Raw genomic sequence first — 288,358 nt, forward strand, 5'->3', positions numbered from 1 at the left:
AGCATCTCTGGGTTCCAGCCCTGGCTCCGCGGAGGACGTTGGTTTCCATCGGTAACAGGAGGGGGAAGCTCTGCTCTAGGTGGTCCCCGTTCCTCTGACAGTCTGTGATCACACCCCCCCCCACTTCTCTTGCTCAGGACCCCTGGGAGAGGAAGGGGGGGCTGTTGTGAAGCCCCTCAGGATGCAGAACAAGGGGATGAGCAAAGGGGAGACTCCAGTGCTATAAAGAGTTTCTCCACTTCCAGGTTCCCTTTGAAGTTCTGAGAAGGCTCTGTTTACCCTTTACCCTTCCTAAGCCAGAGTGCCCACAGTTCTGCCTCCCCTCCCCCTCCCGCCCAGTCCATTCACGCATTTACCGAGTGTCTCTTCTATTGCAGGCACAAGAGGCACTACATGGAATAACTACACTGCACTTGAACTTCTCCAGTAAATGCTTAAAAAGGATGCCTACTATGCTTACCCTCTGTCTTTGGAAGGTTCTCTGGAATCTAGGTTTTCCTCTGAGTTTCATCTCCGGCCTCTAGCGCTGGTGCAGGGCAGGCCGGTGGAGAACCAGGCTCCAGGAGGCCTGCGTGCTGGGATCACCAGGGACGCCCAGAGCCTCCCTTGGGAGACGCTGTGTAGTGATTTCTTCCTACGCTGTCCTGGCGGTGGAGGCCAGGAATTTGAAAGCTGGGGATCTCAGCACCTCTGAAATTACAGGGCATCTCTCACTGACATGAGAGCGAGCGCAGTGGTCCAGCCTGGACAGGGTGGAGCCCTCACAAACAGCCCTTCCTCGAGCCTCTGCTCCCCTGCGCACTTCCCTTGCTGCACTGCAGTCCCAGCCCTGCACCGGGTGGTCATATTTTTTCCAAAGGGCAATCCAGGCAATTTGAAGCAAACAGATTTGTTCCCAGCCACACGAGAACACAGGGTTGTGGTTCACAGCCAGGGAGATGTCCTTTTTCTCCACCGTCTTCCTGGTTATCCAAGGTGCAGGTGTGGGGCCAACCTTCCCTCAGCTGGAGAAGCCAAGACATCCAACATCTAGTCTTGATTATTCTTTTTTTTAAAAAAAATATTTATTTATTTATTTGGTTGCACCGGGTCTTAGTTGCGGCTCGTGGGCTCCTTAATCACGGCATGCGAACTCAGTTGAGGCATGCATGTGGGATCTAGTTCCCTGACCAGGGATCGAACCTAGGCCCCCTGCGTTGGGAGTGTGTAGGTTTTTTTTTTGGCTGCGTTGGGTCTTCGTTGCTGCACGCGGGCTTTTCTCTAGTTGCAGCGAGCGGGGGCTACTCTTCGTTGCGGTGCGCCGGCTTCTCGTTGAGGTAGCTTCTCTTGTTGCGGAGCACGGGCTCTAGAGCGCAGGCTTCAGTAGTTGTGGCTCGCGGGCTCCAGAGCACTGGCTCAGTAGTTGTGGCGCACGGGCTTAGTTGCTCCGTGGCATGTGGGATCTTCTTGGACCAGGGATCAAGCCCGTGCCTCCTGCGCTGGCAGGTGGCTTCTTAACCACTGCACCACAAGGGAAGTCCCTAGTCTTGATCATCCTTTAGCTCATTTTCCAAAAGCACCCAGAACTCTGTCACTCTACTCTTGCCCTGCTCGTTGACACACCTGCAGCTATAAGTTTGCTGATTTACTCAACAAACTTTTACTGGGCACCTACTATGTGCAGGCACCGTGCTGGGAGACAAGGAGGCCAGCCGAAGAGTCCAGGTCTCAGCCTCAGGGAGCCCTCAGTGCAGAGTGGGAAACAGAATTCATCAAACAACAATGCAAGCCTGTCCATTTAGCATGGGCTGCAAGAGAGCCGTGCGGTGTGACAGTATAGAAGAAGCCAAGGGGGGTGGGCTCCTGAGCCAGGGCAGTAGAGGTACTTTGAGGGTGAGTAGGCAGCAGCAGGTGAAGTGGGGAGGCTGGAGGTTCATGGCCTGTGGAAAGGTGGGTGTGACGGGGTGGGGATGGGGGAGGGTGGTGGGCAGAGAGGATGCAGGGGGAGGCAGACCCAGCCTGAAGACCCTCCACCGCTGACTGTATATTTTTTCTTTATTCTAAGAGCGGTGGAAAGCCATGGAACTGTTCTAAGCAGAGAGAGAGAGAGGGAAGCTGCCCTGCTGGGGCAGGCGGGGGTTCCAGGACGCCTCTCGGGTCTCTGACTCACCTGCGGATGCTCACTGAAATGGGCACCCGGAGCTTGGGACTGCGGCTGGTGTGGCAACCAGGCAGATCGGTGGTCCCAGGCAGGAGGGCGGCAGGGCAGTCCTGGCCCTGAGGGGGTGCACCCTGGGCTCTGAGGCGGTAGTGTGACATGGGCTGCAGCCTCTCACTTCCTCTCATTCCATTCCCACCTTGGAGCTGGCCGGGTACTGGAATGTTCTCTATAGAAAATCCAGAAAGACCACAGGAGAATGAAGGTTTGTGCTATTTCCCTCCCATCTGAGGGGAAGGGCTGGGGAGGGGGAGGGGAGGCAAGGAAGGGAGGGGGAGGGGAGGGAAGAGGGGGAGGGCTGGGGAGAGGAGGAGGGGGAGGGGAGGAGCCGCAGCTGTCTGCCGGCCTTCCGTCACACGGGGAGTCGAGTGCCGGCCCCCACCGCCTACCTCTATTTTTACATCAGCGCCGCTGGCAGCTGGCTGGTTGAATCGGCCTCCCAGTGGCGGAGGGACTCTGGCGGCGGGCGAGGGTCGGGGAAGCACGTAGTCGTCTCAGCAGGAATTATGAAGCGAACCGTCTCTCTTGCGAGGAGATCTTCGCTTTTCCCCTGAGCTGCTGTGCCCTGGGCGCGACAGCTGCCAGGCGGTCAGGGCTCTGGGGACTGAGCCGGGAGTCAGCAGGACAACAGCCTGGGTTGGGCAGCGAGCGCAAGGCGTGGGTGGCTGCGGGGCGGCTGGAAGCTGTGCTAATAGGCACTGAAACGCGCCATCCCGCGGCGCGATGGACCCAGCGACACGCGATCGGGCGGGTGACAGACGCTCAGAACCCGGGGCCGGAGCCTGGGCGGGGCAGTCAGATGCCGGAGGAGCCGCCTTCTTCCCGGCGGCGCCGCGTCCGGCAAACCCTCGGCGTCTCTGAGCCTAATTCCCACCTGTGCGAGGGGGTAGCGAGCCCAGCCCTGCGGGGCTGGAGGATCTCAGGCGCTCGGGACTGGTGTCCGCAGTGCCGAGAGAGGGGCTACTTCTTCCTCTCGCTGTGTCTGGAGGGGAGCTCGGCATACACCCCCTCCCTTGGTCTGTGACGGGTGCAGGAGCCTTCCTGAGGTCACCGGCAGGGCTCAGGTGCTCTGCCACGCGCCTTCGGGCCCCTCTGGGTCTCAGCCCGCATGTAAAACAAGATCACCTCCAAGAGAACATCGCTCCTCTGAGCTGCGGCTGTACCTTCAACCACCTGGTGGTTTGGGGCGTGGAATCAGAGGCTGATGTTGGGTCCCGGCTCCTGAATTCACCTTGTTTGCACCACAGGGTGAATGTTGACTGTGTCCATCCTGGGGATTTAGATTCCCAGAAGAGGGAGTCAGGGTTGACCCTTGCTGGAAGGAAGGGGATGGGCTGGGAGCAGCACACCCTTCTTGCCTGCTGTGAGGGGTGGCTGCTGCCCTCCCCCCACACAGTGGATCCCCCAGCTCCCGGGCCTGGTGGAGGAGAGCCATGAGTCTCTCTGGTCTGTCCTCTGACATTCCGAGCGAGAGTCTGGTGGCCCAGGGCCCAGGCCTGCCTGTGCTCTCAGGCTGGGGCGGGCCAGGCTGAGCCTGACCCCATGCAGCTCAGAGCCCCGAGGGTCACGCCCCGACCACTGGCACAGCCTCTCCTTCTGGGGACTCCGGAGCAGGCAGCTGTCTTCCCCTTCACACACTCCACCTGACCCTAGAAGGAAGCAGAGGGACATGGACAAGTGGCCAGTGTGGTTTTCCCCTTTCTCCCTGGGTGAGTAAGCTCAGCTTTACTCTCAAAGTCAAGAGCAGCCGTGGTGGGCCCCGAGGGGGAGGCAAGGGTGTCCAGACCCCGTGAGGGACGCACACGGGGCGGCCCAGGCCGATGCACAGGCGTCCTCTCCGCCCTGCTCCGCATCCCCCCTTCCCCACGTCTCTGAGCACCAGGCGCCCAGCTCCCCTCACACTGTGTGCCCGTCTTCCTGTCGGGTATCTGGAATGCTTGGCCTGTCTGTGGACCTGGGCAGTGGGCAAGGCGTGGCCCCAGGGGAAAGGCAGCGGGCCTTGAGCTGCTGGGACCCTCTCCCAGGGCTTCAAGTGTCAGGTCTGGGTCTCGTTAATCTCAGATGCTCCTTGAGGGCGGTGCCCAAGCTCCCCAATAAAGTGGCCACCAAAGCCACGTCGTTCCTCCCACGGGGGCTAGCTTGGTGGGGCCGCTGGTCCAGCAGCGAGTCTCTGCCTGTTGTGACCTAGGGTCAGGGGTCTCCCCACCGTGCCCTGTGCCAAGGAGCAGCTGGCCCCAGAGGAAGCTAGAAGTTTTCCCATTTTGCAGATTGGAAAGACAAGGCTGAGAGGTGATTCTAAAGTCCCAGGCTGCTGTTGCGTCAGGAAGCTGGACGTTTCTCCGGCGCCCCGGGCTGCCCGGGGCAATGACGTGGGGGGGATGGTGGGCGAGCCCTTGGCAGCCCTGGAAACACAGAGTCAGTCTCCTTCCTGGGGAAAGACCAAGGGGGCACGACCCTCCCCCATCCCCTCGGTCAGAATCCGCCTTGAGGACAAAGCCCGCCACCACCCTTCTCAGGTGTTTTATTTTTCTCTCTTCTAAGTGGCCTCTCCTCGCGCTATGCACCTGGCTTGCCATCTCACAGGTTCATTATCGTCCAGACTGAGCTCCCAGCGCTGGGTCTGGACTGCAGCCTGGGGACAGGAAGAAGGGAGTGGGGGGAGAGCAGCCTTCCTGGGCTGGTCTCACAGTGACAGCTGAGCTGCATGCCTGCCATTCCCCCCAGCGCGCTCATTCTCTGGATATAGGGGCTGCTGGCACAGCCAGGGCCCTGGCTCCGGGGCTGGACACGCTGCTGCTTTAGGGCAAGGCCAGCGGCCGGGCTGGGGCGTCAGCTTTCCCCCTGTCCTTGCATGGTCAGGGCCCACAGCCTGCATTCTGATTTGTGTGTATTATTAGGTCCCAGGACTCCTGCAGCCCTGGGAGAGCCTCAAAGGGTGGGCCCCAAGCCAGTCTGTGAAGGGAACTTGCTCCTGAACTTGAACTGTGTTTGGGGGTCCTCTGGCCTGCTTAAGATGGCAGGCCCGCCAGCTCCTGCTGGTAAAATGGAAAGGTGCCTCAGTGCCTCTCCTTGTTGTCCCTCCAACTGCCCTTGAGCCCACGGTGCTTGGCAGTCCCCTCCTGCACCTTCCCTCACCCCCGACCCCGCGGCTCCTTTCTGTTGTATAACCTAGTTCATGGCTGACGGAGCTTCGCTGCTTTCTTCCCTGGTGACATGGGGGAGTGTTTACTGGGGCGGTTAAGGCCACGATTCTACAAGGAGGGTTAATTCTGGGAATTGGGACCACACTGCCCTGGAGGTGAGGGGGCGTCCCCGTCCAGGGCACAGAGCCCCCCGACCCCCAGGCAGGAGGAATGCCCAGACACTATTTGACGATGACTGTGAACGGGGAGAGGCTGTGCAACTTTGCCACCGAGGGGACAGGAGTGACAGGCCCCTCGCTCTCTGCCTTTGGCGCCTGCCCTCCACCTTGGGGGCTCAGAGCCAAGGCCAGGCCTAGTGAGCAGGTCTGGTTTGACTGGACTATTATTATCATGAATTAATCTTTTTTACAGGTAAAGAACTTCATTAACCTTTGTTTCAAACGTTATTTCCAGGCCTTTTCAGCTTACTGAGCTGCAGAGAATGAATTGTTTAAGCAAAGTCTGAAAAGAGATGCAGTGTCCGGGGGGCTTGGGCTTAAAATTCTCAGAGGTCTGATTTTATCACATCCACGAACAAAATGTTTAAAAGCGGCCATAACGGACTGGCAGCTCCTAGTAACGTCTTCAAGTTTTCTCTTCTTCAGACGTTGACTCCATTCAGTTTGCCTGGTTCTTAGAAGCCTCATGAGAACTCTCAGCGGGCTCTGGACCCTCACCATCACTCCTGACCCTGGTTGGAGCGCACAGGTGAGGGGCTGATGCCGGGAGGCCGGGCCTGCGGCAGGAGCTGCAGGAGAAGCCAGGCCAAGTGGAGGGCACCACACCCTGACCCCTTGCCCGGCCCCTCGGCCAGACCCCCTTCCCAGTGGGCGCCTCAGCGTAAGGGCTGCAGCCTTTCTTCCCAGGGAGCTCCTCCAAGGCGGGCAGCCTGGCAGGCCGATCTCACCTGTGCTCTCACAGCCCTGGGTGCCCCACCTCCTGGGGACGGAGGTCCTACCTCGCACTGGGGACCCTCCTCTGCAGAGGTGGGCACAGCCCCCAGGGCGTCTGAGCTCTCCCCACTCGCTCCCTGGGACAGTCCCTCATGACTCAGTGCCTCGGGGCCTTATCTTCCGCATCTGTAAACAAGGGGCGTCGCGGTCACCGCCAGGGGCTCTCTCTGCCCCAGCCCTGAAGTCCTGCCCGCGCTGCCATTCCAAGAGCAGGACGTGGTGGGCTCCTGAAGGCCCTCTTGGCTGTGGCAGTGCTGGCGGACCCTCCACCCTCGGGGAGGAGCTCTGGCCCCCCGGCTTGCAGCGCCCAGGCCGTGGACCTTCTTGTGTCCTCTGCCCTCTGCCTGCCGGCTGCGGCCACGACGGTCACCACTGGGGTCACCACTGTGCCAGAGGGAGAAGTTGATATTTCTGCTGCCCTGAGAACAGTGTCCTGAATGGGGTAAGCACAATATATGTGTTTGTTGAATGCATTAAGGGTGTATTATTCAAGACCTCAATTAGAGATTTTTCAGAAATAAACTTTTATTTTGGAAAGTCTTTAGGTTTGCAGAAAAGTGCCATGGGAGCACGTAGACTCCCACACATCACACCCCCAGTTGCCCCACTGGTAGCCCTTCTGTTAACTGGGAGAGTTGCCACTCTTGGGAACCAGCCTTGGCGCGGTGCTATTGCTTACACTCCGGGCTTTCTCTGGGTTTCTCCTGTTCTCCCGTTGGTGCCCTGTTTCTGCTGCAGGACCCCATGGATGCCACGTTGCACTGGGCTATCATGTTCGCCTCCTCTGGTCTGTGAGAGTTTCTCAGTCTTATCTTGGTTTTCGTGACTTTGACAGTTCTGAGGAGTTCCGGTCCGGTATGTGGTAGAAGGTCCGTCAATTTGGGTTTCCCTGGTGTTTTTCTCATGATCAGACTGGGATTCTGGGTTTTTGGAAAGGATACTAAGAGGCCAAGTGCCCGTCTCCTCATATCACGTGAGGGGACCCGCATGACACCCCTGCTGACGTGAGGGCATGTGGCTGAGGGGGTGCCGGGCAGGTTTCTCCAGTCTGACTGACTATTTCACTTTCCCTACAGTATTCTCTGGAGCCCAGGCTTAGAGCTTAAAGGAGGGGGATTAAGCCCCACCCCCTGGAGGAGGGAGTCTCTCCGTACACTGTTTGGAATCCCCTGTAAGGTGGAGCTGCCACTTCTCAGCCATTTATTTACTTCTTCAATCGTAATTTTCATCAGTCTGGGTTTATAAATATAGTTGTTTTACACTTTGGGTTATAATCCAGGTCTATATTATTTATTTTGTTGCTCGTATCCTTCTGAATTTGGCAGTAGAAGCTCTTACGGGTTGCGTAAGATAGTAGAAAACATATATTGGTCTCTGCCCCCGGTTCCTGACACAGGGCTCCTGAAACCCTTGTGATTTCCTGGGCGATAGGAGGGTCTTCTGTTCTAATGAGGTGACTCTGCGTGGTTTCTGAGTGAGGGCTGGTCACCAGCAAGACCCAGCAGGATGAGAAGCTTGGAATTTCCAGATCCACCTCCCATTGTTTTGGGAAGGAGAAGGACTGAAAGCGGAGTTAATGATGGATCCCGTGAGCCTCCCTAAATCCCAGTAGGCTGGGTCTTTAGAGCCCAAGGGGAGGGGCCCACAAGGTGCTGCCTTGGCCACAGGGTCCTGAGAAACGGGGTCTTCACTCCTGCAGGAGGAGCCCAGCCAGGCCCCTGCCCAGCACAAGCCTGCCCGTCTGAAGGTGGCTGAGCTCTGCCTTCACCTTTGGGGACGTCGGCAGTGACCGGCCGCCAGCGACACTACTGGTTTGTCGCCAGCCCCCTCCTCTGTGTGGGCACAAAAAGTTCCCGCAGCTTGGGCCTGAGGTCTCGCTCTTTAAGTCCGGGCAGAGGGCACATCTGAGGGACACGTGGGGCTCAGAGATCTCGGAAGCTTCCAAATTAAAGGGAAAGGAATCTTGGCTGGAAGCACCAAGCATCTTAAGAGACGTGACTGTAGCAAAACAGAGAAGTGTCGTAACTCCGCCTTCTGCCTCAGACCCCGTGCAGGGGGAGCCCTGCGGAGGGCTCGCCAGGCCTGGGGCCTCATCAGTGCTGATCGCACAGGGAACTGTGTGCTCTCTGGGGAGAGAAGCAGGATTTAAGTCTGAGGCACGTAAGGCAAGGTAACAGGCATTTATTGGGCACCCACCGTGTACCGAGCACTCTCCTGGCCACTGGGAGAGACAGCAGGGAAGAGGACACGTCTCTCCTGCCCGAAGAGCATCTCTCCTGTCTCCTGAAGAAAGTAAGACGCACAGGAAACGACCCTGTTAATAGGGATGCTGGCCGGTGACACCTCTGTGATTCTGCGAGTTACGACCGGGCTTCCCGCAGACCAAGTCCAAGGCTGCTCTCTCTGCAAGCTCTCAGGGCACCTTCAAAGAAGCACAGCCAGGCACGGAGGGGAGGGCACATGCCCCAAAGCACTGCCCTGCCCGTGTCAGACAGGCATTCCCTCCAGTAAGAACCTGAGCACCACCCTGTGCCCTTCTGCTCCTGCCTCACATAGGAGCAGGCCAGGCAGACTGGACCTCTTGCCAGTTCCCCTGGAAGCAGAAAAGGCGACAGTGGTGTGGTACAGAGGATAGATAGCCCCCAGAGATGTCCATGTGCTAACTAACCCCCAGAACCTGTGACCCTGGTACCTTATATGTCCAAAGAGATCACAGATGTGACTAAGATAAGGACCTAGAGACGGGAAGCTTATCCTGGATTATGTGGCTGGGCCCAGTGGAATCACAGGAGTCCTTAGAGGAGGGAGGCAGAGATTCAGAGTCAGGGAAGGAGAAGTGATGGGGCCAGTGATGCAGTTGCAGAAAGGGACCAGGAGACAAGGAATCCAGGCAGCCTCCAAGGAAACGCACTCTCCCCAGGGCCTCCGGAAGGAAGGCAGCCCTGCGGACACCCATCTCAGACATCTGGCTCCAGAAATGTCAAACAGTAAGTCTGTACTTTAAACCACTAGGTTTGGGTTATTTGTTACAGCAGTGGTAGGAAACTAATACAGCTAACTGTCTTATGAAAAATGGCCCTTTCTAGGGCTAACTTCCCTCTTGACCTGGACCACAGGTTGTACAGAAGCGATGGAGACCATGTTGCAAAGGGGGGTGATTTCTTTGGGGTCTGTATTAGGTACTTGACATTGACGTTTATGTTGGGCTCCCACCACCTCCACATCAAAAGCACAATTATTATATGCATCCACCTTACTCGGGTGGCAGCAGACTTGCCTTCCGTTCTCTGAAGTTCTTGCTGACTTCTCTTTGGACGGCAGCAATTAGGTGCCTTTGCTATTTCGAGCCTCTTCATTTCCTGGATATCAGCATGACCACAATACCCCACAGACAGACCCTCTGCCACCCGAGGATTTATTTTCGCACGTTGCTTTTCCCTTCTACGTGACAAAGTGTCTCAAGGGAAAGGCAGCTTCGCGGAGCCGGGCACACAGAACGGTGGGCGACATTTCTGTGCACACGTGTCTGTGAGGACGTGGGTGCCATGTTCTCTAAACCTCTCCAGAAATAGACGAACTAAAACTTCCACGAGATTGAGGAAGGCTTAAAGCAACAATCCCACTCTAGTCTCTGTGCCTTGTAGCTGAACCCTCCATAAATGGAGGTCCCCGGTCACGTCACATATGTGCCACATGGAAACCAGCAAAGCTCGCGTCCCGCGCCCTGCCATTCACGACGGCGCTCAGAAAGTAGCACCTGCACGTCATACAGCATCTTAAACCTACTCTCATTTTACAATTGAGAGCTGCTTCTTTGCCTCCGAGACTTGAAATATGGCAAGTCTGGGCTGTCTAGGTGCTGCGCTCCTTGCCTAGTGTGGTGGTGAGGCAGGTATTTGTCGATGCATCACGCGCCTCACCCTGGAGCCTATAACTCAACGCGGATTAGCTTGCGTCGTCGTGTATACTTCTTGATTGATGGACGCTCAAGTGATTTTCAACAGCAGTGCCAAGACTACTGGATATCCACATGCAAGAGAATGAAGTTGGACCCCTACCTTATACCAACACAAAATTAACTCAAAATCAATCATAAATCTAAATGCAAAAGTCAAAATTATAAAAATCTTAGAAGAAACATGGCAATCGATCTTTGTGTCCTTGGAATAGGTGATAGTTTCTTAGATACGATCCCAAAGGCACAAGTCACAAAAGAAATAGGTAAATTAGACTTCATCAAAATTAAAGACGTTTTTCCAAGTTCTGTGTCTTCTTTTTTTAAAAATTGAGATATAATTGACATATAACCTTATATTCACTTCAGGTGTACAACATACTGTTTTGATACTGTATATATTACAGAATGATCACCACAAAAGTCTAGTGAACATCCATCACCACACACATTTATAATTTTTATAATCAAGTAAGTGATTTCTGTGACTGGAAGAAAATGAGGACTCAAAGTAGGCAGGTGCCAACTGCAAGCTGCCGGGGGGAAAAAAAGAAGAAATGAATAAAAAAGTGAAAGGAAGGGGAGGGGAGATGTGTGGGGACAGCAGACCCTGGGGAGCATCAATTTTTCCTTTAGAAATTTGATGGGGAAGAAAAGGCCTTGGTTGTTGACTTCATTTGCTTTTCTTTGTTCACTAGTGAACTGAAGTTTGTTTTTTGTGAAGCGTGTGTGGCATATGCTCACTGGGCAAACTTGGCCTTTTGTGACGGGCCTGTTGCATCCTCTGTGGAAAAGCACATCCGATTTTCCGATTAGTTTGTAAGGACGCTACACTCCAGCTTCTGGGCAGGTTTACAAGTTGTGATCATATTTTGCGGCTCCTCAATTTGAGAAGCTGTGGTGGATTTGCAGGTATTTACACATTCTCAGCGTGTGTCACACATCTATGGCTGGAGTCTGGTTTTGAATTTCATGCGCGAGAAAAACTCATGTCACTGGGGATGATAAATTTCCTTCCCTCTAGAGTCTGGTAGAGCGGGGCTGAGAGTGCTTTGTGACACCCTTGCTCGTGGGTGAGGGAAGAGGAATGGCAGACAATCATGGCGTGACAGGGAGAATAATGATGCGGACTTTAGATAGTGGGACAGAAGCCTCCTGACTTGCAGTGAGATCTTGGCAAGAGCTGGAATTTCTGCTGGAGAGGGTGTGGAGAAAAGGGAACCCTCCTACACTGTTGGCAGGAATGTAAATTTGTGCAGCCACTGTGAAAAACAATATGGAGCTTCCTTAAAAAACTAAACATAGAGTTACCATATGATCCAGCAATCCCACTCATGGGCATATATCCGGAGAAAACTATAATTCAAAAAGATATATGCACCCCAATGTACATTGCAGCACTATTTACAATAGCCAGGACATGGAAGCAACCTAGATGTCCATCGACAGATGAATGGATACAGAAGATGTGGTACATATATACAATGGAATATTACTCAGCCATAAAAAAGAATGAAATAATGCCATTTGCAGGAACATGGATGGACCTAGAGATTGTCATATTGAGTGAAGTAAGTCAGACAGAGAGGCACAAATTTCGTGTAGGATATCACTTATATGTGGAATCTAAAAAAAGTGGTACAAATGAACTTATTTACAAAACAGAAATAGAGTCACAGATGTAGAAAACAATCTTGTGATTAGCAAGAGGGAAAGGGGGGAAGGGATAAATTGGGAGATTGGGGTTGACACATATACACTACTATATATAAAATTGATAACTAACAAGGACCTACTGTACAGCACAGGGAACTCAATATTCTGTAATGACTATATGGGAAAAGAATCTAAAAAAGAGTGGATATGTGTGTATGTATAACTGATTCACTTTGCTGTACAGCAGAGGCTAACACAACATTGTAAATCAACCATACTCCAGTAAAAATTAATTAAAAAAAACAGAAAACCAAAAATCTGAGCTTAGAAGTCAAAGCCAAGGATACTCGGCCTCTCCTGATGCAACAAACGGCAGCCTCTTTAATGATGGAAGAGTCACAGGATAGAGAGGAGGTACGGAGAATAATGACATTTCAAAATATTCTGCCTCATCAACATCAACAGATGTAATGATTCACGTGTCTCAGAGCATATTCAGGGAATAAGCAAAAAGAGGAAAGAAACAGAATTAAGCAACCTTGGCCCTACTTTGTCTCCTAACTTCTTCAATGTGACATGACACTTGACATGTTTGTTTAGGCCACTTTTCCTCACGGTGCTAGGAACTTCTTGATCACTCTTAAGAGTGATACTGATTTTGATTACATCTTTGAAGATTACATCTTTGATTACATCTTTGTAATTTTGATTACAACTGATGATACCGTAATAAGGAGAAAAACGGATCAAAACGTAAACAAATGATGCATCGTGTGGAAACCGGCAATTGATCAGCCCTGTTACCACTGTGTGTGCAGCGCATTTCCCACAGTCAGGGAGAAGAAACACTTTGTACCTTCATACAAAATAAAAATACTACGGCCACTCTATCTAGTTTTGGTCTCACCAAAGAACAAAATCTCGAGCATTTCCTGTAAGCCTGGACTCTCAGCAGGGACCACGTCATCCTGGATCTGGGGTTAATGTCTGAGACAGTAACACAACATCAGGGCGTGAGGAGCTGATCCTCTCCCACCATGAACAGACAGATGTAAACATGCAATCTTGTGGGGTTTTATAACATGAGATACTTGTTGGATTTTTAATTGGATGAGCTGGTCTTACTGAAGTCTGGCTCCCTTGCCCTTTTTGCAAATAAAAAAATTTTTTTCATCCTGAAATACTTCTTGCCTCTGAAGCTTCCCTTGACAGACTCAATGAATTTGATCTCACAGTTTTGAAAAGCCATACATGTGGCTCTTTGTAGAGCCATGTGGAACATCTAAGGGGCCCCAGAGCCCCAGTGCCCGCTTTCCCATGGCTCCATCCCAGGGCTGGCACCCTCCTTCACGGTGAAACTGGCATCAAGGCTCAAGGGACGGCAACGGCCTCACTGGAAGCCTGGAAACTCCACGGGGCTGCCTCTCTCAGCCCACTGTGTAATCCATGCAACTGACAGCGCTCAGCTTCATCTCCTTGAGAAAGTGTTAGCCCTGGGGCTGCAGGTGGGCAAGATGTTGCTGGAGGAGTTTGGTGACCTTTGAACCCAGTCCCCATCACCTAGGGCCATTTGTAGGCATCCATGTATTTGGCAAGAAACATGGAGATGCATATGGCCTGATCCCTGGACCAGCCACAACGCGTCTGAAACCACCTCTGCCCTGCAAATCCAGGGCTGTGCTCGCCCCAACTGTGTGTCTGCTTTCCATCGGGGCTCCTGGACCCGGGAGGCTGCCCTCACTAGAGGAAGCTCTGCAGGCGGCATGTCAGCTCTGACGGAGGGAGGGCCGCCCCATCAGTGTGTCTCTAGCTCAATGTCAAAGCTCCAGGGTTCTAAGGGTCCCCATGGTCCTGTGGCAGCTGCCTGTGTCACGCCTGCGTTACACGGTAACTGAAGCCTTCTTACCATAGCAGGGGGTCGCTAGCAGAGCACCCGTCCCGAACCCGTGCTGTTCGGCCTCAGTGAGAGGAGCTGAGCGCTGACATCCCCCGCGTGGACCTTTCCGTGGGGAGAAGGAGAACGGCTGCGCGCAGACCTGGCGGAAGTGCTGCGCGCGTCGCGCAGGCGCAGAACGGGTGCTGAGACTGGCGGGTGCTTTCTGGCAGCCGTCTGTCCACACCCTTCTGTCCTCCTGGGGACTGGCCCTCGATGCTGCCCTGCACTGTCAATCACATTGTGGTGCACCCCCCACCCCAGCCCGCCAAATCGGAACCGGGCACCTGACCCGGGATCAGCTGGAAGCAGCATTAGGTCCTGGATGAGTCCGTGATCCAAATGGTCCAGTCGTCGCCCAGATTGGTCTGTGGAGTGCAGAGACGGGGGCTGCTTCTGCGGGGCCGGGGCGTGCCACATGGGGGGGGGTGCTGTGCGGCCAGGACCCCGCCCGGGGAGGGAGCTGGGAGACAGAGAGACAGATGGAGGCGCTCGGATCGGGTCTGAGGACCCAGTCATGCCCGCATCCATTCCCATTGCTTGAATAATGGGAATTTACTTCCTTCCCACCTTTGTTTGGCTTCAGCTAGTTTGATTTGGGCTTCTGTCATTTTCAACTAAAACAGTCCCAGCTGTCCCTTGTACCCAGGCAACTACCTAGTGGTTAAAGGCACAGATGCCCGGGTTCTGATGCTGGTTCCACCTCTCCAAGTGCAGGACTCTGACGCCCCAGCCTGTTTCCTCAGGTGCGAGGTGGCCCCGGTCGCTGTTAAAGAGCCTGTTGGTCATGCCCAGGTGATAACGGGTAAGAAAGCTTCCAACACCTGCCAATCATTATGACTGGGTCCTTTCAAGACCTCCAACTGGTAGGTGCTCCAAAGAAGAGCTTTCCTTTTGAAAGAATGTTCTTAGTTTTGAGGCAGTTTTAAGTGTAACTGGATTAACCCGAAGACCTCTACTTGCTTATTATAGGGAAATGTATCCAGAGGAAAGGAACACATTCCCATTTCTCCAGAGAGCTCTTCAAGAAAGGAAATCCTCCTTTACCCCAAACATTCTGCTAAATTCCAAGGCAGAGGTGTTTTAATTAAGTGTGTGAAAAATACCTATCGTGGCCAGGACAGTAGTAGGTCATGTTCCTCTTTCAGCTGCAGGGCCTCTTTTAAGAGCTGCAGGGCATTGTTTTGTAGAGTTGATTGCTTTTTGTGAAATCGCTGTAGGCTTTCATTCACATAGTGATTTGTATGCAAATCCTTGCAGGAGGCTGAAATGCTGTTTGTTTTTTTATTGGTTTTTTTGGTTTGGTTTTGTACACCTTCTTGTTCCAGAAAAGGTTTATGATAATTTATACAAGATTATAAAAGATAAAATAAAAACAAATAAGTGAAGAAATTGGACCATGGAGGGTGGAAAGCTAAGACAAATCTAGGAGTAAGATTTATAGGCAGGTATAAATAAACCATAAATTTAATTCTGAGCTTAGTAGCAGTTTACACAGAGAGGGGAATACAAGCAGGTGTATGTCTGTGTTAATCATGCCTTTTTTTTTTTAAACATCCTTATTGGAGTATAATTGCTTTACGATGTAATCATGCCTTTTTATTCTGAGGCTTTGACATCTTGGGGTCTTGATGACCTTGTGAAGACCCGCCCCCCCTCCCCTACAAGGGCTGGCTAATTCCTGGAGATAGTACACAACTGGCCTTCGAGCATCTTCCAAGTGCAAACCAACCAATGCCACACCCCAGCTACCTCCTCTATGGGTCTCTCACTCTGGGCCACATCCCCCTGCCCTAATCACCCAGGGCCAGGTAGCAGACACCTAGGGACAGCTCCTATGCCCCAAAGCCCACTGAATTATTCAAACTCAATTACTCAAAATCAAGTTAGCCAATGTGGCACCTGCTTCCCCTGCCGCTTCTTGCCCTGCTTGCAGAAACCACAACAAAGGCTGCTGGCTGAACTGTCCCCACTCCCTCTGCCTTCTGGCTGACCCTGGTACTTCCCTGCACGGTCGTGCCTCTTATTTCTAGGGACTTGTGGATATACAAAAATTTTTCCTTCGTGACAGATATTTCCATGTCTGCGTGTCTTACCGTACCTGAGTAAAACGAATCCCTGGCACATTCTACGGTAGTGCTTCATGACATCCAAGGAGAAAAGCCAGTTGCTCAGAAGCACAATTATTCATAAAAGTGAGGCCAGAGGTCATTATCTCCTGCGAGTCCTCTTAAAGAGGACGTTGTGCCATGGTGTAAACGAAGCCTCAATGGCAAATGCACAACAGAAGGCCTTGGTGTCAGTTAGGACACTTTCAGCAGCAAGTGATAGAAAACTGACTGAAAGAGGAATAGACACCAAAAGTTCAGAGGTAGGGCGGTTCCACAGAACTTACGGCTCCAGGAGAGCTTGGTTTCTTTGTGATTCTTTGGGTTTTTTGTTTTTTTGCTTCCCCACTGGACACTTTCTGAGACACAGTAGATCTGTTTATCTTAATGTAGTAAGAAAAAAAATATATATATATATATATATATTTTTTTTGCGGTACGCGGGCCTCTCACTGTTGTGGCCTCTCCCGTTGCGGAGCACAGGCTCTGGACGCGCAGGCTCAGCGGCCATGGCTCACGGGCCCAGCCGCTCCACGGCATGTGGGATCTTCCCGGACCGGGGCACGAACCCGCGTCCCCTGCATCGGCAGGCGGACTCTCAACCACTGCGCCACCAGGGAAGCCCGTAAGAAAATATTTTGACATATTAGCTGATCATTTTTACTTTTGGTATTCCTGTCTACCCTGTGGCCTTTCTTTTTAATATTAGAGGCTAAGTCCAGAGATAAAAAAATGGAGTCAAAATCTTAGCCTTGACTCTAAATAAAATAGGCTTGTGAAAACCATATCAGAGGTAATGTCTTGAAAACTAAGGATTTCAACGGACGAGAACCTGGCCTTTGAGGGAGGATCAAAAAGATCAGAGTGAAGAGCTGAGTGCATGATGTTTACCTGGAAATGACAACTGGAAGAACACCTACCAGCCCATTCTCTCCACCACAGAGCGAGGAGAGGAAGGCCCTTTCTGGGCTACAGGGAGGAGAGTTTCTCCAAATTTCAGAGGGTAGGGTAGTAGGGAAGGCTACTGATGCTGAGGGTCTCCGAGAAGGAACTCTGTGTCAGGCGCGTCCAGGCTGAATGAGCCATGATAATGACCCTTTGATAAGTTGGAAGGACCCCCGAGCACTGGGGTCTGTGCCCTAAGAAATGGCCAGCATGGACCAGGGCTCAGAGCATCATCTAAGCAGGGTCTGTGCGTGGCCAAGGCTATGGTTCTCAGGGTAGATCAGGGAAAGGTCCTGAGACTCCAGGAGGTCCCAGAGGTGGTGAGAGAGCTGGGGGAGCCTCGTGGTCCTGGTGAGGGGGTGTAGCTACTTACAGACCTGGGGATCTGGCATCCAGGACCATAGCAAGGCTGCGGGGGGTGCAGAGGCGTGGGAATAAGGACCCAGAGGGGCCAGGTGGGCAGAGATGGACTGAGGCCAGCACCTTCTTCTCCTCACAGCTGCAGCACTTACCTGGGTCCCCCAGAGCCTTGACCCATCCCTAGGGCAGAGCGGGGAGAAACATCTGAACTTAAATCCTGAAATGGCTCCATAGTCATTAATAGAGTTTGTCTGGAAATACCAAGATTATTCTTGCTCTTGGGAGAAAATAGGGGCTCAAGACGAAAGTAAACATGATCATGGAAAAATACTGTTTCGTTTTCTCATGGTTGAGCTCACAGATCCTAGCGAAGCTCGGTGTAAGGTATTTTGGTGTTTAGTAAAATAGTTGTTTCATTCCAACTAATACCCAATTATTGGTTATTAGCTGTAGGCAGGACTCAGATGAGTCTTAAATTTTCTCTTTTATCCTTACAGGAAAATAATTTGCCTATATTTCCTCATTTTTATTAATTTTCTATAGTGAACTTTATTGCTGTGGCATTTATTCATTCAGTAAACTACTGGGGACTTCTAGGCACCAAAGGCATCACGCATCAGTTTGGCATGAGAGACAAAATGCCAGCGACTTGAATGAGATAGAAAAGTATTTCTCTTTCTTATAAAATCCTAGGAATAGACCGTCCAGGACTGGAGTTGTGGCTCCACAACTCCACAAGGTCTTCATGCACTCAGGACTCTTCTCTTGCCGTGTATGGTCTCATTTCACATAGTCACTTCCTGGTCTAACATGGCTGCCCAGGTCCAGTCATCACACCCATATTCTGGCTAGTGGGAAGGAGGAAAACAAAGGACATGCCTAGCTGTCTTCTATGGAAAGCTCCTGGAGGCTGCCATGTGATACTGCTATTTACATGTCCTTGGGCGAATCTTGGTCAAAATGCATTGCTTTAAGAGTGACACAGCAAAGTAATTTTTATTCTGAGTGGCATGTACTCAAAAAAGTGGCAGTTCTATAAAGATGTAAGACAGGGGAATGATTTAAGGGGATAACTAACAATCTCTAACAAGCACTAACAAAATCTCTTGGCATGTTTCATTTATGTCAATTTAGTTCAACAAACACAGATGGAGCATTTATCACAAGCCAGAAACGGGCAAGACAGGTGCTGGCGGGGTCCTCCTCCCTTCAGGCTGCTCTCCCCCTGATGAGGCAACTGTCTTCTCATTCCCTTCTGATCTGATTTGGCTTTGCAGAGACAGATTTCTTTCAACAATATTTTCCGCTAGCAATGTTGCCTAATGCTGAACTTTGAGGGTAAAGAATTGTTTTACTTACCTGCCACTTTGATTCTTTATGAGGAATCACCTAGCCTACAATTACCTCTAGGCTTTGAGTGTGAATCATCAATTGATACTAAATCTCTTAGACCCAGAATCACAGAATTTTAAAGCTAGAATGGTCTCAGAGAATACGGAGCCCACCCCACTCATACACCCGGGAAGGGATGCAGAGGCTGGCCAGCGCCAGAGGGTGCTCGGGGTTTGTGGTCCTCTCCAGGCCCTCTGCCTAGCCCTCCACAGGGGGAGGGCAGCATCTCGCTAGACCAGCGCGCAGTACAGTCCCAGGCCTCTGTCACATGTCAGCAGGCAGTGCAGAGGGAGGCTGTAATTGATGCTCCATCCTGCTCTTTCATCCCCAGGTGGCTTGTCCCAATTCTGCAGATACACGGTTCTGAGCCCTGCTGGAGGCAAAGCTTGCTCCCTGTCGCCTCTCTCCACCCTCCTCCCCTCTCCTCATCTGAGCCTTCCAGCCACCCACGCCACCGTCCACCCCCTCAGCACTTGTCCATCTGTCTTTCTACCCATCCCTGGGTGCAGAGGGAGGGGGCAGAACTTCCCCGCACCCGGCCCCGGCAGCATGTCCTGAGTAGGTGGGTTGCGTGTAATTTGTTGTCCTAATAGTAAAAAAAAATCTGGTGGTAAGTGATTGAGTGGGTGTATAAAGAGTTAAAATTACCAAGGTCATTCTTACTTGGGCTGAAGTTACAGCCAGGAGGGCTGGGGATTAATTAGCCTGGTCCTGGCACACCTGGAAGCTGAATCAGCATCTCCCCCAGCCCCGCCCTGGTCACACAGCCTCCCGCCTTCGATCGATCATGTCCCCCGCCTGGCCGGCCGGCGCTCCCTGCTGCCCCTTCCCCGCGGTTTCCGTCCTCGGAGCGGAGCGCATCCTCTCCTCGGCCCCTCGCGGGCACCACCTGCGCTTCGCTCGAGCTTTCCGGGCACGCGCGGGAGCCAGGGTGGCCAGCGTTCTCCCCTCCTGTGCGTGAGTAACCCAGAGGTGCAGACAGGGCAGCGGGACAGGTCGGGATAGAAAAAGACTATGGGAGCATGTCACTCCAACGGATGCAAGATGAGTCCCCTTCCAGTCCCACCCTCGGCGAACTGGTCGTCAGATGTCTCCGTGATCCGGATTCATCTGACTCAAGGTCCCAACTGCTTGCCACAGGGCAGGGGTCGCTCAAAGCTGTCAACACTCTGCTTTTGAGCCTTCCTTTAAAGCACTGGGGCGGGGGTGTGCGATGGGGCATAGACGCTGATAAGTGTTGGGGGAAGGGTGTGTCTATTCTCCACAAGGAGGTTGAGAAAGCGTTGCCTGAGACGCAGAAACTCCTTTTTTCCACATGCTTTGTTGTTCTCTGTGTGTGTGTCTCGTGCATTTCAGAATTCCCCGCACAGAATCGAACCAGAATGGAAAAAACAAATATTCCGGGCTGAAAAAGAAAGATGCTTCCCGGAAGTTATGATGGCATCGCATCGCGTGGGAGCGCCTTCCTTCTGTGGCCGAGAAAACGGAGGGCTATTAATGGATACAGATTGTGGGTGGCCTATTTCCTTGCAAGTCATCCTAAGTGGAAGGCCTAACTGTGCTCCGTCAAGCTCTTTTCCTCGAATTCATTTGCAAAAAATCGCTTCCAGAGTTTCCCTGCAGAGGAAGAATACACCATATTATTTTAGAGAAGGCCAAACACCGCGCGAGAATTCCTGGTCCTGTAGCCTTGTCTCCCACACCCTCGTGCATCCCTGACTGCAGGCTTGCATCTACTTGGTACTCACTGTCGCTGGCAGGCTGGGGCGGGGGAGGGCGGCCCCCGTTTCCAGGCTCTACCACTCTTTTATTTATTTATTTATTTTTTGGTACGCGGGCCTCTCACTGTTGTGGCCTCTCCCGTTGCGGAGCACAGGCTCCGGACGCGCAGGCCCAGCGGCCATGGCTCACGGGCCCAGCCACTCCGCAGCATGTGGGATCTTCCCGGACAAGGGCACGAACCCGTGTCCCTGCATCGACAGGCGGACTCTCAACCACTGCGCCACCAGGGAAGTCCTCTACCACTCTTCAAGAGCACAGATGGAGGAGGGGTGAAGTGTGTTCCTAGGCCCTTCTCCTCAACGCAAAGGTCCTGGTCTAGTGCATTTTGGATGTGACCTCGAGAGACACCTCTGTCCACAAAAATGGCCCCAGGTAGCAGTAGTCAGAGTCCGGGAAGGCCCTAGGGCCAGAGGTCCATTTGGCTACCTTGGAATCTGTCCTTAAGGCCACAGAACAGCCTCAGCTGAGGTCCCCCTGGAGCCTGTACTCGCACTTTTTCTTCTTCTAGTCCCGATTCCCTATCAGGAACCTAGTGTTTAAGGTGGGGGGACAGACGTGGTGAGGCAGAATTAGACTTGGGCAGTGAATCTTCTCTGTAGTCTGAGAAATAAGTGAAGATCTATCTCGGGTCATCTCATCCGAGCTTTAGACTTAACAAGACAGGCTATCCAATGCCACGGGTGGAGGAGATGTTATTCATTGAAAGTTCTCTTAGGGCAAGTTCTCTTAGGTATTTATTTGGAAGCATGTGTCCACAGAATGAAATCCCAAGGGTATAATGAAACCGCAGAAGGGGATTCCCAAACTGATACAAGACCAGAGGTACTTGCTTTGCTTGGTGGCGGAATGGGGATGGCCAGGGAGAGACAGAGGGAAAGGGGCCAGTGAAAAAAATGAGCCCTCTGCAATCTTCAGAAAATACACTTGACTGATGAACTCACCAAACGTTCAGAGGCTGGGGCGGGGAGGGTAATGGGGTCACAGACATTGGGGGCTTCTATTCTGATGGGCCCCAAGATTGATAGTTGGGTTGGGGATGGGTCTCAGCCAAACAAACTTAGACCTTAGGGTGTAAGGGATGCCAGTGGACGTGTGTGTTCCATCACAAATAAACGAGTGAGTTTGGAATGAAAAGCAAAATCTACCTGCACTTTCCTTTTTACGCCACTTGAGAATGTCACCCATTTCCAAGTGGCAGCCTTTGGTCTTTGAGTGTGTTTGTACTTGACAATGAGTGTCCAGCGTCCCTGCTCACCCATGTGGATCACGTGACACATGCATCCCTGTCTGCCTCCTTGACTGAGAGTTCACACCCAGGGAGCGACATTGTGCCTGCAAATACCTCCAGCTTTTCCCGTGGTGACTTGGGTTTCCCTTTGAATCTTGCAGGACCCCCTTTCTGCCTTTTCCTCAATTCTCCCTCCCCCACAGTTGGGTCAGTATTGCCCGGGGGGTCCTATTAAAATGCAGGTTCGAATTCAGTAGGTCTGGGTGGTCTGAGATTGTATTTTTAACACACTCCAGGTGAGGCAGGATGCTGGTTTGTGGACCACAGTTTCAGTGCTGACCCTCTAGATCCCAGAGGAATTTCTCAGCCCAGTGTGGTCCTCAAGCTGTCGGCATCAGAGTCCCAGGGAGGTGGGGTGGGGGGGAGGGACTGGGCTCCAAACAGAATCCAGGGAGGACACCTGGCACCCACAGGAAAGTCCCAGATGACGCCTGTGCGGGAAGACGTTGGTGAGCAGCTGCTCCAGGAGAAGAAAGACTCACAGCCTGGCCCCCCGAGCCCCCCAGCCCCTCGCCGGGCAGAGCCAAGGTCACAGTGACCCATGGGCTTGTGCTGCTGCTACCTGCGCAGTCTCCTCCACCTGGGCCCCCAGGTTTTGGCCTCCCGAGTCCTGGAAATAGGAGATCGTCTTCGTGGGATGGCTCCAATAAGTAGCACTTCAGATCCTGGCATAAAGAAGCCCTCCTCGAGGGGATACCACATAAAAGAAAAATCACCCAGGAAAGCACTGGAGGGGGCAGGGTGGGGAAGGACCCTCCCCCGACTTTGTTCCATGGAGCAGCCCTCAGCACAGGGGAATCCCCTGAGCCATCGCTGAGGTCGTGAGGATGGTGAGCCCGGCAGAGCTGGTCAGCAGGACCCTGGCTGCCAACCCAGGATGCCGCCTTGGGGCGGCACCGGCACCCTCCATGGTGGACGCAGAACCTCCCAGGAGATGTGCCTTCCCGCGGGGCAGAGACAGGCACTTAGCCCGGTAGACCCTGCCCTGCCCCAGCCGCCAGCAGAGCACGCACTGGATCCCACACCTGAAAAACGCAGGTGACAAACCGTGTACAAATCTGATCACGTGAGTAGATGGTGTGGTCCCCTTGGCACTCATACCTGGTGGCTGCTGAAACCCTAGAAAGAGTGTAATTAGAGCGTAATTACCCCATGCTTGCTTCTTACATTCATTTCCCTGGTCAAGTGAGAAGTCTCACCCTTAACCAATGGTTTTATCTTCCCTGAAGGCTGTCTGCCTGCCCAGCGTGGACCTACGGATGATTTCCACTTTCATTTTAACGTAGACGTAATAACAACCCTAATGTTACCACCACTTCCCATAGCAATGATGGTGCCCCTCGTGTGTGAAAGGACTTGCACTTTGAAAGCATGGTTCCCCAGCGCCAGATCCCCGGAGACTCCGAGCCGCCTTCCTACCCCCTTCCTCCGAACACGCAGGGTGCCTGTCAGGTGCGGGCGTGGAGAAGTGCAGAGATAGCCAGCCGGTTAGACCCCCTGTGATGAGTGCGGTGAGGAGGGCGCAGCGGGAGGGAGGCTTCTAGAAGCCCCCCGTGCCTGGACTGAGCCCTGGAGACCGAGCAGAAGTTTTATAGGGAAACACACCAAGGCTGGAAGGTCCCTCCCATTCAGGGAATGGGAAGCAGCCAGCACTGCTGGCGCTGAAGATGGACATGGGCTGGGGAAGGGGAGGAGAGAAAGGCAGGCAGGGCCAGAGCGGGAAAACTTCCTATGTCCTGCCTAAGGTTTTGCCCCGCCCCCCGCAGGATCCCCTGTAAGGCCTTACGCAGAGGAGCCTTTAGGAGTGGGTCCTGGAGGCACCAGCCGGCAGTGCGTGGCTGCCCGCCTGGAGAGGACGGCCTTGGCATGCATCAGCGCTGCGCTTGCACAGGCGGAGGGATCCTTGCAGACTTTGGTGCTTGGCTCTCCATAGGGCAGTTCCCCCACGACCCTTCGCGCCCCGGTTGGTGCCCTGAATGGATCTAGAGTTCGCCATATGTCTGCGATGGTGGCGGCAGGACTGAGGGAACCCAGCCATCAAGTCCATTTTCAAACAATTGGCGGGGAAAATACTTGGCACAATTAGAGAAATGGTTAATATAGTCTCTCCCTTGAAATGGAGAATTGACCTTAAAAAATCCAGGGCTGCCCTGCTGGCGCAGTGGCTGGGAGTCCGCCTGCCGATGCGGGGGACGCGGGTTCGTGCCCCGGTCCGGGAGGATCCCGCGTGCCGCGGAGCGGCGGGGCCCGTGAGCCATGGCCGCTGAGCCTGCGCGTCCGGAGCCTGTGCTCCGCCACGGGAGAGGCCACAGCAGCGAGACGCCCGCGTACCGCCAAAACAAAACAAAACAAAACAAAACAAAAAACCAGTGCTCTAGTAAGTAAAGGGTTTCTCTCACTTCTGGGGGCTGCTCTAGCAAAGTAATCAACCCCCAGGAGGGTATCCTTGGAACCTCCAAATTATAGGCAGCTGGTCAGAAGCACAGGTGGATTTGCAGCTGGCGTCTGAAGTGGCGGCAGTCTTGGGCTGAGTCCTCAGCCTGCGGGACCTGATGCCGTCTCCGGGTGGAGAGTGGCAGAACCGAGTTGAATTGTAGGACCCCCGGCTGCCGTCAGAGCGCTGCTTGTTGGCAGTGTAGGGAAAAGCTCCCCGCACGCTGGACTCGGGACTAGGATCATCAGACCTGCACCTGGCCTTGGAGGAGCTCTGGTTCCAGCGCTGAGACCCAGAGCATCTGGTCCAGGTTGGACTCCTGAGTCTTCCTGGGCATCGCCTGGGCAGCAGGGACCCTGGAGCTGACCTCAAAGCCATCACAGGCCTGGGGCACTCGGACGTGGAACGCTGTTCACAGAGGTACTTGGGGTCCCTCGTTGCCTTGAGTCTTGCTGCAGGGCAGGTCCTCACACTTACATCCGGGAACTCAGCCTCTGAGGCTGGGGGATGCTCTTCCTCCTTCTCCAGCCTGTGTGGTGGCCGGAAGGGGAAATGGGGGGACGCAGCATGTTTGCTCAAAGGACCTGCTGAAGTCTGAAGGCTCAGGTTTCTGAACTCTGAGTGGAAACCAGAGCCCTATGGGGCCCTCAGGTTACGACGCACAGACCTGGGAAAGGTATTTTCATGGACCCCTGCTGTGGGTTTGGGAGCCAAGGTCGTTAAGCTGGTGGCCATCACGATTTAACTGTAGTGGGAGCAGAGGGGCCAGGGTCGGGGGGCTCCAAGAGAAGAAAGCCATGCAGTTTGGCTGGTATCCACCGGCCCAGTGTACCCAGTTGTCTGAGCTACTGGCAGGAAAGCCATCTCAGGCACTCATTTAGAATCAACACCGTTCCTCCGGCCCCCACGAGGGAGGTGGCCCTGGAAGTCCCCACTGGATGGATACTGTTCCCTGGGGACCGCAGACCTTGCACTCACCCAGCCCGGCTCCTGCATCACCCCTCGGCAGGGCGGCCGTGCCCTCCCTGGGGGCCTACAGGGGACAGTCCCGGCCCCTCCCCACCCTGCTCCGGCTCAGGTGTGCCTCGCTTCTCGCAGGGCCGAGGGGCAGCCTAGAACCCGGTCTGCTGCCCACTGCAGTTGGGCCTTGGGGCATCCCACACTCTGGTCCACACCTGTGGGGCCGTGGTCAGCGATAAACAGGGATGCTGACCCAGGGTGGCGGTTCTCTGGGTCGGGGTCCACACTGAAAGCATCCTCCTGCTGAGCGAACAAGCCGGCCATGCAGTTGCTCAGTGGACGGTCAGTCAGCATCTTTGAGGCCTCAGACCTCCTCCACGGGTGACGTGTTTCTGTTTCAGACCACGGTCCTGGGTGCTTTACGAGCTGGGTTTGTGTAGAATACGACCGGACAAGGATTTTGGCGGTTAGGATCCATCGATTCCGCGGGCCACTCTTCAGATAAATTCCCCAGTCAAATCCACCTTTGTTTCTCCAGAGAAACCGGATCTGGATCTTCAGGCCCCATCAGTGAGAAGGTGCTGAGTCTGCCCGCCTGGCCGAGATGCCGGAGAGGACCAGTCTGAACATAGCGTCAGATCAGAAAGTGGAGAACCGGGTTCCAGCTTCTCAAAAAAAATCAAGCCGTCAGCCTCTTCGGGAGCTAAGTCTCCTTTTCAACATCTCAGTTATTACACACACTCCAAACTTAGTTCCCTAACCTCTGAGAAAACTTCCGGTCCGATGCTGACCACTGCTGTCAAACCCACCAAATCTAACTCCAGAAGGGAGTTGATCTGAACATCCTCCGTCTGTATGGGCTTGGTTCAATGCTTTTATTTCATGCAAAGCAACCGCTGAGGAAGGATAGCCATTTCCTTTGTGCCCAGGAGCCCCTGGCCCCTCCAGAGACGTTTGGAGCTATTTATAAATGTGACACACGATGATGCCTGCCTTGGCAAGCGGGTCCTACAGAACTTGAGGTTTGGGGAGGTCGGAACAGATACCTCAGTCTGAATCTAGCCCTGATGTCATTTGCCTTCTAATTCCAGGTGGCCTGCTGCCCGGGGAAGCCATCTGAGCCCTTGAGGGAAGCAGGGCCCCATGGGAAATTTTGGTCCCTGAGGACCCCCGCTGGTAGGTTGGGAGACGTCTGGACCTGTAACAGGTCCTGGGGTGGGAAGGCTCCAGCGCTCCATTTTGGGAATTTATGCCCCCAGAGAAGTTCTCACGCGTTTTAATGGAAATCAGTTTCCCTCTGCCTCACCATCCTCTGCCTTGTCCTTTTAGGCAACAGCACAACCCAGGGCAGAGCAAGATGCTTTAACCACCCAGACCCCAGACCCAGATAATCTACAGCTGGGCCTTCTGAAGATGCTCCTGGATGTAAATTGGAACCGTTTTTTTTTTTTGGCGATTTTTAAGGCCTCATTGAGAATAGTAGAAATGACAAAAAGATTAGAATCAGATAAACATTTTTTTAAGGAAAATATAATAGATCCTAAGAAACTGTATGTCTGCTTGGCATTGCTTCCCAGAAAACTCCTGGGATTGATTGTTGAACATACGGTTTGTGACTGTCATGCGAAGCACACAGAGGTGGCTGGGGGTCTGCGCTAGCTCAGAAAGTGCAGGTCATGCCAGCCTGGCACCCCTTCTCCTTCAGATCGTGCTGTTCAGTTAATACCTCAGGTGGAGCACATAGAGAGTATTTTTCTTATTTCATAAAATAGGAAATATAAAGTATGAAGTAGATCAGATCAATGAATAAAATACCAACCAAGATGAATATCAAGTTTGGATGTCAAATTTTAAATATGAAAAAAAGAGTGGATATATGTATAACTGATTCACTTTGCTGTACACCTGAAACTAACACAAGATTGTAAATCAACTATATTCCAATAAATATTAAAAACAAAACAAAACAAAAATTTTAAGTACGGGAGAAACGTTTTGGCAATTCATGGGAAAAATAACTGGGGAGCTGTTAAATAAACCACAGTGTGGTGTGATTAAAAAGCACACATAAACCTGCCTGCCTGCCTGAGCAGCTATGTCCTCCTTGAGGGTGGGTTCTGTTCACATTGTCACATCTGTTCCTACACCAGTGCCAGCCACACGCTGGGGCCTCAGCCGTCTCTGGCGGTTCCTGCCTCAGCCCTCGTGGGCTGCAGGGAGAGGGACAGCCCTGACCCCAAGGTGGTTCCCAAAGGCTGGGAGGAGAAACGCTTGGTGTCCCCTGTGAGAGGCAGTGCAGCAGCTGGAGGACCGAAGGCCTGCACTGAGTTTAGGGACAAGTCGGTGCTCGCCCAGGTGACAGCAGTCGGAGGGGCTCCAGGTGGAGCCGTGCAGAGGAGCCCGTTTGCAGGTCCAGGTGGCTGACCTTGGCAGACACAGTGCTCAGCGAACACCCACGGGCTCCTCTACATTTTCCTCTGCGGTTGGTTGACCAGATGACCATGTGACCAGATCTCACGGCCACGGATGTTACGAGCTGGTGTGTCTCCTCCATTCCTCTGAAATTATGGAATATATATGTACATATATAATCTCTGTCCCTGGTTCCAGTCACAGAACTCCTAAAATCCAGGTAACTTCCCAAGTGGTAAGAACACTTGGAACATCCTTTGTTCTAATATTTGGTCTCTGACTTTGGTTCCTGACACAGATCTCTTAAATCCTGTGGAATTTCTTGGGCGATAGGCATGTCTGCTGTTCTAATGAGGCGACTTTTGGTGGGTTCCTTGGTGGCTTCCAGATGCCGGCTGGTCACGAGAAAGGTCAAGCCATTCTAATCATGCTTAGAATGTTCAGCCCTACCCCTGCATCCTCCGGGAAGGACAGAGAGCTGGAGATGGAGTTAATGATTGATCTTGCCTATATGATAAAGCCTGTATAAAGACTCCCAGAGTGTGGGGTTCTAAGAGCTTCCGGGCTGATGAACACATCTACGTGCAAGAAGGTGGTGCCCCCCGAGTCCACAGGGACAGAAACTCCTGCGCTCGGGACCCTTTTGGACCTTGCCTTATGTGTCTCTTCATCTAGCTGTTCATTCATATCTTCTACTGTCTCTCTCTTTTTTTTTTTTTTTGTGGTACGCTGGCCTCTCACTGTCGTGGCCTCTCCCGTTGTGGAGCACAGGCTCTGGACGCGCAGGCTCAGCGGCCATGGCTCACGGGCCCAGCCACTCCGCGGCACGTGGGATCTTCCCGGACCGGGGCACGAACCCGCGTCCCTTGCATCGGCAGGTGGACTCTCAACCACTGCGCCCCCAGGGAAGCCCCTATCTCCTTTATAACAGACCAGCAAATGTTTCCCTGAGTTCTGTGAGCCATTCTAGCAAATGATCAGATCCAAGGAGGGGCTCATGGGAACCTCTGATTTGCAGCCAAGTCGAACAGAAGGTGGGGGTCACCTGGGGACCAACTACAGGTTCTTGGCATCTGAAGTGGAGGCAGTCTTGTGGGACTGAGCCCTTAACCTGTGGGGTCTGATGCTAAACTTCAGGTAGACAGGGTCAGAGCTGAATTGCTGGACACGCAGCTGGTGTCACAGGTTGGTTTTCTTGATGTGTGGAAAACCTACATTTCCGGTGTCGGGAGCATTGTGAGTGAGTGGTATCGTGAGAGTGAAGATGAAACACGCAGGGAATGCTTTTCTCCAAGGAAACCCTCCCTTCCCTTCTCCTTGTGTCCTGGAAGCTGTGTGTCACGATGGCCGTGTCACAAGGTGAAGGGATCTGGTATCTCTGACTCATGCTGGGAGGACAGTCCCTCTTTGTTTGAGTGAGAAATAGACTTCTATTGTTTTTAATACTGAGACTTTTAAAATTGAAGTAGAGTTGATTTACAATGTTGTGTTAATTTCTCTTGTACAGCAAAGTGAGTCAGTTATACATCTATATACATTCTTTTTCATATTCTTTTCCATTATGGTTTATCATAGAATATTGAATATAATTCCCTGTGCTATACAGTAGGACCTTGCTGTTTATCCATCCTATATATAAGAGTTTGCATCTGCTAATCCGAAACTCCCAATCCATCCCTCCCTCACCCGCCTCCCCCTTGGCAACCACAAGTCTGTTCTCCATGTCTGTGAGGCTGTTTCTGTTTTGTAAATAAGTTCATACGTATCATTTTTTTAGATTCCACATGTACGTGATATCATATGGTATTTGTCTCTCTCTGTCTGACTTACTTCACCTAGTATGATAAGCTCTAGGTCCATCCATGTTGCTGCAAGTGGCATTATTTCATTCTTCTGTATGGCTGCGTTGTAAATACTGAGATGTTTGAATTTGTCTACTGTAGAAGCTGGTGGCTCCTTGTTCTGTCTAATACACTGACCAAGTAGGAAGTGTTTCCAGATGTGATGAAAGGCAGCCTGCTCAGATTCCCCTACTTTTCTAGAGTGAGGATTGCCACCTTGGTTTCGTCTATCTGCTTTACTTGTTCAAGCTCCCTTGGTCAGATTGTCTTTAATAAAAGGCTTCTGCTGTTTTTTCAAAAGGCATAAAATAAATGAAATTTTCTAGCATTTATGGAGGGCTTGTGAAGCCCCCAGTGTGCATCTTGCTTTGTCCTCCCAGCAGCCCTACGACACAGGTGCTGTTACCAGCCCCATTTTTCAGGTTCAGAAGCTGAGGTGACAGAGGCAGGTGGCTCCCCTGGGCACAGTGGGGGTAGGTGGGGAGCTAGGTTCTCAGCCCTAGTCCAACTGACTGCAGAGCCCTCTCTCCTAACGGCTAAGTGACTCTGCTGATCTCATTTATCCTCCACCAATGCTTGAGTCCCCAACAAGTGTCTTCCGTAGTCTCTCTGGTAGAGCCCTCAAACACATTTCTGGTCCATTTTAATTTGCCAGAAAGTTCTTTATCCTGAGGTGAAATCTGAGTCCCAGACCTCCAATAGATGAATCATGAAGCAATCATGTGTCATCGTTCTCCTTCTACACTGTATTCTGTATGCACCTTTCTATTTTAAGAAGACAGAGAGTCTGCACAGGAAAAGGGAAGAGCTAAAGGAGAGTTTCCAACCAGCCATCCATTGCAGAGAGAGGCATCACACGACAGAACTGATGAGTATTACGTAGTGCATTTCAAAGTCATGGTGAGGGATGAAGGGTGATGTTCACCATTGGTCTCAGGATCTTGTGCCGTGCTTTATTGCTATTTGAACATCCTGTACATAGAAATTATTTTTCAAAACATCTTTATCATGAACCATAGATAGTATTCTTCGGAATCATCTTTGGGGTTTATAGCAGGTGGCTCTCGCAGAATGTAATATATTTTCTTCCACGTGAATGAGTCAAATGAAGGAGTGGATTCTGCAGCTCTGTCAGTAAAGGTATGATCTTGGGACACTCACTTCCCTTCGCTAGGGCCTTGTAAATGTGCCCTCAGCTTTCAGGACTAATGGGCTGTGGTGTAAGGAATATCTAGGCAGCCTCTGAATTTCAGAGGACCCATGAGGGAATATTTTTTATATTTAATCCCACCTCCACCGCTCCCAAACCCCACCAACAGGGATTCTAATTTAACTTTGCAGCCTTGATCAGAAGGCTCAGATACTTTTCCTCTACTATCTATGCTTTTTAATCAAGATTTCTTGATGACCTGTGTCCGTGTGTTTAATCTCTAGTAGTGAGAAGTTAGGGAGCACAGTTCACAAGACCACCTTCCCTTTGGACACTTGAGTTTGGTAACTCTCTAGAGGGAGTCACAGAACTCATTGAAAGCTGGTATACTCATGGTTACAGTTTATAACAGCAAAAGGGTGTAGATTAAAATCACATAAGAGGAGAAGCGCATGGGCAGCGTCCAGGAGGGAGGGCTCCTGACTCGGGCCTTCCAGTCTCCTCGCCCCATGGAGCCATGAACAGTGCTAACTCCTCCCAGCAATTATGTGTGACAGTACGCGGGGAGTATTGCCAACCAGGGAAGTTCACCCAGGCCTTGGTGTCCAGAGCCTTTATTGGAGCTCCAGGGTCAACTGTCCGCGTGGCTGGCCTCAGTCTCTAAACCTTCTGGAGGTTGAGCTGATACTGCATGACCCAAAAGCCCCCCACCATCAACACATTGCTAGACACTCCGGTGCAGTCCAAAACCCCAGGTCAACAAATGCCCCACTCATTGGTAGGGCATTCCAAAGGCTTAGAAATTACCCCAGGGGGTGAGGGCAAAGGTCAGCCCTCCTATTGGTCCATGTTAAAATTCTTACTACATATGCAGAAATGTTTTCTTTTAGATAAGCTTGCAAACACCAGTCTTTTTTTTTTTAAAAAAATCTTGTTTTCTGTTTGAGACAAAACAGTCAACGGCTTCATCCACAGTAAATGCACTTTGAACGCCTGCTCTTGTGCTTGGAGAATCCTCTGTTAACTGCTGACATATTTTACCTTGCCGTACCTCAGCCATGTCTTCTCCATCAGCAGGTCACGGCATGTGACATGTTACATGCGCCAGCAGCACAAATGGATGGAGCTGTGGAAGGGTTACCACCCCCTGACCACAGAGTGCTCAAGGCTCAACCTGGCTTCTGACCAGTACTGTTATTTTGGTCGCAGTTGCCAGTTCCCAGGGTTCTGAAAAGAAGGCATGATGAGATGCAGAACAATGTCAGCAGCCTCAAAATCTGCAGTTGATTTGTCACGGTCACTCGATTCCCTTTCACATACCCGTTTTCTCCTTCTCTCCAGGCTCAGAAAATGGGCAACACTCTGGCTCCACAAGGCTAAGACCTCTGCCTGTGCGTGAGGTCTCATTTATCCCACTTTTAGTCCCTTTCTCTCCTCGATTTTTCCCCTTCTCCAAATATGAACAGGTTACTCCTGTCTCTGAGAAACATTTTTATTTGACCTAATTATATCCCAATTTTCTGTTAGAGTTATTTATTTGTTTGTTTATTAGATTAAACACAAGCCAAAGACTTATTTAACTCATGATTGAAGGAGCCAGTGAACTGAGAGAGCTGTTTCAAGGGACTATGGGAGATACAGAAGTATTTATAGGCACAGAAAGAATGCTGGAAGAAGATTACAAAATTCCATACAAATTGGTTAATGTTCTATAGCGGAATAATAACTTTTGGAGTCTTCTGTAAGGTATAAATCATTTGCATCTCTACAGGACAAAATTCTTTGGATAACAATAATTTGTGAGTGATATTAGCAAAATTATTTTGTACCTATTTCTTTCTTTTTTTTTTTTTTTTTTGCTGTACACAGGCCTCTCACTGCTGTGGCCTCTCCCGTTGCGGAGCACAGGCTCCAGACGCGTAGGCTCAGCGGCCATGGCTCACGGGCCCAGCCACTCCGCAGCATGTGGGATCCTCCCGGACCGTGGCACAAACCCGTATCCCCTGCATTGGCAGGCGGACTCTCAACCACTGCGCCACCAGGGAAGCCCTGTACCTATTTCTGTTAAGCCACATACAAAATATCTTTTCTGATCACAATGGAATAAAACTAGAAGTCAATAACAAAATGAAAACTGGAAAATTCACAAATATATGGAAATTAAACAATACTCTCAAACAACCAATGGGTCAAGGAAAAAGTTACAAGTGAAATTAGAAAATATCTTGCAAGAAATGAAAATGGAAACAAAACATAATTATGGGAGGCCAAAACTTATGGGAGGCAGCAAACACAATGCTAAGAGGGAAATCTCTAGCCATTAACACATTTAAAAAGGAAGATCTCAATTCAACAACCTAACTTTGCAGTTGAGAAAAAGAAGAAAGAACTAAACCCAAAGCTAACAAAAGGAAGGAAGTAATAAACACTAGAGTGGAGATAAGATAGAGAATAGAAAACAATAGAAAAATCCGTGAAACCAAAAGTTGGTTCTTGAAAAAGATGAACAAAATTGACAAATCTTTTTTTCTATATAAATTTATTTATTTATTTATATTTATTTTTGGCTGTGTTGGGTCTTCATTGCTGTGCACGAGCTTTCTTTTAGTTGCAGTGAGCCGGGGCTACTCTTTGTCGCAGTGTGCGAGCTTCTCATTGTCGCGGCTTTTCTTGTTGTGGAGCACGGGCTCTAGGCACACGGGCTTCCGTAGTTGTGGCATGTGGGCTCAGTAGTTGTGGCTTGCGGGCTCTAGAGCTCAGGCTCATTAGTTGTGGCGCATGGGCTTAGTTGCTCCGCGGCATGTGGAGTCTTCCCAGGCCCGGTCTCGAACCCATGTCCCTTGCGCTGGCAGGCAGATTCTTAACAACTGCGCCACCAGGGAAGCCCAAAGTTGACAAATCTTTAGCTAAATCGATTAGGAAGAAAAGAGGAGAGAAGAAAAGTCAAGTTACAAAAGTCAGAAATGAAAGTGGGGCCGTTACTACTTATTTTATAGGAATAAAAAGGATTATAAGAGAGTAGTAGGAACAATTGTATGTCAACAAATTGAATAGCCTAGGTGAAATTTACAAATTCCTAGAAACACACAACCTACTGAGACTGAATCATGATGAAATAGGACATACAAATAGACCTCTAACTAGTAAGGAGACTGTATCAGTAATCAAAAATCTTCCAACACAGAAAAGTCCTGGGTCAGATTGCTTCTCTTGTGAATTCTACCAAACATTTAAATAGGGGTTAACACCAATCCTTCTCAAGCTGTGCTGAAATATTGAAGAGGAGGGAACACTTCCTAACTTGTTCTATGAAACCAGAATTTCTCTGATACCAAAGCCAGACAAAGACATTACAAGAAAAGAAAACTACACACCTTTACTTTTGAATATTATGTAAAAATCCCTAACAAAATACTAGCAAACCAAAATTAGCAGCATGTTAAAAGGATTATACACTGTGACCAAGTGGGATTGTGGGATTTATTCTCAGAATGCAAGGATGGCTCAACACATGAAAATCAATTAATGTAATACGTATTAACAGAACGAAGGAAACAAATTGTGTGATCATCTTAATTGATTCAGAAAAAGATTTTTGACAAAATTCAACACCCTTTTATGATAAAAAGACTCAATAAACTAGTAATGGAAAGAAACTTCCTCAACATAATAAAGGCCATATATGAAAACCTACAGCTAACATCATATTCAATGGTGAAAGACTGAAAACTTTTTCACTAAGGTCAGGAACAAGAAAAGGATGCCTATTTTTTGTCATTTCTTTTCAGAATAGTGTTGGAAGTTCTAGCCAGAACAATTAAGCAAAATCAATCAATCAATAAATGACATTTAAGTTAGAAAGGAAGAAGTAAAATTATCTCTGTTCACAGACGCCATGATCATATATGTAGAAAACCCTAAAGATTACACACAAAAACCTGTCAGAACTAATAAATGAATTCAGCAAAATTGCAGGACATAAAATCAACATACAAAAATCCGCAGCATTTCTATACAATAATAATGACAATCCAGAAAGGAAATTAAGAAAACAATTCTATTTACAATAGCATCAGAAATAATAAAATTCTTAGGAATAAACTTAATCAAGGTGGCAAAGGACTTGTACACTGAAAATTATAAAACATTGCTTAAAGAAATTAAAGAATACACAAATGAATGGGAAGACATCCTTTGTTCACAGATTGAAAAGACTTAATATTGTAAAGATGCCAATACTACCCAAAGTGATTCACAGATTCAATGCAATCCTTATCAAAATCCCAATGATATTTTTCCAGAAATAGAAAAACTCATCTTAAAATTCAAGGAAGCCTGAACAGCCAAAGCAATCTGACAGAGAAAAACAAAGTTGGAGGACTCACAGTTCTGGATTTCAAAACTTATTGCAAAGCTACAGTAATTTTAATAAGTGTGATACTGGCATAAAGGCATATATATCAGTGGAATAGAATAGACAGGCCCCAAATAAACCCTTTCACGTAAATAAACCTTGGCACAAGGGTCCCAAGACCATTCAATAAGGAAAAGACAGATTTCTCAACAAATGGTGCTGAGAAAACTGGATACCCTCATGCAAAAGAATGAAGTTGTACCCTTACCTTACACCATACACAAAAAATCAACTCAAAATATATCAGAGTTAACTGTAAGAGCTAAAACTATAAAACTCCTAGAAGAAAACGGAAAAGCTTCATAACATTGGCTTTGGCAACAATGTCCTGGCTATGCCACTGAAAGCACAAGCAACAGAAGAAAACATACATAAATTGGACTTCATCAAAATTTAAAATTTTGTGCATCAAAGTACACTATTAACAGAGGGAAAAGACAACCTGCGGATTGGGAGAAAATATTTGCAAACCATATATCTGATAAGGGGTTAATATCCAGAATATATAAAGAATTCCTGCAACTTAACAACGATTAAAACAACCCGATTTAAAAACAGGCAAAATACTTAAATAGACATATCTCCAAATAAGGTATACAAAGGCCAATACGCACATGAAACAACGCTCTGCAGTCTACACTAATGACTGCTAGGGAAATACAAATCAAAACCACTATGCGATGCCACTTCACACCCGTTCGGAGTATCGGCAAGGATGTGGAGAAATTGGAATCCTTGTGCATCGCTGGTGGGATTGTAAAATGGTGAAGCTGTTGTATAAAACACAGAATCACTATCTGACCCAGCAATTCCACTTCTGGGTATACACTCAAAAGAATTGAAAGCAGAGACTTGGACAGATATTTGTACACCCATGTTCGCAGCAGCATTAGTCATAATAGGCAACGGGTGATAATAACACAAATGTCTATTGACGGATGAATGGATGAACAAAATGTGGTCTACAAAACGTGGAATGTTATTAAGCTTTAAAAAGGAAGGAAATTCTAATACATGCTACAAAACTGATGAACTTTCAAGACATGATGCTAATTGATATGTCAGTCACAGAAGGATAAATACCCTGTGGTCCCACTTATGTGGGGTGGAATTTGACTTAGAATAGTCAAAAGTCATAGCGATAGAAAGCAGAACGGTGGTTGCCAGGGGCTGGGGGAGGAGGGAAAGAGGAGTTAGTGTTTGATGTGTATGGAGTTTGAGAAGATGAAAAAGTTCTGGAGATGAGATTCACAGCAATGTGAACGCACTTAATGTCACTACAATTAAAATGGTAAATTTTGGGTTACATATACTTTACCACAATAAACAATTATTTACATTTTTACAAGTTAACACCAATCCTTACACAAGTTAAAAAATTTTAATCAATAACTAAGCGAGGTACATACCACTAGCGCAGGGTTTCCCAACCTTGGCACTACTGATGTTTTGGGCCAGAAGATTAACTGTTGTGGGCATTGTCCTGTGCACTGTAGGGTGTTCAGCAGCATCTCTGCCCTCCTCCCACTAAATGCCACTAGCACCCTTCTCCCCTTGTGACAACCAAAAATGTCTTCAGACATTGCCAGATGCCACATCTCTATTGGTTGGGAACCACTAATAAGGGTTCTGGAAATTCTGACTTAATCTCTGATATTGAATGTTGTCTAAGCAGCATCAGCTTGGAAGTCTATAGCCATAAACTTATTCCTTGAGCTATCGATCGTTAGAAGTTTCTGGTGGAGTCCTTTGCACCAACATCCTTTAGACCATCATTCTCTGCTGTAATCCAACTTCCAGAGTCTGTAGTTTAGAGCAGAGCAAGTCCATACCTCAGAGGACTGATCTCGTTTATGGTGTGCATGAAATATTGACGTGACTGACTTGAGTTCATAAACAGACAGGTGAGACTATTAAGCACCCCACCCTCACAAAGACTATTATTAACCCCAAGTCTTTACTGTATTTCATGTGGCTGAGAAAGATTCTCATCATCTTCCTATATGCTTAGACCATAAAGCCAGATTCCTAATCATCGCTGCCAGTGGGGAATAAATTATTGGCCACGTGCAAATCAGAACCAGAAACAAACTAGTCTAAGGACCAGAAATAGAACCAAAAATCATGGGACAGGGGTGGAGTGAAGAGAAACAGAGAGTCAAAGAGGTGAATTCTATTACCACTCGGGATTCACTCCAGGCACCAAGAAAATATGTTCCTGGCCTTACCTGGCCTAGGAGGTGCACCTTTTTGGGCAATGACGTTCTGAAAGTTGGATCCACTTGGACTTCACAATGGGATCTCCAAAACTGTCAAAGTCCCAGATGCGTACGTTGAAGCTCCAGCCCCAATGTGACTGGGTTTAGAGTTACGGCCTGTGAGGAAGTGATAAGGGTGCCCTAATCTGTCAGGGCTGGTGTCCTTATAAGAAGAGGAAGAGACACCAGAGCTCTCTCTCCACCACGTAAGGACACAGCAAGAAGGCGGCCATCTACAAGCCAGGAAGAGAGCTCTCAGCAGAATCTCATCACGCCAGACCTTGATCTTGAACTTATAAGCTCCAGAACTGTGAGAAGTAAGTTTCCATTGCTTAAGCACTCCATCTATGGTATTTCGTCATGGCAGCCTGAGCAGACTCATACAGTGTAATCCCCCCAAAGTTGTCAGCATGACTTACAAATACAGGAAGAACATGTGTCCAAGATACATTTAGCCCTTCAATGGGGGCCCAGCGTGATGGGCCTGGATTCATCCCCAAGGCCTGGGGTCATCCTGCTGTGCTGCTTTCTAATTAAAAGACCTACCATCTATCGATTGCTTATTAAATGCAGACACAGTTCTAACTACTTCATAAACTGTAATTTTATCTAATCCACACAAGAAGTTGCTGTTAAGCTTATTTTATACCTAAGACCACTGATGCACAAAGAAGTTAAATTACTTGACCAGGGTCATGGAGTTAGTGGCAGAGCCAAGATTCAAACTCATGCAACCTGGCCCCAGTGTCCTGTATACTTACCCCCACACCTCGGTGTCTGCACCCTCTCTTCTCTCTGTCTCAGAGTGCCTGGCTGATTATTCCTCTGTTGAATTCCTTTTGTCTTAATCAATCCCTTCTAGCAACGTGAGTGTTAACTCTGGAGCCAGCCATACCTGAGTTCCAGTTCTAGCTCTGTTACTTACTAGCTGTGTAATCTTGGTCAAGTTATTTATTAGGTCTAGTCCTCAGTTTCCTCAGCTGTGAAATGGGTGTGATAGTAGATTCTATTTCAAAGAGTTGCTGTGAGAATTAACTGAGACAATGTAAGGAAAATGTCTGATATATAGTGGGCATTTGATGCCAGTTCTATTAGAAAGCTAATCATATATTGTTTTTCTCTTGAATACAGGATAGGGGCTCTTGTTCTGGGGTCCATAAGCCAGCACGGGGAGAGGCTGACAGGCAGGCAAGTGTCTTGTGTGTACCTTTATTTTTTTCTGGGGAGAAAGCCTACAGCTTTTATTATATTCCCAAGAGAGTATGGACCTCCCCGAAAGTTGGGAACCACTGAACTTTGAGTCTGGAGGCTGAGACCGGAGTCCTTCACGTGTCCTGCCCTCAGCACAGCTGGGCCACAGCAGGACCTGGGTCTTTCAGGTCTCCTCCCCTGAGCGCAGCGCTGGGTACACAGAAAGCGTTCAGCAACGAGCCTGGAATTGAATTCCACTGGAATTTAGCAGCTATGTCATGGCCTGGGACAGTGAGGTCCCTGATGTTACCAGCCTGTCCTCATTCCATTCAAAGATGCCCACGGTTAAAAGATTTCCAGATCACATCTCTGGTCCCATAACAATATTTCAAAGCTGGATATCCCAAATGCTGCATTGGTAAAGGATACTGATTACATCAGTCAAGCTGCACTATGACGTTTACTGCTAGCTGGCTACTACACGTATGGAGGGGATGACTGTGTGTATGGCAAGTCTCTGTTATCCCTCTCGGCCCTGGCTTCACTGGAGTACCTTAAAATAATAGCAGCTATCATGTAAAGAGTAGAAACAAACTATTCATTTTAATTTTTACCCTTCTACTTGGGGTTTGCTATACCCATCCCCAATTCAAAAAGGATTCATACATACATATATACACACACACACACATATATATATTTATCTTTTGAAGTATAGTTGATTTACAATGTTGTGTTAGTTTCAGGTGTACAGCTAAGTGATTCATTTATGCATACATATATATGTATCTATGTGTCTATATATGTAGGCATAATGAATAGATATACATATATACATATACAGTATTCACGTATATTTAGATATTGATTTCCAATTAAGGTATTAAATATATCTTATGTATCTTATATATCTATATGAGATCTGTGTAGTTTTATAGTACACATTTCCTGCAAGTCTCATTGAATTAAAAAGTTCACATTTTACATGAATTCTGGAAAATAAATAACAATTTTCAAACATTTAAAAAAGCATTTAAGTCAGCTTCCAAAATATACATGATACAAAAGGATCAAATCCATAAGAGAGGAAATCAGAGGAAAAGAAAAGAATATAAAATAGAATAAAACTGTGGTATGTTAATGTACAAAATTGGGACACAAATTTGGCTCTATACTTTATAGCAGCTGAAGCAAAGAAACAAACAAACAAACAAAAAAACCCCCAGGATTTCCAGTGTCCAAAATGTAAAAAACTAGTCAGCTTGTCAATAAAAGCCCGAGACGAATTTGTGCCGTGAGTTGTCACAGGGGAAGCGTGGACCAGGTCACCTCCCTTCATGGATCTAACAGTTCCGTCTGCCTGTTTCTGGTCCAGTGCCTCAGGGAAGCTGATGCCCTGACACTAAGTGCAATTCAGAAAAAGCAATTCTGTGAGGCGCCAGAGCAGTACTCTTGAAGTACACTGTTTTCTAGTAAATTGGCTAGAAGGCAAGGGAAAAAAAAAAAAAGGCTTTGGAATCCTAGAGCAATGGAGAGAGTGCGTATTCATTAGCAAGCCTCCATGAAGGATATTTTCTTTCTCCCCAGCCTGGCGCTGTTCTCTAGGGGGGAAACCTGAAGCGTAGGGAGTCTGTGCTGCTCGACTAAGAATGTCATCCTCTCATGAATATTCTGAAGCCTCAGAAGATGATAGGTATCCTGATGTGCATGGTGCCGGGCTGATGGAGTATGGGCAGTTTGGTTGAGAATGCCTTCAGAAATGCACACAACTAGGCAGCCCAGGGCTCAGCACTCCACCGCACAGAGCAAGACAGCCGGAATTCGAGTCTGGGCACGCCCTCAAGGCAGGCGTGCCGGATGCTGCCGGAGGACACACGCGTAGAATTCCGTTCTGACGAATTGCCATGGTAATCACACTGCTTTCTGGATTTGATGGCCTATTATGGAGTAGTCAGGGAATTGGGGATATCTTGGCTTCTCTGTTAGACGGGACCGAGAGCGGGAACAGCAGGCAAGGGGAGTTTTCTGGAGGGAGACAGAGGCACTGCTGGAAGTGGAGGGGGGAGGGAGGGGGAGGGTGGGGGAGAGCTGGGTGGCCGTGCAGGAGAGGCCCTAGAAGATAAGAAGCGGCAGCAGGTGAGGAAGGGCAGAGGACAAGTGTTGCTATGGTCTGAATGTCCATGTCTCCCTAAAATTCATATGTGAAGCCTACTCCCCAAGGTGATGGTATTAAGAGGTGGGGCCTTTGGGGAGCCCTCATGAATGGGATTCCTGCTCTAAGAGAAAAAGCCCCAGAGAGCTCCCTGGCCCCTTTGCCCACCATGTGAGGGCCCAGTCTGTGAGAGAGAGAAAGCGGATTCTCCCCAGAACTCGACCACGCTGGCGGGCACCTTGATGTCAGCGCTGTCAGAAATAAATGTCTGTCGATGATAAGCTGCCCAACTTGTGGTACTGTGTTATAGTGGCCCGATCGGACAGAGACGGGGTCTTCACCTGAGAGCCCGTCCCAGGGCTGAGTAGCTTCTCAGGGAAGAGCTCAGCTGGTGGTCCAGGTCAGGGTCTGTGGTCAGTGGGCGCCAGCACAGAGCCTCTCTTTGCCTCTTCTCAGGAAGTGAAGGACTCCAGGGCTTCCCTGGTGGCGCAGTGGTTGAGAGTCCGCCTGCCGATGCAGGGGACACGGGTTCGTGCCCCGGTCCGGGAGGATCCCACATGCCGCGGAGCGGCTGGGCCCATGAGCCATGGCCACCGAGCCTGCGCGTCCAGAGCCTATGCTCCGCAACGGGAGAGGCCGCAGCAGTGAGAGGCCCGCGTAGAAGGAAGGAGTCAGGACAGACCAGTGTATCGAACGAAGTGCTCGATTGCTCTCAGAGAAATCAACTCTGCTCATTTCAGCAGTAAAGACACATATTTAAAAGTCACTTGGGTGGCTTCCAGAATCTCTGGAAGAGGTCTGGGGCTCTGAGAGGAAGAGCATCAATGGAGACCAATGGGGCTTGCATTGCTGACACCATTGGCTCTGGACACTGGCATTTCTGCAAGCACTGGGGTCACTGCTGCTCCAGGAACTCAGTTCTGAAACTGGCATTTCAGCCAAAGAGAGACCCTCCTGGTCCTTGCTTCTCTGCACCAGCAGACCCTGATTCTAAGCCTGGGGGCAGGAGTATCTGATTAGCAGAGTTTAGGTCTCAGGACTACTCTAGCTGCAAGGGAGGCTGGTGGAAATATAGCATCTGTAGCTTCCACGCCGGGAGATAGGTTTATAAAAAGGGTAGAGGGGATAGGGGACTCCTGAGTCTTGTCTGTGTTTGGAGAGAGAAGGAGAGGGAAAAGGCGAGGGAGGGGGAGGGAGGGAGGGAGACAGAGACAGAGACAGAGACAGAGAGAGGCGAAGTCCAGAGACGAATGGGAAGACCGAGGCTGATGGAGGGAACACCGGCTGGGAGGGGTCAGGAGAGGCAGGAGGCGAGCATATGACATGGAAAGAACAACTTGGGAGGAAGGAAGTGTGAAGTCAGGGAAGCTCTTGGAAGATCGCCTCCCTTGGCTCAGAAGGATATGGATTGACACAGGATGGGATGGCACCCTGAGGGGAGGGAGTGACAGTGCCAGGGGCGGCAGGTGGCAGGGCTCTGGAAGTAGGGAGTGCAGGAAGTTCAGCCCAGCAGCCCAGAAGGAGGACAGCCTGCGGCGTTCGCCACTTTGTGAGGCTGCCATCCCAGTGCAGCCAGACTTAGTCAGTAGCAGGCTTCTTATATGGAATCTGTATGTCTAGGTAGCAAATCTCTATTATCTTTCTATGATCTTTCAGGAGTCCGCCATTGACCTTCCTTTCTATTGGCTTCGACTCTCCCTCATGGAGGGGCCCGCCCAGGGTTGCCTCTCACTGAAGGCTCCTTCTACCAAAGTCCTCTCCTCTCCATGCGGGGACACTGCTGCCCGGCCTCTGAGGTCCCTTTGGTGCCTGCCCATTTTCTACTCTCTCTGTTTCTTCTGTGAGCTCCTTAGGCCAGTCCTAAAGTTTCCCTCTTGCTTCAGAAACCAGTTGCAAGTCCACAACATTGGCCACAGTTGTGTCTTGTAATCTCTGCTCGTTGGTCCTGATTCTACCTGCAGAACAAATCGATACCGTCATCCACACGGGCAGTCCTTCAGTGCCGTATGAACAGAGGATTCTCTGGAGGAAAGGTTTACCTCCCCTGATATAGAAATACAACTTTGTAGTTACTGCTTATGATTGTGTTCAGTTTCTTAACAGCCATATTTTACTTATGGTCAAATAGATCCCAGAAGACTTCCCCTCACAAATGCTGTCAGTCGAGATCTTTCTCATCCTGTTATTCTTCCAAACACAAAGACGAATATATAGATGGGCATATGTTGTTTTGTCTGCCTACCGCTCCTTCCTCTGGGAAGCCACTTCTTCCTTGTTCCCTGTGGTTCTCCTGTCAAGTTCAGCCTCCCGCCCTATTCCCATTTACAGGGATGGGCACATGACCCGTGCCTGGCCAATCACATCACCTCCTACCCCCGCCAACAGCTAAGCATGTGACTGAAGAATCTGTCTCTATAATTGGAACACCAAGAAGTTCTCTTTTGCTGGTGGTCCTCAGTGAAGACAACATAAGCTTGGGGTACAAGTGGCGTTTTCTCCAGCTGTGTGCAGGAAGTCCATTGCAGTGGGAGAAGAGGCCAGCCCTCCTCCCACCCTCACCCCCCAGGAAAGCAGAGGTCAAAAAACCAAGAGAAAGAAGTAGAGTCCCAGTGACATCGATGGATCCCCGGGTCTAGGTCTGCTGGAGCCAATAAATATTCTTTCTGTTTAAGCTAGTTGAATCGGGTTTTTGTCACTTCCAAGTGGATGAGCCCTGACTAATAATAACACTTTACAAAATTAGAATGAATGTAGTACACTTAACTGTGCAAAATAGGGAAAAGTAAAACAAAACAAAACAAAAATCATTCCTAACCCTATTTTTCAGTTATACAAAAAATGGTATCATACCTTATATACTCTGTGCGTGTGTGGTTGTGATTTTAAGATATAGCTGCACATTCCTCCATTCAGTGTGCATGCCTCTTTGCAATGTAAGTTTGCTGCTGCTACTCCCGTGGAGGGGTGGAATTTCTCTCTCCCTGGATCTGGGCTAGCCTTGTGACTTATCTGAGCATTAGAATGCAGCAGAAGAGATGTATATGACCTTCAGAGGCCTTCCAACTTCTGCTATTAACCTCTTGGAAGAAAGGGCCAGGTGAAGAAGCCAGGCTAACCTCTTGGAGGATGAGACCGCGAGGAGGAGATCAAGACAGCCCAGCCCACAGCCAGCCTCCGTGCCAGGTGTGTGAGTGAGGCCATCTTGAACCTTCCAGCCCAACTCTCCCTTCAGCTGAACACAACTGTTTAAGTGAGTCTAAAGCAGCAGATGAACTACCCAGCTAACTCATAGAATCGTGAGAAATAATACACGGTAGTTGTTTTAAACCACAACAGGTGGTTAATTATGCAACCAAAGCTAACCGAAACAGATTGTGTTCTGACGGCACATCGTCATTTCCCCCACGTTATTAATATATTTATTAAGGTTCTTTTGTTTGCAACCATGGGAAACCAGTTTAAATAAAAGGGGGTTACATTAGAAGGTTCCTGGGGTATTTCAAGCTACAGAAGGTAAAGTTGGGGAGGGGAGAAGGCAGGGCCACCATGGGGGTGTCAACAGTAGGAGGAAACAAGTGTCTCTCCAGAAAACTGCCATTAACAATTAATGTTAATGACTTCTGGACAACTAACTTCAAGTTCTCAGAACAGGCTTGGGCCCAGCGTCTACCTCTGGAACTTGGCTACGATGGGGGGCGGGGCAGGATGCAGAGACAGGAGACAGAAGGGAAAACAGCCGTGAGTCGGTGGAAATCCAGGAGGGAAGCCGGAACCGGGTAACTCATCGTGGCCCGGGCCTTTTTTTCAATTGCTAATGTTTTGATTTCCCCAAACTTCTTTTCTTTCAGATCTTTTTTGTTACTAATGTATCCAGGCTCCTTTTAATAAAGGGGAAGAATCTGCATGGGGCCACGTTGGAAACTGTTAACAACCAGAGCAACGTTGTATACATAGCACAACGCAACTGAGTCAGCCAAGGTTTTCTGTGCAAACGAGTCTCTGAGAGGGTGGCTTGGCAGTTTGAGTCAATAGCTTCAAACACGTTCGGGGTGTAGACGAGAAAGGAGTTGTACCAAAGCGTTGAAAAGGGGTTAAAGCCAGAGTAACAGGTGTTGTGAACAGAGATAAGGAAGCAAGAGCCAACGTGCGGACTTGGGGTTGTTTCTGGGGAGCGCGACCGGCGCAGGTGTCGGGAAGAGAACACAGAACGTCGCGGGCTGGCGGGGGCGGCCTCGTTCCCGGATGCGTCCTGCGGCGGCAAGGGACCGGGCCAGCCGAGTCGCCCGCGTCCCCGCGCGCAGCGCCGAAGCCGCCGCCCACACCGAGCGGGGCGGGGGCCGGGGCCCGGGGCCCGGGAACGCGCGCGGGAGGCATCTGCTCCTGGGACTGAGGCGGCGCTTTGCCCTCCCGGCTGCTGCAGGAGCGCGGGCCGCCGCGCCGGCGGCGACATCTTGCTCAGCAGGAAAGCGCGGGGAGAGCGGGCGGCTCCGGGCTGCTGCGCCACACGCGCAGAGGACCGGCCGGCGCCGCGGGGCCGAGGGCGCACGGAGGAGGTAAGCGGGTCCGACCCTCCCGCCCGCACGCCGCGCTCGGAGGGCTCTCCTGGGACTGCGAGGCCGCCCAGCTCCCCGCGCCCACGCCTCCTTCGCCTCCCTCCTCCACCGCCCATCCGCGGGCTCCCGCGGCTTCTGGCTTCTGAGCTCCGGAGCCGCCCTCCCGGCTGACCCCCCCACACCCCCACGCCCCGCAGCCGCTGCCCCTCGGCCCCCACCCCCGCCGGGGCCGCGCGCCCAGGTCCCCTCCCCTCCCCCTCTCCCTCCCCCTCTCCTCCCCCTCCCCGGACAGGCCGCGCGCTCCCTCCGCCCCTCGCCCCGCCCACCGCCCGTCCCGCCCCCGCCGTGCCCGCCCCCACGCCCCGCCCTCGCCCGCGCTCCCGGCCCCACGTCCCGCCCCGTGCGGGCGGGGCTCCGGGTTTAAACGTCGCGGCGGGTCGGGCGAGTGGAGGGGCGGGGCGCGCCTCTGTGTCGTGCCGCGGGTTCCGTAGGCGACAGCGCGGCGCGGAACGGCGGGCACTCGGGGCCGGCGGGAGGCACCATGTCCCCGGGGAGCGGCGTGAAGAGCGAATACATGAAGCGCTACCAGGAGCCGCGCTGGGACGAGTACGGGCCGTGCTACCGCGCGCTGCTCCACTACCGCTTGGGCCGCCGGCTGCTGGAGCAGGCGCACGCGCCCTGGCTGTGGGACGACTGGGGCCCGGCCTGCGCCTCGGACGACTCGGCGTCGTCGGCGTCCTCGGGCGCCGGGGCCCCCGCGCCCCAGTGCGCCCCGGCCTCGCCGCCGCCGCCCGTGGAGCCAGCGGCGCGCGAGGAGCCGGAGCAGCGGGCGCGCGCGGCCCCGGAGGAGGAGCGGGGCGCGGAGGCCGCGGGGGACGCGGAGGCCAGGGACGCGGAGGCCGCGGAGGACTCGGCGCTGCCAGGTACCTGGCCGGGGAGGGCCCCGCTCGCGGGACTGGATTTGCTCTTGGGTTTCCTCTGAACCGCCCAGCTGTTTGTCGCAGCGCTCAGAGCAGGCGCTTCCTTGATTTTATTTAATCTAGGTATTTTGGGTAGGCGGAGAATGCGCCTCCCTTGACAAAATAATGAACGTGGCTGCCCCGCCTCCGCCCTCCCACCCTTTATTCCGTGATGAGGTGGCTCTGGGTTGAGCCCAATGTGAACGCCTTTGACGTGTCCCTGGCGAAGTCCCCGGATCTTCATCCGCTGGCCTTGGTGGCCTCTGCACCACTGAACTCCCATCTCTTTATTTCTGAGCGCCCGTTTTTTTATGAGAGGCGCCCAGCTTTCATCAGATTCTCGAAGGTGACCGCCAGAGGTTAGGAACCACTGAGCTAAGCGCTCTGTCTTTTGAATGGGGCCGTTGTTTTCTGTGTTAACTCCCTGACCTCGCCGCGCTGTCCCTAAGGAATATTTTGCATTTGTTTACGCAGACTGTTGCGTAACTCCCGGCTGGTGGGAGATAATCCTTGTAAGTGCCTGGCTCCCTCCGCTTCTCGCCACCCCTCCTCCGGCTGCTGCTGCTGTGAGCGCGAGGAGAGGCAGCTGGAAAATGGCTCTTGGGGGCGGTGCATCTGCAGTTGCTGCCGGGGCCCCGCGCCTTCTCTCCTGCCCGGAGGAGCGCAGAGCTGGGGGAACTCTCGGCGTGTGAGGCGGGCTGGCTGGTCACTGGTGCTAGGGGCCAAGTTGAATGGATGCCCCAGATACATCCTGGAGGAACCCCCGGTTTCTTCCTGATACTCTAACGTGGGCCAGGCACCACCCGGCGTCGCTCAGTTTTAAAGAGGCTCTGGTGAGCAAAATAACTAAAAGGTACTGAGAGCTTGTCATGCATCCAGTCACTGATCTTAGAATATGCATTTTCTCATTCAACGTTCAAAACAATTCTAAGAGATGGGACCACAGCTTTTATCTGAGTTTTATAGATGAAACTCAGGATACATGATCAGTGATTTTATTTTTGTTTGCCAAATTGCACGTGGTACTCAGTCAGACTCTCATCCTAGCTTCTCTGTGAGATGCTGAGCAGGAGAGGAAATTGAGTCCTGTTATACTGTTTTCAGCTACTCTCAGTTCGTCATCGGTGGCCGGTGGCAGAGCTGCCCCTCCATCCTCAGGTTACTTGTGAATTCCCACCCATTCCTAACCTTTGCTAGAAGTTCGCATAACAGAAGGTGGAGAGGGTAAGGGGGCACTGACCTACCAGCTCAGTTATGAGATGTACTTTATCAAACTGAATGGGCTTTTCTCTCCCCGCCTCTCCCCCTTCATTGTTTGCAGAAGAGCTGTCAGCTATTCCCATGTGTATATAAATGCGGTGTTTAGACAGCACTGTAGTATGGATGGCGTCTGTGTTCGCAAGAGTTCGTGATTATTTTGATTTCCTTAGAGACACTAAATCCTCCCAGTGGCTAAGGTAGTTACTTTTTCTCTGCTAATATTTCTGGTTTAGGCATCCAGGAGAAGAAAGGATGTTTCTGCTTTCAGGACTCCCAATCCCAGGATCTTTTGGTTTGCTCATGCCTGTCACAGACCCTGTCTATCCCTGTGAATGGCAGGATTGAAAGTCCTTGTTTTTCAGTGGACAGTTTCTGGAATGATGAGCACACTTTTGAGTTTCTGTAAAACGTAGGCGCTTAGCCCTTGTCTTTACTGAAGCCATGTGTGCGCACAGAATCGTGTAGCTCTGTGTGGCTGAGCACCGCTACAGCAGCTCCCCTCCCCACCTGCCTATTCCCTAGGCGGCCACTTCCCACTCCTCTGGTTTGCCTTGCTGTGTATTTCTGTTTCTCCAGGTAACATGGCTTTTATTGATACTTCTTGATCTTTTTCAGTTTTTAGCACCATCTATTGGCTTTAATTCTTTTTAGTGATCTCCTAACCCATACACATGGCCTATCCCCACCCTCTCAGCACCGTCATCATAGAGTTTGTTAGATTCACAGTTAGTGCCTGTGGAAAGGTGGCTCACAGCTGCCCTATATTGTTTTTGCCGTGATTCCCTTTTCTTTCTTTTGCAACACCACGGACACATCAGGTTCACTGTCACCCTCCCCATCTTAAGACGTCCCTCCCGGGGCTTCTGACCTACTTTCATCTGGCCTGGTTGCATCTTGGGATGGCCCTTGGCCACCGCCGCAGGGTCTCCCTGGCTTCTCTCTTGGGTAGGACCCTCTGTTGTGTGGCTCTCACATCGTCTTCTTTCTTGGTTTACCCTCTCCTGACAAAGATTACCTTCTAGTACCTTCCTGAGAAAGGGTGTGTGAGAGGTTTAACTTTCTGAGACCTTGCATGTCAAAAGATTCTACCCTCACTATTCAGTAGTTTGTGGCTGGGCATGAAAGTCTAGGTTAGAAGTAATTGTCTCTAAAAAATCTGGAGGTGTCGCTGTCCAGTGTTGGAACTTCTGATGTTGCCATTACACTTCCGTGTCGTTCTTTGTTGATAACACGTTCCCCGCCTTGGGAAGCTTTTCAGGTCTTCTCTTTGTCCTCTGTGTTCTGAAAAGTTTCCCCGATCCAGGCCTGTTTTCCTCCAATGTGCTTTCATGGGTCCTTGCAGTCAAACTCATGTTTTGTAATTCTGGGAAGTTTTCTTGAATTGTTTTCTCATTTCTATTTATTTTATTTTTTTTCTGTTCCTTTCTTTTTGGACTCCTTAGTTGGATGTCAGACTTCACAAATGTATCCTATAGTTTTCTACCCCGGCCCCCATTCCATCTGTCTTTTTCTTCTGTTTTTCTGGGCAGGATTCTCAACCTCATCCTCCAACTCTTCGATTACATTTTTCATTTGTGGGATCCTATTTATTTTTTAATATAAGAGCTGTTGAATTGTTTTCTAGGTTTTCCTCCCTCCCTTCCTTCCCTCCCTCTCTTTATTCCTCTTTAAAAAAACAGTATTTTGTTCTTGATTCGTGCACATAGTATCCTCTCTTACCTTGCTGAGAACATCGCTAGGAGTTTTTTGTCCACTTTCTTCTTGCGTGTTTCTTCAGCACAGTCTGTTTCCCCTCCGTCTCCCTGCATTTGTTTCTTTTGCTTGTAATCCTGCATTTCCTGTTAGAAGCTTTTCTCAAATGTCTAATGATCCTTGACTTCTCGTTCTTATTTAAGAAATGGGTATAAGAAACGGGAAGTTCCCTGTGTGTAGGGGGTGTGGGTGGAGGTGCTCGTTCACTGCGAAGTCCCTTCTCTCCGTAGCAGCATGCTTCAAAGAGGGTCTAGAATGTCTCCAATTCCTTTCTTCATATTCACATTTCTTTTTAAATTAAATTTTATTTTTTAACCAGTTATACGTATGCATATTTTTTAAAAAATAGGCTTAAAATGAAAAAATAATCCTGACCCATCCACCAGCCATGCTCCTCGCTCCCTAGGGGCCTCCTTCCAACTCTCTACCTTGTGTTTCAGCATCGTGGGCAACACTCTTTTCATTCAGACTAATGTTGGCTTTTTTAGTTTAAACATTATATACTGACTTCCCGTCAGTATATTTATGATGATTTAGCTCGAGATCTTAGCTTGGCCATCCCCACCCCTAGACACATACCAGCACCTACTTTGTCCCACAGTATTAACTATGTGACTGTTTCATTAAAGCACTATTCTGTGTTTGGATGATCACGGCTATGTAAATGTTATTTGCAGGTAATCCATGTAGTACATGCTGATTACATTTTCTTGGTTATTATTTATGTTTTTCCTGGAGTTAATCATAGCTTTACTTTTATGTTTGTTTGTTTTTGGTACTCCCGTCACTCATTCAGCCTGAAAGAGTCTGGTAGTACTGTAAAACTTGTCATATGCCAAGCACATTAGGTGTTCTGTTCGTTTCATTATTTTCCTTGGAGACATTTTTGTGGAACCCTTGGTTCTCCTGTTTTAATTTAGACTTTATGCTGTCCAGACCTGACATAGCTGTCAAACTGAGGCTTCTCTTCACTGATTGCCTGAGGATTCCTTTTGCTCAACTCCTTTATGCGGCCCCATCTCACAAGTCTCAAGTCTCCCTTCCTTTTGGTGGAGAAATGTTGAAGGGGAGTAAGCATTTTGTCACCTTGCAGTCTGAAAATGCCTTTATCCAAGGGCTGGACTGCCATTTTGGCAAGATAGAGACTTCCTAGGTTAGAAATTTCAGTATTTGAAGGCATTATTATGTTGAACCCTAGGTTTAGGTCTTACTGTTGAGAAGTACCATGTTATTCTGATGCTTATTTTGTATACGTGACCTCTTTTCTTTCTTTCTTTTTCTTTTCTTTCCTTCTTTTTTCTTTGGGGAGGGAAGTTTTGGGACATTCTCTTCACCCTAGGTGCTCTAAAATTCTATGTGTCTGTCATTTTTCATTCATTGGGCTGACAACTTGGTGGGCCTTTTTAATCTGGAAACATTTCTTTTAGTTCCGTGATGTTTTCTAGTACTGTTTAAAATAATTTTCTCCACTCTATTCAGTTTTTCTTTCTATAATTATTTTTAGTTGGATGGTGTACTTCCTGGATCAAACTGCTAACATTTTTATTTAAAAATTTTTTGATATTGGAATTTTTGGTTGTTTTCCAGAACTCTTTAATTTTATCTTCCACATTTTGTATAGAAATGTTAAATTCTACCATTCTAGTTTTTAATTTCAAAGAGATTACTTTTACTTTTTTGTCCCAAGTGTTCTTTAAAAAAATTTTTTTAAATAGCATCCTATTCTCTCTGGATTTCTTTTAACACCCCCCTCCCCCGCCCCAAAGCCATAAATATCCTTTGAGCGCTCTCTTATATTCCCAGCCTAGTCTTTTCCTCTATATTTTGGTCTCTTTCTTATTAAAGGATGTACTTGAATGCTTGCTCTTAGCCTGTCTGTCCATATTTAAGAGTGAGGCTTGAAGGGCTTTTCGGGAGCTGTGTTCCTGGGGGAGCTTGTGACCGTAATTGCAGGAGGACCCTGCTGTTTCTCTGGGGGCTGCCAAGGTCAGTACCTGCCCGTTTCTCTAGTGTCAGCTTCTCAGTGCTCATCCAGCCTTCTGCCTGGGCGGGCACAAGCCTGGCTCTCAGCATCCGGCAGCAGAGTTGGGGGAAGGGAGGAGGGATCCCGTTCTTTACCACGTCATCCTGTTCTCAGGAAGGTGCCCCCTTACTTCCGCTGTGCCTGGTGCCCTCCAGTCGTCCCTCTCCAGGCTGTAAGGCACTTGCATTCTGGGGCGGGGGCAGGGCGGTCGCCTGGCCAGAGGAGCAGAGGAAGGACTGTTGAAGAAGTATGCATTGCCGCACAACAGGATTACCCTGGAAACTAGTGCTTCAGAATCCAGTTCTCACTCTGTTATTGCTCATGGTTTCTGTGGGTTGGAATTTGGCCCCAGGCACAGGACGTGCCTTGTCTCTGCTGCGTCGGACTGCGGCCGTCTGCTAGGATGCTTGCAGGTGACATCTTCAGGTGCCTGGCCCTCCTCGTCACATGCAGGCTGGCCTCCAAGGGCGAGCGTTCCTGAGAGAGAGCTGGGCACCTGCTGTATTGCCCTTTACGACTTATTGCCGGGAGCCACGTGGCACCTCTTTCACCCCATTCTCTGCTCATAAAAGTCTGCCCAGGTTCAAGGGGAAGCAGCATGGACCCTGGTTCTCAGCAGAGGCACATTCATATTACACTGTCAGAGGAACCCCTGGGGCACTGATTGATGCCGGACCTTTGGGAAGGCAGTCTGCCGCACTAGCCTTCTGGGGAGTCTGGTGCCTCGGTGCCAATTCCTGCGGGGCTCCGCTGTGTCCTGGGCTCTTCTCCTGCAGGGAGTCAGTAGCATCCTGCTCTTCCTGTGAGTCACTTCTATCTCTTCGTCACTTTCCATCTTCCAAAATTTGTCTGACGTCATCGCCTCCTTACTCTTTGTCCTGCGGGTTTATACCTTTTTTCCTTCACTTTAGTGGGGTTTTGGGGGGAAGGGACTATGTGCGTGTGTCGCCAGTGCACATTTAGCCTGCTGACCCCATTTGCTCTATTTTTACTTATTTTTCACTTTCTTTATCAGTCTTAGAGGTTTGTGAATTCTGTTAATTTTTTTCCTAAACTAACCCTTGGCTATGTTGGTTTTCTTTATTATATGTTTATTAATTCATGATCTTTTTTCCTTACTCTAATTTTTTAATGCTTACTTCTTTTTTAGTTTTTTATTTTTTAATTTATTTGTTTTGGCTGCATTGGGTCTTTGTTGCTGTACGCGGGCTTTCTCTAGTGGCGAGCAGGGGCTACTCTTCGCTGTGGTGTGTGGGCTTCTCATTGTGGTGGTTTCTCTTGTGGTGGGGCATGGGCTCTAGGCTCACGGGCTCAGCAGTTGTGGCTCGCGGGCTCTAGAGCGCAGGCTCAGTAGTTGTGGCGCATGGGCTCAGTTGCTCCACAGCATGTGGGATCTTCCCAGCCAGGACTCAAACCCATGTGCCCTGCGTTGGCAGGCAGATTCTTCACCGCTGCGCCAACCAGGGAAGCCCCTCATGCTTATTTTTATAACATTTTAAGATGGATGCTTATCATTGACTTTTTTCCCCTGCCCCCCCCCTTTTTTTGATATATTGATTTAAGGCTATACATTGCATTCTGATTACTGCTTTAGCTGTATCATGCTTAATGAGGAAACTGTAGAAACATTTCTAATAGGAACAGGATGAAGAAAGAAATGCCCTCTATCACCATTTTTTTAATGGTTTTTTTTTTAATTTTTAAAAATTGTGGTAGGGGCTTCCCTGGTGGCGCAGTGGTTGAGAGTCTGCCTGCCGATGCAGGGGATGCGGGTTCGTGCCCCGGTCCGGGAAGATCCCACGTGCCGTGGACCGGCTGGGCCCGTGAGCCATGGCCGCTGAGCCTGCGCGTCCAGAGCATGTGCTCCGCAACGGGACAGGCCACAACAGTGAGAGGCCCGCATACTGCAAAAAAAAAAAAAAAAAAAATTGAGGTAAAATACACACAACGCAGATTACCGTTTTAACCATTTTTAAGTGTATAGCTCAGTGGCATTGAGTACATTCACATTTTTGTGCAATTGTATGATTTGGTTTTGACCCATACATTATTTAGAAATGTTTTTAGGGGGAGGGATAAATTAGGAGCATGGAGTTAACAGATACAAACTACTATATATAAAACAGATAAGTGACAAGGATTTCCTGTATAGCACAGGGAACTATATTCAATACCTTGTAATAACCTGTAATGGAATACAGTCTGGAAAAAAAAATGTGTGTGTGTGTGTGTGTGTGTATATATATATATATACACATATATGAATTACTTTGCTGTACATCTGAAACTAACACAATATTGTAAATCAACTATACTTCAATTAAAAAAACTTTTTTTAATTTCGAAACTGGAGATTTAAAGAAGTAATTTATTTTTGTTGTTGTATCTAGCTTAATTACATGATAGTCAGAGGATACATTCTATATGATTTCAATTTTGTAAATGTATTAAGATTTGCTTTATGACCTTGCTTGGATAAGTAGATTTCTGTAAATGTTCCACATGTGCTTGACAAAATTGTATATTCTGCAGTTGTTGGGTGCAGTATTCTGTATATACCCATTGGGTCAAATATGTTAATTCTGTTGTTCAAACAGTTTAAAAAGCCAATCTGTTCAATCAGACTTTCTGTGATGAGGGGCGGGTTCTCTGTCTGCAGCATCCAGCGTGGCAGCCACGAGCCACACGTGGGAATCGAGCACTTGAACTCTGATTGGTGTAACTGAGGAGCTGAGTATTTATTTTTACTTAATTTTAATTAATTTAAGCATATTTAATAGCCACATGTGGTTAATGGCTTTTGTATTGCACAGCATGGTCCTAAATCAAGACTGAGCGTATTTTTCAGTTACTGAGAAAAGGGGGTATTAGAATTTTTCACAGTAACTGGTGGTGACACCGTTTTGTCTGTCTGGAAATGTCTTTATTTAAAACTTTGAATAGGATTTTGAAACATACATGTGTATACACTTATCTTGTACCAGGCAGTATTTCAAGAGTTTTTTTTTTTTTTTTTTGCGGCACGCGGGCATCTCACTGTTGTGGCCTCTCCCGTTGCGGAGCACAGGCTCCGGATGCGCAGGCTTAGAGGCCATGGCGCACGGGCCCAGCCGCTCCGCGGCATGTGGGGTCTTCCCGGACCGGGGCACGAACCCGCGTCCCCTGCATCGGCAGGCGGACTCTCAACCACTGCGCCACCAGGGAAGCCCCATCCTTTTCTGAGAGTCCTTCTCCGGCTTCTCTCCTGGAAGCTTTTCGACTTTGCTGGCTGTTCTCTCCCTGGCTCCCTGGCTGCTCCGTCTGCCAGCTCAGCCCCGGGGCCGCCCTCCGCCCCCTTTCCCCTCATTCCCACCGCCTACATCGCGTCCCCGCTGGGGGACCTGCGCTCCGTCTGAGCCTCGGCCCCCATCCGCCTGCTCAGGACCCCCTCCGATTCCACGTTCTCTTCTCGGCCCCGGATTAAGGGTCCAGCTGCTGCCTTCTTGGTGGCTCCAGGGGCATCTCACACCCGAGGCGTCAAGCACCCTTTGCCCATCCTTTGGCGGCCTTCTGCTGGAGGACGGCATGACCAGCCAGCCGCTCCCAGCCCCTGAGGACGCAGACTCCTCTTTGCCTGCCAGCATCCTCGCGGTGTCCGTCGCCCGCTCCCCTGTCCATCTCGCCCTGTGCCGCTGGGCTCTCTGCACTGTGGTCTGATCGGTGTGCAGTTCACAGGTGCCCGGTGACTCTGAGCACCGGCCAGGTGTGGTGGGCGCCATTCTGGTCTTTCCCACCACTCCGCCCCTGCCATCACTGTGGGTTACCCTCCCCTCCCCGGACTCTGCTATCTTTTCCTAGCTGTCCTTTCTGTCCCCACCACTCTGATCTAACCTGTCCTTCACGTTCGTTGCTAGAGACCTCATTCCCGAAATGAAAATAGGACCACATCATTTTTCAGCCTAAAATCCTTCAGTGATTCTTCTTCATTTTCAGGAAAAAATAAAACTTCTGAGTTTGGCACAGAAAGTCTTTTCTCCCCGCTGCTACCCGCCAGCCCCTCCCCGTGCGTTCATCTCTAGGCTCTCTGTGTGCCTGTCATCTTGAACTATGTATATTCTTTCTTCTGTCCAGGCCGTTGAACAGGCCAGTCCCTCTTTCTGGAATTCACTTTCCTAACCTCTTCGTGGCTGGCTTTACCTTGTCCTTTGAACCAAATCATTATTGTCTTCTCTGGGCAGGCTCCCCACGTGGGTTAGAGGAAGAGAAGGAAGGGAAATGAATCGATGAAGATGATTTAGGTTGTTCCCATCTCTCTCAGCGTTGTGACTACACGAGCCTCGGTCCCCCTTCTACTCTCTGTTGTCTTGGTCCTGATGGGCTCTTTCCTCTTTTCCTACATCCAGGGAAGAGAAGCGGACAAGGTGTGGACACATCACTCAGAGGAGTGTGTGTGAGTGATGGGTGGATCTGGGTTCTCATGATACAGTGGAGGGCTGGCATCTCACCTCATCCCCAGGCAGCACAGGGCTGGGTTTATGGATGTGGCGCACGGGGGTGCGAAGCACTGAGCCCCAGGGTCGGACGCAGGCTGTCTGCTCCCTAAAATGCTTAATAATAAATGAAACAATTTGGTAGATCAGGGTCATTGCAGAAGACAGAAATGACGGTGATCTGTCAGGGTTCACACGTGTGCGTTTTGTGTGAGGACCTCTACTTCCACGGGGACGTGGATGTCTGCAGGGAAGGATCTACTAAAGGGGTGAGGGACCCGGGTGTGTCCTAAAAGTGATGGGGTTTGGGAATAACAAGCTGGAAAATCATCACCTAGAGCCAAATTCTGGAGCCTCGGAAACGAGGGGTTTCCCACAGATGTGAGCAAGGGGGTCTGTGAAGTGGAGCCTGGATGCACAAGGAGCTCTTATTCGCACATAAGTTTAGTCTGAGATGAAACGCAGGTTCACTAGGGGTTTACACAAAGAATACAACCTTTACAAGCTCATAAAGTGCTTATAAAAATAATGAATGGAAAGTCACTAAGCGTAAAAGGGAAATAGTTACGTTTTGGACTGTGTTCTTAGTATCTGAGTTCACCTCAGGCGGGCAGTCTATTCCCCACTGGAGTTTCCCCAGCCCCGCTGAGAGCCCCTGTGTAGACCAGGGGCCCTGGTTCACGTCAAGAACAAGAGCCCCCTTCCCAGATGCTCACACTGGGGGCGCCCAGCTGTGTGTGTGTGTGTGTGTGTGTGTGTGTGTGGCTATGGAAACCCTCCCTATTGTGATGGAGGGCTTTTGAAACTAAGGAGCGTTTTCCATAATCATGGAGCTTCACAAAGAAATGCAGTCCTGGAGCTCCAGTTGAGTAATTTGAAGACGAACCTTTTGCAGCTGTTGAATGATTGTCACAGGTCCAGATCTGACCCTGAAGCAAGACGATAAGATGATTGGACTTATCCTGGGGAAAGCCATTAGGCCGAGTTGCTTTCTAGCTTTTAGTATTTAATTAAGATGCTTAATCTCAGAATGCGAGTGATAGTTGTTCCTTTTGAATAGGCTTGGTTCAATCTTGGTGTATTTACTGTTGATGTTAAAATGGGATAGACTGAAAATTATTATATTAACGTGTTTCTGTCCTTCCGTTTTAAGTGAAACTTGTGAATTGAGCTATAAGTCAAAAAGTTACTGACTTTATTAAGCATTATGAATTTTTCATCCCAAATATTTAAATCATATGTAATTATATGTAAACCGGAATTTAAAGCATTCATCTTGTTCTATCTCCTTTTCCAAAAAGCACTGCCAGTGAAAGACATAAAAGAAAAACCTGAACGACAGATCAGGACCAGAGAGCCTGACAAATTACCCAGCAGTACCGAACCTCAGCCACCACCAAGTGCCTTACCTGCCAGAGGAAGCAGGAGAGCGGTCAAGAGTCCTCAAAGGTCATCAACTAAAATAAAAGAACCTAAGCACCCGTTCGCCCTTTATGGGTGGGGAGAAAAGCAGATGGATACAGGGAGCCAGAAAACTCACAACGTCTGTGCTTCTGCCCCCGTGCATGAGGTGGGTGCCAGCGGGCTTCTCTGCTTTCCCCCTGCAGGATGGGGGATGGCCTCGCTTCTGTCATTGGCTGTCATACCCTGTGGTCACTGTGATGCTTTGGGACATGGTAGGTCTTAGGTGGCCCAAGGAAAGCCTAGAACTGGGCATCTGATTTGCACACAGGACGCAGGATGTTAGCTGCCTGGAGGTCAGGGGGTTTTGCTGGTAACCTGGAAGGGTTTACCGACACCGAGCCAGGCGGAGAAGTGCCAGGACTTGGGGCTCTCAAGTTCTTGGGGGACCAGGAGGGGCAGCCGAGGGGCATGGGCCCTGCTCCATCAGCCTTGATAACTGGTACCCATCCCCTTGACCCCTTTGTTACTGTCTGTCTGTTAGATCACATCTCCTGCATTCTCGACATCTCTCTAGACTCTCGTTTTCTCTTTGGATTAAATTAGAGTGGTTGCGTTTCCCCTGCTCATCCATCCCCCGGAGGTCTGGTTCTCCTCGGACTCAGCCCTGGAGTGTCCCTGTGCGAAGGCCTGAGGACACGGCAGACGAGGGGGCCTCACGCGTGGAGCCACAAAGCAATGACTGTGTTAGCACTAACACCGTCACTCCAGCCCAAAGCAAAGAGGGAATGAAAAGAAGCAGAAAGCTCAGGCTGTTTGAATTCTGGTTAAATACCAGGATCCAGTGTTCACCGAACAGACTTCTGAGCCCTAGCAGGTGGTGCTGTTTAGAGTGATATTTGAGACAACAGAGCTGTCCTCTGGCAACTCGGTGGGATTAAGTTGAACAGGGTTCATTAAACGTCTTAGCTGGTAAAATCCTTTGAGATTTGTTCGTATTTTGCTGTAAGACATTATTTATTTTGTAAGTACTTATTTTTTAATTTATTATTTGGCTGCATTGGGTCTTCGCTGCTGTGTGCGGGCTTTCTCCAGTTGGGGCGAGTGGGGGCTACTCTTCGTTGCAGTGTGCGGGCTTCTCATTGCAGTGGCTTCTCTTGTCGTGGAGCACGGGCTCTAGGCACGCGGGCGTCAGTAGTTGCGGTGCATGGGCTCAGTAGCTGTGGCTCACAGGCTCTAGAGCGCAGGCTCAGTAGTTGTGGTTCATGGGCTTCGTTGCTCCGCGGCATGTGGGATCTTCCCAGACCAGGGCTCGAACCCGTGTCCCCTGCATTGGCAGGTGGATTCTTAACCACTGCGCCACCAGGGAAGTCCCTGTAAAACATTTAAATTCCTTCAATGGAATACTGATCCATGCTTAATGCTAAGGAGTTCCAGTAATATTCCAGAGCCAGTTTCTCGAGGCACCTGCAGATTAGTTGCTTACCATTTATATCTGAAATTTAGTCCGGTGGTCATTTTCTGTTGCCTAGTTTCTTTATTGCTGACGATGGGTAAGACAGAATCCAGGGCAGTGGCTCTTCTGGAGAAGCCTTTATACACAGAACTCTTGAACATGGTGAGTCTGGCTTGCCTCTGCCCTGCTCCAGGTGACGTGGGGGAAGCTTCATTGTAAATGTTCTGGAAAATTAGCGCCAGAGCCACCTGAGTGAGTGTCCGTTTATTCTGACTCCCTTAGATTCATGAATCGGCGTTGCGAGCCAAGAGCAGAAGGCAGGTGGAGAAGAGGCGGCTGGCGGCTCAGAGGCAGCGGGCTCACTCCGCCGACGTGGACAAAAACAGGCGGGTCAAGCCTGCCTCGTCGGAGAACCCGTGGATGACGGAGTACATGAGATGCTACTCCGCCAGAGCTTGAGGGGAGGGACAGTTGCTCAGACAACCTCTTTTAAAAAGTGTAAATGAAAGAAAGGAAAAAACAAAACAAAAACCGTCAAAAGAAACTGGACACAGGTTTAAGAAACCAACTGATTATGCAAGATTTTTCTTAGGGAATTTCCAAAGGATTGTCTCTTTTGATGAATCCTGGTCACCTACCTCAGCAGTAGGGTGACAGTTGAAAGCCATAGACATTTGGTTATTTATGAGAATTCCCTAAATCTTTGATACTCTTATAAGGGTTTTGTTTTAAAGCATCTTAATCTTTTAAGATACTGACACCAAATGCCTTTAAATGGCTTACAGATTCTTAACTTCAGTATCTTCCCTCAGTTTAGGTGGAGCCTGTGTTGCTCCTGTTGTGAACGACTTCTGAGATTCCGTAGCTGGTAAGATCACGCCAGCTTGCGGCAGAAGACTCATTTTCCTTCTGTGTAGATTTCTTTGTGAAAGAATATCACGTTAAAAGTGAGTTTCAACGCTAGTACTGATTCCACGTATAGTGAAAGTAGAGCTTTGGTAGTTCCTAACAGTTCACTTTCTTTTGCATTTCAGTTCAGCACCACTTCACGTGGACCATGATATTTAAGAATTATTGGGCTGGGTGAGGGTCATCTTTTCTCTTTAAACTGTCATCTAGGCACTTATTAATAGTTTAATAGTTCAAGTGCATTCCAGTACGCAAAGTACCAGTGCAGTGTGTTTAGAAGTAGTACTGGTTTCTTTTGAGTCAAAGACTGTCCCTTTTTATTGTGAGATTTTTGAAGAACGCATAATGGGTGCCGTTCACTTGCTGCAGTCTGGCCTTCTGACACACACGCACTGTGGACTTTTGCCTCCTTTCTGATAGCTTGGCAGTGACATTTAGAATGTAACTGTCCTGCTCGTTGGGGATGGGGCCAGATTTTAAGATACCCATTAGAGATGTGGACCACCCCTCCTTTCTCCCCTATAGAACTCCCCAGTAGCAAAGCCTTGATGATGTACATCGTTCAGACTTTTGGTTGAAATACCTTCCTCCGAGGTTCCTAGCCGGTAGGTCTTGTGTGGGACCTCACGCGAGCAGATGCGGGCGTGTGCGTGGGCAGAGATGTGTGTAAACGAAGTGCTCCTTCTCTCCAGTACATTTGCTTTCGTGGTAGAAAGTGGTTTTGAGAAACACTGCTTTCCATCCAGGAGAGACAGGAACCTGCAGGAAGGATGAATGGTGAACTCCTCCTAGGAGAGAAGGAAGTACTTGGCCAGCTTAGCACGTCAGATGTGAATGGAAGTCTGGTGTTTGATGTGAGTTTGAGCATCTCCTTGACAGTTGTACTCTGGGTCTTTGAAGTATGATGGTCAGTTTTTAGAACACAAATGTTTATTCCATGTAGAATCTTCACACAGTATCATCTTACACAACTGTATTAAGTTTTGCAAACTCATACTGAAGAATCATGAGCTTTTTTTAAAAAAAAAAAAACCTTTTAAAATATTTGCATTGTTTTTAGGTGAATACATCGTGAGCTCTCCCAGTCACTGCGATGTATATTTAGTACGGAGAAGGTCTGTGTGTTGTCCAAAGCAACCTCGCTAGTGATTCTGGTGAATCTTGCTGTTATTATAGTCCTCAAACACTGCAGGTACCTGAAGATGAAATTCCTGTGGCGTCGTGATGGTGGAAACTGTCTCTGTAAAATCACTTCCTGCATGTTCGGTTTTAACCAACGGCTCTGGCGTTCCATTCCCGTTGCAGCTGACAATCTTAGGAAGAGGCCGAGGGGAGTAGCTCGGGTCCACACTGATGGACTGTCTTAGAAACCCGACCCTTCGAGGCTCTGAGCAAGCCAGACTCTCTCCTTTAGAAAACAGACTCCTATTCAATGTGCTTACTTATTACCGCAAACTCCAGATGCAGATCTGGAAGAACCTAGAGGGCAATGCTGGCCAATTTTTCCCCATTTTTAAGTAGAGGACAAATGAACAAAATTTTTAAAGTACTTTTAATGTGCATGAACAATGAATGAGTCAATATGAAGTACTTGTGAGTTCCCTTCCTATGTCCAAGTCATTAGTTGGTTAGGGTTTCTTTACTTTTCTCTCTCTTTAGGGGTAAAGATTATCTTTTAAGCCTACAAAATAGGCCTCTCCCATTGCAGAGCACAGGCTCCGGACGCGCAGGCTCAGCGGCCATGGCTCACAGGCCCAGCCGCTCCGCGGCATGTGGGATCCTCCTGGACCGGGGCACGAACCCGTGTCCCCTGCATCGGCAGGCGGACTCTCAACCACTGTGCCACCAGGAAAGCCCCCCAAATTTTTTAAGTTGTAACAATTTGATGTCCTACTTTTTCCTTCTCATTCTAGAAACTGATGTGATCATGTTCCCATTTCTTTGGACAACTTATAAGACGTCAAGTTAGTTTAAAATGACCTATCATGTTGCAAAGTTTGAAACTGAGAATCCAGTGATATTTAAAATATAGAATAAAATAATTGCTACATAGACTCTTTTTAAAATTTTGGTTTTAAGTTCTTAATTAAAACAATTTGTCATAAACATGTTCTCTGTGTTACTTTGATTAAAAGCAATAATAGTATATTGAGTAACACCGGAATACCTCTACTGGACCGAGGTGAGTGAGAACTAAACAGGAATCCATCCGTTTCCTTGCTTTTGAAACCTAAAAGATCGCTCTTATTTAGGAGGTGTCAAAGTGCTTGTACTCCCCTACTGTCAGAAAATTTCCAAGCACATGTACACATTTTGTCAAGTTTACTGGAAGTAAACTAGGGCATCGTTTATCTGAATTAGCTTGTAGCAAGCACACATTTGTGGCGCTTCTGATGAAGTAGCTTTGTCACTGATTCATCACAGGTAAATTGCTAGTAACCTGAAAGGTGTGTATACTGGGTCACATAAACTCAACCATCTAGACTGCACAAAAGAAAGGTGGCTTTTGAGTTCTAAGGCTGTGCTGGGCGTAAACTTTATCAGCGGAAGGTTAGTACTTGATAAAAGTGTTCAAACGTATTATTGGCAAAGAGGGAGAGAGGCCAAGCATATGTTAGAAGTAAAAACAACTTTCCTTGTTGACTGCTTCAGTAGAAAATAGTTTAGTGGATAGTTTCACATTTCACTGGACTAGATAAAAAATGGTGCTAATATTTACACAGTCTGATTCTGTAGTTGGTTTGGGATCAAACTGTCAATGCCTGACTTATAAGGTTCTTACTGTAGTCTTGTGATCAGCTAAATAATATTTAAAAAGTGATCCTAAAAGTGTGACCTTGTATTTGAAATGGATTTTGTACAACAGGATGAATAGGGAGCTCTTCAATGTAAGGTGTGTGCTTTATACCAAATTCTGTGCAAGGAGTGACGTCTAGGTTTTGGGTCCAGATTTGCTCCCTTCCAGCCTGCTAGTGTGAGAGGGGGAAAAGCTGCTCGTCTGTTACTTATTTCCATTTTGAAAGTCAGGACACCTGAGTGAAGACAGTAGCGGCCTCTTTTTGGATTTCTTTTATAATTAGCAAAACTGTATTTAAGAACAGTCTCCCTGTGTTGTTATTGTATATTTATTTTGAGCACTGCATTCACTTTAACATTCTGAAGAACAAAGGCTGGGCACTTACCATCACAAGGCTCAGGCAGTGGGAATTTGGGGCTGTGTTTTCTAAGAACTATGTATTGCTTTTCGCTTGTATTGAATATTGCAGTTACTTGGAAAAATGTGAATAAAGTTCATTAATGTTACAGGCTGAAACTTCTGTTTTGTGGAAAATAACTCTGATTAGCACATAAATGGTTGAAGAAAGTGGGTGATCACATTGACCCCTAAATGGATTTTTCATTAGATAAATGTTTAACAAGATATGTTAGATACTTCCAGGAAAAGACACGTTCTGTGTATATACTTTGCGTTAAATGCCACATTTTCCCTCACACCTTCTTATTGTTTTGAAAATTACAAAAGCGATAGGGCATGGGTAAAGTAACTCAGAGAGAAGTTATAGAGTAAAAAGTGCAGGTTCCTTTCAGTACCACCCCCTCACCAAAATTCTGCACGCCTCCTTAGAGGAAACCAGTGTTAAGTTTGGTGTGTAAACTTCCAGACCTTTTTCCCAGGCACTTGGAGGTACATACACACTTTTTCTTTTTTTTTTGCGCAAACATGGAATAATGTTGTACACATTCTGTAACTCCCCGGCTTTCCCCCACCTGCTGCCTTGTCCACACGTCCCCCCGTGGAGCTGACCCTGATTAGCCTACCAAGCACCCTTGAGACTGGCCTGACGGGCAGACCCCTCCTCGGGTCTCAGACTGACCACAAGATGGTGTACACATGGGGCAGGTCCAAATAGCACTGCCAAAGCTTTGAAGACTGAACTGACGTTGGAACCAACACCCACAGGACTTGGGGCCTGAGCCTAAATAGGTTGATTACTTGCTAAAACAAAATAACCAGCATTCTCCACAGGACTTGGTCATGTCTCATCATGTAATATTCAGATGCGTAAGGTTCAATCCCAGGTTACTCAGCACATGAAAACCATGAAAATGGCTCTCATGGAAAAAGAAAATCAGTAGCTGCCCTCACAGGCTTGACGGAAGCTATTATTGAAAAGTTCAAACGAGAAATCACCCTCTTGAAATAAGCATTGAAATAGAAATTATCAGTAGAGAAACAGATGATAGGAGAACTAAATGAAAATATTAGAACTGAAAAATACTCCAACTGAAATTAAAAAAACCTTACTGGATAGACTCTATAGAAGATTGAAGATGACAAAATAAAGATAATACAAATCATCCAGTCTGAACAACAGAGAGAAAAAAGGGCTGAAGAAAAAGTTTCCGGGTTGTGTTATAGGAGTCCTAGAAGGATAAGAGGAAGAGTGTAGTGCTTTAAAAACGTGCAGAAATGATGGCTAAAAACCTCCCAAGTAAGCTGAGTGAAGCTGAAACAGGATAAACCAGGAAATCCAAGCCTAGATACATTGAAAACTGTTGAAAACTAACAGACATCTTGAAAGCAGCCAGAGAAAAATGAAAGATGACCTACAAGGGAACAACAAATGCCCATGCGTTTTTTCATCAGAAACTACGGAGGCCAGGAGGAAATGACACGTTTCTTAAAGTGCTGAAAGAAAAGAACTGTCAACTCAGAATTCTGTATCCAGTGAAATATCCCTCAGGAATGAGGGAGAAATAAGGATATACTCATGTGCAGGAAAACTAAGAATTGATAGCCAGGAGACCTGCTTTAAGGGAATAGTCAAAGGATGTGCTTCAGACAGAAGAGAAGTGATACCAAAAGGTAACTGGGAACATGGGGAATAGAACAATAGTTCTAGAATTTGGTCTTTTGTTCTCGGTTCCTGAAACAGCTCCAGAGCCAGAAAGGTGAAAGGAGTGCCTTGTCATTTCATTCATAACAAGCCCCTTCCCAACACACCTTTTGAGATGACTTCTGGCCAGCCCCTAAGAATGGGGGCTGGTTGCCTGGGAAACCAACTGGGAGGAGAGGGTTGGAACTTTCCCATCCCTGACCTCTGGGGAGGACAGAGGGGCTGGAGATTGAGTCATTCACCAATGGCCAATGACTTAATCACTCACACCTATGTGATGAAGCCTCTGTAAAGCCCAGAAGGACGGGGTTCATAGAGATTCCAGGGTGGCGAACAGATGGAGATGCGAGGAAAGTGGTACCCACAGAGCATGTAAACTGCACTCTTTCCCTGTACCGTGCCCCATGCATCTCTTCCATCTGGCTGTTCTTGAGTTATATCCTCTATGATAAAGCAGTAATCCAGTAAGTAAACTGTTTTCCTCATTTCTGTGAGCTGCTCTAGCAAATTAATTGAACCCAAGGGAGGGGGTCCTGGGACCTTCCAATTTACAGCTGGTTGGTCAGAAGCACAGGTAACAACCTGGACCTGTGACTGGCGTCTGAAGTTGGGGCGGGGGGCAGTCTTGTGGGGCTGAGCCCTTAACCCGTGGGACCTGCCACTGTCTCCAGGTAACAGCACTGAGCTGAACTGTAGGACACCCAGCTGGTGTCAAAGGACTGCTTGATATGTGGGAAGCTCCCATTCACCTGGGGTCAGAGGTGGAAGAGTGCTGTCATGGAGGAGACACAGCAGTGGATCTTTCCTGAGAACCTAACAAGAGCTTCCAAACACAAGCGTCTGAGCCCACAGTGAATGAGTGTGAGCACGTGAACGTTCCTAAAACCTGGCAGGCTCCTATGGGAAGCACGGCAGATATCATCCCTACAAAATGACAGAATGCAAGACCCACAAAGGGTTCTCTGCATGCACGGGGAAAGCCGCACTATGAAAGTAAACAGAATGGCTATGGAGGGCAGATTAAGCTGATCTTCTGGGAAAAAGGCTAAAACTACAAAGAGGACTGTCCTGAGGCAAAATGCAATACATGAAGGAACATCTGACCCCGAAAGGAGAACTAGACAAATTTACCATTATAGTTAGAGACATCGACATGCCTATCAGTAACAGAACTAGTAGACAAAAAGATTGGCGAAGACACAGAAGAGCTAAACAACACCATTAACCAAATCAGTGACATTTATAGAACACTCCCCAGCAAAAGCAGAACACAAAATTTTCATGTTCACATGGAACATTCATCAAGACAGTTCAGATCCTGGTTATTAAAATAACCTAAAATTTAAAATCATACAAAGTATGTTTCTGACTATAATGGAATTAAACTAGAAATCAGTAAAGATAGGAAAATCTCAAATCAGTCGGAAATTAAACAACCTGCTCGTAAATAATCCACCAAAAAGATGGTCTCAAGAGGAATTAGAAGATATTTTAAATGGAAGAAAAATGCAATTACAATATATTAAAATTTGTGGGCACAGTTGAAGGAAGTAGTACTTAGAAGGAGTTTATAGCATTGAGAGCTTATATTAGGAAAGCAGGCCTCAGATCAATAAGCTTCCACCTTAAGAGACGAAAGTAAGCCCACATCTTCCAGAATGAAGGAAAGAGAGCAGAAATCAATAAAATTGATAACAAAAGCAAATGAAGCCAAAAGCTGGTTCTTTGAAAAGATTAGTAAAATTGATAAGCCTCTAGCAAGCTTGACAAAAAAGAACAAGCCATACTGTTAGCAATATCAGGAATAAAACATGATTATCTGAATTTGCATTTCACTGACTTAGTGAGGGTTACCTTCTTTTTCATGTTGATCAATCATCTATTTCTTTGATGAATGGCCTATTTATGTGCTTTGCCAAGCTTAAAATTATTTTGGGAAAACTAGAAAAGCACACTGCCTTTCCCCCACCCCCACCCCCCAGTCGGTATCTGTTTAACTAGCTAGGATCTCTGTATTATCTATCTGACCCCAATCTTGTGTCAAACGTGTTGCAAATGCTTTGTCATAGCCCGTTGCTGACTGTATGCTTTCTTTTGTATAGAAAATGCTAATTTGCAGAGTCAAACCTCAAACCCTTTCTTTATGGGGTATTTTGAGTCACCTACAGAAAGATTCACCCTTTGGTCATAAAAAAATTCTTATGTTCTTCCAATGCCTTTAAAAAAAATCTTACCTTTTGCTTTTAGATCTTTAATCCAACCGGAATTAACTTTTTTGGTGAATATGAATTAGGGATCCAACCTTTTTAAAAAAAATTCAATTAAATGGGAAGAAAAAGGCCCTAACGCCATCCAGTGAAGAGCCCTTAGTGATGTAAAATGTCACATCATGCTTCTTCATAAATTGCCACAGATACAAGGGAAAGTTTCTAGACGCTGCTCTTCTGTGGATCAACTGGTCTACACCTGGGCTCACAGCACTGTTCTAACTTAATTTTGCAGTGCATTTTAGTATTTGGTATGGCAAGTCTCCCTACCCGCCCTTGTTCTTTGCTTTCCTTGGCAATTTTCTTTTTTATATGAACTTTAGAATGAGCTTGTCGATTTCTATTTTAACATTCCATTTGGGAATTTTATTAAACTGCATTGAACTTACTAATTTTGGAGGACTGACATCTTTATAATATTGACTCTTTCTATCCCCAAATAGAGTATGTCTCCATTAAGTTGGTCTTCTTATATTTATTTCAATAAAGTTTTCATCAAAAGGTCTTTCACATTTCTTGCTGGATTTTTTTTCCCGTTTCCATCAAATTTTGTAAATGCTTCTTGCCTCTGCATAGGAAAGGGGCTGAACTGGGAGGAATGCTGTTACTTTTTCCAATGAATGAAGGAAGGAGACAGAAATGTGGGTGAAGACAGAAGTTGACGATGCTGTCATTAATCATGTATTTTGGAATTACCTCAAAAGAACCAGGGAATTGGAAATGACCCAATTGTTTATCAGCAAGGAAGTAGTTAAAGAAAACATGGCATATTCACACAATGGAACATTATTCAGCCTTCGATAAGAAGGAGAAAGCTCTCAATGTACCCAGACGTGCCAAGAGCTCCAAGATGCAGTATAGATGGAAAAAGACAGTGTGTGTAACATGTTGCCTTTGTTTGAGGAAGAGAGGAGGAATAATACCTGTGTCCACATCAAGGAACTCTGGAAGGATACACACACTAGTCAGTGGTTACTGTAGGTGTGGGGTGAGCAGTGAGTGAGGGAGAGGCAAGGAGGCCCCAGGCTGACCTTCCATACTGCTTTGATTTTTGACATGTAAAAATGTATTAGCTATTTTTAAAAATCCTAGAGAAAACAGGAAAAAAAAAAAAAAAACCAAAACCAAAACTGAATACCCACTCTGTGAAGGTATGTCTCCCCCTGAAAACTCCAAGCTGTGTGTGGTTAAGCTAGGCTGATGGCAGAACCAGCTAGGGGCCTGTAGGGCCCGCAATTGTAGCCCCTCCCTCCTGGGCCTGAACCTGGCTGGAAGGGTACTTTGAACCTCACCATATTCAAAACACGTAGATTTTTGGATAGTGAGGTGTAAATCCTGAATTTCCACCATAAAAACTAACCTTTCCTAGGAATAAAATTTGAACTTGATTACACCAACAATAGAAGCTTATCGAGTTTTTCAGAAGGACCAGGGCTTCCTTAGGTGAGCCAGGCTGCTGGCTTTTCCATGTGTTCTGATTGGGACACATAGACTCTGTTCCACTTTCCTCCACAGTAGGACTGATTTCCCAGGGATGCCCGCGGTGTGCCCTTCATAACAACAGTGCTCCTGTAGCCTGTGACTGCTGTTTATAGATTAAAGGACACCTTCTTCATGACTGCCACAGTATGTATGGCAAAGGTTAACATTTAATAATACAAAATATAAACCATAATTTTTAAAAAAATGGCTGCTTCTTACGTACAGCATGGATTTAAGTTTGGGCCTCCTGCACTATTAGTGGGAAGGTAAATTGGCACAAGTTCTCTGGAGGGCAGTTTGGCTTTACGGCTCTTAAAAAGGAGCACATCTTTGACTTGGCAATTCCACTCCTAAGCGTTTCCCCACATACCCATGTGGGCCCAGGGAGGTGACCACAGCGCAGCATCCCGGGCAGACGGGGCACATCCGCACGCTGCCCCCATCGGAGCTCCTACGGTGGTGGGGAATGAGGAAAGGGAAGTGCGGGCAGCCCTGAGCATCTGGAAGACCCAGCCAACGCTCTCTGCTCACGCCTGCACAGGTTCAGGAAGCCCGGTGGCTCACGGGCAGGGGACACCACGCCTGCTGCCTGGGATCTTGCTGTGAGTGTGGCTTCAACTTAAACCCCAAACACTGGCCGTGTTGACTGTGACCGGTAGTGTGAACCAGTTAAGAGTGACTGCTTGTGACAGCTAACATCGCCATTAATCCGTCTTTTACTGGTTTTATGACCTAGGTGTTGACTAGGGCCAGAGACAGACAGCCTGTTTCACTTGAGGATTTCAAGGGAACTGGAGGCTCTTCTGTCTCTGTGCTGCCTTCTGCTCCTTGAGAGGAATCCTGGGGGTCAGGAGCAAATGCCTGCTTCCTGCCAAGAGCCCCCTCCAACAGCCCGCCTTGCTGGGGGCCCCGGCCTGGCACCAAACACCCCTCCCTCGTGGATGGATCCCGACGCTGCCCGCTGTGCTTTCTACGACGTTTTCCGTGGACTCGACTCGTACCCACGCCCAGCCGAGTGCTCTGCTGTGTGGCGTCACCCTGTGAGAACGGCTCTGACAACGGGTGAGACACCATCTCACCGCGACATCCCCGGAGACAAACACCAGACCCGGCCTAAAGCCAAGGCCGCTACATGGATCCCCAAACGTAACTACATTGGGTAAAAGTCTGAAGTCACGGGCTAGTGCTTAAAGCCAACATTACTGCAGGAAACAAAAAGAGGAAGGCAGGAAGGCCAGAGTACAGTGATCGGATAGCTGCAGATCAAGTAAAAAAATCCGAGTACCTAAGGACATTTTTCTTCTATTCTTGTTCAAGGACTCAGTCAAATAAACAGAGAAAAGAAGCAGCACAGACGAGGGCCAGCCGGCTCAGGCGTTTATTGGCAGAGAGCACAGGAGTGTTGCCACGGTAACTGCAGACATTAGATGCTGCTGGGCGAGGGCCGTCAGGCAGAGACCACCCTCCTGCGGGCGAAGGGCGGCAGCCACGGCTCAGGCCCCCAGGCACTGCCTCACCTTCACAGAGAAATACCCGACTCACAAGCGACGTCGGCACAGCCTTAGGCACCAAATACAAAACGACTGCGACAAGCATTCGGAAACCAGCTGGCACGCATTTTCAGTCATGCATTTTTAATTGATGATGTTTTCAGTGTACTGAACGCAGGGACAAAAAGACGAGTTATCAAGCTTGCACGTTTCTTTTTCTTTTCTTTTGAAATCAAAGCATGGTTTCACAGTGATGAAATCAACTTATTTCCCACCTCCAACAACTTGGCACTAAAGGTATGTTAAACATGGAAAATACTCTTACCAGTTAAAATGAGGACGCTTTATAGTCCTTGAAATTCCAGTAAACACGTGTGTTTGAAATTTCCATGAAGTCTGAAGAAAAAAAGGTGCCACTCAACAGAAATCCCGGTGCCTTGTCCTACTGTGCCTTGCTGTGGAGACCACAGGGCTGTCCCCGGGGGCCTGCCGTCCACTTCCTGGGAGTGGCAGCCCTGGCGTCTGCATCTCGGGCCCCTGTACTCTGAGCCACCGCAAAGGGCTATTTTGAAGGTTAAATCAGATGTTAAAAGTGAGAACACCTTTAAGTTGTTGCCCCGTCGAGGCTTTACGATAGGCATTTCAAATGACAGGATTAAAAATGAGGAATCTGTTAAACAAAAATTCTCCAGTAATTTCTCAATAAACTACGTTTTCTTTTAAAAGAAGAAAAGAAAAGTGGGCATGAAATCCTATACTTTGATCGGAGACACATTGAACAAGCAACGCAGCACTTGGGTACTGGATTTCTCCAAGTGCAGAAGTGTATTTCTCACGGCTCAGATAGGGCTAAAGTTTGAAGAATCAGGTAAAAACATGTATAAACAACCTAAATAGAAAACCAAATTTAAAAGCTTCAGGTGAAATCATTTCATCTTAAAATTAGAGGAGGAAATCTATTATTTGCCACTCCTCTCCTACGGCTTCGAAAAGGCAGTTACTGAGTTTTCACAGCTCTGGCTTCTGCTTCGATGTGTAACAGAGTGTGTGTAATTCACAGAATTGAGAGATTCGACACATTTCACCCCAGGCACTTATGGCCCATCCTACAAGGCTTGGACAGCTGAGCAGGCCTAGCCCTGAAAGCAGACGTTTATCGACAAATCGTCTGTTCTATTGCTTCTCACAGCCTCAAGTGACTGGTCAGTGCACACGGACAGCACAGCAGTCTGGACGCCTGCTTGCCCACAGGCTGTACCGTCAGGTACCAAGAGGCCAACTAAGAGTGCACAGACAGCGTTCCCAAGAAATACTGGTCCAAACAACAAAACCTGCAACCTAAACAGCAAAGCTCTTAACCCTAGAATGTAAAACAAGACAACTGGGTAACTAGGCACTGACGTCAACAGTCGCAAACGAAGAGGCTGCTCTGAGAGTTACGATTTTAGACAGTTTCATTACCATGTGTCTTGGAAAGAGAGTTGTGGACTGAAACTTGGACTCCAAACGCCTCCCAAGGTTTGGGAAGTTCTCAGCCATCATTTCTTTAAACAAGCTTCCCGCTCTCCCTCCCTCTCTCCTCCTCCCGGGGCTCCAGTGATGTGCAGACTGTCTCTTAACGGTGCCCTGTAAGTCCTGGAGGCTTTTCATCCCGCCCCCCCCCCCCCCCCCCGCCCCGCTTTGCTTCTCTGTTTGAATAATTTCCAATGCTATGTCTTCAAGCTCACTGTTTCTTTCTTCCGTTGCTGTTGAAGCTCTGTATTCAATTCTTTGGTTCAGTCGTGGTATTCTTCAGCTCCAAAATGTCTGTTTGGTTCTCTTTTATGTTTTCTATCTCTTTGTTGAACTTCTCGTTTTGTTCTCCTGATTTTGTTGTTCTATCTGTGTTCTCTTGTAGCTCTCTGAGCATTTTTGGAACAATTATTTTGAATTCTTTGTTGGCCAACTCATGTGTCCCCATTGCTCTGGGGAGAGTTACTGGAAGTTTGCCGTGTTCCTTTGGTGGTCTCACGATTCCCTGATGCTTTGTGATCCCTGCAGTCTTGCTATTAATAGGTATCTGTGCACTTGAAGCAGCAGCTATCTCTTCCAGACTTTACGGGCTGACTTTGGTATAAGGAAAGACCTTCACCTGCAGGCGGGGGCATGCCGGAGTGTGCTGGGATCCCAGGCCTAGTGGTGCGGGGTTCCAAGTGCAGGGTCGGGGGTAGTCTGGGTGGGAGGGATACTGTGCCATTGGCTCAGGCAACTGAGGGTCACAGCATCAACTGTGTGGCTCCTGGCAAGCACTGTGCGGGGCTCTGCAGTGGCTGCAGGGGCTGGTGGGTTCCTCAGTGGTACCTCCAGGTTCAGCTGCTGGGGCACAGGGCAGGAAGCAGTAATGGCCACAGTTGGAGGTGTGCACACACCTGGCTGTGGAGACCAGCTGCAGGTGCCTGTGTAGTGGCAGGGGCTGGTCGCAGACTCACACATAGTGGTGGGGAACAAGGCCAGTTGCAAGGGCTTGGGCCAAGCGTGGGCCCACAGCAGCTGCGGGGGCCCTGGCAGGTGGTGTACTTTCCTAGAGCTGCAGAATCTCCCCACAGGTGTGTACACAACAGCGGAGGCTGGTGATGGGGATCAGCCTGGGGGTGTGCAGGTGCACAGCTGGGAGGGGCTGGCCACACTGTGCACCCGGCAACGGGGGTCAGCCGCAGGGGCCTAGGCGGGCATCTTGCACCTATGTAGCTGCAGAGGCCTGGGCTCTGGCGGGGCCAGGGAGAATGGGGAGGGACTCAGGCAGCAGGTGCCCAGGAATGGGAGTACCCACGGGGTGGTAACTACGGAGAGCTGGCGGGCTCCTCTGCGGAGCAGGGCACTAGGAACCATGGTTGTTCCAGCTGCACGGCTGACACTTTGCTTTGCTGGTCTCTAGGTGGGGTGAAACTGAACAGGTCCCTTGTGTGGTGCCCCAAAAGGCTGGGGAAGCTAGTCGCTCACACCCCCCCCCCTTTCCTGTGGAGGAGAACTCTTTCTAGCTGGGGTGCTCCCTCTTGGTGCTGAGCAGTGCTGGCCTGGGGGATGGGGTGATGCAGACAAGAGGAAGCTGTTCTTCCCTTTCTGTGTGATTATTTTCAGGGTTTTGTTCCACTGAGCAGCTGTGAAGTGGACTCCTGAGTTCTCCCAGAGCTGTTTTTCTCTGTGGATAGCTAATTGCTGATCTTTGTTGGGAGTCGGGGGATGGAGGCCGGGGTCTCCCTACTTCGCCATCTTGGTGATATCATTTGAAAGTGAGCTCTAGGAGCTACGAAACTCCCTCCCAGACAGGAAGGGGCTGAGTAGGATCAGATAACCACCTTTCGGGAGACTTTGCAAAACAGGCATCTTGCAGTGGGTAGGCTTGATATCCAGGTGCTTTAGAAGGACTTGGGGACACAACTGACTCTGATCGTTTGTCCTTCCCACAAGCACTGGAGTCCTTTCTATTTGCCAGGTCCTAGGCACACAGAAGGCAGCCCTTTCCTAGGGAAGTCCCAGCCCAGTAGAGAAGACAAATAAAGACAATCTACGGACCAACGTGACCGATACCAAAGCAAGGTCAGGACAGCGCAGGACTGGAGCGGTGTGTCTGCACGTGTCAGGACAGCGCAGGACTGGGGCGGTGTGTCTGCACGTGTCAGGACAGCGCAGGACTGGGGCGGTGTGTCTGCACGTGTCAGGACAGCGCAGGACTGGGGCGGTGTGTCTGCACATGTCAGGAGTGGGAGAGGGTTACTGAGGGCTCCCAGCTGCACCCGTCAGGACAAGGGGGCTGCAGCCTGACGGACCTGGACCGCCTGCAGGGTGTGTTACAGGGTGAGGGCAGTGAAACACAGTCCATGCAAAGGCAGAGAGGCGATGAGAAAGCAAGGGGCATTCGGAGAAACACAAGAGTGTCCTATAAAAGCACCATTTTCCCCAGGAAATAGGCATAGCGTGAGGGCATGTGACGGATGTTTATAGCCACAGAAACCAACATGGTGACTTTTCTGGAAAGGAGGATGGTGTGGTGGACTTAGCCCAAATTAATCACAAGTTTTCCTAGTCAATGTAAAATGATTTGACGGCTCCCCACCCAACGTACAGAACTTAGCACTTTACTCTCACACAGAGTTAGGTGGCCCTTAAATATTTAGTGAACATAATTATTTCTATGGCATTTTGGAATGTGACATACTCAGAAATTTAGTGTTTTTCTGAAAATGCTAGCTTTTCTTTAAAATGAAATTTACACATGACATCAAGAAGTTAGAGAAAGGAGCTGTCAGAGCACAGGCTTATCTATTTCTCATCCAGTTCCCGCAGGTGAAGGACAACGTGCTCTAGGATGAAGGAGCATGCTGACATTATTGCAAGCTCGACCCGCTTCATACTTGGTAGCGTAACTTCCGGAGATGCATGGGTCAAGTTCAATACGTCCTTCATGTAGACATGCTGAGGTGATTAAATTAGGTGTGCCTCACATTACTACGGCAGCAAGTGTGATACTGAGGAGGTCTAACAACCAGTCCGGCGAGGGGTCCCACTACTCTGAAGCTGCGCTGGCTGTGGGTGGCAGGCTGGCTGCCCCGTGTCCCTGCTGAAGGTACAACTGTGCCCTGGGCTCGGGGACAGAACTTCCAGTACAATTAGCCACATGTTGGGAAATGACCTCCTGTAACGCTGGATTAAAGATGTGCATCTTGCGTCTTCAATACATGCCAGAAAGACAACTTTATATAATTGCAAGAAAAAGCCATAGCCATTCTTGGCTTGTAACACTATCTTTTATGAAGTTCCCAATGGTATGTTGATTATATAAAACTAAAAAAATATATTCTTGTCAGAGATGCATACTGAACTATTTTTGGGTGAAATGACAGATGTTTTGGGTGTTTCCAAATATTACAGCATAAAAAAAGTGGGGCAAAGGTACAGTAGATAAAACAAGATTGGCATAATGCGGACAATTGTGGAAGCTAGCTGATACAGTGGTTCTATGTGCTATTTTCTCCATACTTGTTTAAGTTCAAACACTCCCATAAGTCCGTTGCTGACCTTAGAGGGTGATGGCCGGCAAATGGCTCCTCTTTCTGAAGCTGGCAGGTTGAGTGTCCTCAGATAAATCCCTCTACAATTCTAAAAGCAACTCCTTAAACAAGTAAATACAATCAGGAAGCGACCAAGCAACAACTGGGATAAACTCAGATTGTCTGTAGGTGCACAGGTAGACTGATTAGTAAAGAGAAATCACTTTACAACTAGCACAAAAAGTTATTTTAAACTTTACAGGTGTTTTAAAGTCCCTCTAATTTTCCCCTCCAAAAAAAGCAAAAAAAAAAAGGACAAATATGACAGAAAATAAAGAACCATCTACTGTGTCATGGTATGAATTACAAATCATTTAAATTACTAATTTTAGCACTTTCTTCACTCTGAATGATACTGATCTGCTAGGAATCAATGTTCTTAAAGATTTCAAAAACTCTTGCATAAGTCACAAGTAATATGTTTTCAAAAAACCGTTATAGTTTCCCAAATTGTGATGTTTTCATTTTCACTTAAATGCTGGACTGTGAAAGAATAAATTATAATCCCAAGTCCAGATGGAGTGTAGAATCTTTTTCCAGGAAGACTGAGAAAATGCTTTTCTAGATATGTAAATTAAGAGCATCCTGAAAACTTAGTAAGTTGTGGGAAATACATACATAACGTTTGTAACTAGATATATTTGGTCTTTATCTCTGGTTCCCGACACAAAGCTCCTAAAACCCTTAGAATTTCCTGAGTTTTAGGGGTCCCTTGTGAGCAGAGTTTATGCTAATGAACTGACTTCAGGTGTGTCCCCTAGAGAGTCTCAGTGTGGGGCTGGTCACCAGAAAGATCGAAGGAACTTTTAGCTCTACCCACTGGCCTCAGGGAAGGGGGATGCTGGAGATTAAGCTCTAGAAAAATTCTTGAACAGCAGGATTTGAGGAGCTTCTGAGCTTCCGGGTTGGTGAATAGGAAGACATCCATGTGCCGCGAGGGTGGCGCACCCCAAACTCCACGGGGACAGAAGCTCCTGTGCCCGGTACCCTTCCAGACCTGGCCCTATGTATCTCCCCGTCTGCCGTTCATTTGTATCCTTTAACATCCTTTGCAATAAACCAGTAATCTCGTAAGGAAACCGTTTCTCTCAGTCCTGTGAGCTGCTCTAGAAGTTAATCAAACCCGAGGAGGGTGTCGTGGGAACCTCAGACTTAGTGCTGACTTAACCTTAGCACTTAACCTGTGCTCGTAGGTGAGAAGCACAGGTAACAACCTGGACGGGTGACTGACATCTGCAGTGTGTGTCTGGGGGCGGGTGGTGGTAGTGGTGGTGATGCCTACCCAGCCCTTAACCTATGGAATCTGATGCCATCTCCGTGTAGACAGGGTCAGAACAGAACCCATCTGGTGTGTGAAGAATCAGAGGATTGGTTGGTGGTGTTGGAAAACACTCCACGGACCAAATACCACATCTTCTCCCCTCTTCATTTTTCCTAAAGGCCTTTATTAAGAACCACCATGGTTTGGTTCTCCAGCAACTTTTATTGGTCAAGGGATGTGGAATTATATGCAGTACCTGGGGTTTAATTAACAGGCTCACTTATAAATCAACTTAACATTTATCTTATTTAAAAAAAATTTTTGCTTTTGAATAAACTGATGTGGTCAAACAGACATGCTCCTACCCCATGCAAAAAGCTGTCCCAAAACGAGCAGCTTGCAAACCCACTGTAAATGAGATACTGAATGAAACATTCTTCTAGCGAGGTCCAAGAAGCAGCTCAGTCTGAGAATTTGCTTCATATCCTGACTTTTCAAAATCAAATATTCGAGACATAAAAGAAGCAAAATTAAAGTACGTAAAACAGCTATATCCTGATATTTTTATCCAAGTCACTTCCCAGAGTTTGTAGTGCTGCTGTGCTCTGTTGGTTAAAACAAAACAACAAAAGCAGTAGGCAGCTTCCAACTTAAAGGTAATGAAATTTACCAGTTTGCAGCTAAAAGCCACAGTGGAAGAACACATGTAAGGTGAAGAATGCTTTTAAACCTTTCAGCTTTAAGTAGTGCTGTATTTTAACTTTAAAGAGAAGTTCTATTATATATTTTTTGCATAAACATTTTAAAATATTAGAACAAGTCTTTGTAATACAATATATATTAGACTTCAATATAACTCATGTGAATTAAAAACATGTTAACTTGATAACTGTCATAAGGCAAAAGTTGTACAGAAACTTCTTAGTGGTGTCCCTTTAAAATTAACTTGATTTAGTGGGTTGCCTTAAAATGAACACAAAACAACAAAAGACTAAAAAAGAGGCAGTGATGCTCTGATACTGAATCCCAGAAAAAGCACAGTAGCAAACGATGTGTTTTCTAACAGGGAGACCAGGTGGTTCAGCAAACTGGGACCAGGTGAGCAGCCCCTGGTACATGGTTCATCTATTGCACTGACCAGATGCTGAGAGTAGATCGCTTGCCTAGGAAGTTTGGTTAAAGGTACCAGCATCTTTAGTACTAATCACAGTGCCTGTGACAGAGCAGGTGCTCAGCTCTACTTCCTGAACTGGTCTGATGAAGATACTTTAAAATCAACAGGGTGCTGGACAGTGTAAAGTTCATGGAAAAACTCCATTTTTCATTTTGTTTTGGTATGTGAGTAACTACTGATCTAGTATTTCGAGTGTGGCTCACATAACACCTTTGGACTGTGGTAAATGGAATTAACTAAGCACTGCATTGGCGATCAATGCCAGAGTCTCTGAATATCAGGTCATAAACATAACCAACTGTGCAATATAACCGACGCGATGATCAAAGCACACCTCACAATGAACAGATTTTAGTTCAGACGATTAAAAAAAAATGAAGTATTAGACTGCATTTAGTGCAACACTCTATCGATCATACCATACATCAGATACCATGCTGTGGAGACGTACTGGAGTAGCTTATATACAGTACACAGCCAGGATTCAAACTGGGGTGAGAGGGCGAATACGGAACAGAACATTTTTACATATATGTGTACATTTAATGGTCTTGTCCACTGAACTGGATTTATTATACGTTTGCTGTGCCACATCTACTAGCTTGCATAACAACCCAAATTATTTTTTTTGCACAAAGATCTACTTCCATTTAAAGTAGAAAAAGATGGTGGTTAAAAAAAAAAACTTCTTCAAGCTCCAACAATTGTGTCCCAAATACCACTGTATGAACACCTAAAAAATATTAAGAATAATTTAGAAATATGCATAACTAAAAATGTACAAACAAACATCAATTAAAGTCACAAAGGGAACTAGTGAATGAATACTTCCAATTTTTATTTAAACTTACCTAGGCATATTAGATAATGTTGACTATACATAAAAAAGAGGAAGCTTTAGAAAGTTAAAATCTCTACTTGCAAATTTTATAAATGAGCCTTAGCTACAGGAACATTCATTTAGACTTCAATGAACCCAGGAAAAGACTCATCACTGACATAAAGGGAGAAGAACCTCTAACTCAATCACTCCCATCAACTTTCCTTTCTGAGCAAGTGCATTAAGGATTTCCTACAAATTCTTTCAAGCAGAGAATCTAATTTTTTATTTTAATTGGTAAGGCTGGGTTTAATCTAGCATTTTGCTATTTGTTTTATATTTTCCCCATCTGTTCTTTACTTCCTTTTTTCCTCTTTTCCTGCCTTCTTTTGGATTTATTTAATTATGTATTTATTCCATTTTAATCCCCATGTTGGCTTATTAGCCAAAACTCTTCATTGTGTTGTTTCAGTGCTTTAGGATTTTTTTCTTAAGATTTTATTTTTTTAGAGCAGTTTTAGCTTCGAAGCAAAATTGAGGCGGGAAAAGTATGTAGAGTTCCCAAAGACCACCTGCCTTCACACATACACAGCCTCCCCCATTATCAACGTCCCCACCAGATGGTACATTTGTTACAGCTGATGAGCCTACACTGACAATTCATAACCACCCCAAATCCATAGTTAAATTACAGTTCACTCTTGGTGTTCTACGTTCTAGGGGTTTGGACAGATACATGAAGACGCGGATCCAACACATGGTATCATACAGTCTTTCCACTCTCCCCAAATCCTCTGTGCTCTGCCTATTCATCCCTCCATGCCCAGCCCCTGATCCTTCCCGTCTCCATAGTTTTGCCTTTTCCAGGATGTCACATAGTTGGAATCATGCAGTATGTAGCCTTTTCAGATTGGCTTCTTTTTTTTTTTTTTGGCCGCACCGCATGGCATGTGGGATCTTAGTTCCCTGACCAAGGCTTGAACCTGTGCCCCCTGCATTGGAAGCGCGGAGTCTTAACCACTGCACCTCCAGGAAAATCCCCAGATTGGCTTCTTCCACTTAGTTATATGCCTTGAAGGCTTGACAGCTCATTTCTTTTTAGTGCTGAATAATATTCCATTGTCTGGATAGACCGCAGTTTACCCATTTGCCTTCCGAAGGACATCCTGTTTGCTTGCAAGTTTTGGCAATTATGAATAATGCTGCTATAAACATCCATGTGCAGGTTTTTGTGTGGACATAAGTTTTCAACTCCTTTGGGTTAATAGCAAGGAGTGAGACTGCTGGATCATACAGTAAGAGTATGTTTAGTTTCATTCATCTATCTACCTACCTACCTAATGGTTTTACCCGTGTTATACGACTGACAGTTTAAACATTGATTATAAACATGTCTTGCTAATTTATTTATTTATTTTTAAGCATTACTCTTTTTTTTTAATTTTTATTTTTGGCTGCGCTGGGTCTTTGTTGCAGTATGCGGGCTTCTCATTGCGGTGGCTTCTCTTGTTGCGGAGCACGGGCTCTAGCAGAACGGGCTTCAGTAGTGTAGCATTCGGGCTCAGTAGTTGTGGCACACGGGCTTAGTTGCTCCGCGGCATGTGGGATCTTCCTAGACCAGGGATCGAACCCGTGTCCCCTGCATTGGCAGGTGGATTCTTAAGCACTGCGCCACCAGGGAAGTCCTAAGGTTAGTTTTATAAGAAAATGCCAAGCTGTCTTCTAAAGTGGCTGCACCATTTTGCATTCCCACCAACAATGAGCAAGAATTCCTATTGTTCTACATCCTCACCAGCATTTGGTGCTGTCCGGGTCTTGGACTGTGGCCATTCTAATAGGCTTGTAGTGATATCTCATTGTTTTACTTTGCTTTCTCCTTGATGGTATATGATATGGAGTATGTTCTCCTATACTTATTGCCATCTGCCATCTTCTTTGGTGAGGTGCCTGTTAAGGTCTTTGGCCCGCTTTTAAATTGGGTTGTTTGTTTTCTTACTGTTGCGTTTTAAGAGGTCTTTGTGTATTTAGGATTAACAGTCCTTTATCAGGTGTGTGTTTCACAAATATCTTCTCCTGGTCTACAGCTCGTCTACTAATTCTCTTGACATTGTCTTTTGCAGAGCAGAAGTTTTTATTTTTCATGAAGTCCAGCTTACCAATTATTTCTTTCATGGATTGTGTCTTTAGTGCTGTGTCTAAAAAGTCATCACCACACCCTAGGTCATCTACATTTTCTTTTATCTTCTAGGAGTTTTATAGTTTTGCATTTTACATTTAGGTCTACGATCCATTTGGAGTTAATTTTTGTGAAGGGTACAAGGTCTGGTATGTAGATTCATTTTTTTGCATGGATGTCCAGTTGTTCTAGCACCATTTGTTGAAAAGACAATTTCTGCTCCATTGTATTGCCTTTGCTCCTTTATCAAACATCAGTATGTGGGTGTATTTCTGGGCTCTCTATTCTGTTCCATTGATCTACTTGTCTTATTTCACCAGTACCATACTGTCTTGACTACTGTGGCTTTATAGTGTTTTGGAGTTGGGTAGTCACAGTCCTTCAACTTTGTTCTTCTCCCTCAATACTGTGTTGGCTATTACGGGTCTTTTGTCTCCTCTCCACATAACCTTCAGAATCAGTTTGGTTTTCCTCCTATAGATGTTGTTAGAGTTCCGCCTATTTCCTTTTGGGGGGATGCTAATGTGAAGGGTATTGTGTGTTTTTCATTTCGAATTGCACTTGTTCATTGCTGGCACAGAGAAAAGTGATGGACTTTTGTATATTAACCTTGTATCTTGCAACTGTGCGATATAATCATTTATATAGAGTTCGTGGACTTTTTGGATTTTCTACACAGATTATCATCAGCCAACACAGTTAGTTCATTTCTCCCTTCCCAGTCTGCGTACCTTTTATCTCCTTTTCTTACTGCATTATCTAGGACTTCCAGTACGATGGTGAGAGGGGACCCCCTTGCCTTGATATTAATAGGAAAGCTTCAACTTTCTCACCATTAAGCAGGATGTTAGCAGTAGGTTTTGGGTAGATTTTCTTTATTAAGTTGAGGAGATTCCCCTCTATTCCTACTTTACTGAGAGCTTTCATTGTGAATGGATATTGGATTTTGTCAAATGATTTTTCTGCATCTCTTGATGAAATCATGTGATTTTTGTTCCCTGTTGATATGACGATTACATTAATTGATTTTGGAATGTTGAACCAGCCCTGCATACCTGGGATAAATCCCACTTGGAAGGATGTAATTCTTTGTGTACATTGTTGGATTCAATCTAACATTTTGCTGAGAATTTTTGCATCTATGTTCACAGGAGATACTAGTGTGTAGTTTTCTTTTCTTGTAATGTCTTTGTCTGGTTTTGGAATTAGGGTAATGCTGGCCTCATAGAATGAGTTAGGAAGTGTTCTGCTTTTGTTCTGTGAAAGAGGCTGAAGAGAATTGGTATAGTTTCTTCCTTAAATGTTTGGTGGAGTTCACCAGTGAACCCGTGTGGGCCTGGTGCTTTGTGTTTTGGAAGATTATTAATTATTGGTTCAATTTCTTTAATAGATATAGGCCTATTCAGATTGTGTATTTGTTCTTGTATAAGTTTTGGCAAATTGTGTCTTTGATAGAATTGGTTTATTTCATGCAGGTTATCAAATTTGTGGGCATAGAGTTGTTCATAGCATTCCTTTATTATCCTTTTAATGTCCATAGAATCTGCAGTGATGCCCCCTCTTTCATTTCTGATATTAGTAATTTTATTTTATATATGTATATATATATATATTTTTTTCCCCTTAGCCCAGCTAGAGTCACTGATTTTACTGGTCTTTTTCAAGGAGCCGGCTTTGGCTTCATTGATTTTTCTCTATTGATCTCCTGCTCTAATTTTATTACTCCTTTTCTTCTGCCTACTCTGGCTTTAATTTGCTCTTCTTTTTCTCGTTTTCTATGGTGGACACTTATATGATGGTACTTAGACCTTTCTTCTTTTCTAGCACATGCACTCAATGCTATAAATTTCACTCTAAGTACCGTTTGTGTTGAATCTTCCCAAATTTTGATAAGTTGTGTTTTTTCATTTAGTTCAAAATATTCTTACATTTCCCTTGAGATTGCTTCTTTCACTCATGTGTTATTTAGAAGTATGTTGTTTAATGCCCATGCATTTTGGATTTTCCAGTTAGCTTTCTGTTACTGATTTCTAGTTTAATTCCACTGTGGTCTGAGAGCAGACACTGGATGATTTCTATTCTTTTAAATGTGTTCAGGTGTGTTTTATGGCCCAGGATGTGGTCTGTTTTGGTGAGTGTTCCGTGTGAGCTTGAGAAGAATGTGTGAGCAGAGATTCTCACTGCTGAGAATCTCTAACTTTTAATCATGCAATCACCTCTCCTTTTCATAATGCGGCTGCAAAAAGCAGTGACAGCCTCCACCTCTAAGCCTGTGCGGGGCTGTGGGTAGCAAACAGAGGGCGAGGCCGAAGGCGGCAGGGCGGCCACGACGCAGGCACCTACCTGTGCACCCTGCTGCTTCAGCAGCCACACTCCTGTGCGCTCGGGGCCTGTGCGCGGCGTGGAGACCGCAGCTGTCTCAAGGCAGCATCTCCATACTGAATACCTGAGCCCATTCTTTCTGGGTCCAGCTCACCTGAGGACCAAGCAAGTCTTTAGAAAAAGTTTTCATGTTTCTGTGATCCCCACAATATATTAAGTGAAAAAAGCAAAGTGCAGAACACTGTGTATATACAAGACAATTTTGAATACAGAGGAAAAAATACACACGTTTGCTTGTATGGGCATAAAAACCTCTTTGGACGGATACATAAGGAACCGGTAATAATGGCTGACTTCAAGAAAGAGCTCTAGACAGCTAGGGGACAGGAGACGGGGTAACAGAGGGTGACTCACTCTATCCTCTTCTGCACTTTCTGGGTTTGGAATTATGTGAATATATTACATATACAAAGATTTAATTTAAAATTAAACCACAAATTAAAAAAGATACCACTTTTCACTTATGAGACTGGTAAAAACCCACGTATGATAATACACCCTGTGGGTGTGGCTTTAGTGAAATAAACACCTTCATTCACTACTAGTGGGATGATAAACTGCTACAACCCCGATGGAGGAATCTGACAGCTTCTACCTAACTTCCAAATGCTTGTGTTCTTTAACGCAGCAAAGCCACTTCTGGGAATTTATCCTATACACACACTCACACACATGTGAAATGATATACAAAAGGTTATTTACGGCAACATTTTTTGTTACAGCAAAATACTGGCAACAACTCAAATGTCCAAAGTAGACTGGTTAAATAGATTATGGCAATACCCAAAATTGAACACTACGTACACACACACATTATGTGTGCACATGTACATTAGCATCTATATATGTACATGGAAGTCTCTAAAGACTGATTTGTCATCACTGGTAGGCAGAGTAAGTGCAGAGTTCATAGTATGCTAACTTTTGTATAAAAAGGAGGGGAGAAAATAATGGTTTTTGAACCATATGAATGTACTGCCTCTTTAGAAAACTAAAATTAAAAAGTACTGCTGAAATGGATAAACAACAAGGTCCTAGTGTAGAGCACAGGGAACTATATTCAATATCCTGTGACAAACCATAATGGAAAAGAATATGAAAAAATATATATATGTATAACTAACTGAATCACTTCGCCGTACAACAGAAATTAACACAACATTGTAAATCAACTATACGTCAATAAAATCTAAAAAAAAAAAAAGTACTGCTGAAGAGTTCTAACATGTCCTTATAGTTTTCCATCTGACGTAACTATGATTTGGATGATCTCAGAAGAAAAAGATCCTGAAAGCTTTAGATGAATGAACTCACACACACTGTATTCATGGGTGGACACCAAAGGGGGAGGTAAGCTGAAGAAAAGCTCGTGTTGAGCTTGCTAATACTCAACATCACACCAATTTTCATGACAACTACTGATGCTCTAGTCTTTAAATATAACAGTTCTGTACCAGCTTGAGTAACTTTTTGCTGCTGTTTTCAGGTCAAAAGACCACACAAGGATGAAGCGGCCCTGTTCCTGCTGAGCCCAGCCCGCCGTCTGGGACCCTGGCGCTCTCCCACTACCTCGCCCGCCCCTACCTTCTCCGTCCGCTCCCCTCCCGCCTTCTCTCCTTTCCGTTCCTCTCTCTCCTCTCGCGTCATTTACTGAACCCTCTCCTTAAATTAACCCTCCTCCGGGGAGGTGCCAGGCTCTGCTTCCTCACCCCCTCTTGGCGCTCCGCTGCCCCGTGTCTTCTCCTTGTCATTCTGCTGGTAAAGATGACTGGTGACTTCCTACTGCCCGCCCCACCGGACACTTTTCAGCTCACGTCTTGGCTTATGAGACTTTCCTCTGATGCATTTGATAATGAACAACCCTTTGGCTGAAGCTCGGCTAAAGTGATGCCCACATTCCCGGATCTCTTCATATACCTTCACATACCTATGACTTCCCCCTCCTCTCTCTCATCCTCCGGCCTCCAGGGCTTCGCTCTGGGCCACTGCCCTTCCCACTCTCCACTGATCGCTGCGTGGTCTCGCTCCTTCCAGAGCTGCCACTACTCCTACAGACTGATGGCTCCCAAGCAGACTCCGCCAGCCAGGAATTCTCCCCACAGCCTCCTGCATGCCTCCTCGCGTTTGTTCCAGTGACGCTGCCCAGGGAACACTCCAAAACAGAAGCATCTGGATTCCCTTGAACCGGCTTGCCCTCTGGCTCTGCCATGACCCTCGGGGTCCCCGAGTTACCCAGGTGTGACACCTCCTCCCTTCCTGACCCCACCTCTCAGTCCCCTCCCCAGAGGCAAGGGCCCCGCCCCGCTAGTTAGCATCTGAGTCAGGACGCCACTGCCAAAGCGTTTCTTGGATTCATCTACGTCTCTTCATCTCCGCTTCCACACCCTTGATAAAGCTTTAATCAGGCATCTTTTTTCGGATAACTCAAAGATGCCTTTGTTGCTATCCTGGCCATCGGCCCTGGGCTCCCTCCAGCATGTCCCTGATGTGACCACCCACACACACGATCTGCCTCCAGCCACAATCTGACCACGTCATTCACGGCCCCCGCCCCTGAATGGCCACTTACCCCTGCCGCAGTGCTCAGTCGTGGACAAACATCAGAATTAATCACACGAGAGAGCTTTTTAAAATCTGATGCTGAGGGCCTAATTCAGCATCTCTAGAGGCGGGTCTTGGAATTCAAACTTTTATGCATCCCAGGAGGCTCTAGCATACAGGCAGGGTGGAAACTCGGTCACCCTTTATAGGGTAAAGTTCTAGGTCCCGGATCACGATCCCTGGCCTGGCTGCTGCCTCTCCTCAGCCTTCTCTCCTGCCATTCCCCGCTGTGGTCCGTCTGTTCTAGAAATTTCAACTTCTCCCCCAGTGTCCACTCGCGCTGTCCCTGCTGGCCTCCCCTCCTCACACTTGACAGCCTGAGCTCGGCTGCCACCTCCTCCTGGAAGCGTTTCCTGATATCACCTCCTAAGCAGGTAGGTTCTCCTTCTTCGTGTGCCCCAAGATCCTGTGCGCTTCTCAGTTACTGTATCGACCACACCGTATTATAATTATCTTTTGACTGCTTCCCATGAAAGAGTTTCTTGAGGGCAAGGGCTGTGATTAATTTATTTCTGTATCCCAGCACCTGACAAAGAACAGGCATTCATATATTTGAATGAATCAATTAAAAACTGAATGTCCACATATAATTGCGGTGATACTTAATAGAAAGTAACTCTAATAAATGACAACTACATATTACTTTGTCAGCTGCCTAAATTAGGGGTATTGTAAATTTATTTTTACTGAAGCAGCAAACAGAACAATGATGAGACAGGTTACTACTGAGGCACGCTCAGTGAGCTTCGGGAGTAAATTCTCCCCGATGCCTGATCTAAACCAGCGGCACCCCGCGAGGTGCCCATAGATCACGTCAATCCACCACACACCACCGCTGGCCCATCAGAGCCCGAGGTGCTGACGGAGCGCGGACAAAGGTCCATTCTTCCTGAAGGGATGGCTCCAACAAAGGCTGTGGTTCTAAAAGCAAACGCGCCCTGACACCCTGACTCTGTCCCTTCCGTCACTGGGGCCAAGGAGGCCGCCGTGAAGGAGGCGTGGGCTCCCACCTCAGCCGCGGACAAGACCTTCAAGCCCGTGAGTGGTGACTGCAGGTCGGCGGGGGGAGAGGCCACTCTGACCAAAGCACTCCTGGAAGTACTGAAAAGTGACACTACTGAGCTAGAGAGGAAACGACGCTAAAGGAAAGTTTATTAATGGAAAGCCTTTTACCTGATTCAATTTTGTTAAGTATTTTTCTCGCACACTGTACAAAGGCCTCTTCCACGTTCTCCCCGGTCAGTGCGCTCGTTTCCAGAAACATCAGCTCTAAAATCGACATCAGACAAAACACGAAGCCATATTTAGAAGACAATCACAATTATTCGATTCATAACTGCCAGCTTACTACACTCCTAGAATAACAGCCGAAACAAATTTAGTACTTAAAGCCAGGCATTTCTGCAAATATGAAATCAATAAATGTCAAAATACTTTTTTAAATATTAGAAGAAATCTAACTTTTTCCGAAAAGTAACTAGTATTTTGTGCTAGCACTTAAATGTGTTGAAGAAACTGAGCAAGCAGGACGCTGGTAAGGAAGCAGGCTGGCTGAAGGCACCCGGCCGTTGATATAAGACAAAGTAGCAATTGCCTTTCCAATAGTCTCCACGTCACCACAGATACAACCTACAAGTGCTGACATCTGGTGTGCCGCCCTGACAGTGAGGGGATCTTCCACGAACGAGCCCTCTTCTTATGCACCAGCTGGTGACTCATGCAGCAGAAGGCTGCTCTCCTTGCTTTTGGGAGCAAACCACCTCTCCAGACCCTTGTTTCCTTCCTTGTAAAAATGAGTTTCACTTAAATGACAGATAAATTCCTTTCGACCTTTAACATTCTAAGCGTGCATGTTTCTAAACAGCTTCTTTACAAACTCATGAAGGCTTCTGTTTATTTTCCTAGCAGAAACCCTGCTCGTTTGTGAGAGTGTAAGTGGGTGGTCCTGGAGTCCAACTGAAAGGTGATAGTAGGATATTTTAGTTGTTGATTGCTTCCAAAAATTGAAGTTATTTTAAAATGTCTGAATTCTTTTTTTTTAAACCTAAGCTATGTTTTTCTAAGTATCTTTTTTCTTCTTTTGTGAGATAAGTGGTTTTTTTTTTACATCTTTATTGGAGTATAATTGCTTTACAATGGTATGTTAGTTTCAGCTTCACAACAGAATGAATCAGTTATATATATACATATGTTCCCATATCTCTTCCCGCTGCGTCTCCCTCCCTCCCACCCTCCCTATCGCACCCCTCCAGGTGGTCACAAAGCATGGAGCTGATCTCCCTGTGCTATGCGGCTGCTTCCCACTAGCTATCTACCTTACATTTGGTAGTGTATATATGTCCATTCCTCTCTCTCGCTTTGTCACAGTTTACCCTTCCTCCTCCCCATATGCTCAAGTCCATTCTCTAGTAAGTCTGTGTCTTTATTCCTGTTTCACCCCTACATTTTTCATGACATTTTTCTTTTTCTTAAATTCCATATATATGTGTTAGCATACGGTATTTGTCTTTCTCTTTCTGACTTACTTAACTCTGTATGACAGACTCTAGGTCCATCCACCTCATTACAAATACCTCAATTTTGTTTCTTTTTATGGCTGAGTAATATTCCATTGTATATATGTGCCACATCTTCTTTATCCATTCATCCGATGATGGACACTTAGGATGTTTCCATCTCCTGGCTATTGTAAATAGAGCTGCAATGAACATTTTGGTACATGACTCTTTTTGAATTATGGTTTTCTCAGGGTATATGCCCAGTAGTGAATTCTTCTCATTCAGCTGTCTATAAGCAACCATTAATTTTACGTGTCATCCTTATGTATTCTCTACGGAAATTCAGAGAATTTTCAAAGGCATCTTTAGCCAAATGACTTAAATTTAATGTAAGTGAAATACAGCCAATTAGTCCAGTATGTCTTCTACTGCTTCCCTTTCTATTTACGTCTAATATTTCACTAACTTAGCTTCAAATTCCATTTTATAAAAGATGACATCATCTGATTAGGGCCTTTAAAGATTGTTATAAATTTCACTTTAAACCAAGACCTGTGATATCAAAGATCCTAGACTGAAAAGTCACCACAGAATGCTAAGAGATTAGCTTTTAGCATCATAGTAACCTTTTTTTTTTTTTTTGGCCACACCACGCGGCATGCGGGATCTTAGTTCCCTGACCGGGGATGGAACCTGCGCTCCCTACAGTGGAAGCACAGAGTCTGAACCGCTGGACCACCAGGGAAGTCCCTCATCATAGTAACCTTCGTGGGCAGAATGCAATAGGGTGAGACTATGTTAAATGCATCTAATGCACAGTGAAAACAACAGGAGGTTCCACACTTCCTAACTACGGCTGCGTCTTAAACCTCCAGCAGGTGTGACAGGTGCAAGGCCACTTGCCATTTTCCTGAGCAAACCGGGAGGCTTCTAGGAAAGTGACTTCCCGATCGGGGTCCAGGTCCTTCTTGTTCCCACAGAGGATGATGACGATGCTCTGACTCGCGAGCATTCTGGCATCTGTTAACCAATTAGTAAGCGCATTGTAGGTTTCTCGGCTGCGTAATATAAGATTGTGAAAATAGCACATGTATTTTATAAAGCTAGCAACTCTTTCCAGTCACTCACACCACTCACAGCGCTTCTACACACGCAGGGCAACGCCCACAACCTTTAAGGTGACTCAGATGACCTGGATGCTCCAGGTGTACACCACACCAACAGGGTGCATTTCATCTTGTTTCCATGAAAATGAGGCAACAAGTCAGAAGCTTGCTGTCTGTCGTCTGCCCAAGCAGGGTCAGTATTTACTGGGCTCTCGGTTCATGCAACATGCGAGCAGGACCTAAGGCTAACTGCTGCCACTCAGTGGATCCGTGTGACGTGCTGGTACTTCGCTTCACACGAATTTAACACACTGATTCTCTGTAAGGACTCTGTGACACAGACTCTTATTATCTCCTGTTTCCACAAGAAACCTGAGGCCCAGAGAGACTAAGTTGCCCAAAGTCACACAAGCAGCCAGTGGCAGAGCCAGGACTGGGTCAGGTGCATCCACCTTCAGGACTGTTTTCAGCCCTCATCTATCTAAGGATAAAACCCTCGTATATTCTAAGGACTGATCGAGGAACTGAATTTTAAATTTAATTGTGATACCTGGGTGATAGCTACACGCAGGACAGTGCACTCAGATCCTTACAATGGGCCAAGAGCTCTATGTGAACCAAATCAACCGCCCAACAACCTCACGAGTATTACGTGGTCATTACTCCATGGAACAGACAAGGAAACTAAAGTCCAGACAGCGGAGCACCTCGCCGGAGGACTCACACCGCTGGTGACGGCAAGTGGGCTTTGAACCCAGGCCGTCCCAGCCTAGAGCCTGTGCTTGATGGAGGTCCGTTACTTCTAATAATTTACCACACGCAAAGCTTCACTTTGCAAACCTTAAGGAAAGCATCAAAACACCATGTTAAGAAACATAATGACACTGGGGGTGCTTATCTATCTGAAGCTTGGGAACATGCTGCTTTACATGGTAAAGTGGTGGAAGGGGCTGCTTCGAAAACGCCCAAGACCCCCAGGGAAAGGGCTGAGGGGCTTCCCGCCCCACAGCCCTGCCACCGACGTGCCCAGCACACCCGCGGGGAGGCTCGGACCTCGGGGACCACAGGCCAGCGAGGGGTGTCATTACCTGGTGATGTCATAGACGAGCAGCGCCCCTGCCGCACCCCTGTAGTAGCTTCTCGTCACAGACCTGGAAGAGTTACAGGCTTTCACTTTCCACCACGCAGAGCCCGTACCGCTGGGCACCATCTTCCCACACAAAACACCCATTTTTGCCTTGGAAACCACAACATAGGGACGGAGGTGGCTTTAAAGAGAAATGATTCAAAGTTATCTGAACATGGGCCTGAAGGGCTGTCCTGCCTGAAATCATATCACAGGAGCGACAGGGAGGTGGGGACGTGAGGCTGGGATGAGTGTCATCCTCCCTGGAGGGCATGAGGCTGCCCCACACAACTGAGGGTGCCTTTGAGAACGTCGGGGGAGGGGCAGAAAGGGGGCATCACAGAGTCCCAGGGCACGAAGCCCTCGGCAGCCCCTCTGCTTGCCCGGGATCCGTGCCTTCCTGTGGACGAGGGGCCGCGCGTGGCTGCACCCTCCACGCCCGGCCGCGCGGCCTCACCTGTCTTCAGCGAGCCCCCACCCGAGCGCATCTCGCCCGTTTCCGCAAGCTCCAGGATTTCTCCTGCAGTAACACACCTTCTCCCCTGCATCTCGACTCTCTCCCCGCGAAGACTTCCCCACTCACAGAATACAATGGGCTCCGGCACCTCCAATCTTGGACGAGAGCCAGGCAGGCGGTGCTAGGCTCCCGCTGCCGTCCCATCGTCCCATCGTGGGCCCCTCGCGCACCCACGTGTCTCAGGGGCTGCTTCGCCAGCACCGCCTCCTCCTGCCCCGTGGACCCCGCGGCACCTGCCCTCCTCTGCTGCCTGGACCCCTCCCCCCGCCCCCAGGCCGCAGCCCCACTCCCTTCCAGTCTCCTCTCACACCAGCTACTCCGGACCGCAGGTCCTGGAGCTCCTTCCCCCAGGCTGGGTCCTGGGCTCTCCCTTTTTTTTACATCTTTATTGGAGTATAATCGCTTTACAATGGTGTGTTAGTTTCTGCTTTATAACAAAGTGAATCAGCTATACATATACATATGTCCTCATATCCCCTCCCTCTTGCATCTCCCTCCCTCCCACCCTCCCTATCCCACCCCTCTAGGTGGTCGCAAAGCACCGAGCTGATCTACCTGTGCTATGCGGCTGCTTCCCACTAGCTGTTTTACGTTTGGTAGTGGATATATGTCCATGCCACTCTCTTTTCTCCCAACGCTCTCAACTCCGGTTTAATCCTCAGCTCAGCCTACTTCCGTAAGAGCCATCCACCAGCCCGGCAACTCCGTGTGACCACAATGCACACGTCACAGTCAACATCTCAGGCAGAACTCTGGCTCCTGGCCTACAGGCCCCTCCGGGAGGCGGCCCCACCACCCACTCTGTTTACACAGCCAGGAATCTCTCCACCCACTCTGTGCCCATCACAAAGTGATGTGACGCAACGTGTCCCACAGTGGACACATCCGTCAGGACCCGTCTCACCAACTGGTCAGGTCCTACACCGTGCATGTCTCTACACCTTCACCAGCACCGTCCTGATCCGAACCACCAGCTCTGCCTGGAGCCCTGCCACGCGCGTCCCCTCTGTCACCTGTGGCCCTCAGCCCCTCCTCCAGGTCTTCCTCGAGGCCTGCAAGGCCCTGGTGCTCAGGGACCGGGGCTCAAGTTCAACCCCCAGTGGTCAGTGATCGAATCGATCGTGCCTACGGACTGGAACCTCCCTAAGGACCCCTAAGAAATGGGGCTCAGACAGCTCCCGCCACCTCCCTGTTCCCCAGGCTGGGGTCTTCCTCTCATGGTTCTTCCCTTGTGCTGGTGAAGCATATCCTCCTGAAGTTTCTAAGGGAGAACATACGAAAGACAACCTTTGTTTCCCTCCATTCTTGTATAACTGAAGGTATTTCTGATTTTATTCTCACACTTAATGGAGAGTTTGGCTGAGTTCAGAATTTTAGGTTGGAAAAAATTTTTCACGTTGAGTTTTGAAGGCAAGGCTTTAGTTATCTTCTAGCTTCCAAGCGTTGCTGCTGAAGAGTCCGGTGCAATTCTCATTTTCGATTCTTGATATGTGATTTGCTCTTCCCTCTTGGAATCTTTTGGCATCTTCACTTCATCCCTGGTGTTGTGAAATTTTATGTGGCAGACCTGGTCTGGATTTTTCCCCCCTCATCTGTGTTTGGTGTAAGGTGGAATCTTACAGAGTCTCATTCCTCTAGTGGAAAATGTTCTTCGATTGTTTCTTTTACTCTTCTGTCTTCGGGAAGGCTTAACTGGTAAGGCCTTGAGCTTCCTGGACTGACTCTGTATGATTTCTTATGTTGTCTCTTTTTTTTTTTTTGCGGCACGTGGGCCTCTCACTGTTGTGGCCTCTCCTGTTGCAGAGCACAGGCTCCGGACGCGCAGGCTCAGCGACCATGGCTCAGGGGCCCAGCCGCTCCACGGCATGTGGGATCTTCCCGGACCGGGGAACGAACCCGTGTCCCCTGCATCGGCAGGCGGACTCTCAACCACTGAGCCACCAGGGAAGCCCTTATGTTGTCTCTTCCCTTTCTCATCTCAAGTTTACCGTTTCACTTTCTGGAAGGGCACTACTTTATTTAATATATTATTTTAATTTTGCTCTTTTTAAATTATAAGTTTGTTCTTATTCCCTGAACGCAATATCTACTCTTATTGGTGAGGATACTGTAGTTTTAGTTTCTGTCTATTCCCCGAAAGTTACTATTTTCTTTATTTTGGGCTCTTTCTCTTATCCTAAAAACTTTCGTCAAGTGTCTGCTGATCCTTGGTTGATCATTTATATTCAAGAACAAGGATGCCAAACTCTAAAAGACGCTCTTTATGTGTGGGCTGTTCACTGTGAGATGGCTGGACAGAAACTGGGCTATTTCATTGGGGAACCAAAATGTTAGTATCTTTAAGCCTTTTCTTTGGGGCTATTTTTCTGCAGATAAGAATCGTTTCTCCTGCCTGAGACATACACACTTGGCTGCCAGCAGCTAAGAAAGAGGTGGGGGAAGAGGGTGAGGGTCAGCAGACTTTCACTTAATTTCCGTCTTTCTGGTCCTTGCCTCACTCATCCCTGCCCTCGGCTGGGCCTCTACTTTTAGTTTTTAGAGGAACCTCCATACTGTTCTCCATAGTGGCTGCATCAACTTACATTCTCACCAACAGCACAGGAGGGGTTCCCTTTTCTCCACACCCTCTACAGCATTTATTTTTTGTAGACTTTTTGATGTTGGCCATTCTGACCAGTGTGAGGTGGCACCTCACTGTAGTTCTGATTTGCATTTCTCTAATAATTAGTGACATTGAGAATCTTTTCATGTGCCTGTTGGCCAACTGTATGTCTTCTCTGGAGAAATGTCTATTTAGGTCTCCTGCCCATTACATGATTGGGTTGTTTGGTTTTTTTTGATATTGAGCTGCATGCTGTTTGTATATTTTGGAGATTAATCCTTTGTCAGCTGGTTCGTTTGCAAATATTTTCTCCCATTCTGAGGGTGGTCTTTTTGTCTTGTTTATGGTTTCCTTTGCTGTGCAAAAGCTTTTAAGTTTAATTAGGTCCCATTTGTGTATGTTTGCTTTTATTTTCATTATTTAAGGAGACAGATCAAAATAGATATTGCTGCTATTCATGCCAATGAGCATTCTGCCTCTGCTTTTCCTGCAGGAGTTTTACAGTACCTGGTCTTACATTTAGGTCTTCAATCCATTTTGAGTTTATTTTTGCATATGGTGTTAGGGAGTGTTCTAATTTCATTCTTTTACATGTAGGTATCCAGTTTTCCCAGCACCACTTATCGAAGAGACTGTCTTTTCTCCATTGTATATTCTTGCCTCCTCTGTGGAAGATTAATTAACCATCGGTGTGTGGGTTTATTTCTGGGCTTTCTATTCTGTTCCACTCACCCATATGTCCATTTTTCTGCCAGTACCACACTGTTTTTTTTTTTAAATAAGAAAGTCCTTCTAAGTCTGTCCAAGGTACTTTCTCTTTTTTAAAAAATTAATTTATATATTTATTTATTTATGGCTGTGTTGGGTCTTCATTGCTGAGCGTGGGCCTTCTCTAGTTGCAGCGAGTGGGGGCTACTCTTCGGTGTGGTGTGTGGGCTTCTCATTGCGGTGGCTTCTCTTGTGGCAGAACACAGGCTCTAGGTGTGCAGGCTTCAGTAGTTGTGGCACGTGGGCTCAGTAGTTGTGGCTCGCAGGCTCTAGAGCGCAGGCTCGGTAGTTGGTGGCACACGGGCTTAGTTGCTCCGCGGCTTGTGGGATCTTCCCAGACCAGGGCTCGAACCCATGTCCTCTGCATTGGCAGGCAGATTCTTAACCACTGCGCCACCAGGGAAGTCCTATCACGCTGTTCTGATTACAATAGCTTTATAGTAATACTGTCTGAAGTCTAGTTATGATACTTTTTTTTTTTTTTTGCGGTACGCGGGCCTCTCACTGTTGTGGCCTCTCCCGTTGCGGAGCACAGGCTCCGGACGCGCAGGCTCAGCGGCCACGGCTCACGGGCCCAGCTGCTCCACGGCATGTGAGACCTCCCGGACCGGGGCACGAACCCAGATCTCCTGCATCGGCAGGCGGACCTCTCAACCACTGCGCCACCAGGGAAGCTCTAGTTACGATACTTTTGAAGCAAACAATTATTGAGCATTTAAAATATTATACCTGACTTTAAGTGAAATGCTTGCTCTGGGATTGAGTTTTATTTAACTGCATTTTGTAACTGTGAATATCTGTTCTGTTTGACTTTCTGTATCTATTCAAAAAAACACAACTAAAATATTAATCTACTTTCCTGCTTTAGTAGTTACAGAATATCAAACATGGAACCTATCTGCTGTGGACTGTGGTCATCATTCCAAACGTCGATCATGACTTCAGCGTAATGCAAGTGCTGAGGAGAGAATATTCTGTGGAATGTTTTAATGTAAAGCAAAACCAACCCCCAAAGAGGTTTTAAAAAATTCTCCTTTTAAAGTGAAATACAGAGAAAAGTCGTTTGTGCTACTACTTTGCCTTGATTTTAATCCAAAAGTAATGTGTGGAATATGCAATGCCACGACCTCCTAATGCACCCACTAGGTCCCAAAGAATAAATTCGCCTCCAAATTAGGACGCGTGCACTCGGAAGAGATTCTAACGTATTCTTTCGTAAATCAATGCTGTGTGGAGAAAAACTGACTTTTAGCTTGTCTTAAAGCTTCCAGAGGTGAACTTTCTAAAATCTGTGAGGGTGCGGGGAGGGAGGAGGGGACCACATACATTATGAGAATATAAGTGATTATTTCAAACCCACTTTTCAAATATTTTTATTAAGTTAGAGAAAAAGCTACCTGAATCGCTCTTGGCCTGCCGTGTCCCATATCTGTAACTTTACATATTTACCACCAACATTTATTATCTTTGAGCCAAATTCCACTCCTATTGTGTGATTTGAGTCATCTTTGACTGAAAAAGAAAAAGAAATTTTATTTTAGAACATTAGGGAAACAGGCTTATAGACTTACACAAGTAACACTGAAATCAAGAGTGCTGTCCATGGGAATGTAATTTACTGTCGTCATTCATTTCTCCAACAGTCAGATGCTAATAAGCGCTCACGGTTTTAAACAGAATACACACAGTTCCTGTTCTCAAGGAGACAATAAAGCTGCTTCTCAAAACACCTAAACAAGCCACGTATTTGAAGCTGAGGCTTGGTGGCCACGCCACGGAAGACCACATCTACCTGACCACCGCTAAGGTTCTCGTGAATGGCAACTGCACAAAATGCTGGGTGCCATCTTGGAGGGCTTACTGCCCAGTGACAGACTGCAACTTGGCCAACGATAGTTTCAACTATTCGGACGAACGTTCTAAAGAAACAGAAGTAAAGGGAAGGAGAGGCACCGTGGCCCAAGAAAGAAACTTGATGCTCACCCAAGACTAAGGGAAAAAGAAGAAAAGATAGAGTAAAAAACTCAGAACACACCCCAAACCAAGACCTCTATGCACATTACAGCTGTTGAGTTTCATGAACTCGAGTATTGTGTGTGGCAATCATTTGGAATGAATTTGCTGGAGAAATCAATACTGTCTGAATGGGTAGGGAGGTTGGCAAAATAAGTAGTTTGCTAAACCCAACTGGAATAAGCTGTCTTATAAAAGAAAATTTCTGTGATGTGAAAGGAAAAGAAAAAACAAATATCCTGGCTACACAGTCCATGGACTGGTTTATATTTTATAACTATAGGATAAAATTTAATTGTACCAGAAACCAGGGCGCCATCTGACAGCTGTGTTTGTTCATTGCTCCCTGGGGGCCTGGGGGACGAAAGGGTCTGATTCCAGCAGCTTGTCTCAGGCCCAGACAGTGCAGACCGGCGTGGACATCCGCTGGTGCCCAGCTACTGGGCCAGCCTGGCGGGAGAAGCCTTCGAAGGCAGTAACGAAAGGCCAAGGGCATCCTGATTAAGACACAGCTACGAGAGCAATACAGTGAAGCCTCCTTACATCATTACTGTGGTCGTGAGGGGTGAGGGGAGGATGTGAAGGGAGAGTGTCCGCCGAGGCCGGGCACCTGGCCCAGCGTCCCCTCTTCTGGGATGGAACAATGCAAAGTCTGGGTAACTCGTACAGAACCCCAGGCCGCCCAGCGGGTGAACGCCTGTCAATTCAAGAGGGGCTGAGCCACGCTGGGTCCGTGTCACTACATGAAGTTTCCAACAAGCTCCTGGTCGATGGAAATGGAAGCAGCAGAAAACACTTCTAGAATCTTATTCTTCAGAGCTCTTTCCCAGGACACCCTTTGCTGCCTCTGTCTCCACCGCCCGCCACCTAATGCATCTCACGCATTCTTAAGAGGCGCTTCATTAAGTGAGATTAATTTTCTGTGCTCGGGCCTTCACCTGACTACCTCTAGATAGACAGGTCATTCTCCACAATTCTTTCCATTACTATATAAGCATGGCTTAATTTAAGGGCCTTTCGAACCTACCGTCTTTTACAGTAGCTTGGAATACAAAATTCAACCTCTCTCACCAACACAGGGCAAGTCAACGGCACAAGATATTTTCTGTGGTCGAAAGGCCTGGGTTTGAGTCTAACACGCACCGTTCCTAGGTGACCATCCCAAGTGCACACACCAAGTCCTGTAAACCTCTGTTTATTTACCTGTAAAACAGGACTGATGACGATAGCTGCCTTAAGGACAATACAAGGCCGCTGGGGAGCAAATGCTATCTTACCCAAAATGTACAACTAGGGTTCTCGGGCCACTCCTGCCAGGAAACAGAATTCCACAGCATCATACTGTATTTTAGTGTCTGGAAAATGTACAGGACAACGCACTACATAATGAACAATGACCCACTACGCAACTGAAATGCTAAATAAAAAATCAGATTACTAAACGTTTAATAACATAAACTTTTTATGCCATTTAAAAATATTTTTAAACGATGACATTTTCCCTGGAAACGTATTCGGAAGTTTTGTCCTAAACAAATCTGCACAAGAGTGCGCTCTCGGGGGAAGACATGAAACAAGAAACAAGAAAGAAGCAAGAAACACTGACCATGTGACGTCACTTACATTTGTTTTCAATAAACTGATGAAGCAAGCAAGACTTGCCGGTCCCCGCGTTCCCAATAACCAAGAATTTAAACAAAAAATCTGAAAAACAGAAAGAGACCGTGAAACAGAACTTTAGAGCAGGTGCCGCGAACTTAGACTACAATCATAAAATTTAATGAAATCTCAGTTAATATAAAAAAGAGGTAACTGAATATTTTGTGAAAATGGCAATAAACACACTGACTTACCTTTCCAACTTTTCGATACATGGCTTATATGCTAACCCAGTGCCTTTTCAAACTGCTCTGGGGACAATTTCTTTTGATACTGGAAGTTTGAAAACTCCTCTTGTAATGACTGAAATCTCTTTGCTATTCAAATAAATACACACACAGTGACAAGCAAAAATCGCCTAGAAATTGCCATTTTTCTGTACAAAAGAAAAAACCTGGTAGACTTATAGGCTTTGAGAAGTCCACTCCTTTCTTCTTTCACAAACAGGTATAAGTTCTCCCTGCACTTGCAGACTTCTGTGGCCTTGCCTTCATTCCTGTGTCTATGACCTTTGGGAAGGCCGGCCTAAGCCCAGGGGTTTGGGTCAGTACTCCGCATGTGATATTTGTCCCATTCAATATAGAGGGAGCTCTTCACTTCTTCTTTACACAGAGGAATAGATTTAATTTGGGATCCTACTTTCCATAAACTGGAACTAGAGGCTTCTAGAATGGAATCTGTGAATCGGAATGATGGGGCCTCGGTAGCCTGACACTGGCTTGGTGATTCCTTTTGCTTTTTCTGTTGGCGAAGAACTCTAGTTGTGTTCAGCCTAGCGCTGCAGGCACCAAGCCCCTCTCCACCCTCACACTTTGACCCCGACCCACGTCTGCTGACCCCCGGCTGCCAGGCTCAGCCCGTGGCCCTGAAGGGCCTGCTCCACATTCCTGGTTCTGTCGGGGGCACCTCTGAAGGTGTCACCTCCACACTCCTGTTTCAGACCCGACCATGCGCTCCCAGCCCTGGTTCCTTCCCCCCCACCACCCACCCAGCGAAGCACAAACGGTCAATTTGTTTGCTGGTGCTTGGTCCAGCCCTGTTCCTAAGAACTACATTCCTGATCACCCAAAGGTCAAGCCTATTCAACCTCTCGTGCTTTTCAAATAGTTACAGGCAATGAAACTTGCAGGCTAGTGCTATTCACAATTGTTAGCATTTAAAAATACCTACAGTTTTATGCACCTCACTGCCTGTTTTGAAAGCATGCCACACCAGTGTTCATAACTAGTCACAGTCGCCAGAAGATGGAAGCCACCCAAATATCCACTGACAGATCAACGATAAACAAAATGTGGTACACACATGCATTGGAATATTATGCAGCCTTAAAAAGGAAGGAAATTCTGATACAGGCTACAACATGGATGACCTTTGATTGTGCTAAGTGAACTAAGCCAGTCACTAAAGGAGAAATACCAGAAGAGTCCATTTATATGAGGTACCCAGGGTGGTCGAACTCACAGAGACAGAACGTAGAAGGCTGGCTGCGAGGAGGCTGGGAGAGGGGAAGTGGGGAGTCAGGGTTCAATGGATATGCGTATCGGTTTGAGAAGATGAAAAAGTTCTGGAGATGGATGGCGGCGATAGTTGTACAACAATGTGAAGGTACTTAAAGCCACTGAACTGTTGATTTTAAAATGACAAATCTCATGCTATGTGTATTTTACCACACATACAAAATAAAATACGCAAGTCTCATCATCGTCACTGAACAGCTTTCACAGCCCAAGAAATTAAGATTGCCAGGTTAAAATGAAAATACTGAAATTTCTCAATCTTGTTCAATATCCTCTTCTATTTAAGAAATAAAGCCCAATACATTACATAGGTTGTAAACACTGGAAGATGAGAACCAGGTAAAGATGCTGCCAATAATATAGGCAAAAGTAAGTCTTGAGAGCAAAAATAATTCATATATACAAATGCGAATGTTTCTCATGTTTTATATGCACATGGTAAAAGGAGTTTCACAAGTCCATCTAATCCTGAAACAAAAACTCACAGATCTAAGCACAGTCTTTGGCTTAATGCTTGTTCCATTATTATTTTCTGCTTTGCAAGTTTTGCTTCAATGGACTCTATTATGGTAATCGCTTTCCACAACTTTTCCAGGTTATACCACAACCTCAACAGGTAAAAGGGTAACATATCAACTGACTTGCACCTTGCTGGACAAAAGACAAGTAAGATGTGTAATTTCCATATGTAAAAATATTTAATTCCTCCAAAAAACTCTTCACACTCTGAATCTTGTAGCTCCAAGAGGTAAGTTTTCATACTTAAATAGAAAACCCTATTTTTGAAAACCCTCTTGGGTTAAACAACTAGAAATGCTGGAAAAAATATATCATATTAAAAAAAGACACATAGCTGACCTTTTAGGAAAGAAAAGGCAATCTCTAGATGCTTGGAACTGGAAAAAGCAGGAGGGGCCCCAGGAGGGTTGTCAGTATTGAGTTTTAACATCTGTGGGACAGGATTCAAGAGTTTGTGCCCATGTGAAGGAAGGAGTAGAGAGCTGAATCTGAACAAGTGAAGGACAGGCTGGAAAAATCCTCTCACCAGCTCAGGAGGACAAGGAACCTTCTCTGACTCTGCCCGACCTCTCAGCAGGATCAGCAGAAAGACATTACGCTCTGAAGATTTATCATGGGCTGGCTCCACAGGTGAGTGTGAAATTCAAACTTAAAAAACATGTCGACAATGAACCTCCAAGTCAAGAAAGTTAAAACAATAAAAATGGCCTTAGAAAGTGATATCAACAGGATGCCTGGAAGATGCAAATGCAGGTCACTCTGGAAGGACACATCCTCAAACCAGGATACATAGGAGACCCATGCTTACAGCTCCTCTGAAGACGAGCAATCCTCACAATCTAAAATTACAAAACATTCAAACAACCCATCGTGAGTGAGTCAGCAATCCAAAGACATGACAATTTCAAGAATTTGATAAAAAAAGAACCTGACAAAGTATACTCAGGATGATTAATACCATAAAAAAGGAACTGAATCCACACGAAAAGATGAATCCATAAAAAATGATATAAAAGAAAAGGTAGATTTCCAGAATGTGTCTGTCTAGAAATAAAAACTGCAGTCATTAAAAATAAATAGTCAGTGGGCGAGTTAAAGAGTAGAATCAACAAAACTAAGGAGAAAATTAGTGAACTGCAATCCAGACTGGAGAAAATTACTAGGAGGCAGAACAGAGACATGAAGAGAGAGAAAATATGAGAGTTTAAGAAAAATGCAGAATTGAAGGAAAAGGTCCAACATATAGGTCTAGTACATATTCTGGAATGGAAAAAAAAAAACCCCAGAGAATGAGGTAGAGTCAATATTAAACTGTAAAAGCAATCAGCAAGAAAGGAAAAACTCCCTATTAAGAAACAAGGTTCCTTAACCCCAAAGGTCACCATCTTCACAGTGTTGGGGCAGGAGCACAAAAACAAGGAACTGTCTAATGTAGAATTCGATGTGCAAAAAATGACCCTTAACACCAAGGTGGCCTTCTGCTTCCAAGAAGATGGAGTAGAAGTACTTTTCCCCATACTGCCTGCTCAGTACAACTTAGAACCCTAGACACTACGTATAAAAGAAACATAAGAAGACTTTGAAAAGTGTGGAGAAGGTGGCAAACTGCCCAGGAATCTTGGGGGCTGAGGAATGACACAGTGATGAGTCCCCTGGGTTTTTCCTTTTCCCTCGTATTTCCCAGACTTGGAGCTGAACAAGCTGGCAGCCTGGAAATGCCAATGGAGGCAGATTTTAAGAAGCCCCAACAAAAGCCTGCTCTCTCAAGTCATCGAACCAGGAAAGGGCAACCCAGCGAGAGAGAAACCTTTTACACAAAGCTGCTCTACTCCAGACAAACACTACAGGAAAAACTGTGGTCTCACGCCACCAATGCCAGCAAAGGCTGAGTGGGGAGCCCGGACCACCACCCTTCCGAGGCTGCAGTGAGGTTCCCTGACGCCCCCAGCAGGGTGGTGTCCCAAGGCCAGGTACGGAGCCACAGTGCCCGTGGGGACATGTGGTTATGGCGTGTGGGAGGCCGGACACCAGGGCTCTCACCCTGGCCCAGCAGTACACGGAACAGCCCTGGCCCTCCCTGGGTGTCCATGGGAGCTTGGCAGGCAGCCTGGGCTTCCACCTCACCCAGCAGTCACAGAGCAGCGCCCAAGAGCAGAGACGAGTTAAACAAGAGATTTAAATAAAAATCTAAGGTCTCATAACACAATGAAACAATGCCCAGAATTCAAACGGAAATCCTTCATTATATCAAGAACCAAGAAGATCTCAAACAGAAAGAAAAAATATTATCAACAGATTCCAGTGCCAAGATGATAAGAGACGTCTGAAAAATCTGACAAAGACTGTAAAGCAGCCATCATGAATGCTTCAACAAGCAATAGCAACATGACTGAAACAAATGAAAAGGAGAGATCTTCAGCAAAAAGAAAGGCTTAATAAAGAAAAGGAAGATATAAAGAAGAACCAAATGGACATTCTGGAATTGAAAAATACAATAACTGATGTATGTACCTCAGTGGATGGGCTCAAAACAAAAGGGGACACAGGAAACAATCAGTGAACTGGGCTTCAAAATGATAGAAAATATCTAACCTGAACAACAAACAGAAAATAGCCTGAAAATATATTAATAGAGCCTCATGGAGTTCTGAGATGATAAAAAAAAAAACCACAAATCTAACTTTCATGAGTCACAGAAGGAAAGAAAAAAGAGGATGGGTTTGAAAAAGTATTCAAAGAAATAACGGCTGAAAAATTCCTAAATTTGGCAAGACACATAAATCCAGATTCACAAAGCTTACTGAATTCAAACAGCTAGATTCTTCCAAACAAGAGTCCAAATACATCCATGCCAAGATATATAATGAAATTTCTAAAAACTAAAAACAAATAAACAAAAAAAATCTTGAAAGCAGCCAGAGAGAAATGATACCTTACCTACAGGAAAAAAACAATCCAAATGACAACAGATTTCTCATCAGAAACCACTGAGGCCAGAAGTGGCACCAATATTTTTCAAGGGCTGAAAGAAAAGAACTCTCAATCCAGAATCTTATATCCTTATACCCTAAAAATCTCCTAGGATGAAGGAGAGATCCAGACATTCGTAGAGGAAAAAAAGAACTAACAGAATTTGTCACCAACAGATCTACCCTAAAAGATGGCTAAAGGAAGCTTTCTAAACCAAAAGGAAAGGAGTTCCCTGGTGGCCCAGTGGTTAGGATTCCGGCCTTTCACTGCTGGTGCCCGGGTTCAACCCCTAGTTGGGGAACTAAGATCCTGCAAGCTGCACAGCATGGCAAAAAACAAACAAACAAAAAAACCTGAAAGGAAGTGATAAAAGGAATCATGGAACATCATGAAGGAAGGAAGACATGGTAAAGAAAAATATGGGTAATTACAATAGGCTTTTCTTCTTCTCTTCTTGAGTATTCTAAAGTGTGTTTGGGTGTTTAAGCAAAAAATAGTAACACTGTTTGATGTGACTAAATATAAGAGGAGGAAATATTTAAGATGACTATATTACAAGTGGGGGAGGGTGAACGGATGCACAGGTCTACCCTAGAGATACTGCGGGTTCAGTTCCAGACCACTGCAATAAAGCAAAAATCACAATAAAGTGAGTGACACAAATGTTTTGGTTTCCCAGTGCATATAAAGTTATGTTTACACTATCTTGTAGTCTATTAAGTGTGCAATAGCATTCTGTCTAAAAAAACAATGTACATACTTTAATTAAAAAAATACTTTATTGGTAAAAAATGCTAACCATCATCTGAACCTTCAGCAAGTCATAATCTTTTTGCCACAGGAACATCAAAGATCACTGATCACCATAACAAATATAATAATAATAACAAGTCTAAAATATTTTAATTATTACCAAAACATGACCCAGAGACAAAAAAAAGTGAGCAAATGCTGTTGGAAAAATGATGCCAACAGACTTACTCAATGTAGAGTTGCCACAAACTTCAATTTGTAAAAAAACACAGTCTCTGTGAAGCACAATAAAACAAGGTCTGCCTATAAGAGAAGGCAAGGTTTTTATATTTCACTCGAACGTAAAATGATGACACCAGTAGACTGTGATATGTATATATAATGTGATACCTAGAGCAACCACTAAAAAAGCAATGCAAAGAGATATACTCAAAAACATTATAGGTAAATCAAATGGAATTCTAAAAAATGTTCACATAAACCACAGAAAGACTAGAAAAAGAAAAGAGAAAATGAAAAACAGAACAGAAAGCAAAAATATAAAATGGCAAAAATAAATTCTAATAGATCAATTATATTAAATGTAAACTATATAAATATATCAAGTAAAAGACAAAGATTGGCAGATTAGTTGAAAAAACATGACCCAACTATAAGCTGCCTACAAGAAACTCCCTTCAATTATGATGTTCAGGCAGGGTGAAAGTGAAAGGATGGAAAAAGGTATATCACACAAATATTAATCAAAGTAAATCATTATCATTATCAGCTACAACAGTCTTCAGGGCAAAGGAAATGACCAGAGAAAGAAAGTGTCACTATATAATGAAAAAAGGGTATTCCACCAATAAGACATAGGAAGCCTCAATGTGTGCACCAAAAAACAGAGCTACAAAATACATCAAACTAAAGCTTGATACAACTGAAAGGAGAAACAAACCCACGATTATGGCTGAGACTTCAACACCCCTCTCTCAACACTGACAGAACAACTAGACAGAAAATCAGCAAAGGCACAGAAGAACTCAGCTTAGTCAACCAAGAGGATGGAGTCAACATTTACAGAACACTCTGCCCAACAAGAGCAGGACACATATTCTTTCCAAGGGACAATGGAACGTAAATCAAGATGGACTATACCCTTGGCCATAAAACAAACCTCAACAAATTTAAAGGAATTGAAATCATATAAAATGTGTTTTCCAACCACAAGGGAATCAAACTAGAAATTCATAATATAAAGACAATAGGAAAATCTCCAAATACTTGGATACTAACCAATCCACGTCTAAATAACCCATGATTTAAAGAAGAAGTCTCCTGGGAAATAGAAAAATACACTGAGCTGAATGGAAATGAAAATATAGCTTATCAAGACTGGTGGGTTACAACTAAAGCAATGCTGAAAGGAAAATTCAGAGCACTAAATGCATATATTAGAAAAGAGGAAAAGTCTCAATCAGTTATCTAAGCTCCTACTCTCAAGAACACAGAAAAAGACGAGCAAAATAAGTAAAGCAAGCAGAAGGAAGAAAATAAAGAGCAGACATCAATGAAACTGAAAACAGAAAGACAAAGAAAATCCATAAAACAAAGAACTGGTTCCTTGAAAAGATCATTAAAATTGATAAACCTCTAGCAAAACTGGTGAGTTCAAGGTCTGGGGCAGACCAAGGAAAAAGACAGGACCTTGAGATGGTCACAGCACACACCGCCTTCGTTTGGGTAGCACTTTGACTGGCTGCATGGGAGGGAAGCCAGACAGCACCTGCTAGAGGCCTGTCACAGCCCCAGTGTGTCTAAGCAAAAGTTTGCAGATGAGAGTGTGGCTTCACAGGGTATTCAAAGCAGGCAGCCTCTGAATGGCTAAAAATATGTGTATTGGGGCTATATTTAAAGCACCTGAGTGTGTAAGAATGGAGTTTGGTGCTGGCAAGGCTTTGAACTAACGTCTCAGCTTGCTGTGAAGAACGCCACAGAGAGGCCAACATGAAGGACCATCTTTAACTCATTTATGTAACAAAGACTCACAACAACAACAACAAAGGGAGGACACACAGAGCCAATTTCAGGTCACAGCACTACAGACCCAGCAGGGTAACAAAGGAGTAACAAGAACAGCTCCACATACTTTAATTTGACTTCTTAGATGAGATGGACCCATTCTTCAAAAACACAAAGTAGTACAACTCAGCCAATAAAATAGATAACTTAAATAGCCATATAACTTAAGGAAACTGAATCTGTAATTTTAAAACTAACAAAAAAGAAACATTTAGGCTGGATGGTTTTACTAGAGAATTCTATGAACATTTAAAAAAAGAATCAACACCAGCTCTATATAACATCTTTGAGAAAACTGAAGAGGAGGGAACCCTTCCCTAATTATTTTATGAAGCTAGTATTTCCCTGATACCAAAGCCAGAAAAAGACAGCCTTAAAACAACACAAATGACAGAGCAGTATCTCTTATGCACATTAACAAAATTTTAGCAAAAAGAATTCAGTTTTACATATATAAAAATTATACACTAAGAACAAGTGGGCTTTGTTTCAGGGACGAAAGGCTGTTCAACATTTGAAAATCAATCAATGTAATTTCTCTACTAACAGGCTAAAAGGAAAAATCACACGATTATATCAACTGATGCAGCAGAAGCATTTCGTCAAAGTCAACACTCATTCATGATAAAAACACTCAAAAAAACAAAAAAAGACAGCAACCCAGAGAGGAACTCCCTCAACGGATAAAGAGCATTTAAAAAATTCTACAGCTAACCTTACACTGAGTGGTGAAAGACTGCTTTCCCGCTAAGATCAGGAACAAAGAATGTCCGCTCTCACCACTCTATTCAATATCATACAGTAAGTTCTAGCCAGTGCAGTGAGGCATAAGGAAACAAAGGCACACAGATCAAAAAGGAAAAAATAAAATTGTTCCTATTGGCGGACAATATGATTGTCTACATAGAAAATCCAAGGAATCAAAAAAAAAAACAAAAACAAAAAAACCCAAAACCCTCCTGTAACTGAAAAGTGAGTTCAGCAAGGTCCAGATTGTAGGATATAAAAATCAATCGTATCTCTTCATACTAATGACAAACACATGAGCGTCAAAATTTAAAATATAACACCACTTGCAATCACTGGAAAAAAAAACTCTGGCATAAGTCTAACAAAAACATGTAAAGCGTTTCTATGATAAAAAATACTGCACGATGCTGATGAAAGAAACAAAAGGAAATCTAAATAAACAGAGAGACATACTGTGTTCATGGATTAAAGACTAGACAAAGTAAAGATGCCAATTCATTCCTATTTCTAGCAAGACTTTTTGGTACATAGAGACAAGATTATTCTAAAATTTATATGGAAAGACAAAGGAGCTAGCATAGCAAGAACAATTTTGAAAAAGAAAAACAAAGTGGAAGCAATCACCTTACCTGAGTTATTATGTAACTACAGCAATCACACTGTGAGGGACTGATGGGGGAGACACATAGATCAATGGAACAGACCAGAACTAAGAAGTAGACCTACATTAATACGTCCAAATGCTTTTGAAAGTGCAAAAATCATTTCACAGAAGAAAGTGAGCCTTTTCAACAAATGGTGCTGAAGCAACTGGACATCCATGGGGGGGAAAAAAGAACTTTGACCTAAGCTTCATATCTTATGCAAAATTAACTGAAAATAGATCACGGACTTAAAAGGTAAAACATTACTATGAAACTTTTAGGAAAAAATAGGAGAAGAGCTTCAGGATCTATGGCTAAGCAAAGAGCTCTTAGACTGGACACCAAAAAATAAATAAATAAATAAATAAATAAAATTAAATTAAATAAATAAAAATAAAATAAAATCCAGAAAAGGAAAAACTGATAAATCTGACTTCACCAAAATTGAAAATTTTTGCTTTGTAGAAAACCTTGCTAAGAGCATAAAAAGACAAGCTACAGACTGGATGAAAAGATCTGCAAAATATCCAACAAAGGACTAGCATCTAGAATATATTCATCAATTAAAAAAAAACCGTCTCAAAACTCCGCAGTAAAAAAATTCAAACAACTCACCATTAGAATTAATAAATGAATTCAGTAAGGTAGCAGGATATAAGATTAAATACATAAATCTGTTGCATTTCTTTACACTAACGATGAAATATCCGAAAGAGAAAGTAAAAAAAAAAAAAAAATCCCATTTAAAATTTCATCAAAAAAATATCTAGGAATAAACTTAACCAAGGAGGTGAAAGACCTATACACTGAAAAATACAAAACATTGATAAAGGAAATTGAAGCTGATTCAAAGAAATGAAAAGATATCCCATGCTCTTGGATTGGAAGAATTAATATTGTCAAAATGTCCATACCACCCAAAGCAATCTATAAATTTAGTGCAATCCCTATCAAATACCCATGACATTTTTCACAGAACAAGAATAACAATCCTGAGATTTATATGGAACCAAAAAAGACCCATAATTGCCAAAGCAATCCCGAGGAAAAAGAACAAAGCTGGAGGCATAACCCTTCCAGACTTCAGACTATACTATAAAGCTATAGTAATCAAAACTGTGGTATTGGCACAAAAACAGACATATAGCCCAATGCAATAGAACAGAGAGGCCAGAAATAAACCTACAGTCAATAAATCTATGACAAAGGAGACAAGAATATACAGTAGAGAAAACAGTCTCTTCAACAAGTGGGGTTGAGAAAGCTGGACAACTACATGTAAATGAAATCAGAACACTCCCTCACACCATATACAAAAATAAACTCAAAATGGTTTAAAGACCTAAATATAAGACATGACACCATAAAACTCCTAGACGAGAACATAAGCAAGACATTCTTGGACATAAATGGTTGCAATATTTTCTTAGAAATAAGAAATAAAAGCAAAAATAAACAAATGGGACCTAATCTATCTTAAAAGCTTTTGCACAGCAAAGGAAACCATCAATGAAATGAAAAGATAACCTACAGACTGAGAGAAAATATTTGCAAATGATGAGACCAACAAGGGGTTAATCTCTAAACTATACAAACAGCTCATGCAGCTTAATATCAAAAAAACAAACAACCCAATCAAAAAATGGGTGGAAGATCTAGATAGACGTTTCTCCAAAGAAGACATACAGATGGCCAACAGGCACATGCAAAGATGCTCAGCATCACTGATCATCAGGAAAATGCAAATCAAAACCACAATGAGGTACCACCTCACACTGGTCAGAATGGCCATCACCAAAAAGTCTACAGAAGGGGGCTTCCCTGGTGGCACAGTGGTTGAGAATCTGCCTGCTAACGCAGGGGACACGGGTTCGAGCCCTGGTCTGGGAGGATCCCACATGCCATGGAGCAACTAGGCCCGTGAGCCTGTGCGCCTGGAGCTTGTGCTCGGCAACAAGAGAGGCCGCGATAGTGAGTGGCCCACGCACCGCGATGAAGAGTGGCCCCCGCTTGCCACAACTAGAGAAAGCCCTCGCACAGAAACAAAGACCCAACACAGCAAAAATAAATAAATAAAATTAGTAAACTCCTACCCCCAACATCTTTAAAAAAAAAAAGTCTACAGGAGGAGCTTCAAGACGGCAGAAGAGTAAGATGCAGAGATCACCTTCCTCCCCACAAATACATCAGAAATACATCTACACGTGGAACAACTCCTACAGAACACCCACTGAACGCTGGCAGAAGACCTCAGACCTCCCAAAAGGCAAGAAACTCCCCACGTACCTGGGTAGGGCAAAAGAAAAATGAATAAACAGAGACAAAAGAATAGGTACGGGACCTGCACCAGTGGGAGGGAGCCGTGAAGGAGGAAAGGTTTCCACACACTAGGAGCCCCTTCGCTGGCGGAGACTGCGGGTGGTGGAGGGGGAAGCTTCGGGGCCGTGGAAGAGAGCGCAGCCACAGGGGTGCAGAGGGCAAAGCGGAGAGATTCCCGCACAGAGGATCGGTGCCGACCAGCACTCACCAGCCCGAGAGGCTTGTCTGCTCCCGCGCCGGGGTGGGCGGGGCTGGGAGCTGAGGCTTGGGCTTCGGTCGGAGCGCAGGGAGATGACTGGGGTTGGTAGTGTGAACACAGCCTGCAGGGGGCTAGTGCGCCACAGCTGGCCGAGAGTCCAGGAAAAGTGTGGAGCTGCCAAAGAGACAAGAGACTTTTCTTCCCTCTTTGTTTCCTGGTGCGCGAGGAGAGGGGATTCAGAGCGCTGCTTAAAGAAGCTCCAGAGACGGGCGCGAGCTGCGGCTAAAAGCGAGGACTCCAGAGACGGGCATGAGAAGCTAAGGCTGCTGCTGCTGTCACCGAGAAGCCTGTGTGCCAGCACAGGTCACTATCCACACCTCCCTTCTGGGGAGCCTGTGCAGCCCGCCACTGCCAGGGTCCCGGGATCCAGGAACAACTCCCCCGGGAGAACGCACGGCGGGCCTCAGGCTGGTGCAACGTCACGCCGGCCTCTGCAGCCGCAGGCCCGCCCCGCACTCCGTGCCCCTCCCTCCCCCCGGCGTGAGTGAGCCAGAGCCCCCGAATCAGCGGCTCCTTTAACCCCGTCATGTCTGAGCGAAGAACAGACACCCTCCGGCGACCTACACGCAGAGGCGGGGCCAAATCCAAAGCTGAACCCCGGGAGCTGTGAGAACAAAGAAGAGAAAGGGAACTCTCTCCCAGCAGCCTCAGGAGCAGCGGATTAAATCTCCACAATCAACTTGATGTACCTGCATCTGTGGAATACCTGAATAGACAACGAATCATCCCAAATTGAGGAGGTGGACTTTGGGAGCAACGATATATACATTTTTCCCCCTTTTTCTCTTTTTGTGAGTGTGTATGCTTCTGTGTGTGATTTTGTCTGTACAGCTTTGCTTTTACCATTTGTCTGTTTTTTTTATTACTTAAAAATTTTTTTTCTTAATAATTATTATTTTTAATAACTTTATTTGATTTTACTTTATTTTATCTTCTTTCTTTCTTTCTTTTTTTCCTCCCTTTTATTCTTAACCATCTGGAGGACAGGCTCTTGGTGCTCCAGCCAGGAGTCAGTGCTGTGCCACTGAGGTGGGAGAGCCAAGTTCAGGACACTGGTCCACAAGAGACCTCCCAGCTCCACATAATGTCAAATGGCAAAAATCTCCCAGAGATTTCCATCTCAACGCCAAGACTCAGATCCACTCAATGACCAGCAAGCTACAGTGCTGGACACCCTATGCCAAACAACTAGCAAGACAGGAACACAACCCCATCCATTAGCACAGAGGCTGCCTAAAATCATAATTAAGGCCACAGACACCCCAAAACACACCACCAGATGTGGACCTGCCCACCAGAAAGACAAGATCCAGCCCCAACCACCTGAACACAGGCACTAGTCCCCTCCACCAGGAAGCCTACACAACCCACTGAACCAACCTTAGCCACTGGGGCCAGACATCAAAAACAATGGGAACTACGAACATGCAGCCTGTGAAAAGGAGACCCCGAATGCAGTAAGTTAAGCAAAATGAGAAGACAGAAAAACACACAGCAGATGAAGGAGCAAGGTAAAAACACATCAAACCTAACAAATGAAGAGGAAATAGGCAGTCTACCTGAAAAAGAATTCAGAATAATGATAGTAAAGATGATCCAAAATCTTGGAAATAGAATGGAGAAAGTACAAGAAACGTTTAACAAGGACCTAGAAGAACTAAAGAGCAAACAAACAGTGATGAACAGGCAGAAGAACGGATCAGTGACCTGGAAGATAAAATAGTAGAAATAACTACTGCAGAGCAGAATAAAGAAAAAAGAATGAAAAGAATTGAGGACAGTGTCAGAGACCTCTGGGACAACATTAAACGCACCAACATTCAAATTATAGGGATCCCAGAAGAAGAAGAGAAAAAGAAAGGGACTGAGAAAATATTTGAAGAGATTATAGTTGAAAACTTCCCTAATATGGGAAAGGAAATAGTTAATCAAGCCCAGGAAGTGCAGAGAGTCCCATACAGGATAAATCCAAGGAGAAACATGCCAAGACACATACTAATCAAACTATCAAAAATTAAATACAAAGAAAAAATATTAAAAGCAGCAAGGGAAAAACAAGAAATAACCCATAAGGGAATCCCCATAAGGTTAACAGCTGATCTTTCAGCAGAAATTCTGCAAGCCAGAAGGGAGTGGCAGGACATATTGAAAGTGTTGAAGGAGAAAAACCTACAACCAATATTACTCTACGCAGCAAGGATCTCATTCAGATTTGATGGAGAAATTAAAACCTTTACAGAGAAGCAAAAGCTAAGAGAATTCAGAACCACCAAACCAGCTTTACAACAAATGCTAAAGGAACATCTCTAGGCAGGAAACACAAGAGAAGGAAAACACCTACAATAATAAACCCAAAACAATTAAGAAAATGGTAATACGAACATACATATCGATAATTACCTTAAATGTAAAAGGATTAAATGCTCCAACCAAAAGACATAGACTGGCTGAATGGATACAAAACCAAGACCCATATATATGCTGTCTACAAGAGACCCACTTCAGACCTAGGGACACATACAGACTGAAAGTGAGGGGATGAAAAAAGATATTCCATGCAAATGGAAATCAAAAGAAAGCTGGAGTAGCAATTCTCCTACCAGACAAAATAGACTTTAATACAAAGACTATTACAAGAGACAAAGAAGGACACTACATAATGATCAAGGGGTCAATCCAAGAAGAAGATATAACAATTGTAAATATTTATGCACCCAACATAGGAGCACCTCAATACATAAGGCAAATACTAACAGCCATAAAAGGAGAAATCGACAGTAACACAATCATACTAGGGGACTTTAACACCCCACTTTCACCAATGGACAGATCATCCAAAATGAAAATAAATAAGGAAACACAAGCTTTAAAGGATACATTAAACAAGATGGACTTAATTGATATTTATAGGACATTCCATCTAAAAACAACAGAATACACATTCTTCTCAAGTGGTCATGGAACATTCTCAAGGACAGATCATATCTTGGGTCACAAATCAAGCCTTGGTAAATTTAAGAAAATGGAAATTGTATCAAGTATCTTTTCCGACCACACTGCTATGAGACTAGATATAAATTACAGGGGAAAATCTGTAAGAAATACAAACACATGGAGGCTAAACAACGCACTACTTAATAACCAAGAGATGACTGAAGAGATCAAAGAGGAAATAAAAAAATACCTAGAAACAAATGACAATGGAGACACGACGACCCAAAACCTATGGGATGCAGCAAAAACAGTTCTAAGAGGGAATTTTACAGCAATACAATCCTACCTTAATAAACAAGAAACATCTCAAATAAACAACCTAACCTTACACCTAAAGCAATTAGAGAAAGAAGAACAAAAAAACCCCCAAAGTTAGCAGAAGGAAAGAAATCATGAAGATCAGATCAGAAATAAATGAAAAAGAAATGAAGGAAATGATAGCAAAGATCAATAAAACTAAAATCTGGTTCTTTGAGAAGATAAACAAAATTGATAAACCATTAGCCAGACTTATCGAGAAAAAAAGGGAGAAGACTCAAATCAATAGAATTAGAAATGAAAAAGGAGAAGTAACAACTGACACTGCAGAAATACAAAGGATCATGAGAGAATACTACAAGCAACTCTATGCCAATAAAATGGGACAACCTGGAAGAAATGGACAAATTCTTAGAAATGCACAACCTGCCAAGACTGAATCAGGAAGAAATTGAAAATATGAAGAGACCAATCACAAGCACTGAAATTGAAACTGTGATTAAAAAGCTTCCAACAGGCTTCCCTGGTGGCGCAGTGGTTGAGAGTCCGCCTGCCGATGCGGGGGACACGGGTTCGTGCCCCGGTCTGGGAGGATCCCGCGTGCCGTGGAGCGGCTGGGCCCGTGAGCCATGGCCGCTGAGCCTGCGCGTCCGGAGCCTGTGCTCCGCAATGGGAGAGGCCACAGCAGTGAGAGGCCCGCACACCGCAAAAAAAAAAATCTTCCAACAAACAAAAGCCCAGGACCAGATGGCTTCACAGGCTAATTCTATCAAACATTTAGAGAAGAGCTAACGCCTATCCTTCTCAAACTCTTCCAAAATATAGCAGGGGGAGGAACACTCCCAAACTCATTCTACGAGGCCACCATCACCCTGATACCAAAACCAGACAAAGACGTCACAAAGAAAGAAAACTACAGGCCAATATCACTGATGAACACAGATGCAAAAATCCTCAACAAAATAGTAGCAAACAGAATCCAACAGCACATTAAAAGGACCATACACCATGATCAACTGGGGTTTATTCCAGGAATGCAAGGATTCTTCAATATACACAAATCAATCAATGTGATACACCATATTAACAAACTGAAGGAGAAAAACCATATGATCATCTCAATAGATGCAGAGAAAGCTTTCGACAAAATTCAACACCCATTCATGATAAAAACCCTCCAGAAAGTATGCATAGAGGGAACATTCCTCAACATAATAAAGGCCATATATGATAAACCCACAGCCAACATCGTCCTCAATGGTGAAAAACTGAAACCTTTTCCACTAAGATCAGGAACAAGACAAGGTTGCCCACTCTCGCCACTATTATTCAACATAGTTTTGGAAGTTTTAGCCACAGCAATCAGAGAAGAAAAAGAAATAAAAGGAATCCAAATTGGAAAAGAAGAAGTAAAGCTGTCACTGTTTGCAGATGACATGATACTCTACATAGAGAATCCTAAAGATGCCACCAGAAAACGGCTAGAGTGAATCAACGAATTTTGTAAAGTAGCAGGATACAAAATTAATGCACAGAAATCTCTTGCATTCCTATACACTAATGATGGAAAATCTGAAAATGAAATCAAAAAAACACTCCCATTTACCTCTGCAACAAAAAGAATAAAATATCTAGGAATAAACCTACCTAAGGAGACAAAAACCTGTATGCAGAAAATTATAAGACACTGATGAAAGAAATTAAAGATGATACAAATGGATGGAGAGATATACCATGTTCTTGGATGGGAAGAATCAACATTGTGAAAATGACTTTACTACCTAAAGCAATCTACAGATTCCATGCAATCCCTATGAAACTACCACTGGCATTTTTCACAGAACTAGAACAAAAAATTTCACAATTTGTATGGAAACACAAAAGACCCCGAATAGCCAAAACAATCTTGACAATGAAAAACGGAGCTGGAGGAATCAGGCTCCCTGACTTCAGACTCTACTATAAAGCTACAGTAATCAAGACAGTATGGTACTGGCACAAAAAAAACAGAAATATAGATCAATGGAACAGGGTAGAAAGCCCAGAGATAAACCCACACACATATGGTCACCTTATCTTTGATAAAGGAGGCAAGAATATACAGTGGAGAAAAGACAGCCTCTTCAATAAGTAGTGCTGGGAAAACTGGACAGCTACATGTAAAAGAATGAAATTAGAACACTCCCTGACACCATATACAAAAATAAACTCAAAATGGATTAAAGACCTAAATGTAAGGCCAGACACCATCAAACTCTTAGACGAAAACACAGGCAGAACACTCTATGACATAAATCACAGCAAGATCCTTTCTGACCCACCTCCTAGAGAAATGGAAATAAAAACAAAAATAAACAAATGGGACCTAATGAAACTTAAAATCTTTTGCACAGCAAAGGAAACCATAAACAAGACTAAAAGACAACCCTCAGAATGGGAGAAAATATTTGCAAATGAAGCAACTGACAAAGGATTAATCTCCAAAATATACAAGCAACTCGTGCAGCTCAATATCAAAAAAACCCAAACAACCCAATCCAAAAATGGGCAGAAGACCTAAATAGACATTTCTCCAAAGAAGATACAGACTGCCAACAAACACATGAAAGAATGCTCAACATCATTAATCATTAGAGAAATGCAAATGAAAACTACAATGAGATATCATCTCACACCGGTCAGAATGGCCATCATCAAAAAATCTAGAAACAAAAAATGCTGGAGAGGGTGTGGAGAAAAGGGGACCCTCTTGCACTGTTGGTGGGAATGTAAATTGATACAGTCACTATGGAGAACAGTATGGAGTTTCCTTAAAAAACTAAAAATAGAACTACCATACGACCCAGAAATTCCATTACTGGGCATATACCCTGAGAAAACCATAATTCAAAAAGAGTCATGTACCAAAATGTTCATTGCAGCTCTTTTTACAATAGCCAGGACATGGAAGCAACCAAAGTGTCCATCAACAGATGAATGGATAAAGAAGATGTGGCACATATATACAATGGAATATTACTCAGCCATAAAAAGAAACGAAATTGAGTTATTTGTAATGAGGTGGATGGACCTAGAGACTGTCATACAGAGTGAGGTAAGTCAGAAAGAGAAAAACAAATACCATATGCTAACACATATATATGGAATCTAAAAAAAAAAAGAAAGAAAAAAATGATCAGAAGAACCGAGGGGTAAGACGGGAATAAAGATGCAGACCTACCAGAGAATGGACTTGAGGATATGGGGAGGGGGAAGGGTGAGCTGGGATGAAGTGAGAGAGTGGCATGGATATATATACACTACCAAACGTAAAATAGATAGCTAGTGGGAAGCAGCCGCAAAGCACAGGGAGATCAGCTCAATGCTTTGTGACCACCTAGAGGGGTGGGATAGGGAAAGTGGGAGGGAGGGAGATGCAAGAGGGAAGAGATATGGGGACATATGTGTATGTATAACTGATTTACTTTGTTATAAAGCAGAAACTAATACACCATTGTAAAGCAATTATACTCCAATAAAGATGTTAAAAAAAAAGTCTACAAATAACAAATGCTGGAGAGGGTGTGGAGAGAATGGAACCCTCCTACACTGTCGATGGGAATGTAAATCTGTGCGACCACTATGCAGAACAGTATGGGGGTTCCTCAAAAACTAAAAATAGGGCTTCCACATGATCCAGCAATCCCACTCCTGGGTAGATATCCAGAAACGACAAACTCTAATTTGGAAAGATACATGCACCCCAATGTTCATGGAAGCATTATGTACAATAGCCATGATATGGAAGCCACCCAAGTGCCCATCAACAGACAACTGGATTAAGAAGATGTGGTATATATGTACAATAGAACATTCCTCAGCCATAAAAAAGAATGAAATATTGCCATTTGCAGCAGCATAGAGAATACTACACTTAGTGAAGTAAGTCAGACAAATATTATTGTGATATCACTTGTATGTGGAACCTAAAGAATAGTACAAATGAATCTATATACAAGACAGAAACAGGCTCACAGACATAGGAAATAAACTTATGGTTATCAAAGGGGAAAGAGGGAGGGAGAGGGATAAATTAGGAGGTGGGGCTTAACAGATACAAACTACTATACGTAAAATAGATAAGCCACAAGGATTTACTCTATAGCACAGGGAACTATACTCAATATCTTGTAATAACATATAATGGAAAAGAATCTGAAAAAATATATAAATGAATCGCTTTTCTATACACCTGAAACTAATACAATATTGTAAATCAACTGTAATTCAATAATTAATTAATTAATTAAAAAATCAAACAACCCAATTAGAAAATGGGCATAAGACATGAAGAGGCATTTCACTGAAAAGGAGATACAAATGGCAAACAAACACATGAAAATATGTTTAAGGTCATTAGCCAATAATTAGAAAAATGTAAATAAAACCATAATAAGGTATCACTACACATTAACAGAAAGGCTAAAATAAAAAGTAGTGACACCACCAAATGCTGGCCAGGATGTGCAGAAACTAGATCACTCATACATTGCTGGTAGAAATATAAAATGGTACAGTGAACTGGAAAGTAGCTTGACAGTTTCTCAAAAAAACTAAACAAGCAACCACCAGATGACTCAGCAACTGCACTTCCAGGCATTTATCCCAGAAAAATGAAGACTTATGTTCACACAAAACCCTGTACATGATTGTTTGTAGCAGCTTTATTTGTAATCGCTAAAAACTGGAAAGAACCCAGATGTTCTTCAACAGGTGACTGGTTAAACAAATTAGTACATTCAGACCAAGGAACAGTACTCAGCAATAAAGAGGAGTGAACCGTTCACACATGCGATAAGCTGCATGGACCTCCAGAGGATTATGCTGTGTGAAGAAGTCAATCCCAGAAGATTACACACTGCATGAGTCCACTTACAGAACACTCCTGAAACAGATGAACAGATGAGCGGTTGCCAGGGCCTAGGGAGGGGTGGGGGCAGGGAGGAAGAGTATGTGCCTCTAAAGGGTGCAGGAGAGATCTCTGTGCTGATAGAAGTGATCTGTATCGGTAGCCATGGCAACATCAAAATCCTGGTTATCTTACGACCGTTTTGCAACGTTCCCACTGCGGGCAACAGGGGAAAGGGTCCGTGAGATCTCTATTTTTTCTTAAACCTATGAATCTATCATGATCTCAAAATGAAAAGTTCTATAAAAAAATGAAAGGATAGGTGGTATTATCAGACAGTGTTTCTGTAAGTTGACTCTGCAGATCCCACACTGAAAGGACCACTGAAGGGTGTGCTTCAAGGAGGACGTGGTACCCAGAGGGAGGGACCGGCAGGTGAGATGCGAGGCTGTGTGTCCTGTTATTTTCCGTCTGGAGATACATGTGTTTGGTTGACACAGACACAACCAAGCACCACAACCGGCAATGACTTATTCCCTGTAAGTGACAAGGATCCAACTTACGAAGCGTTTCCGTTAAACTCCTCCTGTTGACGAGGGGCTCTGGATTTCACAGGCTTCCTCGGAGCTGAGTGGCATCATCTACAAAACCTGGCACTCTCTCCTCGGGCGTGAGGCTGGCTGGTTTTTCACAGCAGTGAGGCTTTCACTCACGAGGCCCATATCCATGGGTTTGGTAGAAAGTGCGCTCGCTGGCTTTACTGATTTCTTTTGTTTTTATGATCTGCGTTTTTGTGTTTTTTTCCCCCTCTTTCCTTGCTGGAAGTTGGATGACATGCACATTGCATATCATGTATGTTTTATATGACAAGTGTACAGTGCTTAACAGCTACAAAAAAGGCTTACCAGGAGCAGGTAACTAGGCATGTTACAGAGTAATTTATGGGGGGATGTGTAGGGCACATTGTTAGGTTGTATAAGATAACTAATTGTGAGCTAAGTAATCATGTCTACTTCAGTTGGATTTGATGTTGTGTTATTACAGTGGATGTCACTTTGCTCAAAATCACAAAGAAATTTTTTGCATCCGACTTATGATCGTTATGAGGGTTTCCTCAGAATGAGCGAAGCTTGAGGGTGGGGGAAAGAGCATACCCCAAAATAGAAAACCTAAAAGGGATATACGCTACTAATGTATTTTTAATTTTGCATGAGAAATGTTAAATGAGGTAACAGGAAAGGTATTGAATAATTAGAAACCAGTCTTGGGCAAAAGTCAGTCATTGAGGAATACGGACAAAACTGGATCAGGAAAAAATGGCCTCCGCTGAAGCAGCTAACACAAAGCCAAAGGATTAACTCCATGGGGGAAACCTCATTTGGAACCTACTGACTTGTTTTTTTTTTTTTTTTGCGGTACGCGGGCCTCTCACTGTCGTGGCCTCTCCCGTTGCATAGCACAGGCTCCGGACGCGCAGGCTCAGCGGCCATGTCTCACAGGCCCAGCCGCTCCGTGGCATGTGGGATCTTCCCGGACCGGGGCACGAACCCGTGTTCCCTGCATCAGCAGGCGGACTATCAACCACTGCGCCACCAGGGAAGCCCTACTGACTTGTTTTTACACTCATTTCAAGCAACCTCCAATTTCCCGGACCACAGCAGATCGGCAGCACATGCTACAGTATGACTGTGGCTACAGGGACAGTAACGAGTGACGGGGAGCCGGGCACCGGGCCAGAAAGGGGCACTAAGAGCCCCGCACATCCGCTCCACCACTGACCTTCAGCCTCAAGAAAATCAAGTCACGCTGAGTAGACCAGATGGCCTCTGCCTTCCTTGTTTCTCCAAGCACTGGTTCTGCTTTTAAGGTTTCCAGAGGTCAGAAAGGAAGCAAAGGTGGATGACAGCCTTGACTGCGGGATTCATTCCGTGTATTCCACTTCCTGGCAGAAAAGGCGCTGGGACAGTGGGTCGGTCATCTGAGAAGGGGTCCTGGGTTTCCGGCTTAGGGACCAGCTGGTCAGTGATACCAACAACTGAGGTAAGAAAGCCTGAAGGTTCTGAGGACGTATCCATGTTGTGGGTGCAGATTCAGAGATCACACTTCAAATGCCGACGACCATGGAGGAGATCTGGGCAGGTGGCTCCTCTAAGTGCTGTGAACGGAAGCTCGGTAAGGTCACCCCCAGCACCCCGAGGTAAGCCAGGCCACTGGAGCTAGGGCCGAGGGTGGGCTGCTGAAGGGCGGGGGATGCGAGAGGCTGCAGATAAAAAGCGCTGGCAGCTCTGACCAGAGCTTGGCTGGGATGGAAAGAAGGGCCAGGTCAGTGAGGGGAGAGTGCAGTGTGGATGCCAGCAGGTGGGAAGTGACCAGCGGAAAAGGGATGACTGGTGACACACGTCCCTAAGCCTTGAGAGATGAGGTGTGAGGCAGGAGGCAGGGCTTAGTGTCCGCCGCGACAGAGACCTCCTTTCTTGAGACAGCAGGACCAGGGCTAAGGTAAGGTGTGGAGGTGAAGACAGGCGGAGAAGGGGCGGCAGGGCAGGGAGTCTCCTCGGCACGGCACCTTCCTCTTCCTGTCACCTGGTGGAGGTGAGCTGAGGGCTTGAGATTAATGGAAGTTTAAAACAGCAGATGCAGAGGAAAAGCGAGCCAGCCAGGAGAGAGGGAAGGGTGGCCAGGCACCCCGAGCACCCAGCCGGATGCACAGGCCATCCGTCTACAGAGGTCTCAATCGGAGAAGAGCTTTGCCCGCAGGGCAGCGGGCAGGGCAGATGGTGGGGAACCGGGGCCGGGGTCACAGCGCGCGCGCAGCTGAGGAAGAGGCGAAGGAAAGGCGTGGGCGCACGTGGGTGCTCATCGCCCCAAAAGAAGGGGCTGGAAGGGCCGGGAGCCCGCAGCTCCTAAGGGGGAGGGCGGGGGAGGGTGACCGGGACGGGGCATGTGACAACGTCCAGAGAGCAGCCGGGGACGTGAGGGCCTCAAAGTGGGGGCAGAAGAGAAGGCGGAGAAGGGGACAGGCAACGACATCGAGGAACTGAGAATCCAAGCGGGGACCCCGCCGTCGCCCAGGGTGGACGAGGGGCTGTAGTAGAGAGCGGGACCCCAGACCAGGGGACCTTGGGGGGTAAGGAACAGCCGCGAGGACACCAGGGAACAGCAACAAGGAGGACAAAGTGCCGCACAGAACATCAGATGACATGTAGTGCTTCCAAAAACCAGTTCTGGTTCACTGGGCAGCGGGAGTCAAGCAGCAAAACCCGTGGTGGAGCGTTGGCTTAGGCGAGGCGGCCGGTCTGGGCGGCAGGAGAGCAGTGACCTATGGATGGCGGCGCGACAGGCGGCGAGCAGCCTGGCTGGTGGCAGCGGCACTGGGGCTTTGCCTGAGCCTGAGTTAAATGACGGCAGAGAGGAGCTGTGACACGGTGGGTTTAACATTCTCAGCACAGACCCCAGGGGCTGCTCAAGGTCACGGACAGGCTCTGAGACTGTGCGGACACGCTCGTGTGGGTCAGACCCACTGGGGGCCTGAGGTTCCTTCGCAGGTGAGTGAGCCTGGCCAGTGACCCAGCATCAATGCCGCAAGTTCTTAGGTGATACCTACTTGATGTAATAATATGAAAAAAAAAAGAAAAAAAGAAAAGGAATTCTCCTAAAGTAGAAACTGCCCAGAAAAGGAAGTTGGCGGCCAGTGAAGCAGACACAAATGAAGAGACCTAATAAAAAAACAATTATCCTTAACCAGGAAATAAGTTTGAATACTTTAAAGAGTAGAATGTTAAATCTGATTGAGGTATACCAGAGGATAAAATTATATGAAGAAATAAGGGCAAGCTGTTTGTCAAAATGTTTCAGAGAACACTCCAACTGGGGTAATGAAAAGAGAAAAGTTGAACAGTAATTTCTGTATTTGAGGATTCATACAGAAAACGTGTCTTTCTGAACTACAACTTTGGAGCAAGCCTCGAGTACCATAACAGTATCTGCAATTTTAGAGATTACACAGAAATGAAAGCACCCCATGTGAACGGGAAAGGTCTCCGGCATTAGTTGAGAAGGTACAGGCTTCAGCGCCCACCTCCCAATTGTGTCCTGAGTTAGAGATCGATTCTGACTCGTATCAAACATCCAGTGTGTGTCTAGCACATGCACTAGAGCAATGAGATCCAGGGGGTCATCAGTGACCAGAGACGAAATGGAGGAGAAGGATTTCAAAATTACGTACAAGTTTATGACAAAATTACTCAAGGTGTTAATTTATGAAAAGCGGGGAAACAGCAATGGCCACCAAATAACTGACTTCCATTCCCCGCCCCCCGCAAAGTATGAGTGGTTCTGAAGGTAAATGTTATTAGCCTTCAAAACACCAAATATTTTTATCAGCTTCACAAAGACAATGAGAACTAAGGTCAAAGGCAAGTATATTGTGTCTGCAAAATAACAAGAGAAATTTCGCTCTTCCTAAGAAGATCAGGTTTTCCCATCTGTGCTCGCCCACGGTGGAGGTCCGTGCTCTTTCCACAACTCTGCTGCGTCCTCCCCATTGGAGAAGGGACATCTAAGTCTGTCCTCTACTTCAGGAAAATCACTAACTGGAAGAAACAAGTTCAAACTGAACCACAGCTGACATGTTTTGGAGACTAGGAGGCACTGCTGCGGTAGATGTTGTCTGCCTAACAGCCTTCCCCCAAGGAGCCACAGTAATCTCGGGAAACAGGACCCCAGAACTCCAGGACAGGCGCTGTTTTTATAAACCGATTCCCAGGCCCCTTCTCCCTTCCTGAGACTGGATTAGAAACACAGGTTTCAGCTAAAGAGAGCAAGGTATTACCCTGCCTGTAACTGGTCCAGGGCAGGCACTTGACCTAACTTGGCCCAATCAGATGGAGATGATGGACTTTATTTCATAAACACGGGAAAGCACTCCTCTTTTCTATGGATGTAAACAAGGAAGGGTACGCAGATTACAAACAGTAGCCGTTTTCTGGCTCAGGGGATGAGGATAGTACAGCCAGAGGAGAGAGATGTTAAAAATTTAGGTCCTTGCTGACATGGCTGAGCTTCTGAATCAACCAGCCCTGAAACCTCATCTATAGCCATTTTCAAAAATACATGTTCCAACTCAACAAGAAGAGTGCACTAGAATGAATTCCGACAGACCAATACCTGAATAAAGTGCTCTAAAATGGAAAAAAAACACTTTCATATTACCTATGCCACTTGCAGCTGGAAACCTTCCACCTGAGAAAATGACCAGAAGAGCTAACAATCCATTATCTATTGAACACAAGTTTTCTTTTAAGCATAATCTCTAAAAAATTTTATTTTTGATCATGTAGAGTCAATTTATAATCAGAAGGTGGTTAAGTAAACATGGATTTAGAACGAGGTGAGTGCATTCAACGAATGTATTTAATAACTGCCAACTGCCGGGCATTTGAATGTTTGGTGAACACAGATTCCGGTCACCTGGTGTCTGGCCCCAGGGTGGGAAGAAGTCTGCCTGGGTGCCCCAGGCCCCAGGGCAGGGTGCCAGCCTCCCTGAAGTGCCTGATGGACACACTGAGGCCTTGCACCTGCAGGCCAGCCAGCTGCTGACCATCATGTTCTCTCTGCAGGTGCAGTTACGTTCAAATGGGCAGCAGTCAAGGGCTACTGCCCCGGAAACAAAGCAATGGTGCCTCTGCAGCCCTCAGCTCCAACCGCTGGGAGCTGATTTCAGATGTGACTTCCCACGGGAAGTCCATTCTCAAAAAGGATGCCTGTGTGACCTCTTTGGAGAGGTTTTAATTAGAATTGCATTTACATTACATACAATGTAAAAAACTGGTAGACTTCTACCATAAAGAAAAGAGTTAAACTACATCTTCCAGTCAGCTTTTCTATTCATCCTGACATTTTGTTTCACATCCTGTAACTGAGAGGAAAATATACCACCTCCCCAGTGGAATCAAAGTGAAGGTTCATTCAACATTCTCTGACGGCTGTCCAGGGGCTGGTCACAGCATGGGGGACAGAAAGTCATGCAAGCAGTCCCCTGCTTTCAAAGAGCTTATGGTCTAGTCTTGAAAGAGATGTGCTTTGCCACCATCAAGAGTTGACTGAATTGCAAAATCGATCCGCCAGTCTCCACAGGCAGCAAAGCTGGGTGTTTATTTTATGAGGACTCCTATCATAACCCGTGTAAGCAAGTGAACCAGAGAAACTTCTGTAACGAAGTGAGCATGTGGCACGTAACAATATTTTAAATTACAACAAAGGAGGGAAAGATGCTGTGTTTTTAAGTCCGCAGTCTCTTCTGGAAGATTAAAACTTCACATTTGAAAAATGGTAAACCTCCCTCTAAAATACATCGTCTCATTCATAAAGTACCAGCACTTCATGAATGGTGTCCCTCCCCCCATTTCTAAATATGAGCTGCTTTTTATGACTTCTTAACTGCCCAAAACACAGCATACAAGAGAAATAGGAAGAATCAGAAGGCCAAGGTCACTATGTGTTGTCATATAAGCAATTCCTGTTCTGTAGCGTAGTGCAGGGCTGCATCTAGCTGTGGCAGAGCAATCAAGCATGAATCCCCAGGTATCACAACCGTCATCATCAGTGATTTATTTACTGGCCAAATCTCTCTCAATGTAAACTTATTTTTGTTTAGAAAGCTTAGTGGGGATTACAACGGAAGACAATTTGTAGACAGTGCTCGTTTGACTTATGTGTTGTGCTGTAGTACCCTATCCTTTACATCTGCCTTGCTTGATCCGCCTTTAGACAACAGTATCCTGCACATCATTTTAGCTTTTGATTCATATTCACAGCTACAGAGAAGCAAAAGTCTTCTTTAAACACATGGAACTCAGTCCATTACCAAGATGAGACTGGCAGAGAAAGCTGTGACGTCCAAAGACCAGTGTTACAGACAGGACACAGAGGAATCACAGGTTTTCCCTCAAACTATTTCCACTGGCGAGTATTCTAATGGATTTGTTAGAAATGCGGGGAAAAATCTATTACATCAGCCTGAGCAATCTCTAATGGATGGTTTAGGAGAAAAAAAAAATCAAAGAAACTTCAGCTTTCTTCTCATTCCAAAAAAATATTCAGAGCAAAGATCATCTCTTAGGCAAATGGGTACCTGGGGAATAGCAACGGGTAATTAGTTGGGTTTGGGACATGGGGTAGGCTACCTCTAGGCCATCCACATGCAATAGGTAGGTAGGGAGTTGAAAACAAGATATTTAGCTTGAGGGACTGATGTGGCTAGAAATATTTAGGAGACTTCAGATAAAGGCAAATGACAGGCAAGGATTGGAATGCTTTATAGTTCAAATGACCATGAAAAATTCTCATAAACTTCTGATTTTCCAAAGAACAATGTTTTCAAAGTTCTAGGGCCTGGAGGCATTGTACAGAATAGTGTCCTGATATGCAGTTGTGGTCCTTGGACCAACAGTGCATGCACAGCCTGGGAGCTGGGCAGGTGCAGAAGTGAATATGCAAAACCAGAATCTGCATCTTAACACACCAGGGGGCTCGGGGCACATGCAGTTGAGAACCACGGTGGTTGTAGTGTTTCCCCAAACTTTGGTTCTTGTTCACCAATTTTCAATGGTGAGAAAAAGAAAAATACAAACATTTAAAATGATAAATGTATTCAATTTAGAGAAATGTTCTTTATTCTCATGTTATATGCTTCCTTTGTTGACATTTTTTACATGCCCTGTCTAACAAAACACAGTAATGGCAATTTAGGTGATTTCCCTAACAGCAAGTTTTTTCACACTTCATTGGAACCAGATGACTCTGAAGACGTTATTTCCTTTGCCTAGAATGTTCTCCTCACTCCACTTTGCTTTATCAAGCCTGAATTTCTCCCTGAATCATATTTTGACTACCAACCCCTATGTATTAGTTTCCTACTATGGCTGCTGTAACAAAACGCCACAAACTGGATGGCTTATTTTGTAGTATCATAGTTCTAGGTTAGAAGTCCAAAGTCAAGGTGCTGGCAGGGCCAGGCTCTCTCTGAGGATGCCAGGGAAGGACCCCTCCTTGCCTCTTTCTAGCTTCTGGTGGCTGCCGGCCATCCTTGATGGTCCTGGGCTTGCAGTCACATCACTTTGACTTCAGCCTGTCTTTACATCACATTTTCCCTCCATGTGTCTATATCAAATTCCTCTCAACCTGTAAGGATGCCAGTCATTGAATGAGAGCTCACCCTAATCCAACATGACCTCATCTGAACCTGATTACATCAGTAAAGACCCTATTTCCAAATAAGGTCACATCCACAGGTTGCCTGGGCTTAGGACCTGAACTTGAACATACCTTTTAGGGGACACAATTCAACCCACAGCAGCCTATAGTGATAACATTCTAAAAAGAACATGTCCTGATAATTCTCAAAGTTATATGTCAAATGTTGTAATACTTTCAAAATAAAGCACAAAATAAAAATATTGAGTATATACTGTATCACTAATAAAACTAGTATATGACCAACAATTTGTGTCCTGGCTTCATAAATTGTTGTCACTGTAGAATGCATAAAGTCCAGTGTGTACAGAGATTTGGCTTAGACTTTTCCTCACTCTCAAACTGCCTCGGCCCTTACTTTTTTTTTTTTTTTAATTTCTAGCATCTTCTACACCAGGGGTCCCCAACCCCAGGGCTGCGGACCATTACTGTCCGTGGCCTGTTGGGAACTGGGCGGCACAGCAGGAAGTGAGCGGTGGCGAGCAAACAAAGCTTCATCCACAGCTCCCCGTCGCTCCCCGCCGCTCCCCGTCGCTCCCCGCCGCTCCCCGTCCCTCCCCGGCGCTCCCCGTCACTGGCATTACCGCCTGAACCCTCCCCGCCCCCTCGTCCATGGAATAACTGTCTTCCACAAAACCGGTCCCGGGTGCCAAAAAGGTCGGGGACCGCTGTTCTACACCACTTACGCTTCTCAGCTCCTTTCTGAACATCACTGCTTGATACTACCTATTCAAATCGTTCGTTCTGTCTCACAGATCTTGGTATCATAAATTAAAGGCAATTTCTGATCAGCCAGTCTGGAGCTCCTTGGGAAGCCCCAAGCCATACTAAGTGGCCAGAGCATTAAGAATGCTGTGGATCTAACAATGTTTGGGAAACACTGTTTCGGTTTAGGGATGTTCAGAGGGAGGGTTTCAATCAGAAACCTATGTGTTCGAGATTTCAATGTTGTATTACAATATTAAGTAAAGTATTACATAACATATGTTATTCATGTGGTTGGTGCTTTCAGAGCAGCAAAATACTGAACACTATTCAGTCCCTGGCAGATGAAATACTGCCTTAATAAGCGAAAAGGCAAGTAGACAGAGCTCATTAACAGTACACTGGTAAGCAGTGGTTCTTTATGTTTCATCGTATACCTGTCAAGCTAGAGAGACTCCTTTTCCAGAAGGGAGAAAATGAGCACAGAGTACAAAGGAATTTAAAGATTAGGCAAAACATTCCTTTACCAGCCACCTAACAGGCAAACGTCCAGAAGCAGGGAACCTGTTTTCCTTTTGGGAACCAATGCTGTGCCAATCTACCAATGATAAGTGAAGGTGATAGCTTAGGACTTGGTCTTGGGTGACTTTTATTTTGGGTTGGCACTTTCAAGTGCCACACTTGCTCTTCCTAAAACTAATTTCTATGAGTTTCTTCTACTAGAGGGAAGGATTAAATTCAGTTAGTTAAAAGTAAAAAACAGGGCTTCCGTGGTGGCGCAGTGGTTGAGAGTCTGCCTGCCGATGCAGGGGACACGGGTTCGTGCCCCGGTCCGGGAAGATCCCACATGCCGCAGAGCGGCTGGGCCCGTGAGCCATGGCCGCTGAGCCTGCGCGTCCGGAGCCTGTGCTCCGCAACGGGAGAGGCCACAACAGTGAGAGGTCCGCGTACCGCAAAAAAATAAAAAATAAAATAAAAATAAAAAACATATTTGGAAGGTACCATGAAATAAGAACACTAAAGGTCAAAGCCTGATGAACAGAATCTGATCAGTTAACCTGTGATGCTTGATGAGCTCTGTCTGAAGTGGAGATGCCAGATTTTACCACGGTTATTGTTTCATATGACACAACTGAAGAACAAAATCTCCATCTTCCCATATTCCTCCTAACTCATAACCCCACTTGGTTTCCTACTTGGACTTTCCACCCCTCCCATGTGCTCCTTTCTCCGGGTCAGAGGAAAAAACAAAGTGTGGGCAAAGGAGCACTTGAAAATAAAGAAGAAGCAAAAGCATAACCAAAACTTGCTGGAGAAATGGATTTTCTTTAGGAAATCTGACTGTGGTTCTCTACAGACAGAGGCAGACCACGTGGATGTGACAGGTGCTGTAGCATCAGAAGCTCCCATGACACTGATCCTTACAAGCCAGGGACGTCCTGTCGGACTTCCTAAGCCTTCTAGGAACAGCCATCCTGCTCCCAGCGTTACCAAGAACAGGGCAGGTACCAGTCACAGGAGTGGCTGAAGGTGAAGCAAATGCCCAGGGGCCAAGGGGCCTCAACCACACTCCTCTAACCGGGACCCTGGATCCCTCAGGGCCTGGGTATGTGCACACTGGTTAACGCCTCCCTGGCCTGGGTCTGGGTCAGGTTTCTTTCTAACATACCTTCAGAGACCACATTCCTTCAGAACTCCTGCCTTAAGTTTTTAACATTCATTAGTATCATACCTGGATTAACACTGTATCCCCCCCCGGACCGTAAACTCCCTGAGAGCAGAGCAGTGCCGGTGGGTACCTTGTAGTGTTGTAAACCATGCCGGCCCATAAAGCCGGTCCACACCTATCTGTTGATGGGAAAGGGGGCAGCATGTCAGGACACACGGAGGAGACATGACTGATTTGACGAGAAGTAATGGTTTTGAACTGGAGCCCCTCCCTGGGACTGCAAAGTCCAAATCAGACTTAACCTGAGAATGCACACATCTGAGAGTGATTCCAGACTGGTGAACACCTCATCAACCTTGATACAAAGCAGAAGTGTACTATGTTGTTTATTTTTACCACGCAGGACAAAAACAAACAGTTTATGAATTGGGAAGGCTTTCGTTTATTAAAAAAAAAAAGTCTCTCTTGGGTGCCTTCAGGTGTGGGTGCTACAGAGGAAGCAAAGATCAAGCAGACTGGGCTGTGCTTCGGAGGTGCTTGTGGTCTTAAAAAGACACATTTATAAAGAGCCATCACGCAGCCTGAAAAGTCTCTGGAAATAGAAATGGATGAACTTGCCTATCGATAAGTCCTTGTAATTTCAGTGCAAAGGAAGACTTCCAATCTAGGAAAGCTCAAAGCGCAATAGCCGAGGAGCACACTCAACTGCAGGCGTCGCCTCAAGTCCTTCACATCCCTTGCTAGGGACAATATCGCAGATAAGCCGAGTCTCCAACTGGCTTCCCAAACCCTGACTACTGATATCAGACTAAGAAAGGGAAACCCTACCGGCGTGAACGCGGAGAACCAGCAAGAGGACCCTCGGAGAAGCAGATCACGTAGACTGGCCACACTCGGCCGGCCGGCGCCCCGGCACTCGGATCCGCGCCCCGCCGCCCGCGCCCACCCCACCCCGGCCCGCAAGGCCAGGCCCCCAGCACCCCACCCCGGCCCGCAAGCCCGGGAACCCGCGCCCCGGCCCGCGCCCCCGCCTCGTACCGTAGGTCTCGGACATGGCCGTCTGCGACATCTTGGGAGCGGCTCCGCCTCTCGCGGGGCACCGTCTGCAGCTCCGCCGGGCCGGCGGCAGGGAAGCCGGGTCGTCGGCCGCACCTTGGTGGGGAACGCCACGGGCAGAGGACCGGAGGAGGGAGGGGCCCGCGGTCCCCACGGCAACTGCCTGCCACTCCGCGGCTGCGGCCCCGCCAGACTGTCCGCTCCGCGCAGGCGCACGGCCCCGCCCCCCCACCGGTCAGGACGCGGCGGAGCGGGCAGGGGAGGAGGGAAGGGGCGCGAGGCCCGGCCCCCAATGTGGTCGCGCGTGCGCGCGGGGAGGCCGGGGCGGGGAGGGCCGATGGGCGCCGAGGATCCGGGGCGGCGCGCGGGGAGGGCGGCGCGCGGGGAGGGCGGCGCGCGGGGGGGGCGGCGCGCGGGGGGGCGGCGAAGGGAGGGCGGTCCGCAGGCCTGGGGGTGACGGGGTGGGCACAGGGGCTGGGACAGCGGGGTCCTTTCTCGCGCAGAGGAGGCAAAGTGCCTGCACTGGCGAGGAAGGCAGCGCTTTGCCAGGTTGGTCGCCTCGGTAAAGGCTTGGTCGTCGTCATCTGGGGCGCTCGGCCGGGGAAGGACTTCCTCCGCGCTGGAATGATCAACCCGGGGACGGGGTGAATGTGTAACTAGGAGGCCGTGCGTGGCCTCAGGTGTCCAGCTGGAGGCCAGCCCTGCGGGCGGGGAGGCAGGCTGACCTGCCGGGGCCGTCGCCGCTGGGGCCGAGCTGGCTTCTGGGGGAAACTGACAGAAGCTTAGGACGTACCGGTTCCAAAAAGTCCCCAGAAGACTGTAGACGTTGGCCCCCCCTGCACCTCACTTTAGGGAATGTGGCCTTTGGGCAGGAAGCATCTCTGGGCTCTCAGCCGCGGACGCATTTTTACGGGTACGAGTCGTTGGTTGAATATTTTGATTTAAGGAGCACAACTGAATTCAGAATCCCCTTTGTTGGAAATGCAGCGATAAACATTTACTGAAGTGATTTTTGGTTGGGATTTTGCTTCATCGGAGCATGACCAGGGCCACGTGGTATCTCATAAGACCCAACCTTGTTCAAAAGACACAGTAGAATACTAAAAATATGCCCTGGCTAAGCTCCCAAGCGACTTGGATGGTGGGGAAAATGCCAGGAAACGCATTTTATTCAAGCCCATGTGGCTTTGTCCTCCAAATTGGCATCAGACCTTCCCGAGATCTTCCCCTCCCCTCCAAAGGCTATCTGGCTCGGCATTTTACTCTTCTGTCTGATGCTAGCAGAAAAGAGATATCCTTGCTTCTAAATCACAGAGGAGGCCCCATCCTGAAATGTGGTGCGAACTGTAATTTCCTGGAATTCTTTTGTATATATCCCTTGTTCAGTGGCTGGGACACTGTTGTTTTCTCATCTGGCTTTGTGCAAGTTAGGTTTGATTTGCACTCCTGTGTATAGCAGACTGACTCTGATTAGAGCTATTTCAGAGGAAAGACAGTGATCCCATTCTTCACATCTAAGGCTTCTTCCTGTCAGGAACTTCTGTGGATAATAAGAAAGGAATCACTGAGTTATCGAAACTGGACCTCATGATTTGTGAAACCTGGACAGAGTGATAGAAATTAAGCGACTGTTTCAAAGCTGAGAGCAGTTCTCTTTACTGTGGAAAACGAATGCTTAGATAGGCCTATGGAAAAGACTATTTGTTTTGGGAAAACCACCCAGAGAAGCCATTTTTGTTCTAGTTTGCAGATACAAAGCCGCATATCACAACTTGAAAGGGAAGTACTCAAGAGCTGAGGTTGGAAGGAGCCCAACTTCCTTGAATAATAATGTGAAAGATGATTTGCATCTCAGCAGCGTTGGATCTTTGAGAGAAAATACATTTCTCCTAAATATTCTTGGAGACTGCTTTGATTCTGAGGTACCATTGATTGTGTGGAAGGGAAACTTACTGCAAAATTAATTTGTGTTCTCTCCAGTTATTCTCTCCTTTCTCTTCAGGGGAGCCTTCCAAAATCCTAGGCACATCGGAAATTTGTCTAATGGAAATGAAGGGAGAAGGATTTCTTCCAAAGTAGGTCTTGCCCACCCCTCCTCAGGTCAGTGGGCCTGGAAGCACCTGGTACTTTCCTTTTTGCTCCCTGGCAGTGTGTCACATTTAACGAGCAATTAGGAGCCTCAGGGGCTGCAGCCTCACAAGGAGTCCTGTACCCCAGGACTGGCAGAGGCCCACATGGGTAGGGGCCGTTGAATCTCTGGAGGAACCAGTGGGGACAGATGGGCTCCTAGACAAGGGTCAGACCTAGAACGGCGGCCTGGTCCCCTGGAGGGGAGCCTTAGAAAGGGCTCAGGATGAGAATCCAGCATGACCCTGACATTCTGGGGGGCGGTGACACTGGGAACAAAGGGACGTGGCATCCTTGGCGGGGGCACTGGTCACAGTCTCTGTGTCACTGTGATTTTCCTTGATAACTGAAGGAGGTGGGGGACAGGAGCCAACCTGTGTCTGAGTATTCGGGGACTCAGCAATACCTGGGTGATGCTGTGAGAGGCACTGAGCTCTGCACAAGTCGGTGGAGGCTTGAAAGGGAACCTTAGTTAGACACCCAGGCTGCTGACACTTGTGACACGTAACTCATGTCTTCAAGGTGGAAGAGACCTCAGAGGCCACTGGACAGGTTTGCCTTCTAGTGCCAAACAGAACTTCCACTGTAATGGGACCTGTGTGGTGTCGGGGTACTCAGTCAGGATGGGCTAAGTTAGCTGTAGTAACAAAGGTGTCCCAACATGCATGCAGTCCATCTCTCACTCAGACTGCCTGCTGCACTCATGCTGGCAGAAGCTCAGCTCCACCTGGCATTGGTAGACCCAGGTGCCCCAAGTCTCAGCTACACACATGCTCCTGCTGTCTCTTGGGCACCACATGCATTAGCTCGTGAGGACCCCTTCAGGAACTGATAGAATCACTTTCATTGACATTTTGCGGGACACAGCAAGTGACGTGGCCACACCTAATGTCAGAGCGCACAATGTCGTTACTGCTGCAGAAGGAGAGAAGGGGGTACGTGGAGAGATGTGACATCCCCGCCGCCCAGGAGGTCTCGCCTGTGCAGGCAGCTCATCCCGCTTTTATTTTAAACAACTTTGTTGAAGTATAGCTGAAATTTAAAGTACACGGTTTGATAATTTCTGGTATCTGTGTACACCTGTGGTCACTACGACTGGGGTGTCACTGCTTCCAGGCCTTTAAGGTGGACAGAAGCATTTTTTTTTACGATTCTCTTTTGCCTGCTGTTTGCTTATTAGGAATAACTGCTTGTGAGGTTATCTGAGTGGTTGCGTTAGGGTTTATAACCGGGTCTTCGCCTCACCACTGGCCACCTGCCATTCCTGGCAGCTCACCCCCATTCTCCCCACCCGTGCTGCTGGGGATCTTCTACCCCCATATTTCTCATACACCCCACATATGCTGTTACTATTTTTGCTTTAAGCGGCAATTTCCTCTGTTTTTAAAATTGTGGTAAAATACACATAGAACTGACCATCAACCATCTGCCTTGAAGAGTACCGTTCAGAGGCATTCGGTCCCTTGGTATCCGTGGGGGAATTGGTCCCAGCAGCCCCTGCAGATACCAAAATCCATGGATGTTCAAGTCCCTTAGATAGGATGGCATGGTGCAGTTGACCCTCTGTTTCCATAGTTCCACAGCCACAGATTCAACCAACCACAGAGAGAAATTTCAGTCCATGGTTGGCTGAATCTGTAGATGCGAAACCCATGAATATGGAGAGTCCACTGTGTATTTATGGAAAAAAATCCATGTATAACTAGACCCACGCAGTTGAAACCTGCACTGTTCAAGGGTCACCTGTATTCACATTGTACGACCATCACCACCCTCCATCCACAGAACTCCTTCTATCTTGTGGAAATGTAACTCTGCACCCTCCGCTCCCATTCCCCTCCCCCTGCCTCCTACAACCACCATTGCATTTCTCGGTCTGTAAATTTGACTGCTCTGGGGACCTCATGTGAATGCAATCACACGGTTGTCCTTGGTGACAGGCTTATTTCACGGAGCGTCATGTCCTTCAGATTCAGCCATGTTGTAGCATGTGTCAGAATCTCCTTCCTGTATACTCCACTGTATGTTTTTACCACATTTTCCAGCAAATTCCCTTTTCAATAGGTTTAAACAATAAGACCCAGCATCTCGTATTGAGCCCATAGGTAGCATATCTAGGACCCCTCAGCCCTCGGTGTGAATGCACATCTCCACTTGCTGTCATTTCCCTTTTGCCTGAAGGACTTCCCTCAGTGGATCTTGAAGCACAGGTCTGTGGCTGATGAATTCTTTCAGCTTTTGTACATCTAAAAAAATTTTTTTTTTTTTTTTTTTTTGCGTTACGCGGGTCTCTCACTGTTGTGGCCTCTCCCGTTGCAGAGCACAGGCTCAGCGGCCATGGCTCACGGGCCCAGCCGCTCTGCAGCATGTGGGATCCTCCCGGACCGGGGCACGAACCCGTGTCCCCTGCATCGGCAGGCGGACTCTCAACCACTGCGCCACCAGGGAAACCCTAAAAAAATATTTTTTTATCTATGTTTTTGAATGATATTTTTGCTAAGTTTCAATTTCTAAATTAATGGTTTTTTTTTACCCCTAATAAAATGTTTTCTGGCTTATGTTGTTTTTGATCAGAAGTCTGCTGTCATTCTTATCTTTATTCCTTTGTATGCACGGTATCTTTTTATCACTGCCTGCTCTTCAGATTTTATCTTTATCTCTGATTTGAGCAGTTTGATTATGATGTGCCATGATGTGGTTTTCTTCATGGTTTTCGTCCTCCAGTTTCATTACATTTCTTTGTTTTGTTTTATGTGTGTGTGTGAGTTTATAGTGTTTATCAGATTTGGACAATTTTCACCCATTATTTCTTCAGATAGTCTTTCTGCCCCTCCCCTCTCTTCTGCCTTGGTAACTGCATCACACATGTATCAGGCACTTGAATTTGTCCACAGTTAACGGCTACTCTGTTTCCTTCCTGGCCAGTCTTTCTTTCAGTGTTTCATTTTGGATAATTTCTATTGCCCTGCCTTTAAAGTCACTAATCTTTCCTGCAGTATTTCATCCGCTGTTAACCCCAGCCAGTGTATTTTCCACTTCACATATTGTAGTTTCATCTCTAGAAGTTCACCTTGGTGTGTGTGTACCATGTTCAGTGCTTGGTCTCACCTCTGGCATCTTGAACCTATGGAATATGTTCTAATAATGGTATTCATGTCATTTTCTACTAATTTTAGCATCTGAGTCATTTCTGAAGCTGTTCCTATTGGTTGGCCTTTCTCCTTGTTGTGAGTAATGTTTTCCATGCCAGGTAATTTTTGATCGGATGCCAGACATTGAGAAGTTTACTTTGTTTATATATGTAAGTATTGCTGTACTTTGTTCTGGGATACAGTTAAGCTATTTGGAAAGAGTCTGATGCTTTCAGTCCTGTTTTTAAGCTTTTGTGGGGGCCCAGAGCAGCATTTTGCCCCATTACTGAGGCCAACACCTTCTGACGACTCCACCCAGTGTCCTTGAACTTGAGGACCCACTGTGGTTCTGGACTTAGGCGCTCTCCTGGGCCCTGGGTGGGTGCTGGGGATTCTCCCCTCCACTCTCCGCAGGGGACCCTTCCCCTGGCCCCAGGTAGCTTCCTTGCAGGCCTGTGCGGGTCCATAGATGAAGGCATGAAGGGACCCCTGGAGGCTCTGACCCCCTCTCTGCACAGCTCTGCCCCTTCCTCACTGGGCCCCGAGGACTCCCGCTCTGTCTGCCCAGCTCAGGGGTGCTGCCTCCTCCTCAGGCTGTGATCTCTTATCCCCACTCACTGCCTCATTATTGATCGCATCCAGTCGCAGGGCTTTAAATATCTGGTAAAGTTGATGCTGCCAGGTCTCCTTCTTGCCTGGGCTTCTGTATACAGTCGCTTACTTGATATCTCTTACTTGAACACCTATTAGGTTTCTTACTACTCACAAAATAAACCCCAAACATCCAACGTTCTCAGCAAGCCTGTGCTCTCTGCAGGCTCTCCTGTCTCAGCGAACGGCAGTTTGCTCAGGACAAAACCTTGGAGTCCTCAGCTTCGCTCTGTCACTCGTGCCCGTGTTTGGCCATCAGCAAGTCCCCCTGGCTCCACCTTCAGAATCACCTTTGCCCACTGTGCTGCCCCCTCACCCACGTGCCCCTAACTGGCCTCCCTGCTGTCTGCTCTCCCACAGCTGCTGGAGCGAACCTATTAAAATGTAGATAAAAACAAAAAGAACAATCCTTTGAAGCAGCCAGGGATGGGGGGGGTGGCCACGCTCTGCTCAGAACCCTTCCTCTCATCACTTCCCAGGGCTCTATCTCTCCTCTGATGCTCTCCTCCCCCACCCCCACTAGTCTCATGGCTCTGATCACATAGGCCCCCTTATTGTGTCTTGAACACACCAAGCAGGCTCTGGCCCCAGGGACTTTGCATGTGTTGTTTCCTCGGCCTGGAATGCTCTTGCCCAGACGTCTATGTGGCTTGTTCCCCCAGGGCCTTCATGTTTTCTGCTTATATGTCACCTCATCCATGAGGCCCTCCCTTTCAGACATCAAATTGTGATTCCCTCTCCTCCCCAGCCCTTCACACGCTTCCTCCTTTGGTCTCCCCAGCATCTACCCCGTACATCATTTATTAGTATATCATCTGCTCCCCTCTAGGCTGTAAGCTCTGTAAGGAGAGGGGATGTATCTATCTGTCTTATTCCCTGCTCTGACCTCATGCCTAAAGTAGTAGTGGGCACATAGAAAACCCTCAATAATTAAGTAGCTGTTGAAGGAGGAATGAACGAAATAAAACTCAGCAGCTCTTTATTAATTTGGATTTAGTTTAATATAATAAACTTAATTTTAAACTTGTTGATTTATGGGAAATTTAAAAGTCAGTAGTTTCATATGCCACCATGTAATTGTGGAAAGGCTGTAATAAAACCATTTAAAAGTATCAGCTAATACTATTTACTGAGGACTTAATTAAACATAGGTATAGTGCTAAGTGCTTTACATGTATTCTAAAACCCAGTCCTCACAACAAACTCCTAAGGTAGGTATTATCTCATTTTGTAGATTAGGAAACAAAGGTCTAGATGGATTACATATTTTGCCCCAGTTCTCACTGCTAGTATGTGTCAATGTTGGGGTTTTTCTCTAAAGCCAAACTAAACAAGGCATGTCTCCTTTTTTTTTTTTTTATTGTATGGTTCCATTTATACGAAATGTCCAGCAATGGCAAATCCATACACACGGAAAATATTATACATTAGTGGTTGTCAGGGGGTTGGAAGAGAGGGAAATAGGGAATGACTGCTTAAAATGGGTGTAGGTTTCCTCTTGGTTGATGAAGATGTTTTGCAGCTTGGCAGTGGTGATAGTTGCACAACATTGTGACAGTAGTAACTTCCACTGAATGGTACGGTGAATTGTAAAATGATCCAAATGGTGGATGTTGTGTTATGTTCCTTTTACTACAATAAAAAGGAGAAAGAATTCGGGAAAGACTTAGAGTTTGGGAAACTAAGGTGAACTGGTCAAGAAAAAGACAGCTCTATTGTTCAGTTTTCTCTCAGCTCTCCCAGTGCATTAATCCTCAGCAAAAAGTAGCCTGAACTTGTAGATAATAGTCATTCAACACAGTCCAGGGAAAAGTAAATAAAATAAAACCCAACTCTTCTTCTTTAGCACATGTAGGAAAGGTTAACTTGCTGCTCAGCCACGTGGACATTCATGAAGACGTTTCACTTTAGGTGTCCTCTACTTCAGTACTTTACTCACTTGAGCTCATTCACACATGTAGGCAACAGCATTCCTTAATTCGATGGAATCTGCAGCACTGGTTGTGATCGGTCTCATGGAAAGAAAAGGGAAGGAGGGAAAAGCCTCCACATTGGCTTGGTCGTCTTGGGATGAAATGGATGCAGAAGACAGCTGGATTGTCAAACTGGAAACTGTTATTTTCCTTTTCTTTTTATCTTTCCTATAAGGTCTTCTGTCCACTTCCCACCACCTTCTTTCAAACAGGAAAGACACTAATTAGCTGCTGGATTTTTTTGTTGTTAAAACAACTATTGTTTTAGATTTCTTGTTGTCCGCTGAATGTTATTGTTTTTACTGCCAAATGAGCTTCGGTGGTTGATGTAGGGGGTCTTTTGGGAACTTAACTTTTTCAAGTTTAAGTGGAAAAGCGTTTTTTTTTTTAACATCTTTATTGGGGTATAATTGCTTTACAATGGTGTGTTAGTTTCTGCTTTATAACAAAGTGAATCCGTTATACATATACATATGTTCCCATATCTCTTCCCTCTTGCGTCTCCCTCCCTCCCACCCTCCCTATCCCACCCCTCCAGGTGGTCACAAAGCACTGAGCTGATCTCCCTGTGCTATGCGGCTGCTTCCCACTAGCTATCTACCTAACGTTTGGTAGAAGGCATGTCTCCTTTTTATCTATAATATGTAAGAGAAAGAAAATGCAGTATAAAAACATCCAAAACACAGAGGTGTGACTTGAAAAGGCATTAAATTGTTGAAAGTAGGGGAACCTAAGAAAGCCGATGGCCTCTCTGGGTGCTTTCTGTCCCTTCCCTTGACCCTCACAACACCTGCCCAGGTAGCTCCCCTCGCCTCCTTTACAGCTGAGGATGCACCAAACCCAGGTTCTCCCGGGCACCACAATGCTGAATGTACAGAGATGTGAGTGGGAGACTTCCAGTTGTGAGATAGAAAACAACACTGCAATTAACATCCTGTTCTCCATGACCAAGCTCAAGGCCTTGAACCTCCTCTAAAAGCACATGGACTTGTTTACGTGTGCGGAACATACCACAAATGCTCAACGTGAGTACACAGTGTATAGTGTTCAGTGGAGGCTGGAGCTATGGGTACACTTCAGTGATGTGGTCACTCCCCCCTTCATATTTTAATTTGAAACTTACCAGTGAACGGTCCATTAGTTCCATTAGGAACGCGTCTCTGCATATTTCTGCATTTAACAGCATTTGTATTCAGGGGTTACTCACGAGTTCTTTGAATTTTTGTTCTTAACTCAGAAGAAGAAGATTGGGGCTTCCCTGGTGGTGCAGTGGTTAAGAATCCACCTGCCAATCCAGGAGACACGGGTTAGAGCCCTGGTCCAGGAAGATCCCACATGCCGCAGAGCAACTAAGCCCATGTGCCACAACTACTGAGCCTGCGCTCTATAGCCCGTGCTCTGCAACAAGAGAAGCCACCGCAATAAGCCCGCGCACTGCAACGAAGAGTAGCCCCCGCTCGCCGCAACTAGAGAAAGCCCGCGCGTAGCAACGAAGACCCAGTGCAGCCAAAAATAAATAAATAAATATTTTTTTAAAAAGGAGAAGAAAATTTTCTGGTTTTTGTTTTCTTTTTATTATATTTTCCATATCAGATTAACTATCTGCCTGATGATATTAAAATACACGTGTTTTCATTTTCTGATAAAAATGCTATAGAATTATCTTTCTTCTATTTTTCTATTTCTTTTCCATACCGTGTTTTAAATCAAATGGCCTATTTTTAGCCTGGTTTCTTGTTTAAAAGATGGTTTGCGGGCTTCCCTGGTGGTGCAGTGGTTGCGAGTCCGCCTGCCGATGCAGAGGACACGGGTTCGTGCCCCGGTCCGGGAAGATCCCACATGCCGCGGAGAGGCTGGGCCCGTGAGCCACGGCTGCTGAGACTGCGTGTCCGGAGCCTGTGCTCCACAACTGGAGAGGCCGCGGCAGCGAGAGGCCCGCGTACTGCAAAAAAAAAAAAAAAGATGGTTTGCAAAAACAAGGGTTTTTTTTTTTTTTTTTCTTTTCTTCTTGGATTTTCTCTCTAATCGCCACCAAACAAAATTAACCAGAACTTTCTTTCCTGGGCTGATTTTTCAGTTTAATCAGTTTTACTGAGTTATAATTTACATGCAACAAAATTCATCAATTTTGTGTACAATTCAATGAGTTTTGACGAATTTTACCCCGTCGTGTAACAAACAACCACAACCATCATGATATAGAACCTTCATGTCACCCCAAAAGCTCTTTCATGCTCTTCCTAAATCTTCTCCCGGCTAATTTTTAAGAAGTTCTGATAGAAGATTACTGGCTTTCCCATGGGAAAACATAATATGTTCCATGAGATTGGGGTGGGTTTTTCTACTGTGAGGACACCCACCATATCCTCTATTTCCAGCCTGCTTTCCCTCCTCCAAACTCTGTCCTTTCTGTTGGTCTCCACATCTTTATTTGGGCCCAAACTGTAGCCAATACCATTTCTTTTGTGACAAAGGACCACAGAGCGGGGGGCTTAGACAGCAGACATTTACTCTCCCCCAGTCTTGGAGGCAACTCGACCAAGATCCAGGTGTGGGCAGGGCTGGCTCCCTCTGAGGCTGTGGAGGGGGATCTGTTCCCGCTGCTCTCAGCTCCCGGCGGTCACTGATACCCCCGTGATCTCTGCCTTCATGTTCACGTGGTCTTCTCCCTTTGTCTGTCTCTGTGTTTTAATTTCCCCTTTTTATAAGGACACCAGTCACATTGGATTAAGTCCTAATAATCCTAACGACCTCATCTTAACCAATTACATCTGCAACGGTCCTGATCCTAAATAAAAGGTCAGTTTCTGAGGACCTGGGTGTTAGGACTTCAACATATGAGTGTGGGGTGGGGACACCATTCAACCCATAAATAACACTTTTCATCACCCAGATGCTCCACAGAGCTGTAAATACAGCACAGCAATGCTGTGTGTCAGTACAGGTCCTGCTCTCTCCTCCGAAGTGAAGACCAGTCTTCTGCAGAGTCTCTGAACGCCTGGGAGACTGGCAGAAGCACAGACTCTGGATCCTATCTTCAGAGGGTCTGATTCACTGATCCTGGCTCAGGGCCCAGGGATCTGCATTTTTTTTAACAAGCATCTCAGGCTTCTGATGCAGGTGGTCCCCACACGTGAGGAATCCTGATGTGGGCTGGGGTGGGTAGCGCTTCATTGCTTAAGTACTCAGGCACTGACTGCCTCTGGGGCATGGAATGGAGGGCAGCAGAGGCTGAGTGGAATGTTAAGTGCGGTGGGTGTTGGGGCCTTTGTGTCTGGCAGTGAGGATGTCTGGCTGGGAGCTAGTTCTCTGGTTAGAGGTATAGACGGGTTGGAAATCCACCATGGGCTAAAGTTCAAGCTATCCATGTTGGGGGCAACTCCCTCCCCTCAGGGCTCCCCACCACTGCCCCAGTCAGCAGAGCTTCTCTCCAGGGATGCAGCCGACACCAGCCGTCAAAGCTGGGGGGACCGGGTGGGTTGCAGGGCCCCCTCCTCACTCCCTCATCTTTCTCAGGAGGCTCTTGACTCGGGACTTTCCCTGATCCCCTCTGCTGAGATGGTCCATTTCCTTCTTAAAGCCCAATCTCTTCGGTTCCTTTCTTTCTTTTACTCTCCTGACCCCATGATTGAGCGATGGCTCAGGGTCAGCCTGGCAGGAAGTCTGGAGCCTCTGACCCAGTCAGAGCACCGGAGCGCTTTTCAGATGCCCCCAGATACGTGTGGGATGAGCGAGTGGGTGAGTGAAAGCTGGTGTCACCTGTGTGGAATCAGTAACGATGGCCACGGAGATGATGATGAGCCTTTAAACTGTCCCAGGGGAGCCCACAGTCTGTGCCGAGACTGCACACCAGCATCCCCAGGACGGGTGAGCCACCCAGGCCCGGGGCTCAGGGATGCTTATGCTGAGGCTGCTTCTGTGGGCTTTCCTTCTGCCCCTTCTCAGACAGCTTACGAGTTTCACTTTGCGTGTGAGTAAAGAGGGACCTTTCGTAACTGATGGCCCTCAGGGAACTGGTGATGTTGTTTGTGGGAGACGTGGTCTTGGAACTTGAGGGCTCTTTGGGAACCAATGTACAGTGGGTTCGGGGGCAAGTTTGTGGCACATGAGTCTGAGCGGGAAGGAGGATAGAGAGACGGGGCCCACGGGGAAGTGGTGGCCAAAGCAGACTTCTCTTGGGCAACTTTGCTGAGAGTTGAGCTTACCTTAGCGAGACAGGAGCTTGAGCCAGTCCTGGAGGAACAGCCACCCTACGCCTCCATGTATGTTTTTGTTCACTTGGATCTCAGAATCAGTGGGGGCTCCTGGCTCCTCTAACTGAGCTTATTCCAAGGGAGTGCCCAGTTAAAGGACCGAGGAGACCCACTGTCTGCCTGAAGAATCTACCAGCGCAGGGTGGCTCCAAGTCCATGGCTACAAGCGTGGGTGCAATGAGTTTCAAAGCTGCTCAGAAATCTGTGATTGGAAAACCAGTAAATCCTTGAATCTCTCTGGACCAGCAAATCTGAAGATCATAATTTAAGAAATAAAATTGAGAAACAATTCATGAGGGAATTTAATAAACCCGTAGGTATTTTGGAGTTATTGCCTGGTCAAGTGGTGCCCCCTGGTGGGCACTTCGTGGACTCGCCCAGGCTGCTTGAGCCCCAGGCTGCACTTTGGGGCAAAGCAAGGACAATCCCAGGAATTCCCAGTTTAGGCCCAGTTGGATGATTGTCTATGGATTGTCTACTAGGAAAGCATGTAATTTATGAAGGTTTTCTGGGTTAATTTGTGTCCCCCCAAAAGATATGATGAAGATAACTCCTGGTACCTGTGAACGGGACCTTATTTGAACACAGGATCTTTGCAGATGTAGCTAAGAAGTAAGTTAAGATCAGGTCTTCAGGGTGGGCTCTTAATCTAATAACATTGCTGCCCTTATAAGAAGAGGAGAGAGACACACCAGGAGAGAAGGCCACATGGGGATGGCAGCAGAGATTAGATGGTGCAGCCGCAAACCAGGGACTTGTGGTAAAGGCTGCCACCAACCCAGGAGCTGGGGCGGGGTGGGGGGAGCACATCTTCCCTCAGGGCCTCCAGAAGAACTTTGCTGACTCCTTGACTTTGGACTTCCAGCCTCTGGATCTGTGAGCGAATGCATTTCTACTGTTTTAAGTCACTCCACTTGCCCTATTTTGTTACGGCAGCCCCAGCAGACTAAGAGAGAGAGGCGGGGATTTGGAATCAGAAGACCTGTTTGGAATTCCAGCTACCACGCACTACCTCTGTGACCTTGGGCAAATCACTTCAGTTTCTTTGAGCCCCATTATTTTAAACTACAAAATGGAGAAATGCAAAAGTGTTTCCTTACCCCAAGGTTCCCATGAGGATGAAGGGTGATGCTGCATTTTGTAAGCTGTAGAGCTCTGCGCAAGTGTTGCATTATTATGCAAGGGAAGCTGGGATGTCGTGCAGTGCAGAGGCTAAGAGCTAGGCTCTGATGTCAGTTTGCCATGGTCCATGTAGGGAAATATCATAAAGGAGAATATCACGGAAACTGGATTATCGAGTGAGCCAGAGGCAGTGATGCCCAGGAGAGCTGGAGAAAGTTAAAGGAATCTGTCATTTATTGCTCTGTGATGAATTACACCAGAACTAGGGTCTGAATACAATAACTGGGTATTACTGCACACGGTTTCTGTGGCTCAGGGACCCGGAGCAGTTTAACTCGGTGCTTCTGGTCTCGGGTCTCTTGTAGGCTGCAGCATCTGGAGTTTAGACTGGGGCTGCGGGCGCACTACCAGGATGGTGCCCTCACGCGGCTGCTGGCCAGAGGCCTCAGGTCCTCGCTCTGGTTCCCTCCGGAGGTCTGCTTGAATGTTTTCATGGCATGGAAATCCCTCCCACTGCCCCTTCCTGCCTACCTCACCATCTCCTTCCCTTCCCAGGGGTTCTTGACCGTCATGGGCCTGCAGACTCACTGAGACCTAAAGAGACCTATGGACCCTCCCTCCAGTGAGGTCCATAATCCATGTACACAGAATGTCCTAGAGAGAGTTTCAGGAGGCTTCAAGGTCCACAGAGAGCTCTGTGAAACACAACTCTAACTGTGTAACTCCCTGTTTAAAATCCTTTCATGACTCCCAGTGCCCCAGGATAAAAACCCCTCAGCACATCCTAATCTGACCCCAATTCACTTTTAACAACAACAAGAACGCTAACATCATACTGAGTGTCTTCTGTGTGGCAGGGACTTTCATACTCTGTCTCATCCTTCAAAGGCCCCTGCAAGGACCGGGTTTTAGTATTCCCATTTTGGAGAAAAGGGAAATCTCGGAGCTGAGATGTGGCTGGTCCAAGGCCACATCTTCGAAAGAAGTCAGTTTGGGTTGTGTTGTCCAGTAGAAAAAAAAAATAGTCTGAGCTAAGGAGGCAGACACAACGGCGGGTTCCTCTGTTCACTCCCGTCTGTGCTGACGGTGCCCTTTGCTGCTGGTTCTGTTCATTCACCTGGTTAGCAAACATTCTCCACGTGCCCGCCAATTCCGGGCTCCGTTCTGTTCCTGGGGCTGCAGCAGTGGACAAAGCCACGTTCCTGCCTCCTGTCTCCAGACAGAACTTGAGGGAATTAATAAGTAAATGTGGAATATGCCAGGAGGGATACGTACAGTGGAAGAAGGGAGGGTGGCCCTGCGTGCTGGAGAGCGGGGGCTATTGCCACCATCCCCCGAGATGATGAAGGCTTGGGGGTGGGGCAATGAAGTAATAGGAAGTGGATGGACTCTGGGTGTATTTTGAAGGTAGAATCGACTGGATCTGGATCTGAGACGTGAGAAGAGCCAACAGTGCATCCGGTACTGGCCTGAGCTGTGGGGTAAAGGACGGTTCTATCATCTGAGAAAGGGAGCCTGCGCGGGGAGCAGGTTGGAGGTTCCAGCTGTCTATCACTGAGGGACAGACCATCCCAAAGTCAGTTCTGGTCACAAGTCTGCCGTGTGGGCAGAGCTCAGAGTGGACCTCGTGGTCGCTGCTGCTCACATGCTGGCTGGACCATCTGAGGCTCTGTGCACGTGCCTGCTGTTGATACTGGCTGTGGGCAGGACCCTCAGCTGAGACCTTCGGCCAGAAACCCCACATCTCACCTCCCTCACATCCTGGGGGCTGGGCTCCAAGACTGAGGCTCCCCAGACAAGGTGAAAGCACATGGCACGTTAGGCCCCAGCCGCGGAAGTCCCTCAGCTCATTTCTACTGTCCTCTATTGCTTGAGGGAGTCTCAAAGGTCAGCCAGGTTCAAGGGGAGGGGACACGGACCCGGCTGTCCGTGGGAGGGTGTCAGCATCACGTTGTAGAAGAGTGTATGGAATGGGGATACCCTGGCGCTTATCTTTGGGAAACAGAATCTGCCACATGAGGGATGTGGAGACCAGGATCTGTCAAGTGTGAGTGGGGATGCTGAGTAGGTAGGTGGATGCACGAGTCAAGTGAGGTCAAAGTCAGAAAAATACAATGTGGAGGCTGCCGTATACAGCAGGTATTACAGCCGGCGGGGATGAGTGAAGAGAGGGAGAGGAAGGGGGCTGTGAAGCACGGCATTACTTACCGTGCACTGAGCGGATATATAGACTCTGCATCGTGGGAGACATGTTGTGGAGACCATGCAGCTGGGCTCCCTGCTGATATTAGTGTCCATTTCAGCTCAGTTTCTGACTCTGCACTTTTTTCTCCCTCCCAGCTGACCCTGGTGCCAGAGCCCCACGGTCAGATCTCACACAGTTCCTTTTGTCCCCAGGAAACTGGCCTCTCTGCTGTGTTTTGCAGTGCCTTTGGGCTTCCCCTGCATAACAATAGCCATGAGTATTCAGATTTGTAGAAAACCTTTAACCTTCACCAGAGGTTAAAAAAATGAAAAATGAAAGAAAAGAAAGGGGTGAAGAAAGCCACTTTTCATCCTTAAGAGAACAGATGAAGCTTAGAAGCAAAGCTCTAGTGGAGCATCAGGAGATCTTTATTTTGTGATCAGACTAAATGCCAGACTATCAAAAAAGGGTGAAACCAAGCTTCTTAGCATGGTGCATAAAGTTGTCATAATCTGGCCCTTCCCTTTCCCACCTCATGCGATACCAACCCCCATCATGTTCTGGTTACTCCACTCAAATCCCCAAACCTGCCACACCTGCTCACCTCTCCAGGGCTTTGCTGCCCTTTTCTATTCCTGGCAAACTCCTATGCATCCTTCAAAGTCCAGCTTAAATGTCCCCTACCCTACAAAACAGGTGTCCCTAGTCTTTGGTAGTCCTTTTGTGCTTATCCCAAGCAGAGAGTCAGCTCCTTCAGGGCTGTAATCCAGGGTACTCTTTTCTGCAGCTCTGGCACCCAGCAATGCCAGACACAGAATTGATAATCGCTATACTTTTTGCTTTTGGAATGGATACTCTAAAACTTTAACGCTGCACTTTGGTGAAGAAAAGCACTTCGTTTCCCCTCTAATTTCTTGGTATTCCTTCTAGACTTGCCTGAGTGGCCGCTGAGGGAGGTCTGACCCCACTGCTGAGGCCCCTCATCTGTAAGGCAGCCCCACAGCCTGGACAGGAGGACAGTGTTGTCCCCAAACTCGGCTTGATTTCTGCCTGCTTCACAGATGGGGGTGAGGGAGCCCTACCAACTCACCAATTTCCAGGTCACTTGGCAGGATGGCTCCTATCCTGAGCTGCCATAGCCCAACGTCTGTTGACTCCTGTTCGTAAAACCCGAACTCTCAGGAATCGATGGGCTGAACAAATCATTTTGACTAGCTAAATGCATGGGCTACAGAAGCTGGTCCTAGTGTAGTTTTAAGAAGCTTGAAGAAAAAGGGCAGAGGGATGTACACTGTAGTACTTTGTGAAAATGACATGGCTCTTAGAACATATGACCTTGCCTATAGGAAGCTCTGTTTGTTCTAAATTTTTTGATTTATATTGTTGTGTTAATTTCTGCTGTACAGCAAAGTGATTTGGTTATACATATTATATACACATTCTTTTTTTATATTCATTTCCATTGTGGTTTATCACAGGATATTGAATATAGTTCCCTGTGCTCTACAGTAGGACCTTGTTTTCTGTTCTCTATATAATAGTTTGCATCTGCTAATCCCAAACTCCCAATCCTTCCCTCTCCCACCCTCCCTCCCCCTTGGCAACCACAAGTCTGTTCTCTATGTCTGTGAGTCTGTTTCTGTTTCATAGATAAGTTCACGTCATATGTTAGATTCCACATATCAGTGATATCATATGATATTTGTCTTTCTCTTTCTGACTTACTTCACTTAGTATGACCACCCCTAGGTCCATTCATGTTGTTGGAAAAGGCATTATTTCATTCTTTTTTATGGCTGAGTAATATTCCATTGTATGTAAGTACCACATCTTCTGTATCCATTGATCTGTTAATGGACGTGTAGGTTGTTTCCACATCTTGACTATTGTGAGTGGTGCTGCTATGAACATTGAGGTGTGTATAACTTTTTGATAGGAAGCTCCGTTTATCATAAGGGATGATGGCAGAAATCCCTGTGTGACAGTTACTGCAGACAGTTACTAGGACTTCCAAACAATATCCTCTGGTTGTGCATGGGTGGCAAGAGCCGTCTCCAGGAGACTGAAGATTTGTGGGAGGGAGCAGGTGTGCCAGAGACGCCCCTTCCTGTGTCTCTCAATGTCTGTCACTACTAAGAAATAAAGAGATGTTTCTCTTATCCAAAGAGCAACAAGGAGTTCCCCTCCTCTGTGGTTGTCCTACAACATCAGTGAAGGGGTGTCTGAGGTACACAGACCCCTTTACAGCAATGCCAACATTTCTGGTCTCCACCCATGGGTCCTGGCATGGGGGACGAGATCAACTCTCACGGTTCAGAAGGAACTGCATCCCCGCCTGCTCATTCCCTGGGCTCTCAGGCAACCTCGAGATCCTCCCTGGAGCCCTGGAGGCCCTCCATCCTCTGGGGTGTACGGCTCCCTGGTGGGGAGTTGCCAACCAACACGCCGGGAGACGCGACAGCCCACGTGATTCGTGAGGAGCCAGGTGGGCATGTGCAGAGCTAGGAAGCCAAGGGCCACGTGCAAGCGGGGAAGGAACTGGGGAGAGGCTGGAGGGAGAGAGTGAAGGGAGCAGGGTGATGGGGGTAGACTTGGAATCAGCGAGGCCAGAGCCGGTGGGAGAAGCTGGGGCTGGACATGAGGCTGCCCAGCATCTGCTCAGCAAGACGTAGCCTTGTCTTGACACTGATCTGATGCTAACGGGCAGAGGGGGTGGCCTGGCTTCTGGTGCCAGGTGGGCTGTCGTGGTCCTGTCACGTCCCCGCCAGTGTTTGGCGACCAGAAGCACCTAGTTAAACTGCTCCGGGTTCCTGAGCCACAGAAACTGTGTGCAGTAATACACAGTTATTGTATTCAGACCCTAGTTCTGGTGTAATTTGTTACAGAGCAATAAATGACAGATTCCTTTAACTTTCTCCAGCTCTCCTGGGCATCACTGCCTCTGGCTCACTTGATAATCCAGTTTCCATGATATTCTCCTTTATGATATTTCCCTACATGGACCACGGCAAACTGACATCAGGGGTCATAAATGAGAGGACAGGGGTCCTGTCACGTCCCCGCCAGTGTTTGGGTTCAGCATCCTGTTCACTCCCTGGCAGCACGCTGAACTGGAGCACAAAGGGATAGGTGTGTGGACCCGAGCGGGGCTGCGGAGGGGAGAGGCAGCAGCCAGCAGCCCGCGTGCTGGGTTGTTTCCTGCTGGCTCCTTCCATGAAGTCCTTGGACATGTCTCTGCCTCCAACGATACTGTGATCGAGTCCTGAGCTAGAAAATAAAACACGCTCGCCCTTCTACTGCTGTGGAGCCCTGTTTGAACCAGGAGGCAGCCAGCAGCTGAGACGCCCATCCTTACATCTGGAACAGCATCCCAGTCTGTGGATTGCTGCGTGCTCATGTCTAGACACGGGAGAGGCCTGGGACTTCCACACGCTGGCCTGGAAATGTCACTAGAGAGAGGCCCTGGGTCTGCTGCTCTTCCTGTATCTCCAGGGGACAGCTTGGCACTGGTTGCCCTGTGCTCAGTACATGCTACTGAATGAATGAATGACCTCCCTACCCTGACCGCCTCAAATGTTAGGACCTGGGCGCCTGTTTCCGGCAGGTGGGGCTCGTGATTGTGTTGAGACGTGTCCCCCAGGCTTCCCTACGTCGGTTCGCTGAGTTTCTTTCTCCCCTTCAGCCTTGTCCCTGAGCACAGGCAAGGTGCTGGGGGGTGAGGGGAGGAAGTGAATCTGAAGTCAAGACAAAAGAAAATAATCCCCACCTGCAGCCCTCATGCTGTCTCCCTTCTTTCTCTTGCATTAGTCATCTTGCTGTGCAACAATTTACCCCAGGATATAGCAGTTTGAAACAACAAATATTGTCTCACACAGTTTCCAAGGGTTTGTTTTATTATTATTCTTTGGTGGTTTCTTTAGGGTCTCCAATAAGAATCATACAACAGTCCATTTCTGTCTTCCATCTTTTCTGCTGTTATTGCTGTGTATTTTATGTCCACATACATTATAAATCCCATAATCCTTTGGAGTTTTTTTGCTTTAGACCAGGGTTGGCAAACTTTTTCTGTAAAGAGCCAGGTAGTAAATATTTTAGGCTTTGAGGGCTATATAGTCTCTATTGCAACTATCTAACCCTGCCATTGTAGCACAAAAGCAACCGTAAGAAGTAAATAAATGAGCATGACTGTTTTCCAATAAAACTTTATGTACAAAAACAGGCAGCAGACAGGTTTTGACCGGTGGGCTATAGTTTGTAACCCCTGCTTTAAATAGTCAAAACTTATGTCTTAAAGAAGAAGATTAAAAAAAATTACCCACATATTTACCCTATCTGTCACTCTTCTTACTTTTTTTTTTTTCCCTTGAGATCCCAAATTCCCTTTGGTATCATTTTCCTTCTGCCTGAAGAAATTTAGCATTTATTGTACAGAAGGTATGCTAATAATGCATCATCTCAGCCTTTGTTTGTCTGAAAAAATCTTTAATTTGCCTTCATTTCTGAAAGACATTTTTGCTTGGTATAGAATTTTAGGTTGATAAGCTTTTTCTTTCATTCTTGTAAGGATGTATTTCATCTTGTTACCAAGTCCAAGCTCACTCTGCTCGCTGCATGACAGGCGAGGTGGTGAAGCAAGGAATATGACTTTATTCAGAAAGCCGGCAGACCGAGAAGATGGAGGACTAGTGTCCCCAATAACCATCTCATTGGGGTCTGCATGCCAGTTTCTCTTATAGAACAGAGATGGGGAGGGGGTGAGGAAGTAAAGTAAAAAGGCCATTAATCTTGCAAGATATCTCCTTGCTTGGCCTGCATCAGGGAGGGGATGTGTTAATTTTTTCTTTTCTGCAGCCTTTCACAGGTGGGCTGTGTTCCCTGTGGCAGGCCATTATGTATGCTTACAGCTATAGACAGCAACCTTTTAGTGATTATAATAACAAAAGCAATAAAAAGCAAAGGTTAAAGTAAAAGAAACAGATCCACATGGAGTCAGATTTTGCCCTTCCCTGTTACACTTTGTCTTCTGGCTTCCATGGCTTCTCAGGAAGGCGGCTATAATTTTTATCATTTCTTACCTTATGTAAGTAATTTTTTTCCCTAGCTGCCTTCACAATTTTGTTCTTTATCTTTGAATTTTTGTTACCGAATGCAAGTTCATGTGCCTGATGCACAGTGAGGCCAAACAACTGAAACATCAGAGTTTGGAGCAGAGAAAGGTTTATTGCAGGGCTGAGGAAGGTGAATGGGTGGCTCGTACTCAAAAGAACCTGAACTCCCCGATGCTTTTTGGAGAGAAGTTTTTATAGGCAGAATTTGGGGTGAAGGCTGTAGGGTATGTGACTTTCTTCTGATTGGTTTTTAATGAGGTAACAGGGTGGGGCTCCAGGAATCTTGTGCTCAGCCTGAAGTTACCATCCTTCACCTGGGTAAAGGCCTTAGTTCCTGCAGAAGAACTCAAAGATATTGTTATGTATATTCCTTGAAGAGGAACCAGGATCCTGCTTTAATTGCTGCACTCTTGTTTCTTGACTGTTCCTCCTTTGTTTCTGCTTCCCCTTAAATCCTTGATTAGCAACTGTTTGAATCTGCCTTTTGGTATTCAGGGAGGTCTAGGAGTCTGAAGCCTTTTTCCTGCAAATAAGAAACAGGGAACACAGAAAAGCTTGGTTTCATTTTCAGCAGTTCGACTGTGATGTGTCAGGTGTATTTTTCTTTGTGTTATCCTGCCTGGGGTTCTCTGAGCTTCTTGGATCTGTGGTTCTTCAATCATTTTAGAAAGTCTTGGGCATCATGTCTTCAGATATTTCTTCCATCTTATTCTTTCTATTCACTGCTTCTGGAACTCAAACGGCATGTATGTTAGACTGTTTCAAATCACCAGCACCATCACCTCTACCACCTCTACCACCATCACCTCTACCACCTCCATCACCATCACCTCTACCAGCTCCATCACCACCTCTATCACCTTTACCACCTCTATCACCATCACCTCTACCACCTCCATCACCACCAACTTCACCACCTCTGCCACCTCCACCTTCACCTCCACTTATACAATGCTTACTATGGGGCAGGTAGTATTCTAAGCACTTTACATATATTAACTCTTAGTCATCACATCAACTCCATAACATAATTATATACACATTACTATTATCCTGGTTTTACAGGACTTGGGAGAGTTATCTGGACTAATGTAGAGGAAAATAGTACAAGTTGTGGAGGCTTCTGAAGCCTTGGTGTATGACTACAAATGCTGTTCCAATATTGAACCTGGTAATTCTGTTGCTTAAGTCCCTTTCAAGGAAATACATTCAACCACTCATTCATTCATCAAACATTTATGGGATGTCTCCTGTGTGACAGGAAGAGATACAAAGATAAATAGCCAACAAAGGCTGGTACCACCCCACTCCCAGAATATAAGCTTGCAGCTGTGGACCTGCCCCCTTCCTCGCCCCCCTGCTGGATTTCAGAGTGCCTCTGGCTGACAGATATTGCTTCCCTTCCCTGGCCTCCCCCAGCTTTCCTCCTCAGAAGTCTTCCTGCTTTGGAAGTTCCAGTGCCAGGTTGATGGGCTAATTGCTTTGTGGCCCCAGGCCTGGAACTGGGCAGCTCAGACATTTCCTAGGATTCTGGGCCTGTGAGGTTTCTGAATCACCACCTCTTTTTTCTGTTTTCTACATTCCAAAGTCCCAAGAAATTGGTTGGTGGTATTTGACTGGCTGAAAATCATATACACTGAAGTTTCCTCATTCCAGTTTCTCTCTGGACTACAGTTTATTAAGTGAGAATAATTGTGTGCTGGGGACAGTTCTGGTTTACACCTGTTGCCTGAATGTGATCATTAACTATACCCCCATTCACTCACAAAAATGCTTATTAAATGAAAAACTGTAGGGTTGTCTGAAGTTAAGAAACCTCAAATCCAATTTCGCTGTAGCGTAATCTGCTCTCTCAGCTGTCGAACAAAGTCTAACAGCTCTCGTATATGCTGTGACAGTGGATGAGAGAGTGGAAGGCAGTGTTCTGAACTTGCTACAAGGAGTCACTCTAGAAACTAAGGCGGCTTGTTATTCTTACTATAATCGTTATGATGCCTGCCGGCTTGTAACAGATGTACTCGCTTAGGTCCTGGCGAAAACTTCACAGTAGGATCATAATTTTGTACACCTAATTACATAGGCTTATGAATCTATGTAACTGTTTGAGATGCCTTCTCTTTTACTGAAGATCTCCAATTGTCCTTGGTTCTCTCACACTTGCTTGTCCCCTAAACTGATGTGGGGACGGCTTTCTGGGGGCTGCGCCCGGGGCAAAGGTGACTCCACTGCCTAGAGCAGGGCTTGGCACACTTTTTCTGGAAAGGGCCAGGCAGTAAATATTTCAGACTTTGCAGGCTGCATGGCCTCTGTCTTTGTAGCACATAAAGCAGCCATAGACAATAGCCAACAAATGAGGGCGTCCGTGTGTTGATAAACTTTATTTACAGAGGGGCCCTTTGGGCCATAGTTTGCTGGCTCCGTGGTCTAGAGGCCTGTTCCTGGGCCCTGATTTGACCTGGGCTCTCCTCTTCATGAGCCTTTGTCAACCAGGTGTGGGAGACATGTTCACACCTAGAGGGACCTCAGGGATTCCTTCTTCAGGGACCGAATAATTACTCCCTTCCTTCTTTGGAGAAAATGGGGTTTTCTTAGGATAATGATGGGTAGGCATAGGTTTATTCATTCTCAAACAATGACAGAAATTAAGATCCGAGGTTTGATCAGCTAACTATCGGTCAACTGGGAAGAATACGACCTGTGTGGTGAAGGTACAGGGCCAGGCCAGACACTGGCCGTGAGCAGAGCCTCCCAGTCACAGACCGCTGGTCTCCGGCCCTTTTCACTTCACACCGCTATCCACCTTTCCTTTCCACATTCGCCTTCTTTGGAGAAAAAAGAAAAATTTCATTGTTTTCATGTGGGTGAGTGGTCCTGCAGGAGCCCCTCGGGGGAGGTGGGGGGGTGTCTCAGAGAGCTGCAGTTGGAGGTGAATGTCACAGCCCTGCAGGTGGGCAGAGGCGGGCAGGGACTGGGCTCCCCTGCTCCCTGACAGGCGGTGACCTTAGGGCAGGCTTTGCTGGCCAGGGCACAAGCCCTCCCGAGACAGCAGCCCCGAAGGGGTCACGTGACGTCATCATTGTTGCAATAAGTTGTTTCCGTGAGGTGGAGATGAGAGAGGAGTTAACAGGCCCCCACGTAACGCAGCAAGGATCTGCTTTACAGCCACGAGGCCAGTAGCAAGAGGCGGTCATGGGCGGTGGAACCTCTGAGGGCAGCTCTCCTCCAGGAATCCTGAATCCCAAATTGCCAAAAGTCGTCAATGGGCGGTTCCCAATTTACATGTACGTTAGCTGCCAAAAGTTGCCAATAAGTCAGTACTTTTGGAACCTGGAGTGTATTTCATAGAAACTATTGTGTTATGGTGATAAGGTGGTTGCCAGCTCACTTACACCTATTCAACCCACAGTAAACTCATCTATTAATACTGCAAAGACTGACGGGTGTGTAGTGAGCACTGGGGGCTCAGTGTAGTGAGCACTGGGGGCTCATCCCCCCACTGCCCGCCCAGGAGCATCAGAAGTTCCCTCCCTTCCCCGCCAATGCCCCATAGAGACTGGCTGTGGCTTTCAAGGCCCCGAAGCCCAGGGGCAGGAGGAAGTGGGTGGGTGGGAGCTGGTGCGGGACAGGGTCCTGCCCAGGAACCACCAGACTGCATCCAGGTCTCAGTTGAGTCCTTGATATTATTAAACGTAATAACGTTGGTTTATTGTTTTCCTTAATCCAGCTGTCATGAGAGTTCATTTTAGAAAACTTACAAAATACAGATAAACAGAAGGAAGGACAATTAAATATCCCATATCTGGTGTACAGACTTCCAGTGTGCATGTATGTATGTGTCTATGCATATATTTACATATAGGTTCATAAACTTTGCAAATGATATATTGTGAATATTTTGGTGTCATTAAATATTTCAAAATGGATAGATCTACCATAATTTATTTAACCAGCTTCCTATGGTTGGACTATTAGGTTTTTCTATCAGAAATAACCCTGTGATTTGCATGAATCCACTCTCATTTCCTGGATGATTCAAAAAGGGGACAAGGCGTGTGTGTGAGTTCAGGTATTTAATGACTTATGTCTGACACATCTTTGGCCGCCCCCAGTGTGAGAAGGCTTACCTCCACCTTTACCAACACTTGATATTAAAACCTTTAAAAACTCTTTGCTAAATTGATAAGCAAAAAATGGTACCAGGTTTTGTTGCATTTTTTTTTTGAGTATTGATGAGCTTGGACATTTTAATATGTTTACTAGCATTGTGAATTGCTTCCTTTTGTGAATTGCTTCCTTCTTTAAATCAAAACACTGGTGTCCCTGGATTGCTATAGCCCTTTGGAATGGAAGTGAGTGTATCCAGGTTTTATTACCCTTTGAAATGTAAGCACAGGCAAACCTTCCCAGGGTAATGAATTTTCTGTCTCTGACTCCCAAGCCTTTTTAAAAAATTGTATTGGAGTATAGTTGATTTACAATGTTGTGTTACTTTCTGCTGTACAGCAAAGTGACTCAGTTATACATGTACATCTCTCCACTCTTTTTTAGATTCTTTTCCCATGTAGGTCATTACAGAGTATTGAGTGGAGTTCCCTGTGCTACAGGGTAGGTTCTTATTAGTTATCTATTTTGGATATAGTAGTGTGACTCCCAAGTCTTGTTCTCTATCCTTCATCCTCTGACCCGGGCTGCCCTGACTGCACAAGTCCCAACATATTCATGCCATTTCCCTACCGCACCCAGTGCGGGTCTGATATTGAGGTACTTTGCCTTTTTGGAACTGTGAGCTTTCAAGTAAAAGGAACGGAGGATAAAGTTGGTTCAGTAAAACAGTAGGAAATCATGGACGACCTTAAAGCCAAGAGATTGGATATATCCACCTACTGAAGCGTTTGTGTTGTATCCAGTTATTGGCCATCGTAAACAGAGTTGCCATGAGTGCCCAGGTGTTTGGCAGACACACGCACTTGCTCTGTGTTGGGTATTTACCTGGGAGTGGAATTGTTGGGCCAGAGAGTAGGTGTATGTTTAGCTTTAGTAGATAATGTTAAACAGTTTTCAAAAAAGCCCAGTTTAACCTCCAGCCAAGCGGTGTCTGAGAGCTCAGCTGCTTTAGACCTTTACTGACTTTTGGTATTTTCAGTCCTCGAATTTTAAGCATTCTGGTAGGTTTCCATATATCTTTTAAGAAGCTAATTTGATGCCACATATAATATTTTTACTTTTTCTGTTCTCATTTAGTTTATTTTTATTACTATATTTTCTTTTTTCTTTTGCTTTTCTTCTTTTTTCTTTTTTTTTTATACAGCAGGTTCTTATTAGTTCTCTATTTTATACATATTAGTGTATACATGTCAATCCCAATCTCCCAATTCATTCCCCCCACCGCCCCCGCTTTCCCCCTTTGGTGTCCATACGTTTGTTCTCTATATCCGTGTCTCTATTTCTGCCCTGCAAACCAGTTCATCTGTACCATTTTTCTAGATTCCACATATATGCATTAATATACAATATTTATTTTTCTGTTTCTGACTTACTTCATTCTGTATGACAGTCTCTAGGTCCATCCACATCTCTACAAATGACGCAATTTCGTTCCTTTTTATGGTTGAATAATATTCCATTGTATATATGTACCACATCGTCTTGATCCATTCATCTATCGATGGGCATTTAGGTTACTTCCATGTCCTGGCTATTGTAAATAGTGCTACAATGAACATTGGGGTGTATATATCTTTTTGAATTCTGGTTTTCTCTGGGTATATGCCCAGGAGTGGGATTGCTGGGTCATAGGGTAGTTCTATTTTTAGTTTTCTAAGGAACCTCCATACTGTTCTCCATAGTGGCTGTATCAATTTACATTCCCACCAACAGTGCAAGAGGGTTTGCTTTTCTCCAAACCCTCTCCAGCTAGTTTAGTTTTAAAATAGATATTTTAATCTTTTTAATCTATAGCTACTACATTTTATGGAAACACTGTGTGTTCAAGATTTTATACAACACTTTCTAATAAAACATTCTGGGTATAGCTCCTTTATGGCGATTCTCACCCTTTTCTGCTACCTACAAAGGGTTCTTCTTCGTGTCTATGCTGCACATTTCTTTTTGACAGGGTTTTTTTTTACCACTTCTCATTCATCCTACAAAATTGTATCCAATACCTCACTCTTAAGTTTTGTCTTTTTCTGCTCTATTAAAATGACATGGCAGCAATATTAAGCTGAAATAAATTCAGCATGGATCGCTCTTAAACCTCCTTTCTTCAGATGTAAGTTACGGTGTGAAGACTGACTTGGGCTCGTATCTTAGCCACACAGCTTACTAGCTGTGTGACCTTGGGTGAGTGACTTAACCTCTCAGAACTTCAGGCTCCCCATCTGTAGAGTAGGAATAACAAAATCCAAGCCTTATGATATATAAAGTGTCCTAAATGCACTACGTGCTCTATAAATATTAGTTTCCTTCTGTGCTGGAAGCAAAGGCATCAGGTGCCTCTTTGCTACATTTGCCTCATTAGTTCACAAAATTATTAAAAGTGGGCATGACTTCACTTCTCTGCTAACCGTACCTTGCTGGCTGGCAGGAAACCCAAACTGTTAAGCACCGCCTGGACTTCATTTGCTATTGGTTGACCCTGCACCCCACATGCATCCAGACATCCTGTGTGACGTTCCTGACCTTGCCCCAGGACAGAAATTATTCAATATAAAACTTCATCTTTTGATGTGTGGAGGGTCACCAGACAAAATAGTGCTCTTACAGCTGTGATTTTGAGAGCCTTCTGCAGATTCGTGGGTTGGAACACTGCCTCCGTCCCCCCTTTGGCCACATTTCTTCAGCACTTGACATTTACATCTGTCTTCCAGAGGGGTGGGCTGCTGGCTCCCTAGTTTAGCTAGAACTTCACCAAGCAGCCTGGAACAGGGGACCAATTTATATTCCGGAGCCAACTTCACTCCTACCGGCCAGAGATCCATCTCTGCCACAGGTGAAGGCGCTGGTACCCATCCTACTTATTGACGCGAACACTTTAAAAATGGATGACTGAGCAGTGGGGGATGAAACGCTCCAGATGCTTAAAAATGCCGGCAACTGCCGAAGAAAAGGCGCTGCGGTCGGCGGCCTGAAAATTCTCAGTGCTTTTGTCCTTCTTGCCTTTGCCTCTCCTCCCCACCAGGGTGCACACATGCGACAAGGGACTGGCGTCAAGAAAGTGCCAGCTTGCTTAGTGACGAGAAGTCATTGTCACTCAAGGGTTCAAGTACAGACCTTCTTTTCCCCAAGGTTAATCCCCGGTGCCACTGGGAATAAGCAGCACCAACAGAGAGTGGGATTTACAGAGTCATTTTGGAGACAATCTAGGAACTTGCCCACAGTACTGTGAGCCCGCTGGACAGGCCCAGATAAGGCCCATCTCTCAGTCCCAGGGAGGGCATTCCTGGTCTCTGCCATCATGACTGTCACCTGGGTCTTCAAACCCATCCTCTCCCCTGAGCTCCAGGGCCTGTTCTCTAAATGGAGGAACCGTGTCCCTCGGGAGGCTCATGAGAACATCCCCACGAGAGACGTGGAGAAAAGCGAACCCTCCTACACTGGTGGTGGGAATGTAAATGGTGCAGCCACTGTGGAGAACAGTATGGAGGTTGCTTAGAAAACTAAAATTAGAGTTGCCATGTGATGCAGCAATCCCACTTCTGGGCATATATCCAGAAAAGACGAAAACTAATTAGAAAAGATACGTGCACACCAATGTTCATAGCAGCACTATTCACAGTAGCCAAGATGTGGAAACAACCTAAAGGTCCACAGACAGATGAATGGGTAAAGAAGATGTGGTACATATATGCAATGGAATATTACTCAGCCATAAAAAAGAATGAAATAATGCCATTTGCAGCAACATGGATGGACCTAGAGATGATCATACTAAGTGAAGTAAGTCAGAGAAAGACAAATACCATATGATAACACTTATATATGGAATCTAAAATATGATACAGATGAACTTATTTACAAAACATAGACTTACAAACATAGAAAACAAACTTATGGTTACCAAAGGTGCAGTGGGGGGGAGGGATAAATTAGGAGTTTGGGATTAACATGTATACAGTACTATACATAAAATAGATAAACAACAAGGACCTACTGTATAGCACAGGGAACTCTACTCAATGTCTTGTAATAAACTATAATGGAAAAAATATGAAAAAGAATATAGGTATAACTGAATCAATTTGCTGCACACCAGAAACTAACACAACATTGTAACTCAACTATACTTCAATAAAACAAACAAACAAACAACATCCCCACATGAGTTAATCATCTCACTTGACTGGCTGGCCCCTCCTCATTCCTCTTGTTTCTGTTAATGGTTCCATCATTTTCTTGGAACCATTCTTTCCACACTGCTCAAAAAGCTCTGGTTTATTACTTTAGGTGAAGTGCTTTTGTAACAGACACTGCAGGCAACCCCCAACAGCCATCCGTTCCTTCCTTCACAGTGATGGGATTTTCACCTGGGCTGCCCTGGACCCTGACTCCACCTTCCAGGTTCCCTGCCCCTGGGTGTGGCAACACACTGGGCTGTGGCCAAAGGGCTGTGAGTGAGATTATTAGGTGCAACTTCTAGGTCATTTCCTTAAAAGGAAGGGGTGCTCTCTCCTTCTGTCCCTTCTTCCATCCTGCCGCCCAGACCATGGAGCGGGGAGCAGCGAGTTTGGGGAACGCCAACAAGGGAACACTGCAGGGACGGCGGAGTGACTGGGGAGGCGGGGCCTGGTCTGAGACGTGGGCGGCTGCTGTACCAGCCATGGGCCATCACATGGGGACCATCACATGTGGACGATAGCAGGAGAGAGAAATCCACGTCTATCTTGAATCCTGATTGCTTGGGGTCTCTGTGAGAACACTTGAAATTTTTCCTAATGAAAACAGCCCCCGGAGAGGCCCCAACTTGCAGGATCAGACTCTGATTTGAAGGCAGAAGTTGAATGTGACAATGGTGGCAGCTAGAGGAGCTTCGATGGAAGTGCTACCGAGTTAGCTGGAAACACAGAGCTCACCATCTCCACGTGTCTCCACCACCCCTCTGCCTTCCGTGGTCACCTGGACACCAAGTCTTGCCTTTTCTGTTGTCCAGGGGCTCTTACCGTACTGTACGGGCTTCCTAGAGACTTTCTCTGTCTCTCTTCTGTCTTTTCTCCTACCCTTTCTACCCTTTGCTACCGGTTGAATCTTTGTAAAAGACGGATTTCAATATCTTGATTCTCCCTCATCAGACCCCCGTGTGACTGATGACCTCATCCTCTGTCTCCTCCTCCAGTGAACGTTCCCCGCCTGCTGGGCGGATCCCACATCCTCAGAAACCTGTTGGTGGTTTCACGTTCACTTCCAGTCTTTGCCCATGGTGCCATGACAGTGATGCCTTTGCCTTTTCTTGTCTAATATCAGCCCAGTCCCCTCAGCAAGAAGGCCAAGCTCATCCCTGCCCACTCTGACCTCTGCTTCCTCTGGGTCCCATGCTGTCTGTAGTCGCTCATCTCACTATTCTTGGTATGATGTGTCTCTTATTCATTCCAATAGCTAGTAGAATCACAGAAGTTTGGAGTTTGTCAATGACTCCGATGTGTTTTTCGCCAGCTGGAATATAAATTCAGAGAGTCCTAATCAAAGCCCCATTTTACAATGTCCCCCTTTTCCAATCACCGCTTTGATCATAAGAGAATAAAACTCAAAAACCAAACTCCCCAGGCGGCTATCAGGGGCTGCGCACTTAGAACCTTTCCTCGAGTAGCGCGTTTTACGGGAGGTGTTGGTGCCACTGTACACTTTGAAGGAAATCACAGCCCTCACCTCCTGTTTGGAGGTTTGGAGAAAACAGCGATGTGACAGTCCATCGAACACAAAGCAAGTTGTGGGTAGCGGGTGAGTCCCGGGTTCCTGAGCGTCTCACTTGAGTTGAATTGACGGATCACAGCTCATTCCCGGCCTCCCTGTGTCAGAAAGAGAATCTCTTCTGTTGTAAGAAGCAGGACAGGAAGGGCTCCCTGGGCATCTCTGGATGATTTAGATTTATAATACTGGATTTCTTTCTCTAGAAGAGCCTAGATCGTCTCAGAGACAACCTCTAATTCCAAACACAATGGCAAGCACATAGTGGGAGCACAATTAACGCCTGCTGGCTGTCTGGGAATTGCATGGCTCGCCTTAAACGTTAGCTGGGGGATGCAGTTCTGATCTCAGAGAAGAAATCACCCACCCATTTCCCTTTTCCTTGCCACATTGCTTCCTAAAGTTTCCCTCCAGTTTCTAGCTAGCCTGGTTTTCGCTTCCTGCCTGATTTCTGCTTCTACCTGCTTTGTTTTTCGTGCTCTTGACTCTCTAGCTACCATATGGAGAGCGAGCTATTATGGAGTCCTCAAAAACAAGCAGGTTTTCTAGTGTGCTGTGGGTTTTTTCTTTTCCTTTCAAGAGGCCGTAGGCTTCAAAGGTTTGGTCTGGCATTGAAAGTTGGGGTGGGCACTCAGATTCCCTGGGCAGTCAGAAATTTCTCCAGCCCAGCAAGACTGAAGTGGTTTGGTAGAATCTGTTTAAAGAAAGAACTCAGCCATCCTAGTGCTTTAGCATTTGCTCTGTTGACAGTAGCAGGTGTTTTCTTTGAAGCGTACTAGTAAAACGAGGTAAGTGTGAGTCGTCATGTCAATCATTTTTTTCTAGCTTCTGTATTTTTTTTCTGTTGAGGAAGCTTCTAAGTCGGTGAAAAGAAGGTCCTTGCTCTGCTGATTACCTTCCTGAGTGGAGGCCCGAGAGGCAGGAGCTGGGTGTGGTTTTGAGCAGGTGGGGGAAAGGAGTGCAGCGCAGTCGCGCTCCTCCCTCCAGGTGGCGAGCAGCCCAGCTGGTCCTGGAAGCCCTGAGCGTTCAGAGCTCCTGCAGGGCTGTTATCATGATTTAAAGCCCTGAGAATATGAACTAGTAGGAGGTAGGTTGGGGGTGGATGGTGTCATTCTGGCCCTGAAAGGCCCCCATAAATCAGTACAACCCCCGCAGACTCCCTTCCAGCTGGTCTCTGGAGGCCCCCTGCCCACTCTGCTCTCACAGGGGACAGGAGGCGAGTCCTCGGGTCGGTGGATGCTGCCCAGGCCGCCTGCCCTCCTGCAGCCCCTAGAGGAACCAGCCCAGAGTCCTGGGCCCAGGCTGGCGCTCAGGGTCTGGTTGGGGAGGATTTGACTTTGGTGGTCGTGGTGATGTGACTTTAATGCAACAGTTCTGTCCTGTTGGATAAACACAGTGGCACTCTCTGAACCAGGGACAAGCCCTGTTTGTTCCTTCTCCTTTGTGCTTTGTTCCCGGCGTGTCCCTGGCACGGCCTGGCATGGCCGTGCCCCAGCGAGCTGCCAAAGCTCCGCTCTGCCCTCGAGTAAGATGGGGACACGTTGAAGGTCAGCCCTCTCCCTTCCCCGAGGGCAGAGGACAGGCTGAAACCCGGCCAGGGTCCCCGGGTGCTGCCACTTGGAAGGTTTAAACGTGTCCCCTGTCCTAGTCTCCACCCAGGTCACCTGTTCTCTCTCCTCGCAGCACGGAGAGCTGGGCTCAGGGCAGCTGGGGTGAACTTTGCCCCCTGAACTCATTGACCTCTCCTGCTAGGCAGGTAGGCACAACTTCATTTCTTAGTAGAAAATCAAGTGGGAAAGAAGACCTGGCAGCAGCGACTCTTTAGGAGCCGAAGAGGGAGATTTGGGTGACCCTGCACCTCGAGGATGAATCCTGAACCCCTACAGGCACTGACGGCAGTAAAGTTGCCCTGCCTGCCCCGGGGTCCTCCACTCACCCCCTCCCTGGGCTTCAGGGTGCAGGAGCAGGAAGCCTCCTTCTGGGAGGGGACCTGGGGCTTCCTGTCTGCTGTGGCGGACTCCAGCCACCTGACTGTGGACTCACACGTGCTTCGTTGGCTGGTTGGGTTTTGGTCACCAGGGGACTAAGAGCAGGAAGGAGCAGTAGACAGATAAGACCTGCCGCTCTGGGGTCGCATCCAGGGCGGGGCCATTGTCCCCGCACGGCTGGGGTGGGGTCGCGGTCTCTGCACTCCCAGGGGCCGACGCTCCCTAAGCACGCGCTCTGCCCACACGGCCCTTGCCGCTGTGTCTGCCCTGCCCTGCCACTCTGGCCTCGCACAGGTTACTTCCCACCCTTGTGCCCCCCTCCTGCAGCTGCTGAATTAATTACGAGCAGCATCGTTGCACAAGAGCTCTGTGAAGGTTGGGACAGCAAAGGCAAAGCCCTAGAACAGTGCCTGGCACAAGAAAGTGACCAACTTCTCTTTTTGTTGACATTTCCTGTCCATCGATGTATGGTTTCTACTGTTGTTTTATGTTTAGTCAAGGATTAGATCTCATTCCTGGTCCTTTGTGTCCTGAATTCAGACTGCGGGGACACACACCTGCCTTCGAGACTTTTCACTCTGAAAGGTCATTCGCGTCTTAGGATCAACTCTCGTTCGAACTGTTCCCCTCTTTCGTCTTGTGTCTGCAGAATGATGTTTTCCAAGCCCAGGACAGTCTGGAGCGGGGCTGTCCTTGCTTCCGTGTGAGCATCCTCGCTGCGTCCCGGTTCCTGCCCGCGTGCGCGGCGCTCGGCGGGGCCGGCAGGGGGCGCTGAGCGGCCGATCCCAGCTCCAGGCCGGGGCGGGGTTCCGAGGCACTAGCCGACCTGCTGCGGGGGAACTGGACCCTACCTTGGCTCGGGGCCCCGCTGCGCACCTGTGCACGTAGAGCTGTGGAGGCGGAAGGCTGTGTGTTGTAGCTATTGAGAGTTTTGCAGGCAGACGGCCCCGTGATGAGGCTTCTCGGCTCTGCTTCCTCGGGCTGCAGCCCCCTAGGTACTGGGGAGGTTGCCCTGGAGGGGCGGGGCCGGGGGTGGCGGGACAAGCTGTTGGAGTCGCTGGGTGGCTGGCAGAGATCTCAGTCACCAGGGTGATTTCTGGGCTTGACCGTTGGCGCTGATCTTTTCTCTCCTGGACCCTCACCTCCTTTTCCTCTCCCAGGGTTCTGCTCCCCCTGCCTGTGTGTGGGGCTTAGGGCTGCCGCCTGCAGTAATGCTGAAGCCCCCGGCCCATCCCACAGGGCCAGATGGACTAGAGGAGGGGGCGAGCCGCCAGAGGGCTGAAAGGAAGGCCAGGTAACTCCTTCCAGCTCTCGCTTCACCTCTCAGGGGCATTCTGCAGCCCTCTTCTGGGCTCTTGTCACTTGGAAGGCAAAATTAGCCACAAGCTTCTTCCCATCCCCACCCCACCCTGCCAGGAATAGGGGATGTCACAAGAGTCCGACCCCAGGAGAGCGATCCGTACGGCCCGGTGCACAGAACTGGCAGTGAGTGGGGTCATCACCCTGAGTGGCGTCCATCCTCCCCAGGCCTGGGCAGCCAGGCAGCTAGGAGCAGGGCTGCTGGAGGGCACCAGGAGCCTGGTGGTGGCAGTTGGGTCAGAGGAGGGTCAGGCATAGCGTCCAGCCTCGGCGTGGCTCGGGGGACCGTTCAGGTCTGGGTCGACGCTGGTGGTTTGCTTTGGGACAGGTCGGGAAGTCTCCAAGCGTCCTGTCCTCTAAACCCAAGTGAGGCCAGGCCTGCCCTGCAGCTGGGGGGCTGGTCTTGATGCTTTCTGACCAAGGGTAGGTTTAGTTTGTTTCCATTTGAAACCCTGGATCTCTCTGTGGAGGGATGAGGTCCCTGTGGGTACAGCGACCAACTTGTGCTGGTCGTAGCCCTGAAAGTCCTGCATCCGGGGTCACCCAGGCCACCTCGTGGAACATAGCACATAAGGCATCCATCTCAGGTGAGGCCCCTGCAAGAGAGCTGTGTGGCTCTTGGGTGACTGGGTGACAGGGCACCAGGAAGGAAGGCCACGCCACCCCCCGCCCCCAGCCCCCGAGCCGGTGCTGCCTCGCCTGGGCATCTCACAGCGCACGGTGAAGGGCAGCCGGGCTGGGCCTCCATCCACCAGAGAACGGCAGGGAGGGGGTCAGAGGCGGACGAGTCCCCAAAGAGGGCACCTGGCAATGGCTTCCTGCTTCTGTCTGGGAGCCCCTGCTCTGCCCAGTGGCCCGGCCTCAGGAGCAGGGCCGGCCAAATGGCAGCTCGCTGACCTCTGCCTCTAATCAGCTGCCCCTCCACACACAGACTGCGGCACAACTTGTAAAAAGCCAGGCTTTTGGGCTTCCCTGGTGGCGCAGTGGTTGAGAGTCCGCCTGCCGATGCAGGGGACACGGGTTCGTGCCCCGGTCTGGGAGGATCCCACATGCCGCGGAGCGGCTGGGCTCGTGAGCCATGGCTGCTGAGCCTGCGTGTCCGGAGCCTGTGCTCCGCAACGGGAGAGGCCACAGCAGTGAGAGGCCCGCGTACCGCAGGAAAAAAAAAAAAAAAAGCCAGGCTTTCTTCCAGACCCTTGAAAAGCTCAAAGAACCGATATCCTTTGGATATCCGGCCATAGAGACAGGTGGATCTGAGGGTCTTGAGGACTCTGGGTGCCCCCCTCTGCCTGTACTGCCCATCAGTGTCAGTGTCCCCTGTTCTGGGGGAAGGGGAGCCCAAATCTGCCAAGACAAGCTCTGTCCTGTTTTATGGAATCAGGCTGTGCCCTTTGACCCCGCACTGCGTCTTACAGCAGGAACCCTCCTGGCCACGGGGGCCGTGAAACAGATGTCAATCCCATCCCAGAGCAACGGGATGTCAAGCATCACATCCCATCGGTGTGTGATGAGCCAAACACATGGGCCGCGGTGAGTCAGTTGGGCCCCGCTCTGACCAGACGCTCCCTCCACAGCCCCGCACCCACCTCACTCCTGCTCTTCTGCGGGACCCCGGACCCCGGGTGTGCTGGGGAGTCCCAGGCACAGCTGTGTGCCGGGTGGGAGCAGGGCTTGCAGGCTCTCGTGCCGTTTGTGCACCAACGTCTTTAATGCTACCCTAAACACCAGTAGAGAGTTTCTAGGGGACAGTGAAACAGCTCCTTGCCCTCTGTCCCAGAACAAAGTGCTCAAGAAATGCTTGTTGAATGGATGAATAAACTCCACTTATGGAACAAGAAGCTGAGATCTCCAAAGGGAACCCGGTTTAGTTACTTATGGGAATCTAGAAGCAGGATAGGGCTAGCGTGGAAGGGGAAAGCTCTTTTTTTTTTTAATTTACTTTCCTCACACAGGAAGGCTGAAGTGGCTACAGTGTGGGTTTTAAATACTATGTTCCTCTTTCTTCCAGGCACTTATGTACTTTCTTGACAGTTAAAAGAAATTAATTAATTAATTAATTTTGGGCTGCGTTTGGTCTTCGTTGCTGCGCGTGGGCTTTCTTTAGTTGTGGCGAGCAGGGGCTGCTCTTTGTTGCGGTGCGTGGGCTTCTCATTTCTGTGGCTTCTCTTGTTGCAGAGCACAGGCTGTAGGCGTGCAGGCTTCAGCAGTTGTGGCTCGCGGGCTCTGGAGCGCAGGCTCAGTAGCTGTGGCTCACGGGCTTAGCTGCTCTGCAGCATGTGGGATCTTCCTGGACCGGGGATAGAACCCACATCCCCTGCATCGGCAGGAGGATTCTTAACTACTGCGCCACCAGGGAAGCCCCGGGAAAGCTCATTTTAACACACCTTCCTTCCCCTAATGACCTCCACTCTCCTCTACTGCCCAAAGGGTAGAGGATAAGATACGCTCATTAATGCTCTGATATGAACAGTGGAAGGCTGGCCGGCAACTTTTCCCCCCTGCCCCCAGCCTGTCTTCTGCCCCTCAGCCCTCTGCCTTGATTGCCTCAGGTGGGCTCAGTTTGTCAGAGATCCAGAGCCCAGGCCCTCTGGGTTTTCCTTTCCCGTGGTATTTGGCTGAGCCTCTCCTGAGGCCAGTGGGCAAGTATGTGGCATCTGTGTCCACATAACTCGTGGCACCATCTTGGGCTGCAATGTTTCTATCTGTTGCTTCACATCTCCAGTTTCTGGATCATTTGGGGTGGAGGTGAGGATTGAACTCTTCCTTTTTCTTCAACACACGCACACATGCAAACACACACACATACAGATGCAAACACACACACATGCAAACACACACATGCAAACACACACAGGCACACACACAGACACACACATGCAAACACATACACATGCAAACACACACGCAAACACACTCATGCAAACACACATACACATGCAAACGCACGCATGCAAACACACATGCAAACAACACACATGCAAACACACACGCAAACACACATACTCATGCAAACACACACATGCAAACACACACTCATGCAAACACACATACAGGCACATGCAAACACACACATGCAAACACACACTCATGCAAACACACATACAGGCACATGCAAACACACACACGCAAACACACACGCACACACACACACAAACACACACTCATGCAAACACACACATGCAAACGCACACATGCAAACACACATACACGTGCAAACGCACACACGCAAACAACACACATGCGAACACGCACATGCAAACACACATGAACACACATGCAACCCACACGCAAACAAACACACACAAACACACACATGCAAACACACATGCAAACACACATGCAAACATGCACATGCAAACACACACACAGGCACGTGCAAACTCACACATACATGCTCCCCACCCCCCATGCCTCAGACGTCTGACACTGGTTTTATCACCTGCAGTTGTGACCCACTAATGAAATAAATTTGGTGAGTTGTGACTAGCGTTACAAAAATAAATAAATAAAATAGAATAGATATTAAGTGTGAGTTTTCTCTTTGAGCTGATGAAAGTTCTGAAATTCTAAAAGTTCTAAAGTTAGATTATGGTGACTGTTGCACAACTCTGAAAATATACTAAATACTATCGAGTTGTACACTTCAGGTGAATTTTGTGATATGTAAACCATATCTCAATAAAGCTATGTATATAAAAAAGATGGGCAGCCCTACAAAATCCTCAGGCTGTCCATTTGTGCACTTTATTATGGTGTGTGCTACACCTCAATTAAAAATTCAATATAAAAATAAGAATAGAAAATATCAGAGTACCTCACTTGTAGTAAGGGCTAGCATTGTTTTTATGAAGTGTGTGTGTGTGCACGTGGGGCTACAGCAGAACGTGTTTCTTACCGTGAGTTGTTGCTTAAAATGTTTAAAGCCAATGGCCTCCATCTGCCCAGTTAGAGCAGGCATTTAACAGGGTGATTTATACCCCTCCTTCTTTTCTTTCTGGAAACATGACTGGACCCGTGTTCAGTCACAGGCCTTAGAGCGCTGGCCCGCCTGTGACACAAAGAGTGGGTGTTCTGCGTGGCTACAGAGGCCCCCAGCCATCCTGGCTTCCATGTGCCTGTGCGCGTGTGCGCGTGCACACACACACACGCTCTCACACATGTGCACACATGCACACACTCTCATACACACGCACACACACATGCATACACATGCTCACACACATGATCCAGTCATGCTGTCTCCTCCAGTTAAATACACATCACACTGTCCAGAGGAAGAGCAAACAGCTGGCCTGTCCCCACAGATAGTGCGCCTCTGACCTTCTGGTTTTGGAGGTTTTGTAATGTTTACTTTTCAGGTTCTCTGCTTGACTCCTTCCCTCTTTCATTGGGTTTTAAGCTCCAGAGCTGACATCAGCTGCCTGTGCTGTGGCCCTGGGGCGGGGGTGAGGGGCTGGCTTGCAGACATGCAGCCCCTGGCCCCTTCCTCCGTCAGGAATGAGGGCGGGAAGAGCCAGTACTGAGACCTGGAAAGACAGGTGCGTGGCTGTGAGGTGTGACCAGGTGGGGTCCCAGACACCCGTCCCTCAATCAGGGAAACTGATCAAGCCACCAAGTGCTGGGTGACCTTCTGGAGATGATCAAGTCTCAGTAGCCTCGAGATGCCCCTGGCAGACAACCCACACGGCACCTTCCGTGACTGCCCGAGGGGCTGGCACAGCTGTGTGTGAGGAGGGACCATGTTGGGAATGACCTGACTGAAGTCTGGGAAATCAGGGAACTGACTGAAGAATTACTTGAATTGACTCCTGCTTTGTAAGTTCTGGGTTCAAATGCCATTCATGGTGTAGCGTAAGACAACATTATAACTCATAGGGTGGAGGGCTCGTCTCTGATTGGAACCAGCCACCCTGGGGAGACCTCGTCAACAGCCTCAGGCCACTGGGACCCCCGATTGCCCAGAGCAAGGGTGGATATTCTTATTTATTATTTTCTCTTTTCTTTTCTTACCGAGTACATGATCCGTGGTCAGTGTCTGTGGCCAATGGCTGATGGTAGTGCTGGGTCCCAGACCCCGAAGTCCACCTGCCTGCTGGGGATCCTGGCTGTACCTCCTGCTTACCGCACCACCTCTGTGCTTCAGTTGCTACATCTGCAAAATAATCGCACCTCACTCTTAGGATTTTGTTCTTATTGCTGTAAAATATACACAACAAAAAATGTACCATCTTAACCATCTGAAGTACACTGCTCAACAGAATTGAATGCATTCATGATGTTGTGTAGCCATCACCACTCTCCATCCCCAGAACTCTTTTCATCTTGGAAAACTGAAACTCTGTCCCCATTAAACACTAACTCCCATTCTCCTCCCCCAGCATCCGGGAACCACCATTCTACTGTCTGTCTCTGAATTTGACTCCTCTGGGGACCTTGTAAGAGTGGAATCATCCATTATTTGTCCTTTGGTGACTGTCTTGTGTCCTTTAGCTTTAATGTCCTCAAGGTTCATCCATGCTGTAGTAGGTGTCAGAAGCTCCCTCCATCATAAAGGTGAATAATGGTCCATTGTGTGTATATACCGTATTTTGTTTATCCATTAATCTGGTTATTTCCCTCTTTTGACTATTGTGAATAATGCTACTATGAACACAAGGGTACAAATATCTGTTCAAGTCTTCCAGTTCTTTTGAGTATATACCCAGGAGTGGACTCCCTAGGTCATATGGTAATTCTGTCTTTAATTATTTGAGAAACCATCATGTTGTTTCCCATAGTGGCTGCACCATTTTACATTCTAACCAGCAATACACAAGGGTGCCAGTTTCTGTACATCCTTGACAACACTTTTTATTTTCTGTGTCTTTTTCGTTTGATAATAGCCCTCCAGAATTTTCTTTTTGAGGGTTAAATGAGAGAATGTATGAAAAGCACATATGGAGTCTTGGCTCATTAAAACAGAGCTGCTTTTGGTGTCTCAGGTTTTGCTTCTCATTCTGTGGGAGCAGAGTAAGTGATCACTTTCTCAGAAGCCCCCCAGATGCCTAGTTGCCACCTCACAGATCACTGGCCCCAACTCCAAGGGTGTGCTTTGGGCAGGAATGGTGGATTCACCTCTGCTCTGGAAAGGCCCTGAGGGGCTCGGGGTCATGTTAAGCTTTGAGGTTTTCGAGGGGAGCAGTGTGGCTTTTAGGGCACCCCAGAATGGGGAATCCTCTCTGTGTCATTTCATAGAATCTGTTTCTTGCCTGGGTTCCCACCACCTTGCCGGTTTTATTACCTGGCCTAGAAAACACAGGCTGTTTCTGTAAACAGAGGAACAATGAGAATATCCTGCTATGTCCCATGAACTTCTCAGAAGAGGTATGGTGAGTAAGCACAAGGTTTTTCTTTGATTTATTACGGAAATGTTGGAAAATGACTGTATTTAACACTTGGTCAATTTATTTTAAATGGAATAACTAGTAAGATGAAAAATGGTCTTTATATTCTTGAATGAGGCTGCATATTGAAGAAAAGGACAGAATGAATATGAACTTAGATGGGAAGATGGTTGGCTTGAGGGGTATTTCTTCCACGACTGTAACATCTGGAGGAGGGGTAGGAGGGGACCCACAGTGTGCTCTGGGTGCTGGACCTCGGGGTCCTTGGGGTCGTTCTACTGTGCCCTCTGCTCCTTCAGCCAAAGGCCATGCATTTTAGCTGCAGATTTCTGTACCGCATGGACTGTGTCTGGTAAAGAGAAAGCCAGAGAAGTGATGTTTGGATGAGAAAACCAGAAAGGATCCAGTAATCTTAAAAAGAGAGAGAGAGAGAGAGAGAGGGAAAGGATAAAAAACTTCATTCAATCTGGAATTTTGCTTAAAAGATTCAGCACAGGTCTTTAGTAGACATGGTTTGGTCAGCTGGATAGAACCTCACCCACCTACTTGAAAACAAACAGAAATGTCAAAGTAATGTTTTTTTTTAACTTTTAAAAAATGTAAAAGCGGAAGTATAGTTTATTTACAATGTGTTATTTTCTGCTGTACACGCAGTTATTCAGTTATATATATATACAAGCATAAATATATACATTATTTTTTATATTCTTTTCCAAAGTAATGGTTTTTATTTAAATTTGGATTCTCCCTAAAAGAACTCACTGGAGGACACTGTTATTATATACTGCATCTGTCTATGTACCTATGCATCATCTATCTGCATCTCCTGCTGCAGGCACACACACATATTATCTGTCTATACAGGAATGAATACCAGTTTCATAGGGTGGTAACTTATAAAATCTGAGTGGCTTTTTTAAAAGAAAAAACATAAAGAATCTTACATTGCAAAATTTTCCAGAACCGTGACTGTGTTAGCACATCTCTCAACCCTCCCACCATGCCCCCCCTTCTGGCCCGAAGCCTGAGGTCTGATGTCTCTCTCCCTGGAAACCCGGGCCAGCCCTGTGTGGTCCCTGTGAGGGCTCCTGATCAGAGGCTCCCCGATGGGGACGAAGCACTGGTCATGGTAACCGGCAGCCAGAACTGGATACTCGCCCCAGGTCCTGGCCCCTCCCCATCTTTACCGGTCTAAGCAACCGCCAGGAAAAGCATATTTTCGTCGCAAATCCAAATGCTCTGGTCTTGAAGTAGAAAGATGAGAAAACCAGCGACAGTGGCAGCAGTGGGAGGGGAGAGAAAGACAGAGGGAGAGGGCTTACGGGGCTGGGAGTGGTGGCTGGTGGGGTGGGAAGAGGGCAGCAGAGCATCTGCCTTTGTTTCAGGTGTGGGAAGAAATGGAGAAATCAGCTGTTTCGGACTCTCCCTGGGACCCTGAGCAGGAGAGGCTGGAGGCTGCATCATTCACCAGGGGGAGATTGGCGGCTCACTCCTGGGATCCCACTCATGAGAGCGCGTGGTTTCAAGTGAGCTCAGCTGGGTGCTTGGAGCCCAGCTCTCCGGGGCACAGTCACGTCTGTCTGTCCTGGAGCCCTGGGAACCAGGCCCCCGGCCTCCAGAAGACACACTGCCCGCTCAGGCACAGAGATCAGGCAGGACCGGACGGCGGCATGTCTTCAGGGTCCCGGGCTTGTCTCACTCCCGTCCCCGCCTGGGTGTCCATCTGTCCACAGGGGTGCAGGGTCCGGGCCCAGGGAGAGGGGAGACAGCAGACAGGGCCGTACTCAGGGGTCCATGCGGGAGAGTGGAGAGAGATGGGGGCGTGCAGCTGAATCCACAAGTCGCGGGGATGGAATCCTGGGGCAGGGAAAGTGGCTGTAAAGGACGTTATTTGACGATTTTGAAGAAGCTGGTATTTGGATGAAGAATAGATAGTTGTATCAGTTTTCAATTTTCTGAATTTTTTATAGTGTTATTATGTAAAAGACTATCCTTGTTCTTAGGGGAAAATGCTGAAATATTTAGGGATAAAAGGGAATGATGTCTTTGCAACTTACTTTCAAATGGTTCAGAAAATAACAATTATTAAATATGTAAATATATACATATATGTGTGTGTGTATAGATATACATATATATGTGTATATATATATATTATATATATATATATATAGAGAGAGAGAGAGAGGAGAGAGAGAGAGAGAGAGATGGAGCAAAATCTGAGTAACTGGTGAATAAGGGGTATGGAGGGTCCTTTGTACTATTCCTGAATGACTTCTCTAAAGTTTGAAATTATTTCAAAATAAGAACTTACAAAATAAAAAAGCAGAAGGTATGGAGTTCTTCAGGACCATGTCGTGGGGTGTGTTTCTCCTCTGTCTGTGTTAGAATCCCTGGGTGTTTAAGGTACAGATGCAGGGGCTCCACCCCTGGAAATCTGCTCCAGCAGGTTCAGGGTGAGCCTGAGGCCAGCAGCTGCCACTTTAAGAAACATTCCTTCTCCAGGAAGCTGTGCTTACAATCCAGGTGGGCAGAGGACAGGTGTGCCCTGCAGAGCCTCTTCCTCCCACCGCTGATGTCCCTGGCTCCTCTGAGTTGTGTCTGCAACGTGCAGACTCAGTTCCGAGCTCACCTCGTTGAGGCATGAGGACCAAGTCGCCCACCCAAACCCAGGGCTGCCCCACGTTGACTGGACGCCCTGCTCTTGCCTGTGTCTCTTCACCGACACAGTGGACATGGTGTCCCTAGAGACGGTCTCAGAGTCCTTCAGGCCTCCCAGAACCCAGAGGTGATAGTACGGACACCAGGGAGGGCTCTTTAAAAGGCGGTGGAGGTGTTGCTGCTGATGTGGAGCTGATGGAACCATCAGTAAATGATGAGCCCGGGCAGGGAAGCAGCAGGGAGTGAGGGTATAAAGGACACCAGATAAAGGGAAAGACAGGTGCAGGGCAGGAGGGTGGAAGCGCAAAACGTCTTTGAGGTTACGAGTGTGTTTGTTCCCCAGATATGCTATGGCTGCATACCACGTGTGTTCCAGGCACTATGTGGGGCGCAGAGTGTAGTAACAGATACAGCCGGCTCTCTCCTGGCACTCGCGGGGGACTAGGACAGTGGGAAGGGTGACTCATGAAGGGAATGGCTGTAGTAGTGTTCAGGAAGTTTGGCGCCAGAAGAGGGGGGATGAGGACGGAATTCCTGAATATCAGGAAACCCACTTTTCTGCAGGTCCCATCAGCCTGAAAGACTGTGTGTCCCAATAATAGTAACTATTTAAAAACTCAAAGATTTGCATCTCCAGCTCTCACCAGTGGCTTTGGGAATCATCAGGGGATCCATAACCGTGGATCCTTCCTCGCTTTGGGCCCCAGGGGTCCCTCTCTTCCACTAGGTGGGTGGCGCCCATCCTCCCCCCCGCTCCCATTTGCCCTCACGACTCCGGGCTGCGTCTGGCTGCCCCGTGTAGGGAAGGTCTCAACCCCCTCCCTCTCCTCTCCAGAAGGAAATGCACTTGTTTCCTTCTTATTTACCTACTTTTATTTAGCATTTATTTGTTGAGTGGTAATGCCCTCACAGAGTTGAAAGATAAAAGGTGTAAAGGGTACATGAACATAAAGGCTCTGCCCTTCCGCTCTTCCCAGAGGTCATGTTTCTTGTGTATATCTCCAGAGATAGTCTCTCTATATTAAGGAATGGATTTTTCTTTATTTTTAAGAACAAATTCTAGTACCTTTTAGATACTGTTTTGTACTTTGCATCTTTCACCTATTTAAAATATATCTTGGGGCTTCCCTGGTGGCGCGGTGGTTGAGAGTCCGTCTGCCGATGCAGGGGACGCAGGTTCGTGCCCCGGTCCGGGAAGATCCCACATGCCGCGGAGCGGCTGGGCCCGTGAGCCATGGCCGCTGAGTCTGTGCGTCCGGAGCCTGTGCTCCGCAACGGGAGAGGCCACAACAGTGAGAGGCCCGCGAACCGCCAAAAAAAAAAAAAAAAAAAAAAAAAAAAAAATATATATATATATATATATATATATATCTTGGAATATGGGGAAAAAATCTGAAAAAAAATATATTTATAATTGAATCGCTTTGCTGTACGCCTGAAACTAACACACATATAAATCAACTACACGTCAATAGAAAAATAAAATATATCTTGGAGATAATGCCCCATCGTTACATGAGGAGCTCCTGCATTCTTTCTGTGACTGCACTGTATTCCATTATATACATGCCCTGTGTTTTAGTTAATTGATTCCCCATTAATAGTTGTTTAGGTTGTTTTCAAACTCTTCCCATTATAATTCACATAAGAATATAATGCAGGTGAAATTCCTAAAAATAGAAGTGCTGAGTGAAAGGATATCGATGGATCCTGCCGGGTGTCCTTCCACTGAAGTCCTGATTGACATGGCCACCGACCATTTACGGGTGCCTATTTTTACCCCACACCTGTCACCATAATAGTTATCATTTTTTGACACTTGCAATTTTGTAGGTGAAAAAAATGGAGCCCCAGTGATATTTTAAACTGCATTCCTCTTACTATAAGTAGATCTGAACATCGTTTCATGTTTATTTTCATTTTAGTTTTAGAAGAACTTCCCCTTGCCCATTGTCTTTTTCAATTAGTTTATGTTTTCTATTGTAAAGGGGCTCTTTATAAGGTATCAGGCCAGATTAGCTCTTTATTAGTCATGTGAGCTGCAAAATGTATTTTCCAGTTTGTCATTTAGCTGTATTTATGTTGGTTTTTGCCATGCAGGTTCTAAAACATTTGTATGTATGTGGTTGATCAATTTTTTTCTTTTATGGCTTCTGTATTTTGTTTCATGGTTAGGAAGATATTCTTTATACCAAAATTATTTAAAAAAAAAATATCCCATGGAGTCTTCTCATGCTTTCATGATTTAATTTTTTTTTTTTTTTTTTTTTTGCGGTACGCGGGCCTCTCACCGCCGTGGCCTCTCCCGTTGCGGAGCACAGGCTCCGGACGCGCAGGCTCAGCGGCCATGGCTCATGGGCCCAGCCGCTCTGCGGCACGTGGGGTCTTCCCGGACTGGGGCACGAACCCGTGTCCCCTGCATCGGCAGGCGGACTCTCAACCACTGCGCCACCAGGGAAGCCCTCATGATTTAATTTTTATGTTAAAAATTTTAATCCATACTACATTTATCCTGGTGTAAGACGTGAAGTGTGAATTCCACTTCATTTTTCCATAGACGGTTATCTGGTTGTCCCAACGTCATACTTAACTATACTGGTTGGAAGTGCTGTCCTTTTCTCACACTACATTTTCATTTATGCTTGGGTTTACTTATGGACTTTTAATTCTGTCCCATTTACCTGCCTACTTTTCATCGGTACCATGCTATTCCAATGATTAAGTACACCATGTCAATATCTACCTGGGCTCACCCATTATCACCCTTCTTTTCCAGAAAAGGTCCAGACGGCCTTGCTTGCTTATTTCTGCATTTGATCCTTAGGATCAGTTTATCTAAACAATCTTGTTAGTATTTTATTAGGATTGTTAACTTCTGGGCTATTTATTTATATAGTAGGTTAGGGAGAAATGACATTTATGACGTTTCCCAGTCTAAGAATATGATAGGCTTTTCTATTTGCTCAGGTTATTTTTTTGTGTGTCCTACAGTAACATATTAATATTTTATAGAGATTTTTACTTATTTCTTGAGTTTTTTTCCCAAGTAACTTTTCTTTTTTCTATTGTAAATTACTCTTTAATATGTCTTGTAACTCACTGTGATTAGTATATGTTGAAGGATATCAAGTTAATTATTTCTGTATATTAATTTAAAATTCAGTCTCCTTACTGAATTTTCCTATTTCCAGTGAATAAGAAACATTGGGCCGGAGTTTTAATCATTAGAAACTAGTTTTTTACCTCTTCCCATTAATATTTATTCATGGGATAAATTATTTCTCTATCACTGGTCAATTTAAGTTTTCCCGTGCTAGTGACTAATGTTGAGTGCTTTTCTCATGAACTGATTTGTCAGTTATGCTGCTAATTTGTCAGCTCCAGTTATGTTGGTGTATCAGGGGTTTTGTGTCATTTATATTGATGCCAGTATTTTTGTCAACTCAGCAAAAAAATTAAATATTGTTCCAGTGAATTCTCTGATTCACTTCTCTTCACTAGTTGATTTATCAAACAGTAGAAGAGCCTATTCATTAAAATCCATTACTTCTACCAGAAATTGATTTCTTCTTATTTAATGACTGTTTTTGGTATGTTCTGAAATTCCTTTTGGCTATAATTTGCTTGATGTCAGTACAATTTCTTTGCTTCTATTTGTCACTTTTATTTCATATTTCATTAATCTGTATCTGGATTTTCCCTCAATTTTTGAGCAGATAAATTTAAAGATGAAAAAAGAAAATCTCTTTCGTATACATGCACGTCAGAAATCTGTAATTATGTTCCAAAACAGCTTTCAGTGGCAGTTATAATGGCAAATTTAAGTTTTAATAAGCTTTTAATAAACATTTTGCATTTTTTGTGTTCTGGTGTCTCTTCCCTGTGTTTGAAAATACATTGTAGGCCCCTTACCACATTGCTCACTCATGTGGCAGGGTTTAGGCAGTGCGTTTTGGGACCCTGCTGAGAGCTGGGACTCATCCAATTTGGGTTTAGTCGTTTGCAGTCACTTCAGTGTGTACTCAGTTCCTGCTGGTGTCTGGTGATGACCGGCTCCCAGGAATATCTTACAGCCAGTCCTATGGCTGACTCAGGGACATAGGAGCCCATTCTCCAGCCACCTGCTCCAAGACAGAGTGGACGGAGACGGCCGTCCTAACTCACTGCAGTAATGATATCTCATCTCTGCCGATATTCAACAGCATACAACCACATGAAGGCTAAAGGTCTTCCTGGGCCACGGAAGGTTGGTGCAGGCCCGGCCTCCCAAGCCTCGTGCAAAGCACCTCTGCACCTACGTAGGCCCTGAGCTTCTCTGGTTTCTCTCAGATAATCAAAGGTCCTTTGGTGACTTCTGATCACAAAACTCCATCTCAACGAGGTGATTATAATGTCCAGGCCTGCGTAATAATGAGAGCTTCCAACTCGATTCAAAGTTGTGACAACTCTTGCCTCACCCGCTGGACCTTCTTCAGGTTGGGTCATGTGTTGAGATGTTCTGGGATGTGAACCCCCAAAGCAGCCTCCTCCCTGCACAGAGGAGCTTCACCCTGTGTCCAGCCCACGTCAGACCATACTAGATCAAGAAGTGGATTGCTGTGGTGAGCCACTGAGATTTCAGGGTCTGTGGTTTGGACAGTATGGCCAAGCCCATTCTCACCAATATGAGGGTGTAGTTAGCGCTGCAGGCACTCTAAAAGCATATGTGCTCTTTCCAGGTTTAAGATTGATCTGAGGCTTCCTTCGTGACCTTGGGAAGCACCTTCCTGGGGCCTCTGCACCCTCATCTCTTAAGTGGAGTGCAGGGCTCAGTGAACCCAGGTGTCCTTCCCAGCGCTCACACTTAGCATCTTAGATTCAGTAGAGAGCAGTGGATATGTATAAATCTTCAGTACCTTGGACCCAGATGCCAGCAAACCTCACCAGCAAGACAGCCTAGCATGGTGGTTATAACATGGACGTCAGAGCCAGGCTCCCTAGTTTCATATCCTTCCTTCCCTAGTATAAGCTGTGTGAACTTAGGTAGGTTAATCAACCTCTCTCTGACTCAATTTTCCGTCATTTTTCATAGCTTTTCTTCTAGAGGTCTTGTACATATTTTGTTAGACTTATACCTAAGTATTTCATTTTGGGAGTGCACTGGGTTTTTAGTTTCAAATTCCACTTGTTCATAACTGGTACATAGAAAGGCGTTTGACTTTTGTATATTAACCTTATAGCAGTCTTGCTATAATTGCTTCTTAGGTCCAGGAGTTTTTGTTTGTTTTTGATTCTTTTAAATTTCTACACGGACAGTCATGCCCTCTGTGAACAATGACAGCTTTGTTTCTTCCTTCTCAAACTTAGATCATTTATTTCCTTTTCTTATTGCATTGGCTAGGACTTCTAGTACGACACTGAAAACAAATGGTGAGAAGGGATTCATTACTTAATTTTTTTAATTTATTTTTTGGCCACACTGCACGACATGCAGGATCATAGTTCCCCGACCAGGTGTTGAACCTGTGCCCCTGCAGTGGAAGCGCTGAGTCCTAACCACTCGATCGCCAGAGTGGTCCCCCATTACTTTTTAAATGGAGACAATAATGGGATCAGCCCAGCAGAATTCTTTCAAGGTTTTGGAAATCAGTGCCTGTAAAGTGCTGAGATGAGACGTGGAACTTAGTAAGCACTGCGGAAGCGTAAATTCCTCAGGGCTCCCTCTGCCTGGCTGACCCCAGATGGGTTAAGTGACTTCTCCACCCGGTGCTCAGGTCAGGTGAGAGAGCTGGGGCTTGGGGTCAAGGACTTTAGATCCAGTGAGCTATCACTGCCAGAGCTGCTTTTCCTGATCAACAGGTTTCTTGCCACACCTGCATCACGAGGCCGAGAAGGGACATGGGCTCATTATTAAAAACTCTCCATTGTTTCCAGTTTAATTCCAGCTGAGGATGGAAGCCACAGCCCCTTTCTTCACTTATGGTGGCTACCTTCAAGATGTGAACTTGAAGCACCCTTGACCCGCCCCTTCCTTGGGAAGGATAACCCTGAAGCTGCCCAAGGCCACGTCCTGCCCAGCAGGAGCTCTGGGGCCCCAGGAGGAGGAAGGGGCGCTGAGCCTCAGAGGGGCAGCCCCCAGACTGTTCTCAGACCCCTCCCAGCAGCAGTGGTGTTGGGAGTGGGGCTCAGCTCTCAGGAGCTCGGTGTGTCCCTGCACCGGCTGAGGAAAGAGGCCGTCTCTGGACCTCTCATGCCGAGAACCTCAGCCCTGAGCGCCACCCACGGTCTCCGCCTGTTTGTGGGAATGCTTAGCAAACTCAGGTCTTCTAAGCAAATCCATCCTGGGAGGAAAGAGAGCTCCCTGGCCTGAGCTCAGACTCCTAGGCTTGTTTCTGGATTCACCCGGTGACTTCCTGATCTTGGAGGCCTTCAGCCTCCCTGGGATTTTCTCACTTGCCTCTAAAACGGACATTTAAGAAGCTGCCAAGTCCCTAAGCCACAGTGGGGAGCTGACAGTGTCCAGGAGTGGCTGGCCCTCCTGCTACTGAGCGGGGGAGAGTATCGACCAGCCCTCCTTCCTCCCCCCACCCCTTCTCCTCCCTTGATAGCAAGGGACAGAGTCCATTTCTGACCACAGTCAAGAGATTTGGAAAGTAACTGAAAAGTCCTACTTACTTAAGGAAAAGTCTTCAGAAAGAACTCACCGATCTTCAGACATTTTCTGGGCTCTAGCCTTAATTTGCAGTCACTGGGCAGTCAACACAGGGGGCAGGACAAGCCATCCCTGTTGCTGGAAAGCTTAGAGGGTGAGTAAATTGGAATTCCTGTTGTAGAACTGCGCAAGGCCCAGCAAAATGTCTTCATCAGGGTACTGTTGACAATCTGATACCCCGAAGGCAGCAGCATTTCCTGTGGTCTAGTAGGAGTCTGACCAGGAATAAATTGCTGCAGCCTTTTCATTGGAAAAAAATCCTGCCCCAGATCCTTTGTCACCACGAGTGCTGCTGGCCGGACCTGACCTCCTTTAATAAAGCTGCTTCCTGAGGCTTTGAGAGCAGAACTTAATTAACCGGGCAGAAGAGAGGACAATATTAATGCTGGGATGACGGGAAGGGCAGGCTGGTCTTTTCTGTGTTGGGTGTAGCCCTCACCCCAGGGAAAGCTGTAGCGTGAGGTGACCTCATACCGTGGATGGCTTCTCTCTGCAGCAGAGACTAATGTCCATTTCAAGAGCACCTTCTGCCTGGCCTGGGGAGAGCAGCAGGGTCACAGCCAAATGTCAGAGGAGACCCCCTGCTCTCCAGGCCTGCAGGTGTGGAGGGGAGCCCAGCGTGCTTAGCGATCTGCATGTTCCCGCTGCAACGTGTGACATCCGGCCCCAGGCACATTCTATGCAGCGTGGGGCATTGGAGTGATGCTCTGTAAAGGGGTGAGGGTTTGCTGTTTGAGAGTCTAAGACCCCTGGCTGGAATCCACAGGGACGTTTCAGGACGTGGTCCAGGGGAAGAGCTGCTCAGGACCTGGAGAGGGTAGGGGCAAAGGCCCCCAGAAGAAATCCGCCCTGCTGCTGGGGCCTGACCTGTGGGAGCCCTCGCATCCCCGGCCCTGGGTGTGGTGACCTGTCTCTCCGCTCCCCCTCAGCTTATCAAGGTGAAGGGGAAGATGGTGGGCACTCACCTCTACCGCCGGCTGCTGAGGACGGCTCTTCCCAGGTTTGGGGTTCTGGACTTCAGATGTAGGTTTAAGACTCTGAGCACGTTGAACACTGTGGCAGACGGCCAGGAGGGGAGGGGGCTCAGGCTTAGGGTGGATGAACTGCGGACCTCAGGAGGGTTCAGCTAACAGACGACATGGGGGAGGTGAAGCGGGGGAAGGGGCAGGAAGTGGGCAGTCGTTTCAGACCAGCTTCTGGGCCCCTCCCCTGCTGCTGATGCCGAGGGGAGGGGACACGCCAGCCGCCACTTGACACCCAGCTACCTCTCTTTTAGTGCACGGCCACCACCCACCCACTGACAGTGCTGAAGTGTGGAGGGGGCGGGTTTGCCCAGCATCCCTGCAGCGGCCGAGGGCGGAGGGGCTCAGGATCCGTGGGACCTACCCGGCGTGGAACCGGGCTCCGCCTCTGGATTCGTGGCTACAGAGGAGAAAAAGACTCTGCTTTGGAGGGAGACTGCTGAGATCTAGGTTCCATCACTTACCATGTGGCAGCCTGGGGAAAGTTTCCAACTGTCAGGGGCCCATATGAACGCGCATGCTCAGAATGGCAGGGCGTGACCAGGGCGGCTTTTAGGATGCAGGAGAGATCCTGGTCCTGTCATTGTGTCTCCCCCGAGTGAGAAATGAAGCCTCCCAAGTCGTAAGCCTCTGAGACACACTGTCAGAGGCAGAAGGCGCTCAGATGTGCGTGTCCAAATGTGGGGAGGCTGGGCTGTGAGCCGCGCTGGGAATTGGAAACAGCCTTACAGTGAAGCGCGACTAATGGTGTCACTCGGGGAAGTTATGGAGGCTCCTCGTATCCAGATGACTGTGTTAAAGAGAGCATCTTAGAATTTTCAGATGCCGAGTGGTGCGCGCTGCTGCGGCTTCATCCTGTGGTCTGCGCTCCCGGGGCGAGGGGTTCACACATCCCGGGCCCTGAGTGGAGGATGGTGCGGGGAGGGGGCTGGGCTGCCCTCTCTGCCTCGCTTCTCCTCCAGCCTGGGTGAAAGCTGGCAGCGCTCCTGTTGCTGAGATGATTCTGTGATCGCAGCGCTTTTGTTCCCTGGGGCTGCATGAGCTGGTGTAGGGCGAGCACAGCCGTCATCTTGGTGGCTGGGTAGGGGGCGTGGAGGGAGGGTGGACAGAGGGCTGAGAACCCAGCTTTGAACCCAGACCCCCACCCCAGCCCCGACGTGTGCCCTCCTGCCGTTGCCCCTCCATCTCCCAGGAGGCCCCGAGTGCGGCTCTTCCGTGTCAAACACGGCTTCTCCGTGTTCTTTTATTTTTTGATGCAAAAAATTTTTTTAATCTAAAAACTCATTTCCCAGGGCTAAATAAGAGCCAAGGCCTGCCAATTTTTATCAGTTTTCTTGACCAAAAAGAGCTTTTCAGCGTTTTCTTCAAAGTAAGATAGTATATAATAGATTTTGGTAAATCTTTCTAAATGAGGACATGATACTGCAGGCAGTTCAAGGAAAAATCGTGTTAACTTTTTCTTTGGTGTAACCAAAAGGATATCCAAACGTTAACAGATGTTGACATTTGAAGTGATACAAAATTGCCGAATGGAAGTTTAAACTCTGGCTTAAATTAAAAAAGCTGTGGCCTGTCTTGTCCTCATACTGTAGGAAAGATACACACACAACCCACGTCTGCCTGTGTGCTTTTGAGCATCCCAGATCTGAAGTCATACCAAACTGCAGGAGTGTATTTGGTCAAAGCAGAGGGAGCCCCCACGTGTGCCAGGGAGATGTCTCAGGGGCCCGGCACCTGGCTCAGCGGAGTCCCGTGGGCACCCTCCTGGGTGTACAATGCATTGTCCCCTCGCCCCACCCGTGACAGCTTCGTGGGAAGTGTGACTGCTGTGCAGGCGGGGCTGCTCTGTCCTGGGGACACTAGAGGTTCCCAAGGGCAAGGTTGAGCCCATGTTCCTGGAAAGGGGTTCTCCACGCCGCGTGAGGCTGCTCGGGCTCCTGGGCCCGCCAGCCCAGGAAGTCACCTCATCCCAGCCTCCTGTGGATGCTGGCCAAACCCCCAACCCTCCCCAAGCCCACTCCCTGGGGCGGATGCCATGTGAAGCCAGCCTACTGTTTTTCAAGCACCGGCTTTGTGCCAGGGACTCGCACACGTGCCCTCCTTGAATCTTGACAATTGCTCTGCCAGGGAGACTCTGTTAGGCTCACTTTACAACGTGGAAGCTGATACTCACCCAAGCATAGGCCTTGCTCAAGGCCACGGGGCCGCTGGGGTGGAGCCCGGCCCTGCTGGCCCCGGAGGCAAGTCTCCCAGCGCACTGCCCTGCACACAGGCCCCTGGCTGGCAGCCGGCTGCAGAGTGGACGCACACACAGGACATGGGACATGTGGAGCCAGAGTGGAGGAACCGATAGCCCAGAAAGTATTGCCAGAGCCACTCTCAGACTCATGGCTTCTTACCTTTCTTTCTGTTTTTAAAATCTGGAGCCAAGAGTCCTCGCCCCTAGACTCAGTGCAACTGGGAAGTTTTTCTGCTCCGGGCTGTCTGTTTCCATGGATAAAATGGAAGTAATAAAAATAACAGCAGGACTCTGAAAAGTACGGAGCATTAATGTCCAGAAAACATTTACTGCTTTGGAAAATCTATCAATCGAAGGGCTTTTTATGCTAATGAAAGTAAAATGCATGAAAGTGCAAGAACCCCACAAACTGTGTATAATTTCAGACGTGAACTGAAGGACAGGAGAACAGCAATCGAGTTCAACCGGGGCTTAACCCAGCCTCCCATTACGGAAGAAAAGCCTGGATGCCACAGATTTCATCCCTGTAAAGCTTAGTGAGTCAGTGACAAGTCCTGCAGCCAGTCAGATTCCGTATTGGAAGCATTACATCATGGGGGCAAAGGCTCATTGGTTTTCTGGCCCCTGAGACCCACCCCCACGCCTCTGGCCAGTGTAAAACGGCTTGTCCTGGGGTGGGGGTGGGGGCGAGACAGGGCCTCCCAGAGTGATGCTCGGTCCAGCTTCGAGCATCCATCTGTTTCAGAAGGCTGTCCTTACCTGGAGGTCGCTTCCTGAGGGACCTGGAGGTCGCTTCCTGGGAGACCTGGCCATGCTTCCCTCCTGCGTGTCGGTTCCCAGATCCATAATGAGAGGGGACTGGACTGGAACGGGGCAGGGCTCCTGCGGCAGAGGGTCTCCTGGGGCCTGGCCATGCCTGTGGCTATGGTTTCATGGGCGCACAGCCTACCTCCCATTCACTGTCTCACGGCAGAGGTGAGGTGTGGTGGGGCCTCTGGCCTGCAAAGCCGTCCCGTTGCCTCTCTGCCCCTTTACAGACATAGTCTGTGGCCCCTGGACTAGAGGACTGAGCAGGTCTGTACTCTGGCATTGTAAGGTCAGTTCTTAAATTCCCAACGAACTTTCAAGCCCTCGCCAGTGGCGCATTTGCTTGAAGAAATATTTGTAGCAAATCCCTTTACAGACGCTCCCTCGCAGTTTGTGTGGTGGGGTGTGAGCCATGGCGATGCTGAGCTCCCTTGTTGCCCATGGTCCGCTGCACCAGGAAGGCCACAGCAAGGAGGAGGTACAGGGTCACCTCCGCCACTCTGTCTCAGGAGCTGAATCCATCCCTGGGCTTGCATCCCCTCCGCCCATGTGGAAGGCGGCACCCCTGGAAGGGTAGCAGGTGTGAGGAATGCCCTGGAAGCACATGCCCTGCTGTTGAGAGGCACGGGGCACTGAGGCTCCTAAGGCCTTTGGGATCCCAGTGAGGCTGGGCTGAGGGGGCAGCTGGATGGGGCCGGTCAGGCCCATCCCGGGCTGGCACTGCAGCTGTGTCTTCGGCTAAGGCAGTGAAGTGTGGCCAAAACGTGGCCTGTCTGGTTTTGTGGGAGCCCGTGGCCTACCAGTTCGTTCTCAATCAGCTCACGTGTGGTACCTGTGAAGATGCTCAGGCAAACAACCAATGGGTCGCTGAGGAGATAAAACACACCTGGAGACTTATGAAAATGAAAACAGAGTGATCCAAAACCTAGGGGATGCCGCAAAAGCAGTTTTAAGAGGGAAGTTTACAGCCATACGAGCCTACTTCAGGAAACAAGAAAAATCTCAGATAAACAACCTAAACTTACACCTAAAGGACCAGAAAAAGAAGAACAAACAAAACCCAAAGTTAGTAGAAGGAAAGAAATCATAAATGTCAGAGTCGAATACATGAAATAGAGACTAAGAAAACAATAGAAAATTTCAATGAAACTAAAAGTTGGTTCTTTGAAAAGATAAAGAACATTGATAAACCTTTAGCCAGACTCGTCAAGAAAAGAAGAGATTGAGGGTCCATTTTAAGAAATGAAAAATAAGTTACAACTGACACCACAGAAATATGAAAGATCATGAGAGATTATTATGAACAATTGTATGTCAATAAAAAGGACAACCTAGAAGAAATGGACAAATTCCTAGAAATGTACAATCTCCCAAGACTGAATCAGGAAAAATAAAAAATATCAACAGACCAATTACCAGTAATGAAATTGAATCAGTAATTAAAAAAACACACACAAAAAACTCTCAACAAAGTCCAGGACCAGAAGGCATCACAGGCGAATTCTACCAAACATTTAGAGAAGAGTTAATACCTATCCTTCTGAAACTATTCCAAAAAATTGCAGAGGAAGAAACATACCCGAACTCATTCTGTGAAGCCACCATCACCCAGAGGCCAACACCAGACTGAGGTACCACAAGAAAAGAAAATTACAGGCCAATATCACTGATGAACATAGATGAAAAAATCCTCAACAAAATACAGTTGATCCTTGAACAGCACAGGAGCTGGGGATGCCGACTCCCTGTGCAGTCGAAACACTGCATATAGCCGACTGTGGATCGTGTGATACCATAATGCATATTTTCAATTCCCTAGTGACTAATGATGTTGAACATGTTTTCCTGGGCTTATTGGGCATTTGTATATATTCTTTAGAGAAATGTCTTGCATGTCCTTTGCCCATTTTAAAATTGGGCTGTTTGTCTTTTTACTGTTGAGTTGTAAGTGTTCTTAGTATGTCATATGATATAAGATATATGATTTGCAAATGTTTTTCCCCATCCTTTGGGTTGTCTTTTCATTTTCTTGATGTTTCTTGAATTTTTAAAGCATGTAGATATGAGGGTTTCTGTGGTTATCACACTTAGATGGTTTTCAGGAATGACATCATGTAATGAGGGAAACAGTTCCAAACATCAGTTTTAAAAATGCCTTCTCCAGCACACAGTTTCCTTTCTAAAAGACTTTTCTCACTCCTAGTTATAGCATTACCTTCACCTTGTGGATTAAGAGGATTTTAAAATTTTATTTACACATCTTTGTAGTATCTGCTGGCAGGCATACTGTTGAGTGCCACTTGTCATCATAGGAAATGCCAGCTGATTTGGAACACCTTGTACAAGACAATGGTTGGTTTGACAAGTCTTTTAAGCATCTTGCCATGAGGCAGCCATTGTGGTACAAAAATTTCATGGTTACTCAAATTGAAAGTTTAAAGGTCTTGTTTTTATAAAACTACCCACATCAGTGACATGAGCAGAACTTAATGAATTCATGTCAACCTCTATGCCACAGTTACTTGCCTGCAAATGAATTTCAAGTGAGGTGCTATTTGTAAACCTAACCCCAGCATTTCTTTTTTTTTTTAATTTAATTTTATTTATTTATTTTTTATACAGCAGTTTCTTATTAGTTATCTATTTTGTACATATTAATGTATATATGTCAATCCCAATCTCCCAATTCATCCTCCCCCCCACCGAACTTCCTCCCCTTGGTGTCCATACATTTGTTCTCTACATCTGTGTCTCTATTTCTCCCTTGCAAAGTAGTTTGTCTGTACCATTTTTCTAGATTCCACATGTATGCGTTAATATACGGTATTTTTCTCTTTCTGACTTACTTCACTCTGTATGACAGTCTCTAGGTCCATCCACATCTCTACAAATGATGCAATTTCATTCCTTTTTATGGCTGAGTATATTCCATTGTATACATGTACCACATCTTCTTTATCCATTCATCTGTCGATGGACACTTAGGTTGCTTCCATGATCTGGCTATTGTAAATAGAGCTGCAATGAACACTGGGGTGCATGTGTCCTTTTGAATTATGGTTTTCTCTCTGTATATGCCCAGTAGTGGGATTGCTGGGTCATATGGTAATTCTATTTTTAGTTTTTTAAGGAACCTCCATACTATTCTCCATAGTGGCTGTATCAATTTACATTCCCATCAACCATGCAAGAAGGCTCCCTTTTCTTCACACCCTCTCCAGCATTTGTTGTTTGTAGATTTTCTGATGATGCCCATTCTAACTGGTGTGAGGTGATACCTCATTGTAGTTTTGATTTGCATTTCTCTAATAATTAGTAATGTTGAGCAGCTTTTCACATGCCTCTTGGCCATCTGTATGTCTTCTTGGAGAAATGTCTATTTAGGTCTTCTGCGCATTTTTGGATTGGGTTGTTTGTTTTTTAAATATTGAGCTGCATGAGCTGTTTATATATTTCAGATTAATCCTTTGTCCGTTGATTCATTTGCAAATATTTTCTCCCATTCTGAGGGTTATCCGTTCGTTTTGTTTATAGTTTCCTTTGCTGTGCAAAAGCTTTTAAGTTTCATTAGGTCCCATTTGTTTATTTTTGGTTTTATTTCCAATATTCTAGGAGGTGGGTCAAAAAAGATCTTGCTGTGATTTATGTCAGAGTGTTCTTCCTATGATTTTTCTCTAAGAGTTTTATCGTGCCCGGTCTTACATTTAGGTCTTTAACTCATTTTGAGTTTATTTTTGTGTATGGTGTTAGGGAGTGTTCTAATTTCATTCTTTTACATGTAGCTGTCCAGTTTTCCCAGCACCACTTATTGAAGAGACTGCCTTTTCTCTTGTATATCCTTGCCTCCTTTCTCATAGATTAGTTGACCATGGGTGCATGGGTTGATCTCTGGGCTTTCTATCCTGTTCCATTGATCTATATTACTGTTTTTGTGCCAGTACCATACTGTCTTGATTACTGTAGCTTTGTAGTATAGTCTGAAGTCAGGGAGTCTGATTCCTCCAGCTCTGTTCTTTTCCCTCAAAATTGCTTTGGCTATTTGGAGTCTTTTTTGTCTCCATACAAATTTTAAGATTTTTTTTGTTCTAGTTCTGTAAAAAATGCCATCCGTAATTTGATAGACATTGCATTGAATCTGTAGATTGCTTTGGGTATTATAGTTGTTTTCACAATATTGATTCTTCCAATTCAAGAACATGGTATATCTCTCCATCTATTTGGGTCATCTTTGATTTCCTTCATCAGTGTCTTATAGTTTTCTGAGTACAGGTCCTTTACCTCCTTAGGTAGGTTTATTCCTAGGTAATTTTTTCTTTCTGATGCAATCGTAAATAGATTGTTTCTTGATCTTTTGTTATTAGTGTATAGGAATGCAAGAGATTTCTGTGCATTAATTTTGTGTCCTGCAACTTTACCAAATTCATTGATTAGCTCTAGTAGTTTTCTGGTGGCATCTTTAGGATTATCTATGTATAGTATCATGTCACCTGAAAACAGTGACAGTTTTACTTCTTCTTTTCCAATTTGTATTCCTTTTATTTCTTTTTCTTCTCTGATTACCATGGCTAGGACTTCTAAAACTATGTTGAATAATAGTGGCGAGAGTGGACATCCTTGTCTTGTTCCTGATCTTAGAGGAAATGCTTTCAGTTTTTCACCATTGAGAATGATGTTTGCTGTGGGTTTGTTGTATATGGCCTTTCTTATGTTGAGGTAGGTCCCTCTATGCCCACTTTCTGGAGAGTTTTTATCATAAATGGGTGTTGAATTTTGTCAAAAGCTTTTTCTGCATCTACTGAGATGATCATATGGTTTTTATTCTTCAAGTTGTTAATATGGTGTATCACATTGATTGATTTGCGTATATTGAAGAATCCTTGCATCCGTGGGATAAATGCCACTTGATCATGGTGTATGATCCTTTTAATGTGTTGTTGGATTCTGTTTGCAAGTATTTTGTTGAGGATTTTTGCATCTATGTTCATCAGTGATATTGGTCTGTAATTTTCTTGTTTTGTATTATCTTTGTCTGGTTTTGGTATCAGGATGATGGTGGCCTCATAGAATGAGTTTGGGAGTGTTCCTTCTTCTGCAATTTTTTGGAGAAGTTTGGGAAGGATGGGTGTTAGCTCGTCTCTAAATATTTGATACAATTCACCTGTGAAGCCATCTGGTCCTGGACTTTTGTTTGTTGGAAGATTTTTAATCACAGTTTCAGTTTCATTCCTTGTGATTGGTCTGTTCATATTTTCTATTTCTTCCTGGTTCAGACTTAGAAGCTTATACCTTTCTAAGAATTTGTCCATTTCTTCCAGGTTGTCCATTTTATGGGCATAGAGTTGTTTGTAGTAGTCTCTTAGGATGCTTTGTATTTCTGCAGTGTCTGTTGTAACTTCTCCTTTTTCATTTCTAATTTCATTGATTTGAGTCCTCTCCCTCTTTTTCTTGAGGAGTCTGGCTAACGGTTTATCAATGTTGTTTATCTTCTCAAAGAACCAGCTTTTAGTTTTATTCATCTTTGCTATTTTTTCTTTGTTTCTATTTCATTTATTTCTGCTCTGATCTTTATGATTTCTTCCCTTCTACTAACTATTTTGTTGTTGTTCTTCTTCTTCTTTCTCTAGTTCCTTTAGGTGTAAGGTTAGATTGTTCATTTGAGATTTTTCTTGTTTCTTGAGGTAGGTTTGTATTGCTATAAACTTAGACCTGCTTCTGCTGCAACCCATAGATTTTGGATTGTCGTGTGTTTGTTATCATTTGTCTGTAGGTATTTTTTAATTTCCTCTTTGATTTCTTCAGTGATCTCTTGGTTATTTAGTAACGTATTATTTAGCCTCCATGTGTTTGTTTTTCACATTTTTTCCTTGTAATTTATTTCTAATCTCATAGCATTGTGGTTGGAAATGATGCTTGATATGAGTTCAATTTTCCTAAGTTGGAGAATAAAAACCATATGATCATCTCAATAGATGCAGAGGCTTGATTTGTGAAGATGTGATCTATCCTGGAGAATATTCCATGTGCACTTGAGAAGAAAGTGTAATCTGCTGTTTTTGGATGGAATGTCCTATAACTACCAATTAAATATCTGTCAATATCTCTCTGGTCTATTGTGTCATTTAAAGATTGTATTTCCTTATTAATTTTCTTTTTGGTTGATCTGTCTATTGGTGTAAGTGAGGTGTTAAAGTTTCCCACTATTATTGTGTTACTTTTGATTTCCTCTTTTATAGCTGTTAGCAGTTGCCTTATGTAGTGAGGTGCTCCTATGTTGGGTGCATATATATTTATAATTGTTATATCTTCTTCTTAGATTGATCCCTTGATCATTATGTAGTGTCCTTTCTTGTCTCTTGTAACATTCTTTATTTTAAAGTCTATTTTATGTGATATGAGTATTGTTACTCCAGCTTTCTTTTGATTTCCATTGAGTATCTTTTTCCATCCCCTCACTTTCAGTCTGTATGTGTCCCTAGGTCTGAAGTGGGTGTCTCCTAGACAGCATATATACAGGTCTTGCTTTGGTATCCACTCAGCAAGCCTGTGTCTTTTGGTTGGAGCATTTAATCAATTCACATTTAAGGTAATTATTGAAATGTATGTTCCTATCACCATTTTCTTAATTGTTTTGGGTTTGTTTTTGTAGGTCCTTTTCTTCTCTTGTGTTTCCCACTTAGAGAAGTACCTTTAGCATTTGTTGTAGAGTTGGTTTGGTGGTGCTGAATTCTCTTACCTTTTGCTTGTCTGTAAAGCTTTTGATTTCTCTGTCAAATCTGAACGAGATCCTTGACAGGTAGAGTAGTCTTGGTTGTAGGTTCTTTTCTTTCATCACTTTAAATATATCTTGCCACTCTCTTCTGGCTTGTAGAGTTTCTACTGAGAAATCAGCTGTTAACCTTATGGGAGCTCCCTTGTATGTTATTTGTCATTTTTCTCTTGTTGCTTTTAACAACTTTTCTTTGTCTTTAATTTTTCTTAGTTTGATTACTATGTGTCTCGGCATGGTTTTATCCTGTCTGGGACTCTGTGTACTTCCTGGACTTGGGTGGCTATTTCCTTTCCCATGTTAAGGAAGTTTTCAACTATAATATCTTCAAATATTTTCTCGGGTCCTTTCTCTCTCTCTTCTCCTTCTGGGACCCCTATAATGCGAATGTTGTTGTATTTAATGTTGTCCCAGAGGTCTCTTAGGCTGTCTTCATTTCTTTTCATTCTTTTTTATTTATTCTGTTCCATGGCAGTGAATTCCACCATTCTGTCTTCCAGGTCACTTATGTGTTCTTCTGCCTCAGTTATTCTGCTACTGATTCCTTCTAGTGTATTTTTCTTTTCAGCTATTGTATTGTTCATCTGTGCTTGTTTGTTCCTCAGTTCTTCTAGGTCTTTGTTAAACATTTCTTGCATCCTCTTGATCTTTGCCTCCATTCTTTTTCCAAGGTCCTGGATCATCTTCACTATCATTATTCTGAATTCTGTTTCTGGAAGGTTGCCTATCTCCACTTCATTTGGTTGTTTTTTCTAGGGTTTTATCTTGTTCCTTCATCTGGGACATAGTCCTCTGCCTTTTCATTTTGTCTATCTTTCTGTGAATGTGGTTTTCATTCCACAGGCTGCAGGATTGTAGTTCTTCTTGTTTCTGCTGTCTGCCCTCTGGTGGATGAGGCTATCTAAGAGGCTTGTGCAAGCTTCCTGATTGGAGGCACTGATGGTGGGTAGAGCTGGCTGTTGCTCTGGTGGGCAGAGCTCAGTAAAACTTTAATCCACTTGTCTGCTGAAAGGTGGGGTTGAGTTCCCTCCCTGCTGGTTGTTTGGCCTGAGGCAACCCAGCACTGGAGCCTACAGACCCTTTGGTGGGGCTAATGGTGGGCTCCGGGAGGGCTCACACCAAGGAGTACTTCTCAGAACTTCTGCTGCCAGTGTCCTTGTCCCCATGGTGAGCCACAGCCACCCCCTGCCTCTGCAGGAGACCCTCCAACACTAGCAGGTAGGTCTGGTTCAGCCCCCTATGGGGTCACTGCTCCTTCCCCCTAACCCCAGAATTTCTTTTATTAAAAAAAAAAAAAAAGAGAATTCTGGCTAAAGAGGCAGCTCCCTCCCTGGTGACACCTTACACATCCTTCTCATAAGACATTATTTTTTGTTGTTATTGTTTTTGGCTGCATTGGGCCTTTGTTGTTGTGTGCATGTTTTCTCTAGTTGCAGCAAGCAGGGGCTACTCTTCATTGCGGTGTACAGGCTTCTCATTGCAGTGGCTTCACTTGTTTCAGAGCACAGGCTCTAGGTGCATGGGCTTCAGTAGTTGTGACACGTGGGCTCAGTAGTTGTGGCTTGTGAGCTCTAGAGCAGAGGCTCAGTTGTTGTGGTGCACAGGCTTAGCTGCTCCGTGACATGTGGGATCTTCCTGGACCAGGGCTCAAACCTGTGTCCACTGCATTGGCAGGCAGATTCTTAACCACTGTGCCACCAGGGAAGTGTGAGATGTTATTTTTATTAAAGATGTCATTTAATTTTGAGTACATCTTCTCCAGGATGGTTTTTAGTAGCTCACACACAGAAAAGTTATTTTGATATGTTATTTTTAAAAGATTTATTTATGTATGATTTATTATTGTTACAGAATCTAACACATACTATAAGCTGAGACATGGGAGGGACATCTGTACTTTCATCTAATTGTATAATAATTCTCCTTGTCTAATTCACTTGTTCTAATGCTTTGCTTCTTCAAATGCTCACCAGGATTTGAACTTGTGTCTTTCAGTAGTATCTGCTAACACAGGATTACATTTTGGTTTGTTGCCATGCTGTTTTTCATATCTTATTTCAGTCATTCTTTCCCCAGCAGGGGAAAAATAGGTGTTTTTCAAGTGTTGCGATTCTTTTATTTGTCTACTGCTAAAATTTATCATTAAGTTCAGTGAGGTTTTCAAAGGCAGTGGATTAAATATTTCCTCGCTGTAAACATTGCTGAAGAACTGGCAGAGGTCTGTCCTTGCATCTATATTCTCGTTCAGTTTTTTTGTGTGTGTGTGGTATGCGGGCCTCTCACTGTTGTGGCCTCTCCCATTGCGTAGCACAGGCTCCAGACGCTCAGGCTCAGTGGTCATGGCTCACGGGCCCAGCCGCTCCGCTGCATGTGGGATCCTCCCGGACCGGGGCACGAACCCGTGTCCCCTGCATCGGCAGGCGGACTCCCAACCACTGCGCCACCAGGGAAGCCCTCTCATTCAGTTTTTAAATGTCTTGCTAGTCATGATGGTTCCACATGATCATTAGCCAATATCTCAGCACAATACACCCTTCAGGGAAATCCATTCTTCAGATCATCTTCTTGATTTTTTTTTTTTTTTTGATGTGGACCATTTTTAAAGTCTTTACTGAATTTATTACAACATTGCTTCTGTTTACGTTTAGGTTTTTAGGCCATGAGGCATGTGGGATCTTAGCTCCCCAACCAGGGATGGAAGCTGCACACCCCCACGTTGGAAGGAGAAGTCTTAATCACTGGACAGCCAGGGAAGTCCCTCATCTTCTTGATTATTGCAATATTTGTGGCTGATTTTCCATCAGGTCTGATTAGATTGCCTCTGTTTTTACTTGTTAATGTGGCTGATGAAAGGTTTGTGTCAGGGATAGGAAGAGGGTCATTCGCTGGGCTGCATGGTTGACTCTCTCCTCTCTGTAGTCTTGTGGCAGGAATCTTCTACGACCATTTTGTAAGAGTGAATCTAGTTAAAAACCAGACAATCTACCTGGGCCCACATCCCGGCACCCCTGGCAGCACCATGGGAAAGTGGGAGTGGATAGGAGCCCCAAGCCCAACCCCCAGGGTCCTTCAGGAGGCCCGCATGTTGCCTCCAACCCGCGATGATCTGAAGTGTAGAAAAAGCAAACGCAGCTGCTTCCACCATAGAGTAAATAGCATAAGCTTAATCTCCTCATTTTGTAAGATAAATATTAATGAAATTTCTAAGATTTCTTTCCATCCCCCAGCAGATGGCTGTGACTAGTTCTAAGGTATGTGTACCTACTTTGGAGACCATCTGCTCTAAACTTAGATTAAAGTCCCTTTTCAAGACAAAGATAGCAAACACGTCTGATATACACTTGTTTTTCAAAAAGAAAAATCCAAACCTCCCCAAAGGCCTGTGGGCATAGCACTATTCGACAGACGCATTATTTAATTGTTTTATTGGAAACCTAATTTTTTAGGCAAAATAGTCTAAATAGATAAGAGAAACTTGGGACCTTATAGTAGATGATTCCATTGTGTAAAACAAATTATCAGTCCCTAATTGTGTTTCATAGTTTTGGACTTTTTTTAACCAAAGATACAAAGGGCTGGGCTAATCACACTTCTTGACTCAGGCCACAATATCACCATGTGGAAGATCCCACTCTAGTTTCTAATTTCCAGTACTCATCCTTTCATAGGCATTTCCCACTCCCATTTTTCTCCCTTCATAGGCAACCATTCCCTGTAACACTCGCTGTGTGTGTTCTGTGTATCACTTTTTCTAAGTAAAGGCATTTCCTTTCCATTTGCAGTTTTTTCCTGTTAGTTAAGAGGTTTTTTTAAATTTCCAGTTAAAAATAGGTATTGGATATTATGGAGTGTGTTTTCTGGGAAAATCGAGATGATAGAACTATTCTACTTCATTCTAGTAATGTTAAACCTAGACCTTTTCTGAGATGAATCCTAGTTAGTTATAATTATTCTTAATTAATACCTTCTTAGGGTCGGATTATGAAATATATTATCTATTCCTTGAAAAGCTGGTAGAAACTTTCAGGAACACAGGCATTATTTCAGGTTAGAAAATCTTTTAACACAGTAACTACATGATAGGTTATAGGAGGAAAACAATTTAATCATCTCAGTGCGGCAAGAGGAGACAGTGAGTATTTTCAGCATCTTAGATTGGCAAAATTTCTAAATGTTAAATTCCAACTGCATCACTTGTGGAATGGGGAATAGGCAATGAGTTTTCACATACAATCTTGGTGGGAGTGTAAATCAGTAACTATACTGTAGAAAATTTTTGCTGCATCAATTAATTTTTGTAATTATTTTTTGTAATTAATATGGAATGGGCACAACCTTTAACTGAGGGATTACACTGGTAATTATCTACCACATAGAACTGCCCTCACATAAATACTAGGATATATATAAAAGGTGGCTTATTGCAGCACTACTTGAAATAATGAAAAATTTAAAACAATATAAATATTCTTAACTAAATAAAATGTGATACACGTATAAGCTGAAATAACCTGAATATCTATTTGAATAGCTACTAAAAACCTAATGTTGTGAGTGATGCATATATTTTTACAAATTTAAAAACACTGAAAAAAAAAGAAAATTTGGCAGAACTGACATATGCACAGTCTGGGCCCAAAGCCACAAGGATTTGATATGCAGTATCGTGATTGTTAGTTCGTTGCTAAGTATTTTGTAATTTCTCTTTTGATTTTAGTTTTAATCGAAACATTATTTATTAGTATGTTAATTGGTTTCCAGATATATGGGATTTTTAAGAGATACTCATTTGATACTGATTTCTAATTTTGTTATGTGATGAGATAACATATTATATATAAAATTATATATATATATATATATATATATATATATATATATATATATAGTATTGATTCCTTAGACCCCATTGAGGTACACAGTCGATTTTTATAGATATTCCATGCCTGCTTGAAAGAGTGTGTCTTCTGTTTGTCAGGTGTTGAACCCTTTTTAGAGCTGATGGTTGAAGAATACGGTGCATCTTTGCTCATGATTTTTGTCTACTGAGCCTCTAGTGTTTGGGAAGTGTGCCCTCAATCTCCGCCCCCCATTGCTGACTTACTGATTTCTCTTCACCGGTTTGTTAGTTGGTGCTTCATATATTTTGAGGTTATATTGTTTTGACTTTAGGGTGGAGTTCACGTCAAGGTCACTTAGGCTTTCTTTTCATTTAAACTCTGGGTGTATGCAAACGTCAGCTGCCTGGATGTGGTCCACCCCCACCATGCTGTCACCCCCTTGCCAGTTCCACAAGGTACGGGCAGCCACGTGGCCCATGCTGGCCATGTATAACTCTGACCCCTTGTTCTCTGCAGGAAGTCAGATGTGAGAAATGTGCCAGGTGAACCTGCCCTGAAATGTGGGGATTTTATCTGCCCTACATCGATAAGAGCTGTGGTACTGGCCGGACCTGGACAGCTCCCTGCGGTATCGGGGAGCACAGCAGACATTTCCTTCTTACAGCTGGTTTTCTTTCTTCAAGCATGATGTCCTGCCTTTGTCTCTACCAAATTGCTTTTGATGCTTCCTGCTTCTCCAATGTATTGAAGATGAATTTCGATCTCATCTCTCACTCTCCTCCTAGTACTTTGTCATCTGTAAGCCTAGGGAGTCTGTCCTGGGAACACTGATGGAAACTGTTGTATGACGCCGCTCCCAGCACACGTGCCTTCGGACACAGCTTCCTGTCTCCTGCAGAACTGATACAGACCTAGGAAGAGGTGGCCTTGAAGAGAATGATCTAAATGGTTACTGACCTATTTTGTGCAAACCTAAAATTGCAACAGAGTTAAATCTGGTGCTGTGGTCACAGACAAGCCTTGCTCATTTTAAAGACATCTTCGTCTTCTGTACTTGATGTTCTGAGATCTTATAATTTGGGTCAGAGGGATCTGGCCCTGTGTGCGGGTTGTGGCAGGGGGTGCTGCCCTTTCCCTCGGGATCCTGCCCCTCCCCAGGGTCCTTTCCATCCCTCCCTGCTGTGCCCTTCACGAATGGTCCCTCACCCCTCACACTGTCTTCCCACCCACCTTCAGAACACAATTTCCTCTCAGTGACTAATCATTAGATTTCCGAGCAGCGTTTGAGGTCCCAGGGATTTCGACAGTCAAGACCCCCAAGCAAACGACCTGGAGAAGCCAGTACACAAACACCCCATGCTCAGACAACCTGACTTTTCTACGTTTGCTGCACCATCACTATGGGAACATGCCCCACCTGGCAGGGACTTAAATTTAAACCATCTGCACCTCAAAGCTTGGGACTCGCCCAGGTTCTCACCTGCCCTTGTGTGACCTGGGGTGAATGATTACCTTCTGAATCTTTGATTTTTTCCCCTATGTTTAAGAAGCGCAAAATCAGCCTTGATCTCTACCCTTCCTATTGACTCTTTTCTACCAATTTGCCCTCAGAGAATCTCTCATGAGTTTGATTTGACATAAAAGGTCTGTTTGGAGCTCTTCTGACCATTTCCTGAAGTATTTTCTGAGGCAGGGGCTGAGGCAAGGCTTCGTGAGGGTGGGATGAGCAGGGCAGCCTTGGAGAGATGCCGCCTGCTCTCTGAGCGGAAGGTTCTGGAGCGTGAGCCTTGCACAGGTGAACGCGTAGGTGTCTCCACACCAGCACGTGACTAACACAGGGAAGTGGGTGCTTTGAGATTCTGAAGACAGGTCCCATTGGAGTTCTAGGTACTTTATTCATATTAATCACCTAGAGAAGAGCATGGTTTCTTAGTGGTTCCTGGAATTTGTTTCATCTCTTGAGTTCTTCTTTGCTTCCCATAACCCAGTGGTCCCCAACCTTTTTGGCCCCAGGGACCAGTTTCATAGAAGACAATCTCTCCACGGCAGATGGGGGGCCGGAGGGGGGATGGTTCAGGCGGTAATGCGAGCGATAGGGAGCGGCTGTGAATACAGATGAAGCTTCGCTCGCTTGCCCACCGCTCACCTCCTGCTGTGCGGCCCGGTTCCTAACAGGCCACGGCCCGGGGGTTGGGGACCCCTGCCATTACCTGTACCCGCTTAGACTGTGCTGACATCCAAGGTTGGCTGACACAAGCGCTTGGACTCTCTCTGGAAAGGCTGGTTAATTGCTCTTTTGTTCCTGGGGTTTGATCTGAGAGCCCACAGTGGGGCTGACTGCAGCGCGGGGCTCTGCCCTGTTGCGGGCCCAGGGGTCGTGTGCCCAGCTGGTTATTTGGACCTCCCAAGACTGAAGTCCTTGAAGAGCATCTGGTGTCCTTTTCCTCTCTGTCCCTGGAGAGTGCACAGTCCCACACCTCCCTGAGCTGCTTATTGAAGCTGAAGCTTCAGTGACAGTGACCCCAAGTGACAGGGGAGGAAGATCTCATGCTGTCCAGATTTGGTGAGGAAGAGGGAGGGTCTGGCGTCATGGAGTGCCCTGAGGGGAGGGCTGCAGGGCCAGCGTCCCCCCGACCCTCAGAGGCGGCGGCACATGGACTGTGTGTGTCTCAGGCAGCCGGAGACCAGGACGGGCCAGGCGATAGCAGACCTCACCCTGTCCTCCACCAGCTCCATTTTGCTCTGCTCCCTTGAGCTCCTCCAGAGCACAGGGCGCCTCCTGATGGGCCTGCATCTTCCAGGCATCCTCTCCTCCATCTATATGCCCCCACGTGCCTCTGCATCTCGGGTGGCAGCCTGTGAGCCCTTGCCTGGTGCAAGAGCCCTCGGATGCCGGCTGTGTCCTGACGAAGGCTGGACGCCTGTGCCGAGAGTGCGTTCTCCTGTGGTGACAATTTACGCCCAGTGTCCCGAGGAGGCATCTGCAGAGAAGCTGCCAGGAGGGGCTGGTGCTGTGGTGGCGAGGGGAGCGTCATTCTGCAGCCCTTCTGACCCCTTAGGGAATGCGGGCAGACACCTCCCAGAACCCTCACAGCTGACAAACCAGAGATCGTGTAGGACCCTGATCAGGTGGCTTGGGAGGGACCCACATTCTGAGCCGAGTCAGTCGGGGAGCGAGGCGCAGTTTGTGCCCCGTTGGCCAGTGCGGCTCAGGCAGGAGCCCTGGAGCAGGGGGACCATTGCAGGGGCAGCTCCTTGCCATTCTTCGTACCCCAGCCTAGCGTCTGTTAGTTCAGCTGCAAACCATTTACTGTGCTGAGAAACCCCGCTGCCTGGCTCGCTGCTGTCGATGGCCTGCTGTGTGGCCAAGCTCTGTCACACACACAGGGGACTTGGCCCCGAACCTGCACGGGACGTGGTTCATTGCTCATTTCGCCTGTTGCAGAGGAACAAGGAAGCACGAAAGTCCTGGGGGTCTGGCAGACGCAGCGGGTGTGTGGGGAGAGTCAGGACAGGCGGCCGAGGGTGACTGAGACCCAGAGCCCCACCTGCCCTCATGGGCCGTGCGTGCGGCTGCTGCCCGGCGGGGCTGTGACACTCCTGCTGGCAGAGGGCCATTTGCTATGCTGCTTAGAAAGTGCCACCAGTTCCTGAGAGCCCCACTTCTGGCTGCACTACCTCCTCTCCGCTGTGATTGACTTCTCCAATGGCCGATCTACCTAACAGGCCCACGGGTTGTTGAGTTTAAATGCATCTGATGCACCCCCTCTGTACTTGTACCCCCAGGAAAGGGTGCAGGTGGAAGGCCCTTCCCCCTTCTCGCCCAGCCCCACTCCTTTCTGAATCCAGGGCCTTACGTGCGTAGGGCAGACCCCCAGTTTCCTGTCCCTGCACACGGCCATCCAAGCCCAGGAATTCTCACACCTGCAGCATCCTCTGTCCTGGAGAAGATGGACCCGGGGACGAGGTCTATGGGGCCTTTGGAGCCACCCCAGGCTTGGCCGCAGGAGCTTCTGGGGTCTGGCCAGGAGGGGAGGCATACCAGGTCCCCGACCTGCAGCCTCCTTACCCCGGGGGGAGTAGAGTGGCCAGACAGGAGCTCGGCAGCAGGAACCCCCCAAGTGGGGGACGCAGGGGCCGGGGTGGCGCGGGTCTAAGGGGGGCGCCATGACAGCCCCTACCCTGTTAGTCAGCACAGACCTACCCCTTCAAACTAGCTTAAGGAGAGGAGGGCTTGTTTGCCTCACTTGCTGGGGTGGAACAGAAGTGGAGCGGCCTTGGGCACGACTGGGTCTGGGGACTCAAGGTCAGGGGCGTCCTTTTCCCTCTCGCCCTCCCAGCCCAGGGGTGCCAGTGCGTGAACTGGTGAAGACAGGCCTCTTCCTTGTAGGTCAGAAAGATGTATAGACCACGTCAGTGTTAACAGCCCCAGAACAAGAGAAAGACTTTATATTGTGCCCAGTAAGAACACCAGGTCACATGCCCATCCCCGGGTACAGCACTGTGTCCTGGCAAGTGGAAGAAATGAGGACCAGCCAGGCCAGGATCAAGTCCGGGCAGCATATTGCAGGGGGCTGAGCACATGGGGGGTGGGAGGTACTTTCCTCCTCGGAAGGCACTTGTCTTCTGAGGAGGAAATGTTGCTGGGGTTGCTGGTGGTCCTATGTCCTTACCCCCAATAAAGCTGACGCTCTTTTTTGATTCTCCACCAAAGTGGGAGCCTGATAATGTAGGAGAACCCTGCACCTGTGGACTCGAGCTCTGATCTCATTCCTCCCCAACCACCCCTCCGTTCCCCACCGACCCCCCTCACCCTCACCGTCCACCCCCCTCGTTTCCCCCCTCCTCTCCTTTTCTCCTCCCCTCTATCCTCCCTCCCTCCCATCTCTCTTCACCCCCCATTACTTAATTTCTTGGCTTCCCAGGCGGATTCACACGTGAACAGATGTTTCGATCACTGACTTTGCTCAGAGCCCACTGGTGAGTTAAATACAGCCGGCTAGCTGAAAGCCCCCCAAGTGCAAAGCGAAGGTAGAATGGTCTTTGGCTTTTCTGCTTGTTTGTGATGACATTGATTTAAGGTGGCTTTCTTTCTTGCACTTGCAGGCTGTATTTTTCTTGATGTTTAAAGGATTTCCTCCACCCACATCCAACACAAGGGTTTAAGCCTTCAAATCCAATTACTTCCTGATTGGATTGGCTCGCTTCTTCCTCAATCAGTAAATGAGCTGTCATTTCATCCACGGGGCACGTCCTTGGACCTTTGTTGAAAATGGCCCTTAAGTGTTCTGTTCTTCCTCTGGGCAGGAGTATCAAGGCTGAGTCTGCAACAAAAGGCCTGTTTCAACCATCTGTGGGCACAAAGCCCCTTCATGTTCCGTGGCTGTCTTGGCCCCATGACGTCAGGTGCTAACTGAGGCTGGTGCCGGCCAGTGTGCCCCGTGGGTGAGGTCTCCACGGGGGGGTCAGTGGCCACCCTAGAAGCATGAAGGACCCAGTTCAGGGCAGAGGGAAGAGCTGCTTTTATAGACAGCAGTTAATAAGTACATGATGCTGACCCTGTCTGGAAAGACTCATCTGTATGTCCAGAGGCATAGATGGTAAAAATGCGGGGGCCACGTGTCTTCTGGTAATTTTATTAAGATGCTCCATTTCAAATGATCCTAGAGTCATCAAATGCCAGACAAGGGGGCATCCATCCGAGTGTCTCACCACGGGGCCCGGCTGATCTGCACAGCCCCTCGTGCGTGAGACTGACACCTGCATCGCAGGGCCCTCAGCATCCTAGGACCCTCAGCCCTAAAGGCTGCAGCCCCTCCCCATTCATGGTGTCAAAGGTGTCCCCACACATCTCCATAAACGCTCTCTAATTCTGTCTTTGGGAGCAGGAATCTCGGTTGAGAGTCGAAGGCTGGCCCAAGAGGGAGAGCTTGGTGGCTCGGCTCCCGTCTGATGCTCTTTCTACTGGTTCCAGGTCAGCCTGCCCAGAGCGAGGGGCCCTGAGCTGGCAGTGTGAGGTGGGGTGGCACTCACTTTGTCCCACGGTTGGTATTGGAGGGTCGAACGCACCCTCTCTCCCCACCTCACCCACGTGTCCACACTCACAGTCACCTTTCTCTGGGGACCTTTCCGTGTTTCATCTGATGTTCTAGCCCTCCCCAAAGTGGCCTTGAAATGTGGAGGCTCCTTGGATCAAACCTCAGACTGGAGCGTGAGATTCATTATTCCTGTTCATTTCACTGTTGGAGAAACACCTTGGAGATAATGGTGGGTCCCCCTCCCCCTTTGTAAACAACAGAATGGTGTATATAGACCTGCTGGGCCATCAGCCCCTTTAGGGCGGGATTGTCATTCCCACGTTTGTGTTCCCAGTGGTGACCACAGTGCCTAACAGACCCACAGGAGCGAGTGTGCTGAGTGCCGGGGCCTCAGGCTGTCCTGATGGGCATGTCCTCTCCATGTCTACCCCGTGAGGCCGTGGTGACACAAAGCATTGCCTGCAGTCCAAGGGCACAGAGACTGCAGAGGGGACGTTGAACAAGCTACAGTGAGGTACCAACCCTGTGAAAACGGTCCATCTCCTGGAGTGAAGGGTGAGCGGGGACTCGTGCAGTGGACGGGGCAGTCCAGGGAAGTGTGCCACCCATCCGCTTTAACACTAATGCAGCACATTGCAAATTCTTGCACAACCAGAACTTACCTGACTAGACCCCTGAGATGAATGATGCATTCTTCCCTACACTTGACTGTCAGGAGAAGATATCAGCCAGCTTTTTGCTGGGACAACAAACAACCCACATCTTGCCGTGATTCCTTGTCTTCTTGGGGTTGGTGGGGCAGCTGCCTGGCTTTGCTCCTGGTTGGGTCAGGTCTGGGGCCTCCCAGGGGAAGGAGCCCAGCTGCCTGGGGTCTGTGCAAACCCTTGGGTACATTCGAAGCTTTGCCTGGACTTGGCATAGCTCATGCATGTTCACACTCCATGGGCAAGTCTCATGTCCAGGCCCAGCATCGCGGGGCTGGTGTGTGTGTGTGTGTGTGTGTGTGTGTGTGTGTGTGTGTGTGTGTGTGTGTGTGTGTGTGTGTGTGTGTGTGTGTGTGTGTGTGTGTGTGTGTGTGTGTGTGTGTGTGTGTGTGTGTGTGTGTGTGTGTGTGTGTGTGTGTCCCAGCACAGCTACCAGGAAACCAGCTTCTCTGAGTTCTCCTGTTCCATCCTAAAATGACACTGCATTTTGTTCATTTTCTTGCAACTCTTCAAAATTCTTTACTCCTTCTCAGGTAAGGCCCAACCCCCTCCTTCTAGCATGGAAAGTTTTCCCCAGCGGTGCCTTACCTACCTTCTCCCCATCTCTCCCCCCAGGGTGCTCTCACCCAGACCCTTCGCTCCTGACAAGGTTGGGTGGACAGCAGGCCTACAGGCTGGCTTCACATCTGTCCCCATGTGCTTGGTGAAGTCCTTGAAAGCCTCTTCCTCCCTCTGTGACCCCACCTTGATTCTTACTGTTTCCGGTTTGTACCATCCCTTCTACAATTACCCATGCGTCGCCCGAAGATTTTTCCTGTCATATGTTTTAATTTTACTTTTCGTGTGCTTATGTTTTGTTGCTCACTGAAAAAGAGCAGCTCCTGGTGGGCTGGAGCCCTGGTTTAAGGCCTGTTTCCCTGCAGGCCCTACCAAAGGCTTTTGGATCAGAGGTACTCGGGGACGAGTGCTGATGCAACGGGGATGCAGGTGCAGCATCCCCAGGCCCTCCTGACAATGGCCTGACGGATCCTGACAGAGATATGGGAGCATCGTTCCCAGGCCTTGTGACGACCACCGGGGGACACAGCAAGGCTCTGAACCCCACATCACCTTAAAATGTCACTTTGTATTGACTGAGAGGGAGAACTGCTCTGCTCTCACATTTCTTCAAAACATTTTCAACAAAGAGAGAAAGACAAAGGTCTTTTTATTTTAAGACAAACAATAACAAACTGTCATTTTCTAGATGCGACGACAATATATGCTTATTGTAGAGAAATTAGAAAATAAAGATTAATAAAAGCGAAGAAAAGAAATCATCTGTAACCTTAACTACAGGTAACTTTTTGGCATGTGTTCTTCCAAATATGTGTGTTCATATGGGTTTTCTTGATTCTGAGATACCATCATTTCTAAGACACACTCTTGACCAATTAATAGCCTTTTAGAGACAGAATGAAGTACTTTCAGTGGTAAAATGATTCCATTTCAGAAATAGCGAAATCCCATAGAAAACAAACTTATGGTTACCAAAAGGAGTATGGGATTAACAGATACACACTACTATGTATAAAACAGACAAACAACAAGGACCTACTGTATAGCACAGGGAACTATACTCAGCATTTTGTAATAACCTATATGGGAAAAGAATATGAAAAAGAATATATATATACACACACACACACAAAAACCCATACATATTGGGTTGGCCAAAACGTGCCTTCAGTTTTTAAGTAAAAATAAAAGACACACTTTTCATTTTCACCAAGAACTTTATTGAACAACATATTCACCCTTGTGTTCCACTACCTTCTGCCATTTTTCAGGCAATTTCATAATTCCATCTTCCCAAAACTTTTTATCTTTTTGAGCAAGGAACTGTTCCAGGTGCCTTTTACAGTCTTCCAGGGAATTGAAACTTTTTCCATTAACATAATTTTGTAAAGACCGAAATAAATGGAAATCTGAAGGTGCAGTGTCTGGTGAATACAGCGGATGAATCAGAACTTCCCAGCCCAGCTGTAACAGTTTTCGCCTGGTTATCAAAGAGACACATGTGGTCTTGCATTATCCTGATGGAAGATTATGTGTTTTCTGTTGACTAATTCTGGACAGAAAGAAATCCAGTACAGTAAGAAATCCAGGCTGGCTGAGGCAGGAGGAAGAAGGGTGTGTCCTCAAGGCAAAGGTGGCCTTGGTGGTTGCTAGGATGGTCCCTCTTCCACTGTCCACTCCCACCTCGGAGTTCTGACTATCGGGACCTGGTATGACCAGGGCTTGGCCTTTCCAGGCATGGGTCCCAGGCTATCTGGTCTCTAAAGGAGTTCTCCAACCATCCACCCTCTTGAAAGAGGCTGGTGTGAAGAAAACCTTGGAGCATTTGATCAAGCCAGGGGACCCTCCTGGGGCTATCCCCACGTCGGCCCCACATTGGGTGCCAAAAATTTGAAGCTGAATCCAGGCTCTGTACACAGACACTGAATTAAACCTTAGAGACAGTTTTGGGTGAAGTAGAAAAGAGTAACTTTATTGCTTTGCCAGGCAAAGGGGGCCACAGTGGGCTAATGCCCTTGAAACTGTGTGTCCCAACCTGGGACAGGGGGTGGGGTTGTGAGGAGTCTTATGGTCCAGGGGCAGTGTTACTGATAAGGATCAGGGTGCATGCAGGACCTGCATTCCTTCAGTCCAGAGATCATGTGACGTCAGGCGATGATGGGTAACTGTGACCTTCTCTGGAATGAAGAGTGCTTCATCAAGTCTTCCATTTGGTGGGGTTTTAGTTCTGCAGAAGAGCTCAAAGCTATTGTTACATATATCCCTTGAGGGGGAACCAGGACCCTGCCCCAAGACTGCACTATTGTTTCTTGACTGCTTCTCCCTTGTCTCTGCATCTTCTCCCTTCCCTGATTTGCAACTGCTCGAATCTGCCTTTTGGGACTCCAGGAAGGGGACACAGAAGGCTTTTGTGCCCAGGAGACCCACAGGGTCCTGATCGATTTCGTGACTACTTGGTCTTTGTTGCAAAAACTCCTATATATCCTGGCTTCCCCCCTGCTTCTTTGGAGCAGACTTCCAGAGTTATCTGAGATGCTGTGTCCCAGGCTTAAGTCCTCAGAATGTCCGCCGAATAAAACACAATCCTCAACTTTAAGGTTGTGTTTTTTTCAGTCAACAGCAGCAATCAAGTCCTCATGCAGTGAGGGCACCCTATCTGGCCTGAATTTTTCCCCATGTGGTGATGATGTTAGATGTTATCTTCCATGTTAGAGTGCTCTCTTTTGAGGACAGATATTGTAGGTTTTCTTCACACTCCTTTTGTATGCCCACAGCAATTGTAAAATCTTCCAGTTGGAGTTAAGGGGAACCTGGGTGGGAGTGGTTCTCCAGCCACAGTAAACCCAGGTCCTCTGGACTCAGGCTTCTATGAGCCCTACAGCTCTTTAGGGCTGACCCCCTGTCCCTCACCCCAGTGTTGCTGCAAGCTGGACAGACACCCAGAGCTGAAATTGCACAGAGCAAGCCTGTGGCTCGTGGAGGGATGAACTATGGCCTGGGTGCCCACACTTCCCCTCTTGCTGGGGACAGAGGGTTCCACAGCTGTGGCCAGCCGGTCCCCTGCTCTGCACACCCTGTGGGATCTTCATGGGCAACATTGGAACAGAAGGAGGGATTTTTACATGAAACAGGCAGGAGTTCTCTTTAATGAGGGGAATTTGAGATGCAAGGTGGGGAGATTACGTGAAATGACTCCTCGACCATGTAATCACAGACCATGTTTCACCACTAAATTATGATCATTTATCCAGGCACTGGCCCTATTTTGGTTATCAGAAGGGAACAGTGGCCCGTCTCTGCCTTTCAGCAGTGAACTGAGGCTGTCTTTGACGTTGGGGCACCAGGGATGCACATCTATGTTGGAGAGCTTGCTACTATGAAGAATATTCCTGAAAAATTGTGTGTAAATTGATTTCTATAAATACTTCACCTGTGGCTGACATTATAGCAACAGAGACGCTCCATGTCTGATTGCTCATCAAGCACCCTTGAGTGCTTCCTCTTTTAGTTTCCTGAGTAGTTAATTGTCTGTAAATGTGTGAAGGAGGGGCTTTCTATTTAAAACAATGAGCTATTTTAAGTGAATCCTTTTGTAAAGCAAGAAATCCTGTTTTATCCTCCCCCAACTCATCCCTCTAATAAATGGGGCTTCTCTTATATATAATCATTAATGTGCTAGAATTCACCCTCGTCTCCCTGGTTCCTGAAGGGAGAGCAGTGTGGTGGGGAAGGAGGGTGGACTGAGGGGCTGGCGCTTCCTGTGCTCACGTCATCCACCCACAGCCCTGTGAGGCTGCTACTGTGAACCCATTTAGCAGATGAAGGAAGTGAGGCTTGGAAGGTACTGTTAACCCATTTAGCAGATGAAGGAAAGTCCGCATCCGAGGTGGCACAGCACGTGGCCTGGAGGGACGCCCAGGACCCACAGGTCTCTGCTCGCACCCAAGCCTTTTAATTGGAAGCAACCTAGGAGGGCAATTTAGGTTCTGTACTTGAAGCCCCCTCCTCACTTCTAGCTCTTTTTTTTTTTTTTTTTCTTTTTGCGTTACGCGGGCGTCTCGCTGCTGTGGCCTCTCCCGTTGCGGAGCACAGGCTCCGGACGCGCAGGCTCAGCGGCCATGGCTCACGGGCCCAGCCGCTCCGCGGCATGTGGGATCTTCCTGGACCAGGGCACGAACCAGCGTCCCCTGCATCGGCAGGCGGACTCTCAACCACTGCGCCACCAGGGAAGCCCACTTCTAGCTCTTTGAGCCATTCTCATGGTGGAGTCCCTTAACCTTAAAGAAAGGAAATGGGTTCTCTCTGGATGAGGTTTCCCCAGCAGCTCCGCTGAGGCCGTGAAGGGTGGTGGAAAACAAACGGTGACTCAGTTTTTCTTTCCGAACCCACGCGACACCTGGGGGGCTCTGCCAAGTCACCCTTTCTTTTACCTTCTCCAGCATCTTCTAGAGGCAGCGTCTTTACCTATGGTTCCTTTATCCCAACAGGCTGAATTATTTGCTCTTAAGTGGGCTTGTACTTTGGCCAAGGACAAAACTGCCAATATTTATACTGATAATAGATATTCTTCTGGAGTAGCTCGTGGCTTTGGAATGTTGTGGAAGCAGCGTAGCTCCCTTCCTTTCAGAAGAAATTTAAATTAAAAATTTCCCCTGTGTTCAGGAATTATTAGATGCAATAATTTTACCTGCTACTTTAGCTATTATTAAGATTCTGGGGCATTCTAATCTTGACTCTCTGGAAGCTAGGGGAAATCATCTTGCTGACATTTCTGCAAGGAATGCTGCCCTTAGAGAGACCAAGAGCAGCCAAACTTCTGTCATGGCCTAAGGGGTATTTCCCCGAATGATAACTTAGAAAAACTCGCTAAGAAAGCCCAACAATTGGCTTCAGAAAAGGAAAAACAAGATTGAAAATCCAATAATTGTTGGTTTGATAAAAAGAGAAAGCTCTGGTTTGGGCCAAATAACAACCCAGGCCTACCGCAGACTCTAAAATTCTCACTCCTCACCACTGTACAAGTATTAAGCCATTAGCCTACTGACACAATGACAACCTTCATGAGTCAATATGGTGGGGAAACATTAACAAGACTGCAAAAAGTGCCTCCCTCACTTGTCCCACTGTCCAAAGTACAACCCAGGGAAGGCTGCTGGTGCTGCCCTGGGACATTTTAAACTGCCTAATGGACCATTCGAGGTCTGGCAAATGGATTTCGTACAACTCCCTTATTTCATGGCTATAAATTCATTTTAGTCATGGTCTGTATGTTTTCACACTGGACCGAAGTCTTCCCTTGCAGACAGGCTACTGCCTCTTCTTGTGGCCAAAGTCCTTTTGGAAAAGGTTATCCCTACTTGGAAAACTCCTCTTGAACGTCATAGTGATCAAGGAACACATTTTACAGGCCAGGTGCTTTGACAAGTCGGTGCTGTTTGGCTGGTTTTACAACTTTCACTGCACTTACCACCTCAGTCCTCTGGTTTAGTCCAATGCACTAAAGACATTATTAAGATTCACTTGGCAAAATTTCTAGAGGCCCCCAAATACCTTGGCCCAAAGCATTGCTGCTGATCCTCTAAATCTCAAATCCACCGCTCTTGGAACTCATGAACTCACCCTTTGAGGTAGTCAGAGGATGCCCAACACACTTGGCTCCTGCTTGTTTTGACCCACAACTTATAAAAGGGGAGATACTCCAATACTGCAAAGATGTAATTGCTTCTACTAAAAACAACCATGTTTTGGTAGAGCAACTTTTTCATAGTGTGTCCTCAGGAGACAAAGACCTTGAGCATCACACCTTGCAACCTGGAGATTTCATCTATTTCAACCTGGAGATTTTCACCTCCAGAAGAACTCTCTTCAACTTAGATGAAAAGCCCTCTATCAAGTACTGCTAACCAAACCTCGTACGGCCAAACTCCAAGGAATAGATGCTTGGATTCACGTGACACACCTAAAGAAAGCCCCGAATTCTGACTGGAACTGCACATCATTCTGTGACCTGAAAGTAAAGATTTCATGGAATTGAAGTCAATAACATCTGATGAGACAGTTTTTCCAAGATATCCAGACTGGGCCTGTTGGAAGTTGGTCACCAGACCTTTGATGATGGCATATCACTTCAGGTGCTCTCTAACACCTATAACTTTGATAACATATGGATTTTAGTTTAAAAATGTCTGAGAGTTCTTCCTCCATCCTACCTTGTTACTTGAATGTAACCTCCATAGGTTTCCAATCTGTGCATTTTCCCTCCAACATGGGACACTACACTCAGGAAAGGTTCTTCCTGGCATTGAGGAGCAAAAAGCCACTGAAACTGGAAAACCTGACTCTTGATCAGTGATGCTTTCAGAGAAAGATCTTGATCAAAAGGGGAAAATGTGAAAAAAATTAATAAACAGAAACCTTGATTAAATAGAATTGGGAGACCAGAAGGAGGAGTTTTCATGCCCTGCAATGATAGCTGAGCCCAACAGAAAGAAGAAAGAGTCCTCTTCTTTCCTGGCAAGGACTCAGCCAATGAAAATCCATGGACCCTTTGTTTACTGTAGCCCTTTCCACTTCCTTTTCCCTGTATTAGAGAATTCGCCTTTCCTTGCTGTGTGTGGACTTGCATGGGGTTTGCTGTGGTTGACGACCCCCAACTGCAATTCTCTGCTGATCCTGAATAAATAAATAATGTTATTTATTTGCTGAAGAAATACCTGGAGTGTACTCATTTCAGGTCAACACACCAATACATTAAAAGATAGGGTAGGAAAAACATTTCTATTTTCAAAATACTACCTGGACAAAGAACTCCTTTAGCCTTCCTTTATATGGAGAGCTATGTAAATGCATATAACATTATGTTTCTAAAATTAGAATTGTTTTTATTCAATAGAATTGTTTTTATTCAAATATGCTTTATTAGAGATAATTTTTCTGGCATCAAACTATTGCATACAAATATGTGAGATAATTTCTAAACAATAAATACAACCACAGCTAGCCTAGATATTCTCAAAATATGCTCTGTGGAACACTAACATCCCAAGATGTTAATGAAGCATTCTTTGAAAAAACAGTTCCTTAACCGAAGCATTGGGGAAACACCAAGTTAAACAAAGTAAAATACATTAAAAAAATGTAAGACTCCCTCTGAGACTCAAATACGTTAATATATGGGTATCAGTTATCTATTGCTAGGTTACACATTGCCTTAAAACTTAGTGGCTGCAAACAACAAGAAACTTTGAATGCTGCTCACAATCTCTGTGTGTCAGGAATTTGTGAGCAGCTTGGTTGGGTGGTTCTGGCTCAGGGTCTCTCATGAGGTTGCAGTTGCAGTGTTGGCTGGGGCTGCATCATCTGAAGGCTTGACTGGGCTGGAGAAGCCACTTTCAAGGTGCCTCACTCCCCTGGCCAGCGAGTTGGTGCTGGTTCTTGCTGGGAGCCCTCAGTTCTTCTCCATGTGCACCTCCCCACGGGGATGCTTGAGTGTCCTCATGGCATGGTGGCCATCTTCCCCAGAGACAAAATTTGCAGTGCGCTATATGACCTAGACTTGAAAATCACACACTATCACCCCTGCCATTCTCTACTGGTCACCCTTATACCAGCCCTGAATCAATGGGGTGGGGACTATACAAGGGTGTGAAGACCAAGAGTCAAGACCTTCGGGGCCACCTGGAGGATGGCTACCACGATGTTACACAATCTTAGGTAGAGGTTATGGTATGTAGTTTCCCCCAAACTTGCTTTACCACAGATACACAGAATCCCTTTTTTCTTAAGAAATATTTATTCCTGGTGTGTGCTGACACCCCAGTGTTCTAGCCCAAGTTGTTCAGTTCAACCCCTGGCACAGATTGAGCTGCTGTCTTCCACCTTGCATGGTGCCAGGAGACTCCTTTGTATTATGGTGTGTCTGTGTGTCTGTGTGCAGGGTGTGTGGAGCAAAGACCATGAGGCAAGGCTGGATGGGGTGCACTGTGATGGCCAGGTGAAGACACCGGAGTTGAAGGAGCTCCTGGACATTTAAGCTGCACCAGCCCAGGTGGACATCCCTCACTCAGATGCTGAATTTGTTCCCCTCTCTGACTGCTCCCTCCCCATGGTCAGGGGTCCATGCATGGGGAGTTTCTCTGTATTTCTTGCTCCTTTTCTCACCTCCTGCCATTCCCTGCCTGGATCCATTGTTTCTCCTACACACTCAAGCCATCTTTCAGGCTTTTCTTTCACAAAAAGCCATGATGGCTAAATTGGAATGATGCTTTAAAAGAGGACTGGAGTCATTAGCAACAGAAGAGAGCAGTTTCCCCATCCTTGCTGTGGGGAAGGCTCCACTTGCTAACACAGCCACTGTCTGAACACTTCCTGGGAAGGTTGTTCCCTGTCCCTGCCCACCCAGGTCAAAGGCGGGACAAGAGGCAAAACACCTTGAACTTTTATATGTAATTAGATTGACTTATATAGTGGAACATTGCCTCTATCACAGGCCTGTCTCTCCCTGCATCCATCCTTGGATGTAAATGCAACCTTGCTAATAATAAAGCATCTTCAAAGTGCCTTTGCCCAAGACATGATGTCTTTTATGCTTTGCTTTTGCATTGACGCTCCCATCCACCTCTCTAAACCCCTCTTTCTGTTGTGATTGCCACATATTTTCCTGCTATAAAATGGGCTTGGTCACTTCCCTTGCTGCCCCTTTCCTAGAAAGTGTGAGGTCATGGAATTAGCATCTGACAGCTGCAGCCCTGATCACAGGGATGCTAGAAGGTGAGGCTATGATAATTAGCATCCCAGGCAGCCCGGCAGAAGGGCTGCAAACGTGTGTGTCACTCCTTCTTTATCTGTCCCCTTGCATGGTGAGGGTGGGAAGGCCCACTGTCTCACGTTACCCAGTCCTAGTGAGACAGGTTGGGACCTGGGACCTGGGACCCTTTGCTGCAATGCTTGCACCTGGAAAAACATCTCATCAAGCAACAAAATACAAAGAAACTATAAGGGATTAAAACTAACTGTGTGCATGCGCAGTTGGGGCAAATTATGGACAACAAGATACGAAACACCAAAAAAACCCAGTTGCCACTTCTGAGGAGCTGGGAACAAAAACAGGGTGTTGGGAGCAAAGGCAGAGGCAAAGGCAAAGACTAATCTCCCCAACAAAATGCTTATCAGGGAGTTCTGAACTCTTGTCAAAGACCCATCTTCTTAACTGTGCATGCCCCCTGCACTCAACACCACCAAAGGGGTGGGCAAAACACCTAGACCACGCCTCTGGCCTGACTCCTAGACACACCCCTACCGTCACCCCATGTGAGGAAACAGCTCACTGTCCCTCCGCCCCCCACGTTGGGGAGCTAGCAAGGGAAACTGTTACTTGTTTTCACCTCCCCCTGCTGTAGCAGGGGCCCCAATAGAGCCTTGCCTGACTTTCTTGTCTGGCCCCCGATCCATTTCTATTGATTAAGGAGGCCAAGAACCCTGGTCAATATCACTAGAAAGGAAAGAGTTGAATACATTTGATGCGCCATCACTGAGGGGCTGAGGAGGTGACGTGTGCGCCCATCCTGTGTGGACACTTGGAACATCTCTGCAGCTGGCCAGCAGGGTTACTGAACCTCTCTCTCTCTCCCCTCACTCCACACCCCATCATCTCAAGTGATTTTCTTTTCCATCCACCTCACTTGAAGTGACCTCCTGGGCAAACTTTACTTATTTGTAGGAGTCTTTTTCCTTGTGTCATTTCCTCCCTGCCCTGAAAAGCAGATGTTCTTTGGGAGAATATCTAGTCAGAGGCAAAAGGGAAAAGTGTTCCTGGACAGGGCGGTTCTGGAAATTTTCAGCTTTCCTCTGCATTGTGACCCTCCACACTTAAAGTACACAACTCTTTCCCTAACACAGTTGCTGATTAAGCCCCAGGGTTGTTATTACAGAGAAAAAAGGGTGGTTCCTAATTTTGGCAGGGAAAGTAAAGACTAATCTCCCCAACAAAATGCTTATCGGGGAGTTCTGAACTCTTGTCAAAGACCCATCTTCTTAACTGCCTTACCCCCTCCTCCAGCAAATCTGCTATTTTCATTTGTTGATATATTTTCCTAAAGTGTTGTGCAATCATTTCCCCCTTAATTGTCTTGTGGAACAACTTCGTATGTTTTTCCTGAGTGAAGAATGGCAAAACTGAGGCATGGGAGACAAGAACACTTAAATAAATTGCTTCAAAGGAAATTCCCCCTGGCTGACGATAGCCCCACTGTTCTAGCCCACCTCGGAGGAAGGAGCTTCCCATAAAATCCAGTGAAACCTGTACTACAGATTAGGAGACCACTTAGCAGGCAGCTCTGCTTCTAGAACTTAGCCTGAAAGAGAAGGTCCCCACCACTAACCCGGGGCAGAGAGACTCCAGTTACTGGGTGTAGGCACGTGTTTTCTTGGCACCATGAAGGGGTGCTGGGACTGGGTTGCTTCCAGATTTGCTACCAGGCAGCAGCCAGGCCCCAGGCGGATGGCTGGACAGGGTGGTGGGCACACCTGGGCCAGGTGATTCCTCAGTCACTGATCTCTAGATCCTTCACCATGAGCCTTCCACTGCATCACGGAGGGAATCTGGAGGTCATCGTTGCTCCTGGATATGGAATTCCCTGGAGCAGGATGCTCAACATGGAGCCATTGGAGCTGAAATCCAGCCTCTGTACCCCGGTACAAAATTGAATCTCAGAGACTGAGTTTGAGTGAAGTAGGAAAGAATAGCTTTATTGCTTTGCCAGGCAAAGGGGACAGAGCGGGCTAATGCCCTCAAAAACTGTGTGACCCAACCTGGAGCGGGTAGTGAGGACTTTTATAGCAATGGTTCGAAGAGGAGGGTGTGATCAGCTCGTGGACATTCTTCTGATGGGTTGGTGGGGAGGTAATTGGGAGTCAACATCATCAACCTTCTGGTTCCAACAGGTCTGGGGTCTACTTGCTTGTGGGCAGCATACAGTTAACGTTTCCTACCTGGTGAGGGTTTCAGTATCTGCAAAACAGCTCAAAGATACTGTTCTGTGTGTCCCTTGAGGGGGAACCAGGGCCCTGCCCCAAGGCTGCGCTATTGTTTCTTGACTGCTCCTCCCTTGTCTCTGCATCCCCTCCCTGCCCTGATTAGCATCTGTTTGAACCTGTCTGTTGGAACTCAGGGAGGATCATGGAGGCTGAATGAAGCACTTGAAAAAACGGGGGACACAGAAAGGCTTTTGTGCCTAGGAGCCCCACAAGGTCCTGCTCCGTTTCACCGTTTCTGAGTAGGAGACTTCAGAACAATTGCATGGCTACACCATCTCTCTGATCCCTCTGCTGTGAGACCTGCGTGTCCCAGGGAGGGGACGCTCCCGCAGCTTTGATTCTGGAGTCCCGACAACCTAGAACAGGGTGGCTGGAGCCAACCCTTTTGAGCAGGGAAGGCTGCTAGGGAGTGTAAATCAGCCCCAGGTTGCTGGTAAAGAGGTTAAGTCTATGTATCATCAAGAGTTGATAGGGACTTCCTTCGTGGTCCAGTGGCGAAGACTCCCAGCTCCCAGTGCAGGGGGCTTGGGTTTGATCTCTGGTCAGAGAACTAGGTCCCACATGCTGCAACTAAGAGTTCGCATGCTGCAACTAAGACCTGGCTCAAGCTTAAAAAAAAAAAAAAGAAAAGAAAACGTTGATAAACGGGATGGGAACAAGTGATCTGGAAAAGCTGTGTATATTTAAGGTTTGGGGGTGAAACTGAGGCAGAGGGGTGAGGGGGTGTGGCATTCAGGCAGTGGTGCTAGAGAGTTGGAAAGGAGAGGACAGGACAGGGACGTTTTATAAATGCCGCTCTAGGTTTTATAGCAAATCACTCTAATTCTCTTTATTTATTTATTTATTTTTCGGTACGCGGGCCTCTCACTGTCGTGGCCTCTCCCATTGCGGAGCACAGGCTCCGGACGCGCAGGCTCAGTGGCCATGGCTCATGGGCCCAGCCGCTCCGCAGCAGGTGGGATCCTCCCAGACTGGGGCACGAACCCGTGTCTCCTGCATCGGCAGGCGGACTCTCAACCACTGCACCACCAGGGAAGCCCACTCTAATTCTCTTTAAAAGAAAAGACACTACAGGAAATCTTTGCATGGAAGGCTGCTGAGACTGGATCATAGGGGCCCTAGAGTCCACCAGGTACATTCATGAGTGTAAGTTGTGTAGCAATAACTGTAAGTGCTTTAGAAATCTAGAGGCAGGTACTCAGTGAAGGCTGGAATAGCCAGCAAAGGCCTAGATGCATTGACACTTTAGGGTGGGCCTTGAACTCTGGGCAGGATTCAGGGGGATGGAGGAAAGTGGTCTGACAGTGCGGTGGAGTGGGGAACCCCACTGGAGAGCCAGAGAAACAAGAATGTCCAGATGGATTCAGAGACACCAAATGAGATGCTCTTGGTCTCGAATAAGGAGGCCTTTTAAGGACATCAGGGAAGTTCCCTTATTTCTCAGAGGTTGCAAACTACTGTGCCTACTTTTAATTGAGGTGATAAGAAGGACGCAGAGAGAGAGGGGAACGTGGAGGTGTGGGGGGGCATTCCTTCAGTCACCCACGGGGTGGCTGCGCAGTGATCTGAGGGCAACTCAGTGCTCCCTTCCTTGTACCTGGAGGCAGGTAGGCAAGCGGGCCAAGCTTCATTAGCACGTGGGCTCCTTACACTTGGGACAGACTGAGTGAGATCTTTGGGGAGCCCAAAGCACTGAGAACATCTGGTCTCTTCCTGTCCCCATGGATTCAGAACAGGTCTAAACCATAGAAATAAGCGTAGGAAGTCCAACGAAGTGGTGGTTTTCTCCATCAAGGCTATGCAATTGCTTTTAGAAATCAATGAAAGATCGAGTCTCTCTTTTTGTCATTGTCCTAAGCATCCGCTGGCCTGCCTGCTGGGTAACCACTGTCAGTACGGCCGACCAGCACTTTTACTGCAGCAGCAAGGCTCACAGGAGAGTCAAGGGTCCTATGTGACCTGCCTCTGCGGACAGTCGGTGCCAACTGGGGGCCTCCACCCTGACTCTGAAGACTGCGTGCTAAAGCCTACCACCAGTAAAACTAGGCCTGCACAGGAGCCTGATGAGCAAACGTATGATGTCAGAGGGCTGAAAACCCCACCCTCAGATCACGCCAAGCACCTCCATCTTTGAACATGCCTCCCACAAAGAAGCATGTAACTCAGCTACACCTGTGCAGAACACTGATTACCTCACCTTTTCCCCACCTCCAATCACCTTTCCCCCACCTCCAATCACCTTTCCCCATGCCTAAGCCCACTTGTTTTCTTCATCCCATAAATATCTCAAGCCTCTCGCCTTTGGGGAGGTGAATTTGAGGTGCGTTCTCCCATCTCCTCAGTGGCTGCCTCGTGAATAAGCCCTTTCTCTTGCCCCAAACGTTGGCATCTCAGTGTCTGGCTTGTTGGCTGTCGGGCAAATGAACCTGGTCCGGTAACGGTTTTATCCTCCCATACATCTCGGTCACTTTACACTCAGCATGAAAAGGGTAAACCCACAACCTGGGTGAGGCAGCATTTCATCCTGAGTGGTTGCCTTTTAGCTCCGGATTTTATCCCTGGGGGTGGTGGGTGGAGGGACTTGATACTGAAGGAGAGACAGGAAACCATCACAGGGAAGAAGGCTGTGACGGACACAAGGGAGCCCTCTCCCCGGCTCGGTGCCCACACAGCCTGTAAACCTCTTCCTACCGAGGCCCGGTGTCAGTCCCAGGCTTTCCACCAGCAGCGGGCATGGCTTTGAGGATGCGGAGAGCTTATGTAGGAAGGTTCTGTACTTTCACAGCTGAACTCTTAGTCAGGACGACGGAGAACTGAGCGGTCTCTGCAGTCAGCCTGTGGCCCTGCTGACTCGGCGAGGAGAGAAGCCCAACCCCGGCTAGTCTGGACTAGCTCAGGACACAAAGGTGGAGTACACAGCCAGGGGAAAAAAGTGGCGTGCCTGGACAAACCGGGCCGCTGGCCCAGAACCGGGGGAGGGAAGGTAGTAATAGGGTCACGATGCAGTTATGTGTGTGCAGGGTTCGTAGTTGATGTATACTTATATGTCTCTATATTTATGTTTAACTGAACTGTTTAATAACCTGTTGATATTTTTATACCATAGAATGAATTCATTTCTGTTCACCGTATTATACTGTTACTTGCAAAGTCATGAGTTAAAAGAAATTCCTTCATGTGCGCTGGGAAATTAGAGCAGCTGCCATCTGGGACTACAGGGTCCAGAACCACGTGCTTCACTTCCCGGGGGAGGCGCACCCTGACACCAGTTCCAAGCCAAAGGGCACCTCCTTCCAAGTCCAGGCCTTGGCTCTGGGCTCCAGTGCGCCCTCTGGAACTTGCTGCGTCACAGAGACCACGAGAGTGTTCTATGTAGACCATCAGTCTACACAGCCTCCTTCCTCTGAGCTATCCGCGGAGGGAGGGTCGTCTGGGTTACCCAGCTCACAGAGCGAAGTGGCAGAAGGAAGGAGCCAGCAGGCAGTGCGCATGCACGTGAGGAGGGGAGGATGCGGGCGAGTGAGAGCGGAGGGACGGCGCGTGCGCATGCGTGTGAGAGTCCCGCCTCGTCAGCGTCCTCGCGGCCCAGGCGTCTGGGAAGAAAGAGTGTCCGCCGAGAGCATCTTCTCCTGCTGTGCTAGCTCTCCAGCTCCTGCGCTCAGGCTTTTGAAGCTGATCATTGCCCATAGTGCTGCCCTTCCCTGGAGGTGGGCTTCATCTCTGGGCACCACGAGCTTCTCATCACCATGGCGTTAAGGAGAAGAGCCTGTCTGGGGAACGCCCCTGAGATTTCCCGTCTTCATCTCAGTGGTGCGGTTGGGCCGGCCTTGGCCCTGCGGACTGGCCAGATTGGGAGCCTCGCTGTCCTGCGAGCCACACCCGCTCGTGGCCACAGGTGGCTTTGGGGTGGGAGCTCCAGGGACCTCCCAGCTGCTGTCACGGGGTTCTCCCCATGCCGATACCGCAAGGCCTCCACGCAGGGGCACCTGGCACCTCTGCCCTTGTGCTGTATTCAGGCAGTTTAGGGGGTGTACTGTGGGACAGGACCCCGGATTAAAGGCCTCTCCCAAGGCCCCCCTTTTCACCCTCAGCCCTCCCTTTGACTGTGTCGAGGTCAGCGCGGTCTGCTGGGGTGAGGGTGCGGGTGTTGACCCAGAGCAGAACTGGGTCCTCCCTGCTTTTTAGGCTCAGAAGGTAGGTTGGCGAATGGCAAATTTATGGGGTAACTTTGTAAATTCTGCCCTGCCCCAGATCTGACGCCACCACCCGGCCCTTTCACCTCGGTCCTCAGTCTTCTGGGGCTGGAAGGAGATACCAGCCGAGGCCCCTCCCCTCGGGCCACGTGCAGGCTTCAGAAGGAAGCTGGCACTAAAGAAGATGTGGCACATATATACAATGGAATATTACTCAGCCATAAAAAGAAACGAAATTGTGTTATTTGTAGTGAGATGGATGGGCCTAGAGACTGTCATACAGAATGAAGTAAGTCAGAAAGAGAAAAACAAATACCGTATGCTAACACATATGTATGGAATCTAAGGAAAAAAAAAAAGGTCATGAAGAACCTAGGGGCAAGAGGGGAATAAAGACACAGACCTACTAGAGAATGGACTTGAGGACATGGGGAGGGAGAAGGGTAAGCTGTGACAAAGCGAGAGAGTGGCATGGACATATATACACTACCAAACATAAAACAGATAGCTAGTGGGAAGCAGCCGCATAGCACAGGGAGATCAGCTCGGTGCTTTGTGACCACCTAGAGGGGTGGGATAGGGAGGGTGGGAGGGAGGGAGATGCAAGAGGGAAGAGATATGGGAATATATGTATATGTATAACTGATTCACTTTGTTATAAAGCAGAAACTAACACAACATTGTAAAGCAATTATACTCCAATAAAGATGTTAAAAAAAAAAAAAGGAAGCTGGCACTGTGTTCGGAGCCGGCCTCACCCAGGGGCGCCCGTTGTCCTCCCGTGAAGCCAGGCGCCTGACTTGACTGGGGGTGGGGATGGGGTAGAGGTGGGGGGCCCACCGAGAGGGAACGGGAGAGCACACAGGGACTGTCACCGGGGAGAAGGGGAGGCCAGGGGCCTCTAACTTGTCCCTTATGATTAAACTCTCCCAGAACTAGAGAACTTCTAAAGATGGAAGGAAACTTGGGGCTCTTCCTAACCTTCGGAATGCACCAGAATTACCCAGAGAGGCTTCAAAAGGCAGATTTCCAAGGCCCACCCCAGAGCTAATGGAGCAGGACGTCCGGGGTGGACCCAGCTGTGCTGGGCTGGGGTGATGCTGTGCAGCTGGACAGACAGTTATACAGTCAGTGTGGATTAGCCACTCATCGGCTGCCTGCGCAAAGGCACATTACCAGCCTCCATTTCCGCGTCTGAAAATTAAGAATAGCAACGCTTGGCAGGGCTGGGGTCAAGGTTAAGGGAGACGCCACGTGTGAAGAGCTGGACGGGGAGTTGGAGGTTGCTGCACAGCCAGCCCTGGCCATTTGCTGCACACCCCGCGGCGAGTGTGTGCTGGAGGATCCCGCGTTCCGTCCTCAGGGAGACTGAGCCCGACAGGAAATCCAAGCCTGTGCGTTCCGGACACAGAAGGGGTGACTTTGCACGGACAGCCTCTCTCCAGGGACCCAGCTCCAGCAGGGAGGTCTCAGCGCTATCTTTCCCCACTTCGCAGTCCTGCCAATACAAACGAGGGGACGGCTTGTTACCTGGGACACTCGATTAAGTGAAACCAGAGCTTTGTGCCCAGGGGAGCAGCTGGAGGATGGAGGGCCCCAGAGAGGGGAGGGGTTATATAAATACTGACTGAATAACTGGGTCTGTGCGTTGATTAGATAAGGGCTGAGAAGCTGAGGCCCAGTGACTAACAATTGAGCTCCAGGCTGGTAATGGCCTGATTTGAAAGTCTGAGGCAGGACGGCCTGGCACGGGGTGAAGGGCAGATTTCCCTGACGGCTCTGTGGCTGCTGAGGTAATGGCCGGTGACAAGGGCACAGAAGTGCAGGGACCACAGAGTCTGCAGGCTCCTCCCACAAACCGGCCTGGGCCTCCGTGCCTGCGGTCCTGCGCTGGATGGAACACAAAGACAGGCCAACACCAGGGAGCCCTGCCCCTGGGAGCTGACAATCCTAATGAAGATGAAGTCAAAATTGGCAGGTTTACAAAATCAATTGTACAAACATTGTGAGCAGCTCGGAAGTCAGCCCTGGGGACAAAGATATGGCAGGGGACGAGCGAATAGCGACCACGCTCTGGGTTCTTTGCACTGGTTATCTTTGGGGCTCTGTGCGACAGATGACCTCATCCTCACTTCCTGGGTGAGGAAACAGGCCCAGGGAAGTTACGTAACCAACCCTAGGAGGCAGAGCCAGGGTTCAAGGCCATGGGAAGGTAGCAGGAAGGGGGGGAGGATCTGACGGAGATACCAGGTCCACTCCTGAAGGCTCCTCCAGTTCCTAACCTTTGACGGCCGTTGGGAAGTTCTGAGACACGGTCTGGACCACTCCCCGAGGTGACCGCAGAGCCTCATCTTCAGCAGAAGATGGGCAGAGGCCTTGTTCCAGAAGCTTAGAGCGTAGAGGTCTGTGCTGTGACTTTCCCACTGGGAATTTCCTGAGGCTCCACCTGGCGTTTTTGCCCATGTGGGGATACCTCTAGCACCGTGGAATCTTCTAGCACCTGGTGGGTTATGTGGCACTTGCTCAGCGATCCACTCCAGACTGGTGGCCTCTGGGCCACCTGACAGTGGGTGGGAGGAGTATTCCCAGTGCCACATTCGCTGCCTCTGAGAACTGAAGGGCCTTGTCAGGCACGTGTTTCTTAGTGATGGGAAGTGCAGGTTGGCGTTAAGTGGCCTTTACCATGGGCCGTATTCCCTGGAGACAGAGATGAATTGGGGAAGTATCCTGTCACCTGTTCATCATTATCTCCTAACTCCAACTGGAGGATCACGATGGCTTTTCACATCTCCTGCAACCTGTGCCAGCTCAGACCCATAGCTGATAGTCCAGGAATCGTCTGCCTGGATCCCTTCCCCAGGGTTTAGTACTTCAGCAGATGACCTCCGATCACTTTGGGAAAGGATGGGGGAAGTCTACTACATATACTTGTGATGGCATCACTGGGTCTTTCCTCAAGGAGATCCAGGCCTTCCTCCATCCGAGAATGATCTAGATCTGAGAATTGCTGGCTTGCCACCAGTTTTTTCTGTACAAGTTGAGTGGTCCCCTGGCTGACTCCCTGTCTATCTTGTGCTGATAACACGTGATCCAGTAGCCATCACCATGCATTCCTATAAGTCCAGCACCATCTTGATTGCTATTCTTATCTTGGGTCATAACATCCTTTTTTTTTTTGAAATTTGGCTGCCCCCTGACCTCTGTGATTCTCTCATTCCATTATCCTCACGGCTTGGAGGGAGCCCAATTCTATGACATCATCTCTCACTGTCAACTCACCCCTAAAAAGTGCGGCCCTCTGCAGACTTTTCAAAGCTGTCCGTATAGCCATCCCCTGTGCATTCCTTGTCATCTTAGTGGAGGGTGTGCCCCTAGGCTCTCCTGGGGACGAACACAGGGACGGCTCCTCAGTCTTTGTTGGTAAATCCGCTCTCACCTCCTTGCCTCTCTGAGTTGACTGACCCTTTTCTCAATACTATGAGAAAGAAGTTGGTATCTCCACCTCATTAAGTGAGGGTTGTCTTTCTGTCAAATCTTCAAGGAGGAATCTCAAGAGACTCTTAGGACTGGCTCCAGGTGTCCTTGTCAGAACGTGGACCCTAAGTTCTGTGGGAAGGCTCCCATGTCAAATACGTTCTCCCCTCTTCAGCCTGTCTCCTTGCTCCAATGCCGGTACCCTCAAAATTATTTCCCCGTTTCCCCTCTTCTTGATAGTATTGATTAGCCAGGGCTGCAGTGCCTTTAACATGCAAACTATATTCTGGAGCAGGGGCTACATTTTCCTATTCAGGTGACTTTTGTCCTGGAATCAGTGAGGGGAGGTATGAGCACATCTTGAGAACAGGCATCACCATGCAAATCACTTGCTTCAGGAAGGTCTTTCACGGCTCGATTTCCAGGCAGAGGGATACCCTTTTCTAGAAAGGAGATTGGGTTGCTTCTGGTGATCCACTGGGTTTATGACAGTCTAGGGGCTCAAAATGCTCAGGCTCATCCACTCAAATATTCCTGTTACCAGTCTCAGCGTTTTACCAGGGCCCCCAACTTCGATGTAGGAGACCTATTATTTTAATGAAAAAATTTTATGTTATTGAAGTATAGTTGATTTACAATGTTGTGTTAATTTCTGCTGCACAGCAAAGTGATTCAGTTATACATATATATACATTATACATATATGTGTGTGTATATATACACATTCTTTTTTAATGTTCTTTTCCATTATAGTTTATCATAGGATGCTGAATGTAGTTCCCTGTGCTATACAGTAGGACCTTGTTGTTTATCCATCCTATAGATGCTAGTTTGCATTTGCTAATCCCAAACTCCCAATCCATCCCCACACCCCCCACCACCTTGACAACCACAGTCTGTTCTCTATGTCTGCGAGTCTGTTTCTCTTTTGGAGGTAGGTTCACTTGTGTCCTATTTTAGATTCCACATATAAGTGATATCATATGGTATTTGTCATTCTCTTTCTGACTTACTTCACTTAGTATGATCATCTCTAGGCCCATCCATGTTGCTGTAAATTGCATTATTTCATTTTTTTTTATGGCTGAGTAGTATTCCATTGTATACATGTACCACATCTTCTTTATCCATTCATCTGTCAATGGACATTTAGGTTGTTTGCATGTCTTGGCTATTGTAAATAGTGCTGCTATGAACATAGGGGTGGATGTATCTTTTTGAATTATAGTTTTGTCTGGATATAAGCCCAGGAGTGGGATTGCTGGATCATATGGTAGCACTATATTTAGTTTTCTGAGGGACTGCCATACTGTTATCTACAGTGACTGCGCCAACTTACAGTCCCACCAAGAGTGTAGGGGGTTCCCTTTTCTCCAAACCCTCTAAGAGACCTATTAAGACTCTGAATTCAGGCTCTGCAGCCGTCATGGCTCTGCCATGTTTACAGTTTGAGCGGGGCCTGGGCCTGGCCTGCCCTGTTGCCGCAGGAAGGGAGAGTCTCCTTAAGACCTTCCATGGAGGCTTCTGATTTCACAGGATTTGGGCTGGCAGTTGGCTGCCCTAACTTTATTATTTTCATTTTTTCAAAGATTTCCAATGCAGTAGGAAGCAGTCAACTTCCTTTATAACTCTTATGATTATTACTGTCACCACACCTTTCTGGTGCTGAAGGCATCCCAAGCCAATAGCTTATCTTCCACCTGCACTTCATGCCAATTACCCTCTATATAAAAACCTTCAGTTCACCATTAAGTGTGATATGCGTTGTAGTTTTTTCATAGACAACCTCTACCAGGTTGGAAACACCCTTTGGGTCTAGTTTGCTGAGGGTTATTATCAGGAATGGATGTTGAATTTTGTCAAATACTTTTTCCATGTCAACTGAGATCATCATATGGTTTTTAAAATTGGTCCTTTTATATATTGGTGGATTTTATTTGTTAAAATTTTGTTAAGAATTTTTAAAATCTATGTTTGTGAAAGATAATGATCTGTAGATAACCTTTCTTATAATGCCTTTGTGTGGTTTTATTTTCAGGGTAATGCTGGCCTTATAGAATGTATTGGGGGTGTAGTCTCTCCTCTTCAATTTTCTGGAAGAATTTATTATTTCTTCCTTAAATGGTAAAATTCACTAATGAAGCCATCTGGGCCTGGAGTTTTTTTGTGGGAAGATTTTTAGCTACAAATGTAATTTCTTAACAGGTGGAGGACTATTCAGATTCCTGGGTGAGATTTGGTAGTTTGTGTATTTCAGAGAATTTATCCATGTTATATTAGTTTTCAAATTCATTGGCATAAAGTTGTTAACAAAAGGTCCTCACTTTAATATCTGCAGAATTTACAGTGATACCATCTCTCTCACTCCTGATATTAGTAAATGGTTTCTTCTTTCTTATTTGCTTGCTCAGTTGAGCTAGAGGTTTATCAATTTTATTGTCCTCTCAAAGGCTCAGCTTTTATTTTCTTGGCTTTCTCTATTATTTTTCTGTTTTTTATTTTATTGTTTTCTACTCTAATTTTTTATTATTTTCTTTCTTCTCTTCAGTTTGGGTTTTATTTACTCTTTTTTGTAGTTTCTTAAGTTTAAAGCTGAAGTCATGGATTTGAGACATTTCTTCTTTTCTACTTAAGGCACTTAGATTTCCCTCTAAGCATTGTCTTAGTGGCATCCCACAAATTGTGAAATGTTGTGTTTTCATTTTCAATTTTAAGGACTTCTATAAGTATCTGTTTGATTTATTCATTGACATGTGCATTTTTTAGAAGTATAATTTTTTTGCTTCCAAATATTTGGGAATTTTCCAGAGATCTTGCTGTTACTGAGTTCTCATTTAATTCCATTCTGGTAATACTGATAGAATATACTATGAGTGACTTAAGTATTTTTAAATTTTTTGAGGCTTGTTTTATGACCCAGATCCCTGTCAGCAAGTGTTCTGTGTGCACATGAAAGAATTTTTATTCTGGTTGGGTGGAGTGTTCTATAAATGTCAATCAGCTCAAGTTGGGTGATAGTAGTTTTCAAGTCTTTTATACTGCTTAGTGACTTTGTCTGTGTGTTCTATCTATTTGGGGGTGAGGGGTACTGAAAACTTTGGCTATAACTGTAGATTTGTCTGTTTCTTCTTGTAGTTTTATAAGTTTTTGCAGTTATATTATGTGCTTTGAAGCTCTGTTATTAGGTACATAAATGTTTAAGATTGTTATGTCATCTTGATGAATTGATCCCTTTATCCTTATGAAATGACTTTCTTTCTTCCTGGTAATTTCTCTGAAACCAATTTTGTCTGACATTTATGTAGTCACTTCAACTTTCTTTTGATTAGCACTAGAATGATATATCTTTTTATATCTTTTTACTTTTAACCTACTTATGTCTTTATGTTGACAAATTGTTCCTTGTAGACAGTATATATAGTTGGATCTTGCTTTTTAAAAAACAATCTGATAATCTCTTCCTTTGAATTGGGATGTTTAGACCATTTACATTTAATATGATTTTTATATAGTTAAGTTTAAGCCTATCATTTTGCTTTTTGCTTTCTATTTGTCCCATCTATTCTTTTTTCTTTTTTTTTTTAAACTTGATTTCTTCTTTTAGATTATTTGAGTATTTTTAAATTTCATTTTAACTCCTTTGTTGGCTTATTACTCTTTTAGTTGTTGCCTTATCAATTATACGATCTATCTTTAACTTATCTTAGTCTATAGTTATGTGATATTATACCACTTCATGTTTAGTATAAAAACATGGCAATGGTATTCTTCAACGCTAACTCAGAGACTTTATGCTATTGTTGTCATATATTTTACACTTAACTAGTACATATAAGTGTCAAAATCCATGGTCATATTTTGTGTTCAAGTGGTTACTTAGCTTTTAAAGAGACTTAAATAAGAAGAAATTATCTTATATATTTATTCATGTGGTGGCCATTTTTAGTGTGCTGTAATTTTTTTTTTTTGTATAGATCCATATGTCCATCTTGTATCACAAGAGAAAAAAATAACTGTCTTACAGTGTTTATATTCTAGCTGGTGGAGTCACAAAATAAACAAAATATATCCATACAATATGAGCTAAAGAAACAAATAAACCATGAAAGGGAGATAAGGAATAGGAGGATGTGTATAGAAATTTCCAATAAGGTGGTCAGTGAAGTCCTCATTAAGAAAGTCGCTTTTCGGTAAAAGCCTAAAGGAAGTGAGGGAGCAAGCCAGGTGGATATCTGGGTGAAGAATACTCCAAGTGGAGAGAACAGTGGGTGCTGAGGCCTTGAGGTATGCAGTAGGCTGAGTAATGTCCCCTCAGAGATGTCCGTGTTCTAATCCCTGAAAACTGTGAAGGTGTTATCTTAATGGCAAAGGGGCCTTAGTGGCTGTAATTAAGTTTAGGATCTTGAGGTTATCCTGGATTATCCAGGTGAGCCCTGTGCCATCACAAGGGTATTTGTAAGAGGAAGGCAAGAGCGTCAGTCTGTGAAGGAGGTCTGATGACACTATGCTCCTCGCTTGGAAGGTGGTGGAAGGGGCCATGAGCCAAGGAATGCAGTGTAGACATAGGTGAGGAAATGGATTATCCCCTAGAACCTCCAGAAGGAGCTCAGTCCTGCTAACATGTTGATTTTAGCCCAGCGAGGCTGATTTTGGAACTGTAAGATGAACTTGAATTGTATCGAGCCACTGAGTTTGCCATACTTTGTCACAGTAGCTATAGGAGACTCACCCAAGGTGTGGTGGCGCCTGTTGTGTTTGAGAGGTAAGGAGGGGGGAGGTTGTGGAGTCCTGGCAGGCTGTTGTAGGGACTTTGCCTTTTACTCTGAGTGAATGATCTGACATGTTTTAACAAGATCATTCTGGCTTTGTGTGGAAAGTGGGCCAGGGCAGGAGGTGACAAAGGAAGAACAGGCAGTCCAGCAGGAGGCCCAGGTGGGAGCTCGTGGCCTGTCCAACAAACTGACCACATGACCCTTGGGCTGCATCTCCTGACTGTGCTCCCAGCACCTGTTCCTCCTCCTCCCTGGTGGCCTTGACCTTTTTCCCTCCGTGTTTACCTCTCAGTCCTCTCACGGGCAGCACTTTGTTCTTTGCCGGCCCATCGGCCCACAGTCCTGCCTCTGATCTTACACGGGGGCTGCAGCTCCTCCTAGCCCCACACCCCCCATGTCTGTAACTGTTGTCTTTTCCAGCCTCTGTTGAACCTAAAGTTCTAGCTCTGCGGCCTTTGTGTGCTGTCTTCTTGTGAACTTTCTGGCCAATCTTAAGTGTGCTTTAGGTGGTTAAAAATTCATCCCAGGTAAATTTTGTGTTTGGCCTAAAACAAATTTCATTAATGGCAAGTACTTACATAGGGCTTACTAGGACTCAGGCTCTGGTTAAGTGATGTATTGGTTCATCCTGGTGAGAACGTATCATTCTCACCAGTCCATGAAGAAGGTGCTGTTTCACCCCTTATCACAGATGGAGAAACTGAGCTACAGAGTTTGAGAATTTCCTTCAATCACACAGCTGCTAAATGACGGAGCTGGGAGTTGAACCCAGGAAGGCTGGTGCCAGAGTCCATGCTCTCAAACACCACTCTATGCTGCCCTTCGAAAGAAGCCAACTTTAAAAAAAATTTATTTTATTGAACTATAGTTGATTTACAATGTTGTGTTATTTCTGCTGTATAGCAAAGTGATTCAATTATACATATGTATACATACATTCCTTTTCATATTCTTTTCCATTATGGTTTATCACAGGATATTGAATATAGTTCCCTGTGCTATACAGTAGGTCCTTGCTGTTTATCTATTTTATAAATAGTAGTGTACACATGTTAATCCCAAACTCCTAATTTATCCTTCTCCCACTTTCCTCTTTGGTAACCATATATTTGTTTTCTATGTCTGTTAAGCCTATTCAGGTTTTGTAAATAAGTTCATCTGTATCATATTTTAGATTCCATATATAAGTGATATCATGGTATTTCTCTTTCTCTTTCTGATTTACTTCACTTAGTATGATAATCTCTAGGTCCATCCATGTTGCTGTAAATGGCATTATTTTATTCTTTTTTATGGCTAAGTAGTATTCCACTGTATATATGTACCACAGCATCCTTATCCATTCATCTGTTTAGGACATTTAGGTTGTTTCCATGTCTTGGCTATTGTAAATAGTGCTGCTATGGGGTGCATGTATCTTTTGGAATTATAGTTTGGTCTGGATATACTCCCGGGGTGGGATTGCAAGATCATATGATAACTCTATTTTTAGTTTTCTGAGGAACCTCCATGCTGTTCTCCATGTGGCTGCACCATTTTACATTCCCACCAACAGTGGAGGAGGGTTCCCTTTCCTCCACATCCTCTCCAGCATTTGTTATTTGTAGACTTTTTGATGATGGCCATTCTGACTCTAAAGAAGCCAACTTTTATATCGCCAAGTAAAATAGTTTTCTTTTCTTTCAGTCGTTGCTGACCTTGAATCTTCAGTGAATGAAGACCGTCATCATCTTCTAGGGGAAGAGGTGAGAGGGAGAGAGAGAGAGACAGAGAAGAGAAGATTTCCTAACATGGGTCCTGGCCACACGACAGAGGTAGTGCTCCAAGGAGTCTGGCTCTGCTGACATGCGTCATGAAAGGGAGCACATGGGAAATTCAGGTTTAACATGACAGGATCAGTACCCCGCTGCTCTCCACTCCAACACCAGGTCCCATTGCCAGCAGGTGGCAATCATCTGATGGATTTATTTCAAAGTACTGCTTTAAAAGCCCTTTAAAAGTCACAGACTTAGAGCCCTTCTTAGAAGTGAGAAAGATGCGTGCTATTATGGGTTGAACGGTGTCCCCCTACAGAAGATGTTGGAGCCCAACCCTCAGTACTCTAGAATGAGACCGTACTTGGAGATAGAGTCTTTACAAAGGTCTTCAAGTTAAAATGGGGTTGTTAGGGTGGCCTAATCCAATGTGACTGGTGTCCATATAAAAAGGGGAAACTTGGAAGCAGACACACGCAGGGAGCAGACCGTGGAGGATAAAGGGGGAGATTGGGGTACCAGCTAAGGGACACCAAAGATGGCCGGCAAACCACCAGGAATGAAGGGAAAGGCCTGGGACAGATCCTCCCCGCAGCCCTCAGAAGGAACCCCCCTGCTGACAGCTTGGTCTGGCCACCAGATCTGCGAGACAGCATATTCCTGCTGTTTGAGCTGCCACCCAGTCCGTGGCACTTTGTTACTGCAGCCCAAGCAGGCTAACATAGATGCAGACATGTCTCACTGTGAAAACATCCACGTCCTTCTATTTTCTTATCCCATTCCCTCTCTTCTCTCTTGTTTCCATTTTCCGTGTTTCCCGCTCATGTTCTCGGATTCTTGCAATCTCTCTGCACCCCCAACTCCCTGCGCTGCGAAGTCTCCCAGTCTGGGTTTCCTTTGAGATGGTGGCTTCACGTGGATTTAGGGCCCAAGGGACATGTGATCTTAGGGACAGATGAGATGTTAGCAACTGTCTGCTTCCACCCCCGAGTTCCTCAGCGTAGTGAATACAGTGCCTGATTTAGAGAAACCCAGCAAAGACAGGTGCCAATGCTACCCCGGGGCAGGACGAGTTTTGCAGCATGGGGAAAACCCAGTCCAACCAAACCCAGGTAAGTTCAGCCCTTCTGATTGACTGAGCTGCTGTCTGAGGTGTGATACAGGAGGACGTGTTGAGACCCTCCTGGGGCCGTGAGGCTCTCCCACTGGAGCAGGGGATGAAGGCAGGCCCCTGAGAGCTCCACCCTGCCTCCTCTGAGCCCTCAGCTTGGGGGCTTCCGGGAGAGGTGGAGGTGCGCCCTGGAGGCCCCCTGCCAGGGCTTAGGCCCGATTGGCCCTCCTGTTGGTTTCCTCACCTGTGGAATGGAGACAGCCTTCTGCCCACGGGGTTGTTCTGAGCACTAACTGTGCACTTTTCCCCTCCCATCCCGTTTCAGTCTACTTTTAGTGTTATTTAGGCTCTGGTGAGGTGTACTTATTGGTGGTAAGGGCGCACATCTGCGTGGTGCACTGGGCGTGTGCCCTGCATGGTTGGGACGAGGCTCCCTGGCCATTCAGAGGGTAGGAGAGTGTGGTGCAGTGACACCGCCTACGTGCCCAAGCACAGAGCCGGGGCTGTGCTTTGAGCATGGCGACTCTCTTTCCTTCTCAGGGTCGGGGAGGGCAGAGCCATCGTTGGGTTGACAGTCTTACATCTTGGATTTTATGGCTTCAGCGTGGTTGGTGTAACCTTTATTGCTCGGAGTAGGTCTTCATATTAAGTGGACAGTGAAAATCTAACAAAGAGTGTTGTCATGAAATCGTCAGCTTGTAACATTCCACAGCCCCATCCAGCTGCGGCTCTGATGTCTCTGGGACCACCGACCATCTAACTGTGGGCTCAGCCCCTCTGAGCTTCAGAGCTGCTCTGAGTAGCAGATGGCTCTGTCCTGAGTCTCCACAGCAGCCTGAAGCCTCATCTGCTTGTGGAGATTCCAGCCTCGCTCGTGGTCTCAGGACTGGCTCCCTAAGTGCAGGTGGGCCTACGGGCTCCATTCCAGGTTTCTGTCTCGATTCCCTGATTTGCAGTCCACACACAGCAGCAGTAACCAACATTTTCTGAGCACTTGTCGGCCGTCACACGTTGTGTGCCAGTTATAACGATGAGTCAGGCATGGACACTGTCCTCAAGGTGCATCCTTTCTACTTGGGAAGGTAGATGGGAAACGGACGATTCTAGTGCAGGAATAAAAGGTGGGAACAGAGCACTGCTGGAGCCTTTACCCTGGACCCCTAACCTAGACTGTGGAAGGGAGAGTGATCGAGGGAAGATTTCCCGGAGGTAAAGTGGACTCTCCCATGCCATTCTTGAGACTGAGCCCTGATTTAAAATCTCACCTGGAGGCTGCGTCCTGGGTCCTGTTTCTGCTGCAGGTGGCTGAGCTCTGCTCCAGGTCATAGCCCACCTGGACCTAGGACCCAGCTGCACGGCGACCCCGGCCACAGCCACCAGCCAGCCACGCGGGGGCTACCCACACTCATTCACCCCATTGAGGCCTGGGCCCCCAGGGCGCTTCTGGCTCTCGCTGTTTGGGTCCTTTCCTAGTAGCCTGGTTGAGATCCTAGCTGTCCTACTGATCTCGGAGAGACAGCAGTGAGCGGTCCTAAAGAGACATCTTAGCTCCCTGCCCAGGAATTGCACCTGGGCAGCCTGGATGAAAACCAGGCATCCTAGCCACCAGTCCACCAGGGGCTAGAGGCTAGAAGCAAAGTGGCCCTAGCACTTTCCCTCCTTTGAAAGCAAGAATGTTTCAAGAGGGCAATTAGAGACACAGCCCAACATATGGGAGAGCACACAGAGAAGCAGTTTGTTAATTTAAGACAGAAGCAAGGCAGAAATACCCACCCAGAGGGGACGGCGGGCATCCTGAATGAGAAGGAACGCAGTACAGAGGCGATTTAAATCCTTTATATAGGACGGTCCTTCCAGGTCTTTGTTTACCTTTGGCCAATTATCTCCTTTCTTTTTTCACACCTGACTGGTCCCAGGACCCTCCCCAAGATGCCTGCACAACTTTTTGCTCAGATGGATCCCACCGCAGAGGCCTGTGGGTGCGTGTCCACACTCATTATGGGGTGGCGCCCCCTCCCTTTGTGACCCCCGAGGAGCCTTCCTGCGCATGTGCAGATGGGGAAGTTTTCCTTGACCTCAGGAGTGGGCATCTTATCTCTTTACTTCAGCAGAGCTCAGCTTCTGCCACCAGCTTGGTCCTTGGAGTGTCTGGGTGAGAACAGAGCTTCTGTGTTGCTCCACTTGACAAATGCCAGCTGTCCAGCCCAGGGGGGCCCATCCATCCCCTACCTCACTCCCGGCCCAGCTCATTTAAATGGAGGGGTTCGGAATGAGCCCCCCCTAAATGAGCCACTTTGGTGTATGGATTACTTTGATCTGAGGTCAGTTAAGGTTCAAAAGATTCAGGAAGAGTTTTTATTTGTTGTTTGTTGTTTTTTTGTGTGTTTTACCTGCCCTGTAACTGCCTAAAAGACTTTAGGAAGAGGGCCTGGTCCAGGAAGAGAACCGTTGTCAGAGGTGACTACGGAGAGTGTGGACCGGGGTGGTGAGCTGGGGACCCGGCAGGGCCTGTTTGCCTCAAGTGCTCTCTGGGCCCCGCTGTCTCGGCCTGGCAGACACTTGCCCTGGCAGCCTCCTGCGAATGATCTTCCTTCCGTTTGGAGCCCCAGACCCCTGGCTCCTTAGCTCAGAATGGCCTGTGAGCCTCCACTGCCTGCCTGTCAGGGAGCCTCGCGTTGTCTTTGCTGGGCTCCTGTACGTGCAGAATTCATTTTTTTTCCTGTTAATCTGTCTTATGTCAATTTAACTGCTAGACCAGCCAAGAGAACTTGGAAGGGTAGAGAAAACTTTTTCCTCCCCTGCAAAGTGAAGGCGGGCTCTTTTGCAGATGGTATTTGAACCTCCATCTTCACTACACCCAAAGATTTCTACGCTGTTCTTGGTCTGTGATTTCTGTGATGTATCTTTTTTTTTTTTTTGATTGAAGTCTAGCTGATTTACAATGTTGTGTTAATTTCTGCTGTACAGCACAGTGATTCAGTTATACACACATATACATTCTTTTTATATTCTTTTCCATGATGGCTTATCACAGGATATTGAATAGAGTTCCCTGTGCTCTACAGGAGGACCTTGTTGTTTATCCATCCTATATATAATAGTTTGCATCTGCTAAGCCCAAACTCCTAAGCCATCCCTCCCTCAGCCCCCTCCCACTTGGCAACCACAAGTCTGTTCTCTATGTCTGTGAGTCTGTTTCTGTTTCGTAGATAAGGTCATCTGTGTCATATGTTAGATTCCACATATAAGTGATATCATATGGTATTTGTCTTTCTCCGTCTGACTCACTTCACTTAGTATGATAGTCTCTAGTGGCATCTGTGATGTATCTTAATGTTACTTTGTCCTACTCAATTTGGTGCTGGTGGCATCGTGTCAGCGTTGCTCTGCTCTCCACCTCCAATGGTCTGTTTTGGGGTACCTTGTGTACCCTTCAGAGTGCTGCACACAAGAGGCAAAGGCAGATTCTCAGGGAGCAAAGAGGAAGGGAGTTGGGTGGCAGGGGCACTGGCTGGTCCTCTGTCCTTTTAGGAAAGTCACCCTTAAGAAATCAGCCTGTCTTCTGGGTCAGCGTCGTGGTCCAGCCAACCTGACCACACTGTCCAGATGTTTTGTGACAACACGTGGACGTGGGTTTTGATGCGGTTTCAGTAGGTTGAGAACGTACAATGAAAATATCAGATTTAAGAAAACAAATCTTTTTCTTTGGCAAGAGCTCGTTCAAGACCCACAGCATTTGTGACATTTACTTAAGGCTCAATTCGTTCTTAAAATTCTTCACCAGACTGACTTTTGATCTGTCCAACCCTCCTGGCAATTTAATCGCGGCCCGCCTTGCATGGCTGTTTCCATTTATAAACTTTGTTCCTGCAGATAGATGGTCAAGGCCTTGAGGCCCAGGGCTGTGCCACGGTCCTTTGATCACTCCCTGCCCAGCCCCTCTCTCTAGAGCTCTGCCAGGCTCACGGTTCCCCTTCTCACTACACGCTGGCTGGAATTCTGAGTGGCATCTTATTTCGTCTGGCTCTGTTTTTGAAATGATCTGCTTTCAATCTGGGCCACCTTTTGGGTAGACAGTTCTTGAAGCTTACATAAGAGAACTGGACTATCGTAGGGGGCATGCGTACTTTGCCCTCATGTCCTAACGTTCAGGTGAGCTTTTGGGATTTCCTAGAAGGCAAATTAGGAGGATCCTCAAGGGACCTGGGAACTGTAGCTTGTGGCCTGGTCCCCCAGGAGTGTGTGCCCAGAATAAGAACGCGGGCAGAACAGAGTGGACTGGAGTGAGGACAGGCTGTTCTCACCCTCCCTGTGGGTGCCCCACACTCCCTGGAGGCTGAGACATTTGGTGGCTTTCCCTGGTAGGGCCACTGATGCCAGGCTGAACCCAGTTCTAGGCAAGAACGCGTCTGGTGTAGCTGCAAGGAGATGGGAATGTGAGTTCTTAGCCTGGGCTTCAATGGGAGGTACCCCTGCCTCTCTCTAGCTCTCCGTCTCCATCCCATCCGCCTGAGGCTTCACTCCTGCTGCACCTCCCGACTTCATCCACCCTCTGACCTATTTTCCCACCCATCCTGCCACCCCCTGGCTGGGCTGCTATAGTTCAGATCTGGTGCTAAGCACCTGGAGCGAGAGCAGACCCTACACGTTAAAAGGCACAGTCCCTGGGCTTCCCTGGTGGCGCAGTGGTTGAGAGTCCACCTGCCGATGCAGGGGACACGGGTTCGTGCCCCGGTCTGGGAAGATCCCACATGCCGCGGAGCGACTGGGCCCGTGAGCCATGGCCGCTGAGCCTGCGCGTCCAGAGCCTGTGCTCCGCAACGGGAGAGGCCACAACAGTGAGAGGTCCGTGTACTGCAAAAAAAAATACAAAAGACACAGTCCCCAGTAAGACTGCTCTCGTTTCTGACTGACCTGCCACAAATCTGGGATAACTTTGATAGTTCACTAGAGTGATTCACAGAACTCTGGAAAGTGCTATAACCTACCTTTACAAGTTTTATTATAAAGGATACAAATCAGAAGCGGCCAAGTGAAGAGGTCCATAGGGCGGGTTCTGGAGGGTCCCCAGGTGTTCTCTCCCTGTGGAATCAAAGCACAGCACATTTCCAGCACATCCAGGAAGCCCACCCAGCTTCAGTGTGCAGAGTCTGTACTGGGGTTTCACTACGAGGGTGTGATGGACTGAATTACCGACCTCGTGACTGGACTCACTATCTATGTCTGCGCCCCTCCCCGCAGGTCGGGAGGTTGGCTGCTATCAGGGGCTCAGACCCCCAACCTTCTAATCAATCACAGGTTGGTCCTTCAACCTGACCCGCCCGTCCCAGAACTATCCGGGCCCCTCACATACCACCCCCAGTCACCTCATTAGCATAAACTCAGGTGTGATACAGGGGCTCATGAATAATGAAGACACTCCTGTTACTTGGGAAATTCCAAGGATTTAGACTAAGGTCTCCCTCCCTCGAACCAGAGACACAGGCCAGTCAAATTTTTCATTGTATGATACCAGTGCCTAGCCTTCCTGTTTTATTTTCCAGACTGTAACTCCTGCACCAGCTGTGAGCTTGAGGACGCTGTGACATTCTCTAAAGAAGGAAACAACCAGACGCGCCCACCTCCTGATGGCTCAGGGCAGACAGGGTGGCTGCTCTTCTCTGGCGCTGCAGAGACCTCAGAGGCCCCTGGCCAGCCGCCGTGACCAGAGGACCAGGCAAGACAGGTGTGGGCCCCTGAGGCTCCTGCCTGGGAGTGACACACGTCACGTCCATCACATTTTACTGGCCAAAGAAGGGCTTTTGTTGAGGGGTGACGGTGACCCAATCTGAGGTCTAGAAAGATGAGTTACTGACCAGGTGAGAGAGGCCAAGACAGAGACAGGAGGGAAGGACAGAGGGGCCATGGGCAGTGAAGCAACCACGTGAGGAGGTGAGGCGCGGGGGGCGGACCCCACGGTGCTGAGGGGTCGAGCTTGGGTGCCGTGGGGCGCTGGCACCTGGAGGTCAGGAGGCACCAACGTGATGTTCTGTGTCTGCAGGATGGTGCTGGGGGCAGCGCCGCACTTCCTGTGCCCCAGCCAGCAGGGGAACACAGGGAAAGGATGGGTGCCTTGGGCTCGTAAGCCATCAACCTCCACCAAGCCGGCAGCCCCTTACCTGGACGCCCGTGTTAGCTGGACGCCAGGGCTTTGACCCCATGGACTCTGCTGCATGAGTGGTTTCAACGCGCGATTGTTTTCCTGTCTGGCTTTTTCCACGATGGATGTGATTCGTGTGCCCTGCTGGGCAGGAGATTATGTTTAAGTGTTTCCCGGGTTTGATCTCTGTGTGGGGAGCTTGTGCTGCAGCACAGAGTAAGAGCTAAATGGATTTAATTAACTACAGTATTTGAGCGTCACTGTGGGCGGCTGGGGTCTAAGGCGTGGGCACCTGCTGCTTCCAGCCTGGCCGACACCAGAAATCATCACATTTTGAACTGAAGCAACTCGAAGGAGTTTGACAGCAGAGAAGCCGGGGTGGAGGCGGCTGGCTGCGAGCCAGGCGTTTCTAATGTGTGTCTGCTTTTGCCTTGAACCTGGGCAGGTCTTGACACGTTCTATGGATTTAGCAGCTGGCCACAGACAGGGATGCGGTGAGGGTGGGATCTGGAAGTTTACAGAGGGTGCCTGAGGGAAACTCCGAGCGCCAAGCCACCTTCCAGAGAGAAGAGATTCCCTTTTCCCCTCTGTCCCGAGACCACGACTGTCCACACAGGAGCCTCTGCAGCGCCCTTGACTTTCAGCAGCCTTCAGCACCTGATCCAGCTTCCTCCTGCCCTGTCTTCCAGTTCTGCCAACGCTGGGAAACCAACCTGTTCTTCCTAGAGTCTTTGCACGAGATGTGATGTCGGTCCTGCAGATAGAGACACATGATGAAACTAACTGGAAATCGAGTTTGTGGGGAGACAGAGGCAGGGAAAAAGCACATTTGTGCGGGTAGGGCTCCTGGAGAAAGCGCTGAGTCATGGGCCTGGCTCTCTGATGTGATCACAGTGGGAGGGCAGGCCTCCGGAGCCTGGTGTGTGGTGTGGCCGTGCGGGGTGGACCTGAGTCCCGGCCCGGCTTGCATTAGCCCTCCCGGTGATCCCGTGAGCCGTTCCATTCCCTCCAGGCCGCCTTTCTGCAGCAGAGCCCTGGGCCCGGCCTGGCACCTAGGAGCACCCGATCTAGTGGCAGCTGTGAGAAGCCGGCCCCACGTCCGGGGCTGGCTTTGTGATACGATCCTGGCCATGGTGCCACAGAGACAGACATGGCTGGCCTGCCCCACGGTCTGTTTCCATTTGCCTTCTCCCTTCGGACCCTCTGGAACCTGGTTGCTAACGTACAACCAGCAGAGGGGGGCGCCGGTGAGGTGGGCAGCGGGGCCAGGACCTGTGACCTGTGGCTAAGGGCTCTGCACACATGAGGGATCTCTCTAGACAGTGCCTGTCTGTGCTTTGCTGGCCTGACCCGTCTCCTGCCCAGGGCTCGGGAATCTTCACTCCGTTTGGTGTTTTATTTTTAGCTATCCTTTTCCACGAAAGCCTTTATACTTTCTCTGACATTGATTTTCCAGAATAATCCAAGGGTGAGTCTGGTGCTTTTAGGTGTCTAATTTGCTGGGTTTCAGTTTTCTACAAGAGCAAACATAAATGTTGAAAAATCTGTTTGTACCTTTGGATAATTAACTTCCCATAGTGGTTAAGGTGGAGGGACAACGGGGTGGGGAAGGCAGGTAAGAAGGAGGAGCCTTTGGAATCAGACTGAGCAGCTTTGTATCTGGGCTCTACCACTCACTTGCTGTGTGACCTTGGAGCAGTAGCTAAACCTCTCTGATCTTCAAGTTCCTCATCTATTCATTGGCAATAGCAACAGTACCCAGCTCCCTGGATTGTTATGAAACCAAATAATATAATGCGAATAAAAATTTGAATAGTATTTATTAAATGCTGATAAAAAAAGTTCTCACTGTAATTAGCCTCCGTTTTTTTCATCGATAAAAGGGACGAATACTAATATAGCAAAAATGAAGGAATATAGAACTGGCTTTAGAGCAAGGAATTTTATAAAAGATGAACCCATCTGGGCCTTGTTCTGTGGGTTTATTAGCCCAAACAGAAAGTAAGAGGAGGCAATCGGAATGGATTCTGGAGCAGCTAAGGACGTAAGAAGCACGTTCCCCCCACCCCACTCCAGAGCCTCCTTCCTCGGGCTGCAGGTGGATGACGCTGACTTCCGTCTCACCACGTACAGACTTCAGCAAATAAACCCACAGCAAGCAGTGGCCCAGGACGCTCCACATTTACATTTTGGAGGCTTCTTTGGGATAAAGAAATTCTGGGTCATTCACAGGGACTCATCATCAATCTAGAAACGAGCTGGTAATGCCTAAGTTGGGGGTAAGAGGTTCTCCTGGGTTCATCCGAAGAGAGGAAAATCCACTCTGCCTGCTGATAACATAGCCTCCCAAATACTAAAGGTTGGGGAGATTCTTCTCAGTTTTGTACAAAACTATGGAGTCGGATAAAGGAGGCGAAGAAATGCACACTTGTCCATTTAAATCTTTCCTGCAAATGTCTTTTTCCACTTCTTGATCCATACTCACTTCAAATTTGATCTCTAGGATGAGACGTTTTGGAATTCATCTGAATAAATCAAACCCACCTCTTACAACAACAATCTCCAACTCAACTTACCCGCAACATGAAGAATGGGCAGCAGGGAAGTTCAAGAAGGCCTTTTAAAAGTTTAATTGAAGGCTTTCTTATCCATCAGAAATTTGCTTCCGGGCTCATTGAGGAGATCAACATTTGGGGCTGGGTGTGGGCATTCAGATTGGATCTCTCTGTGTGGCATTGAAGATGCCAGCAGTGGTCACCATCCATGGTGTGCTTGGCTGTGGTTTGGGTCTGAGGGTGGCTCCAGGCCCCCTGAGGTTACCCCAGCCCTCCACCTTCCCACCACGGACCACTTCACGGCTCCCAACATGCCGTCCCTCAGAGCTCAGTCCTTGGGCTGGTCAATCCCCATGTTAAGAAGGCCAATGTCTGATCACAACCTGCTCTGCCCGGCCCCCGTTCTGAAAGCCCCTAAACTCTGGTGCTGTCATTCAGAATTACGTTTGCTGGAATTAGCTTTGAGGGGACTTTTGTCTTTGTCATCTAAGTTGTTTAGTCAAATATAGCCCATCTTAAATCGCTTTTCCTACATATGTTCCTCGGTTAAATTTCCCCGCTCATTTCCCCCTCCTGAGCTAATTTCCCTTAGGTACCCCCCCATCCCCCCATCCTCCTGGGCATGTCAGCCAAGGGAGCCTTCTGCTCCCATCATTTTGCTGAGCTCCTCACATCTTACAAAGAAAACTGGCAAACTCAGACCCTCCCGTGCTCCCTGAATTACCATGTAGTCAAGTAACGTAGCTCAAAAAGATATTTGAAAATAGCTTTCCAGGCTCCTTCAAGAATTCTTTCGTCTCTCGTTGAAACACATAGAGGCGAACAGCAGATGGGACACATTTCTTCGTCTGTAAAAACACCAAATGCTTCTCTCCTTATTTGAGTTTTTATAGTCACACTTATTCTCCATCAGCCTTTGTCTGTTCTCCACCTCCCAAACCTCCTATAGTTCTGTTTGTCATGAAAACAACCCTCAGAAACATGAAAATTGGGCTTTGAGGATGCCCACCCATTTAGGAAGGACAAGGCGGCTGAAAGGGTAAGCAGTGGGGGGGTGCAAAAGAAGCTCCGCTTCTAGACTATGACTTTGGGTTCAGGAAAAAGAATGTGGGTCCCAAGGCCAGGGTGGGGCTGGATGCCTTCGGGATGGGGGGAGTGGGCTGTGCTCTTGGGGGGCAAGGGCGGGGACCACCAGCTGCAAGAAAAGAAAAAGAAAAAAAAAGAATGTGAGTTTTCACAACTGGGGGCACGCAGCTAAGGATGGAAAACTTAGCTTCTTTAGGGACGGAGCTAAGTCTTCCTAGCTTTCTAGCTTGTCTAAGACATAAAATTAGGATTCCCTTTTGGAGACATACCACCCAGGCCCTCGGACGCTCTGTGTGGCTTCTTTGTGGGCCATCTTGATTTACGTCATTTCACACACATTTAAATTGTGGGCTGTGGATAAACCATAACATTTAACGCAAGGTGTAGGTGCCCCAGTCTTTGTGACCCTCGGGGAGTAACGATTGAGTGAGAGCCCGAGACAAACTCATAAATAATTATATTCCAAAAAGAATATAACCCCCAAGGCAGAGATTCTGTGTGGGATTCAGTGAGGGGTTGGAAAAGGGCCAGAACACATCCTTCTGAGGGCAGAATGGAAGCAACCTAGGAAGGGTTCACTTTCCCAGCATAAATTCGGGGAGTTCAGGAATCTGGGGAGGCCACAATGAAACAGTTTATTTATTTATTTTTGTTTTGTTTTTTCATTTAAAAAAATTTTATAATTTCTGCTGTACAGCAAAGTGACTCAGTTATACATATATATATACATTCTTTTTTATATTATTTTCCAGTGAAACCTTTTAAAAACCTTTCTGCATGATTCAAAATCATATTATTCACATGTCTATTCTGTGATATGCATTTTACTTAAAAATTTAAAAAAACCCAAGTATCTCTGTAACTGATTATGAATGTAAGTAATTAGAGCCTTATTAAGCAACAGTTATATTGCTTAAGACAACAATTTGTTTGAGGTCAGCTTTCTCTCCATTTTGTTAAGAAATTATTAAAAATTTCTCACTAAATCCCCATTATTAATAGTTTCTTAATGGAAATAGAAATCAAGCTGACCTAAAAAAATGTTATCTTGAGCAATAGAATTGCAAGTAGGGCTGCAATTAATTAGTAAGGAGCCAATCCTCTAATCCTTAAAGAGGCTCAGGGTTAGCCAGACTCCATCAATCCTCACGTGTGTGCCTGAGAAGATGATTCTGGGGGCCAGTGAGGTTGGCGTTCAGCTCTCACCTCCTGTTCCCATGTGAAGGCTGTCATCACATGGAAGCAACTGTTTTGCCATTCGTTCTTTCTTTCTGAATAGTCATTCCCGCTCAGAAAGAAGCAGGGAGCCTGGGGCCCCTGGATGCCCTGGGACCCGGCACAGAAGGACAGTTTTATTCCAGGAAGATCGGCTTTCCCTTGGGGCTTCTGGGCCTTTCCATCCAGCACCATAGGGACATGGTTGGCTCTATCACGTGGGAAGATGGTCAGGAGCTCGGACTGAAAGCCCCTGCCCTGGGGTGTCCGTCTGCTCGGGAGAACTCCCCCCTATGGGAGGAGGGTACTACGGGCTGAAAGCCCCCTCCAATCCACATGTTGAAGCCCTACACCCCAGTGAGATGGTATTTGGAGATGGGGCCTTTGGGAAGTAATTAGGTTCTGCTGAGGTCATGAGGGTGGGACCCCATGATGGGATCAGTGCCCTTACAAGAAGAGGAAGGGCACCAGAGCTCGCTCTGTGACCTTGGTCAGGACACAGTGACAAGGCTGCGGTCTGCAAGCCAGGAAGTGGCCTCACTGGGAACTGAGTGGACGGCACCTGGATCTTGGGCTTCCAGCCTCCAGAAGTGAGAGAGGCTATTGTTGAAGTCCCCGCATCTGTGACATTTGTTACAGAAGCCAGAGCAGGTGAACACAGAGTGGGGCTGCTCACAGGCCATCCTCTGCTTCTCTGCTTTTCTTGTCACACTTCCGGCCAGTGGCCCAGCCCACCCGCAGGTGACGGCCAGGCCTCCTGCCAGGTGCCCGTCAGGGCCCCAGTGTGACGTGTACTCGGCACCCTTTACTGATGTGGGGAAGGGAGCGTGAGGGTGGCAGCACTGTGATGCTGGAGGAATCAAGGAGGGGCCTGGCCCAGGGGAGCATCGTAACAGACCCCCAGCCCATGTCCTGCCTCCACCTGCCCCCCCAACCCCGTACTCCGGCCTCGCACCTGCTGCTCGAGATGCTTCCCTAAAATCCCATCTAATCAGGCCATTCCCCTGCGGGTCCTTCTGATGGACTTTGTGAGACAAAAGACACCCACTCATTTATTCATCAGACGTTTACTGAGGCCCAGGGATGGTGCTGGGGCCGGAGGGGAGGGGAAGGTCGGGGGGCCCCGGGCCAGCCGGCACCAAGGCAGACCCGGGCTCCACACAGAGGAAAGAGCATCTCTCAGGCTCCTGCTGTGGCTCCGAGGCCCACCTGCCCTCCCACTTCCTTCCCACTCGAAACGCTGCTTTAACGACCGGGCTCACCCTGCCCCCACCTCTGCCACCTCTCCATCTTCACTGGGGTCTGAATTCTCCCATCACAGGGGGAGACTGACTTCCCCTCCCTCCAGCTTCCCCAGAGCCGGGTGCTGAGTGAGCCAGGCCCTCCGGGCCCCAGACCTTCCTCCGTGTGGTCCAGGCGGAACTCACCGGCTGCTTTTCTTGGAGAGAAACGCTGTCTCATCCCTCACGACTGCACGGGGCCAGGCACGGAGCAGGCCGCAACTCATGTGGGTGGAAATCAGTCAAAAATGGAAATTTTCTGTTCAGAGAAAATTTGAACAGAAGGGAGGTGCTCATATCTCACAGGGACATTTGGTTAGATTCACATGAAGCAGGGGTTTGAGGGGTGGGGACAGGAGAGAGTGACATGGGAGGATCCAGAGCGGGGCTCTGCCTTGGGAGCCGGGTGTCATTCAGGGACACCTCAGTCCAGGGCCGGTTCGTTGGGGCAAGACCAGGCAAGGCGGCTCAGCTGGGACCACCTGAGAACTGGCCTTGCCGTCTCCCCCGTGATGCTCCCGCAGGTGCCAAGGACGCCCCAGCATCTCAGTGCCAGGCTGGGGAAGAGTCTGCAGCTTTGAGGTACAGGCCAGTGTTGGCAACGTCAGAAGAAAATAATTTGCCTGTGATTTCTATTAAATGGGAAGTTTTTCTCAAGATGCCCTGGAGGCCCTATTACCGGTTTGGTTCAACCTTTCTCCAAATACTTCTGCAAAGTTTAGCTGGTTTGCCATAGAGGAGAATTAAAAGCAGTCTGTCTCTACGCCTCCAGAAGGATTGGTCCCGCTTTCCTCGACAGCCCTCCCCCATCCCAGAGGGGGAGGGAGGTTGGCAGGGACCGAATCACTCACTGGACGCGTTGGGGCCACGCCCAAGACCTCACATCTGTGGGGTCAACCTGGCCGGCTCTCACCAGCCGGCGCCGACCTCCCCTGTGGAAACCCAGACCGGGGAAGAGAGATGCTCTCTTTCGAAATCTGGAAACAACGTTTATTATTTCTGTTAGGTTTCCTGGGATTCTCCACCCTTGTTTCAGGAAGATTTCACTTTTCTCCGCAGGCTGCAGGTGGTCCTGCCTGCCGCTCCTTCTTCCATCTCAGAGGGGTCCCCGGCCGAGACGAGGCAAGGCCTTGTGGTAGGCTCCGAGGTCTCTGGTTCCTGTGCGAAAGTGCAGCCCGGGGCCCACAGGCAGGCGGGGTTGGGTTCGGTCCCCAGGGAGGCCTCCCCGCCTGGAAACAGAGCCAGGGGACCAGAGGCGATGGCTGGCAGAAGGAGAGTACACATCCCAGCTGACACTACAGTCTCCAGGCCCGGAGGCACTGGTCCCCTTGTTGCCAAGACCAGCTTTATGCAGCCTCCAGAGAGGCCCTGACTGGGAGGCCACTGGCCAGTAGCGTCCAGCACAGCCCAGGCCTCCACCTGTACCACAGGGAAGTGTCTTCTCTGTCTAGGTTTCATTTAATAGCCCTCGTTAATTCTTCCTGGAGGATGCTTCATAGGAGATGGGCAGGCCCGAGCCCCTGTCCCCATCTGTCTTTTCTGTCTACGCCTACACCCTCAGAAAGTTCCCACTGTGCCTGGCCGAGCGCCGGGCGAAAGGCGAGGAAGAGCTTTGGACCCTCTGGCCGGTTCCCAGGCAGCTGGTTGCAGGCACATGGTCCCCGGGCCACGGGGACACGCTGGCCCTTATCTGCCCCGGATCCGAGTCAGGAGAGCTTGGGGTGGGGAGGGAGGAACGTGGACGGGCACCCAGATAGGGCCGAGCTTGATGTGCACACACACCTTGTGGCCTCAGGCACTACTCAGCCTCAGTTTACTCAGCTGTAAAACAGCCAGAATCGATGGCTCAGAAGCACGTGTGTGTGTGTGTGTGCGTGTGTGTGCGTGTGTGTGCGTGTGTGTGTGTGTGTGTGTGTGCGTGTGTGTGCGTGCATGCGTGCAGGGTGGGTGGGTGCCTGTGTGAATCATTTCTGATGTTCTCTCCCAGCTCTGAAACTTTTTCAGGGCAGAGTGTGGGCTGGGCTGAGCTCTTCTAGAACTGAGGGCGTAAGACGCTAGAGCAGGGGGCGGCATCCTCTCCCGCCCAGGCTGCCCGAGGTCTCAGACGTGACAGAGCAGCTCCCATGGCCTCCCTGGCCGCGTGGACTGCCCCCTACCCTTCCCATGCCTGTCCCCACCCCCAGTCCAGTCTGACCAGCAGGCCCTGCGGCCCCCTGGGTAGACCCTCTCCCCACCCCCCAGCCTCCCTGGTGCTCCTTTGCCCACACCCCTCAAACTTCAGGTGGAAATGGCTTTGGGGAGCTCAGGGGTGTTGGATTGGGGCTGCAGGCTCCTTGCTGGGGCCCTTCTTGAGCATGTCTGGTGAAGAGGGCTCATCACCCCAGCAGCCTGGCCCTCTGGAAGGAGGGTTTCTGACTCTTAGGATTGGCTACCTTGAGCTGAGCTCATGTTGCCATGGAGACAAAGGCAACAGGCATAGCATCTTCTGAGCAGTCTTGGTCCCCTGCAGCCCCTCCTGCACCTGCTTTCCCAGATCAGACTCCTTGGGTCCTCAGCCCGAGGTCGTGAGAGCTGCCCTCCCACAGCATCTAGGTGCCTCCACCATGGAGGTGCTGTGCAGAGGAGCCCCCCGGGGCTTGAGGTCCAGTGTGAACCCCAACTCTGCCAGGTTAACCTGTAACCTGGGACCAGAACCTCTGCACGAGTTTGTCAAGAGGGTGAAATTAAAATGCCTTTTGCAAAGCATTACATAAATTAGGTTAGGAACACCCTTCCTGGTGTTGTCTTCTAATAATTTCCTCGGTGTTCCTCTTGTCTCTGCAATTATGTTTTTACGATATAAATTTAGTATTAATTTTAATTAAATATTATTATTAGTGTTGAATACTTAAAAAGACATTTTGTGCTTCTGTTATATGCCCTGGGACCTCTGCCCCAGCCCAGGGGGGCCGGCCTGTTCTGCTCCTTCCGCAGCGCCCCTCTGCTCTGAGCCAGTGTAGCCCTCGTCGTGTGGACCGCTCATCGCTAGGACATTCTTGCTTGGGTCCCCAGAGTCATCTCCAGCCATCCCCTCGCCCACCTCCCCCCTGCTTTGCGGCCAAGTGCGGCAAGTGGAATGGAGGGGCCAGGGTACAGGCAGGGAGGGAGCCGTTGGGGTCCCCCCCACCCCTGCAGACCCCCGTGGGGTGGTGGAGCTTGGGGCTGGAGAAGCCGACTTGGAGCCCTGGGTGGGAGGATGGGGAACTGCAGAGATGCCACATGACGACCTCTGAACCAGCTCCAGAAACTTGCTCAGTTTTGTCATTAGGTAAGTGACAAACGCTTTCATGGTTTAACCCATCGGCAGCACTTTTGAGCTCCAATGGCAGGCCTGGGTGTTGTGACAGGGACCCCGTGGCTGCAAAGCCTCAAATGTTTTCTATCTGCCCTTTGAAGAAAATGGTTACTGCCTCCTGAGTTAAGTCATTGGCTAGTTGGGTTTTTTATTACTTTCAGCAGAATGCATCTTGCCTAATTTGGTGGCAGAAAAAGTAACCCCAAACAGCAGATAATCTCCAGCAACAGGATGGGCATGGCTTGCGGGCTGATGGGTGTGGAGGCTCCTCGACGTAGGGCAGCCCATCTCCATTGCACTCCTCTGTGCATGGATGCAAGGTAGACGCCACAGCCTCAGGGACTGACTCTGCACAAATGTCCAGCGGGAGAAGGTGATGATTTCTTGCTGTGCATTTTTTAAAAATAAATTTACTTATTTCATTTATTTATTTTTGGCTGCGTTGGGTCTTCGTTGCTGCCCGCGAGCTTTCTCTAGTTGCAGCAAGCGGGGGCTAGTCTTCATTGCGTTGGCTTGTCTTTGTTGCAGAGCATGGGCTCTAGGAGCGTGGGCTTCAGTAGTTGTGGCACGTGGGCTCTAGAGCGCAGGCTCAGTAGTTGTGGCACACGGGCTTAGTTGCTCCACGACATGTGGGATCTTCCCGGACTAGGGATCAAACTCGTGTTCCCTGCATTGGCAGGCAGATTCTTAACCACTGCGCCACCAGGGAAGTCCTGCTGTGCACTTAAAAATGTTTAGGGCAAAGAGAGCTTCCCCAGAAACCTCTTCCATCCCACTGGACAGAGCTGGGCCTCATGTCCATCCCTAAAGCAGCCGCTGGGCCATCCTGGTCCCTGGCCGGCTGAGTGGTTCCACCAGAATTGCCTTGGATTAATCCAAGTCTCCCCAGCACGGGGAGACACTCATGGGAGAAGTAGCCGGGCCAGCGTGGGGCTGCCAGCCTGTCTGCCACTGTCACGTGTTTGACCACTTTTACCATGGGGCTCTCAGGGAGGTGACACTGATTCTGAGCCTTAAACAGCGAGTGAGAGCCATGCCCAGCAGCCTGCAGGCCTGCCAGCCTTATCACTGCATCCCCAAGGGCCTGGCGTGTAGGAGGAGAGCAACAAATATTTTTCAATAAATTAGATAAACAAAAACAAACATAAGATTACAGGTGCTGATGAGTGCTAAGAAGAAAAGCAGGGTCATTGGGAGAGAGAATGGATGGGAGACAGACAGGCAGCGCGTGAAGAGGCAACTGAGTGGGGATCAGAGGGCCAAAGGAAGAGATGGTCTTTCAGGTGGGAGGGGGCATGGGCATGGTGGTGTTCAGGCAGAAAAATAGCTGCACCAGCTCTGCGATGGAAGCCTCCAGTCTGCAGGGAGGCAAGAAGGAGGGAAAGAGTCTCTCTGTCAACATGGGAAGGGGTGGGGGTGGGTTCCTTCTCAGAGGTGGCCATGAAGGAACCAGGGGCCTGGCAGGGAAGCAGGAGGACACGCAGGTGTGAAGGCCAGGAGGCGAGTTTTCTTCCCTCGGCCTCCCTGTGCCCATCCCCGCAGGTATGACTGAGCTTTGGCTGTGTCCCTGAGCTCACCTGAGTCCGCGTCTGTAAGACTAGGTGCTGCCAGACGTCCTCTAAGCTGTGTCCAGCTCGGTCATCCTATGAGTCTCTCACAAGATGAACAATGATGGAAAACCAGTTACCCTAGAAAAAGTCCAAGGTCTCCAATCAACTCTGTCCTGCTGGACTGTTCTTGGGTCGGGGCGCACCGTGACTGAATGCACAGTCCCCGTGGCGATGTGCTCGGGACATAGGCTCCCTCTTCCTGCCGGGCTTGGCGGCAGTCCTGAGACAAGGCAGATGATGGGCGCTGGGATTCTGTGACGTGCTGGAAGCCGAGGCTCTCGGCAGGCCTGGATTTATCTGGCACCATTTCCAGTGGTTTAGGAGAGGAGCCTTGTTAGGTCCTGCCTCCTGATGGAATATGTCGCCATCCTGGAAATAGGATCGTCTGAGCTAAAATATCTTTGGTAGGTGACGAAGGAGATTCCTTAGGTCAAGTTAAGAATGGATTGGTGAAAGGCAAGGAGGGATTGACACTTTATTTTCTTACTTGTATTTTTTATTGAAGTAGAGTTGATTTACAACGTCGTGCCACTCTCTGCTGCACAGCAAAGTAATTCAGCTGTACACATAGAGGCATTCTTTTTTCATGTGCTTTTCCATTATGGTTTATCCCAGGAGATTGGATATAGTTCCCTGTGCTATGCAGTAGGACCTTGTTGCTTATCCGTTCTAAATGTAATACTTTGCATCTACCAACCCCAGAGTCCCAGTCCATCCCTCTCCCTCTCCCTCCCCCTTGGCAGGATTTTCACTTTCAATGCTGCAATTTTGCTGGCTTAGATGGCTTATCTGGGTATGAATGTGACCTTGTGAGGGCATGCAGTAATGCCCAAGAAGTCATTAGGATGGGTGATTTGCTCAGGTTCAAAGTGGGCCATGCTCTAATGATTTTCACTGGCTGTTCATAACGCCCAGCCAACAAAGTCCTGTCTGTTTTCAGGGCTGTTGTGCCTGGTTGGGCAGTTTGCCCAGTGCACAACCTTGGCAACCGTATTTGGAGACCAGGCTAATTCAACAATTAGTTTATTCCACAGCCTTTATTTAATAACTGTGGGTTTTGTGTGTGTGTGCTAGGCACATGCTAGGCTATGGAGACAAAGTGAAATGCAATGGGTCCTAGCATGTGGAGACAGACAGACAGATGGTACCTCCCTACAGGACAGATGGTAAGTGCTTTGAGAGAAGGCTTAAGGAGGATGCCGTGGCAGGGAGAGGAGAAGCCGTGGTGGAAGTGAGGTAGAGGAAGAGGAGGACCAGGCCAGGGATGTGTCCCAGGGAGGCTGGTGCCCAACATTCACTGTGCTCCTGGCCCAGAGAACTTGGAAGTCCTTTTTTTGTTTGTTTGTTTTTTGCGGTACGCGGGCCTCTCACCGCTGTGGCCTCTCCCGTTGCAGAGCACAGGCTCCAGACGCGCAGGCTCAGCGGGCATGGCTCACGGGCCCAACCGCTCCACGGCATGTGGGATCTTCCCGGACCGGGGCACGAACCCGCGTCCCCTGCATCGGCAGGCGGACTCCCAACCACTGCGCCACCAGGGAAGCCCAGAAGTCCTTTTAAATTGTGCTGTGGCTCCTCCCGCCACCGCCACTGAATCCTCAGTCTCCCAAGAGCATGGTGTTACGTAAATGAAACTTCTCTCCCCGTGGCTACAGCTGGAGGAAATGGGGACCAGCAGCCACTTCCTCTCTGCTGCGCTGGTGTCCGCGCGGCCTGCCCTGCCTGCCCCCAGCCGCCATCAGAGGGTGGGCAGGGGGGCTGTGCCGTCTAACTCCAGTGTCTAAGTCCACTGGGCCGGGGGTTTTCATCGCACTGTTTTCAGGGGTAATCACTGTGTAAACAAAGTGTCAAAATGTTTTCCAAACCGTGAAAATATAATGCAGCCTCCCAGCTCTTAGCCAGAGGGCGCTGGTCTTGTAAACAACCATGACACCAGTGAGTAAGCACGGCCCTCCTGGGAGCCCGGGCAGCTCTCCTCCTCCCTGGACAGTGAAGGGAACGCGTCCACTCAAAGGGGCCCCCGAGCCCACACTGACGAACACGGCATCAGCCCCAGCCCCTCCCTCTCAGAGACCAGCGGCCCCCGCCCACCCATCCTCCAGGCTCCGTGTCCTGTGCCCCCTGCAGCCCCACGTGGAAACAGCTCCTCTCTGGCTGAAAACACGGCGACAGCCTTTCCCCCGAGGGCCCTACCCTTTGCTGTCCACTGGCCACCCCTTAGCCTGACTGGACTTTCTAAGCTGCACATCCGATCACTTTTCCCAGGACACCCAGCGGCTCTTCGTTACCCTAAGCCAACTTCCCTCATGTAGCTCCCAGCGCCTCCCGTGGTCAGGCCCCTGCTTGGCTCTCGATCTTTTCCTTCATGCCGTGCTCAGAACAGCTCTTCTGTGCCTCCGGCTTTTGCATATACAGCCCCCGTGGCTTAGGGGGCTTGCCAGCTCCTTCCTTCCCGCTGGAATGCAGTTTGGAGAGGACCCTATGGGAAGCCCCACCCCCCACCCCTTGCCCGGCTGGGGAGGCGCTCTGTGGATGCACTTCCACTGGGCGCTGGGATGTCCCTTCCAGGGCGCCTGCCTCAGGGGGTCGCAGCTCTTCACTGGGTCTTTCCTCAGGGGCACTGCATGCATGGAGCAAAGCTCATAGAAGGCTGTCAATCAGTATGTATTAAATGAATAATGAAATGAATTCCCAGGGAAAACGAGAGGAAATAAGTGACTAGGGTTTGGTGTTGTTGACTTAAAAAAAAAAATCACACAATGGAAAAGCTGTGAGTTGAGTTTATTCAGTGTCTTACAGAGGACTATAGCCCGGGCCACAGGCTTTCAGATGAGAAGCTGCTCTGAAGAGGTAAGGGGGGGAGGGTTTGTTCCAGGGTGTGTGTGATTTTGGAGAAGGGGGTATGTGCGACCAAGAACGCATCTTGATAGAAGGTTGCTTCTGGTTATGAGGAACAGACATCTTGGTTAATGGTTTTAAGGCTTTTCCAAGTATGGGAAGATGCAAGAATCCAGGTTTATAAAATTTTCTCCTGAAAATATCTAACTATCTAAAGGCCTGTTCTGCCAGTCTTCCCAGAGCACAGAGGGCCTCATCCTGATCTCCACTCTGAACTTCTTTAGGGATGTATTGAAGGTCAGTGACTGCAGTGGCCAGTGACTCATCCCCTGGGGAGCCAGGTGGCAAGTGACATTCTTTTTTTTTTTTTTGTGGTATGCGGGCCTCTCACAGTTGTGGCCTCTCCCGTTGCGGAGCACAGGCTCCGGACGCGCAGGCTCAGCGGCCATGGCTCACGGGCCCAGCCGCTCCGCGGCATGTGGGATCTTCCCAGACCGGGGCACGAACCCACGTCCCCTGCAGCGGCAAGCGGACTCTCAACCACTGCGCCACCAGGGAAGCCCGCAAGTGACATTCTTTATTTGGCAGGTACTTGATGAAATCTAATACTCTGTTAATTAGTTAGGAATATTTTTAGCTGAGAGTGACATAAAGCCTCAAATAATGATGGCTTGGGAAAGAACTGCGTCTCTTGCTATTGTAAAATCCCGCCCATTGCATGTCGCTGCAGAGGGGGTGACCTGGTGATACTGGGGGAAAAGCCAACTTCTGGAAGCTCTGCCTACCGTCTGTTTTGTATTTAGCCCTCCTGTGAATTCTGTGAACTATCTAGACCTCTTTCTGTCTAACTAGCTAGTCTAGATTCCAGTTGCCCGCAGCTAAGGACTCTGGCAAACCTTTTACTTGAATCCCATGAAAATGTCAAGCAGCAGAATGTCTGCTTTTCAGAGGTAACTGGGAAGCTTATAAGAGGCAGTTTCGGAAGCAGCTGAGATGCTGGAAGCTGATTCCCAGGAGGAGACCGAGTCCCTGCCTACAGACCCCCTGCACCTTCAAAGCTTTTCTTCTGTGCTCAGTTGCTGGACGTTAGCGTTAGAAAGGATGACGTTTCATAGTGGAAATGAACTCACACCTGATGAACAGAGACTGAGTGACTCAAGCTCACTGCTTAGTGGCTAAGCAGGACTAACCTAGGAGTCAGCGTTGTTTCTGCCCATCTACACTGCCAGGGCTGACCGAGCTGAGAAATGGAGAGGAAGAGGAAAGCCCCAGGGTGGAACTAAACCTCATCTTGAACCACTGACGGAAACCACCCGCCCTGGCCGGGCCTGATAGTAACTGTTTGCGTGAGTTCTCTTACAACAGCAGGTCCTGGTAAGGAGCTAACAAGCCACCACCAACCAGAAGAATTCAGGAAAGGTCGAAAGGAGAGAGGAGAAGCCAGCCCACGTCCTACCAACCTCCCAGATTCCTCCTCTCTGGAATCCATCTTGGCTGGGTGATGTGCGGGCCACCAGGAAGGACCCTGAGTCGGAATGATTGGCCAGAGACAACCCGAAAACTAACCCCATCACCATAAAGCCCGAGACTGCGAGCCACGTGGCAGAGCAGTCCTCCTGGGTCCCCTTGCGCTGCTGCTCTGCGCCCGGGCGCCCCTTCCCAATAAGGTCTCTTGCTTTGTCAGCATGTGTGTCTTCTCGGACAATTCATTTCCGAGTGTTAGACAAGAGCCCGCTCTTGGGCCCTGGAAGGGGTCCTCCTCCCTGCAACAGTCTCACTGGCTAATTAACCAATCCATGTAAAGGGAATTTCCCCGCTTGTCTGTGGCTGACACCCTAAGTGGGCCTGGAACAAATCTTCTTTCCATGGGGAACGGCCAACTGGGCACGTGCTGAGCCTGAGCTCTCAGTGGACAGGCTGGGGGCAGGCCGGGTGTCCGGAGCCGGGGCGCCCAGGGAACAGAGGAGCGTACTTCGCAGCCTTTGAGGGGGGCCTGTCATCACCAGCCGTGAGCTCCCGGGAGGTCTGTGCTTGTGAATTTTCTAGGCTTTGCATCACAGCCTTTTCACCTGGAAGGTTTAATCAGATCTCTTGAGTTCTCTCTTTCCTCAGTTTCTGCATTTTCCCAGCAGAGGGCCAGGCACCTTTGGAAGCTGCGTTTTCTTTTTCAGGTGGTGGGGGACCTCTGGGTGCTGGGACTCGTTCACAGTTGAGGGGTCCTGTTATTATCGACTGGGGGGTGACAGTGGCTTCTCAGGGTGTCTGCATCAAGGAAGCAGCAGTGGCTTCTGGAGCAGAGCCCTCATGCTGCCTGGGGAAAGGTGCCGGGAAGAGATAAGGGGTGAAAAGCACTTTGCAAGGTAATGAGCTCTGAGAGCCTCCAGGGCCGTCTCCTGGCAGCTGTGCATCGCTTTGACTCCCCCTCCCTCTGAGGACCGGCTCTGCCCCAGCCCAGCCGGCTTTTCACCCTTTGAGGCTCCTCGGAAGCTCCAGTGGAGGAGGCGCTGCCCCTCTGGCCTCTTCCAGACCCAGTCGTCACCCCCCGCCCTGGCATCCCCAGAGCCCTGAGTGTGGGCCCCTGGCCTGTGAGCCGGCAGCCTCCCTCCTTAGGCCTCAGGTCTGCTCTCCAAACCTGCTTTGATCCGTGGGGCGGGGGAGGAAAAATAATTTCCCCTCCACCCTTCTGTCTTCTTGGCTGAGAAGCCCCTGCAATAAAAAGACAGATTAACAGGATATAAACAAACACAAGTTTAATAATATGTGACCTCCTAGATACATGGAAGAGACCCAGGAAAACACCCCCCAAGCAGCCCAACCACCACCGTAAATACCATGTCCAGCTAAAGACAAAAGAAGATGCTGGCGGGGGAGGGGGGGAGCCAGTTATGGGAGGGGCCAGGCAGAGCCCAGTGCGCTGTTATGCACACCTGGGTTATTGCCTTCTCCACTGCTAAGAGTTTCTGGAGACTTGGAGTGAACACCCCCTCCTGATACAGCAGGGTGAACACTTTGCAATGGAGATTTCCTTTGTAGCTTACAAAGGTAACTTCTGCTTGGATTTTACAACCTCTTCTGTGAAAGCTGTTTCCTAAAGCCAATCAGCTCAAGATAATCCTTATGCCCAGGAGGCACATTTGGAGTGTCAGAGTCCGCTCCTCTCCAGCGGTTTCCACAGCAGGAAGGGAGGCTGTGAGGGGAGGGATTAGAATCATGGCAGCGCTTCCAAAAATCTCACGCTGCTTTTTCTCTCTAGAGAGCATTTCAACATATGGGGGAGGAGAAAGGAGACAGAAAGGGTGCACACACACACACGGACACACACATGCGTACACACATACACAAGCACACACACACACACTTACACACACATACACGATACACACACACACACACATATATACACACATACGTATACACACATACACACATACATACATGCACACATACATACACAAACACATACACAGGCATACACAATACACACACATATATACACGTACACACGCACCAACATACATGCATAAACACGCACACACATACACACATACACATACACACAGCTACACAGATACACACACACACACATTTTTTTGCAGGAAAATAAAACTCCCTAATCTGAATATCCCCTCCTTTAGCTGAGAAACAGTGGACCAGATTAGCAGCTCCCAAGCTCCCGTAGTTTATAAGAATACCTCGGGCCAGATAGCTTAAGAATCAGATTCCTGGGCCCCTCCTCAGACCTACTTGGTTGGAACCCCTGGGACGGGACCCAGGAATCTGTATTTTAACATGTCCCCCAGGGCTTTGGGGATACCTGGGCAGGTGGGTCCCAGGGTCACCTCGAGCCCCACACTGAGGCAGAGTGAGCAGGTGGTTTGGGTTTCGGGGGTGCAGAGACCCTTCTTAGGTCAGCTCTTGAGAGTTTCGCAGTGGATGTCCGGCATCCACCTGGCCTGGGAAGGCCATTTGCCCAAGTCAATTTCTGCAGCACAAAGCAGGGGATCCGGACACACTGTGCTGTCCTGTAGGTACAGGGGATGGGAGGGAGGGCAATGGAACACAGCAGACGCATGAAATCAACATGTGAAATCCACATCCCCCCTGCTCACCGGGTGGGCATAACAGAGCCCACAGACCCTTCAGGAGGACCCGGCCTCACCCCACTGCCCAGACCGCTCCCCTTCAAGGCAACAGACATGCACCCAGCGCTGCCGAGGGCCTTTCTAAATGTGGAAGAGCTGCTTTGTCCCCCAACCCAGCCCTTCTCCTCTGAGCAAATCACTTTCAGATCCCTGGAGTATGAGAAGTCGGTTCTGGCGACCTGATTCTCTTCCGTGTTGGAGCTGTGCTGTGGTCTGTCTTTATGTTGACACAGGAGAGGTGTGTCCACCCTGAGGACTGGCTGAAACCTCAGGGCCCTGGGCGACGAGAGTGGCCAAATGGTGCTGGGTCATAATCTCTGCCCCACGGAAGAGCCATGGACTTCAGGAGGCCAAGGAGAAGTGTTCCAAAAGACAAGGTTTTCGGTTTTTGTTTTAATAAACAAGCAGAGAATTCACAGCTGTGTCCTAGATAGTAGACCAGGTGGTAAAAGAAAAAAAAAAGTCACAGAGATAAATTCAAAGTAGAGTGAGTTTGATTTCAGAGTGAGAATAGCAGCCCCACTCCAGGGCCGGCCTGGTCCTCAGGGTACAGCGGAGCCTGCCGCTCTCCTGTTAACAGAAGCTTCTCAGAACATCAACACTGGACAAGACAGAGACAGTCCTACAGCCATTCCCCCAGTCACCCAGCACAGCCCAGTCCTGCACGTGCTTTCCCAACCCCTGCACTGGGATGCCTGTGGGGCTGTCTCGTGTGTGTTCTCCCTCCCTCACTGCAAAGGGCCATAAACGTGCTCAACTCAGGGGCCCCCTGGCCTCTGGCTAGAGGAACTGACAATGGTGTCATTCCAGGACATCCAGTGACAGAAAAGCAGACACATGGTAGGGGCAGCACAGAGATGTTAGTGTCGGGTTGTGGAAAACTATTTTCTGAGAAAACCATAATTCAAAAAGAGTCATGTACCAAAATGTTCATTGCAGCTCTATTTACAATAGCCTGGAGATGGAAACATCCTAAGTGTCCATCATCGGATGAATGGATAAAGAAGATGTGGCACATATATACAATGGAATATTACTCAGCCATAAAAAGAAATGAAATTGAGTTATTTGTCATGAGGTGGATAGACCTAGAGTCTGTCATACAGAGTGAAGTAAGTCAGAAAGAAAAAGACAAATACCGTATGCTAACACATACATATGGAATCTAAGGAAAAAAATGTCATGAAGAACCTAGGGGTAAGATGGGAATAAATACACAGACCTCTAGAGAATGGACTTGAGGATATGGGGAGGGGGGAGGGTAAGCTGGGACAAAGTGAGAGAGTGGCATGGACATATATACACTACCAAACGTAAAATAGATAGCTAGTGGGAAGCAGCCGCATAGCACAGGGAGATCAGCTCGGTGCTTTGTGACCACCTAGAGGGGTGGGATAAGGGAGGGTGGGAGGGAGGGAGACGCAAGAGGGAAGAGATATGGTAACATATGTATATGTATAACTGATTCACTTTGTTATAAAGCAGAAACTAACACACCATTGTAAAGCAATTATACTCCAATAAAGATGTAAAAAAAAAAAAAAAACCTGACTGATTGAAAAACCAGTTTTTCTTCCATAACTTCAGCAGATCGGTGGTTCAGTCCATTGGCTTAACAAGTTTTCTTCTTTTTCTCACTTACTTTTTTTGTTTGTTTGTTTTGGTGAGAACATTTAAGTTCTACTCTCTCAGCAAACTTCAACTGGACAGTACAGCGTTATCAGCTATAATCACCGGTTTTCTAATCGTAACCCAAATATTCCCAAGCATCACCAGCTGGAAGGCCCAGAAAATCACATCTGTATTAACAGTCAAAGGTAGGATCTCGGCACCTCCCCAGTTACCCTCCCCGGTCACTTCTTCAAGGCCTCAGAGGGTGCCTTAGTTCTCAGGTGTAAATCTACGCCCTCCAGGCACTGACACTTTCCCAGCAGAGACGGCTGGACACCCACCTGCCCAGAGCTCATGCAAAATACGGGAGCACAGACCCTGCACCGCTGTCAGTTGATTTGGTCCTGTGGGCCCAGAAACAGTGCTGCTTGACTCTCCAGCCTCCCAAAGTTCCTCCTCCAGCTTTCCACCTCTAAGTGTAACGTTGGCTGAAGGTTTGTCATATGTGACCTTTATTATGTTGAGGTTTGTTGCCTCTATCCCTACTTTGTTGGGAGGGTCGGAATCGAAGGTAATAATCCATACCCCTGTCAAAGGTATTTTCAGCAGACCTGTGATTCATTAAAAAACAAAACAGTAAACGAGAAAAAGAAGCATTCCTGCACACCTGCTGGGGGACGCAGGGCAGGACCCGTTAAAGCCAAGAGCTGTGCAGGTCCCCGGGGGGCTTGGACTTCATCTGGGGAGATGGACCAGAAACACTTGGAAAGTGAGCCCGCCTCACAGTTGTTGAAACCAGCTGAGTCCAGGCCAGTCAGGAAGCAGGGCCCCCTCTCTGGTCCAGCTCCCTGCCTCCTGTGCATTCCAAGCCCTCTTCCACTGGCTCCAAAGAACACACCAGTTCCCACTAACCATCCCTCACAGGCTCCAAGGGCAACGAGTCAGAACTTTGCCCGCAAATATGCCTTTTATAAAGTGGACCCGGCTCCCCAGCCAGCATCTCCCTGCATCCTGTCCAGCTATGGCTTCTCATCCGGCCACGCGCATGAAGCAGACACGCTGTCTCCTGCCTGGGGGACCTTTCCCCCCACCTTTGCCTGGAGTGCCAGCCCTTTCTGCAGCGGCCCACCTGTGGTTCCTACTCACCCATTCAGGGGTGAGTGAAAATACCCCAAGTGTAAGTATTGATAGAAAAAGGAAGATTGCTTTTTTATCTGCCCAGAAAGTCAAGTACATACCTTAAAAGTTGACATTTATCAGTCTTTGCTAGAGAAGTACAAGACTGCTTTAAAGAATGTATACATCAAATGACGAATAATATACAAAACTAAGTTCTAGGGGAAAATGAGGCCAATTTAATGGGAAAATGAAGCTATTTAGGGGCGGTTGAAGGCATCCAGATGGTCTTGGTTTTCTCCCCGTTCCGGGGTGTGTCCTCAGGCTCTGTACATGCCTGTCCTGCCAGGGCAGTGAGAACGACCCGTAACCGGAGGACGGAGAGTCTGAGTGAGGTTGCAGAGTCCACACCGGAAGCAGTTGCTGAAGTCGCTTCTCCGAGGTAAGTTGAGTCATAGATGAGCAGATGGCAGGGCAGCTAGTGGGATAACTTGGCAAGAGGCACGAGCAGTGGAGTAGAGGGGACGGGGCTCTAGTAGGGGGACAGCCCCACACCCTGAGGTTGGCCACTTATGCACGGTGACTACATGTATGCCCAGTAGAGTAATATTTATATACAAAACCACCCGTGCACACACCATAGCGACCAGCTTCAGGATCTGGAGACATAGTTACTATAGTATGTATAATAGTATATGCTACGTATTATATATATAATATATATATACTGTATGTATATAGTACTGTGTATGCATATATAATACATATATTATTATACACACATTTATAATATATATGTATATATTATTATATACACATACATAATATATGACATATACAGCATATATATATTTAGTCATTATATATATGGTATATGTATAGCCACTATATATTCACCATAGTATTTATATTCTACTATTAGGTACTGTGCAGTCCTTTTAAAGAAAACCATTTCAGATCCTGGGACTAGTCCTTCAAACGCTCAGGGTTTGAGGTCACGTATAAGAAACAAGAGATTTATTTTTCGAGAGATTATTATTAGTAGTAGTAGTATTATGTATTATTAATAATAGTATTATTATTATGTATTATTAGTCAAGAGATTTAAGTAATCATTTGTGCCAAACTGACCATAAGTAAATATAAATAGGAAACATCATCGGGGCTACTAAAGTCACCCAGATGATCCAGAATATGTTTGTTTTTGAATTTCTAGATTATTGCAACGAAAACAAAATAACTATGATTTTCACCTAGCGCACCTGTGAGAATACACGCACAAAGCCCTGGAAATGGGGAAAGGGAGGTATTTTTTGGTCTAGGACAATTCCAAATTCTAGGACAGTTTGGTCTAGCAATTCCCCTAAGGGTGGAAAATCTCCTGAGTCTGTGAAACAGCTCAGTGGCTCTTTGGTTGTGTAGAAATTAAGCTGAGTAGGAGAGGGAAAGGCAGACATTGCTTTGTCCACGTTCTGTTTCCTCTGTGGTAGCTGGAGAGACAGAGGGTCTGGCCCCGGGACCTGTGAACTGGGAAGGGGACGGCTCTCCTGCAATCCCGCAGCATCCTGGCCCCCCGGAGGGGAGGCAGGGGTTCAAGCACCTGGGAGAGGCAAGAACCAACTAACCACAGGAAAAATGGATCCAACATTGGGTCTCAGCTGTTCGTAATCCCAAACCATCAGAACAGGCTGCTGGACCCGGTGGCCTGCTGTTTGTCATGCTTGGAGCATGAAGAGGGAGGGCCTGCACCCACTCTGGAGGGAGGCATCGAAAGAGGGACGGGGTAGCTGCAGGGGATGGGGGAGGGGCTGAGAGTTCCAATAAGAGCAGGTGAGGGTGGGCAGGCAGCCACTGGGCAGTATCAGGAAATGCTGGCAAGGCACTGGGCATCGCCAACCCCACATGAGATGTGGGTTGCACCATATATTCAAGCTGCCTATATGGGTGCAGTGACATCTACCGTCATCTGCTCGTTATTTGTATTTATTTGTACTTGTATCATGATTAAACTTTCTATATGCAGTAGTGCCGCCTCTTCTTCAGTAGACCCTGATTCTTTGAGGGGTACACTGGACAGTCTAGTTAGAACTTAAGGTCTGTATAGAGAAGCAATCAGAGAGAAGTTGGAAGAAGTTGGTTAGGGCCAGGTCACTGTATAATACTGTTGGCCATAGATTTTAAAATCCTTCCTGCGGCCCTGTCATATGTTTATAAGAGTGGGAAGTTAAACTTTACACCTTAGGAGCAGTCAGTAAGCCATCAAGAACTTACACTCAACGGGCAGCTTTAGCAAGTGCTTCAAATATCGTTGTATAAATCTGCATAGAGAGCCCGTTAGTTAGCGCGTGAGATGTTAGAAATTATTGTCATTGGTGAAACAAGTCGTATTTAGGACACGTCGTTGCTAGGAGGGCTGCATGATGGGATGTGAGGACAGGGCGCCCGGCTGCCCTCCCCTCCAGTAGAGCTTTCGGTGGGGACCTCAGCCTGGTTCTGTACCCCAGCTCCCAGCTGGGGGACCCTATCCCCTGACTGAGCAGAAGGCTTGGTGATCGGACTCTCACGGCGTCTCCCTCAGAGCGGACCTTGCCTGCAGGACGCTTGTTGGGGACCCTCAGAGGACAGAGAGCAGGGCCTTGCCAAGGTTCCCCGCCAGGTGGAGAGGTTGTTTATACACCTACCGACAACAGTCTCATCTGAGTGTCGTGCTCATGGAACATTCTCTGTTGAAGAGGAGGAAGCCTCTGCTAGCATTTTCTGGTCAGGCTGCAGCCCAGGCGTCATCTTGACATGTATGCACAGGGTGTTTAGAATTTAAACCACTGGCCATAGGGAGTCATTGAAGATTCTGAAGCAAGGGATGCTGTGGAGGTGTGCGTGCTGCAGTGCCGACGGCCAAGCGGCTGGGGGGACCAGTTAGACCAGAGAATAGCCAAGAAGCTGGTGGATCCCAAGCTGCAGCTTCTGCAAGGTCCAAGCCCACGGGTCCCCCACCTCCTATGGGCCGAGGGCTGGCCCTGTGCCTCCCGAGCATCCCAGGGGATGCGAAGAGAAGCCACCTCAAGCCTCCGTGACAAAGACACATTGTGATGAGTCAGAAGGACTCTGTCCCAGACACATGGATTGCATTTCCTCTCAGTTATGGGGGGGAGGGGGTGGGATTCAGAGCCGGGCCAAGTGAACGGCAGGCAGCTGAGCCTCGCCAAAAGACACACATTGAAGCAGAAAGGCAGGACAGCTCAGACCCTCCCAGAGAGGGCTCAGCTGCTCCTGGCCCTCGGGAGATGGAGCCGGGGCTGCGATGGCCCCTGGTGGAGCAGGGTGAAGGTCATCTTCATAAAGAGATGAAGGAACAAGGAGGTGCCCTGCAGCCCTGAACTGGGTTGGAACACTGGGCTCGGGACCCCTTCCTGCTCCCCTTTCTGGCAGCTCTGTCCTTCTCTCCCCTAGAGTCATTTCCAAAGTTTGGCAACTTCTCAGTTGGAGGCTACAGTTTCTCTGATCAAAACTCATAAGCTGTGCAGTGTGCTAGCTATCGGTCCCTGGGGTGAGTTTTCAAAAGTTTGCAGAAAGTGGAGTAGAACAGAGAGGCTGGGAAGCAATGCGGTCTCCTCCCACTATCCCCTCCTCTCTGCCCAAGCTGGGTTTACAGGATGGGGTGGGAAAACCTTTCAAAATTTCTAGCACATGGCTTTTTCTTAGTTTTCAGGAAAGTGTGGACATTTGGAGACTTAAGCTCAGACTAGATCCCACCTCCGGATGTGTATTAATGATTGGTGCCCAGTGAATTTGTTTCTTCAAGATTTCTCTCTCTCCCTACTCACAGCACTGTCATGAAGCATGAAAGTTGAGTAATCAGGACAGTGTGATATTGCATAAAGACAGACACATAGATAAGTGGAACATAGTCGACAGCCCAGAAATAAACCCACGTATATATGGTCAATGAATTTATAACAAAGGAGCTACAATTATATCTCGGGGAAGAAGAGTCTGTTCAACAAATGGTGTTAAGAAAACTGGACAGTCACATGCAACAGAATGAAACTGGACCACTCTTGCACGGCACACAAAAATTAACTCAAAATGGATTAAAGACTTGAATGCAATACCTGAAACCATAAAACTCCTAGAAGAAAACACAGCCAGTAAGCTCCTTGACCTCAATCTTGGGGATGATGTTTTAGATCTGTCTCCTCAGGCAAGGGCAACAAAAGCAAAAATAAACAAATGGGGCTGCATCAAACTAAGAAGATTTTGAACAGCGAAGGAAACTATCCACAAAGCAGAAAGGCCACCTACTGAATGGGAAAAGATATTTGCAAATGATATATCCCACAAGAGGATAATCCAAAATATAAAAAGTATATTTTATCATGTATATTAATATCCAAAATATACAAAGAACTCATACAACTCAAACAACAAAATGTGGATGCCGTGTCCCGGGGTGTGGGCGGAGGTGCAGGGAAGCAGTGATGTCTGAAGAGGACCCGGCACCCCTGTTTGTAGGGCCGAGGGGGGATTGTGGTGGGAAGATGAGGCCAGAGGTCATGGAGAGGAAGGAGCTGTGCGCCACCCCCACCCCCCCAGCCCTGAGGGCACGGGTGGGCCGGACGGTGGGACTGAGTTCAGGGTCTGGCTGGTCTGAGCAATGCTGCTCTGGGCCTCGTGCCTCTAGACTGGATGCTTCTAGTTTTACATGCAAAGGTTTTTGTTTTTTGTTCTTTAAAACAAAACAAAACAAAAAAACCTCTAAATGTAATTAATAACACATTATAGATAAAACTATAAAAAATTTTCAAATAATATCTAGACTAAAACCAAAAATCTCAGGCTGGCTATTGTCTATTTTTCCAGGGTCCTTTTCAAATGATGTATTGTCCATTGCTTTCAGGAACAATTATTAAATTATTAGACTCTGGAATTGGCAGGATTTTTCCCTCTGTCCCAACAGTCCCATCTGTCTCGTTTAAGTCGTGAGGAATTCTTGCATGGTCCTAGGGAGTTGGAAGAATCTCCAAGAGGGCCAGAGAGAGGACTTGGATGGTGTCCATCCAGGAATAAAGGAGTCAGGACTGCTCAGCCAGGGGCAGGGCCACGCTTTAGCTACCATGACCCATATGCAATGCAGCATCTACGACTCAGGAGAGGACACCGGCACAACCACCTTGTGGCTGCCCTGGAAGGACCATCTGTTCTTACTTCCCACCGTCCCTCAATGCCAAGGTATCCGCGCAGCGTGTGGAGAGATGGCTCAGAGAGAAGATTCAGGCCCTCACCTGGTGATAGTGTGTGGAGCTCCAGCTCCCAGGTAGGAAATAGGAGAATCATACCTCCTCTGACCTACTGAGCTGACATCAGAATTTTTAAGGCCCAACTTAATGAATAAAATATGAGGGCTTAGAATGAACCTCAAATGTGCAGTGTTGAAGAGAACAAATAGCTCTTTCGATGTCAAAGATCCTTCCCGGGTAATCCAATCTGAGAAACTGCAGCCTCAGCCACATCTGCTGGTAGAAAAGACAGAAAATAGTGGCCATAAAATGAAACGAGGCTTGGAAGTGAACCATATGAAATCCTGTGGATGGGGGCGGGGGAGAAGCCAGCTCTTGCAATTGAGTCTAGCAAAGGAGGGGCACGGAGAGGCCGGGGAGGCCAGGAACAATCAACAGTGCAGATTGAAAATGGGGGTTTTTCTCTTGGGACGCTCCGTTCCCTGGGAAAGAAGAAGCCATAACAAAACGTGAGCAATGGAGCTTTGCCTGGAGAGGAATAACCGTTCACATTTGCATGTTAAACGGGTTGAGGCCTCTGCCCACCTCCCCTGGGGAAGGGCTGTCAGAGACAGCTCACAGACGCAAAGAGAGCCTTGTACGCCGTAGGTGCTCGATATATGTTCGTACTGAAATGCGTTTAAAAGCTGGTTTCTTGAGTGGCCTCTCGCTCCCAAAGACTGTGCTCAGATCTCTCGTATATATTTCAAATTCTGCGTAAGCTGTAGAGCGAGGTTTTGAAAAGAGGTAGTTTCCACCCTAAAAGCTTTACTTGCATCAGTGTCGGTTGTATCACCTGCCGCCTTCTGCCCTCGAGGAAAACAGGCTTGAATCATCCCCAGAGCCGTGGAGATAGCACCGCAAACCTGGGGCCTGTGAGCTTGGCGGGTCGGCCTTGGTTTGGGCTGTGGAGATGGCAGCAAACCTGGCTCTCCCTGCCCAGCTCCTCAGGGACTGTGGTGTCGGGCAGAGTTCTCACCCCGCGGAGAGCCGGGCTCGGTCCAGCGCCCTTCGCTTCCACTCACCTGTGCGCACGTCTGTCCTGCCAGCATCCACCTGCTGCCCAGAGCTCTAGGGCCACATGCTCGGATTCTGGTCACTTCTGCTGAGTAAAATTCTCTCCCTTTCCTTCTCTCCACATATAGATATTAAACAAGCGCTCTGTGCCAGGAGTTGTCCTGGGTGCTGGAGGTGGGGCAGGAGAAGAATAGGTGCAACTCTCTGCGTCGGTGGCATTGAGCTTGCTCTGGGCGGGGAGGGGTAGACAAACAGCAAACACAATGAGTAAATATCCTGTTAGAAGGTGGTGTGTTTTGGATGAAAACAGCAGGATAAGAGGATCTGAAGCTGTGGGGGAGGGACTGAGGTGGAAAGGGGTGGTCAGGATGAGCCTCGGATAGAAGGGACAGTCTGTGGCACCGATGGAAGGACGGCTGTGGCTGCAGGAGAGATGCCGTGGAGGGTGGTACGGTTATCTTTACCAAGAGGGGGAAAGGAAGGAGAGGCTGCTTAGGGCGTGGGATGCTGGGGAAAGTCAGTAGTTGATTTTGGATATGATTTGCGCAAACTTTTAAAGCGAACGTTACAAACGGGGAGCGGAGTAAATGAAGAGACTGGAACAGAGGCGGTGACAGGAGGGACCCCTGTCCAGACGCCAAGGGCAAGGGAGGGGGAGGGGGTCAGAGGTAAGTGAGCGCCAGAGCTTCCGGAGGGTTCTGTGCCTCCCCTACTGGGTGGGACCCGCTGAAGCTGCCACACATGCTCTGTGGGAGGTGCAGAGCCAAGCGGAACCGTGCTCTGCAGAGGTACCCTCCCCCGGCAGGGTCTCAGTCTCCTCCAGGGGAGAGCAAGGGCATCCCATGTTTACCTCTGGAACGCAAGGGGATTTTGTCCATCTGTTGGGCTTATGTGTTGTATCTCAGGTGCCTAGATGGGGCTTGGCTCACGGGGGAAGGTCCTAGATGGTTGTTGATGAGTGATGAGTTCATCACAAGCTCCCAGCCCCCCTCTGGGATCCCAGCCTCCTGGGCACGACAAGCCCACAGCAGACAGATGCGGGCATCCTCCCCCGGCCTCCCCTGAAACCTGCTTTAAGTAGTGGCATCTTCCTCCAGGAGGCCAGGGTGTCTCCTGGGCCCCAGGACAGGTGACGCAGAGACAAGGGCTCGAACCTGGAGTCCGGGAGGCTACTTCCAGGCAGCCCAGGTGCAAGGCCCCAGACCCCGCTGAGTCGTCACTTCCGTGAGCCCTTTGTCTCAGCTGTGAGACACAAGGGGTGGGGACCTGGCCAGCCTGCCTGAAGGGCATGAAGGTGTGTAAGGAAGCACTAGGGGGACGAAACCACCGTGCAGAGGGAGGCATCGGTCTCCCCAGTCTGCCGTTTGGAAAAAAAATTAAACACGGAGGACAGGACAAAGAATGTCGTGACAAATCCTGAGGTACTCACCCCTCAGAATAACAGATGCTAATGATCTGTTGTATTTGCTTCATATCTCTGTGGAATAAAACCAGGGCATAGAAAGCCCAAGGTCCCTGTTAACCCTTTAGTTAATTTAACTACTTCCTTCAGTGTATTCCTCTCTCCTCTTCCTTTCCCTGAAGGCAACACTTGTGATGAATTTGGTGTGTGTCACTTTATCCTGTGCTTTTAATATTTTTAATATATTATTTATGGGAATTGCAATATATAAACAATATATTATAATGTTTGTTTTAAAAGTTTGCATAAACAGTATTGTTCCCACACCCCGTTCCGATGTGTTGGGGGTGGGGTGGGTTTGACATCATCAAGCAATTTCCAACACTAGCTGGCTGTCCTACAGTTCAGCTCAGTTCTGACTCTGTCTACCTGGAGAGAGCGTCAGACCCCAGGTTGAGGCCTCAGCCCGACAAGACTGCACTCGCCCCCTTTAGGCACCAATTGCAGCCCCAGGTTGTCACCTGGGCGTCTGACCAATAGGCTGGAGGTTGGAGATTCCAACGAACCACCCCTGGGGTTTGATTAATTTGCCAGAGCGCTCACAGAGCTCAGAGAAGCACTTTAGTTTCTAGACCACTGGCTTATTATAAAAGGATATAACTCAGGAACAGCCAGGTGGAGGAGCTGCATAAGGTGAGGTCCGGGGGAAGGGCGTGGAACTTCCGTGCTCTCTACAAACCTCCACAGGGTCACCAGCCCGGGAGCTCCGAAGACCCATCCTTTTGGGTTTTCATGGAGGCTTCATCATGTTCACACAGGTGTGAGTCATCGGGGTACACTGAGGAGAATGGAGCTTCCTGGGCTGGTCCAGGCACCGGAGATGGCTCTTCCTTCAATTATATCCCAGTCCCGGACTTCTCCTGGAGTTACCTCGACTAACTTGGGGTCCTACGGGGAAACAGAGATGGACAGGTTGGCTGTGTATTAGGGATTTATCTGGACTCTGGCAGAGAATTATCCAGCTCAGACTCTCCAGGAAAAGGAGTGTTGCCCCTCTGTTTGCCACCCCCTTCCTCGACAGCTGACTGGCCTTGGTAGGAAGCAGGCCATCAGGAGGAGGGGCCCCCAGGGATGGACCATTCCTGTTGCTTCTTCCCGCTCCCAGAGGGCTGGTGCCCAGGTGCTGTCCAGGTGAGCAGGGCCCCGTGTGCTCGGCCCGGGCTCACGAGAGGCTCCTCCTCGGGCTCCCTCTTCCCAAGACGTGCTCTTCCCAAGACATTCCAGAGCAGGATGTGGCTCTCAGGAAGAAATAAATATTTTGGCCCGTGGCATAAATAAACCCAGGAACCAATTCCAGTAATCACAAGCACATGCCAGCTCTCGATCATGCTGACAGAAGCGAAGGCAACTGGCTCAGCCTGGCCAGAAAGGCCACTCGTGGCGGGGAAGCCAGTAGGCTCGCCAGACCAGTGATTCTAGAGAAAAGAAAAGACGGAGGGGCTAGATTCTAACTTTAAATTATCAATTTTCTCAAACAAAGGCAAAGATGGAGCAATTACGAAAAACAAATCTTAAGTAATTTTGCCCAATTCACTCCAGATCTTAAGAAACAGAAAGAAAACACTATTGTCCACTAGAAATTTTACCATATATTATAATTCTCTCCCAGAGGTCATTGTTACCATCGATTTGTGTTTCTCTTTCTCATGCTTGCTTTAATATTTTTACGGCATGCATCTATAGAACCACCATATGTGAAATTCTTTCGTGCTTTTCTTTTCTTTCTTTCTTTCTTTTCTTTCTTTCTTTCCTTCCTTCCTTCCTTCCTTTTCTTTCTTTCTTTCTTTGTTTCTTTCTTTGTTTCTTTCTTTCTTTTCTTTCCTTCCTTCTTTCTTTCTTTCTGTCTTTCTTTCTTTTAAACTCTTTAAATGATTTTCTACTGCACATCTGATTCTGCAACTTGCTTTTTAAGAAACACTGTGACCAAAAAACACAACATGAAATTTATTCTCCCAACAATTTCCACATGCACAATTCGATATTTTCAACCGCACACACATTGTTGTGTAAGAAATCATCCCGAATGACTGAAACTCTGCACCCAACAATGAATCCTCACCTCCTCCTGCTCCAACCCCAGGCAGCCACCTTCTTACATTCTATGAATAGATACTCACATAAATGGAATCATCGAGTACTTGTCTTTTTTTTTTTTTTTTGCTGTACGCGGGCCTCTCACTGTTGTGGCCTCTCCCGTTGCGGAGCACAGGCTCCAGACGCGCAGGCTCAGCGGCCATGGATCACGGGCCCAGCCGCTCCACGGCATGTGGGATCTTCGCGGACCGGGGCACGAACCCACGTCCCCTGCATCGGCAGGCGGACTCCCAACCACTGCGCCACCAGGGAAGCCCCGAGTACTTGTCTTTTTGTGACTGGCTTATTTCACTGAACATCATGTTCTCAAGGTTTATCCAAGTTGTAGCAGGTGTCAGAATCTCCTTCCCTTTTAAGCCTGAATAATATTCCATTACATGGATGGACCACATTTTGTTTATCCTTTCATCCATTGATGGACATTTAGGTTGCTTCCACATCTTGGCTATTGTAAATAATGCTGCTATGAACATAAGGGTGTAAATATCTTCTCAGGATCCTACTTTCAATTCTTTTGGGTATATACCCAAAAGTGGGGTTGTTGGATTATATGATACTTCTATTTTTAATTTTTTGAGGAACCTGCATACTGTTTTCCATAGTGGCTGCACCAATGTACATTCCCACCAACAGTGCACAAGGGTTACAATTTCTCCTCATCTCCACCAACACTTTTTTTCTATTTTTTTAAAATTGTGGCCATCCTAATGGGTGTGAAGTGATCTCTTATTGTGGTTTTGGTTTGCATTACCCTAATGATTAGAGATGCTGAGCATCTTTTCATGGGCTTGTTGGGCATTTGTATGTCTTCTTTGGAGAAACGTCTATTCAAGTTCTTTGTCCATTTTTAAGTTGCATTATTTATTTGTTTTTTTAAAATTTTTATTGGAGTATAGTTGCTTTACAATGTTGTGTTAGTTTCTGCTGTACAGCAAAGTGAATCAGCTATACGTATACATATATCCCCTCTTTTTTGGATTTCCTTCCCATTTAGGTCACCACAGAGCATTGAGTAGAGTTCCCTGTGGAACCTATACTGTAGGTTCTCATTAGTTATCTATTTTGTACATAGTATCAATAGGGTATGTATGTCAATCCCAATCTCTCAATTCATCCCACCTCCCCCCTTTCCCCTTTGGTATTCTTACTATTTGTTTGTTTTTATTGAATTCTATGAGTTCTTTCTAAGTTCTGGATACTAATCCCTTATCAGATACATGGTTTACAAATACTTTCTCCCATTCTGTAGATTGTTATTTCACTCTGTTGATCATTTCCTTTATTGCACAGAAATTTTTAAGTTTGATGTGGTCCCATTTGTCTATTTTTGCTTTTGTTGCCTGTGTTTTTGTTGCCATATCCAAGAAATCCTTGACAAATCCAATGTCATGAAGATTTCCCCTGTTTTCTTCTAGGAATTTTATAGTTTCAGGTCTTATGTTTAGGTCTGTAGTTCATTTTGAGTTAATTTTTTTATGTGGTGCATGCAACTAGTTTTTCAAATTTATTTGTCTTTGAGATTTATCCATGTTAGTACAAGTAGTTCTAGCTCATGCACTGTCATTGCTGACAGAAACCCCTCATAACCCCTCAACCCATCATAAGGTTGTTTTTCCATTTTTCAACCTGTCACTAACAGAAAAAGTTTGTTCAAAATAATAATAGTAACAATGTATTTGGTGACTGTAGTTTATGGATAACTGAAATGAATGACAACAATATTATAAGGGATGGGAGAGAGAAATTGGGAATACTCTGTTACAAGGTATTTGTGTTACCTGTGAAGTGGAATAGTGTTATTTGAAAGTGGCCTTGGACTAGTTGTAAATGTATAATGCAAGCTCTAGGGAAATCACTAATAACAATTAAAAAGGACTATAATTGGGGCTTCCGTGGTGGCACGGTTGTTGAGACTCCGCCTGCTGATGCAGGGGACGTGGGTTCGTGCCCTGGTCCGGGAAGATCCCACATGCCGCAGAGTGGCTGGGCCCGTGAGCCATGGCTGCTGAGCCTGTGCGTCTGGAGCCTGTGCTCCTTAACGGGAGAGGCTACAGCAGTGAGAGGCCCGCGTACCACAAAGAAAAAAAAAAAATGGAACTATAATTGACATATTAGTCAGGGTTTTCCAAAACTAGAATCAATAGGGTGTATGTGTGTGTAAATAAGGAATTGGCTCATGGAAGACCGTGAAGTCCCATATCTGGAGACCAGGAGGGCCATCGGTAAGTTCCCGTCTGAGACTGAAGGGCCGAGAGCTAGCAGAGCCAAAGGCATACGTTCCAGTCCACATCCAAAGGCAGAAGAAGACCAATGTCCCATCTCAAGACCGTCAAGTAGAGAGAGTGAATTCTCTCTCACTCAATATTTTGTTCTATTCAGGCTTTCAACAGATTGGATGAAGCCTGCCAACATCAGGGAAGGCAATCTGCTTTACTCAGTCTAATGATTTAAATGTTAATTTCATCCAGGAACACCCTCACAAATACACCCAGAGTAATCTTTCACCAAATATCTGGGCACCCTGTGGCCCAGTCAAGTTGACACATAAAATTAACCATCACAATTGATATGCTAAGAGAGGAAAGAAAATGGAATCATATAAAATGCTCAATAAAAACTAGAGAGGGCAAAAAAAGATGGAAGACAGAAAAAGAAACAAAGAATGAAGGCAATGACTGCAAAAAAGTAACAGATATGGTAGATATTAATCCAACTATGTCAATAATCGCTTTAAGTGTCAATTGACTAAATATGCCAATTAAAAGAGACTGCAGAGTAGGTTAACAAACAAAAACAAAAAATCCCCTCAAGACCCAACCATATGTTATCTATAAGAAGTCCACTTTAAATATAAACAGAGAGAGATTAAAAGTAATGGATGCAGGAAGATATACCACGCTAACACTAATCAGAAGAAAGCTGGAGTACCTATATTAATTTCAGACAAAGCAGAATTCAGAGCAAGAAAATCACTTTTCAGAGATAAAGAGAAGTGTTAGACAATGGTAAAGCAGTCAGTTCTCCAAGAAGAAAGAACAATCCTTAACAAGTATGCACCTGACAACAGACCATCAAAATACATGAGACAAAAACTGATAGAAAACAAAGAGCTATAGACAAATCTAGTATTATAGCTGAAGACTTCAACACTCCTCTCTCAAAAGTGAACAGGCCAACAGGCAGAAAATCAGAGGCATATAGTTGAACTGAACAACACCATCAATCAACTGGATGTAATTGACATTTGTCAAATACTCCAGCCAGTAATAGCAGAATGCACATTCTTCATAAGCTCACACAAAACATTCACCAAGGTAGGCTGTATTCTGGGTCATAAAACACACCTCAACATATTTAAAAGAATAGAAATCATACAAAATTTGCTCTCAGATAACAATAGAATTAAACTAGAAATCATTAACAGAAAGATGGTGGCAAAACCCCAAATACTTGGAGATTTAACAGCACACTTCTAAATAACACAGGAGTCAGCGAAAAAGTTTTAGAAGAAATTTAAAGATATTTTGAGCTAAGTGAAAATGAAAATACAACCTATCAAAATTTGTGGAATGTCATGAAATCACTGCTTAGAGGGAAATTTATAACATTGAATGCATATATTAGAAAAGAAGAAAGATCTAAAATCAATCAATCATCTAAGCTTCTACCTTAGGAAACTAGAAAAAGAAGAGGTAATTAAATCAAAGGTAAGCAGAGAAAAGAACTAATAAAAACTAGAGCAGAAATCAAATTTAAAACAGATCAGTAGTGAAAACCAAGGAAACCAGAAGCTTGTTCTTTGAGAAGATCAAAAAATTGATAAACCTCTAGCTGGGTTAACTAAGAAAAAAAGAGAGAATACACAAATTACTAATATCAGAAATGAAAGGGGTGGCCACCACTACTGATCCCATGGGCATTAAAAGGATAGTAAAGAAATATCATGAACAAGTGTATGCCCACAAATTTGGTGACATAGATGAAATGGAATAATTCCTTGAAAGTTACAACCTACTAAAATGCACACAAAACTCACACAAGGAGAAAAATATAGTCTGAACAAGTCTGTGTCTATTAAAAATTGAAGCAATAATTAATAATCTTCAAAAACAGAAACAACCAGGCCCAGTTGGGTTTACTGTTGAATTTTACCAAACATTAAAGAGAGAAACTCTCTCAATTCTTTAAAATCTTTTCCAGAAAATAGAAGCAGAGGGAACACTTCCTAACTTATTCTGTGAGACCTGCATTGCCCTAATACCAAAACCAGAGAAGGACATCAAACGAAAGGTAAACTACAAACAAATATTTCTCATGAACACAGACGTAAAATCGTTAACAAATTATTAGCAAATTAAATCCAACAATGCATAAATAGAATTATACACCATAACCAAGTGAGATTTATTCCAGGTATGCAAGGCTGGTTCAACATTTGAAAATTAATTAATGTAATTTGTCTTAGTCTGCTCAAGCTGCTATAACAAAATACCACAGACTGGATGGCTTAAACAACAGAAATTTATTTTCTCACAGTTTTGGAGACTGAAAGTCCAAAATCAAGGTCCTGAAAAATTAGGTTTCTGGGAGTTTGTAGATGGCTGCCTTCTCACTGTGTGCTCACATGGCCTTCCTTGATGCCTACACATGGAAAGAGAGAGGGTGAGCTCTCTGGTGTCTCACTAATATAAAGAAGTCCCTCTTCTAAGGACGTTAATCCTATTGGATCAAGGCTCCATGTTTATGACCTCATTTAACCCTAATTACTTCCTTAGAGGCCCCATCTACAAATATAGCTACTTTGGGGGTTAGGGTTTCAACATATGAATTGGGGTGGGGTGGGGGGTGCTTAAACATTCAGTCCATCAATAGGATAAAGAAGAAAAATCATGTGATCATATCAATAGATGCAGAAAATCTTTTGACAAAATTCAATACCCATTCATGATTAAAGAAAAACAAAAACAAAAACACCAACTCTCACCAAACTAGGAATAGAGGGGAACTTCCTCAGATTGGTGGAGAACACTACAAAATATCTATAGCTAACATAATACTTAATGATGAGAAACTACATACTTTCCCACTAAGATCAGTAACAGTAACAAGGCAAAGATGTCCTCTCTCACCACTCCTATCTAACATAGTACTGGAAGCTTAGCAATAAGAGAAGAAAAGGAAATTAAAATGTATACAGTTTGGAAAGGAAGAAATAAAACTGACTTTGTTCACAGATGACATGATTACTTATGTAGAAAATCTTAAAGAACCAACAAAAGAAGAAAAACTCCTGGAAGTAATAGCCAATATAGCAAAGTTTCAGGAAACAAGGCTGATATACAAAAGTCAATTGCTTTCCTGTATACCAGCAATGAATGGTTGGAACTTGTAAGTAAAAACACAATGCCATTTACGTAAGCACCAAATAAAAAAGCGATACTTAGGTATAAATCTAACAAAATATATACAACTGTATATGGGGAAAACTACAAAACTCTGTTGAAAAATCTCAAAGAAGATTAAGTAAGGGGAAAGATATTCCATGTACATGGATAGTGAATGTGTTGATGGCTAGGGCTGCCATAACAAAATACTACAGACTGAATTGCTTAAACAACAAAAATTTATTTTCTTACAGTTCTGGAGGCTGAAAGTCCAAGATGAAGGTGTTAGCAGGTTTGATTTCTCCTGGGGCCTCTCTTCGTGGCTTTCAGATGTCTGCATTCTCTCTGTGTCCTCACATGGCCTTTCCTCTATGTGTGTATCCATGGTATCTCTGTCTCTGTGTCCTAATTTCTTACAAGATCACCAGTCAGATTGGATTAGGGTACATTTTAACCTAACTGCCTCTTTAAAAGCCCGCTATAGTCACATTCTGAGGTACTGGAGGTTAGGGCTTCACATATGACTTTTAGGGAGGACACAATTCAGTCGATAACAGGGAGACTCAACATTTTCAAGATGTCAATTCTTCTCAATTTGATCTATATATTCAATGATGTCTCAATTAAAATCCCAGCAAGTTATTTTGTGAATATGGAAAAACCAATTCTAAAGTTTGTATGGAGAAGCAAAAGACCCAGAATAGCCTACACGACATTGAAGGAGAGAATAAAGCCAGAGAACCGACACGACCCAACTTTGAGACAAACTCTAGAGTTATAATAATCAAGACAGTGTGGTTTTGGTGAAGAAACAGAAAAATAGATCAATGGAACAGAAAAGAGAGCCCAGAAATTGACCCACACAAAATAGTGAATGGATTTTTGACCTAAGGTCAAAGACAATTAAATGGTGAAAGAATAGTTTTTTCAAATAATGGTGCTGGAACAATTGGGCATCTAAATGTAAAAATATGAATCTAGACATAGATGTTACATCTTTCCCCAAAACAAACTCAAAATGAGTTATGCACCTAAATGTTAAAAGCAAAACCATAAAACTCCTGGAAGATAACAAAGGAGATCATCTAGGTGACTTGGGTTTGGTGATGACATTTTATTTTATTTATTTATTTATTTTTTAACATTTTTATTGGGGTATAATTGCTTTACAATGGTGTGTTAGTTTCTGCTTTATAACAAAGTGAATCAGTCATACATAAACATATGTTCCCATATGTCTTCCCTCTTGCGTCTCCCTCCCTCCCACCCTCCCTATCCCACCCCTCCAGGTGGTCACAAAGCACCAAGCCAATATCCCTGTGCCATGCGGCTGCTTCCCACTAGCTATCTACCTTACTACGTTTGTTAGTGTGTATATGTCCATGACTCTCTCTCGCCCTGTCACAGCTCACCCTTCCCCCTCCCCATAACCTCAAGTTCGTTCTCTAGGAGGTCTGCATCTTTATTCCTACCTTACCCCTATGTTCTTCATGACATTTTTTTTTCTTAAATTCCATATATATGTGTTAGCATACGGTATTTGTCTTTTTCTTTCTGACTTACTTCACTCTGTATGACAGACTCCAGGTCTATCCACCTCATTATAAATAGCTCAATTTCGTTTCTTTTTATGGCTGAGTAATATTCCATTTTATATATGTGCCACATCTTCTTTATCCATTCATCCGATGATGGGCACTTAGGTTGTTTCCATCTCTGGGCTATTGTAAATAGAGCTGCAATGAACATTTTGGTACATGACTCTTTTTGAATATTGGTTTTCTCAGGGTATATGCCCAGTAGTGGGATTGCTGGGTCATATGGTAGTTTTATTTGTAGTTTTTTAAGGAACCTCCATACTATTCTCCATAGTGGCTGAACCAATTCACATTCCCACCAGCAGTGCAAGAGTGTTCCCTTTTCTCCACACCCTCTCCAGCATTTATTGTTTCTAGATTTTTTGATGATGGCCATTCTGACCGGTGTGAGATGATATCTCATTGTAGTTTTCATTTGCATTTCTCTAATGATTAATGATGTTGAGAATTCTTTCATGTGTTTGTTGGCACTCTGTATATCTTCTTTGGAGAAATGTCTATTTAGGTCTTCTGCCCATTTTTGGATTGGGTTGTTTGTTTTTTTGTTATTGAGCTGCATGAGCTGCTTGTAAATTTAATCCTTTGTCGGTTGTTTCATTTGCAAATATTTTCTCCCATTCTGAGGATTGTCTTTTGGTCTTGTTTATGGTTTCCTTTGCTGTGCAAAATCTTTGAAGTTTCATTAGGTCCCATTTGTTTATTTTTGTTTTTATTTCCATTACTCTAGGAGGTGGGTCAGAAAGGATCTTGCTGTGATTTATGTCATAGAGTGTTCGGCCTATGTTTTCCTCTAAGAGTTTGATAGTTTCTGGCCTTACATTTAGGTCTTTAATCCATTTTGAGCTTATTTTTGTGTATGGTGTTAGGGAGTGATCTAATCTCATACTTTTACATGTAGCTGTCCAGTTTTCCCAGCACCACTTATTGAAGAGGCTGTCCTTTCTCCACTGTACATTCCTGCCACCTTTATCAAAGATAAGGTGTCCATATGTGTGTGGGTTTATCTCTGGGCTTTCTATCCTGTTCCATTGATCTATCTTTCTGTTTTTGTGCCAGTACCATACTGTCTTGATAACTGTAGCTTTGTAGTATAGTCTGAAGTCAGAGAGCCTGATTCCTCCAGTTCCTTTTTTCGTTCTCAAGATTGCTTTGGCTATTCGGGGTCTTTTGTGTTTCCATACAAATTGCAAAATTTTTTGTTCTAGTTCTGTGAAAAATGCCAGTGGTAGTTTGATAGGGATTGCATTGAATCTATAGATTGCTTTGGGTAGTATAGTCATTTTCACAATGTTGATTCTTCCCATCCAAGAACATGGTATATCTCTCCATCTATTTGTATCATCTTTAATTTCTTTCATCAGTGTCTTATAATTTTCTGCATAAAGGTCTTTTGTCTCCTTAGGTAGGTTTATTCCTAGATATTTTATTCTTTTTGTTGCAAAGGTAAATGGGAGTGTTTTCTTGATTTCACTTTCAGATTTTTCATCATTAGTATATAGGAATGCCAGAGATTTCTGTGCATTAATTTTGTATCCTGCCACTTTACCAAATTCATTGATTAGCTCTAGTAGTTTTCTGGTAGCATCTTTAGGATTCTCTATGTATAGGATCATGTCATCTGCAAACAGTGACAGCTTTACTTCTTCTTTTCCGATTTGGATTCCTTTTATTTCCTTTCCTTCTCTGATTGCTGTGGCTAAAACTTCCAAAACTATGTTAAATAAGAGTGATGAGAGTGGGCAACCTTGTCTTGTTCCTGATCTTAGTGGAAATGCTTTCAATTTTTCACCATTGAGGATGATGTTTGCTGTGGGCTTGTCATATATGGCCTTTATTATGTTGAGGAAAGTTCCCTCTATGCCTACTTTCTGCAGGGTTTTTATCATAAATGGGTGTTGAATTTTGTCGAATGCTTTCTCTGCATCTATTGAGAAGATCATATGGTTTTTCTCCTTCAATTTTTAATATGGTGTATCACATTGATAGATTTGCGTATATTGAAGAATCCTTGCGTTCCTGGAATAAACCCAAATTGATCATGGTGTATGATCATTTTAATGTGCTGTTGGATTCTGTTTGCTAGTATTTTTTTGAGGATTTTTGCATCTATGTTCATCAGTGATATTGGCCTGTAGTTTTCTTTCTTTGTGACATCCTTGTCTGGTTTTGGTATCAAGGTGATGGTGGCCTCGTAGAAGGAGTTTGGGAGTGTTCCTCCCTCTGCTATATTTTGGAAGAGTTTGAGAAGGATAGGTGTTAGCTCTTCTCTAAATGTTTGATAGAATTCGCCTGTGAAGCCATCTGGTCCTGGGCTTTTGTTTGTTGGAAGATTTTTAATCACTGTTTCAATTTCAGTGCTTGTGATTGGTCTGTTCATATTTTCTATTTCTTCCTGATTCAGTCTTGGCAGGTTGTGCATTTCTAAGAATTTGTCCATTTCTTCCAGATTGTCCTTTTTATTGGCATAGAGTTGCTTGTAGTAATCTCTCATGATCTCTTTTATTTCTGCAGTGTCAGTTGTTACCTCTCCTTTTTCATTTCTAATTCTATTGATCTGAGTCTTCTCCCTTTTTTTCTTGATGAGTCTGGCTAGTGGTTTATCTATTTTGTTTATCTTCTCAAAGAACCAGCTTTTAGTGTTATTGATCTTTGCTATTGTTTCCTTCATTTCTTTTTCATTTATTTCTGATCTGATTTTTATGATTTCTTTCCTTCTGCTAGCTTTGGGGTTTTTTGTTTTTCTTTCTCTAATTCCTTGAGGTGCAAGGTTAGGTTGTTTATTCGAGATGTTTCCTGCTTCTTAAGGTGGGCTTGTATTGCTATAAACTTCCCCCTTAGAACTGCTTTTGCTGCATCCCATAGGTTTTGGGTCGTTGTGTCTCCATTGTCATTTGTTTCTAGGTATTTTTTAATTTCCTTTTTGATTTCTTCAGTGATCACTTCATTATTAAGTAGTGTATTGTTTAGCCTCCATGTGTTTGTATTTTTTACAGATATTTTCCTGTAATTGATATCTAGTCTCATGGCGTTGTGGTCAGAAAAGATACTTGATACAATTTCAATTTTCTTAAATTTACCAAGGCTTGATTTGTGACCCAAGATATGATCTATCCTGGAGAATGTTCCATGAGCACTTGAGAAAAATGTGTATTCTGTTGTTTTTGGATGGAGTGTCCTATAAATATCAATTAAGTCCATCTTGTTTAATGTATCATTTAAAGCTTGTGTTTCCTTATTTATTTTCATTTTGGATGATCTGTCCATGGGTGAAAGTGGGGTGTTTAAGTCCCCTACTATGAATGTGTTACTGTCAATTTCCCCTTTTATGGCTGTTAGTATTTGCCTTATGTATTGCGGTGCTCCTATGTTGGGTGCATAAATATTTACAATTGTTATATCTTCTTCTTGGATCGATCCCTTCATCATTATGTAGTGTCCTTCTTTGTCTCTTTTAATAGTCCTTATTTTAAAGTCTGTTTTGTCTGATATGAGAATTGCTACTCCAGCTTTCTTTTGGTTTCCATTTGCATGGAATATCTTTTTTCATCCCCTCACTTTCAGTCTGTATGTGTCTCTAGGTCTGAAGTGGGTCTCTTGTAGACAGCATATATATGGGTCTTGTTTTTGTATCCATTCAGTTAATCTGTGTCTTTTGGTGGGAGCATTTAGTCCATTTACATTTAAGGTAATTATCGATATGTATGTTCCTATTCCCATTTTCTAAATTGTTTTGGGTTCGTTATTATAGGTCTTTTCCTTCTCTTGTGTTTCTTGCCTAGAGAAGATCCTTTAGCATTTGTTGTAAAGCTGGTTTGGTGGTGCTGAACTCTCTCAGCTTTTGCTTGTCTGTAAAGGTTTTAATTTCTCCATCAAATCTGAATGAGACCCTTGCTGGGTAGAGTAGTCTTGGCTGCAGGTTTTTCTCCTTCATCACTTTCAGTATGTCCTGCCACTCCCTTCTGGCTTGTAGGGTTTCTGCTGAGAGATCAGCTGTTAACCTTATGGGGATTCCCTTATGGGTTATTTCTTGTTTTTCCCTTGCTGCTTTTAATATGCTTTCTTTGTATTTAATTTTTGGCAGTTTGATTAATATGTGTCTTGGCGTATTTCTCCTTGGATTTATCCTGTATGGGACTCTCTGTGCTTCCTGGACTTGATTAACTATTTCCTTTCCCATATTAGGGAAGTTTTCAACTATAATCTCTTCAAATATTTTCTCAGTCCCTTTCTTTTTCTCTTCTTCTTTGGAACCCCTATAATTCGAATGTTGGTGCGTTTAATGTTGTCCCAGAGGTCTCTGAGACTGTCCTCAGTTCTTTTCATTCTTTTTTCTTTATTCTGCTCTGCAGTAGTTATTTCCACTATTTTATCTTCCAGGTCACTTATCCATTCTTCTGCTTCAGTTATTCTGCTATTGATCCCATCTAGAGTACTTTTAATTTCATTTATTGTGTTGTTCATCATTGCTTGTTTCATCTTTATTTCTTCTAGGTCCTTGTTAACTGTTTCTTGCATTTTGTCCATTCTATTTCCAAGATTTCGGATCATCCTTACTATCATTATTCTGAATTCTTTTTCAGGTAGACTGCCTATTTCCTCTTCATTTGTTAGGTCTGGTGCATTTTTATCTTGCTCCTTTATCTGCTGTGTGTTTTTCTGTCTTCTCATTTTGCTTATCTTACTGTGTTTGGGGTCTCCTTTTTGCAGACTGCAGGTTCATAGTTCCTGTTGTTTTTGATGTCTGTCTCCAGTGGCTAAGGTTGGTTCAGTGGGTTGTGTAGGCTTCCTGGTGGAGGGGACTAGTGCCTGTGTTGTGGTGGATGAGGCTGGATCTTGTCTCTCTAGTGGGCAGGTTCACGTCTGGTGGTGTGTTTTGGGGTGTCTGTGGCCTTATTATGATTTTAGGCAGCCTCTCTGCTAATGGGTGGGGTTGTGTTCCTGTTTTGCTAGTTGTTTGGCATAGGTTGTCCAGGACTGTGGCTTGCTGGTCGTTGAGTGAAGCTGGGTGCTGGTGTTAAGATGGAGGTCTCTGGGTGATTTTCGCCGTTTCATATTATGTGGTGCTGGGAGGTCTCTTGTGGACCAGTGTCCTGAAGTTGGCTCTCCTACCTCAGAGGCAGAGCCCTGACTCCTGGATGGAGCACCAAGAGCCTTTCATCCACACGGCATTCTCGTTCCCTCCTATAGGCATCTGCTGCTTCCAGTTGGTCAAACCTAGAAAAACTTTCTGTAGCTTGGACTTTTCCTGGGCTAAATCCCTGGTGATGACATTTTAGATGTAAGAAAGAAAAAAAAATAAGTTGGATTTCATTAAAATTAAAAACTTTGTGAGCGATATTGTCAAGAGAGTGAAAAGATGAGCTGCAGACTGGAAAAAAAAAATCTTTGCAAAACACATATCTGAGAAAGATCTGGTATCCAAAATATACAAAGAACTCCTAAAAGTCAACAATGAGTAAATGAACAACCCAATCAAAAAATGGACAAAAGACCTGAACAGACACCTCACCAAAGAAGATATGCAGATGGAAAATAAGCACGTGAAAAGATTCTGCACATCATGTGTCATCAGGGAAATGCAAGTTAAAATAACAATGAGATACTACTACACACATATTAGAATGGCCCAAATCCAAGACACCGACATCACCAAATGCTGGCAAGGATGTGGAGCAACAGGAACTCTCACTTACTGCTGGTGGGAATGCAAGATGGTGCAGCCACTTTGGAAGACAGTTTGGCAGTTTCTAACAAAACTACACATACTCCTACTGTATGATCCAGCAGTCTTACTCCTTGGTATTTACCCAAAGGAGCTGAAAACATACGTCCGCCCAAAAACCTGCACACAAATGTTTATAGCAGCTTTATTCATAATAGTCAAAACTTGCAAACAACCAAGATGCCCTTTGGTGGGTGAATGCATAAATAAACTGTAGTCCATCCAGACAATGGACTGTTATTCAGCAATAAAGGGAAATAAGCTATTGAGCCATGAAAAGACATGGAGGAATCTTCATGCACTTAAGAAGCCAATCTGAATAGGCTACATACTGTATGGTTCCAACAATACGATATTCTGGAAAAGCAAAACTATGGAGACAATAAAAAGATCAGTGGTTGTCAGAGGTCAGAGAGGAGGGAGGGATGCTAGGTGCAGCAGAGAAGATGTGTACGGAAGTGAAATACACTGCATGATACTATAATGGTGGGTACATGTCATTATCCTCTTATTTCCTCACACTTCTGACTCCAAATGTTTGGGTTTTTTTTCCCACACTAAGCAATTCCAACTCTCCAAACACCAACTAGATGTCCTACAATTCAGTTCTGATAGTACCTGAAGTTAGTGCAGACCCCACAAAACCCATAGAATGTTCAACATGAAGAGTGAACTTTGAAAATGTATCTATTCTGGCTCATCAGTTGTAACAAATATGACACACTGATGCCAGAGGCGAATAATAGAGGGAAACTGGGGGGAGGGGGGAGGCTGAGGGGGCGTATGGGGATTCTCTGTATTCTCTGCTCAATTTTTCTGTAAATTTGAAACTACTCTAAAAACTGGTGGATCAAATTTTTTAAAAAATAGTAAGAAAGGCAGGAATTCAAGAGGCAATTGAACAGATACCTAAGTCAGAATGGCAAGGCAGCTGGGAAGACAGAAGTGACCCAGGTGCTGAGATGGACCAGTGAGCCTGAGGGACGGGCACATTGATGTCCAAGCTGTAGGTAACCCATTCAACACTACAGGGTGTTCACGACGGTGTTTCTCTATCTGCATTTTCCCCGATCAGAGAAAAGCCTTTCGACGACAAACCACCAGACCACAAAACCATTAACCACACAGAAAAGAAAGCTGAAGAACCTATAAAGAACTTTTGTCTTTTCATTAAGTATACCTTCCCCCTGTAGTAGTATCTGCCCTCCTGCTTGTTTAGCAGAACTTTTCTTTCAGAGATAACTCAAAAGTTGAACCCGGGCCCCCTGGGGATTCTGAGTAGGCTGGGTCCAGCCGAGTGAAGTCTTCCCATATTACCATTCGGTTTTGAATCACCCCTTTCTGTAACCATCGCTACCGTAATTTCGTGTTTCTGGGTGTTGGAGAGGGTAGCAGAAGAACAAACACAAGCTCTGCTAATTTGCTTCTAGGACCGGCCATTGGGCATCAGCGTGGAATTTTATAGGGACAAACAGATTGTTTCCCAGGGGTCCTGAAGCACCTCTGGCCTCATTGTGCAAGTTTGAGAAGAAATATTGACCAGTCTGTGCCACGGCTAGATGGAAACCAGAAGGCAAAGTGCTCAGCCAATATGCTGGGCCCTGGTGTTTGCTGCTAAGACCTTATATCCACAGGGCTTAAGCCTCCATTAATGATATTCATAAGGAAGTCAAGATAAAGACCACCTGTGAACTGACAAGCCTGATCTCTTGCTCCTGAACTTCGTAGCCATAGCCCCTGCCAACGGGACAGCTCCTTCTGGAAGACCACAGATGCTCACAGGCAACACATCCAGCACTGAAGCTGGCTCTGCACCCTGCCCTGAGATTCCCCTCTGCTGAGAACAGCACTATGTCCTCCTGGTTGCCTAAGCCAGAGATATGGCCCCCCTCTTCCCTCCCCCCCCCCACTCCACCCCCCTCCACGTCCATGGGTCCTGTAGACCCTCAACTTCTCTTCACCCTTCTCTGACTACCTCAGCCCACCCTGCCCTTCTCTCTCGTTGGAGGGCAGGTTTCTTTTTAGGTATTTTCAAGGAACCCCATTCTTTTCCAGTAGAAAACGTATCTGTGTTTGTAATTACACAACCGTTGCTGTGGGTAACTGAATTCCGATCCACCCTACCACCCCGCCCCGCCTTTGACCATAAGCTCCATGAGAGCAGAACTCTTTCTCTTTTTGCCCCCACTTTATCCCCAGTACCAGAGCCTGGCACATTCCAGACCCTCTATAAACCTTTGCAGAGTGAATAGATGATCGGAACAGCTCCTGACTGGTTTTCCCACTTTGCCATACCTCTCCTGACTGCGGTGAATACACATATCCGATCTTGATGTCACTTTCCTGCTGAAAACTTTCCCACGGCTTCCCACGGCCCTCGGATAAAACTCAGTGCATGGTGAAGCTTGTGCTCCGGGCCCCGGTCCCACCCCCATCGCTCGCACCGTGGCCCCTGTGACCTGGGAGCTGTCCTCGTCCTAGTGTGATGAGAATTCCTTCCACTCTTGCTGCTCCCGGGACATCACAGTTCCTGGGATACTTGCTCTTTGGCCTCTTCTCGCTCATTATTCCTCATTTCAGCTGGACGTCACCCCTGCTGGGACCTTTCCTCCCCACCCCGCCCCCCATCAAATGGGTGCTTCCCGCACCAGCCTGTTTCCTCTGTCACTTTCCTTATCTGACAGTATTTTACTTTCACATTTAGTCTCCTGATTTCTTTACAAGATGCAAGTCGTCTAAGAGCATTCATGCTCTCCCCACAGATCCTGACCTGGGTAGACTCAGGCAACCCTGGGTGAGTGAATGAATAAATAAGTAAACCGGAGGGCAATATGAATGCTGGCTGATACTTCTAGGCTCTAAAAACATGACAGGAGGTATAGGGTTCACGCCGGGTTTGTTCAGAGGACATGGTCCGCACCAGGCCCTGAAGGCACAGACAGCATGGTGGGGATGGACGCAGAGCCACCGTGGTGAGGAGTGCGGTGGTAGGGCCCGGGAGTGTGGGGGGGGGGCCCGGCTGGTGTTTGCGTGGACAGCCCCCTTGGCAAGACGCTCTCACCTCACCTAGGTCACCCCCAGAATTTGTCCTGCACGCAGACCGCTGGACACTTTCTCTTGCTGTCTGTGATGGAGAAATAGGTAGAATCCCGGGAGGGAAGGAAAGTTGAAGGACATCTAGTTCATCTCCTGTTTTCAGAAAAGACTGCTCTGAGAATTACCCGTGGCCCAGTGGTTAGGACTCTGCACTTTCACTGCCGAGGGCCCGGGTTCGACACGTGGTCAGGGAATTAAGATGCCACAAACTGTGCGCACGGCTAAAGAGAAACAAAACGAAACAAAAACAACTGCTGTTTGTTTGAAGGCCTTCAGACAAGATCTCACAGGGGCTTTGGCAACAGCGTGGAACACAGAGGCCGCGATGGCAAGAAGCTTTTGCACGTTGGTGATGCTAACCCCTCCTGCTGCACTTCGAGCTCATTTCTTCTCCTGTGCGGCCTGCTCCCACAGGGACCCACCAGTCACGTTACATCATTCCTCTCCCCAGCGCGCCTTCCCCTCCTGCACACCGGCTCCCTCAGAGTGTGATCCAAGGACCTCGCAGATCTAAGCCTCCTGGAGGCGCTATTAAAGAAAGAACTAGGTTTCTGATGGTCAGCATGGATGACTCAAAACATAATGCTAAATGGAGAAAGTTAGAGAGTGAAGCATGCAGTAAATCAAATGATATACAAGCAACGCTGTGCATGGGTGGATGTACACACAGGAACAAGTGTGGGAGGAGGCAGGGATAAGGTGAGGCTGTGCGGTGTGAAGGTGGGAGCAGCAGCAGGGATGAAGGGCCATGAGGAAGGAATGTCTGTCTGTGGGTTGGGCAGCCTCACGGAGGCAGACGGTGGTGTCGTGCCACCAACGGAGGGAACGGTAACTCGGATTTGTTCAAGTCCAGCCCCCAAAGAAAAGCACACAGCTCCAGGGGCATTATTTGCCGAGGGGGCTCTGAGATCGACAGAGCAGAGCAGGGGAGAGGAGAGGATGGGGAGAGGGCGGGTGAGCACACACCCTCCGGGTCTTGTGCTGTCTGTGCGTCTGTCCACAGAGGGAAAGAAAAAAGGAAGAGAAACTCGGAGCTGTGGCGCAGTCTACTATTTTTTCTGGGATTAGAAGAGATACGCAGATGTGTCACTATAACAGAACAAATAAGCCTCCAAGGATCTTTAGCTCTGAACATCAGGAATGTTTACATAAACTGAGGAACATTGGACATCAGAACTTTGTGAGTGAGAATTGGACTTTCGTATTTTTAAGGCAATGGCCAAAAGGTTCAGGACCCTTTGAGGTCGGTGATAGGAGTGCCCAGCCAGCACCCCCTTAGGCTAAATGCCCCACTGGCTGGGCTCTCACCCACCTCCTCACCTCTCTTCCACACTTGCTCTCTCTTGCCTCCAGGCCAGTTTGTGTTTCTTTCGAACTTCATCTAAATTTTTTTTTTTTTTTTTTTTTTGTGGTACGCGGGCCTCTCACTGCTGTGGCCTCTCCCGTTGCGGAGCACAGGCTCTGGATGCGCAGGCCCAGCGGCCATGGCTCACGGGCCCAGCCGCTCCGCGGCATGTGGGATCTTCCCGGACCGGGGCACGAACCTGAGTCCCCTGCATCAGCAGGCGGACTCTCAACCACTGCACCACCAGGGAAGCCCTGTTGTATTTTTTAAAGTATTTGTATGCTAATGTTACGATTTTGTTTTGCTGTCTTACATGGTCCATCTTTGAACAGGGCAAGCACACTTCCTAGGAAAGCAACATTCGATTAAGGGTGTCTCCGGAAGTAGGTTGTTCAGACCACAAAGCCTGAAGCCCAGTGCTGGCTTGTCCGGACCCACAGTCCGAGGTTAGGAGGAAAAAGCCGCCTCTGGCTGCCGGCTGCTCAGCCCACCTTCAGCCGGTGGTGGACGTGGGCCTTACCTTCCCCTCCACAAGCCCCCAGCTTCCACCCCCGATTCATGTTGTACTTTGTAAGGGAATGATAGATGGGCCTCTGCCTCAGTTTCCTCTGGGCACCAGACAGCAAGAGGCCAGGGCCCCTGTGTTCCCAAGATGGGCCCCAGCCCACCCCTCGGGGCTTTCAAAGGAGCCCTCTGGGCACGGTGTCTGGATGCCTGTGAAAAAGGGTGGAGAGAGCGACGGGTTCAGAAGCAGACCCTTCGGGGTGCTGACAAGGAGACATGGGTCTGGCACTGGCCCGAGACCCCAGGGTGAGGAATGAGCTGACTTGGCCAGAGGAGGTGAGACGGCAGCTGTAGGGGGAGAAGGGGAGCCTGGTGAGGATGCTCCAGCAGGGGCTCGGGTCTCTCCCGAGCGGTCAGGCCCGGGGCCTCTGCCCGCCACACCCCAAAGAGCTGCCCCGCAATGTGCAGATGTACTTCCAAAAACCAGGCACTGAAAGGGAGCTGCTGTGGCCAGCCGGGCAGGGCACCCCCCTTGTCAGGAGAGCTGGAGGTGAGAGGTCCCCAGAATCCCAGGAGAGGCCCGCAAAGGACCCAAGACAACACCCCAGGAGAAAGGCCAGTTTGCTAAATGTGCCGTGGCCACCGGGCTCCAAGCCAGACAGAGAGAATCCTTCCCTCCATCAAGTCCTGGGGAGGTCAAGGCTGGGGGAGGAGGTGAGGGAAACCCTGGCAGAGAGAAGTGCTCACCAGGTGTTGTCGGTTGAATGGAGCCCCTTATGCCCCCAACCCCATCTATATGGTGAATTTCTAACCCCTGGACCTCAGAACGTTACAGGATCTGAGACAGGCTCTTTAAAGTGATGATTAAGTTAAACGAGGTCATTAGGGTGACTGGTGAGGACACAGGGAGATGTTGACCATCTACAGGCCCAGGAGAGAGGCCTCAGGAGAAACCACCCTGCCCGGCACTGTGATCTGGGACGGCCGGCCTCCTGACTATGAGGACACAGGCTACTGCTGCGGAAGCCGCCTGGGCTGCGGTTGTGTTGTGGCCCCAGCGGACCAACCACTGCCCCAGCCCCACCCCAGCCTCTGCTCCCTCCGCAGCCTTCCTGCCGGCCCCAGGCCCCAGGGTTCACTTTGAATGAGATTCACGGAGGATGTGGCAGTAACTGAACTGCGGTCATTCACGGAGCTCAGAAAACTTATCCACAGGGACCCCTCCGTTCCCCAGGCCCAGGCAGAGTCGCCCCCAGGATGGGTTTGCAGGAGGCGTTGAGATGGGATTGCAGCCCAGGGCCAGGCTCTTGCAGCATCCTGCTGACAGAATTTCTGAGAGCATCACTCCATCCCCAGCGTCCCGAGAAGCTCTCCAGGTTTTGCAGAGGCGTTTGCACCTCTGGAGTTAGATTTTGGCTGCACGGCTTCTCCTCCGGAGAAAGTAGGAGGAGTAACTCAAGATAATGAAGCCACGGAGGCAGGCCGTGCCCTCAGCAAGGCCCAGGCCTTGACTACGGGGCTCCCGTCAGGGCGGCATATGAGTCTGTCGAGTCTATTCTGCTGTACAAGACTTGTCAGCATCCCGCAGAAAAGAGGTCTCCCTCCCCCAAGCCTCAGTGGCATTCCAGTTGCCTCTCTTCAAATTGCTCTCCCCGATCTAAGTCTGTCTGAGGGATTCTCTCCAATGGGGTTCCTGTTAGAGCTTGTTTCGGATTAAATCTGCTGAGCTGGGCTTCGTCGAGGAAGTGACCCTACACATCCATACAGCCGAGCCCCCAGGAATGTGAGACTAGCCCCACAGGAGAGGGACCGGTTTGACCTTGTCCTCCAGAGGACTCAGGGGTGGCATCAAGGAGGCCACATCCCCAGCAGGGAAAGGATGCTGGCTGGGCAGCAGGACCCCTTTGTGAAATGAAGTGACCTTACCCTGGGTGCTTACTTTAGCCGCGTGTCCTGAATCCACCGAAAGAATAAGTTCGGTCCCATCAAAAAACCGAAACCCCATCCCATCACTTCCGCTCAGCCCAGCTCTCGTCCACCTCCCCCGCCCCCCAGCAGGAACACAGCCCCTTCTCCTCCGCACCCACAGGGGCAGGGCCACTGCCATGGACAGCAGTGCCGCTGCAGGCATTGAGATCCGGAGTCACTGTCGATTCATCCTGGAACTGGTCCAACCTCTGCTTGGATCCTCGTGGGGAAGTCGAGCCCTCTCCAGGCTCCCTCAGCAAGTTTACTGAGACCAGACCTGACGAAGTGAAGCCCTGAGCGCAGGCCTGGGGCCGGAGGCGGTGCGTGCGGGGTGACCCAGCCTCTACAGCGCTGGAAACTTGACAGAGTCCTGGCGTCACCGGGCCCTCGGGGCGGCAGGGACGCCGGCAAACTCGCCACATGCCTGGGGATGAAGCTGTCGTGTGACTGCTGCTTCGTGCTCCAGCAATAAACAGCAGGACCAAAGCCAAGCCGGCCTGCTGTGGGCAAGGCTGGCTGCACATCTGGAGGCTTGAATTTGGCTCCTTTCCAAAAAAAAAAAAATCAAATAAAGCAAATCCCCACCATCACGTGAGGATTCTTCACAAAACTTCTGGTAGGTTCTAGGAGCTCCTAAAACCCCAGGCTGAGATTACTCGCTGGTTGTTAAGCCCCTGTAGCCACTCTAAAGGCAGACCCATAAGTCCTTTGGGCAGCTGGCGTTCCAGGGATCCCGGGGCTGCTTTTCTGAGTCTACCTACTTGTGCAACACGGCTGCTCCCAATTTCTCAGATGGGATGCAGATCCAGAGAGTGTCTCTCAGTCTTAGAAAGCATGAGACACGCCCGGGGGAGCTTGTTAAAAGTTCAGATTATGGGCTTCCCTGGTGGCACAGTGGTTGAGAGTCCGCCTGCCAATGCAGGGGACGCGGGCTTGTGCCCCGGTCTGGGAAGATCCCACGTGCAGCGGAGCGGCTGGGCCTGTGAGCCATGGCCGCTGGGCCTGTGCGTCCAGAGCCTGTGCTCCGCAGCAGGAGAGGCCACAGCAGTGAGAGGCCCACGTACCGCAAAAAAAAAAATTTCAGATGATACCACGTATGAGAATGGTGAAAGTCCAGAGCGCTGACGACACTGTGGAGCAACGAGAACTCCCATTCACGGCTCGTGGGAAAATGCAAAAGGGTGAAGCCACTTTCTTCCAAAACTAAATATACTTTTACCAGATGATCTAGCAGTTGTGCCCCTTTGTGGTTATCCAGAGGAGTTGGAAACATGCAAAACCAGCACCCGAATGTTTATATCAGCCTTATATGTAATTGCCCAAACTTGCAAACAACCGTGCCCTTCAAGATGAATGGATAAATGAGCTGTGTTCCATCCAGACAACGGAATATTGTGCTAAGAAGAGATGAGCTATCCAGCCACAACAAGACATGAATTAATATGCAATGCGTATTACTAAGCAAAAGAAGCCAACCTGCAAAGGCTGCATGCTATATGATTCCAACTGTATGACATTCCGGAAAAGGTAAAATCGTGGAGACAGTCAGAAGATCAGTAGTGGTCAGGGGTTGGGGGAGGGAGGGATGTCCAGACCCACAGAACGTCCAACACCAAGGGTGACTGGACTCTGGGTGGGCTGATGACAACGGGCTGCTGTAGGTTCATCCACTGTAACACACTCACCACCCTGGTCGGGGGGCCGTGCTGTGTGGGGAAAAGGGGGAAACCATGGGGACTCTGTACTCTCTACTCAATTTTGCGGTGAACCTAAAACTGCTCCAGAAAGAGAGAATCTATTCAAAGAAGTCCAGATTACTGGTATCCACTCACCCACTCAGAAGAGACTGATTCCGCAGTGCTGGACCTGGGCCCAGAAACCCACATTTTGAAAACTTTCCATGTGCCGTGATGTCACCCTCAGAGAAGCAAACCCTTACCACTCCTCCCAGCAGCTGGCAGAGGCCGAGGGAGAGTTGCAGCCCCAGGTCCCCTCTGCAGGCGATCCCCGCACCCTCACCCCACAGCTGAGACGGGCCCAGCACCCTGGCCTGGGGGGCAAAGCAGGGGTGTTTGGCTTCTCATGCCCCAGCTAAGGCCTGGCCTCTTGGGCTGGTGAGGCCACGTGGTAAAGTAGGGGGGAAGGTTTGGTGTTTGCCTACCTGGCCAAGGTTTGGTGTGGATGGAAGAGGGGTTATTGCAACAAACTCCTTCCCAGCTGCTCCCCGTCTCCAGGCTTTTCTCCTCCGCGGCCCTCGTGACACAGAACCTGCCCTGCCTCCCGGCCACCTCGAGGTCAAGCCCAAGTGCTGACCCCTTTGATCCCCAGACCTTTGGAGGCCACACTCTCCTCCCACTTCTGCCCCTACCCCGAGCTGTTCACTTGGGCCAAGCTGACACCCTTGCTGCTCCAGGATGGTGGCTCTCCTCACCCACAAGCTGCCTCATCCCGGGGTACGTGTCCCCCACGCCTCCCTTCCCCACACCCCACAGCCCTTGGCTCTCCCAGCATCGGGCTCACAACTTCCCTCTGTGGGGAGCTTCTCTGCCTGAGGCCCTGGACCCCGGAGCGTATGGCAGTGTCGTTACGGAGGGTCCAGCTACCTGAGTTCACCTTGGTGTGTCCTTCTACCTGCCTCACCCTGCCGGCCAGCAAAGGAGGCACAGAAGAAAGTCAGGCACGACTGTGTCAGTGGACCTGGGCCCAAGGGGCTATAGGACAAGGGACAGGTTACCTAGTTTCTCTGAGCTTTTGTTTCTTTACCATAAAATGAGAAGAATGACGCCCGTTTCCTAGGACTCTTGGGAGGAGGAAAGGACAGCGGTCTTGAAATTGATAAAGCAGTCGTGACGTGGATTCCCAGTGTCAGCAGTGGTCGGGCTCAGCTGCCTGGATCTAGCCGCAGCTCTGCTCCCTGGCTTTGCTGGTGCCTCTTTGGCCAGTTCACGCACAGGGCAGCCACGGGCCAGCAAAGGGCCACCGCTGTCCTGAGGCTGAGCCTGGAGCAGGACCTAGAAAAACCCACTTGAAGCCTCAGAGCTGAGGGCGAGGAGGAAGCTTTTAGGGCTGGGGATACACAGAAGAGGGGTCTGCGGAGCTGACCAGGGGAGGCTCGTGGGCAACAGACCCCTGGGCAAGAAAGCAGACCAGCTGGAGCTGCAGGAGGGCTGCACGCAGCAGGCAACTGGTTTAGGGAAGAGCTTCTGCACCATGCTTCACCCAAGGCCCGCCCGTGGCCCAGAGCATCACTGCAGCAGCCCGGGAGCACGTCCCTGAGGTCAGGAGGCCTGGAAAGCAGGAGGCTCCCTGCTTCTCAGTTAGATGGTGTCAGCTAGTGCAGGTTTGGGGAGACTGGATCACGTGACAGTCCGGGGCTTTGGCTTTGAAACACTTTCTGTGCCGTGGGCTGTGACATCTCAGGTGTTACTAAGTCCTTGAAGCTTCGGGAAGATGGGAACACTAATAATCACCACCTAGGGTGGTGATGAGGGTTCCACCAGGTGAGCCACATAAAATGCTTAGGACAGGGTGGGGCGTATAGAAGGTGATCAACACATCTTAGCTCTAATAACAATTATTCTTCTTACACAAGCTTCCTAGGCGATCAATGGAAGCTGGAAAGATGTGCATGTCTCCCTGAAAAAAACAGGGGTCAGGAGAGAGGAAAACCACCAGCCGCCCTCAAGGCCAGAGCAGGGGAGAGGCTGCCGGGGTGCTGCCGTCTGAGAATGCGTGTCCGTCTGTCTGAGAGGCAGGTGGGGCTGGAGCGTGTTTCCTTTCAGGTCAGCCTCTGGAGGCCAGATGTTCGTGTCCTGTCCTTTTCAAAGGCTGCTTTTCCAGGGTGACGATCCTGCAAATGTATGCTGTAGCCAAGCAGGTCCTGTCCAGTAGCTCGACAGGAGGTTGCCCAAAGGTGGGGAGGTTCAGTGGGGAAGGGAAGCCTGGGGCTGGAGGCCAGGCCGCGGGGACAGCGCCGGCCGCTCGGTGGTCACTCGGCCGGGACGAGGCGGGGCCGTGCATTACTGCCGGCTGTGGGTGAAAGCCTCCGTGGTGACTCTTCTTGACCCCTGAGGCGGCTACCCTGTGACTGGAGGAAAAAAGTCACTGCAGTGGGGAAACGGGGAAGCCGTGCAGGCTGTGGCTCCCGCTGGGAGGGAGGAAGACCCAGAGGAGGCAGGGAGGCTGGGAGGCTGGCTCAGGCCTTCATCTAAGAGGTTTTGGACGAGTCCCACCT

General features: G+C 47.3%; 2 protein-coding genes and 2 long non-coding RNA genes across 12 annotated transcripts; 3 read left to right on the plus strand and 1 right to left on the minus strand.

Annotated features, from left to right (window-relative positions):
* The first annotated feature begins 1,986 nt into the window (after positions 1-1,986).
* Positions 1,987-21,416, plus strand: LOC132593590 (uncharacterized). Its single transcript, XR_009559252.1, has 3 exons — positions 1,987-2,402; positions 5,985-6,087; positions 20,038-21,416. It is a non-coding gene; the product is annotated as an uncharacterized lncRNA (long non-coding RNA).
* Positions 21,417-33,147: 11,731 nt separating this feature from the next.
* RAB4A (RAB4A, member RAS oncogene family) lies at positions 33,148-129,109 on the minus strand. 6 transcript variants are annotated; one of them, XM_060286284.2, is made up of 8 exons: positions 128,873-129,109; positions 97,237-97,317; positions 94,998-95,112; positions 89,676-89,738; positions 88,385-88,539; positions 86,157-86,252; positions 82,344-82,476; positions 33,336-33,454 (listed from the first exon to the last, which is right to left on the minus strand). In XM_060286284.2, the coding sequence occupies exons 1-7, from the start codon at positions 128,901-128,903 to the stop codon at positions 82,361-82,363; spliced, it is 657 nt and encodes a 218-aa protein (XP_060142267.1). In that variant the 5' UTR covers positions 128,904-129,109; the 3' UTR covers positions 33,336-33,454; positions 82,344-82,360. The 6 variants fall into 6 exon arrangements, with proteins under 6 accessions (XP_060142265.1, XP_060142267.1, XP_030695480.1 ...); XM_030839620.2 differs by lacking the exon at positions 33,336-33,454 and adding an exon at positions 53,058-55,482; XM_030839617.2 differs by lacking the exon at positions 33,336-33,454 and adding an exon at positions 77,554-77,737.
* CCSAP (centriole, cilia and spindle associated protein) lies at positions 44,862-62,648 on the plus strand. 4 transcript variants are annotated; one of them, XM_030839615.2, is made up of 4 exons: positions 44,862-45,116; positions 45,608-46,039; positions 56,881-57,149; positions 57,587-58,504. In XM_030839615.2, the coding sequence occupies exons 2-4, from the start codon at positions 45,658-45,660 to the stop codon at positions 57,770-57,772; spliced, it is 837 nt and encodes a 278-aa protein (XP_030695475.1). In that variant the 5' UTR covers positions 44,862-45,116; positions 45,608-45,657; the 3' UTR covers positions 57,773-58,504. The 4 variants fall into 4 exon arrangements, with proteins under 4 accessions (XP_030695475.1, XP_060142264.1, XP_069899979.1 ...); XM_060286281.2 differs by lacking the exon at positions 44,862-45,116 and having other exon boundaries at positions 45,458-46,039; XM_070043878.1 differs by lacking the exons at positions 44,862-45,116; positions 57,587-58,504 and adding an exon at positions 58,513-58,711 and having other exon boundaries at positions 45,459-46,039.
* A 32,989-nt stretch (positions 129,110-162,098) lies between the features above and the next one.
* On the plus strand, positions 162,099-165,586 carry LOC132593614 (uncharacterized). Its single transcript, XR_009559310.1, has 3 exons — positions 162,099-162,323; positions 162,489-162,622; positions 164,103-165,586. It is a non-coding gene; the product is annotated as an uncharacterized lncRNA (long non-coding RNA).
* Positions 165,587-288,358: the final 122,772 nt, after the last annotated feature.

Source organism: Globicephala melas, chromosome 16 (assembly GCF_963455315.2).
Source record: "Globicephala melas chromosome 16, mGloMel1.2, whole genome shotgun sequence".
NCBI classification, from domain to species: Eukaryota; Metazoa; Chordata; class Mammalia; order Artiodactyla; family Delphinidae; genus Globicephala; species Globicephala melas.

What these genes read in the sequence shown, in the direction of transcription:
- CCSAP (XM_030839615.2), top strand. Translation starts at nt 45,658, where the DNA reads ATGTCCCCGGGGAGCGGCGTGAAGAGCGAATACATGAAGCGCTACCAG. An exon ending in GGAGGACTCGGCGCTGCCAG is followed by an intron (nt 46,040 to 56,880) that starts GTACCTGGCCGG and finishes TTTTCCAAAAAG; the next exon opens with CACTGCCAGTGAAAGACATA. An exon ending in CTTCTGCCCCCGTGCATGAG is followed by an intron (nt 57,150 to 57,586) that starts GTGGGTGCCAGC and finishes GGATTAAATTAG; the next exon opens with AGTGGTTGCGTTTCCCCTGC.
- RAB4A (XM_060286282.1), bottom strand. Translation starts at nt 128,903, where the DNA reads ATGTCGCAGACGGCCATGTCCGAGACCTACG. An exon ending in TCAGTTTATTGAAAACAAAT is followed by an intron (nt 95,113 to 97,236) that starts GTAAGTGACGTC and finishes TTTCTTTTTCAG; the next exon opens with TCAAAGATGACTCAAATCAC. An exon ending in GCAGGCCAAGAGCGATTCAG is followed by an intron (nt 89,739 to 94,997) that starts GTAGCTTTTTCT and finishes TAACTCTTCCAG; the next exon opens with GTCTGTGACGAGAAGCTACT.